This window comes from Chiloscyllium punctatum, chromosome 11 (genome assembly GCF_047496795.1).
Source record: "Chiloscyllium punctatum isolate Juve2018m chromosome 11, sChiPun1.3, whole genome shotgun sequence".
NCBI lineage: Eukaryota > Metazoa > Chordata > Chondrichthyes > Orectolobiformes > Hemiscylliidae > Chiloscyllium > Chiloscyllium punctatum.
The window spans coordinates 33,132,126-33,346,050 of record NC_092749.1 but is presented as its reverse complement, the minus strand read 5'-3'; the positions used below and the strand labels follow the sequence as shown (position 1 = coordinate 33,346,050).

General features: G+C 41.3%; 1 protein-coding gene across 1 annotated transcript; it reads right to left on the bottom strand.

Moving 5' to 3' along the window:
• Nucleotides 1-28,525: 28,525 nt before the first annotated feature.
• LOC140482657 (lutropin-choriogonadotropic hormone receptor-like) lies at nucleotides 28,526-139,974 on the bottom strand. Its single transcript, XM_072580160.1, has 11 exons — nucleotides 139,802-139,974; nucleotides 108,661-108,732; nucleotides 95,367-95,441; nucleotides 81,197-81,271; nucleotides 77,172-77,246; nucleotides 63,763-63,840; nucleotides 45,283-45,351; nucleotides 38,204-38,278; nucleotides 34,239-34,427; nucleotides 32,442-32,555; nucleotides 28,526-29,801 (listed from the first exon to the last, which is right to left on the bottom strand). The coding sequence occupies exons 1-11, from the start codon at nucleotides 139,972-139,974 to the stop codon at nucleotides 28,526-28,528; spliced, it is 2,271 nt and encodes a 756-aa protein (XP_072436261.1).
• Between the last annotated feature and the right edge of the window lie 73,951 nt (nucleotides 139,975-213,925).

Sequence of the window (213,925 nt, the reverse complement as noted above, 5' to 3'; positions counted from 1 at the left end):
ACTGCACACAAACACAAGTGGAAAAATGTTGCCTACTATATAAAGTTTTTGTTCAGATTGGGCAGAAAACTCTTGAGTAATTGCTTAATGGTCTATTTTCACCAGATGAACAACCGTTATGTAACACTAAATACTGATTACACCCAATAAATTGGTATTTTAATAATGGAAAGAAAATGCATAAAAGGAACATAGTGTCGGGCTCTGTTCCTTGCATATTTGGAGATAACTAGCAAGAATGTACTTTTTTTCAGACCAGTTCTACTGTCCCATGTACAACAGCTACTCGTAGTAATTTTCTTTTTGCCATACATCTGAAACTAATTTATTTTTCCATATGGTATACTGTTTTAGAAGGAAATCCACAACCCATCAAGGAGGTTTCCTCACTAAATATGTAAATGTTCATTGAAACTTTTACATGTCATGCTTTTTTGCAAACATTTAAAGTTTCTAGGAAATTTCATTTTGAGTGTCTGTGAATATTTGGTATTTCTAAGGGTGGAAACCCTACTTTTTCAACTTAGCTATTTTCACTTGTCCACTCCATCTTGCAGACAGAAAGGCACAAGTTAATGCCTGAGTTGGCTGCAAAAAAGATGGAAGCTAACAGTTAAAGTATGTTTTCTCTTTATTTTTTCAGTTTTATTTGCGGTTGTCTATTCTAAGTATTTTCACAATATGGCAAAGAGTGGTATCTTGCTGATATGGTGTGACTCGAGGTTCCATTGTTCCAAAGCACCGCACATTATTGCTTTGTAATGCTGGGACATATATAGTTCGTAAAATGCTTAGAATATGGTTGCATATTTTCTCTTATTTTTAAATTTAAAACAAACAGCTTGAATAAAAGTTTAAAATATAATTTGAGTTGGGATGCATGCATATTAATTGTATATAATATCCCATGGTTTGTCTTTTTTCCCAAGTTCACAGATATTAATGTTTTCTTTTTTTTATTTTGCTGTATTAGTTGAGAATCATTTGTAAATCATCCTAAAGAAACTCATCAGAGAATATGTTATGTATTTTTGTTCCATTTTAGTGAGCAATGTATTCAATATTCATTGTAATGAGTCTAATAAATACAGAAAATCTTCTGACTAAACTTATGAATGAAATTTGTTTTTGAGTTGTGGTATTGCATTTCTTATCTGCTTAATTTTGAGTAAAGACAAACAGGCTGGGCAGTGGTGTGGATTAACACCCTTGGCTCTATTGTTGGGATAGGTCAATTCCAGCCCAAAGTAATCATAACATCTTGTCCATAAGTATTGACTGTTTAGTTTTGGACATTTAATTTGATCCATTTCTTGGAGACCATGTACCATTTGTACTGTTATTGGCTTGATCCAATTTATTCAGTCTGCTGAAGGAGATGATTAACAATGGATAAAACATCCAAGAAGAAAATGTTCTGAAATTTGTCACTAACCTGCTGAATAATCTTGTGAACTTCAGTGAATCAATCTGTCTGACATTACAGCCAGCAGTGCTGGAGCCATAATGTTCTGTACAGCTCATAATGTATATTTATAGTTTAATTCTATTCTTAACCAGATAATCGTGTAGCTTTTTTATTCAAGTCTAATTTTTAAGGCAGTTAATTCCACATATCCTTATACAGTCAATGACAGGACTCTTAAAAAGCATTGCTGTAGAGAGGGGTCTTGGAGTTTAAATGCATAGCTCCCTAAAAATGGCAACTCAAGTGAATAAAGTGGTAAAGAAGGCATATGGCATGCTTGCTTCATTGGTCAGGGCGTTGAGCATAGAAGTTGGCAAGTCATGTTACATCAACTACATTGGGAAAGATCTTTCATCTATTCTTTGATCTTGGCTGAGGGTTGTTAATATTGTACTTCTGTTCTTTGGTCAATTTAAGTTAAAGTTAGATTATTTCTTTTGTTCCTTTTTCTAGTCAATCTTTAGTGCCATAGGTTGCAGAATTGTTCAGTTCACTCTTCCCTAAACCACGAATTGCAGTATAAATAACATAGCCACTTTAATCTATGCAATAAAGTGACATTGAGCTGCACCAAGTAGTGGATGAACGTCATTGATAACAGGTTCTGACGAAGGCTATGTCTACATTTCCCTTTTTACAGCAGGCACTCATCTATCCTGTTAGCTTTCCTGCGGAAACATCTTGAGTAACAGAGTTAACCACTCAAAATGAAGGAAACTTCACCTGAGTAAGATAAAGTGACTGGGAATCAAGAGAGAATAATAGAGGAGAGTACCAGGGTTCACAAAATACTCTGGGATGCAGCTGGCAGTAACATAGAAAATAGTTTAATTAGTGAGAAGTGAGAGAGAAAGAAGTGAAGTCCAAAACACAGTTAATGTGCATACATGTAAATGCATGGAGTATGGTAAATAAGGTTGGGGAGTTACAGATGCAAATTAGCATGTGGAAATATGATATTGTGGTAAGACCTGGCTCAAGGAAGGTTAAGAATTAAAGTTAAATATTCCAGTGTATTAGTTATTCATTAAAGATTTTTAATAAAGGAACAAAAGCAGAAGGAATAGCAATATTGGTTAATGAGGACAATGCAGTTCCGGAGACAGATGATGTCACAGGCAATTTGGTTAGAGCTAAGGAATTTAAAAAAAGTTAATTGCATTTTTCTTTCAGTGTAGTCTATAGACCACTGACTAGTGGAAAGGATGTACAGGAACAAATCCTGTAGGGAAATCTCCAAGAAATGCCAATCTTGTAGAATAGCTATAAAGGGGGACTTAAGTTAGCGAAATACAAACTAGGACACTGATAGTGTAAGGTGCAGCAAAGAGCAAGTGTTTCCTAGGTTGTCTTTGGGAAAGCTTCTGACGCAGTTTAAGTCTAGTCCTATCAAGTAAGGACTGGTTCGTTAGATGGTGTAGGTGATTTTTCTCTGCTCTGCGTAATTCCTGTGTTACAGTGTGTTTTGGCTCGTTGAAATAATGTTCCAAAGCAGCTTCGTTTGTGGATGTTGGGATGATTGGGACGAAGCTGCATCATGTACCCAATGAACACAGTCCTCCGATTTCTCAGCAATAAACCCAAACAAGCAGACAAAACACATCCAGAAACCCTAGCCACTCTCCCCTACATCAAAGACATCTCTGAAATGACTGCTAGACTACTCAGACCCCTTGGCATCATGGTAGCCCACGAACCCACCAACACACTAAAACACCAGCTAATGACCTTGAAAGACCCTATACAGGCAACAAGCAAAACTAATGTCATTTACAAAATACTATGCAAGAACTGTAACAAACACTACATTGAACAAACAGGCAGAAAACTGGCCACCAGGATACATGAACATCAAGTAGCCACAAAATGACATGACCCTGTCTCACTAGTATACTTACATACAGGTAAGGAAGGACACCACTTCCACTGGGACAACACCTCCATCCTAGGACAAGCCAAACAGAGACACTCCCAAGAATTCCTAGAAGCATGACATTCCGACCGGAGCTGTATCAACAACACATCAAGTTCGACCCCATCTACCAACCCCTGAGAAAATGAACAGGAAATGATGTCACCAACCCAAAGAAACCCAAACCTATAAATAGAAAGCAGGAATTATCAGCAGTGCTTTGCCCGGAGGCCTACTGAAGATGTTACCTAGTAGGGTGACAAAATGTCTGGAAGTGAACATTCCAGCTCAGCGAGCAAGCCTACATCAAGTGTCTTATGGATCACACAGTAGACAGGTTACCCAAAGGCCACCTGATGCTCTCTGTACAAACTAAACAATGAGTGGATCTATGTGTGGAGTTAGGGTTGGTGGATATCTGGAGACGTCTCCACCCTACAGGTGATGATTTTACGTTTTCCAATCTATGCAGATGTCACACCAGAACTGATTTTTATTTTTCTGACCTCCTGGACTTGGTAGCATCTTATGTGATTGGTAATATTACCATCTCTGAATACGCTCCAGTGTACCTGTTGGTTAAGATTAAGGCCGCAATATTGGGCCCCGAGGGTTGTGAGGAGGGTGAGGCCAAAATGGAGTTCTTTTTCATGATCTGGAGCTCCTGCGTGTGACCCCCAAACAAGAGTCTTTTCTCAATGCCCCCTTATCAGAGCAAGAGGTGCAGGAGGCTGTGAAGCTGTTTGAGTGGAAAGGCGCCCAGTCCTGATGGACTTCTCAGCAAATTCTATAAGGAATTTATAAGCATACAGAGTCATGGAGTCACAGAGATGTACAGCACGTAAACAAACCCTTCTGTCCAACCCGTCCATGCCGACCAGATATCCCAACCCAATCTAGTCCCACCTGCCAGCACCTGGCCCATATCCCTCCAAACCCTTCCTATTCATGTACCCATCCGAATGCCTTTTAAATGTTGCAATTGTACCAGCCTCCACCACTTCCTCTGGCAGCTCGTTCCAAACACGTACTACCCTCTGTGTGAAAAAGTTGCCCCGAAGGTCTCTTTTATAGCTTTCCCCTCTCACCCTAAACCTATGCCCTCTAGTTCTGGACTCCCAAACCCCAGGGAAAAGACTTTGTCTATTTATCCTATCCATGCCCCTCATAATTTTGTAAACCTCTATATCTTCCATATCCTTTTCCACAGTAAACACTGATGAAAAAAAAAGGGCGGCACGGTGGCACAGTGGTTAGCACTGCTGCCTCACAGCGCCAGAGACCTGGGTTCAATTCCCACCTCAGGCAACTGTCTGTGTGGAGTTTGCACGTTCTCCCTGTGTCTGCGTGGGTTTCCTCCGGGTGCTCCGGTTTCCTCCCACAGTCCCAAGATGTGTAGGTCAGGTGAATTGGCTACGCTAAATTGCCCGTAGTGTTAGGTAAGGGGTAAATGTAGGGGTATGGGTGGGTTGCGCTTCGGCGGGGCGGTGTGGACCTGTTGGGCCGAAGGGCCTGTTTCCGCACTGTAAGTAATCTAATCTAAGTAATCTAATCTAATCTAAGGTCACCCCTAATCCTCCGACGCTCCAGAGAAAACAGCCCCAGCCTGTTCATTCTCTCCCTATAGCTCAAATCCTCCAACCCTGGCAATAACTTTGTAAATCTTTTCTGAACCATTTAAAGTTTCACAACATCTTTCCGATAGGAAGCAAACCAGAACTGCATACAATATGCCAACAGTGGCCTCACCAATGTCCTGTACAGCCGCAACATGACGTCCCAACTCCTGTACTCAGTACACTGACTGATAAAGGAAAGTATACCAAACGCCGCCTTCACTATCCTATCTACCTGCGAGTCCACTTTCAAGGAGCTATGCACCTGCACTCCAAGGTCTCTTTATTGAGCACCACTCCCTAGGACCTTACCATTAAGTGTATAAGTCCTGCTAAGATTTGCGTTTCCAAAATGCAGTACCTTGCATTTATCTGAATTAAACTCCATCTGCCACTTCTCAGCTCATTGGCCCATCTGATCGAGATCCTGTTGTAATCTGAGGTAACCTTCTTCGCTGTCCACTACACCTCCAATTTTGGTGTAATCTGCAAACTTACTAATTATACCTCTTAAGCTGTCATCTAAATCATTTATATAAATGACAAAAAGTAGAGGATCCAGCACCCATCCTTGTGGCACTCCACTGGTCACAGGCCTCCAGTCTGAAAAACAACCCTCCATCACTCTCTGTCTTCTGCCTTTGAGCCAGTTCTGTATCCCTGTATTCTGTGAGATCGATTCTTGATAACCAGTCTCCCATGGGGAACCTTGTTGAACGCTGTACTGAAGTCCACATAGATCACATCTACCGCTCTGCCCTCATCAAGTTTGTGTGACATGATTTCCCATGCACAAAGCCATGTTGACTATCCCTAATCAGTCCTTGCCTTTCCTGTCCCTCAGGATTCCCTCCAACAACTTGCCTACCACTGATGTCAGGCTCACTGGTCTATGGTTCCCTGGCTTGTCCTCAACACCCTTCTTAAACAGTGGCACGACGTTAGCCAACCTCCAGTCTTCCGGCACCACATCTGTGACTATCGATCCAAATATCTCAGCAAGAGGTCCAGCAATCACTTCTCTAGCTACCCACAGAGTTCAAGGGTACACCTGATCATGTCCTGGGGATTTATCCACCTTTATGCATTTCAAGACATCTAGCAATTCCTCCTCTGTAATATGGACATTTTTCAAGGTGTCACTCTCTATTTCCCTACATTCTATATCTTCCATATCCTTTTCCACAGTAAACACTGATGCAAAATACTCGTTTAGTATCTCCCCCATTTTCTGCGGCTCCACACCAAGGCCGCCTTGCTGATCTTTGAAGGGGCCCTATTCTCTCCCTAGTTACCCTTTTGTCCTTAACGTATTTGTAAAAACTCTTTGGATTTTTCTTAATTCTATTTGCCAAAGCTATCTCATGTCCCCTTTTTGCCCTCCTGGTTTCCCTCTTAAGTATACTCCTACTGCCTTTATACTCTTCTAAGGATTCACTCGATCTATCTTGTCTATACCTGACATATGCTTCCTTCTTTTTCTTAACCAAACCCTCAATCTCTTTAGTCTTCCAGCATTCCCTATACCTACCAGCCTTTCCTTTCACCCTAACAGGAATATATTTCCTCTGGATTCTCATTATCTCATTTCTGAAGGCTTCTCATTTTCCAGCCATCCCTTTACCTGTGAACATCTGCCTCCAATCAGCTTTCGAAAGTTCTTGCCTAATACCGTCAGAATTGGCCTTTCTCCAATTTAGAACTTCAACTTTTAGATCTGGTCTATTGTTTTCCATCACTATTTTAAATCAAATAGAATTATGGTCGCTGGCTCCAAAGTGCTCCCCCACTGACACCTCAGTCACCTGCCCTGCCTTTTTCCCCAAGAATAGGTCAGGTAGGTCAAGAATAGGTCTAGTCGGTGTATCCACATACTGAATCAGAAAATTGTCTTGTATACACTTTACAAATTCCTCTCCATTTAAACCCTTAACACTATGGCAGTTCCAGTCTATGTTTGGAAAGTTAAAATCCCCTATCATAACCACCCTATTATTCTTACAGATAGCTGAGATCTCCTTACAAGTTTGTTTTCTCAATTTACCTCTGATTATTAGGGGGTCTATAATACAATTCCAATAAGGTGATCATCCCTTTCTTGTTTCTCAGTTCCACCCAAATAACTTCCCTGAATGTATTTCCAGGAATATCCTCCCTGAGTACAGCTGTAATGCTATCCCTTATCAAAAATGCCTTTCCACCTCCTCTCTTGCCTCCCTTTCTGTCTTTCCTGTAGCATTTATATCCCGGAATATTAAGCTGCCAGTCCTGCCCATCCCTGAGCCATGTTTCTTTAATTGCTATACATCCCAGTCCCATGTTCCTAACCATACCTGAGTTCATCTGCCTTCCCTGTTAGGCCCCTTGTATTGAAATAAATGCAGTTTAATTTATTAGTCCTACCTTGTCCTGGCCTACCCTGACTGTTTAAGTTGCTTCTGTTCTCAACTGTACCATTCTCAAACTGATCTCTTTCCTCACTATCTCCCTGGTTCCCCACCCACCCCTCACCTTACTAGTTTAAATCCTCCTAAGCAGCTCTAGCAAATTTCCCTGCCAGTATATTAGTTCCCTTCCAACTTAGGTGCAATCCATCCTTCTTGGACAGATTGTCAGGCCTGATGCTCAACATGTTCAATGACTTATACAGTCACGATCATCTCCCGTCATCTTGAAGAGAGGCCAATTTTTCACTTATTCTTAAAAAAGGGAAGGTCCCAAAGGACTGTGCTTCTTACAGGCTCATTTCACTCTTAAATGTTGACTTTACAATCCTCTCTAAGACTCTTGCGTTAAGGCTGGAAACTGCATTACGTTCCATTGTTAAAGAGGATTAGACGGGTTTCATAAAGGGCCGTCGATCCTCCAATAATGTTAGGAGGTTACTTAATGTAATTCAGCAACAGTCAATACAGGGATTGATGATCTCTCTAGATGCAGAGAAGGCATTTGACCAAGTTGAGTGGCTGTACCTTTTTTATATTCTAGAGCGATTTGGCTTGGGCAAAGCCTTTATAAGATGGGTAAAGGTTCTCTCCAGTGACCCTCTTGCTGCAGTCATCACCAGTGGGGTATGATCAAGCAATTTTAACATTTTTAGGGACAGCTGACAGGGCTGTCCCCTTTTGCCATTGCTTTTTACATTAGTGATTGAACCGTTGGCAGAGGGCATTAATAGGGATCCCAATATATCGGCTCCAGAAGTGGGATCAAAATTACATAAGATTTCATTGTACTCATTTTTTTTGTCAAGTCCAGCAGTTATGGTGCCTTGCCTGATACAATGCATCAGCTCACTTAGCACCTTTTCTGGGTACAAAATCAGAGGCTATGCCTATGGGTGGTCTTATGAAGGTGCTAGGTCTTGAGGGCAAATCTCAATTCCCATTTAAGTGGCCACGGGGAGTTTTTATGTATTTGGGCATACTCATCACTCCTCTTTTTGATCAGTTGTTTAAAGCCAATTTTGTTAAATTATTCAACAAAATCAAACAAGACCTTCAAAGATGGGAGGCGCTTCCAGTCTCATGGTTAGGTCGGATAGCTCTTATTAAGACGAATATTCTCCCCAGTTTGTTGTACCCTAAATGGATACTCCCCCTGATTTTCGATAAACAACCCTTCAGGAGACAGAACAATTGGTTCAACTCTTTTATTTGGCATTGTAAGTGGCCCCTTATTAAATTAGCTAAACTGCAATTGCCTCACAGACTGGGGAGTGGGGGGGAGGGTGGGGGAGGTGGGAGTGGATATCCTGGACATTAAAAGCTATCAACTAAGCTCGCTTTTATCTTAGGTGAGTGATTGGGCTTGTGGGGACCCTTTTTCAATATTGAAACCTCTCAGGCAAAGTGCCTCCTTACTAGTTTGCTGTTTTTGGACAAAATGAGGTCAGTTAAGGAATATTGCCATAACCCACTGTTAAAGCACGGAGAGCAATTTCACAGAGAGAAGGCAATATTGGCAAAACATCTTTTCTTACACCTATAGTGGGTATATGGAGTTTTCAACCGGGATGATAGATTCAGATAGATTCAAACATTGGGCGGCTAGGGGTGTGTCTTGCATGGGTGATTTATTTGAGGGAGACACAACGATGTCTTTTGATCAGTTAGCACGGAAATATCTAGCAGGGACCTCCTCTGTTTTTTTTCAAGTTAGGGATTTTACGTTTGACTGATCTCTATAAATCTGACATAGAGAGGAGGGTACTCAATGCTAAGAGTACACTTTCTGTCAGCACTTTATTTCATCAGTTGGAGGACGCGGCCTCTCAGATGAGTTTGATTGACTTTGCAGGGCGTGTGAGACAGAACTAGGTGTTGAGGTCTCCTCAGAGGCATGCAAAGATATTTCGAAAAATGCAAGAAAGATATAAATTTGCAATAGGACCCATGCTTTACAGTTGGTGCTTCTCCACAGGGTCCATGGCTCGTTTATCAAAATTTAAACGAGCGGTATATTCAACATGTCCCAAGTATAAAGTTGGTACAGGCACTCTTACCCATTGTCTCTAGTCCTGTGGTAGGCTTGAAACATACTGGAGTGCTGTGGTGGGTGCAATGGAGGGGATTTTGGGTCGAAGAGTGGGGAAGGACCCAATCTCTCTTCTTGTTGGCCTGCATATAAGAAAAAACTTTTCAACATCCTCATTTTCTGTGCAAGAAAATATCTTGTTAGGTTGGATGTCTGAAAATCCCCCGGGCTTGTCGGGTTGGCGTAAGATTGTTATGGAGCATAGCCCCTTGGATTTTCTTACAAGTATGGTACACCACAAAACTGAGAATGTCTATAAGACAAATATCCAGATATGTGTGCCATACTAATAAGGGTTTTTATATAGCTGTAACGATTGTGCTTTACGAGTCCAATATCCAGAGAGGGGGAACTGTGAAGATATGAGTGTTTTGTTTGGCTGAGCTGAGTTATTATTTATTAGTTTGTTGTTAGTTATTATTTGTTTTATTAAGTAGTTAATTAGGTTTTTAAAATATATTTTTATATTTATTTATACATTTTACATGAGGGCAGTTTGGGTTTTTGACTTTTTTTGGTGTTTTTTCATTGTATTGTTTTGAATTGTATTGTTTTGTGTTTGTTGTAATATTTTAATCTATTTTTCTGTAAAATTTTTTTTAAATAACATAAAACATCGCAGTTTACATATTAGAGTTCTTTTATACCTACTGAAATTCTCATTGTGTTTGCTTGTTGCTTTCTCCGATGTTGGCTCAGTTCTAAGGTATTAAATTCTGAACAGTTACTCAGTAGAATTGTGTGGCATTTTCCTGTTTTTGGTTATGTATTGTAGAGAGAACCCCATGGCATACCATGGTCAGAAATCCTGCTGGTTCAGAGAGCTGACTGGCTGCAGGTGGGTCTTTGTGCCAAGAATCACCAACCTGAAGCAGAAAGATCCACCCAACTAGTGCTGCCATCTAATGAAAGGCCATCACCTTCATCACTTGGTAGTGCCACAATGTATCTGGGAGCTGATCCCCTGGACCCCAAGATGGGGGATCAGCAGCAGGAATGATGGGTGTTTTTCTGGGAGTTGGTGCAGATCTTTCCGTGTTGAAGGTTGGCAGAGGGAGCAGCAGGTGCCTGATGGAGGCCAACCCCTGCCCTAGGTCCAGAACCTCAGATTTTCACAAATTAAATCAGATTGAGGGACAAGGGACCCTCCAAACCAAACTGATAGTGTTTTTGCACTTAAGGGCCTTAATGAGTATGGGCCTTCTTGCCCAGAACTTAATTTATGTGGAATCTCGCCAATTCCAATCCACCCAATTGTCTGACCTTCCTACCGCCATCTCTCAGGAGGGGAAACTTCCACCCAATGTTTTCTTAGGCTGCATTCTGTCCCTACATACTGGGTAATGGTGACAAGCTGTTTTCCAAAGCAAAATATGTGTCTGTCCTCTGAGTGAAGGTCATTTATTCAACCCAGATTTCTTTGCGTGACTTCCTTTTTTAACCCTGCTCAGTGGGTCAGTGGTAGCACCATCCTTGAGCCCATCCAAAAAAAAATGTTAGCATGGTCTACCCAATGAGCAGATGCACATCAAAATCGCCCCATTTCAGAATGACTCATAACTTGTTTTGCTTAACTGACACATAGTTGGAAATCATGCGATTTAATTTCCACACCAGACTCTATAAATATGTCCAACCAACTTTATTAGTACTGAGTAACACGGTGATGGTAATCCAACAGAGTCAGGTCATCGTGGTGATGGACAGCACAACTACAAGAATGTGGCAAGTCAAATTCAAACTGCTCACACCATTCAAAAGAGTGCTGTACGTCATGCAGGTTTGGGAATGCACAATGCAATGTGTTCCATATGGGTAACTTTAAACTTACATCCTGAACTTGTAGTTTAAATTAAAATACACTAGGTTATAAATAAAGCTACAGTAATTTAGCAGTGGGGGCAAGGAGATTGGTGGGCAAAGCCATGTGTATAGTTGTAGATGAGAATGCAATTGAGGAGTTGCTTCATTAAAAAACAGTAAAATTCAGATATGATGGTACTGGTCTGAACTGGAGCTTCCTATTAAAGTGTACAAGATGTTTGGGCAGTACCTATGAATCTTGCTGCTTTAATTTTAAAATGCTAAAGACTGAAAGTGTATATACAAAGAAGTAGCAATAGAAATGCTAAAATCTGAGGCATAAACAGAAATTGCTGGAAAAGGTCAGAAGGTTTGGCAGCATCTGTGGAGAGAAACTCTTTAAGATGTTGACCAAAGGGGAATATGTCCAGTATTTTGAGGAACTGAATGAAATTGATTAGTGTTAAATGATTTGGTTCCTCAAACTATTTCTAAGGACTTTTGACCAGAAATCTGAAAATCTAACACCGGTAACTGAGAAGCCATGATGCCTCTGGTTCAGGGCTTTAGTGACTAGATAAGGGGTTTGGCCAGATCTGTGAGCTTGAAATGATATATCCCCAACAGATTTGAGGGAAGTGAGCGATTACCAAGAAATAAAGATTTTAAGTGCCAACTTAATGAATGAAACATAAATTGCACGGATGTTATGTGTGGAGATCTAAGGTACTATCAGTGTGGCCACAGGATTGCATAAAATTATTTTAATATATTGTCTCAAGACATAGAGACAATGGCTGGGACCTTTCCTCTCCCTGGAAGTATCAAAAAAAGGATGACGAGAAGGGTAAGTAATTGGGGGGATTGGGACCAGGGAGATACCTGCTCCTGTCCCACCAGCACAGAAAATGCCTTCTGGACAGGAAGCCCAGGTTAAACCTTCCCTATCCACCACCAATTAAGGCCTTTCTGGGGTCAGTTAACATCACAGCCCACACAAAAAAAAAGAAAAAAAAGAAAAAAAAACATCACAGCCCACTGTTGACCTGATTAGCTTTGTTCCTTAGAGATAAAAAAAAGGGCAGCCCACTCTGCTGTAACAAGTTGGCCTGTCTCCTAGGTTGAGGACAGGGGCTGCAGTTTCCCTATCTGGAATTGATCTAGGTCAGGATACGTGATAGAAGGGCCACTGAAAGCCATCTCCCTGCCCTTGCCTGCATTGACCTGATCACCCACCCAATCAATATCATCCCTATGGCCCGCTGCAATTCTCCCCCTTAAACAGACACATTCTGGCTGTTCAAGGTCATCAATGCCATTGTTCAGTCTATTGTTCTATGTGGCATTCCTCGCCAGTAAGTATTGAAAGGCAGTGCAACTCTCTTAAAGACACCAGCCCTACACTTTGAAGACAAAAAGGGAAAATTTGAGCCATATATGTTTTCCATAGAATCAATTCTGAAAGTTCAGTGTAGTTTAGGAAATATCAGTATAGCCACTTGTCTTACTGTACTAAATAGTAACAGTACTGTCTGCTTCCCAAAGGCATGGGAGAGGGTAGGCACATTACTAACTGAGGGGAAATTTCCTGCATCAGTTAGTCGCTCCCACTGATATACAGTGGGAGATTGTCTCTTTTGTTAAAGGCACTCTAGGTATAGTTAATTTGGGAGTATTGACACACGTAAATCCGATAGAGGCTTGAAGAACAGATTTCTCTTTAGAGGTGACAGTGTGGTGCTGGAAAGGCATAGCAGGTCAGGCAGCAGGAGAATCCGAGGAGCAGGAGAATCAGATTTCTCTTTAGAGGTGACGTGCAATTGAGCTGTAAAAACAAAAGTGATGGTGAGTCATATTGCAAACCTGTAGAGTTGCTTTTAAGGACGTGCAGTTATGCAGAAAACTGCACAAAATAAATTATTTGACCAAGTGTTCATTTTTTTATTCCCACATAACAGATTGGAGTAATCACCCCATAACAGATGTTACATTAATAGGCTGATAATTTCTGAGTTTATCTCTCCTACCCTCCTTAAATAATGAAGCGCATTGGCACTTTTCCAATTCAATGGGACAATTCCAGGATCAAGAGTTTTGGCGGAACACTAGCCTCCTACATAGAGGAAGAAAATTGATCCAAGCATCTCTGGGATCAGTGAGTTCCTTCTTGAATTACATTCAATGTTTTATTTGACAAGTTACAAGGAGTATTTTCAATACACTAAAATAGGTCACTGTATACATCCTGTTTTAGGTAAGTTACTGTGGATTTGGATGTTCCTGATCCACCAGGACCTGTTCAACTTGAGTGTTGGGAATGTGCTGAGTTGGGTAAACAATGGTGACTGTTAATAACTGGGCTGCAATCTTTGGTTGGGTGGCTGGCAATCTGAGCAGTTATGGAGGAATATTTTAGTGTACTGTGAGAATTAAAGAAGTTCATATTACAATAAACTCGACTGAAAATGTTATCACATAACAAATATGTATGTATTCCATAATATATTGGCACAGAATTTCCAACAGCAGGGCATCTCACAAGTGCTCCATTGCTTAGCTTTCCTTCTTCATCTTTCAAATCAAAGGTTTTCTGCCCTGTACGTTGTTGGAAGTATGGGCTGGTATTGAGGGAAACGGGCATCCAGATCAACATTGCATCAGATTTAAGAATAGAGAAAAAAATTAAAGGAACAATCTAGAGGGAAATACAATCTGTATTGTTGGACTTTTGAATGATGTTGAGTCCAGTGATATAGCAAGCCATGTAACTAGGGAAGTAGAGACAACTTTAAACTAAATAATACTGACAAATTTAACAATATTGTGCTCAGGACTATTATTTAGGTGAGTTTTCTTAGGCCTTATTTCAATCTCCTGCCAACTGAAATACATTGAAAACCTCTGTCTGTTGTCTGTAAATGTGGTTTCCACAGATGTTACATTACTGGATTAGTGGGAGATTCACATTACACCTTTTGCAGCTTGACTTCATACACATTTGAAATTTCCAAAGATACAGCTAGATAAAACATGACCAGATACAAATGTTTAACCACCTTTATTTTACAGACATCAAGTGAATGTACAGAGTAAGAGTCGTAATCAAATCTTTTTTTGGTTCAATGAACCACAGAACTCCCCTTGAGGACCAGTAAAATAATACAGTATATACATCACTAATGTTTTCTGGCCAGCCACCAAATTCTGAATGATAATGAGCCTGATATAAGCAACTTTCTCTTCACAAAACTTGCCCTTCTGCTCAGATTTAGCTGGTTGGACTGTTGCTTCTTTCACTGTCTGTATTCCTAGCCAATGGCAAGCTGGTTCACTGACTTCTTCCCCATTCAGTGATTCACTAACTTGTCTGCCAATAAAATTAGTTACCATTCTGCCCTCTTAGGTTTCACTTTTAAATTTACTGCCAGCCAATTACATTTGTAAATTATGGAGGGAGTGGGAAGGGTAGTGCAGCAAAAAAACAGGAAAATAAGTTTAGTGCCAAATTTTCAACTTGGGGGCTGTTTATTCTGATTTTCATGTGTTGGTCATGGCTAATGATTTATCCAATCCACGGGGAATCTGGTTAGTAGATTCAAAAAAGTGGTATTTAATGATTAAGTGGTCAGGCAAGAGCCAAGGCACTATTTTTCTGAAATGACTTCCTAAGTCTCATTTACTATGGTTGATAAAGGTTGGGAGGCTGACAGTAAAATTCAAAGGCCTCTTCAGCTACCAACTGGAAATGCCAGCATTCTTGCTTCACCTTCAAAAGCTGTGTATTTTGAGACTTGAAAAAAAATATGGTTTTGTTTGACATAATTTTGTTTCCTTGCTGTATTGCTTCTAAAATCAGTGCCTGCTTCTGTACTGATTCACTTTGTACATTGGCACATTCTAATTCAAAGTGCTGTTGGTAAAACCAGAATGTTGCCTAGCTGTATCATATCCTCCCAAAAGATATCAGGCTGTCTATAAGCACAACGATCTGTTACAGCTAGGCTTCGATTCAATTTAAATAAGGGCTAATCACTGAAATCAATTTGTCCTGCTGCGCCATGTCACCCCCCTCCCTTTGCCATTTTCCACATATAAAGTAACCTCAAGCCCAACATTTGTTACTCAGAGTACTTGGGAGCATCCTGAATTAACCACCCTGCAATGAGACCTGATGTTCAGTTTGAAAGAATCTGTGAGCCACAATTTTCCACAAGTTGGCTCTTTGACTTCAATGCAGAGAACTTCAGCAGTTGCCCAATTTAAAAATAAACCGTTCCCTTTAAATGCTTAAATCTAATTTTAAACCACTGCAAAATTGCTTTGAATTAAACACATTTAAACATAAAGCATTCCCAAAATGTGAACACTGATAATAATCACAAATTCCAAAACATGAATACCCATAATACTAATTTCCTGAAAAGCAGGTACATTTTTGTTTTCATTCTTACACACTCATTGTAGTCAACAGTAACAGCAAAAACATACAAATTTCATAACAGAAGTGCAGCAAATATTTGAATGAGTACCAGTAATAACATATACATTATTTTTGAAATATTGTTCAAGAAATGTCATTTCTTGCATAATCTATTGTAGATTCTGCACTTTGACGGATCACTTTGAATCTACTTGCTCCCAAGGCAATTGCAGTTATAGCAATTATAACTTCAATCAATATGACCAGCTGAAAATATTTCATTAATTTGATATTAATACATTTTTCCAGTGTTTTAATTTTCTTTTTCCCTTTTTGCAGATATGTAATTTTCATGCTGTTAAATTCATTTCCTATTATCATAGTGAATGAAGGACTCGAGACTTATAAGATGTCACTCAGCCATGTTTTCTGAATTTCTCCCTTTTCAAATTCACCTATCTTAAACGTTTGAACATGTAGAATTACCACATAACATGGAATGTAATTGTAATGCTACAGAATTATTTCTGAGAGAAATTTCATAATTTTACAATTTTGACACTCTTAAAGTAAAGTACACTCTTAATGTGTGTTGTCGTCTAGAATTCTACACTTAGCAAACCACTAAAAGAGTTGCATTTACACCCATTGTAGAAGTCAGATCTGCCTTGGTGAAAAGAAGGCTTAGAAGTTTCTTTAATAGAGAAATTCAAAGTCATGAAGGGACAGAGTAAATATCAAGAAATTATTTCCACTTGTGAAAAGATTGAGAACAAGACAGCAGAAATTTAAAATAACTGGTAAAAGAAGCAAAAGTGAAATGAGGAATGACTTTTCACATAGTGCATATTTATGTCCTATCTGAAAGTGTGGTAGAGATAGATCCTATTGAAGCATTCAAAAGGGAATTAAACTTTAATCTGAAAAGGAAGAATGTGCAATCTTATGGCAGAAGGCTGGAGAATGGTACAAAGTGAATTGCTCATTTGGAGAGCTAGTGTAGATTCATTAGGTTGAATGGCCTCCTTCTGTCCTGTAACAATTCTGCTTTTCAGTGATATAGCACCTTTCTCCACTACTCAACCTCCCAAAGTTCATTACAGTGAATTAAGTGCTTTTTGAAATTTCAACCCTGTTGTAATGTAGGAAACTCAGACACCAACTGGCAAGCTCCCATAAATAGCGATGTGGTAATGACCAAATAATCTGATTCTGTGGAGTTAATTGAGGAATTGATAATGACCAGTGTCCTGGGGGTTACTCCCTGCTTTTCTTTGAAATAGTGTCATCAGATGTTTGTTATTCATCTGAGAGGGCAGATCTGAAAATTGGCACCTCCAATAGTGCAACACTCCCTCTGTATTCCTCTGAATTGTCACTTTGAATTTTGTGCTGTCATTTCTTAATGCTGTCGAAAGTCATACATTGGAACCTTGAACAAAAGGCTGGCCAAGGAGGCATCTCTAGTCATTGTCACTCACTGACCCGTCATTGTCTTACCAATTGAAATCCAGGTGGTCAAAGAGTAACTGCCTGTCTAAGATCAAGACACAGTAGCAGTTTCTGGGTTGTTGTTTAGTGTTCCTCATAGGCCCCATACAGCTGTAGAGACACCTGCAACAGTTAAGCAAGTAACCCAGAAAACTTGAACTTTACTTGATCTTCTCATCTACAGGAGATCATGGAATAGTGATAGTGATTAGAGTAATCCAGAGTTCCAGTTTAATGCTGTGATGGAGATGAATTCCATTAACTAAATCTGAATTGAAAACTCAGAAATGGTGAGAAACTATCATGAAACTTACATTGATTGTCATAAAATCCCATCTAGTTTAGTAATACTGTTTAGGGAAGAAAATCTAAACCAAACCGACAGCACTGATATTGACTCTTAACAATAAGACCATAAGACGTAGGAACAAAACTATGGCATTTAGCCCATCATGTCCACTCTGCTTTACAATTAGATCATGGCTGATCTGATAATCCTCAACTAACGCTCTCCTGTTCTATCCCTGTAACCCTTGATTCCCTTACTGATTAAAAATTTGTCCATCTCAGTCTTGAAATACTTAACAACCCAGCCTCCACAGTCCTCTGCGTTAAAGAAATGAAATAGCAAGCCATTCAGTACAAGAATAACTACGGATAGGCAACAAATGTCGGTTTTGCCAGTGCATACCATGATACCACTCCATGATATTCTTGGCCTTGACACCAGGGAGACAATACACCATTATAGAATCACATACCACAAAAATGCCTATCACTATTGCTCTTCTAATCTTTCTACTTCCCCTTCTGTACAGCTATTCACCTGTGATGCCACAAAGCAGCCTCTGGCTGCACTCAGCTTCTGAACCATCTTCACCAAAATCCAAAATGAAAAAAAAACCACAATTAGTAAGCAAGGTGAGTTCAGGGGCTTCCACACTGCCTGCCTGGATTACCAGATAGTCAACTATTCCCTCTCTGTCTGTCCACCCTGTGCCAGTGTGTGGCCACAACCCTAAAAATGCCATCCATGTAGTTCTCTGCCTCATGGATGCAGAATACTGACTCCAACTGCTGCTCAAATTCTGAAACCTGGAGCACCAACTTGCGCAGCCAGTTCCATTTCCTGCTGATGTGTTCTTATAGAACTCATGGTGCATTCATGACTTCCCTCATTCTGCAGGACACACATTCCAGTTGGCCAGTCTGTCCTTTTAAAATCCAGAGATGGAAACTTTGTAGCCCAGGAGAATTGTCATTCTTTAGTGCCACTGTTTGCTTCAATACTGCTAATTCGCTCACATTAATTTTAATGTGCTCCTCCCTGAATTAATAATATGTTTCGTGGAATGCTGGTTTATTGTACTCTTCTTCTACCATAAATCTTAATATGAATTTTTAACAAACCTACCATTTTCTTATTCTCAACATGGCCAGTTTTTAAGGGGCCCACATTGCTCTTAAACACCCTTTTAAACATGATAGTAGAAGTATTTTGTGTTGACTCTGTAATCCTTTGCAAATTTACTTTTTTGGTCTTTTCCTTTGTCATTCTATTGTTCTTTGTATCTCTCCAATTCACTAGGATATGTGCTAATTTTTGCCTTCTTGCATTATTTAGTGGTGTCTCTGACCTCTTTAATTGTCAGCAGCTTTTTTTTGGCAATTAGGCTGTTAGAATCATAGAATCCCTGGAGTGTGGAAAGAAGCCATTCAGCCCATTGAATCTGCACCGACCCTCCGAAGAACATCCAACCTAGATCCAGTCCCTACTCTCCTCCCTTAACTCTGCATTTCCTTTGGGTAATCCACCTAACCTACACATTCCCAGATACTATGGACAGTTTAACACCTAGACCTAACCTGCACTCTTCGAACTCTTGCCTCTTAGGAATATAAGTTGATGTTGTATTACATTAAATTATTTTTTTGAACACCGCCCACTGATCTTCTGTAACAAATTTTCCTAGTTGACTGTGAACAGTTTCTGTCACATCCTGTTGAAATCAGCCATACCTCATCTAGAACCTTAGTAAGGGGTTCAATTTCTTTCCTTTTCAAGCACAACAATGAATTCAATCATATTAAAATTGCTATTCAATAAAAGTTCACACATCATTCGGCTGTTAACTAAATCTGGCTCACTGCTCATTAAATTGATTACGGTCTGCCCATTGTTGGTTTAGGACATGTTGCTGCTGATAATAATGGATTAATATAAAAGCAGTTACTTAACATCCCTGAATCAGGCACGATGGTTGCAGAAAGAACTGCACAAACTTTTGAAACAAGGATTCGGGAACTGAAATCAATGTGAATAGTCACTACTGTATCCTAAACAAGTGGGAAAAAATCTCAACTGTTTAGACTGCAAAGTCAAATCTGTATTTTAATGTTATTGCATTCAAGAATTCGTCAGCTGTATTTGCATCTAAAGGCTCAACACTGAAGAGAGATCTAACTTTAAATGATCTCTGCTTGTGATAATTGTAATAAATTATAGGGCATTGTTATTGCAGTCTAAACAGTATGAGACCACTGTCCAAATGTTTGCTGTTTATTGAGGAGTTTTCTGCATCATTCTAAAGGACCACCACTTTTCATTTGTCATTCTAATACTGAAAGTTTGTGTAGCAGAACATGACCACAAAATATTTGAATTATATAGTTGTAAATCCAGATTTTGAAGCTTGAATTTAAAATGGACCAGCATTCAAACACTAACACCGCACTATCAGCAATTTAAATAAATACAACAGATGATGGAACTGATCAGTCAGACTGAAACACGAGAAATCTGAATACAATAATTAAGCACATTAATTGCTTCCAGGCTTTGAGAACCCAATCTCAGAACTAAATGGGGATCGCAAGCCTGCTCTTCCCAGGAGCCAGACATGGAAAGGTACTTACCTGGAGGTCACTTTATAGTTGATTATCTGAATTTTCTGCTGATTAATTCTGAGGTCCCATCAGAAGGTGGGAAGATCTGGAGCTTCAGTAGCCCCACTGATAGAGATGGGTGTACTGAGGCAGGCACAAGATCATGAAGGTGCCTCAACGGTTTCCTTGGAGCCATTAAAACAACTTATTTAGGAAGGGGCTGTTGTTATGTGAACTTAATTGGAGGAGAAACATCTTTGGAGGACGAGAACTTTTGGTTCTCATGTCCCCCTTGACTGCCACAAGGAGGCTGCCTGCACCAGCATGAAGCAAGGCCACTGGCAAAATGGCAGTGTCCTCTGCATTGCCCTTAATTAACATTTTAACTTGGTTCCTGCCTTAATTCAATAAGCAGCTGGTCTAGGTCCCTATCTTGCTCCTGCAAAAGCAGCAGGAATAGTTCACGGAACTGTCCTTACATGATTCCCACTGTTTCCCTTGCCCACTTAATTTTGCCACACTCTGGACAAGAAAATTTAGCTTATTAGAAACTCAAGTTTGAATTGGAAGAATGATGATGAGGACTATCATAATGTGCTAAGTTAACTCTTGAATGCTGAAAAATTAATTCTCTATCCCAACAGAATTAGGCATTACAGTAAATTTTGAAAAAAACTGCCTAAATACATGCTTAATCAAAAAGCTTGAAGACTGTTTGCAAAGGGAAATATACATTTCAAGCAGCCTATTTACTCGAAAGTAACTTTGTTGGGCAATAGTTCCAACTTTTGTAATGCATCATGGGAAGTGGGTATCATTGGTTGGACCAGCATTCATTGTCCATGTCTCATTGCCTTGGGAAGAAGACGGTGAGCTGCTTTCTTGGACTGCTGCAGTTGGTGGGGTGTAGGGACACCCACTGTCATTGACAATGCACTGTGTTTGCACTGGAGGGATGCAAAAGAGAATCCCCAACGCATTGTCTGGATTGGAGCATTTTAACTATGAACAGATGTTTTCTTTAGAGAAAGCTGAGAGGGGGGGACCTGAATGAGGTGCATATAAAGGACATCAAGAGGATGGATAGGAAGCAGCTGTTCCCCTTAGTTGAAGAATCGATAACGAGAGGGTGTAATTTTAAGATGAAGTGCAGGAGGTTTAGAGGGGATTTGAGGAAACATTATTTCACCCAGTGGCTGCTGGGAATCTGAAATACACTTTCTGGGAGGGTAGGAGAGGCAGGAAAACACATAACCTTTAAAAGGTATGTAGATGGTCATTTGAAATATCATGAAGATCAAGACTCTGAACCAACTTCTGGAAAGTGGGACCAGTATAGGTAGATTGATGCAGACTTGATGGGCTAAAGGGCCTCTTCTGTGCAGACTCTGTAATTCTTGAGAGAGCCAATAGGAAGGGAGTTCCAGGATTTTGACTTAGCGACAGTAAAGGAATGGCAAAGTGGTTCCAAGTCAGATTTGTTACGTGGCTTGGAGGAGAATTTACAGTTGGTGATGTTTTTATACATCTGCTGCCTTTGTTCTTGATGGGAGAGGTTTGCAGATTTAGAAGGTGATGTTGAACCACTAGTGTTTTAGTGGTGAAGGGAATCAGTATTGAAAGTGGTGGATGGTGTGCTAATCAAGCAGTTGTTTTGTCCTGGATAGTGTCATGTCTCTTCAACGTTATTGGAATTGATCAGTGAATTTGATTATTTGCGACACATTTCATAGCACAGGTGATAACATTTTCTCCTTATTGCTTTGCCATATTTAACTCATTTCAGTTGGAAATCCCCCAGCGCGTGAATCAATAGGCCCAGTATTTGAGGATAAAATCTATAGAAACACTCTACTGTAAAGAAAGTTACATTGCCAGTGATACAATTCTCAGATAAAAGATGTTAAACTAAAACCTCATTTGGCTGATTCACTTAGATGATAAGAATTCATGGCAGTATTTGACAAGGTAGATCTGGAAAGAATTTTCTTTTTGTGGGTGAGTTCAGAACTAGATGTTAATTGTTAATTCAGTGTACTGAAAAATTATTTTAATTTACTTATTCATAGTTTCTCCTCATTTTCTTTTCCTCATTTTCATGGAGACATAGGTTACATGGAATATGGTTGCATAGAAGCTAGTTTCCCTCTGGTGTCTGATCCAAATGGACACATTCCATGTATGAGCTAGACTGTGAATGTCGGCTGGTTATCCAAGCCCAACCCTGACATCCGTAAGAAGGCGCATGGATCAAAAAGGCAAATTGTAGCGTCTGGATTGCCCTGTCTACTGAAACTAGCTAACTCAGCATTGTTCAAGAATCAAATGTGGAACCTATCACCAAACCTTGTGAAATGCCTTTACAAATTTAACCACTGAAGAAATGGCATAAAACCACAGCATTGGATGTCCCTGAGAGTTGTCATAACATAAGACTTGTCAGTCACTCTTGCCACTGCAGACAAAGGAAAACTATGCAAGCACCGTTTGTAGTCCCCCTCATTAGACAGAAGCAAAGGTCACAATGAAGCAAGCATGCAATGATTTCTGAAGTAGCTACAACATCAATGTGAATACAGAAAGATTTTGATTGAAAAATATTGAAGTGGTGCAGAATTATTTTGCAATAGAATCAATACATGAAAACCTTAGTATTTCCCATTCCCTGCCCGTTAATTTGCTTGGCAAAGTCAGCACAAGTATCTTGCAATTATGCAGTGTCTTTTATTTTGTAAAGCATCCCAAGGCACATTATAGATTCATGAAGAAAAAGCTCAGACACTGAGCCACATTGAAGAGGTATTGGGACAAATGCATGAAGCTTTTTCAAAAGAGGCAGCATTTAAGGACTGACCTAAAGGAGAGGTAAAAAATGAGAGATTTAGCAAGGTGATTGCAGAGCTTATTCATAAAGCTTCAGTAGGTGTGGGGCACAGACAATAATAAAAAGGTGAGCATTATGCAATAGGCCAAAATTGGGGAACTTTGAATTAATAGGGCATTATAGGGCCAGTGGAGGTTATGGAGATGGGGAGGGTCAAGACCAGAGAAATATGAAAACAAAGATTATTATTTTAAAATTGAAATTTTTACCTGAATGGGAGCCAGTGCAGACAGTGAACATGGATTTAGTGGACAAATGGGATTTTGTGTTTCTTAGAATACAACAGTGTTTTCCACAAACTCAAGTTTAAGGATGGAGAGAGGGAGCTGGTCTGAACTGCATTCAAATAGACATATCTGAAGATAATAGAGACATGAATAATGATGAATGAATAATCACCAAAGATGAGCTCAGGTAGGGACGGGTACAGGCAATGATGCCTCAGTTAATTGCTTGAGAAAGGTTAGGCCACATTTGGAGTACTGTGTGCAGTTCTGGTCGCCTCACTTTAGGAAAGATGTGGAAGCTTTGGAGAGGGTGCAGAGAAGATTTACCAGGATGTTGCCTGGAATGGAGAATAGGTCGTACGAGGATAGGTTGAGAGTTCTCGGCCTTTTCTCATTGGAACGGCGAAGGATGAGGGGTGACTTGATAGAGGTTTATAAGATGATCAGAGGAATAGATAGAGTAGACAGTCAGAAACTTTTCCCCCGGGTACAACAGAGTGTTACAAGGGGACATAAATTTAAGGTGAAGGGTGGAAGGTATAGGGGAGATGTCAGGGGTGGGTTCTTTACCCAGAGAGTGGTGGGGGCATGGAATGCGCTGCCCGTGGGAGTGGTAGAGTCAGAATCATTGGCGACCTTTAAGCGGCATTTGGATAGGTACATGGATGGGTGCTTAATCTAGGATAGAAGTTCGGCACAACATCGTGGGCCGAAGGGCCTGTTCTGTGCTGTATTGTTCTATGTTCTATGTTCTAAAGGGATGGAGTTCATGACATATGAATGGAAGTCTTTACAGGGAGAGACAATCTTTCTTAAGGAGTTGAGAAGGTTGAGTTTTAACCTTTGTAATTTGGCAGAGCCACTTACTTTAAACAGGCTCCTGCTCATTAAATTTTAGTTTGAAGTAGGCAGTGACAGGATGGAAACCAAACCTGTCACCTCCATGTGTCTGAGGTAACTATCAAACAGGGGTGATGGTGAGGCTGACAGGCTAGAATACATGCCTCCTTTTACTGGGACAATAATCCAATTGCAATGACCAATATCAGCCCCTCAAACCCTGACCATCTCCCAACCTATGTCTTCTTCATTCCCTCTAAACCACCTCTCCACAGTCACAAGGAAACCAAAATGGTAAAAAGGCAAAATAGACAGCACCTAACTTGAATGTGCACATTATTCAGAACAAGATAAATGAATTAACAATACAAATAAATGTTCATGGGTATCATCTGAAAACTATTACGGAGACAACAAGATCAAAGCTGGGAACTAAATATTCACAAACATATGACTTTTTGAAAGGATGGGAAGGAAGGAAAGGGTAGTGGGGTAACATTGTTAGTTCAAGTTAGTATAATTATGATAGCCAGAAATGATCTTGGATCAGGAGATGTAAAATCCATATCGGTAGAGATAAGAAATTTTTTAAAAAGTAGACACTGGTAGGAGTAGTCAATAACCCCCTAACAGTAGTGATACAGTAGAACAGAAAATAAATCAGAAAATACTGTTAAAAAAGCAGTATATTAATCATGGAAGATGTTAATTTTCATAAAGATTGGGATGTAATAAACTTGCAAGTAGTATCAAGACAGACAATAAGGGTTTCTTTAAATATCTAAAAGGAAGAGAGAGGTCAGAATTATCATAGGCCCATTACAAAATGAGGTAAGCTAAATAATAATGGGGAGCCAGAAAATGAGAGGAGTTGAACATATACTTTGCATCAGTCTTCACAAAGTTACTAAGTAATCAAGGGGCAAAAGGAGGAGAGGAAGTACATACAATAATTATCATTAAATGTGAGGTTATGCACTTTGGCAGGACTAGAGGAGCTGAATATTTTTAAAATGGAGAAAGGATGCACAAAGCTATAGAACAGAGGGATTGGAAGTCCTCATTCATGAATCACAAAAAGCTAGCATTGAAGTTCAGCAGGTCATAGCGAAGGCAAATGGAATGTTGACCTTCATTTCAAAGGGAATGGGGTATAAAGGTAGGGAGATCTTGCTAAAACTATACATGGCACTAGTCAGCTGCAATGCTGCGAACAGTTTTGGACACTCAGTTACAGAAAAGTGTAATGGCATTGGAGGCAGTCCAGAGAAGGTTCACACGGCTGATACCAGATTTGGATGGACTGTCTTATCAGGTGAGGTTGTGTAAATTGAACATGTGTACATGCTACATGCTACCTTACTGGAACACACAAGGTTTTTAGGAGACTTGACAAGCTCCAGTAGGCTGAAAGGCCTGCTTCTGCTCCTACGTCCTCTGGTCTCTTGGTCTGTAGGTCTCACACTTACTTATAGTTCCCATGTCCTCTCCAGGAGCTGCATATATCACCCGGTACCCACTATGGCACACATCAGAAGCCATATAAAAAAACTGGAAAGGCTTTGAAATAAACACGATAAATTAAACATCTAACAATTCAATAGAGCTGTCACTGAAAGAAAACTCTAGGTCCAATGAAACCAATTAAATACCATTCAGTGATTATTCAGTTGTAAAAGAAAGCAAATATCTACTCAGTAACCACATCAAAGATATATAAGACTTTATTAAGCTGTCACACAACCCCATGCTGAGATAGTTGTTGAAATTTAATAAAAACATTCCTAATGCATTCAATTATCAAAATAAACTTTCTGCTCCAAGCAATGAATCTTGAAGGGATAAAAGGAGGGGATTTTCCTCGTATGGGACATTATAGAACTAGAGACAACTGCGTTAAAAATTAGGAGTTGGCCATTTAAAACAAAGGTTAGGGAAATTGTTTCTTCAGAGGACAATGAAAAGGATATTAGAAGCAGGATCTTTAAATATTTTTAAGGCAGTGGTAGATATATTCTCATTAAACAAGGGGCTGTAAAGATATCGGGGAGGTGAGTATGCGGATTTGAAATTATAATCAGATCTTAGTGAATGCCGGATCAGGTTTGTGATATAAACGTTTAAACATATTTAAATATAAATATATTTAAATATATGTTTTATATTTATATTTAACTCAATGCAGACATTAAGATTTCTGCAAATCATTACACTGGAGTTCCAAGCACAGTTTTGAATGAAGATACATTGTTTTCCTACCTAATGCACCTTAACATCTGCAAAATATGAATCAATGGTCAATTTAATTTTGTAAGACAGAGCCCTACGAATAATCACTGCAGTAGAACACATCTAACTTATAACTGAGTATCTAACTAATGAAACTTGAAATATAGTTTTTTTTGTGCACTTCAATGCCAATGCCCTGTCAGTCAAAGAATTCCTGAAAGAGGCAGCCATTTTTTCTGGTTCTCCACAATGGACTTAGATTCCTCTATGGCTCAACACTCCTTTGATGCAATACTTTTCATAGGGACCCCATTCCATAAAAATTGCATTGGGGTTTGAATTGCCCAGCCTCACATTGGAGCTGGCAAGGGTGTGAGTGCTGTATGTGGGCGGCAGCCTACATTTTTATCCTGTTTCCGGGAAAATTGCCACAAATTCACCAAAGGTCCTCAGACAGCACCTTCCAAAGTCACAACCACTTCCATCTAGAAGGACAAGGGCAGCAGGTCCATCGAAAACCACCACTTCCAGGTTCCCCTCCAAGCCACTCACCATGCTGACTTGGAAATATGACACTGTTCCTTCACTGTTGCTGGGTTAAAATCCTGGAATCCCCTCCCTAATGGCATTGTGGGTCAACCCCTAGCGGTTCATGGAGGCAGCTCACCACCACCTTCTCAAGGGCAACTCGGGACAGGCCTCAAATGCTGACCAGCCAGCGACACCCACATCCCACAAAACTGAATTTTTAAAAAGTGGGAATGAGGTGAGAACCCAGGAATCAGGTCCTGCTCACCATTTTCAGAGCACTCTCAAGTCAGCCTGACTTAGGGATATCCTGGGCCACTGCCTCCAGTAATCCAAGTATATAGATGGAGAAAATTTCTGTTCTTCCAGTATCGATTGTTGGACAGTTTGACAGTTTAAAGACACCATCAGGTGCCCTGGTTTCCTCCCACAGTCCAAAGATGTGCAGGTTAGGTGATTTGGCTATGCTAAATTGCTGATAGTGTTCAGGATGTGTAGGTTAGGTGCATTAATCAGGGGAAATGTAAAATAATAGGGTTGGGGAATTGAGTTTGGGGGGATACTCTTCAAAGGGTCATTGTGGACTTGTTGGGCCAAATGGCCTGTTTCCACACTGTAGGGAATTTATGAACTCTATGAAGAGTTAAATATTGTCACTGTCTATATGGAAACTATGGATCATTTTATGAGGGACAGATTGTAGATGAGAAACAAGAGGGGGACTAAGAATAGATCAGTTATAGTATGCGAGCAAGTAGAGAAAATATCGCAGAGGATTCTTTTACTGTGGCTAGTCAGAAGGAAAATTGTGTCCAACTCAAGGGTAGTGGAGAGGAATTCTGTGGTCACAGAGAAGAGAAGAGGACAAGGAGGAAGGTTGGTTTAGCTTTGTCACAGTTACGCAGGATATCATTTGGGATGCTTCTCCTTACAGAGTTACTCACATCACCAAAACTCCCTCATTCTCAAAACTTCCCTCACACTCTAAACTATTCACTAATCTACTTTGGGCACTGTAGATGGATTCTAATCTCAAAGGCAACTAGGGATGCTGGCCAGCCAGCGAAACCCACATCCACCAGCAAATAAAAAAAAATGGTAATGAGGCCCAAATGTTGAAATGGCCCAAGCCTTGTGTTGGCTCTCCTGGAAGGGCTGGCTATTTGCTAGGTTGTTTTCCTACTCTGGGGTCAAAATTCTAACTTAGAATGCACTGTTACAGAAAGAATGAAAAATATTTCCTAGGTTTTCTTCTTTGTTTTCAATAATGTTGTGCATACATTTTCATCAATTAAAAATGTTGTATGTAGTTGACTGCAATGGTCAATTTGTTAACGGTGCTTCTTCATGAGGTAGAGAAGCCAATGAGGCTGGAATGTGTTCCAGATTTGATTGCTGATCTTAACTGATCTCAATCTGAGCAGCAATTGGCTACTACATAGAGCCTCAGCTGGGTAAGAAAAGGGATAATCAACCAGAGTTCTTGCCTTAGGTTGTATATGCAGCATTTGCACTCAATCAGATTCAGTTCTGGTGCCGTTATGAAGAGCCTGTTACCGAGGCTCATACTTGAGAAAGGGGCACGTGGGCAAGGTACTGGATAACTGCTATTACCTGTGAATCCAGCCTCACATGAGCCAAGACCTTCAGTAGAGAAGGGGAAAAAATGTACAGCGTGGATGTTGTCAGCATTCATTACAACAAAATTCAGCACTTTCATTGACTGGCAAATCATGCGTACTGAATGTTGTTAGCTTGACAGCTGCACCTGAATTTTCCTTGGTGGCACTCTTGGAGCTTGAGTGGTCAGTTTTATAGATTTGCGCCTGCATTTCACAGTAACCAAACCTACTCAACAGGATGAAGAAGTCCCTTCTGAATGCTTTTGTGAAGATTGCATAGAGAAATGGATTTGCACAAGAGTTGAGTGGATAAAACAATACCAGCAAAATTTTAGCATTAGTCACCGTAATGAAGGGTGACTTAAAAGCTGCTGAAATAGCAAAAAATGATATTGGAGCCATACACATGAAGTCTGTAAAGATTAGTATTGCCATCCGTTTAGCAATCTTTGTATCACTATTTTTAGAAACAAAGTCAGGGTTTTTCACAGCTAAATATATTTTGATATAGCAGATGCAAATTATAACAAAGGCAATAACATTCAATACCAATAGGAATACAACATAAGCCTGGGAGGCAGGAGTTTCTATATCCATGGGCAAACAGATGCTAACTTTCATGTAATTACTGATTCCTACAAGTGGTAGTGTCGCCACACTAAGAGAGAATAACCAGCCTCCGAACATAATCACTACAGCGTGCCTTAAACGGAGCTTCCTGTCCATTTGCATTGCATGTGTAATTGTGTGCCATCTTTCGAAGGTGATTACCATCAGTGTATACACAGAGAGCTCACTTGCAAAAACAGTAAAGAAGCCGGCACTGGCACACCCAGCTCCAGTCTGCCAGTCTATTGCGTAGTTGTAATATTGACTTCTGGTGCTCAAATCAACAGATGCAATAAGTAGCAAATAAAGACCCATACAGAGATCAGCAAAAGCAAGATTGCACATGAGGAAACGTGGGACCGTAAGCTTATTCTGACTAATCACCAAAACAATAAAAACAATAATGTTACCCAGAATAGCAAGGATGTTAATGAACCATATAAGAACTCTGAGAATGTTGTATCCCATTATATCTTCACATGGATTGAAGGCATCTGGTTCTGGAGTACAAGTGAGGTCTACCTTTGCATGGCAAAAGCCATAATCAAAAGATACTGCATTTTCATATATTTCTTCTAAGTCTTCATATTCATCATCAGGGTTATTTTCTGGAAAGTGTGAATAATTCTGTGAGGATGGATATTTCTTCATTCCTGCAGAAATATTCTGTAAACTCCTCTGTCCAATTTGTGATGGTGGTAGACTAAGATGAGAATAGTCATTCCTGAAACTATAAGCAGATAAAGAGATGACTGTTTTTTCGTACATTGATACAAAAGGTAAATCCACAGTCTAACAAGTTTTGTAGTCTCATATAGTCATGTTATTGTAGCATTTCAAAACACCAACTGATTTCAGTTTCCTTTATCTATCACATTGTAAAGACAAGGTTTTTACTTGTCTTATTTGTTAAAAGTTAACCTAAGGGATTGATAAATGATAATGCTATAAATAGAGTCAAATGATATTTAGATATTTACCAAAGGTGAAAATGACCACAAAACCTGGACACTACATTCAGCATCTGACAAGTCTTTCAGCTGTTGTGCCCATCATTTCCATTTAAAATGTTTGTATTAAAGAATGGCCACAACTAACAGCCACTACTGTGGAGAGGGATTTCCCTGAATGGTCAGTCTGCAGATGAAGTGGTAACCAAGTATCCTCTGTAAATGGCCCCAAAGTCATAACACAGCAGGAAGGCATTAATTTCCTGGACACTTCAGCATTCAAATTGACACAAGACAACAGGCATAAGTTAACTATTAATGCATTAAAAAAACAACTGACACACACTTCTATATACAAAAAGCCATCATGCTAAGCACAAGTTCCAATGCACTGGTAATGTCATAGCTAAATGGTTCAATATTTGTCGGCTGCACAGTCTCTGCACCTCAAGTAATGTGAGATGCTTTGAGTGTGATAATACAAGAATGCAATCCTTAATGAAATAGAACTGTTTAGTATTATAATGTCCAATTGACACAGTGCTGACTGCATCAGCAACTACTATATTTTCCCTGTATACTAACTTCTGAACTTCTGCAGTCTCAAAAGTTGTTTTTCATTTACAAGGAATTAATTATCTCTCTTTTCCTGGTTTCCAGTTCATGGAGTATTCTGTTGTTGAAAGATTTAAAACAACTCCCTTCTGCAGCCCCTCACTCCACTTTGCAGTCCCTCTCCTTTTTACAGATCCTCATTCCATTTTGCATACTTCTCACATCACTTTGCAGCTCCCCCTTTCACTTTATACCCTTCTTCCTTTCTTTGCAGTCCCTCCCTGGCCCCCCTTCACAGTCATCCTCTCACTTTTTCAAATAATATGCATTAGCCACAGAAAAGCATTCTCTATTCACCCAACATGACACTGCCTTTTTCTTAAAAATTACACTTTTAAATCTCTTCTGAGCATTTAGAACTAATGCTGAACTACTGTGTACTCAAGTAAAACTCAACTGTCTATTCAAATTAATTTTATTTTAGAGGATCACATAGTATTAAGTGATTAGGAAGGTCAAATGGCCCATTATAATTCATGCCACCCCAGAAAATTTCTACACTCACCAATTCTTCTAAATATTGGGAAGGCAGAAACTTTTCTGATCCCAAGTGAGCTTTCAGCAACATAGCCATGTTATCAAGACGACCTATTCCTAGCTCAGTAATTCTATTCCACCCCACCTTAGCTCACCTATCACTGGAACCCTTAACCATGCCTTTCTTACCTACATTCTTTAACATTCCAATACTCTTCTGCTAGGCCTCCCAAACTCCATGTTCCATAAACTTGAACTGATTCTAAACTCCACTGCCTGTATGCTATCTTATACTAAATGCTGTTCTCACTGACCCACATTGGTTCCCAGTCCTGCACTGTCTCAATTTTAAAAGCCTCAAGTTTGTTTTCAACACTTCCTTGTCGTTGCCTCTACCTATTTCACTCACTTCATTTTGTTTTTTTATTTCAAAAATATATTTTATTTAAAAACGTCTGTGTATATATACATTGTCACAAAAGCAGTTTGGTTCTGTCAGTTGCATATCAAGTAAATAAACAAAACATTGGACTTTGACTCTATCCAAAAAACTAAAGACCTCTCTTCCACATACAATACTAATATTTACATATATTTGAGGCACTAGGAGGGTCCAATAACTGAACAGACTCTCATTTTTCTTCAGCAAGAAGACCTCACACAGTGGTCTTTCCCCACTGCGCCTTGGTGGCGGCTGCCCCAAGTTTTACTGCATCCTTCAGTAGGTAGTCCTGGACCTTGGAATGTGCCAGTCAGGGTCAACTCTTTGCTCTGGAAGGCCAACAAGTTTTGGGCAGACCAACGAGCCCATTCACACCTATAGTGCACTGAGAAGACCACTTCTTCTAAGTATAGCCTCCTGTATATCTTTGTTTTAAGCATTTACAATTGGGTTACGTGGAATACCTTATTTAGGTCTATTCTCCAGCAGAGTTTGTTTTGTTGTTAGTAGTAGCCTATACAATTTGCATACTTGACCAGTAGTGGGTCATTTGATTTTCTAGAAGTATTCTTGTTATTATTATCTGTGGTATTTTGGCTATAGCCTAATGGATGCTTATAAAGCATAGAGGTGAAGGGAAGACCTAACTAAATATTCAACTAAATAAAAATTGCATATTCTGCAGCTGTCATATTTTTGAAATACTGTACACTGCTACACTAAGCTGATCCCAGATCTTACTGGTAGAATGCGAAGCATGTGTGATGAAGTTGACAGAGGCTGAAATGCGTTTTAGGATGTTTCTGATCCTACACAGAAAACTTTTTGGAGAGCAAAAGTTGTTCAATTAGTTATTTTATGTTTAGGTGTTTAGAACCATACTTACTATATCTTATTCTGTTCATGGCTGGTGATAAAATCCTGATCTGCAGCTACATTTTCTGTTGCAAGTTCACATGACTTCGAAAAGTTGTATAAAAATATGGGCATGGAATTCTGTCTGAAGGGAAAGGAACAATCAACTGTATCCAAAACTGTTTTCTTTCCTCCCTGCCCTCTGCCTCACTGGAAGGCATCAAGTCTTTGGCAAAGGCCACATACCCTCATCCATCCTACATACACATATACCAGTCTTTAACATGTTTTGCAAGAAACCAGCAAATAACTTATCTCAATCCTATACTTGATCAAAATTCACTCACGGCACATTTAGCAAAAATTACGGTATAGTAATAAGGAGTAAGTAGTTGATCAATATTGTTTCCTTGATCCTGTTTTGGGCAGTGAATTTTAGTGTTCTACTATTTCTCTAACTGAGATCAGGGCACAGACAATAAAGGTGAATCTTGGTAAAATCTTGGTGTCAGTTATCTATCACTTAAAATCACAAGAGCTCTGTCAGCTGGTTAAGCACTATTTGTTTGACTTTAGTTTAAGAAGGATGAAATTTATTATGTTGCAGATTAAAACTGCAGAACTGGATAATGCTTATTGTCTACTGAATGATTTAACACTCTCATTGTTCTAAAGGAGGGAGCCAACAGGTAAAATTTGTTAAAAACAGTTTTGAAATTCAGCTCTCCTTGGTGATCAAGGAATGCTAATTGAACTGTAAGCCACATTCACAGCAGGACATCTTGATTATCTTTTACTTTACTGTCTTGAAGGTTTTAAATAGCATTTAATTGCTTCCTTGAGCGCTATAAAACAACTTCTGCTGTAAGTTGGTAATTATAGTTAGTAATTTGCACTAGGAAAAATTTGTGTTTTAAATAAATTTAAAGTTTTGGATATTTAAATAAAGATAAAATAGTTGGAAGCAGCTAACACAGAAGTCAAAAAGTAAGCTGCTTGATGAAACTGATAAGCTTTCCTTTGAGGAGTTGACTGATATAGTGAATGAAGGAAACACACTTTATTTAGGGTATATGAACATCCTGAAAGCCAATGACAATTTAAAACATGGTAAGTTATTGAAGAACATTAAGGAGATAATTTTAACCTAACATGTCTGTCAGAAATGATGGGATCTGGTCAGACACCCATTATAAAGGTGATGTTTTTTAGGGTATGTGATAGGTGGCTGACAGGTTCTCTTTATTTCCCAACAGCTTGGCTAGGTTAATAGTATCCCTAACACAGATATCTCTGTTGTGAATAGCATTTCACCATGGGGGTCAGTTAGTGCAGTTGGCTGGATAGTTGTTTGTGATGCAGAGAGAAACTAACAGTGCAGATTCAATTCATGTACTAGCTGAGCTCACCATGAAGGTCCCATTTTCTCAAGCTCACCCCTCGTCTGAAGTATGGTAATCCTCAGGTTAAACACACTACTAGTTGTTTCTCTCTAATATGGGAATGGGACTTTGGCAACTTTACCTTGCATTATGGGCCACTTCCTTTACTAAAAGAAATATTTGAAGAGCAGGAGAAAAGACTATAATACAGCAATGTTTGTCTCTTGACAAATGAATATTTTTGTACCAATATGGCATGGATTTAAAATTGCATAAAGGATTACTGATTTCATTCATATCCACTGTTGATTTGACAGTTTGCATTTCTCTGCATCTGCTTTACTCTGTACTCTGAAGAACAACTCATTTCTATTAATCACAACAGCTTTTTTAATTTGCTAATATGGAGCATAGGTTAGGAAAGAGACAGCATCACAAGAACTTACCCATTTGATTTTTTCCAATTTTTGAATGCACAGCAGTGACTGGGATATGTCAAATTTGCTTTCATCAAATTAGCAAACTTTTCCAGTGATGGGAACCTTTTCAGCGAGTATGTGAAACGTGCAGTAAGCTTATGAATAAATTCCAATCCATAAGATGGAAAGCGCTCAAGTGCTGTTGAGGAAACATCCCTGTAATAGAACAAAGTTTTGGACATTTTCTCTTTATTGATCAAATCCCAAAAAATCTATGTTAGAACTGCACAGGGGCAAAAATCATGTTGCCCCAGTCTCCAAGCTGCCTATGCAAATTCCCTTTTCCTTTACCTATGTTATTAATTATTGTTATTGCTGCGAATTTACCACTTATCTCTCCTGGTTTGAAATACACACTTCTTCCCTATACCTACAGTATGTTGAAATCAAGTGCTCAAGATTCCTAAGGTCCTCCTAATGCCTTCTGTCTTTCTTTATCCTATAACCCAGAAGTGTTAAATACTGTAGCTTAGTTTGACTAAAACAGCAGATTTTTCATCATTCTTATTTTTCTCAACATTGCTGGTGACTTACACTCTTGATCATGGCTACAGACCAAGTGCTGGAAAATAGGATTAGAATAGATGCATGTTTGGTGACAGGCATTGAGTCGATTGGTCAAAAAGCCCTTTTCTGAATCTATGATCATAGTCATTTATCCAGGTTTCTCAATAAAAAGAGAAATTCAATTGATATGTTACAATTGATAGACAGGTATTAGCAGTTAAGTTAATAAATGTAACATAGACCAGCAGTGTCAATCAGTCTTAAGTACTCAAAGACACTAAAATATCTTTATGGCCTCAAAAAGTCAGAATTGAGAGCAATTAACTTTTATCTGACATCATATCAGTCCAATGATCAAGTAAATAAGTGATAATCAAAAGCAATCTTGCACTTCAATCACATAAATAGCCATCTGGTCTCCTTTCCCACATTTGCTGAAGAGAGAAAATGGACCGTTCTTTTGATTCTTATAAATGGTGTGATGCTATTCATGGATAAATTCAGAATACCTGAAAAAGGTCGATTTCCAATCTATTAACTCGCTGAGTCAGAAACTCTGCTTCGCTGACTGTATATTGTTGATACATATTTACTGCCGGAACATAACCACTGACAGTAAATATAAGAATAGTAGCTCAGTCAACAGCCTGTTTCCCATTCCAATAGATCATGGTGGATCTGTAATTCAACTCTATTTACTCTGCAGATGCACCACGACTCTTGATACATACCTACCAAAATTCTATCAACCTCATAGCCAACTACTCCTGACTCTCACAATCACCACCTTCAGTCCTGGGAGTGTAGGTACACCCATAATGCTGTTAGGAAGGGGGTGCCATAATTTTTATTCAGTAAAACGGAATGACGATACAGTTCCAAATCAAGAGTTTTGGAGGAGAACTTGCAGGTGGTGTTCACTTGTATTTGCTGCCCTTGTCCTTCTAGATCGTAGTAGTGATGGGGTTGGATGTGCTGAACAGAGAAGGCTTAGTGAGTTGCTGAATTTCTGGATTTATGTTCTGGATTTTCTCTCTCCTTGCGTAGTCATTAATCCACACTATCTTAACCATGTAATGATTGTACTTGTTTAATGGATGTTGCCTAATGGCACTGTATATCACAGAAATAATTCATATGAGTTGGCAGAAAACAGCACGGTTCATTTAGAAATTCAATAGAGCAATGTCTGGGCGAGATATCTCATAGAAATAAAGATTTACATCACAGAAGGAGCTTGATTAGCCCCTCTCAGCTGCTGTGTGAAAAACAGCTATCCAGCTCAATTGTTGGCCAAAAGAATACTATCTGATATCAATTATTTTATTTATTCACAATGTCAAAGAGCAAACTAACTCTGTAGGTCAGTGATGTTTTATTCACGGCTCTGTTGTCAAGAGTAGGTTACATTGGCAGAGCTTTGGAACCAATTTAGTAATTTAAATCCAATAACTAACATTTCATTAAGTTAGGAAGCATATTTCTCACTTCCCACATGGTATATACACAATGATTTTCTTTTCTATTATTTATAAGTATATGCACAAGTATAGAATCTCATTATACTTGACCTGTTGCATTGTCTGCATATATGCAATTTTAAAAACTGTACTGTCAGTTACATTATGTCATTTACCTATTATAAAGAGGTAATAGCAAAACCATTAGTGCTTAAATGTAACATCATCCTTTACCACAATTCATTGGAATTTACTTCTAGTTGTCAGCCACAGAGAGCGATAGGCACCTATTTACATTCCTGGGTCCAGAGTGAACAGTCAAAAGAAATACTTGCCCCATTAATCTGGCCTTTCAAAATGGCTGCCTGCACTGAGAAATTTTGAGCAGAAGAGGTGCTAGCTTTGTACTAAGGCTGGACAACCCCCATCCCCAAAACATGCCAGACAGAAAGTATGCTTTGGGGATCTGGCCCTTTGTTCAACATTTAAAAATAAATATTAATACAAAAATCTGTCTCTCTTGCTCTCACCTCATCACTCTCTAGGATGTCCTTCAGCACTGTGGTGGGTCCAGCTGGGATTCCAGTGGGGTTGGGGGGGAAGCGGGGAAGGGGTTTGGGTCCTTGAGCCCAGAGCCATGAAATGGACTTAATGGACTTTGTCTTAAATTTGCTTCTTTTTAAAATTTCATATTTTTGATTATATTATGGAAGGACTGTTATTTTGAGCTTTTATTTCCTTATGTTTCTAATTTATTGTTATGACTTTGTACTTTTGAAGGTCTGTAATGCTGGACATTTTATTTATTTATTTTTCTGGTTTTTTTTATTCTAAGAATTTGTGCACAAGAATCTGTACCTAAGATGGTGCCATACGTGGCGACTTGTAAACTTTTAAACCGTTCAAATGAGTATATGTGACAATAAAGCTAATTCAATTCTCCTATACATACTCTCCATGGCTCTTGTGTCCTGTAGACCAATTTAGTGCCCCTGTACTCAACCCCATGGTCCCTCATAACCCATATGTCCATATATTCATTCCTTATGGCCACTCCCCCCCCCCCCCCCCCCCCCCCCATGTCAATCTAACCAGTCTCCTCTCAGGGCACCTCCTACTTCATAAGCTTTCAATATGTCCCATGGCCCTTTATAGTTCCTAAGTAAACTCAGTACCAACTCAAATCTTCTATCAAGTATCCTTTGTCTTACCTTTTCTCTTTCTATGCCAACACACCTATTATCCAACATGGGTATTAATCAGGCACTATTGATACAAAAAATAAAATCACCAGTCTATTGATGATAGTGAAAAAAAACACTCTCAATAAAACAAATATTCATTAAATAATTTTACTTAGTTTTCAAAGACTCATAAAAATGAACATTTCATTTATGTTGACAAGTATTTGCTCCATATGCAATGGAGCAATTAGAGCTGCCTATCAACATTGTGAAAATAGTAGTTTGGGAAATCAGTGATGCATCACGAATCCTGTGATGGTTTAATATGGACCTGGTCTCTGAAGTAGCTAACACTGTTTTTCTTTTACTCTACACATTTGTTTGGAAAATTTGGTATCCCAATGAGTTTAAACACATTTTATGCACAAGCAAGCCTTTTCATAATCTTGAAATGTGCCTTATTCTCCAAAGCAAATCCTTTACCTCCAGCAAAGGTGATCTAGGACCTGATCCAAAAGGTTATCTTACCTTTCCAAAAAGATTGGCTATAAAAAAATGTTCCTGTAGCTCACTTCCTGTCATACCCATGCACTCCCCATACCCCAGTCATGACAACCCCTGCAACCTAATGCCATCCACCTATCCTCTATGGCTCCTCATACCATAATGTGTCTACTGCTTTCCCCCTTCACATACCATGTCAATTTATTGAGTATTTACAAATCCCCAAGCACATCAGAGAAAAAAAATAGTTCTATTATTGAAAGTTGCTGTTACTTACAATACACCTGGTCCAATAGCTCCTCTAAAAGCATCATTGTGTATTGACCTTAAATTTTTATTATCATTAAGTTCCCTGCAATAAAAAACATTAAGTTTTGTTAAATGTTGAAAGAAATAAAGAATAAACTTCACAGAATCATGGAATTGTTACCACAGAAGGAGGCTATTCGGCACATGCAGGTGCACCAATTCAGTTACCTAGTGCCAATTTCCTGCCTTTTCTTCATATCCCTTCACACCATTTCTATCCAAAGAATCAACCAATGCTCTCATGAATGCCACAATTGAACCTGCCAATAGATGTCCAGGTTGTGCACTCCATACCCTATCTTTTAGATGTTTGAAACTGTTTTTTAGCATCACCCTTGCTTCATTTGCATATTATTTTAAATCTATGCTCTCTTGTTCTTTTTTCTTTTACAAGCAGGAACAGATACTGTCTACTGTATCCAGCCCACTCAATATTTGAAAACCTCTATCAACTTCTGTCGCAGCCTTCTGTGCACAGAGAACAGTCTCAACTTCTTCAATCTGTCCTCATTCTTGTAAATCACTGTGAGTCATAGAGGCTTACAGCATGGAAACAGGCCTTTGGCCCAATTTTTCCTTGCCACCCAGTTTTCACAAATGAGTCCCATTTGCCTGTGTTTGGTCCATATCCTTCCACACCTATGTACCTGTCTAAATGTTTCTTCAATGATAACATTGCGCTCGCCTGCACCACTACCTCTGGCAGCCCGTTCCAGACACTCACCAACCTCTGTGTGAAAAATTACCCTTCTGGACTCTTCTGTATCTCTCCCCTCTCACCTTAAATTGCTGGCCTCTAGTTTTAGACTCCCTTACCATGGGGAAAAGCTGTTGGCTATCGACCTTCTCTATGCCTCTCATGATTTTAAAAGACCTCTATAAGGTCACCCCTCAGTCTCCTGTGCTCCAGGGAAAAAATGTCCCAGCCTATCCAACTTCTCCTTATAACTGAAATCTTCCAGACCAGGTAGTATTCTAGTAAACATTTTCTGCACTCTTTATGCAATCTCTCCAATGCATTCATATATTTTCTACAATATAACATTAACAATTGTACACAAAGAATATCAATTAATATATCATTTAAAGCATTGAGTGCTGCAGCAAAGAAATTCCATAAATCACTCAGCATGTGTAATCCTCAAGACTTAACACATTCATATATCATATACTTTGTGCAGTACATCAATGTTAAATTTAACTTGCCAAATGCAGTTTTTTTTTGTGCTCAAGCGAGAGACTTTAACACAAAAGGTTGGGGAGTGCTGGGAGGCTGCAAGAGGTGTGGGAGTTGTGAGAACCATAAGGGGTGGGGGTTTAGTGATTGCTGCAGTGAAGGTGGAAAGACGGGAAGGCCACAAGGGCTTGGGTAAGAGTGGAGAGTTGCAGTAGGAGTTGGGAGAGACGGTGGGGGGGGGGGGGCTACAAAAATGGGAAGAGAGTATGGGCTGCAATAACAAAGGATGGTTTCAAACTTGATCATTATTGATGCTGTTGATGAATTATTCTAATTCTGCTTCTGTGCGAGTCCAAATGCTCCATACAACATAAATGCAAAAAATATTGTTACATAACTCTTATCACCTTATAAAGGAATTAGTGAGAGTGAAAAAAAATCTCTGAAAACCAAAATGTTGCTCCTGAAAATCAAAAGAGGAGTCCTTGAAAAACACATTCTACCTTGAATGGAAGTGGGATGGATATCTGAATATTCTGGTTGTACATTACATTGCCAGTCTCTGTGAAATCCTGCAGGAAGCTGGACAATGGGGTCTGGTGATCTGACTTGCTGTGGTAGGTACTCAATGAAGCCACATGAGGGTATCATGATGATTCACATTTAATAACATTTGTGGACTTGAGTTAGAATGAGATACCTGAATTTGCTTCTTTTCAAACTTAATGAAAAGACAGAAAGGAACTTTTTTTTTAAAAAAAGGGAATGTGTTGGAAACCGTATGGTTCTACATAATTGCTGGTCTTGGTTGCCTGAACTCACTTCAGGCAAAAAGGCCTGTTTAAATGACTGGATTTCATGGTTGTTGGTTTGAAAAGTGTTTTGCAATATTGGAGATAGTTTTGGATATTTAGTTAAAAAATCCTTGTTGTGAATCCAGTTGTGAAACCTGATTGTACTCTCAAAGGGTGTTAAAAGAATCCTGTGTTTCCTGAATAAGCGACATTTGCAAAGATCCTAGGAACAAAGATCCCTGTGTTGGTGGAAGTAGTCTGCACATGTCAAGTCAACATTCATCATTGAATAGCTCATACCTTATCTTCATTTTTCCTTCAAGAACTAAGAATTATTGGCCAAAAGCATTTATGTCTCAAAGAGAATCGCTGCAGGAATCTTGTGTTTCCTCTTTTCCTGGTGTGAATGGGAATGGATTTGTGTTTTTGTGTTTGGGGTTATTTAGAGGGGTGAACATTGTTATGTTCAAATTACCTGTGTTAAACTATTCTGCATCTTCATGGTATAAATATTGTTTTATAATAAATCAATAATTTTGTGTTTATTAAAGAAATGGATGTTAAAGTAATGGATCTTTGTATTCCAAGGCTAATATAGAGAAAGCTAAAGATTAGCCATATCAGGAACTGAGTGAAACAATTAAATATATATCATGACTTGTGGAGTACTTCACAATACCATTCAGCAGTCTCTCTCTCTCTCTCTCTCTCTCTCTCTCTATTTAACAAATATTCTGCTTTACTATCCTTCCCACCAACATGGCCATCCTTTACATTTACCACAGTATCATTCATTTGCCCACTTACATTTCCATAACCATTCTGTAATTCCTTTGTAGATTTTTTCAGTTCTCCTCCCAATTTGCTTTCCTACCCATTTTTGTACTATCAGCAAATTTGGCTACAATATACTATGTGTCTTTCCCAATAAGACTCCAGGATTGATCCCTGCAGCTCTCCTTTCAACCTGATTTCTTGGTAGTTAGCCATTAAGAAAAATCTATAAGTTTGTGAGAGTCCAACCAGAAGGTACAGCTTCAAAAGAAGAAAGAACTTTCGAAGAGAATTACAGTATAGTTCAGAATCCTGAGCTGGGGGAGAGAGGGTCATTTAGGAATTGGGAAAATTGGTTTTTATGCAAAGCTAAAAACCTCATGACAGTTACTGAGGCAGCAGAATAGTCGAAAGGAACAAATTTTAACATGAATGAAAGCATTTTGTTGCCTGAGATCAAATTATTTCCTTAATTCCAGTCTTAATAATAGCTTGGTAGTTTGAATTTGCCCTTGTGATTGTTTTGTTGTAACATCTGTTTTAAAATGGGTCATAACCCCTTGAGTTGCTTATCAGAAAATAACAAGAATAAGAACTACTTATTATGTACATGTGGAGTACATACTTTAAATATATTGACAGCAAGGGCATTATTTTTTCACAGCATAATCTTTGGAGAAGAAGCAAAATAATCCTGAAATTATAATTTCTTGAAAATGCAAGTGCAAAGGCATTAGTTATCTTGAGCGTGTGATTATTGTTTCCAGATGTGAGGCTGAAATAATAAATCAAGAAAGAATTTAGCTAAAAGACCCACTGTAGCTTGGCTAAAGTTTCAGAATGACCTGACTGGAATAATTATATGCAGAAGAAGTTTTAAAACCTTTTCTTTAGGAAAACTGACCACTTTTTGTTACACTCCTTGACTGTTGAGCCTTTCTCTTTCAACTCCACAAAAAGTTGGTTATTTTCATAATTTACTGGAAAAAGTTACTGAGATTCCAAGGGATGATTTATTTCAATATTGTGCTGTTGAGCCAGGAGTTGCGCTTGCCGATCCAGTCTCACACTGGCCCCACTGTGCTGGGGCGATGGAGTTTGAAGTTTAAAGTACATGTACAGTCCGAATCTCTGAAAATTTTGGCCCCAGCTGAGGAAGTATTTGGAGTTTCCTGATGCCTTCAACAGACAAAGGTAGACAGGCAGGAAGCTGGAAGAACAAAGCAAGCCAGGCAGCATCAGGAGGTTGAGAAGTCAACGTTTCGGGTATAACTCTTCTTCAGGACTGGGGGTGGGTTTAGTGGAAGCTGCAGATAATGAGGGTGGGGGAGCAGGGCAGTGAGGTGGGGGTAGATAAACACAGGTAGAGGGTACAATCTGGTTGGTTGATGGGAAGAATGAATCCGATTCCCTTAGACCTTACATGCACCCCCACTCCTGAAGAAGGCTTATATCCAAAACATTGACTTCGCTTCCTCCTGATGCTGGCTGGCTTGCTGTGTTCTTCCAGGCTCCTGCTTGTCTTGCCTTGGAATCCAGCATCTGCAGTTTTTTTTTTGTCTTCAACAGACAAAAGCAGCCATTAGACTAAGCTTCTTCTAAGCAGCTGACAGAAGGCTAGTACAATTGCGACAGCTCTAATTGAATTGACCTTCCATCCTCCATATACATCAGCTCAACCAAAACTCTGAGCCTGTATTCTAACTTACTGCAAGTGCCATTCACCCATAATCTCACTTAATTTTAAGTTTCTCATCCTTGCTTTAAAATCTTTCTATAACCCTGCCTTTCCCCAGCACTGTAACATATTCCAGCCTACAACACTTGAGCTCCTCTAATCCTGGCATCCTACACAATGCCCATGGTTTTGAATTTCCAGATATGCCCTTAGTCGCTGAGGCCATATATTTGGAAATCCTGTCCTAAATATCTCCAATTCTCTACCTCTCTTCTCTTTAAGATGCTCACTTAAACCTACTTTGCCTAATACGTTGTACTGTGGCTCAGTGTAAATCGTATTTTATTAATGTTTCTGTTTGTGTCTTGGGGAATTTCAACATGTTAATGGGAAGCCCTGAATCAAGGGTCACAGATGAGGACAATTCTTTTCACCCAGAGAGTGTTGAGCCTGTGGAATTCTCTACCAGAGAAAGCGGTTGAGGCCAAACAATGAATGTTTTCAAGAAGGAGTTAGATATAGTTGTTAGGGCTAAAGGAAGCAAATGATATGAGGAGGAAGCAGGATCAGGATACTGAGTTACATGATCATATTGAATGGCTGAGCAGATTGGAATGGACACTTACTTCTATTTTCTGTATTTCTCTATTTCTCTGAATTAATAATTAATGCAAATTTTTGTTAGATTCTGATTTCTCAGATGCAAGCATCTCTGTGTTGTAGGTGTAGCAAAATTAGAAATGTGTTTCTCCGCGGTTCCACATGGTAGGCTGTTGGAGAAAATGCAGAAGCATGGGATTGAGGGTGATTTAGCAGTTTGGATTAGAAACTGGCTTTCTGAAAGAAGGCAGCGAGTGGTGGAAAATATTCAGCCTGGAGACTGGTTACTAGTGGTGTGCCACAAGGACCACTGCTGTTTGTCATTGTTATAAGTGACTTAGACGCAGGCATAGGTGGATGGATTAGTAAATTTGCAGATGACACTAAAGTCGGTGGAGTAGTGGACAGAATGGAAGAATGTTACAGGTTGCAGGGGGACTTGGATAAACTGCAGAACTGGGCTGAAAGGTGGCAAAAGGAGTTCAATGCAGCTAAATGTGAGGTGATACACTTTGGGAAGAATAACAGGAAGGCAGAGTACTGGGTCAATTGAAAGATTTTTGGCAGTGTGGATGTGCAGAGGGATCTTGGAGTCACACTTGGAATATTCTGTACAGTTCTGGTCGCCATATTTCGGGAAGGATGTGGAAGCATTGGAAAAGGTGCAGAGGAGATTTACGAGGATGTTGCCTGATCTGGACGGAAAAAAGGAGAAAGTGAGGCCTGCAGATGCTGGAGATCAGAGCTGAAAATGTGTTGCTGGAAAAGTGCATCATGTCAGGCAGCATCCAAGGAGCAGGAGAATCGACGTTCCTGAAGAAGGGCTCATGCCTGAAACGTCAATTCTCCTGCTCCTTGGATGCTGCCTGACCTGCTGCGCTTTTCCAGCAACACATTTTCTGGTCTGGAGGGAAGGTCTTATGAGGAAAGGCTGAGAGACTTGGGTCTGTTCTCATTGGAAAGAAGAAGGCTAAGAGGGGATTTGATAGAGACATACAAGATGATCAGAGGATTAGATAGGGTAGATAGCAAAAGTCTTTTTCCTAGGATGATGACGTCAGCTTGTATGAGAGGGCATAACTACAAATTGAGAGGTGATAGATTTAAGTCAGATGTCAGAGGCAGGTTCTTTACTCAGAGAGTGGTAAGGGTGTGGAAAGCCCTACCTGCCAATGTAGTTAACTCAGTCACATTAGGGAGATTTAAACAATCCTTGGATAAGCACATGGATGATGATGGGATAGTGTAGGGGGACAAGCTGAGAATAGTTCACAGGTTGGCGCAACATCAAGGGCCAAAGGGCCTGTTCTGCACTGTATTGTTCTATGTCCTATGTTCTAAAGAATGTTGATTTTTTAAAATGAAATTATAGATGCATCTATAAATAGGATCTCCATAATTTTATTGCTTATTGCACAAAATGAATCTTCACCCTCTCCTTGCCCCATGGTTTATAATTTTGCAGCATTTAATGAACAGAGAATTATATGGGCTGGGTTACTTCTAATTTGAAAAGTTCTCAAAGTTTCAATGCACTTTCTTCACAAGCTAATAACATGAAACAACCATCTCCAAGCATGTATTTGAATAGGTCATTGGATATGTTTATCTGCACTGTTTCAACTGATAAAGCTGTAAAAATATATTTCCTCATGTCATCAATAAATTCCTTAAATTCACAATTTTTATTCTTTGACTTAAAATGTTGTGTTATCATCGTAAAATGCATTCACAAAATGTGTAACCCGAGTTTCAAACTTTGGGAGATATTGTATTGCACTTGTATTTGCATTTTTGTTATCTGTGATTGAAAACCTTGGATTTATCTTCTGGCTTGCAAACTACCTGCTTAGCATTCTGTTTTTCTGTACTGTCCTTCAAAGACGCCAAAGTGGAATTCTAAACGTGCAAAACAAATTACAACTATAGCAGTTTCTGGTTTAAATTGTTTTTAAAGGGCACTGACTATGAGAAAACTATCCATGTTTAATATTGAATAGAGTCAAGCAGTAATCACGACATACAGTTTATCCAGCTTTGTTGCGTTGAATGCATGGCTTTGCACATTTTCAAATCCATTTTTGTATAGTTTCCTGAAACGACAATGTTCAAGAATGCATTATTTCATGAATTATACGTTAAGTGAAATGAAAGGCTTTAAAGGTCTGATACTCTTGCTTGTTTTACTGAAGAAGAAAGACATGGACAGTTGCAATCAATACATGATAATTATCTTATTAATAACTTCATAGTAAATTGAAACATGTAAAAGGAAATGCTATGATAATTATTGTATGGCAGCTATTTTCATCTCAGATTATTTTAAACCATTCTTCAATCTGTTCTTTATGTTTAGTTTAAACCTTGTGCTACACCATTCATCAATTATTTTCTAAAAAGGGAATACCTGATAAAGATGAGATACATAATCATTTTGATAAATGGAATAGGAACCCAGACCAGTTTCAAGAGTGTCAAAAGTATGTCACTGAAATAATATCAGTCCATTTAACATTATTGACCTGCAGAACAGCACCATAGTTTTCATGGGTTTGAGAGTTCTGGAAACAAATCTAGCCAGTGCTTTTGAACAAATCCACAAGGTACACAGATATCCAGATTTATAGAAAATTCTGAAATAACACTTGTTTGTTGTCTGTTTGTTCAAATTCCTAAGCTCTTCTCGAAGGTGCAAGATTGTTTTCCTGTCAAAAAAAATCCTTTATCTGTACTTGAAATATCACTGAAAAACTCACAGAACAGGAAGAATGCAAGATAAGCATCATGGCAAAGTTCAACAAAAAATACTTAAGGATCCTTAAAATCTTTTAATAGCTGATTTTGAAAATATTTTATAGGTTCTACTTTTAGAATCAAAAACAAAGAAAATGAGCTTCAGAAACAGAGTAAAAAATTTGATTTGATTTATTATTATTGTCACCTGTACTGAGGTACAGTGAAAAGTGTTGTCTTACATGCTTTACACACAGATCATACTATACAAGTGCATCATGATAAAACCTGTTTTATTTGGAACAAGGAAAACACAAAAACAAAACACACGTAATCTAACTACTTGGCAATGTTTTACATAGTTTGGAGAATTCAGCTGTAGAAAAAGAAGGCCATTCAGCCTATTGTGCTATTGCCCGCTCTTTGAAAGAGTTACCTGATTAGACCGACTCCTCCATTCATTCCAGATATCCCTGTAAATATCTGACCTTTAGATATTATCCAGTTCCCCTTTGCCACCTTTATTGTTGGATCTGCTTTCACCACCCTCTCAGTTTGAACATCCCATATCATTAACACTAGTTGCATAAAATGTTTTTCCTTATGTCAGCTCTGGTTCTTTCGCTAATTCCCTTACAAAGGGTCAGTCCTCTGGTTACTGTCTTTTTTGACACTGGAAACAATTTCTCTTTATTTACTTTATCAAACCCATTCATGATTTTGACTTCCTGTATTAATCCTTCCCTTACCTTTCACTATTTCTCCAGTCTCTTCAAGTAACCAAAACATTTTATCCTTAGTATAAAGGCAGTTAGTTTCTATCGCACACTCACAATAATTCCTGAAGTATGGTGACCAAGTGTGGTACATTTCAGCTGGGCCTAACCAAAATATTATAAATGTTTCGCATAATTACCATGTCTTCAAATGCCATTAATTGTATAGGAGCCTGTCTGCCTTCTCAATTTGTCCTGTCACCTGCAGTTACCTGTGTACATACACCTGCAGGTCTTTCTGTTCCTGCATCTTATTTAAAATTGTATCAGTTTGTTAATATTTCCTTTCCTCAATCTTCCCAATAAAATGCATTACTTCACACTTCTCTCAATTAAGTTTCATCTGTCATGTGCCTATCTATCTCACCATTCTTCTGCACCCTCCTATTACTACCCTTCTCATTGTTTAATACTAATATAGATAGGCTAAACTGTCAAAACACTGCAAAGAATATCAACCCAAATTTTCTGATCCAGGGCAAATTCCCTATTTCCAACTCATATCAGACAAAAGGTTATGTGCTTACCTTCCTACAAATTTTTTTTGGGTTTGACTTTCAAGATGGGCTTTCAAATCATGCAGGTAGCTTCAGAGTGAGGTCTTCACAGAAACCTTGATCCATCTTAACATCATCAGATGTCATATCATGGTAAGTAATCACTATTTAAAGCCTGCTTTAAAAGCTATGGAGAGGAGGTAAGTGTGTAAAGTAAGTAGATGGTAGCATAATGTCTAGGCTGTTAGGTAAGTGAGAGTTAAGAGTGGCAGATGGGTGAGGGGTAGTGTGACAGGTAAGTAGCTGAAATGGAAAAAGGGGGGTGGCAGCTAAGTGGGTGAGAAGATAGGGTGGGTCAGAATATCAGTGAGTTGGGTGTCGGGTTGTGGGGATTGTAGTTTAGGTTGTAATGGGGGTGGGGGTTGGATGTCTGGGAGGTGTTCAGATATTCAGAGTTGTTGTGGGGGCAAATGTTGGAAGGAGTAATTGATAGCTGCATGGGGTGTACATCAGTGTATGTGATTGGGCTTTTAGGAGTACAGTTTCTCAGGAGATTGAACAGGTCTTGATCCTTTAGTATTCCTTGGGTAATTATTCAGATGCATTTTCTTTTCATGTTCGAGCATAGGATATAGGCACTTCTCTATCATTTAGTCCCTATTCCTAATTGCCCTGAGGGCTGTTAAGGATCAACTACATTGCTGTGGATCTGGAATGACATATAGGTCAGACTGGGTAAGAATGGCAGACACAGATTTCTTTCCCAAAAGAACATTATTGAACAAGATGGGTTTTTATTGCAATCAACATTGGTCATATGATCTATCTATTAACACTCTTTTTCTCTGTTGCATTATGACATCACTTCTTATTTAATCCCCCCAGCCTCCACTCCATCACAAATCTTTCCTTTCGTTGTTCCTACCACTACCACCTTTTCCCCGCATCATGGTTGCACCTCGGGCTCCATCACCAAATATCATTATAATGCTACAGCATGAATCAGGTAGGTTCCCACACATGATATATGTCCTCAAGGACATATACCAGCTCATAGACAGGGCCAGGCTGCATCTAAAGAAATAGAATCATAGAATCATACAATACAGAAGAGGCCCTTTGAACCATTGAGTCTGTACTGTGAAAATCTAGCACAAGGCCATTAATCTTGAACGTAATGTCATTTCAAGTGCTCATCCACATAGTTTTATCCATATTAATTCTGGCTCTTTGCTCACTGTTATCGTGCTTATGTATTTTAAACCAAGCTAGATGCTCACAGCAACCCTGCTTTGTATTGTCTCAACTTGCCTTTTGCACTTTTCCCTCAGTCGGAGATACCAGGTTGTGCCTTGCCTTGTCACTGAACAGACACAAAGTTAGGAAGCTTGACCCAGTTGTCAGCAGACCTTCACTCAGGGGTTCCTGGCACAGTAAGTCAAGGACAGGCTCACTATCACTCCAGGCCCTGCTCGGGGTAGTCAGAGTCATGATCCTCTCCTCATAAGTAATGAGGAGCCAAATGACAGGTAGCACCCTGCTCAGCTTGAGACTCTTCTCACCTCTTATGAGCTAATTTCCTCAAAGAAGGGAGTTGGTTGGCTGGACAGCAGGTTTATGATGCTGAGTGACATCAACATGTGAGTTCAATTCCTGCACTGGCTCAGGTTACCATGAAGGACTCTTCTTCTCAACCTTTCCCCTCAGTCGAGGCACAGTGAGCCTCAGGTTAAGCCACCACACTTCATATCTCTCTCCCTCGCGCGCGCTCTCTCTCTCTCTCTCTCTCTAATGGGAGATTAACTCTATGGTCTAGTAAAGACAGTCGTGACTTTACCTTACCTTTCTTCACAGAATAAAAGATAGGCAGACAGTACAAATGAAAAAATTGAGGGTTGTGAGTGAGGGAGTAGATGGTGCAGAAAGCATGCAGGGTTAGTGGTTTCCAGGGTTGGAGTGAGTGAGGGAACATGATGCAGGCAATAGTGAAATTCTTTTCTGTCTGAAATTCTTTGCACAACTTCGAATTGCTGCTAGAACAATGTCTATTAGTTATCATTCTTTTATTACACTGTAATTTGTGTGTTTTACACTTCTTATGCACTTTATGTCATATACATGGACTTTAGTAAGGCATTTGATAAGGTTCCCCATAGTAGACTAATGGAGAAAATGAAGTCACATGGTGTGCAGGGCGTTCTAGCTAGGTGGATAAAGAACTGGTTGAGCAACAGGAGACAGAGAGTAGTAGATGAAGGGAGTTTCTCAAAATGGAGAAAGGTGACCAGTGGTATTCCACAGAGGTCAGTGTTGGGGCCACTGTTGTTTGTAATATACCTAAATGATCTGGAAGAGGGCACTGTTGGTATGATCAGCAAGTTTGCAGATGACACGAAGATTGATGTGGGTAGCACGGTGGCACAGTGGTTAGCACTGCTGCCTCACAGCGCCAGAGACCCGGGTTCAATTCCCGCCTCAGGCGACTCTCTGTGTGGAGTTTGTACATTCTCCCCGTGTCTGCGTGGGTTTCCTCCGGGTGCTCCGGTTTCCTCCCACAGTCCAAAAATGTGCAGGTTAGGTGAATTGGCCATGCTAAATTGCCCGTAGTGTTAGATGAAGGGGTAAATATAGGAGAATGGGTCTGGGTGGGTTATGCTTCGGCGGGTCGGTGTGGACTTGTTGGGCCAAAGGGCCTGTTTCCACACTGCAAGTAATCTAATCTAATCTAATCTTAATGGAGTAGCAGAAAGCATAAGGGACTGTCAGAGAATACAGGAGGATATAGATAGACTGGAGAGTTGGACGGAAAAGTGGCAGAGGTTTTCAGAGAGTTATAGAGATGTACAGCATGGAACCAGACCCTTCGGTCCAACCTGTCCATGCCAACCAGATATCCCAACCCAATCTAGTCCTGCCTGCCAGCACCTGGCCCATATCCCTCCAAACCCTTCCTATTCATATACCCATCCAAATGCCTCTTAAATGTTGCAATTGTACCAGCCTCCACCACTTCCTCTGGCAGCTCATTCCATACATGTACCACCCTCTGCGTGAAAACGTTGCCCCTTAGGTCTCTTTTATATCTTTCCCCTCTCACCCTAAACCTACGCCCTCTGGTTCCGGACTCCCCAACCCCAAGGAAAATACGTTGCCATTTACCCCATCCATGCCCCTCATAATTTTGTAAGGTCATACCTCAGCCTCTGACGCTCCAGGGAAAACAGCCCCAGCCTGTTCAGCCTAGATCCTCCAACCCTGGCAACATCCTTGTAAATCTTTTCTGAAGTCTTTCAAGTTTCACAACATATTTCCAATAGGAAGGAGACCAGAATTGCACGCAATATTCCAACAGTGGCCTAACCAATGTCCTGTACAGCCGCAACATGACCTCCCAACTCCTGTACTCAATACTCTGACCAATAAAGGAAAGCATACCAAATGGCTTCTTCACTATCCTATCTACCTGCGACTCCACTTTCAAGGAGCTATGAACCTGCACTCCAAGGTCTCTTTGTTCAGCAACACTCCCAAGGACCTTACCATTAAGTATATAAGTCCTGCTAAGATTTGCTTTCCCAAAATGCAGCACCTCACATTTATCAATCCAGACAAATGTGAGGTGATGCATTTAGGCAAGACTAACTTGAGAGTGAATTATACAATGAATGCAAGAGCCTTTGGAAAAGTTGATGGGCAGAGAGATCTGGGAGTGCAGGTCCATTGTACTCTGAAGATTGCTGCACAGGTGGATAGAGTGGTCAAGAAGGCATATAGTATGCTTGCCTTCATTGGACGAGGTATTGAGTATAAGAGATGGCAAGTCATGTTAAAATTGTACAAGACATTGGTTCGGCCACATTTAGAATACTGTGTACAGTTCTGGTCACCACATTACCAAAAGGATGTGGACACTTTGGAGAGGGTGCAGAGAAGGTTTACGAGGATGTTGCCTGGTATGGAAGGTGCTAGCTATGAAGAAAGGTTGAGTAGGTTAGGTTTATTTTCATTAGAAAAAAGGAGATTGAGGGGGGACCTGATTGAGGTTTACAAAATCATGAAGGGTATAGACAGAGTGGATAGAGACATGCTTTTTCCCAGGGTGAAGGACTCAATAATGAGAGGTCACCCTTTCAAGGTGAGAGGTGGAAAATTTAAGGGGGATACACGCGGCAAGTACTTCACACAGAGGGTGGTGGACGTTTGGAACGCGTTGCCAGCAGAGGTGGTAGAGGCAGGCATGGTAAATTCATTTAACATGCGTCTGGATAGATGCATGAGTAGGTGGGGAGCAGAGGGATACAGATGCTTCGGAATTAACCGACAGGTTTAGACAGTACATTTGGATCGGCTCAGGCTTGGAGGGTCAAAGGGCCTGTTCCTGGGCTGTAAATTTTCTTTGCTCTTCTCTTTGTTTATGCCGCCATTTGTATGATCGTGTAGTTTATGCTGTCCATGTAGCACCTTGGGTCCTGGAGGAAATCTGTCTTGTTTTTTACTGTATCAGTTATACAGTTTTCGATCCTTTATCCGAAATGCTCGGGACCAGCTGGTTCTCGAAATTCAGAATTTTTCGAATTTCAGAATAAGTGGCAGTTTGATGGTGAAAGTTTTAAAAATCTTTCCTCAGAACAGAGTTACTGTGAATAAAACGGGCGCTGAAACAAAATTTAGGCCTGCCAGTGCTGGGCCATGCCCCCACATGTCACATCTGAGTGACACGTATTGAATGGGTGTGGACTTGGGTTAACTGTTCGCACCCAAATAACCTTGTTAATTAGAAAAAAACTTCACAAAAATCCTTTGGACTTTGGAGCTTTTCGGATCTCAGGATTTCGGATAAAGGATTGCCTACCTGCATGTGGTACAAATGACAAACAAAAGCTACTCTACTCTGATAGAGCAAGAGCCTCAGTGGAATTTGGCTACACAATCCTGGGTGTACAAGGAGTACACTAGGGGGCTGAGGACACATCCTTGGGGGATCCAGTGTTGAGCGTTATCGTGGAGGAGGTGCAGTTGTCTATCTTCACTGATTGTGGTCTGTAGGTCAGGAAGCTGAGGATCCAGTTGCAGAGGGTGGAGTTGAGACCTAGGTCTTGGTATTTTGAGATCAATCTGGAGGGTATAATGGTGTTGGAGGTGGAGCTGTAGACAATGAGCAGGAGTCTGACATAGGTGTCCCTGTTGTCCAGATGTTCCAGAGTTGAGTCCAGGTGTAGGGAAATGGTATCCACTGTGGACCTGTTACGTTGGTAGGCAAATTTTGAAGGATTGAGGCAGGCTGGGAGATTGGGAGTTGATGTGGACTATGAACAGCCTTTCAAAGCACTTCATGATTATCTGCATTGAACTCCATCTTTACTCAGAGAGTGGTAAGGGTGTGTCTGCCAATGTAGTTAACTCTGCCACATTAAGGACATTTAAACAATCCTTGGATAAGCACATGGATGATGATGGGATAGTGTAGGGGGATGGGCTTAGATTAGTTCACAGGTTGGTGCAACATCGAGGACTAAAGGGCCTATTCTAATTTGTATTATTCTATGTTCCATGGAGGTCAAAGCCACTGGGCCATAGTCATAAAGGCACTGGACCTTCTTCTGACATTGCTGAGTATTCCTCCAGCCACCTGAGAGCGCTTTAACCTGGGTGGTAACCTCAGACCAGAGTGGCAGTCTGGTATCATGTCCTCCCGCTGGCTCTTTGGGAGGACAACATCCTATGTTGGCATCACCTGATCGAGCAGGGCCTCCAGGGCCTCCACAAAGCAAGATGCCAAATTTCCCTGTGTCAAGGGCTGTGCAGAGCTGCTCTGAATTGGCAATGGTCCAGGTGCATAACAGGCTTTTAAAAATGGCTCGGCACAAGGCATATCAGTGAATTGTGGCATACCCAGCGAGTGGCAAATTGTTCTGGGCGTGATGCATGTAAGATGGGGTGAAACTGGATGTTGAGTTGGGCGGGGTAGAAAATTAATGAGCTGAAGATGGTAAGATGGAGTGAGAAAACATTCTAGGCCACACAGCAAGAAATGCTGCACAGACCTGGCATAGCTATTACTTAGTTAAAAAAGAAGGTCAAATTTAGACCATTAAGTTTTTTTTCTCTCCACACATGCTGCTTGACTGGCTGAGTTTCTCAAGCTTTTGTTTTCTTCTTCCAGATTTCCAGTATTTGCAATATTTTGCTTTTAACTGAGTTTCAGCCAGTCTTTAATCGGTCACTGTCCACCCCTCGGACTTGACAGGCTTTGGACTTAGCAGGGGTCCCATCCTGGGATTATGTCCAATATACAATATAGCACTTTGATATTCAAATTATCTGCATGCCTCCTCTGCGATGGTAGCCACTGCCTCTGATGAGCCACTATCAGCAAGACTACACAGAGGTGGGCATGTATCATATCAAAGTTTCAACCTGGTCATGCCTCCAGTCCACAACTGTGGCACCAGGAAGACCCTACTCCCTGGCAGCATGTACGTGTTATCTCTGTACCATAAGCAACATCACACTGAACTTTCATGATTTGTAATCTGTATGATTTATAATACTGATAGCTAAGTCCTTTCCTCTGCAACTCCATACATTTGTAGGTGTAAGATTTGGCAGTGAACAAGTCAATTTGCATCTGATTGTTTTAAATTCATAAATCATCAACAAATAACATTAGAGGCAGGATGGGATTATTTTCTCCCTTTCCCTTACCTATGATCATGTAACTTATTTCTGTTTCCAATTATTATCTTTGACCAAGTTCGAAACAAATATAGATTTTGCATTAAGACACTTTCAAGTACTGTATAATGGAAATTCTAGGCACAAGTTGGACTTTTCTATTTGTCTCTTTCGGTAACTCTATAAAATCTTTATGTGCAGACATACTTCCTGTCTATCATATATGAGGCATCCCATTTCTAAGTCCAGTCTCAGCTCTCAAATTGCAAAATGCAATGTCTAAATGCAACTGACTGATCACAATTTAGTAGATATGTATTAATTCATTCAAACATGGAAATTGGGTGTCTTACTTTTGATAATACAAAACAGTTATAAAGATAACCAATCCTGAATGATTTATCAGGAGTCTAACAATAAGCAAAACCAAAATGAACCATCAAGTCACTCAAAATATAGTCTTTAAACATTTTCAAAAATCTAATGAGACGAGAGGTGGAGTTATGGTTCATAACATGGTAAGAACAAAAGGTAACAAGATAAATAAAGGCATCATTAAAATTAATGCCTTTTAAAATATCCACTACCATTCAGGATCTTATAAGCTTCAATCAATCACTCAACCCTATTCTGAACTCCAGTGGAAACATACCCAACCTATCTGATCATTCCTCATTGGAATTACTGCGCACAGCATTCAAGGTCTGGTCTTACCAAGACCCTGTGCAATTGAACACAACCTCCTTACTTTTACGTTCAATTTCTCTTATAATAAAGCATAGCATTCATTGGACCTCTTAATGACCTACATGCCAACATTTTGTGACAAATGCATTCTAATACCTGGATCCCTCTCCATCTCAGAAGTTTGCAATTGCTCTCTAAGCAATATTCTGTTTTTTTTTAATTCTTCCTGCTAAAATGAACAACTTTGCATTTTCTCACATTATACGCCACAAGCCAGATTTTTGCCCTACACACTCAACCCTATTCATAGCCTGCATATCATATTGATAATTTATTTTCTAACTATCTTTGTGTTACCTCCAAATTTAGTATCTTCAATCCCTCAATCATAAATTGTAAAAAGTTGACCACCTGGTACAGACTCCTGTGGGAACACCTTTGCCATATTCTTCCAATCTGAATAAAACCAACTTATGGTGGCTCTCTCTTTCTTCTAGCCAGCCAAACCTCTATCCACACTAATGTGTTATCACACACACATGAGCTGCAATTTAACACAATAGGCACCTTGTCAAATGCCTTTTGGAAATCCATGTCCAGCAAATCAAAGGCTTCCTTTTATCAACAGTGTCTGCTACTCAGAGTGACATGGTGGCTCTGTGGTTAGACCTGCTGCCTCACAGTGCTAGGGGACCTGAGTTCAAATTCCAGCCTCGGGTGCCTATCAATGTGGAGTTTGCATCATCTCTGTGTGGGTTTCCTCCCACAGTCCAGGTGGATTAGCCATGGTAAATGTAGGGTTATGGGAATAGGGTGGGGGGGCTGCTCTTTGGAGGGATGGTGTAAACTTGATGGGCTGAATGGCCTCTTTCCACACTGTAGTGATTCTTTACTCCTTCAAAAAATTCAAAATAAATTGATAAAAATGATTTCCATTTCACAAAACTACGTTGACTCTTCCTGACGGCTTTGAGTTTTCCCAAATAACCACTCATAAACCCCTTAATGATCACTTCTAACATCATCTGCAAGCTAACTCGCCTTACTTTCCCATTTTCTGCCTTCCCTCCTTGAATAGAAGAGTTTTGTTTGCCAATTTCCAGTTTGATGGATCCTTTCCAGACTTTATTGAACTTCAGAGAATTAATAATAACTACATAATTTGCCAACTGCTTTAAGACCCTTGATTTCTCAACCCACAGCTCCATTTGTTTTGTTTAGCCCGGTTACCTAGTGATTGTAACTCCAAATTTTTCTCTTCTTTCAAATTTCTGATTTATAGTGACCTTTTTACATTGCTTTGCATTCCTCTGAATGGCTGAAACAGCACTGACCTTGGACCAGACTGGCAGTTAGGTGTCATGGCCTCCTCTGCTGGTACCGGGGCAAAAGGATTTTCCTCCTCTGCACCACCCTGTTTGGCAGGTATCTGAGTTCCTGCCTGCAAAACAAGGTGCCAATCTTTCCTTCTCTGCTATGCCTGGAGCAAATATCAAGAACCACGCATGGCAGTTCTTGTCCAGACTCTCAGTGCTTGTCCAAGTGTACAATGGCCTTTAAAAGGTGACAGCAGTGCAAGGGCTGCTGGTCACTTTAAGGATATTCCAGCAGTGGCGAGTTGTACCAGGAATGACGTGTGTTAAGATGTGAATAGAATCAGGCCAGTGAGTTGCCGTTGGGTGGGTTGGTTAGTTAATGCGGCATGTTTGATAAGGTACTGCAAGAGATCAAAATCCTTTTGTCCTGGTATCAGCGAAGGAGGCCATGACACCTGACCCTGCCAGTCTGGTCTGAGGTTTGCCACCCCAGTCAGTGCTGTCTCAGCCATCTAGAGGAACACAGAGCAATGTAAGAAAATCACTATAAATCAGAAATGTGCCAATCAATCAGCTAGAAACTATCCAAGATATTTGATGAAACCAATACTTCACTAAAAATGTAAGAATCAGCTGATAATTTTTAATAAATACCAGTTCCTAATTTAACTTCTTCTGCTGCATGCTGAAAAATGAATAGAAGAGAAAAGCAGTTCCTCTCTTTCCTTTACCAAATCCCCCACTTAGCACACTTTGTTTCTTGCAGGAAACCTTACTTAAAGAACTTCTCACACTCTATGTACTGATTTCATACTTTAAACCAAATTCCCAAATCTATTCAAATGGGATCTGCCTTACTCTGGCCTCACCCTCATACCTATATAATTAGCCTTGGTTTCTTAGTCATTACATATTTATTGGAATTAATACTTTTCAAATTATATTTTTAACGGGACAAGGCAAGTGTGTGCCGTCAACTTAAAACCCTGTAGTTCTCCCCGTCGACTTCCGAGTATTCCTCCTCTTCGTCCATCTTGAAAACAAAACCACTGGTCTCTTAAGATTGCCAGGTTTTGGAATACGCAGTAAATTACCATGTATCTGCACCCTGTCTTCATCTTACTTCCAGCAGCTGGTAGTGGTCTACCTTGTCACAAGACCTCTTCTCCTTGCTCCTTTAGACCAAGGGGGACTCCTGGAATGTCTCTTAACCAACCTCTCCCTATTTCGTATTAACTTAGATCTCCAAGAAAGAATTGTTACACAGCATTAATTTTCTCAGAGAATTTCCAAATTAAATGTTACAATTTTGATGTGGACCAGAAAGTCTCTTGATATGTACTTCGTCATCCTCAATCAGCAAGCAAGGATTGAAAGTTGGGTATGGCTGTAAGTAATGTTAACAAACCTCGGTACTGACTTCTTTACCTGTTCAGTTGTTTGCTGTTAGAAGAGGTGATAAATTCCTGAGCTACCCAGCAAAATGGAATGTTGCCTAATTAATAGGCGCAAGGACACAGTTTAATTAGTCATCAGAGATTTAAGCAAGTTTGGGGCAATCATTCCCAAAGCATCCTGAAAATATTTCCCCAGCATGACTTCTTGACCTCAAGACCAGCTAATCAAATGTTGCATCTCAAGACTGCATCTTGGCCACCTTGCAGATTCTTTAAACCATGAGGCGATAAGCTAGAGAAGCAGAAAAAGGCTATTTGGCCCATTGGGTCTACTCTGCCATTCATTGAGATCATGGCTGACCTGATGATCCTCAAGTGCACTTTCTTGTCTTATTCCCATAACCCCTGATTCCCGACTGATTAAAAATCTTTCTATTTCAGACTTGAATACAGTCAACAACCCAGATATGACAACCCTATGCAGTAAAGAGTTCCATATATTAGCTACTCTCTGATTGAAGACATTCCTTCTAATCTCTGACGCCCCCAACAAGGGAAACAACCTCTCTGCGTCTACCTTGTTAAGCCACCTAAGAATGTTTCTCATATGTTTCAATAAGATCCTTTTTTTTTTGAAAGTCCAATGAGTACAGGCCCAAATGACTCAACGACTCAATAAGAAAATCGTTCCATACTCAGGATCAATTGAGTGAACCCTTTCTGACTACTTCCTTAGATAAAGGAAGTAAAATAGTTCACAGTATTCTAGATGTAGTCATAGAGTCATAGAGATGTACAGCATGGAGACCCTTTGGTCCAACCTGTCCATGCCGACCAGATATCCCAACCCAATCTAGTCCCACCTGCCAGCACTCAGCCCATATCCCTCCAAACCCTTCCTATTCAGACACCCATCCAAATGCCTCACAAATGTTGCAATTGTACCAGCCTCCACCACTTCCTTTAAAAGCTCATTCCTTACACGTACCACCCTCTGCGTAAAAAAGTTGCCCCTTAGGTCTCTTTTATATCTTTCCCCTCTCACTCTAAACCTATGCCCTCTAGTTTTGGACTCCCCAAACCCAGGGAAAAGACTTTGTCTATTTATCCTAGCCAAGCCCCTCATAATTTTGTAAACCTTTATAAGGTCACCCCTCAGCCTCTGACGCTCCAGGGAAAACAGCCCCAGCCTGTTCAGCCTCTCCCTATAGCTCAAATCCTCCAACCCTGGCAACATCCTTGTAAATCTTTTCTGAACCCTTTCAAGTTTCATAACATCTTTCTAATAGGAAGGAGACCAGAATTTCACACAATATTCCAACAGTGGCCTAACCAATGACCTGTACAGCCGCAACATGACCTCCCAACTCCTGCACTCAATACTCTGACCAATAAAAGAAAGCATACCAAACGCCTTCTTCACTATCCTATCTACCTGCGACTCCACTTTCAAGGAGCTATCAAGCTGCACTCCAAGGTCTCTTTGTTCAGCAACACTCCCTAGGACCTTACCATTAAGTGTATAAGTCCTGCTAAGATTTGCTTTCCCAAAATGCAGCACCTCGCATTTATCTGAATTAAATTCCATTTGCCACTTCTCAGCCTATTGGCCCATCTGGTCCAGATCCTGTTGTAATCTGAGGTAACCGTCTTTGCTGTCCACTACACCTCCAATTTTGGTGTCATCTGCAAACTTACTAACTGTACCTCTTATGCTCGCATCCAAATCATTTATGTAAATGACAAAAAGTAGAGGCCCAGCACCGATCCTTGTGGTACTCCACTGGTCACAGGCCTCCAGTCTGAAAAACAACCCTCTCCCACCACCTTCTGTCTTCTACCTTTGAGCCAATTCTGTATCCAAATGGCTAGTTCTCCCTGTATTCCGTGAGATCTAACCTTGCTAATCAGTCTCCCATGGGGAACCTTGCTGAACGCCTTACTGAAGTCCATATAGATCACAGAAATTCTTTGTTACTTCTTCAAAAAACTCAATCAAGTTTGTCAGACATGATTTCCCACACACAAAGCCATGTTGACTATCCCGAATCAGTCCTTGCCTTTCCAAATACATGTACATCCTGTCCCACAGGAATCCCTCCAACATCTTGCCCACCACTGAGGTCAGGCTCACCAGTCTATAGTTCCCTGGCTTGTCTTTACCGCCCTTCTTAAACAGTGGCACTACGTTTGCCAACCACCAGTCTTCCGGCACCTCACCTGTGACTATTGATGATACAAATATCTCAGCAAGAGGCCCAGCAATCACTTCTCGAGCTCCCCACTGAGTTCTCAGGTACACCTGATCAGGTCCTGGGGATTTATCCACCTTTAACCTTTTCAAGACATCCAGCACTTCCTCCTCTGTAATCTGGACATTTTGCAAGATGTCACCATCTATTTCTCTACAGTCTATATCTTCCATATCCTTTTCCACAGTAAATACTGATGCAAAATATTCATTTAGTATCTCCCCCATTTTCTGTGGCTCCACACAAAGGCCGCCTTGCTGATCTTTGAGGAACCCTATTCACTTCCTAGTTACCCTTCTGTCCTTAATATATTTGTAAGAACCCTTTGGATTCTCCTTAATTCTATTTGCCAAAGCTATCTCATGTCCCCTTTTTGCCCTCCTGATTTCCCTCTTAAGTATACTCCTACTTCCTTTATACTCTTCTAAGGATTCACTCGATCTATCCTGTCTATACCTGACATATGCTTCCTTCTTTTTCTTAACCAAACCCTCAATTTCTTTAGTCATCCAGCATTCCCTATATCTACCATCCTTCCTTTTCACCCTGACAGGAATATACTTTCTCTGGATTCTTGTTATCTCATTTCTGAAGGCTTCCCATTTTCCAGCCATCCCTTTACCTGTGAACATCTGCCTCCAATCAGCTTTCGAAAGTTCTTGCCTAATACCGTCAAAATTGGCCTTTCTCCAATTTAGAACTTCAACTTTTAGACCTGGTCTATCCTTTTCCATCACTATTTTAAAACGAATAGAATTATGGTCGCTGGCCTCAAAGTGCTCCCCCACTGACACCTCAGTCACCTGCCCTGCCTTATTTCCCAAGAGTAGGTCAAGTTTTGCACCTTCTCTAATAGGTACATCCACAGACTGAATCAGAAAATTGTCTTGTACACACTTAAGAAATGCCTCTCCATCTAAACCCTTAACACTATGGCAGTCCCAGTTGATGTTTGGAAAGGTAAAATCCCCTACCATAACCACCCTATTATTCTTACAGATAGCTGAGATATCCTTACAAGTTTGTTTCTCAATTTCCCTCTGACTCTATAATACAATCCCAATAAGGTGATCATCTCTTTCTTATTTCTCAGTTCTACCCAAATAATTTCCCTGGATGTATTTCCAGGAATATCCTCCCTCAGCACAGCTGTAATGCTATTTCTTATCAAAAATGCCACTCCCCCTCCTCTCTTGCTTCCCTTTCTATCCTTCCTGTAGCATTTGTATCCTGGAACATTAAGCTGCCAGTCCTGCCCATCCCTGAGCTATGTTTCTGTAATTGCTGTATATCCTAGTCCAATGTTCCTAACCATGCCCTGAGTTTAGATTTCTTGCAGTGTGGAAACAGGTCCAACAAGTCTACACCGACCCCCCCGAAGACCAACCCACCCAGACCCATTCCCCTACATTTACCCCTTCACCTAACACTACGGGCAATTTAGCATGGCCAATTCACCTAACCTGCACACCTTTGGACTGTGGGAGGAAACCGGAGCACCCGGAGGAAACCCACGCAGACACAGGGAGAATGTGCAAACTCCACACAGACAGTTGCCTGAGGTGGGAATTGAACACAGGTCTCTGGCGCTGTGAGGCAGCAGTACTAACCACTGTGCCACCGTGCTGCCCATTGCCACCGTGCCTTCCTTGTTAGGCCCCTTGCATTGAAATAAATGCAGTTTAATTTATGAATCCTACCTTGTCCCTGCCTGCCCTGACTGTTTGACTCACTTTTGTTCTCAACTGTACCCGTCTCAGATCGATCTCTTTCCTTACTATCTCCCTGGGATGACCCACCCCCCGCCCACCAACCTTACTAGTTTAAATCCTCCCAAGCAGTTCCAGCAAGTTTCCCTGCCAGTATATTAGTCCCCTTCCAATTTAGGTACAATCTGTCCTTCTTGTACAGGTCACTTCTACCCAAAAAGAGATTCCAATGATCCAAAAATGTGAATCCTTCTCCCATACACCAGCTCCTCAGCCATGTATTCATCTGCTCTATCCTCCTATTCCTGCCCTCACTAGCTTGTAGCACTGGGAGTAATCCAGATATTACTACCCTTGAGGACCTCCTTTTTAAATTTCTGCCTACCTCTCTGTAATCTCCCTTCAGAATCTCAACCTTTTCCCTTCCTATATCGTTGGTTCCAATGTGGACAGTGACCTCTTGCTGACCCCTCTCCCCGGGAGAACATTCTGCACCCTCTCTGAGACATCCTTGATCCTGGCACGAGGGAAACAACACACCATTCTGCTTTTTCTCTGCTGGCAACAGAAACGTCTGTCTGTACCTCGGACTACCAAATCACCTAACACAATTGATCTCTTGTACCCCTTGTTGCATTAGAGCCAGTCTCAATACAAGAAACTTGGCTGTTCGTGCTATGTTCCCCTGAGAATCCATCACCCCCTACATTTTCCAAAACAGCATACCTGTTTGAAATGGGTCTATCCACAAAAGACTCCTGCCCTAGTGCCTACCTCTCTTACCCTTCCTGGAGTTAACCCATCTATGTGACTGTATCTGTGACTTTCTCCCCTTACTATAATTGCCATCACATTTGCTGTTTCAAATTCCTCATCGCTTCTATCTGTCTCTCCAACTGATCCACTCGATCTGATAAGATTCGCATCCAACAACATTTATGGCAGATATAATCCGCAGTAACCCTTAAACTCTCTTTAAACTCCCACATCTGACAAGAAGTACATATCACTGCAAAGGCCATTTTTGCTCCTTCACAATCTACAGACCCAGAAAATAACACCGTCTTATTCCTCTACAAAACACAACACCAGGTTAAATTAATAGCTATGGCTTATATTATAAGTTTAATCAAGAGACTTATCACCAAAAATATGTAATCAAGAAAGAACCCTCTGTACTCACTAATACAGCCTTTCTCTTGGACAGACTTAAAACAACAATTATCTGATTCTATGTTGTGAACTCCGCCCAAACCGGTTCCTCCAAGATTAGTTGTGAATTTCACTGTTTGTTAATTTTCCCAGATGCACTCCGATATCCAGCGACACATGAATTCAAAAACAGCAAAGGCAGTAACTGTGCATGTTCTGTCTCTCTTTCTCTCTCTCCTGCCCTGTCCTCTTAATGTGTGTCTTCCTTTGTGTGTTCTCCCTTTTAAAACTGCTGTTGTTTTGACTTTTTTTTCCAAAGTTCCAAAACAATGCAACAGTATATAAAACAGTAATTGCTGCTCCTGGAATTCGAGGAAATCGCCTCCAACACGTAAAATACCTCAAAAAAAGGAGCAGCTCTTACAGCCAGAAATTATTCTCGTCCTCCATCTTCTGTGTAGTGCCTTGTATAGTTTTAGCAAGACTGCCCTATTTTTATATTCCATTCCCATTGAAATAAAAGCCAACATTCTCTTTATCATCCCTTATTATCCACTAAATTGGATGCTAGCTTTTTGTGCATTTACCACCTACAGTACCAAGGAAGAAAGAATCAACTGACCTCTGGCTATGTCTAGTTCAATAAAAGCAGATCATACTCTAGTATCTTGCCTAAGTGACCATTACTCATGTATTTAAAAAAAAGTTCTGTGATTTACATATGAATGAACTGAAACCTACATGCCCTTTCTAAAAGAGGAAAGACTTAACAAACAATCCAGGTCATTTTCAATATATAATTTCAGTTACATCACACTGTAAAATTTTGCTAAAAATTCTGTGTCTCACGATGTTATACTTCACAACCACCTGATGAAGTAGCAGTGCTCCGAAAGCTAGGGTTTTCAAATAAACCTGTTGGATTATAACTTGGTGCTGTGTGATTTTTAACGTTACTCACGCACAACACGAAGCTGCATGTAATATTGTTTAATTGAGAGAGGCCTAATGACTCAAGTGCCTACGTGGCTCTTAATCTGGCTGGCCTTCCCTACAAAAGGTAATGTGGGGCCAGATCAGTGGAAAATCAAAGGGTCTCCAAGCTCAAATTCCTAATTTACACTCCAGTGAGTGATGCTTTACACCAGGAATGCAACTTTGGAAAACTTGCTGCATTATATATGATCTAAATCTCGAATATGATTGCTCAAGCACTCATTTGATGTTGGACATAGCTGTTATTCATTTGGAGAAAGTACAGTGATTTATCTAAGAGCTGTAAGTTATAGTTAGTTATAAGTTATACTTACAGTGTTAGAGATTCATTGTTCATTCCTTGAAATGCATTTTCAGGTATGGTTTGAAGATGCAAATTGTCACATATTTCTCTGAAAATAAATATGCAAATTTTATCAAAAAGAATATTAAAGCACTCTAATTAATAATATTATGTCAGTCTATGGTTGTGAACAATAACTTTTACTCCTGGATGGAATGATGATTCACATCAATTAAAATCGATATCTTAAATCATCACAGAAATCATCACTTAAAAAAAACACAACCTCTGTAAAGCACCCTGGCATAGGTTTTAAGTTTCTTACTCCATCTTTTCCCTTCCTTTTAGGAATGTAATTAAGTTTTTTTTTGTTTATCTACTTCTGGGACGTGAGCATCACTGGCTGACTGGCCAGCATTGTCGGTCCTAGTTGTCCTTGTGAAGGTGGTGATGAGCTGCCTTTTTGAACTACTGCATTCCCTGCACTGTACATAGATAGATCCACATCGCCCTTAGGGAGGGACTTCCAGGATTTTGACCCAATGCCACCAAAGGAGGGTGATATATTTCCAAGTCAGGACGGTGAAAGGCTTGCAGAGGAACTTGTGGGTGATGGTGTTCTCATGTAGCTATTGCCCTTATCCTTCTAGGTGGAAGTAGTCATAAGCTTGGAAGGTGCTGCCTAAGGATTTTTGGTTTTTTAATTTCTGTAATGCATCTTGTATATAATGCACACTGCTGCTACTGACTGTCAGTGGTGGAGTGAATGGACGTTTGTAGATGTGGTGCCAATCAAGCAAGCTGCTTTGTCCTGGGTGTCTCTGTCTTCACGAGTGTTGTTGGAGCTGCATTCATCCAGGCAAGTGGGGAGAATTCCATCACATTCCTGACTTGCACCTTATAGCTGGTGGACAGAACTTCAAGAGTTGAGGTGAGGTACTTACTGCAGTGTTCTTACCCTGCTCTTGTAGCCACTGTATTTATACAATGAGCCCAGGTGAATTTGTAGTCAATGGTAATAATGGTGATAAGATTGTCTTTATTGGAGATGGTCATTGCCTGGCATTTATGTGGCATGAATGCTACTTGCCACTGTTCAGTCCAAACTGGATATGGTTCAGATCTCTTTGCATTTGAACACAGACTGCTTCAGTATCTGAGAAGTCATGAATGGTGCTGAACATTGTGCAATCGTCGGCAAACACCCTCACTTCTGACTTTATGAGGGAGGGAAGGTCATTGATGAAGCAGCTGAAGATATATGAGCTGAGGACATTATCCTGAGTAAATCCCATAGGGATGTCCTGGAGCTGAGATGACTGACCTCCAACAACCACAAGAATCTTCCTACGTGCCAAGTAAGGCTCCAACCAGTAGAGAATTTTCTGTCTAATTCCCATTGCTTCCAGTTTTGCTGGAATGCTTCTTGATGCTACATTCAGTCAAATGATAGCACTATTGATGAGACCTTCCATCACTTTACTGACGATCGAGAGTAGGCTCTACTCAATAAAGAATGAAGAAACTGAAGTCGTGGCAAAATCAACATAGGAAAAAGCTTTGAGTCGCATGAAGAGGAACCTTCATATAAAGGCAAATTCAGGTGCTTAACTGAATGTATTCTGAATACCCAGTTCCCTGGAAGTCACTCTGCAGTTTTTTTTTATCATTTTGAAACAAGAATGTCATAAATAATTCTCTTAGAATCAAAGCAAATTGACAGCTGCCTGAAATAGAGAGAATGGCCGATAAGATTTGGTGTTGAATATCAATGACCAGCTGTTCATTAATGGAGTGCAACCACTTTGATTCTTGTAGGTCCTGGGAGGTGAATTATGGCTATCACCACGACCAGCATCAGCAATTCCCCCCATCACCTCCATTCCAACACACACACACGCTGCTCACACCATGTACAGCGCAGAAACTTGTGAATCCAACAACTCGATGAAATTAGTCAGGCCCTTGCTTTATGAGTTATTGAGAGGTGGCTATTGCTGATAATTCCAGCATTTATTGCTCATCTCTCGTTTCTCTGAGAATGAGGCGTTTGGTATTTTTCTTGACATGTTTCAGTCTGATTTAACTGAATGGCTTACTTAGCCACTTCAGCTGCAGGTTTATGTGGGCCTGGCTAACAGCACTGGGTTTCCTTCATGTAAGGATGTTTTTTAATCCTGTTTAATTTTATGGCAATCTTATAGGATCACAGTCACTTTTACTGATACCAGTTTTTATTTCCAGATTTTTAAGAATTTAATGCACAATCTCAAACTACAGTGTTGGGATTTGATCTTTTTTATAGTAACTGGGTCTCTGTGTTAAGCATCTTTTAAAATCCAGTAATCTGCAACATTATTACGTCCTTGCAATGGTCCCAATTCATATTAAGTTGGAATAGTAATAAATGAATTGTCCTGGATGTCCTGAGAGTGACAGCATCATGCAGCTGGGTCCTCAGTGTGCATCATCTCCCTGTTCCAGTATCCTCTGATCTTACGGAGGAGTTATAGGAAGAATGTGAAAACTCAGAATACATGTACATCACCCTGTTTTAGGTAAGAAAGAGAAAAGAGTGGAAGATTGCAGCTTCACAGGGTTTCCAGGGTGACAAGAAGTGCTTGCTAAGTTAATTAGCTGGTACCACAGATCTTTCAACTTCACTCAACAAGATCTGTGGATAATGTCCCAATGACCTAATTAGCTCTTTTCTCAAAGATGGCGATACTGATGATTTGAAAAGGCCCCCCTGGCTGACTCTCCTGCAGTGAATGTTATAGCACAACTTGTTCTTATAAATGAGAATTCAGGGTAAAGCGATAACAGCAACATCCACGGATTTATACATCTGTCTTTAATTCCCACCAGAAGGATTTACAGATTCTGAATCACTGAATTTGTGAATGCGCTATTTGGTGCTCTGCCTTTCTGCTTTGTTGGCACAGACAGTGCTTGCTATTTGTAATTCTGTCCAAGTACATAAGGAAATTGCAAAACCATACAAAAATCCGATAAGCATGGTAAGTGAAACAGCCAAACACTCTTCATCTTTTACCTGCATGTTCACCAGTCTGTTGCTAAATAGCAACTGCAATTTTTAAAAAAATTGCATAGAAGCTTCTTGGTAGCTCATCTGCTCACTGTGGTGCCAGCACTATTGAGTATGCAAACATTGAAACTGGTGGTGAAAAGTATCCATTTTCCTGTGATTGCCGTAAGTTCATGCGAGCAGTGTAAATCACTGAGAAAATATAATCAAAAAATTGACTTTTAGCATCTAACAGCAATTGTGTATGGCTCAAAGCAGGCGTTAGGTTGATAAAGCAGATTTTCCTTGACCAGCTTGTATAGGTTTAATGCCCGAGTCTCTTTGTGATGTCTCCAATAAGCCCCAGAATTCTCACTGACCGCTTTAGGAAACAGGCAAAATCTGTTGAGTCAATGAAGAAGGTGAAGGGCAGGCAGGGGATTGCAGGAAAGGGTATGATCTTGGGAAATGCTTTTGAATAGGCCAACAGCATGTTGGAGGGTATATTTTGGGAACACAAAGGTCAATGCCAATTCCTCTGGGGCATATGAAAAGAAATCAAAAGCCTCCCTTGCAGCTTCCAGCAGTCTTTCAAAGGACCATTTTTTATACTGTCGGTTCGGTGCCTGGTACGAGTTAGCAGAATGTATTTAGCCTATGCCCCAGCTATTTGCATCTGGAGATCTGTTCGGAGCCATACCACAATGACCCAGTTTTGCATGTTCAAATACCATGTCGCCTGTCTCAGGCAGGTGGGCTGCTTGCAGATTACAAGATTGCCCAAAAATTGCATTGGGTTTTGATGTAGGGTGAAGTGCTTCCTTGCTCTCAACCACTGCATTTTCAACTACTATTTGCCTATTTGTATGATAAGATGCAAGCAGCTAGTAGTTGAAAATTATATCCCCACTAGTTTCAATGTGTATGCTGGATGCACAGTTAATATATAGCAGGGAAGTTGACTAATTTGGCTTTCTGGTGCATATTTCAACACTTAACAACATAGTTCCATTTAACAATATAATTATTATCTAATTTATGATGCCTGCTTCACTATTTCACTCTTTTGTTATAGTAGTTCATTCCCCGCATATAGTTCACACTAATACATATTGTCTATTCCTATTATCTGAGAGATTGATGTGAACAGTGATCTTGAACTGAATCATTGTGCTGATGGTGCTCTCCTAATGATGCTAAGTGGGAAATTCAGGATATCAATCAAGCAACAATGTCCACAAAACAACATCTGCATATTTGTGGAACTGTGCTATTAAGCTCTGAATATGCTTTTGCATCTTGTGCTGCTTGTGAATATGTGTCAGAGCAACAGAACTAAGAAAATTACAGCACAGGAACAGACCCTTCAGCCCTCTAAGCCTGCAACAATCCAGATCCTCTATCTAAACTACTTGCCTATTTTCTAAGGATCTGTATCCCTCTGCTCCCTGCCCAGTCATGTATCCGTCTTGATACTTCTTAAATTATGCTACCATGACCGCCTCTATCACTTCCGCTGGCAACACGTTCCAGGCACACACCACCCTCTGTGTAAAGAACCTTCTACACATATTTCCCTTAAACCTTTCCCATCACACCTTGAACTCATAACCCCTAGTAATCGAGTCCCCCACTCCGGGAAAAAGCTTCTTGCTATCCACCCTATCTATACCTCTTATGATTCTGTACACCTCCATCTTTCTAATTAAAATAATCCTAATCAACTCAACCTATCTTCATAGATAGCCCCTTCATATCAGGCAACATCCTGGTGAACCCCCTCTGCACGCTCTCCAAAGCATCCACATCCTTTCGGTAATGTGGCGACCAGAATTGTACACAGTGTTCTAAATGTGGCCAAACCAAAGTCCTATACAACTGTAACATGACCTACCAACTCTTTTACACAATACCCTGTCCAATGAATGCCTTATGCCTTCTTGACCTCTCTATCAACCTGCATTGCCACCTTCAGGGTACAATGGACCTGAACACCCAGATCTCTCTGTACATCAATTTTCCTCAGGGCTTTTCCAGTTGCCATATAGTTCGCTCTTGAATTGGATATTCCAAAATGCATCACCTCACATTTGCCCAGATTGAACTCCACCTGCCATTTCTCTGCCCAACTGTCCAATCTATCTATATTCTGCTGCATTCACTGACATTGCTCTTCACTATCTGCTACTCCACCAATCTTAGTGTCATCTGCAAACTTGCTAATAAGACCACTTATACCTTCCTCCAGATCATTTATGTATATCACAAACAAAAGGAGTCTCAACACGGATGCCTGTGGAACGCCACTGATCACAGTTCTCCATTTTGAGAAACTCCCTTCCACTCCTACTCTCTGTCTTCTGCTGCCCAGCCAGTTCTTTATCCATCTAGCTAGTACATCCTAGACCCCATGCGACTTCACTTTCTCCATCAGCCTACCATGAGGAATCTTATCAAATGCCTTACTGAAGACCATGTATATGACATCTACAGCCCTTCCCTTATCAATCACCTTTGTCACTTCCTCAAAGAATTCTATTAAGTTGGAATACATGACCTTCCCTGCACAAAACCATATTGCCTATCACTGATAAGCCCATTTTCTTCTAAATGTCTTCTCCAGCAGCTTCCCTACCACTGACATCAGGCTCACCGGTCCATAATTACCTGGATTACTAAGTTGCCATCAGGACTATAGGGGCCAGGGATAAGTACAGGGCTGTAAGTTGCATGGAGGGTGTGGGGGGCAGTGAGGGTCAGGTACAGGCCACTAGTTGGTATCATTTGGCAAAGGATGGAGTATACAGTGTGAGTGATGAGGCTGGGGAATGTGTTAATTCTTATTCTTGAACTTAGGCAGGTTTTTCACCCATCTCGCCTATGCATTGGGCATCCTCTTCCAGTTTTCCAGGTCAGCTGCTTTTTCTTAATATCCAGCCTGCACTTGCCATTCACAGAAAATGTAAAGTTCAGACAGCCATTTTTAAACATCTGAATGGTAGAGCCAGGAATTATTTTCCTTCTGTGGTAATATCCAAGAACAAAAATCAGGATCTTTCTTCATCATTGAGAATATGTTTTGAATCTTGCGTTGGATCCTGCCCAGGTTCATTGAAATTGTACTTTTTCTAAAGTAAATGAAATTAACTTGTTTCGTTTCTGTTGAAATCGATCTTCAGCACAAAACTGGCCATATTTTGGCTTTAAATTGGCAAAATAAATCTGCCGTTGTGGTAATATTATTGACCTACTCAGCTAGAGTCTCTCAGATTGATGATTCCTGACGGACAATTTCAAATCCCACACTGCACCTAAAATTAATTAAAATCAATTTTGAATGAAAAAGCTAGTATCAGTAATAGTGACCATGGGCAGAATCCTACAGGGGCCTGAATGACCTGAGCTATTGAGAAAAATGTGGCAGAATAATTTGAGAAAGCGGACAATTTCCACCTTGACATTGGATCCATCTCACATCATTTTTTTATGCTTCCACCAAGCACTGAGTGGGGTTTCTCAATAGACAGCAGCGAATTGCTAATTAAGGAGGATGAAAGCCCCTAAGGCATTGTTAAATGCCTTAATGATGGCACAAGTCACTTCTAATATTCATATTCATGTTTTATCAAATGCACCAAACAAAGTAGATGTTAAGTTTCTCGACATTGATGTCAGAGCATGTATATGATGATGTCAGCTCACTGCTGGCTGCAAGGAACCTCTATATTAGTCAGCACTAAACGTCTCAGGAACAATCTGTGGGCACTGGCCACACATACCCCTTGTCCACAGACATCGACAACTGACATTTGCCACGATCCTCAAGAATCCTTTCTGATCCCCTTGTAGGATGCTCGAGAAGTAGACACACCAGCACCATTTAACATTGAAAGGTTAAGGCAAGGACAGGCAGCAAGTTTGGACAAGCCGTAACTCGAGACTATTGTTTGCTCTCTTCACTCTCTCTCACTTAGCATCCACCTGCACTCTCTCAGCATCCATGTTTTGCCTTGCCATGCTGTGCCAATTAGTGCAGTCACATGACCAAACAACTTGCCTTTCAAGGCGAAAGTCTTTAGACAAGGGGCTATGGATATCTCACTGGATAGCAGTATGGCACATCAATTTCACCCCTGCACCATGTGCCAGCAGATTATGCAGCAATCACACTGCATGTACAACAAGCTAGTAGCCATGTATCAATGTCTTAGGGGAGTGGTCCTCATCAAAGACCACTGATGCAACCATCAGTCAAGGTTCTGGCACAGTAAGCCAAGGGCAGTCTCTGATACTGTGCAGGGTAATGAGTAGGATAGTGTGCATGAGAATGAGATAATGTGGTAGGGGGAAGTCAGGAGTACCCTGGCTTTAAGAGAGGTCAATGTAGAACCACAACTGGCAATGGTCACCTCATGTGCCAGGGGCTGGGATGGAGGCGAGGCAGTGGAAAAGGTGGGTAGCCAGAGGCTCATGTTGACACTTGGGTTTTTTTCTATTGTTTTGTGGGACATGGGAGTCGCTGGCTGCCTAACATTTACTCCCCATCCCTAGTTGCCCTTGAGAAGGTGGTGGTAAGCTGCCTTCTCAAACCACTGCAGTCCATGTGTTCTGGATAGACCCACATGCCATTAGGAAGGGAATTCCAGGATTTTGGCCCAGCAACAGTGAAGGTGGGGACCCCAGAGAGTGTGAAGCCAATGAGATTTATGGGAAGAGCTTTCAGGAAGGGGATCCAGACATTCAATACCTCACCAACACAGTGGTGAAGGCTTAAAGCCACTGGTGAAAAAGGAATCACTGTCACCTTCCATCATGCTGGATATCGAAAGTATGTAACAGGGAAAAAAATGGTTGCAACCACACCCAGAGTGGGCAGGCTAAGTGTCTTGACCTCTGGGAGAGGGGTCTACCAGACCCAATAATGTAAGGGACCTTCAGAGGAAACACTGCACATAAACCCATGCATTAGACAAGGCATAGACAGCTGAAACTCAGCCACCTTGGTGCATTGTCTCTTGGTGTACTCAAAACTTCCCTACCACAGACATTGCTGACCACTTCATTTACACCAATACATTTGGTCGTAGAGACCAAGGAACTAATAGAATGTATTTACATGAAGGGCAATAGTGTCAGTAGAACACATTGCCCTAAATACAGCCTATTCATATTGTTTCCACATGCTGCAGTAGGATTCCAACATGAGCATAATGCCATGGTACAGCCTGTATGGACATGAAGTTGGGTATCATGCTAACACAGCATTTGCATTTACACAGGGAATCAAACAAACAAATGTAATGCAAAATGAAGCATATTTATACAAATGTGATACCTTATATACAGTGCAATGTCACCATGTGGCACCAAAGTGCACTCAAAAGGTTTTTATCTTTTGTTCCCTCCCAGAACATCTTGGTTTTGTCCAGGTTCCAAAGTTGGAGTGGAGTGAGTCTGCGTGGCATCGGAGTCCATTGGCCCTGAAGGTTTGTTTGGGCACCCTGTGCCATTTGTGTCTAGATAGCTATAGTATGCTGGAGGATCTTCCTGCCAGAGGGTTTCAGGGAGCAGGAAGAGGCATGGTGAAGGCACAGCTCTCTCTGGAGTTCCTTGTGTGGAGGCCTGTGTGTGGTTCCTCCTGGGGCCAGCTACCCCCAGGCATTGCCTTATCTCTTTGCAAGGAAGGACCACCACTGGAATGCTCACCATTTTCCCTGTCCCTATGCCTTCAATCCTGAGGGGCAATGGAGTACAAGTGAGTGTGCCTGTCCAGCTGACCTTGAGGGTGCTGGACTTGGCTCTCCATGGTAACCAGCAATCCATCCATGGAGGCAGCCAGATGACCCCTTTCTTGAAGCACCTGGGTCCCCATAGCATAGCTGCACTCCTGCAACCTCTGGGCTATGAGGACCATTGTGTCTCACATACCATTCTGACCCTCCTGCCTCCCCCTGTGCATTTGAATGAAGTCCTTGGTTGTCAACACCTATGTAGGGCTGAGCAGGTCTCCTGCAGTCCTCTACATGCTAGCAAGCCAAGGGTGTTTCTTCCTTGACCAGCGAAAGAACTATTGCATGTGGGGTGTTCACTAGATTGAGGTCTCTCACATTTTAAGCCTCTCACCAAGATGTCCGCACAGGTCAGTGGTGCAGGAGGTTGAGGAGAGGTTTCTAGCAAAACAGGACATTTCTTCACCAAGGTATGGACATCCCACTGATAACTGCAAGAAACAAGAGAAAGAAGGTGGTGTGACCAATGGTTAGAAGTGGTGTGCAGTGACTCACTGACAGTGGGGCTAATGTGATAGTTGCAGTGGAATGCAACATGCACTTACTTGGTTAGCAGGACATGGATGTCTCTGCACTCCCACAGGAGTGGTCTTAGTCTTTTCCTGAGAGGGCCAGGGCTTTCTCAGATGAGGTGAGGAGTCTGATGTCCAGAATCCATTCACCTATCTGGGTCTTTCTGCCCTATTGTGTGCTGTCTTCTCCTCTAATGACAGAAAGAGAGGGTTTGAATGAGATAAATGTAGATAGCATATCTGTTATTGCTTGTGCAAGTCAGCATTAGGTGACGAGGTGCCCTGATCAAGTGAGTGGGTGTGCGGAGACCAAATGATAAATGGTCTGGAATACTGGAGTGTGGTGAGAACAAATGAGGGAGAATGTTGCAGATATTGGTGAGAGTTGCAGAGTATGAGCCGTGGCAGAACGTGGGTGCTGTGGCAGAAGTAGAGTGAGTGTGAGAAAGCAGAGGGTAGTGTCTGACATATAGCTGGCAGAGCAGAGAAGTTCATTGACCTTCCGTGGGTACTGTTGGCTGTTCCTCTGCATCTTAGGGTCTTCACGACCCGAGTGGCCACCTTGAAGTAAGCTCACCTGGCTTGGTGTTGTGGACTCCTCTGCTGGTCTTCCTCAGTACCACCCCCTCCACCAGGACCTCCAGGTTATGATAATGCCATCTTCCATTTCTCCAACATCTTCAGAAAGACTGTCTGCTGCCAAGCAGGGCAGACTAAGAATGCCAATGCTTGTTCTAGGGACTTGCTGTGACTTCAGACTCATAAGAATGTGGTTGATTCTGAACACACCCATTAAACCATTTGAAATAACTCCACAGTGGCTGATATCCTGTCACTGTTGTCACCCTTTATTTACACTGGAGAGTCTTAGACACTGATCTACTCTGCCAGAACAAGCTCTCAGAGTGAACAGAACCTCTGACCTTCCTGTTTATATCTGTCAGTCAGGGCTCCTAGATTGGACAAGATTAACAGTCCTGGTCAGGGTACTCATATTCTATGAGGTCCACCTGGCTGACCTTGTTACATCACTACATTTCTTCCTTTCTCAGTCTGCAGACATAGGTTGGTTCTTTTTCTTATAGTTTCTCCAAATCTGCCTTGGGTACAAGTGGCAAGAAATGCACCATAGCTCACTTCTCGCTGTCTTGGAAGAAATTTATTCTCTTCCTGAGGCAGCAAAGGTGTTGAGGCTGCAACACTCACTGTGACCATCTCAGATTCTAAGGTATCTTTAATGTTTGACAGAGAAGGAGAACCCATGGGTTATGGAACAGTCAGAAAAGGCTGTCAAGGAGCTGGGCAAATTTTGCTCCACACCATTTGCGAGATTTCAGCTTTCACATGGTCCACATTTGTGTTCAGGAACGTCACCTACCTGATCTTTATACATCACCAATCTGACCTTGCATTGACCATGCCTCTTACCAATTCAGGGACATTCTCTGGTTCCTACACCAAACTTCATCCCCGAAACAAACTGTTTCTTTTGCTTCGTGGAATCTTGTATTCGGCACTGGCGTTCTTGATGCTGCTTCAGGCGACGTTATGCCTGAACTCTGTAATAATTCACCAGCCCCTTTACAGGGTAGCAGGGCACCTTTGATCATCCTTACTTCATCTTCCAATGGGTGTAACCCAGTCTTGTCAACTCTGCAGCCCAAGTAGGTCACTTGGGATGCCTGGAACACACATTTTTCACTTCTAAGGCATGTGCCTGTCTGGTAGAAATGTCTAAGTTCTCTAAGTGCTCCTTATTAGTTTCCTTGTTATTAGCACATAATTTAGATAAATGGCGACCTGGGGTAAACCTTGTAAAATGTTCTCCATTATTTGCTGAAAATTTGCACAGGTTGATGATACCCCAAATGACAGTCACATATATTGGTAGAAACCCTTAAGGGTATTAATTGTCGCATACCCATCTAACTGCAGTTGCAGGTATGCATGACTCATGTCCAGTTTCATGAAGGACAACATCCCCTGCCCCCCACCAGTTTTGCATATAAATCCTCTATGTGAAGGATTGAGTATTTATCCAGCTGTGAGAAGCAGTTTACTGTTTACTTAAAATCCCCACAATGGCAAACTGACCCGTTGGGCTTCACAATCAGAAAAAGCGGCCCTGCTCAATCTGCAAACTTGACTGGTTTGATTATTCCTTCGCTTTCCAGCCTTCTGATTTCTGCCTTTACTTTTGTCTGTAAAGCAAACAGCACTGGGCAGGCCTTGCAGAATCGTGAATTGCTTCTTGGTCAACATGCAAGGTGGTCTTTCCTGCTTTGATGGTCCCTAGACCTTACCAAAAAGATTCTGAGCATTTAGTTAGGACTTCACTCAGGCAGCCATTTTCTAATGGAAAAATGTTGAGGGCAGCATGGTGGCTCAGTGGTTAGCACTGCAGCCTCACAGCGCCAGGGACCCAGCTTCAATTCTAGCCTCAGATGACTGTCTGTGTGGAGTTTGCACATCCTCCCCATGTTTCCTCCCACAATCCAAAGATGTGCAGGTCAGGTGGGTTGGCTGTGCTAAATTGTCCATAGTGCTAGATGCATTAGTCAGGGGTAAATATAGGGTAGGGGAATGAATCTGGGTGGGTTACTCTTCAGAGGTTCAATGTGGACTTGTTGGGCCAAATGGCCTGTTTCTACACTCATCAATCTAGGTGAATGTTTCTCCAACAATGTCACCCCATCAAGCTTAGGCCCAAGCCTTTTATTACATTCAGTGGTAACTGATCCACCGGCTTCTCATAAGAGACCGGAAATGAAGTTCTACCCTAAATCTGTAAAGGTTCCCCGTTATAGGTTCTTAGCCTCGCCAAGTTCTTGAGCAACCCTGAAGGCTGGAGTCCTGTGCAAATTTTGCTAAAGACTGGTTCTGCAATCACTGAAATGACGGTGCTGGTATCAACCTCCATTAGAACCGGGTGACTATTTAACCAGACATTTAGTTTGATTAGTTCTGATTTGGATGTTGCTAAGCAATTTAACTGTTCCACACCAGATGTCGGTGGGCTTTCCAGGGTGTGCACTCTCCTAGATGCTGGCCTATGCGTTCTCTTCTGCTGTCTCAAGTCCACATACTGGCAGCAACAGTATCCAGGCTTTGCTGGCCTGAATACTGAAGAAAATTTTCACGTTTGTCTGAGGATTGGCTTTGTTTTCGGGCTTTGCTGTGGGCTGACCTAAAGTTCCTCTGATCAGGATATGTCTTGGGTGAGGCTATGCAATTGCCTTCACCCAAATGGTGTTCCCCAAACTCAGTCAGACTGGCGAAGGTATCCACTTCCATCGGAAAACCCTGCAACTCATATGCTCCACTTGTCGCATTCCCAATGATAAATCCAGTTGTAGCGCCTGTTTGAAGCCCAGTTGAGTTCCAGCAATTTTTCTCTTTTGCATGGTTAAACCATTAATCCCACCCTTGTCGCCACTGAAATAACTCCACAGAGAGAGATATCCTGTCACCAAGTTACCTTTTTTTTTCACATGGAAAGTGCTTAATTATGATCCAACTCCCTCAGAGCCAACTCTCAAGTGAACAGGATGTCTGACACTCCTAGGAGAAACTGAGGACTGCAGATGCTGGAGATCAGAGTCAAAAAGTATTTTTCCAGCACCACCCCAGTGACCAGTGTAAGAATTGGAAGGTTACATAGTGCTCTCTCTCTCTAGTGAATCTTCTCAATTTGAGGTGGTTAAGCACATCAAAGCGAACTTGATGCTGTCAGTCAGATTCTTCCAGTGTTTGGTTGGAGGCTACTTAATGCTGAAAAGAAGAGTTCAAATGTATGATTGCCAATGCTAAATTCCTTAACTTTAGAAGGGGAAATCTCACCTTTCCCTTCCGGCAGATTCATTTAAATCACGGTCGGTTCTGATATAACACGATAGCTCAGTTCTTGTGTGATCTTGCGTTATAAGAAAATCGCGCAATAGCCATGCCATTTAAACTAATGGGGCTAAAATTGTGCTATAGCCAATAAGGAAAGTTCGCATTCTGCAAATAATGGTCAAAATTCTTCAATCACGTTAAAGCCGATTAGCGCTGAAGAAACACGTGTTATAGCAAACTGACTGCATATTGGTAACTTTGTAAGGATACTTACAGAATAAAATTGAATGCAATGGAGTGGATGTGTGTCAGATCAGGAAAAAATCCTATTCCAGTATTACAAATGCTCCTGGTTTAAGAAAATAATTATGAATTGATATTCATGTCATTACTTGCAGGAATTTAAAAGAAAAACACACATGACCACACAAAGTACAATAAAATGGTTTAATTTTAACTTCTAGGTGGCCTTAAAATATTACAAAAATACAAATCTACAAAAATATAAGAAGATACATGCTATGGGAAATACCTTTAATGAATTCCTAAATTAAGGTAACAGCAAGAACGGTTTAAAATTCACCCATCTTTAAGAAGGCTTTCTCATGTTTAGAAAAAGCATTATAGTGCAGATGTTGGAAATTTGAAATAGAAACAGGGAAATGCTTTAAAAACTCAGTGGATATGACAGCCTCTGTGGAGAGAGAAACAAGAGTTAATGTTTTGAGTCTGTGGGTGGCATGGTGACTCAGCGCACCAGGGACCCAGGTTCAATTCCAGCCTCAGGTAACTGTCTGTGTGGAGTTTTCACATTCTCCCCTGTGGCTGCGTGGGTTTCCCCCAGGTGCTCCGGTTTCCTCCCACAGTCCAAAATACATAGGTGAGGTGGATTAGCCATGGGATATGCAGGGTAACAGGGATAGGATGGTTCTAGGTGGGATGCACTTTGGAGGATTGGTATGGGCTGAATGGCTTGCTTCACATCGTAGGGATTGTATGAAGTCTGATTATGACTTTTTGAAGAAGAGTCATACTGAACTTTCCCTCTCCACAGGAGGCTGCCAGACCTGCTGAGTTTCTCCAGCTTTCTCAGTTTTTATATCTCACTTTTAGTGTTATTTTCCCTCTCTCTAATGACTTAGCTATTTATCATTGAAGGAATTAATATTGTTCAGCTGATATCATGTCTAGAAGTATTTAAAAAGAAATACTTCTTCTCTTGGAACGACATGTTTTTGCACCAGCTTAATTAGCCATGGATCCTAATTTTCTTTGAAACTGCTTGCTGACCTCATGAAAAGTATTAGAGAACATGGCAGTATAGCTAAGTTCCTTCACCATCTCTTATCTCAGATCTTTGTAAGTTCTTACATCAGAATGTACAATTATTCCCTATGTTATTTCACACCCTCTAATATCAGACGCCTTTGGTCACAATGCTCAATTTTCTTTATTGCATGTCATGCTGCATCATAATATGGACAAATCTAATACTCACCCAGAAAGGAATGTGTTGATTAGGACACCAGTATTGGTAAAAGGTAAATCATGACTGACTAACTTTATGTAGTTTGCTTGAAGAATATAAATGACTAATCGCAATAGATCTCAATAACATGAATTCATACAGTATCTTATAAAATAAAAATTTTATAAGGTACCATATGATAGACTTAAGGTACCTGCAATTAAACCAAATATATCATGCATGGATAAGGAGATGTTTATGACAGAAAACAAGTGTGGCAAATTATATTTACATAGCACCTTTAAAGTAATAAAATGTTTCAAGGTTTTTCACAAGACCATTAGAAAACAAAACTTGTAACCAGCCATGCGAGGAAATATAGAGTAATTAACCAAAGCTTACTCAAAGAGACAGGCTTTGACAACCATTTCTTGAAGGAGGAATTAAGACCAGGATCAGGTGAGCATAAGTATCTTGAAGGGGTGTGGTGCTATATGAAATAACAGAGGTAGGAAGGAGCACGATCATAGAAAGCATTGAAAACAATGTGCATTTCTTAAGAAGCTACTGTATGCCAGTGAACACAGGGATGAAGGGTGAACAAGACTTGGGGCTACTTAGGGCAGGTGCAGCAATACCTCAATACCTCAATTTTATAGGGGTAAAATATTGGAGGCTGACCAAGTGTGTGTTGGGATAGTTTTATTTCCAGGCAACAGTGTTAAAGAAGTGGAAACAGATGGTCTTTGTGATGGGACCAATGTGTATTTAGATCTTGAGGATCAGAGATAACACAAGTTTGTGAATAATCTGATTCAGCCTCAGCTGTTTGCCAAAGATAGGGAAATAGTAGGTGGCTATGGAATGGAATTTGTTGCAAGGACTGAAGAAAACTAATTCACCCTCTCCAATGCTTAGATGATGGAAATTTCTGTCATTCAGTGTTAGATGTTGATAACCAGTCTATCTATTTAGAGACAGTGGAAAGGTTAAGAAAAGTGCTGAAGATGTGTAGCTGGGTGTTGTCATCATACTGATGTGTTTCAGATAATGCATAAATTATCTGGGGTGGCACGGTGGCTCAGTGGTTAGCACTGCTGCCTCCCAGTGCTTGGGACCTGCGTTCAATTCCAGCCTCGGGCACCTGTCGGTATGAAGCTTCTCCCCGTGTCTGTGTGGGTTTTCTCTGGGTGCTCTGGTTTCCTCCCACAGGCCAAAGATGTGCAGGTTGGGTGAATTGGCGATGCTAAATTGCCCATAGTGTTCAGTGATGTGTAGGTTAGGTGCATTAGTCAGGGGGAAATGTAGAGTAACAGGGAAATGCATCTGGCTGTGTTACTCTTTGGAGAGTCGGTGTGGATTTACTGGGCCAAAAGGCCTGTTTCCACACTGTAGGAATTTGAAAATTAAATTGTATCAGTATAAGACCGAAGGAGAATTTGTTTACTTTATCAGAGATCGTGGAAAAGGTCATGAGAAACAAAGATGCAAAATGAATACACAACATGAGAGGATAACTATTAAAAATGAAGAAATTCCATGTTTGGTGAAAAGCACTAAATGATTAAGTTAGAGATAGCACAGATGCAACTAGCTGAATGGTGACATTCTCTGCCATAGAATTATATTGTTATGTTAGGTGGACGCTAAGAAATTGTTTCCGTTAGGCGAGGAGACTAGGACCCGTGGGCACAGCCTTAGAATTAAGGGGGTAAATTCAGAACAGAAATGCGGAGACATTTCTTCAGCCAGAGAGTGGTGGGCCTGTGGAATTCATTGCTGCGGAGTGCAGTGGAGGCCGGGATGCTAAATGGCTTCAAGGCCGAGATTGATAAATTCTTGATGTCACAAGGAATTAAGGGCTACGGGGAGAATGCTGGTGAGTGGAAGTAAGGCCATTCGGCCCATCGAGTCCACTCCGTCATTTAATCATGGCTGATGGGCATTTCAACTCCACTTACCAGGGCTGTGGGGAGAATGCTGGTGAGCGGAATTAAGCCATTCAACCCAATGAGTTTGCTCCACCATTTGATCATCATTATATGTTTCTTAACCCCATTCTCCTGCCTTCTCCCCATAAACCTTGATTCTCTTACTAATTATGAATCTACTTATCTTTGTCTTAGACTCCACAGCCTTCTGCAACAACGAGTGCCACAGATCCACCATTCTCTGGCTTAACAAATTCCTCCTCATCTCATTTCTAAATAGTTATCCCTTCACTCTAAGACTGTGCCCTCGGGTCCTAGTCTCTCTGACTAGTGGAAAGACCTTCTCCACATCCAGTCTATCCAGGCCTCTCATTATTCCATAAGTTTCAATGAGATTTCCCCGCAACCTTCTAAACTCCATCGAGTAAAGACCCAAAGTCCTCAACCACTCCTCATATGATAAGCTCCTCATTCCAGGATCATTCTTGTAAACCTCCTCTGGCCTCACTCCATCGGGATCTGATGAATCTTCCCAATTTTCTTAAGTTACAGTGGGAGATTGGCCAAATTCCCAGGCAAATGATGTTAGGGACCATTCTTAGCAGTTACACTGCTTCCCTGGAGAGTCAGCTGAAGTTGTGCCTATTACAGAAGGACGGAGACCTAAAGAACAATGTTAGGGTATCTGCTTCCAGTAGATGAAAATATGGAGAAGCCGCATAAGCCACATAATGTCCCTTGGTTGCATGTATGTTTTTCTGTTTTTGTGAACCAGGACATAAATGAAAATGAAGATTGAATTACAGTTAGTATCACATGAACCACAGTTGGTACACCAAATATAAACAGCAATGAATGAAACATGCTTCTCAGAATTAAATGCAAATTAGATTCTCTCACAAGTATCGTAGTCGTGGTAGATTTCTGAAAGCTCCTTGATCAATTTTCACCAGATGCTTTGTATTTTGAATTGTGCTAGATAGAAGCAAGTGAAATATATTAGAATTGATGGACCAATCAAAGTTACATGGAGCGTGATGTGAATGTAAGATTAATTAATGGCTTAATTATGCAAAAATAATCTCTTGTTTGAAAGTGTAGTTAATATGGCAAAATAAGAATTTAAAAACCTGATTATTTTTCCACTATTAATTTTATATCATCCTCTCAACTCTGCTGGACGCATTGGCTTTTTGTTTGGACCATTATTTCATGAACTACCATCAGTGACTGATAAATAGCAATCAAATGAAGAAATCCTGAACAATGTTATCTCCCCTTAACATGGATAACTTGGGCCAATTATAGAATCCCTAGCATTGCTCCACTAACTCAACAGGAATTGAAAATTGAAACTGGAGCCACGTGGAAAAGCTACTCAAAGTTTTAAAAACTGAACCATTAACAGAGTTGCACCCCTGTAATTTTGGTGGACATTGCAGTAATAAGGTTCTTACAACAGCAAATATGTGCCATACATCATATTTTTATCACTCCAGATTCAAAAGCTTTCAAACTACCCATACAAGTTAGAAGTAATCCTGACCTTCACCGACTCAGTGTATGCCAGAAATCTTCAATCTGAATCTATTAAATGTTGCAAAGCTTCAAGCAAGATTATTCCAATCTATGCAAATATTCTAGGCATCAAAATCCCTGGGGGTTTGCTTATTTTCAACCAATATTCCAGTGGAAATGATGGAGATTCAATTTTGTCAGATCTCTACCATTTCTCTGAGTTTGCCTGTTGTAAAAGATGGAGATACCAACTGCCATTTATACAAACGAATTACAACAGGAAATAAAGCCAGGGAATGGGAATATATCCCAAGAGCTCCCAACCATTGGCTAAGTCAATGCCTCTTAATATTATCCCAGCTGATCTCTTCTCCCACTTCACAAATTTGTGTAAAAGCTTTTGTTGTTGAAATAGATGTTCAAAAGGGAAAATAGGTGCTTGAATGATAGTTTGAAAGTTTTATTTATGTGATCATCTTTATTGCTAGCTCAATATTACCTACATAAAATAAAGGGTACTTATAAGTGTTGTTATTGATGCTTTAAATATATGATTGGTTGGAAGTTTTATAGGGTTGTAATAACAACAATGTTTTTCAAGAAAGTTATGAATGGCTGTTTTTAAGCTTTTAACCACAAATGTCATTATTACTCTCAGGTGAGGCGGCATGGTGGTTAGCACTGTTGCCTTACAATACCAGGGACCCAGGTTCAATTCCCACCTCGGGTGTCTACCTGTGTGGAGTTTGCACATCCTCCTGTGTCTATGTGGTTTTCTCTGGATGGTCCAGTTTCCTCCCACAATCCAAAGATGTGCAGGTTCGGTGAATTGGCCTTGTTAAATTTGCCCATAGTGTTCAGGGATGCGAAGTTTAGGTGTATTAGTCTGGGGTAAATGTAGAGCGGTAGGGGAATGGGTCTGGGTGGGTTACTCTTCAGAGGGGTCGTTGTGGACATCGTGGGCCGAAGGGCCTGTTTCCACACTGTAGGGATTCTTCTATAGCAGGTTTACAGAGTGCATTATTGGAAATGATGAGTTTGCACAATGAGGTTGAGGCAATTTGGGGAATGGGTTGACACAGAAGGTAAAAAGGGATATTGGGTGTAGACGGAGAAACATGGATATGATCTTTTGAAATAGGTCTTATCGAGACTAAGAATTATGAGTCCTGGTGAAGCTGATCTCACTTCACAAGAATTGCAGGGAAATAGGAGATGCCTATCTGCACAGTGGAGTTGTCTGGGTCAAGAATGCAGGTTGCGGGCTACTTCTCCTGACAAAATTGGAACAATAAGAAATAGAAATCCCAGGATCAACTCCCGCACACCATTTGGAAAGGTGCGCAGAGTCTCCAAGACTCCACAAAAATCTGGCCTTATATGTTCATCATTCATCACTGGGTCAAACCCCTTGAAATCCTGACCAACAGTTATAGGAATAACATCACAAGAACTGAAGCACTACAAGGAAACATTCAAAAACAACCTTCTTAGAATAACTAGGCTGTCCAATAAATGCACATTTATTAGCATCACCCACATTCAGAAAATCAAATCTCTGCCTAAAATAATTTTTCTGAGAGTAATAAGCACATGCTCTGCACCACATCCAAATACCTTGCTTTCCTGAATCTTCCTTTTAAATGGATTCTAACAGATTAAAACATATCTTAGTCTACTATAACAGCTGAATTATTCTTTAGTTAGGTCAGACCTCTGCTAAATATTTTCAACAGCAGATACAAACACATTAGACAAAAATCCTTGACGAGACAGCACATGATTTAACTTGTATTCTAAAAATACAACTCATGATATTATTGAGAGTAGACAACAATAACAATTTCAACAATGCTCAATTTGTCTTTAACCGATTAGCAGATCTCCCTTGGCAGTAATCAAATGATTATTGAGGTGGTTGGGGTTGATGGGGAAGCTGTATTTAATTTTGCAGGGACCTTACTGAACTGCGGACTGTCTCCTTCCCACTTTAATAGCAACTGAGTCCTTTAAGTAGGCAGATCGGGTAAGCACCATGCAGAGTCTGAAAACTGCAGCTCATATTTAGGGTTACATAGAATCCCTACAGTGTGGAAGCAGGTTATTTGGCCTACTCAGACCACACTGATCCTCTGAAGAGCATCCCATTTATAACCCCCCTATGAATAGTGTAGGATAGAGTTGAATATCCTTTATTGTCACATGTACTCAAGTACAGAAGTACACTTAAAAGTTTTACAACGTTGCCTCTTATGGTGCCATCTTAGGAACAAAGGAACTAGGTACAAATCTTAGATATACAAAGAGGAATAAAAAAGAAAAGTAATTGCATTACTTTACAGCGATTCATAGTATAAGTTAGGAAATAAGACATACTTAAAAGGTTAGACATTTCAGTCAGATAAACAAATTACAAATAAACATTACATTGCAATAGATCAGCGCAGGGATTTCTACACATGATCTGACCGCCCATGCCAGACGACACTCCCCGTTCCACTCCAAGCCTCCAGCCCGCTCCGCACCAGCTACCAGCTGCTCCAAGGTAAGTTGTCTCTAGGACTCACTTCCATGCACCAGTCTAGGACTGCTTCACCGCACTGACCTCCTGAATTGATTTTCTGAACAAACCTGCTCCAGGACTGCTTCCCTATGCCAGCCTCTACTTGGGATTCTCCAATGGAGCTCGCCAGCTCCTCCATTCCCCTCTGGGCATGTCCAAGTCAAACACAGAAAGGAGGAGATAAAGGCAGAAAACAGGAAAAAACGAACTGGTGGAGCAGAGGAGCTCTGGCTGCTGTGTCTTACTCTGCCTCCATCTTGCAAAGATCCCAGTAACCCATTCCCTATTCCTTATCCAATTAAACTAAATATCCATGGACGCTACAGACAATTTAGCATGGCCGATCCACCGAACCTGCATTCTTTAGACTGAGGGAGGAAACCGAAGTACCCAGAGGAAACCCACACAGACACATGGGGAACGTGCAAACTCCAAACAGACAGTCGCCCAAGGGTGGAATCAAACTTGGGTCCCTGTGCTAACCATTGAGCCATTGTGCCACTCCATTAGTATTATATTCTCCTTTTTTTTTTGCTTTTTTTGAATCTTCCTTTGCTGAATTCGAAAATGCTGAAACTTACTGCATAAAATCAGTGGATTTATTCGGGTGAGGTTTATAGTGGTTATTTAGGGGAGGGTGTCTTTTTGTCACGTACTCAGTGCCTGATCAATGGATCTGGCATAAAGAACAGGTGATTTCTCTGAGACCCATGCCCTACTCCTACTTCTAACCCCCTGCCACCCCCTTTCCAGTGGCACCCCCCTTGCAATCTTGATCCGGCCTTCACAAATCTGAGCATGGATCCTTTGCTTATCCTGAGTCTCTGATGGACAGCTACCACTGGACTTCTGGTGACACTGGTAGCAGTGATCACTGCTGGCTTCTGATTGGCAGGTAGCTCTTGGGGGCTAAATTTCCATCCTCCAGGGTCCTTGATCACAGAGAAGGCCTGACTGTTGCTTAATAGGGCAGGCCTTCCCCAAAGAAGGTGAGGCAGACCCCTTGCTGATTCCCTAGCCAACGGATAAGATCTTCAGTCTCTTGTATGAAATTCTAGTCCACTGAGTGGAGAAAATTGTGTTTAATAACTGGAGGACTGTTTAGGAAGAGGGCAAATCACGGGCTAGTGATTTATACAGATTTAATAATTAAAATTCCACAATGCTGAACAATGTTATGATTCCAGGATTGGCAGACGGGAAACAAACATGAATTATGTGCAAAACTGAGATTTACTTGCGGCATTGGACCAAGAAAGAGATCTTGGGATTTTAGCAGTACAGTATTCCCAGACTTTTCAGAGAAGCACACAGGATTCTGGGATGTATAATAAAGATGTACCAAGGAATGCCATACTTGGCTATGGAATGGTGAAATCTGGAGCAATGCTTGCAGCTTTGATTTTCTTATTTCAAAAAGAATATTCAGTTTCTGGAAATGCAACGGAGAGTTATATGATGAAACCCAGAACTTAAGGCCAAGGAGATTGACTACCATGTATTTTTTCTCTTTTGTAGCCCCATGTTCCAATACTTGGTACAATGTTCTGAATTTTCAATGTACTATACTGCAATATCCTGCCTATTTATTATTCCTTCTTAAATTCAACCAGATGTTCAGTAATGGCATTTTTGAGAACTGTGAAAACACTCAAAATACAACAATTTATTATTTAATATTGTAAATTCCTCAATTTCTGCTTTAAAGTGTTAGTACATACTATTCTAGACATAACATCTCCAAAAAGGAATAATGCTATGTAAACACAAAGGCACTCAGTGTTTGTGGCTTCATATTAAATTTAATATAACATCCTGGAAAAAATAATTTTTATATGCCGCATAAAGTGAGATCAAAGCTGGACAGTATAATTTGAACACAGAAATTCAATTAGAACTTAATTTTCCATTAATATTTGTTATTTTACAAAATAGTAGGTCAAGATTTCTGCATGGGTCTTCCTGATCTCCTGCCATTATTTCAGGAGAACTTCTGGAAATATTGCACAAAGTTATTTGCATGAAATTAAGATGCTAGATTGGAAGAACAACACAGAATTTCTATCCCACCATCTCTATATTATTTTCTTCCAGAGCAGCATGGTATTTTTTCCAGAACCTCTCAGTGCCAGGGACCAGTGTTCAATTCCACTCTTAGGTGACCATCTGTGTGGAGCTTTAACATTCTCACTGTGTCTGCATGGGTTTGAAAGATGTGCAGGTTAGGTAGGTTAGCCATGGGAAATACAACATTACTGGAATTGGATGGGATGCCCTTCACAGGGTCAGTGTGGACTTGATGGGCTGAATGGCCTGCTTCCACTGTGGAAATTCTGTCATGTTTAATAGTGTTGTAATAATACCAGTTGCTTTTAAAAACACTAGAAGTAGGTTTTCCATCAAATATCAAAACAGGGACTTCAGATTTGCCTGTTTCTGTGCAGTGAGTTTATTATATCAAAAATTGATTTCAAATTTTAAAATTACCCTTTTGGAATTTGAATTCAAATTCTTTAGATTATCATCTGATGCTTTTTCCCCCTCTGGCACCAAAGTTTTTACTCAATATCATTTTCTTCTTCCTCTAATTAATCCAAGTATGAAAAGAATGGGAATGGTATTCTGCTGCCGAGGATAATGAGTCAATATAGTGAAATTCCATAAGATTTAATCTTTTTACCAAATTCTTAACACACAATGTACACTTATATAACATAAGATGTCACACACATTCTGCAATAAAGCAGCCTAGGATCAAAACAACTAGGCTCTAACTGGCAGACTTTACGGATACATTAACATAACAGTCAAAACACCACTTTTGGCAGATAATAAGTTACCCATTTCCACTAGCCCACTAACAATGAAAATACGTGTTTGTCATTCTGTAACCTAATATTCAGTGATTTAACTTATTTTTGAAATTGACTGGTTCAGAACAACAGTTGTCAGTCAAGGTTTTGGCTAGTTGGGGCGTCAAGTAAATTAATTTAGTCCCAGTTCTCACAGGCTGGAAGAGTAGGAAAACTGCCAAATGTTAATATTTTTAACAAAAACAGATAGAAGAAATTAAGGTATTGTTAAAATAGATGCAATAGCAGATGAAAATTAATACAGAAAAGGATGAAGTGATTCAGCTTGATATGAAGAACAATGGAAGAGAATTTAAACCAAAGGTACGATTCTAAAGGGAGGAGTTAAAGAGCTGATGCAGGTGAAACTATATGTGCACAAATCATTGATGATGTAAGGATGGGTTAAGAAAGTGGTAACAAAACATATCGGGACCCTGGGCTTTATGAGTAGGGGCATAGAGTATCAAAGCAAGGAGTTTATGGTGAACCTGTATAAACCCTCCTTTCAGGCACTCGAGTACTATGTCCAATTCTGAATACCACTTCAGGAAGGTTGCAAAAACATTAGAGAAGATTTAGAAAAGGTAGATGAGAATTGTTCGAGGAATGAGGGACATCAGCAACTTGGATAGTTTGGAGAAATTGAAAATGTTCTCCTTGAAGATGAAGAGGAGACTTGATAAGGTTTAGCGTTCTTGGCAGAGTAGTTGGAGAGAAACCACTCCCGCTGGAGGAAAGATCAAGAACCAGAGGACATTGATTTAAAGTGAGCAGGAAAACATGTCTTTTCAAGATAAGGAAAAACTCTTTTACACAGTATATCTAGGGTCTGCAGTTTGCCGAGCATCTCAGCTGGGTCTGCAGGAGCTGACCAGACCTCCCAGTCACCACCCATTGTAATTCCCCTTTCCACGCCCCTTCTGACATGACCATCCTTGACTTCACCCATTGCCACAACAAACCAAGCCATAAATTGGAGTGACAACACTTCATCTTCTGTCTGGGCAGCCTACAGCCCAGATGACGCAACACTGATTTCTCCAATTCCAAATAACCTCCCTTTCTGCCACCAACTCCTTTCCCAAACCCTTCCCATCCCTTCCACCACTCCTAGGTACCAGCCGGATCCATTCCTCCCATTGACAAACCAGGTCGTACCGTCTACCTATCTTCACCTATCCCCACTTCACCATCCTTCCCCCCCACCCTCCTTTATCAGCAGCTCCCTCTACACCCACCCCAGTCCCGAAGAAAGGTTACATCCGAAACGACGACTTCTCCACCTCCTGATGCTGCCTGGTTTGCTGTGTTTTTCCAGTCTCCTGCTTGTCTACTTTGGACTCCAGCATCTGCAGTTTTTTTGTCTCTAACCAAGAGTATGATGGAGGCAGAATCAATTGGAGCCTTCAAAAGACAATTATGGATCACAGCATTATTACAGATACTTAACATTCCATATCTTCTCCACCATCAAAAGGGGCAATCATCTGGAGACTTGCACTCGTTGGGGGAGGTGGAAGTGGTGGATGGGTGAGTTGGTGGTGGGATTCCCATGATCTACTCCTGCTCCTATTAGGTTTGGATGTTACCAGCCCAGGAAGCTGCTTCTGCTCTATAAGGGAAACCATATTTTTTTCCTCAGAGAAAGCACCTCGGTGACCTAGCATTTACATTTTCTTATTTAACCTATTTTTCTAACTAACCTGTTCAGAGTTGCTATCACACACCTCTGAGGCAGGTGCAACTTCAACCTGAGCATCCTAGTCCAGGGGTAGGGACACTACCATAATTATACACACAGCGATAATAGGTTACAGCTGAAAATGTTTTGTATTCTACATAATAACCTCATCTAAAAATTTGATATGCTCGTTCAGTCTTTCCATTCCAAAAATTGACCTTTAAACAGAGATTTGTGTAATGGAAATGATTGAGGCAAAGCTGTTAGAGGCTTAGCTGGCAATTGCAACCAACGATTGAAATGATGACTCAGGTTGAGAAAATAAGGTGTCATTTTAAAGGTAGCTGCAATTTAATGTTCACATCTGTATAACATTTCATTGGTAAAATTGTACTAAGTTCTACATTGCTTAATTTGTTGAATAGTTTGCAAAAGTCATTATATAGGCAGATAGTGTGGAATATTATGGCCCGTAAAAGTAAGGTGGCTAGATAGTGACCCTGCACTTTTTGACAAAGCATTAATTGTTATATTCTCCTGATTATATTTTGCATCCATCTTCAAATCAACAAAGATGTGCGTACTCTTCAGGTTGAAGGCCCAATTAGAGAGCCTTAAGCCTTATAAGGACAACATCTCACTGGTGAAAAGTGGACACTGCTGCTGTAGGAGAGGGAAGGCAACAGTGGCTTTACCCTAGGCACCATTTGAAGGGGTTTTACTTTCTTAAAATGTGGTCAACGCTACCATGGCCTATGGCTGAAGCTGTGATTTGTTGATCTTTGCACCTCCAGTGCAGGGGAAGGGGAAACTTAGAGAATGTAGGGTTTCTGGTTTGCGATCAGTAATTTGTTCATTTTCTAGATGGTTTGAATCACCCTCAAATCCCTGGTTCTGACACTGGACTTATTTAATGAATGTGAAATGAAGAAGACAGTAGACAGGTGTGACAGGGCAAAAGGATCTCCGTGTTTTTTTAACTACCAAAAGGGTACTCGATAGTTAGGGGAATTGACAGGAGATTTTGTGGTCAGGATCGGGATTCCCGGAAGGTATGTTGCCTCCCTGGTGCCAGGGTCCAGGATGTCTCTGATCGGGTGTATTAGGTTCTAAAAGGGGAGGGCGAACAACCAGAAATCATGTTACATATTGGCACTAATGATATAGGCGGCATGGTGGCACAGTGGTTAGCACTGCTGCCTCACAGCGCCAGAGACCCGGGTTCAATTCCCGCCTCAGGCGACTAACTGTGTGGAGTTTGCACATTCTCCCCCTGTCTGCGTGGGTTTCCTCCGGGTGCTCCGGTTTCCTCCCACAGTCCAAAGATGTGCAGGTCAGGTGAATTGGCCATGCTAAATTGCCCGTAGTGTTAGGTAAGGGGTAAATGTAGGGGTATGGGTGGGTTGCGCTTCGGCGGGGCGGTGTGGACTTGTTGGGCCGAAGGGCCTGTTTCCACACTGTAAGTAATCTAATCTAATCTAAAAAAGCCAGAAAAGGGATTGAGGATATAAAATGTGATTTCAGAGAGTTAGGATGGAAGCTGCAAAGCAGGACGAACAGAGTAGTGTTCTCTAGTTTACTACCGGTGCCACGAGATAGCGAGGCAAGGAACAGGGAGCGGGCACGTGGCTACGCAGCTGGTGTAGGAGGGAAGGCTTCAGATATGTAGATAATTGGGATGCCTTCTGGGGAAGGTGGGACCTGTACAAGGAGGACAGGTTGCATCTGAACTGGAAGGGGACCAATGTCCTGGGTGGAAGGTTTGCTCAAGTAGTTCGAGAGGGTTTAAACTAGTATGGCAGGGGGATGGGAACCTGCGCTGTATGCCGGAAGTGAGAGTTGATGCAGATGAGGCAGTAGCAAGAGGTAGACCAGCTAGAGGGATGGATTTTCCTGAGAAGGAACCAAGGGATCAGGTAAAGTGTGTTTGCTTTAACGCAAGGAGTATCAGGAATAAAAGTGATGAACTTAGAGCATGGATCAGTACCTGGTGCTATGATGTTGTGGCCATAACGGAGACATGGGTTTATCAGGGGCAGGAATGGTTGCTGGATGTTCCAGGGTTTAGAGCATTTAAAAAGAATAGGGAGGGGGGAAAAAGAGGAAGGGGTGTAGCACTACTAATCAGAGAGGGTATCACAGCTACAGAAGCTTCCATTGTCGAGGAAGATCTGCCTACCGAGTCAGTATGGGTGGAAATTAGGAACAGCAAGGGAGCAGTCACCTCGTTAGGGGTTTACTACAGGCCCTCCAATAGCAGCAGGGAGACTGAAGAAAGCATAGGTTGGCAGATTTTGGAAAAGTGTCGACGTAGTAGGGTTGTTGTAATGGGTGACTTTAACTTTCCCAATATTGATCGGAACCTCCTTTGAGCAGAAGATTTGAATGGAGCTGTTTTTGTAAGGTGTGTTCAGGAGGGTTTCCTAACTCAGTACGTTGACAGGCTGACAAGGGGAGAGGCCATTCTAGACTTGGTGCTCAGAAATGAGCCGGGGCAGGTATCAGATCTTTTGGTGGAAGAGCATTTTGGTGATAGTGACCACAACTACCTCACATTCTACATAGCTATGGAGAAGGAGAGGATTAGACAAAATAGGAGGATATTTAATTGGGGAAGAGGAAACTATGATGCAATTAGACATGAGTTAGGAAGCATGGACTGGGAGCAATTGTTCCATGGTAAAGGCACTATAGACATGTGGAGACTGTTTAAGGAACAGTTGTTGCAAGTGATGAATAAATATGTCCCTCTGAGACAGGCAAGAAGTGGTAAGATAAAGGAACCTTGGATGACGAGAGCGGTGGAGCGTCTCGTCAAAAGGAAGAAGGTAGCTTACATAAGGTGGAGGAAGCTAGGGTCAAGCTCAGCTCTAGAGGATTACAGGCAGGCGAGGAAAGAGCTCAAAAATGGTCTGAGGAGAACCAGAAGGGGGCACGAGAAAGGCTTGGCAGAACGAATTAGGGAGAACACAAAGGCATTTTACACTTATGTGAGGAATAAGAGAATGGTCAAAGAAAGAGTAGGGCCAATCAAGGATAGCATAGGGAACTTGTGTGTGGAGTCTGAGGAGGTAGGGGAAGCCCTAAATGAGTTTTTTGCTTCTGTCTTTACGAAAGAAACAAACTTTGTAGTGAATGAAACCTTTGAAGAGCAGGTGTGCATGCTGGAATGGATAAAGATAGAGGAAGGTGATGTGCTGAAAATTTTCTAGGAGAAAGTGAGGACTGCAGATGCTGGAGATCAGAGCTGAAAATGTGTTGCTGGAAAAGCGCAGCAGGTCAGGCAGCATCCAAGGAGCAGGAGAATCGATATTTCGGGCATGAGCCCTTCTTCAGGAACCTGAAGAAGGGCTCATGCCCAAAACATCGATTCTCCTGCTCCTTGGATGCTGCCTGATCTGCTGCGCTTTTCCAGCAACACATTTTCAGTGCTGAAAAGTTTGTCAAACATTAAGATTGACAAGTCGCCAGGCCTAGAGCAGATTTGTCCTCGGCTGCTTTGGGAAATGAAAAATGCGATTGCTTCGCCACTTGCGAAGATCTTTGCATCCTCGCTGTCCGCTGGAGTCGTACCTGAGGACTGGAGAGAGGCAAATGTAGTTCCTCTCTTCAAGAAAGGACATAGGGAAATCCCCGGCAATTACAGACCAGTAAGTCTCACGTCTGTCGTCTGCAAGGTGTTAGAAAGGATTCTGAGGGATAGGATTTATGACCATCTAGAAGAGCATGGCTTGATTAAATGCAGTCAACATGGCTTTGTGAGGACAGATCATGCCTCACAAACCTTATAGAGTTCTTTGAGGATGTGACTAGAAAAGTTGATGAGGGTCGAGCTGTGGATGTGGTGTATATGGACTTTAGCAAGGCATTTGATAAGGTTCCCCATGGTAGGCTCATTCAGAAGGTCAGGAAGAATGGGATACAGGGGAACTTAGCTGCCTGGATACAGAATTGGCTGGCCAACAGAAGACAGCGAGTGGTAGTAGAAGGTAAATATTCTGCCTGGAAGTCTGTGGTGAGTGGTGTTCAACAGGGCTCTGTCCGTGGGCCTCTACTCTTTGTAATTTTTATTAATGACTTGGATGAGGGGATTGAAGGATGGGTCAGCAAGTTTGCAAACAACACAAAGTATAAAGGGCTGTTGTAGGCTGCAGCGGGATATTGACAGGATGCAGAGATGGGCTGAGAGATGGCAGATGGAGTTCAACCTGGATAAATGCGAGGTGATGCATTTTGGAAGATTGAATTTGAAAGCTGAGTACAGGATTAAGGATAGGAGTCTTGGCAGTGTGGAGGAACAGAGGGATCTTGGTGTGCAGGTACATAGATCCCTTAAAATGGCCACCCAAGTGGACAGGGTTGTTAAGAAAGCAGATGCTGTTTTGGCTTTCATTAACAGGGGGATTGAGTTTAAGAGTCATGAGATCTTGTTGCAGCTCTATAAAACTTTGGTTAGACTGCACTTAGAATACTGCGTCCAGTTCTGGTCGCCCTATTATAAGAAACATGTGGATGCTTTGGAGAGGGTTCAGAGGAGGTTTACCAGGATGCTGCCTGGACTGGAGGGCTTACTTTATGAAGAGAGGTTGACTGAGCTTGGACTTTTTTCATTGGATAGAGGCATAGATAGAGTCGATAGCCAGAGACTATTTCCCAGGGCAGAAATGGCTAACACGAGGGGTCATAGTTTTAAGCTGGTTGGAGGAAAGTATAGAGGGGATGTCAGAGGCGGGTTCTTTACACAGAGAGTTGTGAGAGCATGGAATGCATTGCCAGCAGCAGTTGTGGAAGCGAGGTCATTGGGGACATTTAAGAGACTGCTGCACATGCATATGGTCACAGAAATTTGAGGGTGCATACATGAGGATCAATGGTCGGCACAACATCGTGGACTGAAGGGCCTGTTCTGTGCTGTACTGTATGTTCTATGTTCTATAATGCAAGAACTAAAAAGCAAATTCAATAAAACAGTGAAATTGACACAGTTATACAGAGGACGGTTTAAGATACACTATTAAACTGAATACAGGTTAAACACTATTAGAACTAAACAGCAGGTTTTTATCACAAACTCTTATTTGGCTTCCTATCCTTGGGGTTTCCTGCACTGTAACCACCCACCTCTTCCTCCTGGCAAGCTAGGTTGGAAACTTTGGGGTCTCAGGAATTAAGCTCACCACTGGGGAGAATTTGCAATTTTGAAGTACAGGTAGTTGTTCCCACTTGCCATACCGGGTGCCTCGCTGAAGACTTCGGATGATGTAGGCCTTGAGTCTGGTTTGAGTCCACTGATGTGGTAGAATGTGTTTTGGATTTATCAGGTGAGTACTGGGTTCTTCTTGCTTTCTGGCGGTTTTTGCAAGCTGGTTTTCACCTCAGGATGTGCCTGAGGCCTTGTGATGTCGGTCTGGTGGGTAGTTTTCAGAGATTGTCAGTACTCACGTCTGTTGGTCATGGTCAGTCACCGTTGATTTCCCCTGGTAAAGAACAGGCCTGTGTCAGTCGGTGTTGAAATTGCCATCAGGATCCCTCTTCTGGAGATGGCTCTGGGGATTGCTGTTCGGGTGGGGGTAGCTATCTGGGATCCTTCTCCCGGTAGTAACTGTGGGGAATAACTCAACTCTGCTGAGATAAGGGCCTGCAATTATACTGATCACAGGTCCCTTATCTTGGCACAAAATCCGTTATTCCTACAATAGTCTCTTTGCTGTTTCTTTCAAGATGAATTGGTCTACCCAATTATCAAAGTAGATGCAAATGTTCTGTGTTTATGTGATTGAATATCCATTGAAGTTGGAGGTCTTGGAGTGTGCGCAGACACCATGTTGTTTGAATTTAGTTTGTCATAAAGGATAGTTCATTTCTATTGTAGGACTGAGGTATGAATAAGTTTCCAGACAGACTGTCCATGTGACTGTATCTTTTCAACATAGCTCCGCTGCTGGGGTTTTCTTTGTTAAGTTTATTTTAGAAAAAAAAACCCTCCAAGGTTCTAATAGAAGTTCAGTAATTTTAGATGGGAGGGAATCTTCTCAAAATGATTGAGAGTTTTGCTCTTACCAAAGGTAACCTGAGCTTCCCAACTGCCCCAACACTCAACACTACCCCATCTGAGCCAGAACCTGACCAATCAACTCCACTGCCAGATTTTCCTCAGAATGGGACCTATCTGTCCTCAGGACGATCCAAATCTGCCAAAAGTAGGGACTTAATTGTTCAATTTGGCTACACATAACTAGTGCATAGTTGTTGCCTTTGTTGGCACATCTCCACAAGACTGATTGGAAACATACAAATCACTGGTCCAACACCTTCACATCAACACTTCCATCAGGTCCTAACCTTAAGATTAGCTCTATGGCACCAGATAGTTTCCACCCAAATGATTTTAAACCTTTGGCCATAGTGGTATTGTTTTAGCACTTGTAGATTATTATTTACGAAATCACTTACAGTTCCACTAAGTCCAGAAGATCAATGAAGGCTTTAGATTCAATTCTCTCCAAAGAATCGCTCTGGGAAATATCACTGAAACGTAAGGACACAAAAAAAAACAATTTATTCTATCACCTGCAAAATTAGTACTCTACATTCACATCTAAACTGGAGCTGAATAAAGTTTATGAATTGAATATTTTATCTCGATCAATTTGTACGGTTATGTTAGGCTGATATTTACCACTGAGTACCAGAAATTATTTCATACAACAGTCCTACGACTTTTACCTGATTCCAAAACTGTGGAGGACTCTCCTTCAGCCTCCTCTTCCTGCTAACAATCAGCAGGATTTTAAATTCCAAACTTTGTATCAGAAATATCTCTTACAGCTAGGAACTGCATTCAAGAGTAACAACCTGACATTTTCAAATGCTATTTCTTAATTAATTAAGTTAATTAGGATGTCTAGAGGTGTGGCAAAATTTAAAAGTACTAGTAGATTTTCAGTGGCATTGTTAATGGTGAGGGAGTCATTTTATAAAAATAATGACATTATGCCACGTAGCATTAATGGGAATATAGACTAATAAACTTTAAGACATTTCTGAGACATGAAAACATTTTGAAGGAGTCCAGGATCTGGGTCACATAATTGCGTTGAGGTCACAACATTCAGCATATTTTGAAAGGGCGAGAGTTTTAAGGACTTGTGAGAACTAGGAGCGTGTCAAGTGGCTTGATAGGCTGGGTACCAGACCATACAGAACCTCATCACCTCAGGAGATCTCCCACCCATAGCCTCCAACCTCATCGTCCAGGAACCCCGCACTGCCCGGTTCTACCTCCTTCCCAAGATCCACAAGCCTGACCACCCTGGCCGACCCATTGTCTCAGCCTGTTCCTACCCCACTGAACTCATTTCTACCTACCTCGACACTGTCCTATCTCCTCTAGTCCAGGAACTCCCCACATACGTTCGAGACACCACCCACGCCCTCCACCTCCTCCAAGACTTCTGTTTCCCCGGCCCCCAACGCCTCATCTTCACCATGGATATCCAATCCCTCTACACCTCCATCTGCCATGACCAGGGCTTCCAAGCCCTCCATTTCTTCCTCTCCCGAAGTCCCCAACAGTACCCTTCCACCAACACTCTCATTCGTTTGGCCGAACTGGTCCTCACCCTTAATAATTTCTCCTTCGAATCCTCCCACTTCCTCCAAACCAAAGGGGTAGCCATGGGCACCCATATTGGCCCCAGCTATGCCTGTCTCTTTGTTGGCTACGTAGAACAGTCCATCTTGCATAATTACACCGGCACCACTCCCTCTTCCTCCGCTACGCTGATGACTGCATTGGCGCCATCTCGTGCTCCCACGAGGAGGTTGAGCAATTCATCAATTTCACCAACACATTCCACCCTGACCTTAAATTTACCTGGACCATCTCTGACACCTCCCTCCCCTTCCTGGACCTCTCCATCTCCATGAATGATGACCGATTTAACACCGACATTTTTTACAAACCCACCGACTCACACAGCTACCTGGATTACACCCACCCTACCTCCTGCAAAAATGCCATCCCGTATTCCCAATTCCTCCGCCTCTGCCGCATCTGCTCCCAGGAGGATCAGTTCCACCACAGAACACATCAGATGGCCTCCTTCTTTAGAGACCGCAATTTTCCTTCCCACGTGGTTAAAGATGCCCTCCAATGCATCTCGTCCATGTCCCGCACCTCCGCCCTCAGACCCCACCCCTCCAGGACAGAACGCCCCTGGTGCTCACCTTCCACCCTACCAACCTTCGCATAAACCAAATCATCCGCTGACATTTCCGCCACCTCCAAACGGACCCCACCATCAGGGATATATTTCTCTCCCCATCCCTTTCCGCCTTCCGCAAAGACCGTTCCCTCTGTGACTACCTGGTCAGGTCCACGCCCCCAAACAACCCACCCTCCAATCCTGGCACCTTCCCTGCCACCGCAGGAATTGCAAAACCTGCACCCACACCTCCTTCCTCACCTCCATCCAAGGCCCTAAAGGAGCCTTCCACATCCATCAAAGTTTTACCTGCACATCCACCAATATCATTTATTGTATCTGTTGCTCCCGATGCGGTCTCCTCTACATTGGGGAGACTGGATGCCTCCTCAAGGAGCGCTTTAAGGAACATCTCTGGGACACCAGCACCAATCAACCACACTGCCCTGTGTACCAACATTTCAACTCCCCCTCCCACTCTGCCGAGGACATGGAGGTCCTGGGCCAACTTCACCGCCACTCATTCACCACCCGACGCCTGGAGGAAGAACGCCTCATCTTCCGCCTCGGAACACTTCAACCCCAGGGCATCAATGTGGACTTCAACAGTTTCCTCATTTCCCCTTCCCCCACCTCACCCCAGTTCCAAACTTCCAACTCAGCACTATCCCCATGACTTGTCCTGCCTGCCTATCTTCTTTTCCACCTATCCACTCCACCCCCCCCCGACCTATCATCTTCATCCTCTCCCCCACTCACCTATTGTACTCGATGCTACTTTCTCCCCACCCCCACCCTCCTCTCATTTATCTCTCCACCCTTCACACACTCTGCCTGTATTCCTGATGAAGGGCTTTTGCCCAAAAAGTCGATTTTACTGCTCCTCGGATGCTGCCTGAACTGCTGTGCTTTTCCAGCATCTCTAATCCAGAATTTTATAGACAACAGCCAGTCCATATTACACAGTAAGATGTGGAGGTGCTGGTGTTGGACTGGGGTGTACAAAGTCAGAAGTCACACAACACTAGGTTATAGTTCAACAGTTTTATTTGAAATCACAGGTTTCGGAGTGTACCTGTGATTAAGTGACTTCACCTGACAAAGGACCAGCACTCCGAAAGCTTATGATTTCAAATAAACCTGTTGGACTATAACCTGGTGTTCTGTGACTACTGACATGCACAACTATTAAAAACATTTGCCATTGAGTAAATGTTGCACTCTCCCCTTCCAATATTTATTCCACTTTTGATGCCTGTAACACATTTTAAAGTTTTTTTTTGTAATTGACTACAAATTTGTCCTATTGTCATAACTCTGGGCAGCTATGTACAAGGTCTAACTCAAACTTTGTTTTTTGCATGTTTTTATTGTGAGATACCTATATAATGATAAATGAAGGTTTATTCACTGAAAATGTCAACACCCTAGAATTTCATGAAATTTACAGCAAGCTTGCTGACTTTATTGAGCATCTAGTGTCATTAGTATGTTAAATGCAATGTTAAACAGAAGTCAAGATAAACAATTAGGCTTGAGAAAATTGTAGGGCTTACACAGTGGGTATTGTTTAATGAAGGCAACACAGGGTCTCACAAGTCCTGCCGAGATGAGGGGAGCACTCCATTGTCTTCCCAGGGAAGACATGGTACATTAAATACCAGTTTTGTACATAATTGAGCAGCAGCAGGCCTTCACAGGATCAAAGACCCATGTGGAAGGAAGTCCCAATCCAGAAGCTATCACCAATCAAGGCTGGCAGCTTTTCATTGATGGGCATTGCCAATGGGTAGGTGTGACTGCTGAGTTACTTAACCATCTTAGGCCTACGATCACCATGAATGCAGGCACTGGTGAGCAATGGCAGGATGGGATTGGAGGAATCGAGTGTCCAGCCAGGGAGGGAGGGGTTAGCAGCAAGGACTGGAAGGGTGATTCATAGTGATCCACCCCCTTCCCAATGCTGGGTTGCCTGATCAGGGATTGAGTACTTTTGAACATTGGATTTGGGGTTAATAAATAAGAGTTTCTACTGAATCACCTTCAAAGATTAAAGAAACTTAGACGTAGTGTTAAACTAGTGTAAAGTGTCCTCATTTTTTTTGTGCTGAAATTTGGTGTTACATTGTCTTGCTATCATTTATTTTGCTGTAAGTTTTTTTTGGGAAACTCACAGTCATTGTTTACCAGAATGTAAAGTGACAATCAGTATCATATGTGTTTAACTAACTTGGAGTTCTGTCCTCTTATGCACTAGTACATGGTGTTCAAACCAAGTAGGCAGCAAACCACCATATCTTTTTGGAGACAATTATCCAACCATCTCTTACTATATTAAGCTAACTCTACTTATACAGAGAGATGATTAAAGAGTAGCTCAGATCTAAATATAGAATTCCACTCAACCAAAACCATACTCAACTATTCCTAATACATGAAGTTCGAATTAGCCAATTTATCTACCATTCACTCTGTGTACAGTTTAGTGGACAAAACAAATACTTATTCAGGTCCACTGTATAGCATTCTAACTTAACACTTTTCCAATTCTACACTATTAATATGAAAAAAAATTAAAGAGACTTTAGATTTGTCTTTGAATACACAAAACAGTTAAACAAAGTGCTGTGATTGCTCGCAATATGAAATAATAACAGAAAATTCTGGAAAAACTGGGTTTGACAGTATTTGTGAAGATAAGAGAGTTCATAATACAGGTCAATGTCCTTTCATCAGACACTGGAAACGTTAGAGATGGAAATAGTTTTGACGCAATTGAGAAGGGGCAAGGATGGGAAAAAAGAACAGAAAGAAGGGAATGTGATATGGGGGTAAGGAAGGAGGAATCAATTAACAGAAGGATTACTTCTGCAAACTCAAGTGAAGTAATAAAGGGAATTATTACTTGTGAAACAACAGTAAATGCCCACTGCTCACTGCCCACATACGATTAATACACAGTTATCAGTGCAGGCTAGGTTCAACTTGTTCCAGCTTTGCCTCCTGCTGAGTAATGCCACCCTCAATAACAAATTTAGCGCTGGCTGCACGGTTTAGTCATAAAGGTGAATTGGCAGCACAAAGTTTGTGAGCAGCTTCCAACAGAAGCAATAGACATGTTAATTGTACATTGTGATCCCCTTTGTACATTTTCAGGACTTTCAAATATTTACAGTCTAGTAACTTGATCCAAAATAAGAATTCTTGAATAAGATATGCCTTTCATACACGTCAATAGTCCACAAAGGACTACTGCAAGTAAAGTTATTGCTGATTGGAAGCAGCATGTTACAATCAATATTTGTTACAATTTGCTGCAACTAGTTTGGTTTTAGTTTGTCAAAAATAACACTTCAGTCTTGTACTTTAGGAATTTTAGGTTGAGTTTCTCTTCAGCTATCATGAATGAAGACATGCAAGTCAGTCAGTGCATTTGATAACATCATCAACCCCACTTAAATAAAGAGTACAAATGTAAATAAATTTCAAGCATAACTTTCAGAACATTTATTGCTTTTTGCATATTTATTTCCATGGAATTTATTTCTTTATATGGAGCTTTAAAGACATGACTTGCAATATTTGTAGATGGAAACACTGCAGCAATACAAGGGGCATTTTTATTGACTTTCTAATTTCAAAATTGAGGATCAATATAATCACGTCTGATTTTTAATTAACCTCTACACCATAAATGCATGTCACATTTACATCAAATTACTTAGGTTTATCTCTCCAAACTTTGATTGAATTGATCCACATATCAAACTCTAAATAAGCTTTTAGTAATGTGCCCAGGTAATGATGGTTAGGTACGACAACACCTAATTGAAGTCATACCTGGTACATAGGAATATGGTTATGGTTGTTGGAGGTCAATCATCTCAACTCCAAGATATCTCTTGGAGGAGTTTCTCAGGGTAGTGTCGTAGACCCAACCATCTTCACCTGTTTCATCAAAGATCTTCCATTCAGCATAAAATCAGAAGTGGAGATGTTTGGTGATGATTGCACAATGTTCAACACCATTTGTGATTCCTCAGATACTGAAGCAGTCCAGCTCAAATACAAGATCTGGGCATTAACCACGCTTGGGCTGACAAGCAGCAAGTAAACTTCATGCCCCACAAATGCCAGGCAATGACTATCTGCAGCAAGAGACATTCTAACCACCAATCCTTGACATTCATTGGTGTTACTATCACTGAATCTCCCACTATCAACATCTTTGGGGTTACCCTTGACCAAACACTTAACTGGACTCACCATATAAAGACAGTGGCAACAAGAGCAGGTCCGAGGTCAGGAATACTGCAGGAAGTAAATCATCTCCTACTCCCCAAAGCCTGTTTACCATATATAAAGCACAAGTCAGGAGTATGTGCTGCAAGGATGGGTGTAGATCTAACAACTCTCAAGAAGCTTGACATCATCCAAGTTGAAGAGCCCATTTTGTTGGCACCACATCCACAAATATTCACTTGTTCCACCACCGACGCTTAATAGCAACAATATGCACTGTAGAAATTCACCAAAGATCCTCAGTAGACAGCACCTTCCAAATTCACAACAACTTCCATCTAGAAGGACAAGGGCAGGCAATACATGGGAACACCACAACCTGCAAGTTCTCTTGCAAACTACTTACCATACTGACTTGGAAGTATATCGCAGTTCCATCACTGTCACTGGGTCAAAATCCTGGTATTCCCTACCTATGGGTATTGTTGGTCAACTTGAAGCACATGGACTGCAGCCAATCAAGAAAGCAGCTTGCCATCACCTTCTGAAAGGCAACTTGGGATGGTCAATAAATGTTGGCCAGCCAACAATACCCAGATGCCACAATAAGATCTATTTTTTGCCTTTATACGTGGCAAACCCCTGTTTACACCTTGAGATTGTAGAGGACCCTAATATTGCGTGTATGTAAGTAGGATATGATTTAATTTTATCTTATGACAACGAGTTTGCTTTCTTTTCACTTATAACTGGATTGTAGATCCAGCTTTCAGAACTATGGAGGAAGATAAGGCAAACAACAAACGTAAAATGCTCTTAAAACAAAGTATCTGTTCTAAATAACTCGCACCCAAAGAAATTTAACTGTTTTTGAGGGACGTTGTTAAATTCAGGAAAGATTGATGGGGATTGGAAAGTAAGTAATGTAATTCCAGCAATCCTTGCTTAAAATACTCTAACTCTCTTATCTTTCATTTCTCCTTTAAAACCTTGCTTAAAGTCCACCTCTTTTGCCAAGCCTTTGGGCATTACCCAAATATCTAATTCTGCGGCTCAGCATGAAATTTTATTTTGTAAAACTCCCATGAAGTACCTTGGGGTGATTAACTACCTTAAAGGCACTCTATAACATAAAGATTGTTAATACGGATTGGTTTATAATCTTATTTATCCAATCAAAATGCTTCATTTTATATTTCTGTATTAAATTGCATCTGCCACATGTCTTTCCATTTCATCAGTCTGCCTTTTTCTGAATTTTATTACTATTCCCCTCTTCATGTATTACTTGTTTTGAATTTTGCATCATCTTCAAAGTCTGAAATTATGCTCTGTGTACCCAAGGGTTGGTGCTATTATTTTTGAATACATATTGAGTTGAACAGTGGGTTAAGCTCTCAATATTTTCAAATTGTATAAAGGTGGAAGACAAATATTTAGGAACACTGCGATCAGTTTAAGGAAGATTTATATCTTACAGGTAGCCAGAGCAACAGGTAGCAAATGCTAAATGGAACACTAGTTCACAGTGAGAGAGACAAAGGTGTATGAGTTTGTTGATAGAGTTATTTAACTATCAACCAGGTATTTAGCTGAAGTTAAATGATAAATAGGGTACAGGTTGTACTAGTAGAGAAACACAACAACTTTGAGAGATTATTGCTGCTCAGGTGCCAGTTCAACCCCAGATCAAAGCAGGTGTATTGCATACTTGAAGAATTTCATAATAGCCAGCTTTGGAGGATGATGGAATTGATTACTGAAGGTCATTCCAAACATCTGAAATTTCAATTTTTTGGAAAGTTTTTCTTGCATCCTTAACCACTGTCCAGGAGCAGGGAGGTGTACACGTCCCAACTTGTTAATGGACTTTTCTCAGAGTTTAAAGTCTCTCCTTTCCAGACAACTTGATGAGAGACTTTGCAGATCCTACCATCATCCAGTATCTGGCCAATGTCACAGCTTCCAATCTTCTCAATATCCAATCACTGCAATGGAGGCGCAGATATGAAGTTAACCAAGGTCAGCTTGCTGGCATTCAAGCTCAGACTGCTTCCATCACTGTTGCTGGTAACAGTGTCCAATAGGACTTTCAACATCTCAAAGCAGTCCAGCAATCTGTTCTCCAACTGATCACAAGGATTACTGAGGCACTTCACTAGGGGAGTGACAGTGGCTTCATGCAGCATGAAGCTGCTGTCTTCTTCCAGGATGGCAGCTTTTCATGTTCCTACCACTGTTGCTCATCAGTAAGCTTAAACTGTCACTACCCATGCACAGTTGGTGCAGCCCAAAATTCTAGACTCAGAGTTGCTTAGGGACATGCTGTCAGACTACCTTTACACACCCCTTCCCCATTCACTCAGAGGTCAGGAGCCTTTCATAGCCATGCTGTAGCCACCATAGGAGTTTGGGACCAGACAAAGTAATGTAAACCCTGAGTGAACTCTACAGAATGATCTCTTGAACTTTGCATAGAATGATCAATAATTTGCAATACAAAGTTAGTGGGAACGGTTGTTTTGTCATTTTGTTTCAGCATTGTTGTCAAAAGAATGCTGTGATGGTAAGGTGTGAAGCTGTTGTTAATGGTAATTTGACATATAACCCAACAAAATTGTAATCGGATGATGCAAACACAAAATGCTCACAAAATGGGATTTGATGGTTGACTCCTTATCCTCAGTTAAGAGTAGAGTGGTGCTGGAAAAGCACAGCAGGTCAGGCAGCATCCAGGGAGCAGGAAAATCAACGTTCATCAGGAATGGATTTTGCCGGAAATGTCGATTTTCCTGCTCCTTGGATGCTGCCTGACCTGCTGTGCTTTTCCAGCACCGCTCTAATTTTGACTCTAATCTCCAGCATCTGCAGTACCCACTTCTGCCTTCTTATCCTCAGTTATTCACCACACCACATGTGGCAAGGGCTGTGTCCTTATGTGACCAAGTTGTGAGGACCCTGCAGACAGAAGGCTCTGCTAGAGTTGTGCAGATTGCAAGCTGTTGAGTACTCAAGTAAGCTGCTCTGCGATGTTACCTCTGACAGCATGGCTGACAATGCACACATTCTGGCCAAGTGGTTGAATTATGAAGCAGAGTAACTGGCCAGTCTTTAAGTGAATTATCCTGGCTGTACAGCAGCCACTCTTTGATTTTACATGGCGCCTCAAATACTCACAGAACAGTGGACTGATGTAGAAAAAGAAGCACCATGACTGATCCATGCTAGCAGGTATTCACCCAACTGATGTACTGTGACTCGACACATACCAACTCTACACTCAGCAAGTTGTATCCTTTACAGTTATAGAATATCTCCATGGTTGGTTTCTGCAGCATGCAGTTGATGGCAACTTGGACCATGAGGAAGCTGATACTCCTGACAAAGCCACATGCAAGCTCCACATGCTTCCCTCTGATCAGAGAAAACCTAGAACTCCCCTCTCCTGGGATATAGGACATCTGTCACTCCCTTGTGGAGCAGTGGATAGCAAACTGGGAGATACTGGAGATGATATATTTTCCTGCTATAACAGCAATCATGTGAAGCAATTCATGGCCATGGTCATCATCATGTCCACTGAATGCACTGTCCTTGCCCTGCTGCTATTGCAGATCTGCTGCAAGAGTGACAGCGTTGTGTGAGCTTTTCATGTAAAACATTGACAATGCACGCACTGCTCAAGGTTTACGTGAGATAAGAGAAACGCTCCTCAAAGAAATCTGACTGAGAGTCTTTTCTAGTCCCTCATCCTTCTATGAGCTGCTTACCTTCTTTTGTGTTACCGCTGCTCCATCTCCTAATCATCCTACACCCCAAGGAGGATGCATTACTGAAATTCATATTTCTGATCCAGAGGTCAAGCTAATTTCTTTCTCGAATGCGCTCTTGAGATTTTCAAAGGCCATGTTTCAGTTTTCAGAAACTTGTCCTTCTCAATAGCCAATTTATTGTAGTTTGTTATGGTCATATATAATTTTTTATAGTAATATAGTAACGATATTTGTGTTGACATAAGGTACACTTGCATTCATGAAGAAGCAGAATTAGAAGGATTCATCAACATCCTCATTCATTATCAACAAGAGTTCATTGAACTTAAAGCCACAATACACAAGGAAAGCATTAATCTCCTGGGCATCACAGTATTTAAATGGGCACAAGACGGCAGGCATAAGTTACTACCAATAGTTATCTTTTAAAATAACAGATACACAATTCTGTATATAAAAAGCTATCACTCTAAAACCACCTTGCCTAGACTGGTAAGGTCACAGTTACTGTATTTCCGTTGCATGAGCTCAAAGCTGGAACATTTCAATCAGAAAGTAATGGTCTGCAACATGTATCTCAATCCTGGATGTAAATTTACCAATTGTCACACCACTTATTATAGGAGTCACAACGAGTTGTGATGCAAATGGTATGTTAATATTTGTGGAAGGGGGCTTAAGCATCGGAGCAAATAAATCCAAACTCTACAGTACTGCCATGAATAGTGGTCAATAATTAAACAACAAGGAAGAAGAGGAAACTCCATAAATATTTCCATTCTCAGTGATGGGGGAGCCCAGCATATTAGTGAAAAAGGAAAAGACGAAGCATTTGGGATAATCTTCACGTAGAAGTGCCAAATGAACAAATAATCTCAAATTCCTATAAGGACTAAAGTAACACAGAGGCCAGTTGTCAGGTTATTTGAAACACTCTATAAGATTTGAAGAAATGGCTGGCATGAAAGGATACAACAAAAACTATGGGTCCTGACATCATTTTGGCAATAATCAATCACAAATCTAGCCAAGATATTTCAGTACAGCTATAATAATAGCACCTAACCAGTAATGTGGAAGATTTCCTACAGAAAAAGTAGGACATATCTAACCAGGCCAATTACTACCCTATCAGTCTCCTCTCATTGGAAGGTGTTATCAAGTGGCACTTGCTCAGCAATAACGTACCCAATAACAATCAAGCAGGGCCACTCTTCCCCGTCTTCACAGCTTTTGGGCTGAAAATGTGTTGCTGGAAAAGCACAGCAAGTCAGGCAGCGTCCAGGGAGCAGGAGAATCGATATTTCGGGCATCCCGAAACGTCGATTCCCCTGCTCCCTGGATGCTGCCTGACCTGCTGCGCTTTTCCAGCAACACATTTTCAGCTCTGATCTCCAGCATCTGCAGTCTTCACTTTCTCCTTCACAGCTTTTGGGCCAAACACAGACAAAAAAATTGAACTCCGAAGGCAAGGTGAGAGCTACTGCCCTTCACATCAATGCAGCATTTGACTGAGTGCAATGTCAAAACACCCTAGCAAAACTGATGTCAATGAGAATCGTCAGCAAACTCTGTTGATACGAGTCATTGCATAGTACAATGGAAGATGGCTACAGTTGTTTGTCATTAATCCTCAGATGTGTGTCCTAAGCCAAACTATCTTCTGCTGCTTCTTTCCATCATAAAGGCACATGTGGGGATAATTTCTTATGATTGCAAAATGTTCAACAACATTGCAAAATCTCATATACTGAAGCACCTCATGTTCATGTGCAGCAAGGCCTGGACAATATCCTGATTTAGGCTGTAACTTTTAAGATTCACACCACATAAGTGTCAGACAATGACCATGTCCAGGAAGAGAGAATATAATCTTCACTCTGATGTTCAACAGCATTGCCTTTGCTATATTTACCATTGACAACATTTTGGGAATTAACATTGACCCGAAACTGAACTGGACCAGCATATAAATACTATGGCTAAAAATGTAGATCTTTGGCTTACAACTCAGTGTGGCCTAACTTACTTCCTGCCTCCTCAATATCCATCTAACATCTGCAAGGGGCAAGTCAGAAGTGTGTAGGGGTACCTTCCACTTGCATGGTGGTTGCCATTTCAACAATACTTGAGAGATTCAACACAATCCAAAGCAAAGCAGTCCACTTGATTTGCACACTATCCACCTCTTTCATTCCCTTCACCACCTCTGCACAGTGGCAGCAATGTGTGCTGTGTACAAGATGCACTGCAGCAACCCACCAAGGCTCCTCCGACTGCAGCTTCAAATCTGCAAACTCTACCACTTACAATAACAATAGCAGCAAATACACAGAAACAGCACCTGCTGAAAGTTCCCTTCCAAGCCTCAACTGCCCTGACTTGGAACTATATCACCCTTCCTTCACTTATGTTGAGTCAAAATCTTTGAACTGCCTACACCCCAAGGTAATCAGTAGTTTGAGAAGGCAGCTCAGTACCACTTTCTCAAGAGTTATTAGGACTGGATTATAAATGCTATCTTATAAATGCTAGAATATGCCCATACTCCACAAATTAATAAAAAAGATATGAAGTTGGAAGTTCAGTTTTGTGTTAAATGATGAATCCTAGTTGCGAACAATCTGTTTTAACCTAAGAGAGCACCAGCATAGCAAAATGGAATCAGTGGTGAGGATATGTAGCAAAAAAGGGTAATTATGTAGAACTGGATATCAGTCAGATACAAAGGTTGGAGAAGTAATGGAAAATAAAGCTAGTTGTCAGCATCATACATGGATGCTGGAGCAATCATCAGATTATGTCACTGAGACAAAATGTGTAGACGAAGAAAGGAAGGAACAAAAATAAAAACCCTGAAGTTATGGTACATGGTAGGTAGGAGGCCTTTGTTGGAAATATTCTAGCTAAGACTTGATATACAAGAGTGAAATCAAATATCCAATACAATACAATACAGCATAGCAACAGGCCCTTCAGCCCACCAAGCCTGTACAATTCCTATACCTTTATCTAACCACTACTAATTGTCCATATGCTGTTTCTATCCCTCTGTTCGTCTCCTGTTCACATGTTTATCAAGATACACCTTAAACTTTGCTAATGTGCCTGCTTCCACCATCTCCACTGACATTGCATTCCATGCACCCATGACCTTCTGTGCAAAAAATGTTCCCTGCACTTATCCCCTAAACCTTTCCCCTCTCACCTTGATCCTGTGCACTCTTGTAGTTGACCTTTCCAAGCTGGGAAAAAGTCTCTGATTATCCGCCCTATCTATGCCTCTCTTAATTTTGCAGGCCTCTGTCAGGTTGTCCCTCAGCCTCCATATTTCCATTGTAAACAATCCAGATTTATCCAGCCTCTCCCTGTAACCAGGCAACATCCTGATAATATTTAATTCCATGAAATAATTTTTCCCTTTTGAAATTTAGATATTTATAAAATGCAAGTATTTTGGTCTGATTAAATTGTCATTATTTAAAACACTTTCAAAATTACCAATTCAACATTTACTAAACTTACATTCTTATGATATTGCTAAGGCCTTCAAAAGAATAACTTTGGATCGTTTTCAGTGGCAGATGAGTAAACCTCCTGGAGATAAAAAGAAAACATGAATGTCAGTTGATCAAACAAATAATTGAATAGTTTTTTGCTGTTTCAAAATAATAGTTGCTTCAATTAAATGGTACAAAGTACAAAGTCTTTTAATAAGGAACCTGAGCATGTTATTTCAAAGCAATAGTTACCTGTTAGGGAGGGAAGACTTAGTAGACTGCCCTATGTTTGTGGTGGTGCTCCTACCATTTCCGATTTCCATTAACAATAAATGTAGTTACCAAAGGCAAACCCATCAAATTTCCCTATGATAGCAAGATGGCTGCCAATACAGGTCAAATACATAGGGACCCACAGGTTCTGAAGGATTAGGTAGACCTGTGGATGATAAAAAATAAGATATAGGAGCAGAACTAGGTCATTCAACCCATCTAGTTAGTCTGCTCCGCCACTTAATCAGACCACTGTTCATATAGTTCCAGTAAGACTTGCCTATTTTCTTACTCCATTCCATTTGTTTTCACATGCTAAACTTTAGGCAGTCAGTTCTGCTATAATGCTTGTTTCTTCAACACAAATTGGCTTTAACGCGATTGAAAAATTTAGACGGTTATTCATAGAAGGCAAACTTTCCTTACCTGTACTGGTTATAACGTGATTCTGCTTCCATTAATTTAAATGGCGTGGCCATTGCACAAATTTTCCTATGACGTGAGATTGCATGAGAATGGAGCTACCGTTATATCAAAACCAATGGTAATAGCTTTTTGTGATTTATGCACAAGGACCCTAAAATTGTTTTCTGCTGCTGCATTTGGCAGTCTTTCCCAACTTAAGTAGCATTCAATTCCTCTAAAATAAAATGAAGAACTGAGCATGGCAGCATCTGTGATGAGAAAACAAGATTAATGTTTTGAGTCCAGTGACTCTTCGAGTTCTGTTATTAATGCTGTTTTCTCCCCACTGATATTTTTTATTGCAAAAATATACTTTATTCATAAACATTTTTTAATGTATATACACAGGTACTAAGGCAGTTCTGCACAGTCTTTGCAGATCAAGAGAAAAACAAACAATGGAATTTGACATTCTCTGCAGTTGTAAAAACCAAATGCATTTCCAACTCACACAGGTCACTATTTACATATTTAGGGAGGTTCTGATGACTGAATGGATCTTCATTATATTTTGACCGTAGACAGTGGTCTTTCTCTACTATGACTTGGCGGCTGCTGTTTTAATGCATCTCTCAGCACATAGTCCTGGATCTTGCCAGTTGACAACACTCAGTCGAGGTCAACTCTTTTGCACTGGAAGACCAACAGGTTTTGGGCAGACCAAAGAGTGTTTTCACCAAATTGATGCCTTCCAAGCGTAGTCGATGTTTGGCTTGGTGTGCATCCTTGGGAACAGACGACAGTGCAAAAACCTTTGATGTAGCACCTCAAAAAAAAAGGCTTCTAGAAAGTACAGTATGTTTAAAGGCTTGCCTTTATTGAAGCACATGATACTGCTTTAAAGAATTCTAATAAATTGGATAAACATGATTTTCCTTTCATAAAACAATGCTTACTCTTCCTGATAACCTTGAGCCTTTTTGAGTGCCCAACTGTAACTTCTTTAATGTTCAATTTTAACATTTTGCCCCCCAACATATGTCAAGTTAACTGGCCTATAATTTCTTGTTTTCTGCTAACCTCTCTTCTTGAATAGAGGGAGTGCTGATACTTGTTACTGTGCAGTGTGATGGAATTTTTCCATTTAACTAGGGATTTTTGGAAAATAAATGCTTCTATTACCTCATTAACTGTCTCATTTAAGTCCGTAGGATGAAGCACATCTGGACCATCTGACTTGCTAGCCAACAGTTCCACCAGTTTGTTTTGTACCATGTCCCTAGTGATTCTAATTTCATTGAGTTTCTCTCCCTTCCAACTCCTAAATTACAGCTGTTATTGGAATGTTTTTAATATTCTCTATGGTGAAGACAAGAACAAAGTATTTGTTCATTTTTTTTCCATTGTTTCCTTATTGCCCACCATTAACAACCAATTCTCACACTCCAGAGAATTAACACACCTTTTCTTTTTTAAAACCTATAGAACATCTAGTTGACTGTATAAATTTCTGCTTTCTTTCATACTTTAATTCCTTCCTACTGATTAATCTTTTAGTCGGTCTTTGCTGTTTTATACATTCTGACTAATCATTTGACCTGTCACTCATCTTTATGCAGTCATATGTTTTTTCCTTATGTTAAACACTTTCTTTTTTTAAAAAAAATTACAATGGATAGTGGTCCTCCCTTTTAGAATTTTTTAATATAGTATGAATATACATATTATGAGCATTCTGAAATATTCTCTTAAACATCTGCCAATGTATCAGTTGATTTACCTCTCATTTTTCACTTATTCTTTGCTGGCTGGGTCAACATTTATTGCCCATCACTAGTTGTTCCTGAGAAGATGGTACTGAGCTGCCTTCTTGAACCATTGCAGTCCATTTGATGTAATTACACCCACAGTATTGTTAGGAAAGGAGTTTCCAGCATTTTGTCCCAGTGATATTGATGGATATATTTCAAAGTCAGGATGGTGAGTGTCTTGAAGGGGAACTTGGTGATGGTGCCCTTGTCCTTCTCCATGGCAGTGATTGTAGGTTTGGAAGGTGCACCAATGGAGCTATGATGAACTTCTGCTCTAGTGCAGATGGTGTACACTGCTGCTACTGTGCAAATGTGTATGTAAATTCATCTCTGCTGGATCAGCTTTTACATCCACGCAGTCCCCTTACTTAAGTTGGAAAAAGTGGTTTCCAACTCAGTTTCGAATCATATTGTGGTCATTGTTATCTGGGGGTGGCTTTACTCTGAGGTCATTAATTAATCCTGTTACAATTCACAAACATTACACAATACTCAAATAACCTGCTCTCTGTTTGGTTCCAGAACACACTACTCTAAAAACTATCTCAAAGGTATTCTATGCATTCTATTCCATTTTTGGCTACAGTTGCCAATCTGAATATTCTACTTTATCTGTAGATTAAAATCATCCATGATCATTAACATCCCTTTATCACAAACGCCCAGTACTTCTTGTATGCTTTATCCTATATCTTGGCAGCCAATTTGTGCAAAACAAATTTCAGCAAATAACAATGTGATAATGATCAAACTGTTTTTGTGATGTTCATTGAGTGATAAATATTAGCCAGAACACTGGGGAAACTTCCCTACTCATTTTAGAAATAGTGCCTTCACAAATTTTATGTCTATCCAAGAGAACAAACAAGGTCTTTGTTTAAAATCTTGGATAGCAAGCACACCCTCAGAGCTACTGGGAGTGTCAACCTAGATCTTTATACTCAAGTCATTGGAGTGCCTCTACACCCACCAGTTTCTGATTCAAAGCAAGGACCATTATCCACTGTGTCATAGCTGACTAACAAGCAATTGGAAAAGGAGTGAGAGTTAAATAGGGAAACATAGCGTTTTGGTACTCAAATAAAGTGAAGGCATGACTGCCAATGAGAAGCAATATAACATGATAATCATCAAGGGATCAGAACTGGAGGAGTGTAGATAGCTCTGAAGGTTAAGCCTAGAGCAATAGGGAGAGGTACGGTCATGGAGGACTTTAAAACATAGAGTTTGAAAATTAGGGCAAAATAAATAAAAGTTGTTGCTGCAAGATAATTTCATATCTTAAGGATTACTAATTCAAAGTTGTGCATTCTCAACATTCACTTTGTGGATTTTAACTGTGTTGAACAGTCTGGTGGTTTGGGGTAGGATGGGAATGGGGGTGGGAGTTGCTCACTACAATCCAAACACCCTAAAAAAAGTCATTACATACTCAGAAAAGTATCATACATAAAGCTCCAATTGCATTTTGCTTGGCTCTTTAACTCCTCCTTTCTTGGACCAAATGACACAGGTCAGTATTTAATAGAGGGAACAGGAGTTTGACCTGCCAGTTGGAGGCCCATGCCACCTCTTTTATAAATTTATTCATGGCACGTGGACATTGAGGGCAGAGTCAACATTTATTGCCCATCCGTCATTGCCCTGCAGGAGGTGGTGGTGAGCTGACTTCTTGAACTGCTGCAGTTATTAATCTACCTATGTACATTCACATTGCTGTTAGGGATGGAAGGCCTGTCACATTAAGTGTTAACTGGACAAGGGTCTTCCTAGACATCAAGAAGCACAAGGATGGCAATCCCACCTGCTGAGAACTGCTGGTCAGACAGAAAGCTGGCAGGATTTCATTGCTTGGCAGGGCTACAGGAATCAGTGACGGCTGCTGATGCTACACCCACTGAACATCTGCCAATGAAGCCAGGCATGAGAGTGTGTTGGCACATTGGGAATACAGAGTGAGATTCACAGGGATAGGGGTCAGAACAGCAAGGAAAGGAGATCAGTTCTCAGTGGACCTTTCCACTTACTGAAGCCATGTCTCTTGATAAGGCACTTTGAATGACATACACCACTGCACACAAATCCTGCAGCCACCTAGCCTAACAGCTTTTAATATTTCCTGCATGTGTGAGTCTCCTGCCCATAGCTGATAGGAGGAGGCATGTAAATGGGTATTAGTTGCATATGTGAGAGCCTCACTTGGTTGTGGGACAAGGAAATTGCTCACACTCCAACTATGGATTTAATTGGGATCTAGGCGAGAAGCCTTGGCTAAGCCATCATACTCTTGGTTCGCAGAAGGACAAAAGAGCTGAATTTTAGAGGTGATGTGAGAGTGACTGGCCTTAACATCAAGGCTGCATTTCATGGAGTGTGGCATCAAGAAACCCTAGCAAACCTGGAGTTAATAGAAATCAGGGGGAAAACTCTCTGCTGGTTGGAGCCATGCCACACCTGAGCCATTGGATTTTTGTTGTGGTTACTGGAGGTCAGTCACCTTAGCAGGAGTTCCTCAGGGTAGTGTCCTAGGCCCAACCATTTTCAGATGTGTCATCAACGACCAACCCTGACCGCAGTGTCAAAAGTGAGGATGTTTTTGATCATTACACGATGTTCAACATCATTTGCAACTGCTCAGATACTGAAACCATCCATATCCAAATGCAGCAAGACCTGGGGAATACCCAGGCTAGGGCTGAAAAGTAGCAAGTAACATTTGCGCCACACAAATACCAAGAAATGACCACAATCTAACCATCACCCCTTGACATTCAATGGTATTGCCATCACTGAATACCTCACTGTATCATGGGGGTTACCACTGACCAGAAACTGAATGGGATTAGCCATATAAATACAGTGGCTACAAAAGGAGATCAAGGCTAGGAATACCACAGCGAGTAACTCATACCATCTACAAAGCACAAATCAAGAGTGTGATGGAATACTACCCATTTGCACTTCCAGCAACACTCAACAAGTTCAACACCATCAAGGACATAGCAGCCCGCATGATTGACACCACATCCTCAAGCATGTATTCACCCCACCACTAATGCTTAGTATTAGCAGTGTGTACCATCTACCAGATGCATTGCATAAATTCAAATGTTCTGAGACAACATCTTCTAAAGTTATAACCACTTCCACCTAAGACAAGTGCAGCAGATACATAGGAAGACCACCACCTGCAAGATCACCCCCACGCCACTGACCATCCCGATTTGTAAACATATTGTCATTCCTTCCGTATCACTTGTTCGAAAACCTGGAAATTCCCCCTCCCCACACCCCCGCTCTGAAAAGGGCATTGTGGATGTACCTCCACAAAATACACTGCAGCGGATCAAGAAGGCACCTTATCACCATCTTCTGAAGGGCAATTAAGGATGGGCAATAAATGCTGACCCAACCAATTAATTTGTCATAATCACAGGATACTGATGATTTAAAAATAAAACCACTCTCAGCATAATGCTGCTCATTACAAACCATATTTGGAATTTGCAATGCAACACATTAATAATAGCACATTATAGAGGACACACTAAAATGCTGAATCTAAGATGTTCTTTACTGTTAGTATACAAATATCTAACAGTTGTACTAATAATTGTCATGGAGATGGTAAAGTGGTAAAGTCATCTGCTCATCACCAACTTCTCAACAGCACCTAGGGATGTGCAACAAATGCCAGTCCCGTTGGCAACACCCATATCCCATGAATTAATTTTGACAATGTTCATTGATTTGCTCCTTACAGAAAATTCATGAACATAAGAAACAGAAGCAGAGCATAATACAATAAGCTTCAATAAGCTTCAATCTGCAATTTGAGAGGGAGTGGGTACAATCGGAAGTGACAATATTTCAGTTGAATAAAGGGAAATATGGAGCTATGAGGGAGCAACTGGCCAAAGTTCAATGGTGCAATACCTTAACAGGGAAGACCGTGGAGGAACAATGGCGGATATTTCTGTGTATAATGCAGAAGTTGCAGGATCAGTTCATTCCTAAAAGGAAGAAAGATCCCAGGAGGAGACATGGGCGGCCGTGGCTGACGAGGGAAGTAAAGAAACATATAAAGTTAAAAGAGAAAAAGTATAACTTAGCGAAGATAAGTGGGAAAACTGAGGACTGGGAAGCTTTTAAAGAACAGAGGATTAGTAAGAAGGAAATACGCAGAGAAAAAATGAGGTACGAAGGTAAACTGGCCAACAATATAAAGGAGGATAGTAAAAGCTTTTTTAGGTATGTCCAAGGCAAAAAAATGGTTAGGACAAAAATTGGGCCCTTGAAGACAGAAACAGGGGAATATATTACTGGGAACAAAGAAATGGCAGAGGAATTAAATGGGTACTTCAGATCTGTGTTCACTGGGGAAGACACAAGCAATCTCCCTGAGGTAACAGTGGCTGAAGGACCTGAACTTAAGGGAATTTATATTTGCCAAGATTTGGTGTTGGAGAGACTGTTAGGTCTGAAGGTTGATAAGTCTCCGGGACCTGATGGCCTGCATCCCAGGGTACTGAAGGAGGTGGCTCGGGAAATCATGGATGCGCTGGTGTTTATTTTCCAGAGTTCAATAGAATCGGGGTCGGTTCCTGAGGATTGGAGGGCGGCTAATGTTGTGCCACTTTTTAAGAAGGGTGGGCGGGAGAAAGCAGGAAATTATAGACCAGTTAGTCTGACCTCAGTGGTGGGAAAGATGCTGGAGTCTATTATAAAGGATGAAATTACGGCACATCTGGATAATAGTAACAGGATAGGACAGAGTCAGCATGGATTTATGAAGGGGAAATCATGCTTGACTAATCTTCTTGAATTTTTTGAGGATGTAACTCGGAAGATGGACGAGGGAGATCCAGTGGATGTAGTGTACCTGGACTTTCAGAAAGCTTTTGATAAAGTCCCACACAAGAGGTCAGTGAGTAAAATTAGGGCGCACGGTATTGGGGGCAAAGTACTAGATTGGATAGAGAATTGGTTGGCTAATAGGAAACAAAGGGTAGTGATTAACGGCTCCATTTCGGAATGGCAGGCAGTGACCAGTGGGGTACCGCAGGGATCCGTGCTGGGACCGCAGCTTTTTGCAATATATGTAAATGATATAGGAGATGGTATCAGCAATAACATTAGCAAATTTGCTGATGATACAAAGCTGGGTGGTAGGGTGAAATGTGATGAGGATGTTAGGAGATTACAGGGTGACCTGGACAAGTTAGGTGAGTGGGCAGATGCATGGCAGATGCAGTTTAATGTGGATAAATGTCTGGTTATCCACTTTGGTGGCAAGAACAGGAAGGCAGATTACTACCTCAATGGTATCAAATTAGGTAAAGGGGCTGTTCAGAGAGATCTGGGTGTTCTTGTCCACCAGTCAATGAAGGCAAGCATGCAGGTACAGCAGGTCGTGAAGAAGGCTAATAGCATGCTGGCCTTCATAACAAGAGGGATTGAGTATAGAAGCAAAGAGGTGCTTCTGCAGCTGTACAGGGCCCTGGTGAGACCACACCTGGAGTACTGTGTACAGTTCTGGTCTCCAAATTTGAGGAAAGACATTCTGGCTATTGAGGGAGTGCAGCGTAGGTTCACGAGGTCAATTCCTGGAATGGCAGGATTGCCTTACACGGAAAGACTGAAGCGACTGGGCTTGTATACCCTTGAGTTTAGAAGACTGAGAGGGGATCTGATTGAAACATATAGGATTATGAAAGGATTGGACATTCTGGCAGGAGAAAACATATTTCCGCAGATGGGGGAGTGCCGAACCAGAGGACACAACTTAAAAATACGGGGTAGACCATTTAGGACAGAGATGAGGAGAAACTACTTCACCCAGAGAGTGGTGGCTGTGTGGAATGCTCTGCCCCAGAGGGCAGTGGAGGCCCAGTCTCTGGATTCATTTAAGAAAGAATTGGATGGAGCTCTTAAAGATAGTGGAGTCAAGGGTTATGGAGATAAGGCTGGAACAGGATACTGATTGGGAATGATCAGCCATGATCATATTGAATGGTGGTGCAGGCTCGAAGGGCTGAATGGCCTACTCCTGCATCTATTGTCTATTGTCTATTGTCAGAGTAGACCATTCAGCCCCTCATGCCTCCCTGCCAATTCTATAAGATCATGGCTGATCTGCCTTAGACCTAATTCCTCTTTAGATTTTAGAGTTAGATTAAAATTTTATTTAAATCTATGCTTGTTCCCCAAAGACCTCAACTCCGCTATTCTTCAATATCTATCTACTTCCCCTTTATTTGATCTTGCCTCCACAGCTCTCTAGGATACAGAATTCCAGATATTCACTATCCTCTGAGAGAAGAAATTCATTCACATTGCAGTTTTAAATGAGTGTTCCCTTATTCTGTAATGATGCCCCAATTTGAGATTCCCCCACTAGTGGAAACACATTTTCTCAACATCTGCACTGTGAAGTCTCCCCTCAGAATCTTGTATGTTTCAATAAAGCAGCAGTTACTTTCAGAATTTTAAAGAAGAAAGAAACTGATTAAGCTACAATGCCTTATTTATGTAGCAGTAACAGCACGTCCCATATCATATTTTAAACCTGTAATCTTTCGCCAATGGTGAATGCCCTGAACACCAGCATATCTAGACTAATATAGTAGGCACAGAAACTCATGCCAGCTTAATGCCTCCATAACAATTTTTTTAAAATCAGGCAGGAAATTCAAACTCTACCATGTTGCAAGTTGCTAGCATAACCATTAAATGTAGCAAGAATTTCCAGAAGCACAACTTCTCAACTAATCATTAGAACACATTCAATATTTTGCGTTAAGCACTTTTTTTATTTATTGAAGATGAAGGATGGTATTGCTGTGGAATGAAATTGCTCTTTTTATTTCATGCAGTCAGTGTTACCATTAAACTTAGTTATGGACCAGTTAAATGTAGCAAACGGCTTGCTCTATTCCACCCTATTCTTCAATACTAATATCAGAAGTGTCTTGGTAGACATTAATGTGACATGATTTCCATTTTCAGGCCAGTTGAGGGCCTTTCTGAGGTAGACTGTGACAACTCAAGGACAATTTTGCTCTGAGAGTTCATGTCCACTCAGAGGGTGATGACTAACTGCCCAAACTAATTTCTTTGAAGTATTTCTCATATAGAAGACACAGAATGCCTCAGGGACAGAGACTTGAGTCTTCAATCTTCTGGATTATCCCATAGCCACATCATGCATTCAATTACTAAATAACCTAAATGATTCCTCAGGTTATTACCACAAAGTATTTCCTTAGGTGAAAGGAACAGGACATGCTAGCCTTAACAACCATTTATCATCATATAACAAAACAAATTCTCACATTAAAATTAAGTTTGAAGACAAAGTAATGGTGGCCACACAAGCTGAGGATAGCAATCATTATTTGGAGAGGCAGTCAAGAAATCTAGATGCTGGACATGCACAGTTTAAGAAAACAGGATGTATTTATAAGTTCTATATGAGTGATTACAAAATGAACACTGTGGAGAAAGAATTAATGGAAAACGTTCTCAAAAAAATCAAAGTCAGTCAATAATAGTCATCAAGTGAATGGTTTGGAACACTGAGTTATTTTGCAATTTCTAAAAGTTACAGGAGCTAAAATGGTCTACTGTTTATTAATAGTAAAGATCACTATATAATGTACTAAATTACAAAGACAACCTTTTAAAACTCATCATTTTCATCTTGTCCTACTAATTTGAAAAAAATAACGATTTTGTGAAAGACCAAGTTGAAATGATATATTGTGCAATTTACTTCCTGAAGATTCAACTGACCAGACGGATTGCAATGGTCTTTTCAAATCCTGCATATTTTTATGGTATACAATTATATCCTGAAACTTATAGAAAGTTTTCTATTGCTTCATTGCTGAAGAGGAAAAACAAAAAAAGTAGTTTTAGTAATTGCCAATGCTTTCAAGTTTTTTTTGTGTGATCTGGGTAAGTGCTGTCAACACTGAAATAAAAATTGTTCCATTTTAGGCACTTCGCATCAGCATTAAACACTCCCACACCTGGTATAGGACTAGACCAGATACAGACTAAAACTCATTTCATTCTGTCCTACAGCATGAGTCATTGTCAGTCTCAGGTGTGTACTCTTTACCCATCAGTCTAACACCTTTTCTGAATTTATCTGAACACAAGCCAAGCTTTGAGCATTGAGGGTGAAGCTGCCAATTCATGCTATTTTAGGAAATATTTTATCACCAGATCAATACCAATTAAGAATTGCTTTTAAACTGCCCAAGCCCAACTCACACAGACCCATTTCTCATTATCAACCTTTTTCCATTCCCCGAGTTGAAACACCAGGATCAGAGCACAGAAAGCCCTCAGCTTACTGAAATGCAGACAGTTAGCTATGCACAGTTTTCTTGGATTAGCCAACTTAACAATAATAATGATCTCTCACTAAAATTTAAACTTGTCACCAGTGAGTCTTGCAATATCACAAATCTAGAAATTGTGCGCAAATGTTGCCCTTAAAAAGGGGGTGGCTACTTTCTGAATACTCAGTGAAAAAAAATTACCAGTCAAAACAAATTTATTGCTCAAAATCTAGGATGCCAGAGAATAAAGACAAATGTTACATGGAAGATGTTGCTGCAAGAATTACAAAAAAAAAGAAAGTTGATCTCTTTGGATCTCAAGGATGTACTTGCACACAGCAAACGTGTGCACTCTGCTTTGGAGAAAGTGAGCCAATGATTTTAAGCTATTTTCTGACTTAATACAATCTCTAGAATTAATGCTACATCCAAAACCCTAAAGGACAAGAAAAATAAATGAGGAAAAGAATGAATAATCACAGGAGATCTGCCAAGGTATTTTTGTAGACCAAATAGGTGAACAGAATGCAGAGCAGAGAGACACTTCTCAATTGATAACACCAGAACTGAGATCTTCTGTTAAAAGACCTCATAGATATTATATTTCTTTCAAAGCTTCACATGCACATCCATAAAGCAGCAATGCCTATATCCTCATTGTCAAATGAAAAATAAATATAATACTAATAATAAATATAATCTTGATTAGGCCCACAATGCATACACACAATAAAGTCTTCTGCCATCATCAGAAATGTTACTGTCATTATGGATGAGACAGTGATTGCAGATGAGTCCACGAAAGCATTTATGCATGGCAGCTTATTGCTACTGAGCACCTCAAATCTAGTCTTCATCAACTTGTGCTAATGCTTGTAGCCACCCAGACTCTTTAAAAAGATATAATAATTGGGTTGGTTTCCTTTTCCTGAGATAAGCAGCTCAGGTCAGCAAGTTATTGAATCATAGAGGCCTATAGCCAAAGTAAAATCCCTTTAATCCGCGTCAGAAAAAAATCAATCTGACTATTCTAATGCCTTGAATGACTTGGCATCGCAAGTGTACATCTACATACTTCTTAAATCTTAGACGGCTTCTATCTCTGCCACCCTTAATAACAGTGAGTTCCAGATTCCCACCGAATGAAAAGACGTTTTCTCAATCCCCTCTAAAACTCCTGCCCCTTGTCATAAATCTATGTGCCTGGTCATTGATCCCTCCACCAAGCGGATAAGTTTCTTCCTGTCAACCTTTTCTCTGCCCCTCATAATTTTATATAGAGTATAATGGTTCCGTCTGATTGACTTCCTTGTCACATTGCAGATTCTGTTTCATTTCCCTCAGCATTTCAACATTTGCCATTGTTATTGTATTACTCATTGATTCTGTGCATTGTGTACCCTGGGTGAATGGGTATAGAGATGACATTGAGATTATGAAGATGGCACGGTAGCCATAGAGGTAATTGATCATGGATAAAACATACAGGGAGCAGGGGATAAATGGATAAGACCATTGAAACCAAGCTTTCAAAAGGTTACTGATTACATATTATAGTTCACAACTCATCTGAAGGGTGTGTACCACATGTCCTCGAGAGCCTGACTCCACCAAACATGGAGGGTTGTGTGGGTCTCAGATGTAAACCCTGCAATGAATCTGGCCAGGTCGGAAGTGCAGTGTAGAGTGGGGCTCATTATCTGTACAATTATCCTGTGCTGGTGAAAACTGGTAGCACCAGAAATGGATGGATTCGTGAAAATAGGATCCCACCACCAATTTTAAATGGCTCCAGAATCAGCCTCACTTGATCAAAATTGGGATCATCATGCCTGTCTTCTTGTACCTGCCCATAGCTGAATGGGAATTGAGTGCTAATCTGTACAGTACTGCGTTGTTGGTACTGAAGACGTACATGAATATTAGTCCCACCTGATCTATGAAGTTAAATGAGTTACATATGGGAGTCCAGATGAACATATGGATGCCATCAATACTTCAGTGGCTAATAGATTATCCTGCAATGACAAGCGATTGTGATAGCCTGTCTTTTATGGATCCAATTTTCCATGTGGAAAGTGAAGGTGTCTACCCTTGAAGAACAATGCATGACTGCCAGTGACATACTTGATGAATATGTGCACTGTACACTATTGGTTGCTGATATTTTTGTCTTGTGGGAGCTGGCAATGAATTTGAGCCACAAAAGATCATGGCTGTGGTGACCTTGACTGCTACTATCACTGCTGTTGGAAGCTTCATACAAGTTAGCTTCCAGCAGACCACACAACTCTGTTGCTGCCTCTTTGGTGAAAGTGCATCTGAATAAGTCAATTTTATTTACATTCCTGCCCTGACGCTCCTGTCTCTTGTGATTCAGTAGCATTGTAAAGGCAAGTAAGGGCATTCCAACTTTGGTCTAGTCAAATATGCCTCATTGTGTTGGGCAGTATTCATGGAAAGAGAAATGCATCTAACATTTTAAAATGGATATGACTCATCAGAATATATCAGTATCATATTCACCTTGAAACATTAGCTCTGTTTCTCTCCCTCCATGGATTCTGCCAGACCTGTTAAGTATTCTCACCACTTTCTGCTTTTATTTCAAATTTCCAAGAACAGTTTGCTTTTATTATGCCTCCTTTTCTTTTTCCTTTCTCTCAAGCAAAATGAGGGAAACACTCCAAAATCTGGCATAAAACAATAAAATGTCAGAAAAGCATTTGCATGAGAAATCATAACTTCAATTCCTTCTGCAGATTCACCTTACCGTGAAACAGCTCACTAATTTGTGAATGGGTGTGTCTCAATGCAACTTTGGAAGATCATAGCAGTTCTGAGAATTCAACTGTTCATCCTCTCTTTTCAAAGCTACCAAGGATGATCATAGCATCTTTTTACAACATCATATAAGAGCCTTCACAGAAGCATAAATAGACAAAGATTAATACAGCCAATAAATGATACATTGGGAGCATGGGTATAAATTGGTCAAAAGCATTGATGGTAAAGAGGGTCTTAAAGGAGAAAAGAGACTTGAATCACATTTCAGTCCTCTTACTCCAATAGATACACATGCAACCTGCCTAACTTTTCTTCATTCGATTACCACGTCATCCCACGAGTCAGCCAATTGAACTTTCTCCAAACAGGTTCTAATGCAATTATGTCATTTCTTAAATAAGATGACCAAAGCTGCACACAGTACACCAAATGGGGTTTTACCAATGCCACTGCACAATTCAGCAAAATATTTCTACTTTAATATTCTATGCCTCTTGTAATAATTGTAAAATAATGTGCAAGATAGAGCACTGAGATATTAGATTAGATTCCTTACAGTGTGGAAACAGGCCCTTCAGCCCAATAAGTCCACACTGACTCTCCAAAGAGATCCATTTCCCTCTGACTAATGTACCTAACACTATTGGCAATTTGGCAATGGCCAATTCACTTAATCTGCACATCTTTGAACTGTGGAAGGAAACCAGAGCACCCCCAACGCAGACACGGGGAGGATGTGCAAACTGCACACAGACAGTCACCCGTGGCTGGAATTGAACCTGGGTCCCTGGTGCTGTGACGTAGCAGTGCTAATTATTGAGCCACCATGCCACCCCAAATATCAGTCCCTAAAATGTTCAGTGAGAAGTTTCTTACCTATTGATTCTCCCCACCTTACGTGTGTGTTGTGTAGCAGTGATGTACCTCAACAAAATATTTGTCTTTCTCATTTGCACTCCAGTAATCTATCCAAACTTGCAGCATGATAAGGACAGATTAAAATTGATAAGTTGCTTTATCTTACTGTAAGGTGACTGTGCATACTGGAGTTATATTAATGAAAACAATTAACAGACAGAAAACAATTTTCTGTTTATTTTGTTTGAATGCACAATGGGCACAATGGATGGAATCTAATTGAGACAAAAGGGATCTCATTAGCCTGAAGGAGAGCCAGCAAAAGCCTGTGCCACTCTTTTGTGAGAAGGTGGCCATATTTTGTGCCATTCAGGTACTTGATAGGCCAATGGTGGGTGTTCCCTCAGGAACAGTGAGTCCCAGATGGACTTGCCAACTAAAAACCATTGGCTAATCAGCATTGCTTCCGGTTGTTACTCCACTCATCTGAAGCCTCACATTGAGGAAGCGTCCAGACATTGGTAGGTAAAGACAGGATTAGGGTCATACGGGAAGGGTTTGGCAGCAAAGATCTGGGGGATTGACTCCCAGCAGGATTCTCTTGCTGATGCTGGATCGCCCCTGCCCTAGTCCCACTCAGTAACTTTGAACAATGTTCTTATCTCACTCCCACCCTCCAGTGGCTGCAAGCAAACATGCATTGTTTTACTTGTCATACTTTCTTCAAAATGAAATCTTCACCTGCTGCAGCATTACTACCAGTGGGATGAGGCCATGATTGGGTATAATTGCCCACTCAAGCATGGCAAGGCTTCCTCTGGCCTTCATTCAGGCAGTGCTGGCAATCCACTCCAACAAACTCACCACAGTGGAGGTCACAAGGTTCTGCCCTGCAATTTTAACTATGTATTCATTCATGCGGAAACTTATTGGACTTTAGAGTGACTTTTTCTTGTCCCGTTTTCATCATTTCTGATCGTGCAGTCTTAGCAAAACCAATTATCTAAACTCCTGGCTATCTTTACCCATTCTGAAAAAAAGCTTTCTTTATCAACCTGTCTCACAGCCTTCACCATAAACATGTCTGTTCATAAGCAAGTGATCAGACATCTCAACAAATGGATGTGACAGATTTTTCAATTAATGAGAATTGACCAAATGCTTCTTCATAGTTGACAAAGAACCACCAACTTCAATCATTGTCATCCTAATGATTTAAGTTCCCCACCTTTTATCTACTTTTTCAAATATTATTGATGTAATGTGTATTAATCACATTGAAGTCACTGTTAAATCCTTTCTGAAGCATGAGGCCAGAAAATTTCAACATGAGATCAGGTAATTTAAATGCAGCACCAGTACACCTTCCAGTGCAATCTGAGCATCCATGCGAGTGCAAAAGACTCTCATTATCAACTCCAGCTGGATTAGCGGGCAAATGTGAGTTTGCAGGCAGATTTATTTTAGGCCTGAACCTTTACATTTTCTGCTAATTTCAGCAATACACTTGATGTTAGTGAAGAGTGTCTCTGAGTCTGATCACTTTTTATTTTGATGAGAGTAATCACTCAAACTGATCACTTTGTCATAGAGTCATAGAGATGTACAGCATGGAAACAGACCCTTTGGTCCAACCCGTCCATGCCAACCAGATATCCCAACCCAATCTAGTCCCACCTGCCAGCGCCTGGCCCATATCCCTCCAAACCCTTCCTATTCATATACCCATCCAAATGCCTCTTAAATGTTGCAATTGTACCAACCTCTACCACATCCTCTGGCAGCTCATTCCATACATGCACCACCCTCTGCGTGAAAAAGTTGCCCCTTAGGTCTCTTTTATATCTTTCCCCTCTCACCCTAAACCTATGCCCTCTAGTTCTGGATTCCCGAACCCCAGGGAAAAGACTTTGTCTATTTATCCTATTCATGCCCCTCACAATTTTGTAAACCTCTACAAGGTCACCCCTCAGTCTCCGACGCTCCAGGGAAAACAGCCCCAGCCTGTTCAGCCTCTCCCTGTGGCTCAAATCCTCCAACCCTGGCAACATCCTTGTAACCCTTTTCTGAACCCTTTCAAGTTTCACAACATATTTCCAATAGGAAGCAGACCAGAATTGCACACAATATTCCAACAGTGGCCTACCAATGTCCTGTACAGTGGCAAACGACCTCCCAACTCCTGTACTCAATACTCTGACCAATAAAGGAAAGCATACCAAATGCCTTCTTCACTATCCTATTTACCTGCGACTCCACTTTCAAAGGAGCTATGAACCTGCACTCCAAGGTCTCTTTGTTCAGCAAGACTCCCTAGGACCTTACCATTAAGTGTATAAGTCCTGCTAAGATTTGCTTTCCCAAAATGCAGCACCTCGCATTTATCTGAATTAAACTCCATCTGCCACGTATCATGATTTATAACATTTCTTTATAAATTCATGATTGATTTATATCCAGTTTAGGCACATAATATTCACCACTATAGCTAGGGTTCAATTCAGAATGGACTAATGGAATAACACAGTCATACTTTCTTTCCAAGAAACATATTTAAAATGTGTTTGTTTTGCTTTAGTCAAATTTTGATAACACAAATTCAACACTAATGGCCGAGAAGGATGGTAATCTTGGCAACTACTTCCTTTCCGAATAACTAAGTTTGTAATGTTCAATGTAATGGAAGTGTTTTTTCAGAAAATCTGGAGGCAGCTGCTACAGGCTCATTTACTTGCATACCCAAAGTGCTGAGGGTGCTTGTGGAACAGTGTTTGTAGTGTCCCTACCTCTAAAACAGGAGACCCAAGTTTAAGTCCCACTTGCTCCAGGGGCATGATATAGCATCACTGAACAGGTTGATTATAAAATATCTACCACAAAATGTTCAGCGAGCGAGAACAATTCCACCCATTGTTTGCTTTGAGTGCTAACATATACAAAGTGAGATATTTGACTGTCACAACACACCTTCTTGATTCATACTTCACTGCCAAGACATTAAAATTGCCAGAATATATTGTTACTTTTTGCTAGACATGAGAAAAATTAGAGTTAAGAGCAAGTGAAAATAACTATAATTTATTTCTTCTTCAAGAAAAATCTTAATTTGAAATCTTTAAAACTGGAAGGTAAAATAATAAACTGAATAAACAGATTGCAAATCATGGCCATCAAAGTTTGCGTCCACGTGTGGGGGAAGGGGAAATGAGGAAGCTGTTGAAGTCCAAGTTTCAAACTTCCAGTTCAGCCCTGTCCCCTTGACTTGTCCGGACTTGTCCGACCTGCCTAGCTCCTTTTCCACCTATCCACTCCACCCTCTCCTCCTTGACCTATCACCTTCATCTCCTCCCCCACTCACCCATTGTACTCTATGCTACTCTCTCCCCACCCCCACCCTCCTCTAGCTTATCTCTCCACGCTTCAGGCTCACTGCCTTTATTCCTGATGAAGGGCTCTTACCCGAAAAGTCGATTTCGCTGCTCGTTGGATGCTGCCTGAACTGCTATGCTCTTCCAGCACCACTAATCCATACTGAAGCTATAACACTACTCATGTGCCAAACAGCAAAGCAGCATGTGAGAGACAGTGCTAAGTGATCCTGCAAACAATGGATCAAATCTAAACTCTGCAGTACTGCCACATCCAATTGTGAGTGGTGATGCAAAATTAAACAACTAAGAGGTAGAGAAGGAGGCTCCACAAACAACCCTAAAAAGTGCATCAATGCAAAAGACAAGACCGAAGTACCACAACTATCTTCAGCCAGTGGTGCCAGTGGGACGATCCATCTCTGTCTCCTCTTGAGGTCTACAATATATCAGATAGCAGTTTTCAAATAATTCAACTCACTCTACATGATATCAAGAAACAGCTGAAGGAACTGGATATTGCAAAGGCCGTGTGCCCTGAAAACATTCTGACAGTAGTTCTGAAGACTTCTGCTCCAAAACTAGCTGTTCCTTGAACCAAGCTGTTCCTGTATAGCTACAACACTGGCAGCTATGCAACAAATAGAAACATTGTCCAGGCATGTCCTCACCAAAAAAAAATGGACAAAACCAACTAGGCTAATTACCATCCTATCAGTCTACTCTTGATCATCCACAAAAGTGACAGAAAGGATCATGAATTGTACCATTAATCGACTCTTAATCAACAATAATTTGATCATTAATGCTCAATTGGGATTCCACAAGGGCCACTCAGCTCCTGATCTAATTACAGCTTCAGTCTAAACATCAACAAATGAGCTGACTTCAAGAGAGGAAATAGCACGAATGAATTTAAAAAGAATGTTATTAATCAAATTAGGTAGGAATTTAAAATTGATAATCAGCCTTTGGTACTGTTAAATACATTAGTTTTTGGAGATAAATCATGATGAGTCAGATGTGACTTTACATTAACAATTTTATTTGGAAAGTGCCAATCCCATCATGATTGATCATGCCACGCCTGAACATAAAGATACAACTGATCTTCAAAGATAAAAAAAGGCCAGTTGCAAGGCCTTGTCGATTGGTCAGGCAGGTATATGAGACTTGATACAAGCTTTGCTATGATAGAACTTATCTTAAGAGCAAACAAAACAGTTTTAAAAATTAAAAATAGGAAATTGTACACTGAAATTCCCAACTTTGGGTGATTACAAAAATATGAAAATAACCATCTTAATAATGCCCACATGCCAATCTTGGTGATGTATTTTTCAGTGCAGTTCATAATATCCTTCATGGGAGATAATAAGAAAAGTTACCCTTTTGCCTAGGAAGCCAGAAGAACATGAGGTAGTGAAGAACATGCTAAAACTATTGTATTTAACTGGCTGCTGAAACCCCTCTATTTGTTGATGCAGCGGACATGGCTTTCTATTTATCCAAAATCTTGGAAAAAATGTTATATGAAGGGATCACAGATATAGAATGATATAATAGATCATTAATCCCTTCTACAAAAGAGTGCAAATGAGAAAAGTCATAGATATAGCAAGTCTAAAGCAAATGTCAAATAGGAAAGAACTATTGAAACTGAAAAGGGTGGATAAAGTCGTCAATTTTTGGACTGTTTTATCAAAAGGATCTAAAGAAAGGGAGCCCTCAAAGAAGGATGCCTCATGATATAAACCTTGGAAATGTGAAATATACGTTTGAAGTACACTTTTGTCTGCAAATATGTGTTTATCAATGTTTGTTTGCTATTTTGAAAAAAAAGGGAAATGAGTTGTAAATTATGGTTCTTTTTATAATGAACCAGAACATGCTTTTAGAGACACACAAAAAAAAAGCTGTTGATGCTTATTAAACAATATAATTAAAATATATTTTTCCATCTTGATTTAGCCTTTCCTCTCTTCCTCACCTTTGATGGTCTGCTTTGCCCTTAATGAGCATTGCATATAAATATGATTTATTGATATACACACACATATATATATAAATGATTTATTGGCAGTGGTTAATTAGATGAATAAAAACACAGGAGATTTGGTGATAGAAATAAAAAGTTCAGCTGTGTGTAAGATCATTTCTGAAATTAGATTTTAAAAAGGGATTATTTTTCCATTTTGATTAAGTACCTCCCTCTCCCTCAGCTTTAATGGTCTGCACTGCCTTTAACTAGCTTTGCATGATTTAATGACGGTGGCTGGTAGGTGAAAATAGGCAGAGGTTATTTGGTGGTGGGAAAAATTATTTATTTGTCTAAGAGTACTTCCAAATATTTAAAAAAAAGTCTTTTCCAAGTGAGGGGAGTTGGTTAAGAAGCAGATTGGGGTTTGTATTGAACTATGAAATGAAGATAGATCGATTCCTGCTTCCTCTCTCCTGCTTAACTAAAGTGATAAGCAACAATATAATAGAAATCTGGAGTTGAGGTTATGATCAGATCAGCCAGACTTTTATTCAATGGAAGAGCAGGCTTGAGGAGCTGAGTGGCTTACTTCTGGTCCTAATTTGAATGTTATCTTCAGGTCAGTGCAATTGTCACAGCCCCCTGGCACCAGCTGTTTTGTGATGTTACCAATGGTATCATCTTCCACGTTAATCATAAGGGAACACATACGTGCCATATATCCAATGCAAAGGACAGTGAGATTAATGCGTCAGGTGAAAGGACCTTGAGGAGGGGAGGCGAGACTGAAGAGTTAAATGTTAATAGTTCAAAAGGATACAGTGAAAAAACTTAGGTGAAGATGTATAACAAAGGATTACATTTAAGAAAAGTTACTGTGTAGCAACAGCTACTGGGCAATGAGTTAAGTCTTAATGACATTAGGCCACATACAACTGGGAGACCAAAGTCTATAGGTTCCAGAGTTATCCTTTATTACCACAACCTAATTGTATTACGAGCTGAAAATGTGTTGCTGGAAAAGCGCAGCAGGTCAGGCAGCATCCAAGGAACAGGAGAATCGATGTTTCAGGCATCAGCCCTTCTTCAGGACTGAAGAAGGGCTGATGCCCGAATCGTCGATTCTCCTGTTCCTTGTGGGCGGCACGGTGGCACTGTGGTTAGCACTGCTGCCTCACAGCGCCTGAGACCCGGGTTCAATTCCCGCCTCAGGCGACTGACTGTGTGGAGTTTGCACGTTCTCCCCGTGTCTGCGTGGGTTTCCTCCGGGTGCTCCGGTTTCCTCCCACAGTCCAAAGATGTGCAGGTCAGGTGAATTGGCCATGCTAAATTGCCCATAGTGTTAGGTAAGGGGTAAATGTAGATGTAGGGGTATGGGTGGGTTACGCTTCGGCGGGGCGGTGTGGACTTGTTGGGCCGAAGGGCCTGTTTCCACACTGTAAGTAATCTAATCTAATCTAATCTAATCTGCAGTCCTCACTTTCTCCTAATTGTATTACAACCACTGTCTAGGTAAGACAGGATGCTTGACTAGCCCTCTAGCTACCAACTTAGCCATTCACTCCTGTATCATGGATGTACAGTGGCTTTACCATTCACTAAGGTTCTTTAGGCAGCAATCTCTAAACCCAAAACCACCACCACCTCAAAGCAAAAGTGCAGCAGATATATGGGAATACCACCAGCTGCACATTCCTCTCTGAGCCACTCACCATCTGGGCTGGACATATATAGTCATTACTTCAGTGATACGGGTCAAAATCCTGGAAATTACTCCCTAAAGGCAGTGTGGGTCTACCAATAGCACATGGATTAGAATGGTACATGAAGGCAACTCACCACCACCTTCTCAAGAGGTGGGCAATAAATGCTGGCCCAGTTAGCCATGCCTATGTCACATGGCTTTTTAAAAAGATGCAGTATAGTGACTCAACAAGGTTCCATGGACAGTACCTTCCAAATCCAAGACATCTACCAACTAGAAGGGGGAGGCTAGCAGATGCATGGGAACAGCATCACCTGCATGTTCTAATCCATGCCACATGCAATCCCAACTTGGAATTATATTGCTATTCATTCACTGTTGCAGGATCAAAAGCAGATAAATTTACAAGTTACAAAAATGTTGCCAAAGCTTGAATATTGTAGCTATCAGAAAAAAAATAGATAGACTAGGATTGCTTTCCTTAGAAAAGAAGAGTCTGAAGATTGATTTAATAAGGGATAAAGTGGACAGGTAGGATCTGCTTCCCCTGGCAGAGAGATTAATTACCACATGGCAGAGATTTAAGGTGACTGGTAGATGGACTAGAGGAGACATGAGGAAAACTATTTCACTCAGATAAATGTCTGGAATTCACTGTCCACTTTTAAGGATGAGGCAAAAGCCTTCAATCCATTTAAATTCAACCTGGATGTGCACCTGAGGTTCTGTGACCTGCAAGGCTACAGAGCTGCTAGAAAGTGGGTTTAGAATGGATGGCTAGTTTATTCAGGTGGCACAGGCACAATGGATTGAATGTCCTCTTTCTGTGCTGTAATTTTGCTATGGTTTTATAATTCTGGATATCTCTACCTACCAGTACTGTGTATACAACATGGACCATGTTAAGGAGGTAGCTCACTAGCCCCTTTCCAAGGCACTTAGGGGAAACAATAAGTGCAGCTGTAGCCAGCAACACCCCACCCACATCCAAAGCATGAACAAATAAATTATAAAAAATTAATGTGAGTTATTGGGGTGGAGAGATCTGACGTCCACTCTAAAGTCTGATGGCACTTCCTCACTGACCCAATCTCTGATCTATGATGACCTCTTGCCACTGGGTATCCCAGCATTCCTGGTCACTTAATTGCTGCACTGGCCGCACTCTAGTACTGGCAGTGTTGCTAGGAATCAGGGCCTGCAATCAACTCTACTGTAGACAATTGACAATGAATCTTCTGGAGTGGGATAAGGGAGACAAGACAGAGGTCACAGAGAGTAGGTCACAAGCAAATGCATGGGGTGACTCCCTGTGGGCTTCCACAGTCCTCCCTTCCCAATGCTGTGCTCTTTGATCCGACAGAGAGTGCCTAAGAATAAGGGATGCCCCATTCTCCAGAAGGCCATGGACAAACCCAATAGCCAGATTGGATTGCCAGATAATGTTACTAGAGTCAAATTAAGGGCATCCATCGGCAACTGCAAGCCTTCCCACATAGACTAAATCAGAGGCAGGTGAGAATGCAATGTGATCTCTGCCCCTCAACCTTCTACCAAATCACTTGGCAACCCCCCTTCATGTCCATGCCCTCCCCACCAACTACCATCTCTGAACTCAACTGAGGGATGTGGGACATTTGATTTAACTGATGAAGCTGTCAAATTATCAAACAAACCCATTCACTGTTCAGGAAGGAAATCTGCTACACCAACCTAGCTGGCTTCAGTAAGACACCAACATGGTTGACATATTACTTCCCTTCGAATGGCCTAGCAACTCAACTAGTTATAACAAAACACTGCAACCACCCTACTGCCACCTACTTAAGAACAACTGCCAACTTTTCCAAAAACATTCCCAGTCAGCAAATTAATTTTAAAAATTGACTGAAGATGTTTTGGTCCAAACCAGGCAACACAGATTTTGTGATGAAGGTTCCTCGTATTAATCTGAACAGGTTATTGACATGGAAGAGAGCTGGGTCTAAAACATACTTGGGCTGGGCCGCAATTTTCAGCAAGTAGCAGATCTTAAAAGATTGTAATTTCCTGAAAAACTGGAAAACTGCAATTGTGACAGAAAATGGAACAGCTGTTCAAATTACTTGGAAACCACCCTAACTACCCCCCAACTACCAATGCCAAGTTCTATACAGTGCTGTTGCCAAATGAATTATTGATATCTACCCGGAAATTAGGAAAAGTATTTTATGAATTGAATTAGGAGCTGATGTGACTAAGATATCCAACTGGTCACTGTGCCTGCATTTATTGGTTTCCCCCGAAACTCTTCTTTCTTCTACCAATTATAAACTATATTCAAAATGTCTTCTCCTTTGTAGGGCACAAAATTAAGCCTTCACAACCAAGAATAGTGGAGCAAATGTTTGGTGGGGATAATGCATGGTCCAAAATGCAGCAAATGATGTCTTAGTAAGTCATCGCATTCATGTGTGTCCATGTGTAGGTGATTAACATGTACTATTTCAATAGTTCTTTTAGTATAAAGTTCATTGTAAGACAAAAAAATGAGGGAAATTGGTCAATGAATGACAGAGAAATCAGGAGATCAAAAGACTGATTACAAGGGTGAACTTTGAGAAGGTGAGTATGGAAATGTAAAAGGGGCTTAGGAAAATGTAAAGAGAGGACGTTCCAGAGAATGACATAAAGGAAAACAAATGCACTGGAAGGGATCAGATGCTGATGCTTTGCAAGATCAAAGTTTATGCAAGGTTATAAAATAAAGACTTAAAGATAGGGTGAGGTACATTCTTGGAGGGATTTTAGGTTGAGGTGTTCTGATTGCAAGTGTAGATCAGTAAAGGCACATATAACTTAGTCCAGGTCAGGATAAAGCCAGCTTGCATTATTGACATGTAAAGTTTTGTAGGGAGAATTAAAGATCAAAAACGAAGACAGTGAAAGGCACATTACAAAAGCCTGGCTATGATTTCAGCAACCTAGGGACTCAGATAAGGAGAGAAGAGTGTAATATTAGTGAAGTGGGAACACTTGATGCAGATAGTACATAGAACATGGAACCTGAAATTGACGTCAGTACCTGTTTGTACAGGTTCAGCCTGAATACATGATCAACCTGGGAGTTGAATGTAGTGGCCATGAGTGAAATTGCCGTGAAGGAAATTGAAATTCATCAATGACTGTCAGAGAGAGAATCTCACATCATGCAGGTGGTTGGGGACCAAGAAGTTGGTGACATCAGAAAAAAAATATGTTAATTATATGTACATTATACACATTGGTGCTACAGCTTCAAAATAAAACTGCAGTGAATGAAAAACAAAGCAGATTTACAATCCAATCATCACAACTTTCAGCTTAATTGTATTTTAGTAATATGTTCCTTTAAAAGACTTGTATGTGCACAGATATTATAACAGGAAGCATTAGCCTTAAACAGCATTAAATTTTCAGATGTTCTCTCACTTATTGCTATGACATCGGTGGAAGTGTCAGGGAAACCTGGAAAAAAGAAAATTCAAATCTCTTCAAAAATTGCAAGTCCTCAATCATGTTAAACCTAATATGGGAGTGAGCAAATTGGAAACAATAAATCACACATCATAAATATCACTCATACTAAATATAAAATAACATCTACAATGATATTATACTCAAGTTTCATTTCTCGAAATCATGCTCAGATCCATGTTGATCACCTCTGCTCTCCGGAGAGACTTTCACTTTAGGTAACAGAATCTTCCTGGTGCCTCTTTAAAGTTTGTCATTTTAAAAGGAATGGAAGTACATATAATTACAAATAGGGCCAGCATATAGCAATCATAAATGTCAACCCAGAAAAACTCACAGCATGCCAAAATGAATGCTATTGTGACTGAATCTACAAGAGGAATTAAAGGGATACTGAAATTTTGTTAGGCTCACCTAGTTGCTACAACAGTGATGATCAGCTCTGAATTAACTAATAAGTTTTCCTGCTGATGAAAACACATAGATCTCTTAATGGAAAAGCTTTTGACAGGTAAAAACATGACATTAAAATGAAAGACACAATAAATTTTCCTTTCTAAAATGTTGTGTACTGTGAACGACATGTCAGTGAATGTTCCGAAACAGTTCTTCCTGAAATCATTTTTGATAATCATATTCCCCGTGCAATGTCTGATCCATTAGCAAGCAGAATGAGAATTTGAGTATCTGCTATGCTTAATATGTTGGTATAATTTTTGTTTGCCAACAGGTCTAAATATCTATAATTATTGCCAATCACTAATGTCTTGAGAGGATGATGAGGAGTCACCTTCTGGAACAAGTCAGCAATGTGATAGAATGTGCTCCACTTGCCTGGAAGAATTCTCAGGGTCACATCATATGCTTGTGACCATAGCAGTGAGCAACACCAATATCTGTCAAGAAGCTTTATATAATCCAGGGCAAAGCTGGAAAGCAGTTACAAGTGACCTTCTTGAACTGCTGTAAGTCCTGTGGTCAAGTTCCTCCCACAATGCTGCTAGATAAGGAGTTCAAGGATTTCGACTCAAGGATTATCACAAAGAAGAAATGGTACTATTGGTATGCAAGAATTTTGTCCAGATGGAAGGGAAACTTAGTGGTGTTGTTGTTCCTATATACCTGATAGCTTTCTGAACATTGCTGAATATTATGCAATCATCAGCAAACATCCCTACCTACCTTTGATCTTGGTCAGTGATTGAAAATTATTAAACATAGGACACTACTCCAAGGGATTCTTGCATAATGTACTGGGCAACAATGATTGGACTTCAATAAGCTCAACCATATTTCTTTGTGTCAGAAATAATTCCAATCAGTGGTGCTTCCCTCACCCCAACTAACCTATAAATGTCACCTATTCAATGACTTCAATTTTACACAGGTCCTTCATACCATACTCAATCAAATATGTCCTTGATGTCAAGAACAGTGACTCTTATCTCCCCTCTGAAGTTCAACTTTTTTTCCAAATTTTGGACCAAAATTACAATAATATCAGAAAGTGAGTGGTTTTGGCAGAACCCAAACTCAGCATCAGTAAGCAAATTGTAGGTGATTATTTGTTATTCAATTGGACTGTCAATATATTTTCAATCATTTTGCTGATAATCTAGGGTAGGTTCATGGATTGCATTGTATGGCGATTTGTGGACAGGGCTGAAAATGTGTTGCTGGAAAAGCGCAGCAGGTCAGGCAGCATCCAAGGAACAGGAGAATCGACGTTTCGGGCATCAGCCCTTCTATAGGCCTCTCTACCTTTTATCTTAGCCTGCTGGACACACTTTCCTCATTCCTGAAGAAGGGCTGATGCCCGAAACGTCGATTCTCCTGTTCCTTGGATGCTGCCTGACCTGCTGCGCTTTTGCAGCAACACATTTTCATCTCTGATCTCCAGCATCTGCAGTCCTCACTTTCTCCTCAATTTATGGACAGGGCATAGCAGGACAGTATTCCACCTCTTGAGTAGATGCTATGCTGTGGATGTACTCGAACAGCTTGAGCTTGAGATGCACAAATCTGGTGTTCTGGTGCACAAATCTTTAGTGCTGTAATTTGGGGCCCATTGTCTTTGCTACATTTGGTCATTTCTTGGTATTGTATGTAGTGAGCCTGAAGAAGGGCTCATGCCCGAAACATCGATTCTCCTGTTCCTTGGATGCTGCCTGACCTGCTGCGCTTTTCCAGCAACACATTTTCAGCTCTGATCTCCAGCATCTGCAGTCCTCACTTTCTCCTAGAAGATTTTAACCTACTGCGAATCCTTTTACAAGGATGCCTTCCTTGAAGAAGCTCTCTTCCTCCCTCTACAGATTCCTGAAGAAGGGCTCATGCCCGAAACGTCAATTCTCCTGCTCCTTGGATGCTGCCTGACCTGCTGCGCTTTTCCAGCAACACATTTTCAGCATTGTATGTAGTGAATCAAATTGGCTGAAGAGTGATTCTATTGTGATGGAGATTTGAACATGAGGATGAAATGGATCAACATGATATTTTGAAGATGGTCACAAATACTTCAGCATTATCCTTTCATAGAACATAGAACAATACAGCACAGAACAGGCCCTTCGGCCCACGATGTTGTGCTGAACATTTGTCCTAGCTTAAGCACCTATCCATGTACCTATCCAATTGCCGCTTAAAGTTCACCAATGATTCTGACTCTGCCACTCCCACAGGCAGCGCATTCCATGCCCCCACCACTCTCTGGGTAAAGAACCTACCATATACATGCTGGGCTCTACATCATGCAGGATAGAGATGCTTGCAGACCCTACTTCATCCATTCATTATTTAATTGTCCAACATCATCTTCAATTGGATTTGGCAAAATTTTGGTTTGATCCATTGAATGTGTGATTGCTGAGCTCTGACATCCTGCTTTCTCTCCTTAGCAAACAAATGTCTATACCAGGTTGACACCACATTTTTTAGGATGCTCGGTGCTGCACCTGGGCTCTTCTATGCTTATCTGACTTGGAGGTAGTGGTAGATTGAAGAATATTCTAGATAATGAGTTTTGATAATGTGCTGAAATACAACAGTGCTGTCACGAATGGGGCCTAGCACCTTGTGAATTTGTAAGAGGCAGATTGGTAAGAACAAAGCCAAGTAGGTTTTAAAATACTACCGATTTTCTCACTCTTTGCCACAAGCCTAGCTCAACAGTTTGTCCTAGAGGACTTATCTATCTTGTTCAGTAGTGCGGCTACTGAGTCACTCTTGTTAATGGATGTTGAGGTCCTTCACCCTGTGCCCTTGCTATCTTCACTGCATCTTCCAAATGGTGTTTGACATGGAGGAGCACTGATTCATCAGCTGAGGCAAGGAGATTGCTGATAATTAGCAATCAGTTTCCTTTTTCATGTTTGACCTGATATGATATTCAAGAAATATGGAGTCAATATTGAGAATGCTCTGGACCACTATCACTCAACTCTACACCATGGTGTCACCACCTCTAGTGGCTCTGTCCTGCTGGTGGCACTCTACATATCCATAGATAGTGATGCAGTAGACATGGATGTTGGTTAGACGATATGATTCAGTAAGGTTGTTGATAGACTGATCAGTTCTCCTAATTTTGGCATAAGTACATCTCTGCCAGTTACAAGAACTTTATAAGCATGGCTGGGGCAGCATAAGCTTTTATCCTTTTCAAATCAGTACCTGGTCGATGCTAGGTTTTCTTTTAAGAGGTTCATGGTTGCTTATTAGGCCATGACACAAGAGTCAACCACATTGCTGTGGGTGTGAACTCAGATATAGGAAAGGGTAGGAAAATTCCTTCCCTTAAAGGCCATTAAAGAATTTGGTCAATCTGATAATTTCATATTTACATTAACCATTACTATATTTTTTTAAATTCCAAGTTCATTTTATTAACTGCATTTGAATTCCCAAGCCACTGATCAGATGTTAATTTGTCTTCAGATCATTTGTCCATGCATCTGAATTACTAATCCAGTAACATAACTACTGTTCCTCTGTATTCATATTAGATGCTAATTTGTAGCATATTAAGAGGTTACTTTGGTCTACCTTCTTGATTTGGTGGTTTTCCTATTCTATAAAATAAATAAAGGAAGAAGAAATGGCACCTCTTATAAGATCTGGTCTATCAAGATCAAATGAAATCTGAAGTCCCAATAAACCTCCAAATTTTAGCAGGAGCTATTTGATTTAGCTAGCATTTAACTAGTTACTAAATTATGCATTCCAACTATAGCATATAAAAGCTTGGAACTAAAAGGCCATTTGTCTCATGATATCTACTGCTTATACAAACAATTCACAATTCTAACCAATTATTCACACCTCCACACATTTTAATCTACAGAAGGAAAGTTCTGCATCAACAATTCTTGTTACCCAAAACAATCAATCAAACACAAAACCAGAGGAGATTCACTATTCATTTCACTCCCTTACACCTGGATTATAGTTATTATTACAAATTTCTGAGGAAGGGTCAACAGACCTGAAACATTAATTCTGATTTCTCTTTACAAATGCTGCCAAACATGTTGTTTTTGTTACTAATTTTTACCCCAATATATGATTGTAACCTATTTAAGAAGAACAGGATTAATAAATCAGGCATATGGATATTGAATAAAATTTAGTGCATTAAGATGCAATGTAACACATTTTTGGGATGACAGGCTAAGGGATGACCTTATAGAGGTTTATAAAATCATGAGGGGCACAGATAGGATGAATAGCCAAAATATTTCTCCTGAGGTGGGGGAATGTGAAACTATAGGGCATAGGTTTAAGGTAAGAGGAGAAAGATTTAATAAGGTCCTGAGGGGTAACATTTTCATGCAGAGGGTGGTGTGTGTATGGAGCTGCCAAAGAAAGTAACAGAGATGGGTACAATTACAACATTTAAAAGGCATCTGGATGGGTATATGAAAAGGAAGGGTTTAGAGGGATATGGGCCAAGTGCTGGCAAATGACACAAGGTCAGATTGGGATACTTGGTCAGTGCAGATAAGTTGAACCACAGGGTCTGTTTTTGTTCTGGATAACTCTATGACTCAATAATTAGAAGGAGATATACGCCAGGTGATCAAAGAAGTGTCTTGAAGTATCAAGTGCACATGTTTTTAAAACTTTGCAGACAAGTTGATGAAGTTGAAAAACCATACTAGGTTTTACATTTGGGAACATACAGTACAAAAACAAAAAGACAATGTCAAACCAATGCAAATTCAATAGGTATGTCTTAGTTACATTATGGAGGTTTGTACTGGCCAGGGAAGCTTGACCTGTTAACAGTACATCTGAAAAATCACAGTGACTGGAGAAGAGATGGTTAAGCTATGACTTGATAGAGATATTTTAAATAACTAAATTTAATTGGAAAATTGGCTTAAATCCTGTATGAATTAGATTCACACACAATATCTAATGAATATAGTTGGTTAAGTTCATAAGATCAGGCAGCTGATTTTCCTTCTGTTCCAAAATAACAACTTATTTATCCTTAGCAGAAAGCTATACAAGTTGAATATGTACAGGTTCTGTTAGTCCACTATTCTATTGATATGTCAAGAATGGAACAGCAAACACCACTGGGTAACTTATGTTATGTCCTGTTAGTAAAACTGATTGGCGGGGTGTTGGGTGGGAGAGGAGACCAGCAAGTAAGAGTCAAGGATATTTTTGGAAAACAGTGAGTAAGTTGTGACAATTGTAACTAAATCTTTATGTAATTTTCAGGAAGTCAGAAAATCATCGTCAATCTCTGCCAAGAAAGTGCTTTGATTTATTACTGTGACTCTAGAAAGGCTCCTACTAAAAAAATACCCAAGTCTTGACGCAAATTATGCGTTAATTCAGATTTAACACAGAATGCGATGTATACTGTTAATACTTTACGTTTACAGTTTATAGTTAGAAGTTTGTCTTCCCCACATTACTAAAAGTTAAAACTTGTAAAACCCGACTTTGATATACATCTATTATTAGTTTGCATATTTGCACAGTTTGTGAATAATTCAAATCTTCTAATTAAAACCATTCACTGACGACCCTTAAAGCAAAATCGGAATTTTATAACAGTAAAAGACATTCGTCCCACTGGATGAAAATGTGGAATCGCAAAAGAAAGACAATACTTACAGATTGAAATAGGTGCGTAAAATCTCAAGTGGAACCCGGGCAGCTGTCTCCTGGGTGCATCTGACAAACTGAGTGGAGCAGTGGCAGATGCTGGGACAGTGGTAAGTTTGAACACAAGAATAGCACACAATGTTACAACTTATCAAGAGGAGCAGATAAATAGTTGAAGCCATGTGTGTGCGCGTGTGTTTATTTTCTGGGGAAGAGGGTCTTTATTGCGCTGCTTCTCAGCCGGCTTGGCCAGCTCCAGGTATCTCGCCTCCCACCACAAGCGTGTGCTGCCGCTGGTGGGCCGCGGGGACGCGCGCGCGCACCCCGCTCCAGGCACCTGGAGGGAGCGCGCGCTCGCCGAACGCGGCTCTCCCGTGTCTCGTGCACGGCCATGACCGACAGCGCGAGAGTTCCTCGCTGCGCGTCAAGTTTTGTGCAGAACGTGGCGAATGTATTTACTCGCCTTCCTTAAAAACTAATGGACTGAAAGTTTTCCCTATGAAATAATGAGCAGTAATATTTTGGTTCAATATAGGTCGGTGTCTATCCAGAGGCAGACGAACATTTCTTAGCGCAATTCATTCTATTTTTAAGGGGAGGTCATGTCTGACCAAATTGATTGAAGTTTTCGGAGGTGAACTGGATCTATAGACGAGGGCAATGCGTTCGACCTGTCTACTTGCATTTCAACGGGACCTTTGATAAGAGCGTGCATGGGAGGCTGATAGCGAAGCTAAGAGCCCATTGGGATGCAAGGAAATTTGGCTAGTTGCATACAGAGTTGGCTGTGCTGCAGGAAGCAGAGGGTGATGGTTGAGCGGTGTTTTTCTGACTGGAAGCGGGGATCAGTGCTGGGTGGTATATATAATCAATTTAGATTCGAATGTAAGAAATTTGATCAGTAGATTGGCAGAAGATATGAAAATTGGTGGGGTGGTAAATAGTCAGGAGGTTAGCCTTACATTAGAGGAGGATAAAGACAGGCTAGTCAGATGTGCTAGCCAGTGGCAAATGGCATTCAATCCAGATAAGCGTGAGGCCATGTACTTGGGCAGAACAAACAAGACATGGGAATGCATGATGGACTCTGAATAACACTGAGGATCAGAGGAATTTTGGTGTATGTAGTGTTATGGTAGTGGGACAGATAGATAAAGTGCTTAAGAAGGCATATGGGTTGCCTGTCTTCATGAGCTGAGGCATAAAGTTTAGGAGCAGGGCGGATGTGCTGGAGCTATATACAAAGCTAGTTAGATTACAGCTAGAGTAATGTGTGCAGTTCTGGAATCCACATAGGGGAGGAATGTGATTACATTGGAGAGGGTGCTACAGAGATTTACCAGGATGCTACCTGCCTGAAGAGTTTCAGTTATGAAGTGACATTAGGTAGACTGCGGTTATTTTCCTTGAAGACTCGGGGGGGGGGGGGGACATGATTAAGATGTATAAAATTATTAGGGAGCATAGATGGGTTAGACAGGAAGGAATCATTCCCCTTGATCAATGTCCAGGGGGGCAAAAATTTAAAGTAAAGGGCAGAGTGTTAAGGGGATTTTTGGGGAAAAATCACTCAGAAGGTGGTGGGAATCTAGAAGTCACTGCCTGTAAGAGTAATGGAGGCAGAGCCCCTCATAACATTTTAAGAAGTATTTAGATGTACAATTGTGATGCCAAGACATACATGCCTTTGGGCCAAGTGCTAAAAGCTGGAATTAAAATAGATGCTATTTTTGAAGGCAACAGATTCAACAGGCTGAAGGGCCTTTTTCTGGGCTTTAGAAGTCTATGTCTCTGTTAATTTGTTCTGTATTTGGGAGGATGTCATCTTAATCTGAAACAAAAATGGAAAGTAATATAGAAACTCTGTAATTGTGGCAGCATCTGTGGAGAGAGGAACACAGTTAACTTTCCAGTCCAGTAAGACTCTTGCTAGGAACCAGGAAATTGAGTTAGACAGATTTGTGTTAGGGACGGCTATAGATGTATATAAAGCTAAGAATTTGGGAATACAAATCAGGCATGATGAAATAGAATGGGGTGAATTGTCTACTACTGTCCTTGGTAGAATGACAAGAAAGTTGAGCTTGGGTTTGAAATATGTCAAACAATTTGGCAAGGACATGTTGACTTGGGTTTGGTAGCTTGCAAGACAGAAGGACAAGGATGGGTCTTTTGAATAGGGTGTGATTTAGACAGTTCTGTAAGAAAAATATTATCATTGATACTATGCTGACTCTTCACTATATTGTTACAATGTTAAATAGTAACAGTTCTTCAGAGGCAGTGTCAAATGGTTTTTCAGAATTTTACTTTCAACTTGCTGATATAGGGAGTCAAAGCATGAAGATTATTTTTCCATTCTAAATATTGCTCCTGACTTTCAACATGGCAGGGAGTATTTCTTCTGCCAGAAATTGTTACAATGACCATGATTGAACCAGTCATTCAGTCATTTTAATCATGCAGCTGGCTTCCAAGCTAATATTCTGAATTGAACCTTAATCAAAATGCCAGCACACCTAAGTAATAATTAGGATTGTGTTCAGAAAGCAAAGGCCATGCATTTTTCCCTGCAGGGAGGAAAGCAGAATTTGAGACTTTGTCTCGTCCCTAATTGGTCCCCAAGGTCACAGTCACTCTTCAGGATTCTCACAGAGCAGAACTTGAACCCTCTTTCTTTTGCCCCACTCATAGTGATACTACCACTATGCTGCAAGACCCTAGGGCCTCCAATTAAACTGTGCCCACTGATTTGGGAAACTGGAGACATCCTTTAATTACTTTTATAACAACGAGCCTAAATAGTTCCCCATCTGGTGGGTTCAAGTAGCTCTCTTCTGGCCCTGAATCCAAACTTTCAGCAAAAAGACTGGTGCTGGGAAAGGGATTGAACAATATGCCAGCTGGTGCTGGATGTTTGCGAACCTCACCAAATTCCATTCCCCCCCTTCCAGGTGTCTGAAACTCCTGTTCAATATTTCAAAGATACCTCACCAGCTCTCCTTTCACCCCGATGTCTCTGTATTCCAGAAGCAGACAATCTCCTGGAATATTCAATTGATAAAATGGTCTAAATGGCTTAACTAGGAAATCATCCACATTTTGTAATGATTTTCCAAGACCACATGGAAATTTAGAGCCAATGAGGCTTTTTCAAGTGAATTTATAACTGCCCTTTAATTATTCTGTCAGTTATGAAAACTCAAAATTGGTGGGACAATCTTGTGATATGCCATCAAAGAGATTAATTGCATGTTAACACATTGACTCTGTTAGAAGTTCACTTCTGTGTTAACTAGGAAGTAGTGAGAATTGTGCAAATTTATGCAAGATTTACTCAGTTCATAACCTGTGCCAGTTTCTGTGATTAATATTGACTATAATGCAGCAAAAGAGGATAAAACATAGCTGGAGGTAATTCTCAAACTTTATCAAAAAGGTAACTTTCTGTGAACTTTCGAAGTAAAAGTTACTACTGTTACTCAGTAGTAGTAGTAATAATAAAGCTGTCTTTCTAAACACTTTGGAGGAAGAAGACAGCACAGGGCTAATTGCTGCCAAACAACAGAAATTAGCTGGCAATAGAAATGGCTAAGCAATCTCATGAGCAACTTAAACTCTGCAGTCCTGTCATATCTTTGGTGGTGGACAGTTAAACAGGAAATGGATGCTTCACAAATACCCTCATCCTCAATGATGTGCAAAAGATATGACTGAATCATTTGCATCTATTTTCATTTGAAAGTGTTGAGTGAATAATACATCTTGACCACCTTCTGACATCACAGTTGCCAGTCTTCAATCAATTCAATTCACTCCATGAAATATCATTATCACATTGTTACTTGTGTTATCTTGTGTGATTGTTGATATGTTTTCCACACAATGACTTTAACAGCCCTTCAGAAGTATTTTACTGGCTGTAAAGCACTTTGTCCTGAAGTTGTTAAAGGTACTGTATAAATGCAAATTATTTATTGAGGAAGGCTGCACTGTTGAGGTTGCCACTCTTTAAATGAGATATCCAAACTATGCTGATACCTCATTCTATTGTTGCAATATTGAACATGTTCGTATGAGGTGGTGTCCCGATTGAGTGGCAGGTGACAGAAGGTTGGGATAATGGGTAGGTCGCATCCAAGGAGCAGGAGAATCGACGCTTCGGGCACGAGCTTTTCCAGCAACACATTTTCAGCTCTGATCTCCAGCATCTGCAGTCCTCACTTTCTCCCATATGTGCAGCATGCAATCAGTAGTGTCCCACAAGAATCTGTGTTAGGGCCTCAATTATGCACATTATTTATTAATGAGTTCGAAAATTGTGTAGAAGGTTGTATATTCAAATTTGCTGATGACACACGATGGCACAGTGGCTAGCATTCCTGCCTCACAGCAGCAGGGATTTGGGTTTGATTCCAGCCTTGGGCAACAGCCTGTGTGGAATTTGTAAATTCTTCCTGTGTCTGTTTGGGTTTTCTCTTGGTGCTCAGCTTTCCTCCCACAGTCCAAAGTTGTGTAGGTTAGATGAATTGGCCATGCTAAATTGTCCATAGTGTTCTGGGATTTTTAGGTTAGGTGCATTAGTCAGGGGAAATGTAAAGTATTAGGGTAGGGGAATGGGGCTGGATGGGATACTCTTCGGAAAGTCGATGTGGAATTGTTGGGCCTAATGGCCTGTTTCCACACTGTAGGGACTCTAAGATTTTATGACAACAATAGTTGACATTGTGGACAACATAGATGATAGTATAAAATTACAAAGGTATTTTGATAGACTTGCTGAATTGGCCAGCTGTTACAGATGGAGTTCATTGTAAGCAAGTGTTAAGTTATCCATTTCAGCCTGGAAAAGGATAAATCAGAGTACTTTCTAGATGGTATAAAATTAAATACAGTTATGTCTAAAGAAACTTGTGGTTCGGGTACATAAAAAGGCCATGACTGGTAAGAAAGTAATAATGATAGCAAGTGGAATGCTGGCCTCTATAACTAGAAGATTAGAGTATAAGGATGCAGAAGTTATGCTGCAGTTATACAAAAACCTGGTTAGATTCCTCCACGTATATCTGAGCAGATCTGGGCACACACCTGAGGAGGGATATATTACTCTTGGAGGGAGTAGAATGGAGGGTTGCAATAATGATATCTGGACTTCAGGGGTTGTGATACAAGGAGAGACAAAACAAATTAGACCTGATTTCTCTTGAATTTAGAAGGTTAAGGGGTGATCTGATCAATGTCTTCAAGATAATACCAGGAAAATAGTAGATAAAGATAAACTATTTCTGCTAGGGTTTCTAGACCTAGGGGTATAACCTGAGAATTAGGACCCGATCATTCAGGTGAAATATTAGGAAGCACTTTTACATGCAAAGGATAGTAAATGTTTGGAACTTTCTTCTACAAATGGCAGTGAATGCAGGATAAATTGTTCGTCTTAAATCTGAGATCGATAAGCTGTTCAGAGATATGACCAAAGGGAGGTATGTGGAGTTAGGCCACAAGTCAGACATGGTCTTATTGAATGACAGAACAGGCTCAAGGGGCTGAATGGCCTACTCTTGTTCCTATGTTCCTATTATCTTAATAAGCAAGAACAAGAAACAAAATTATTGCTGTTTCCTATTGTTAGTGCAAGCCTTAGACTAATTGTATTCACATAATTATCTTCCTAGAATTGTCTAAAATATTGTATGAATTATAGTAATGCATTTTTTATTGTGCAGTTTATGAATGTAATGCCAGTCAGAAGATCTTCCTGTGAATTGACTTTAAGTTTTGCAGTAAAACTAAATCATTGATGGTCTATCTAGGAGGAAAAAAGACAACATAGTAATTGCATAAAACGTAATTTGCTGTTGCAGTTTAATTAATTACTATACAAAGAGTAAAACAGTTAAGTTATTACTGTTTTTCTATGTGTACCTTGGCTGTATTTTTAAGCACCAAGTTGAAGTAGGTTTAGTTCTCTGAAATCTTAAATTTTAACAAGGTGCACATATCAGTTTATTTTCGTTTCAACTTAAAATTGTAAATTAATATGTGCTTGTTGCGAATGAAAGTGTTTTAAAATAATCCAGCAAATTATTATTATGTTCCAGAAGACCTACCTGCTTTTTATTCCAAATTCTAGTTACCCACCTCTCCTATACTGCTTTCATATATTGGTTCTAGTCTGGCGACTCCCAATTTTATAACTCTCACCTTTGTTTTCAAATCACTCCAAGGTCTTGCCATACCTTACTCAAGACAATCTCAATTAGTATATCAAAAAGAAAGGAATAGAAGAAGTTAGGTGAAGTAGGATGGAATGAGTATGGAACACAAACGCTGATTGTGGCAGAATCGTCTGTCTCTATGGTTTACATCTATACAGGAAGTCTTGTAGCAGTGAGGTAGCCTTCTACCTCTGGACCAGAAGCTTTGGATTTCAGACCCATGCCAGAACCTGATGCAATGGAATGTACATTCATAATATGGAGTTATAGGTTTATTAAGTGCTGAAGAAGGCCATTTGGTCTGTCACATCCCCCAGGTACCCAAATGAGCTTCTTATCTAATGCCATTTTCCTGCCCTTTCCCTGTAATCCAGTACATTCTCTCTTTTCAAATAAGCATCTAATTCTTTTTTTATTGTCTTGATTGAATTTGCCTCCACCACTTTCTCAGGCAGTGCATTCTGACTTTAACCAATCACTGCTTGAAAACTCTTCCTCTTGATAGTTTTTGCTTCTTTTACTCATCAGTTTAAAGCTGTGGCCTCTCATTCTTGATTCTCTCGTCATTGGGAACATTTTTTTCCCTTTTGACTTTGTCCAGACCCCTCACAACTTTGAATGCTTCAATCATATCTCCTTTTAGCCTTCACTGCAAAGGAAACAGCCCTAGCTTTTGCAATCTATTTTCATAATTGAAATTTCTCATCCCTGGAAGTATTTTTGTAGCCTTTTTTGCATCCTCTCCAATACCTTTATATCCTTCATGTGCCATTTCCAGAACTGGTGTGTGTACAAGATGGTTTACTGGATCAATATGCTGAAGAACCAACTAGAGGACAAGCCATCCTAGATTGATATTGTCTAATGAGAAAGGAATAATTGGCATTCTAGCTGTTCAAGGCACATAGGGGAAGAGTGACCATAGCGTGATTGAATTCTTCATTAAAACAGAGAGTGAGAAAGTTGATTCTGTGATGAGGGTCTTGAATCTAATCTGAGGAAATTAAAATTATACAAAGCACGAGCTGGCTTTGATAAATTGGGGAGCATTACTTAAAAGGATGGCAGTACGTTGGGGATAGCAAACATTTAAAGAGTGCATGGAGGCACTACAACAATTTTTCATTCCTGGCTGGCACTTAAACAAAATGTGAAAGATGGTCTGACTATAACTAATAAGGGAAATCAGTGATAGTGTTAGATTCAAGAAAAGGGAGTACAAATTGGCCAAAAAGAGAAGCAGATCTGAGGATTGGGAGCAGGTCAGATTTCAGCAATGGAGAATAAATAAGAGGGAAAAAATATAGTACAAGTGTAAACTTGTGGGGAGCATACAAACTGATTGTAAAAACATACATAGATATATGAAGGAAAAATGTTAGTGAAGTGTAGGTCCCTTACAATCAGAAACTGGAGAATTTATAATGGGGGACCAAAGAGATGACAGACCAGTTAAATATGTATCTTGGGTCTGTCTTCACAAAGGAAGACACAAACAAATCCCAATAATGTTGGGAAACACATGGTCTAACCAAAGCATAGAATTGAAGGAAATCAGTATTTGTAGGCAAATGATGTTGGAGAAACTGATAGGATTAAGGGCCCTACAGTCCAATAGCCTACATCCCAGAGCATTTAAGGAAGTGGCCCTAGAAATAGTGGATGCTAGAAATAGTGGAAAATTTATGGTCATCTTTTAAGACCTATAGACTCTAGAATAGTTCCTTTGGATTGGAGGGTAGCTAATGTAACCCTACTATTTTAAAAAGGAGTTAGAAGACAGGGAATTTTAGATCAGTTAGCCTGACATTGGTAGTAGGAAAAATACTGGAAGAAAGTGATGACTGCAGATGTTGGAGATCAGAGTCAAGAGTGTGGTGCTGGAAAAGCACAGCAGGTCAGGCACCATCTGAGGAGCAGGAAAATATTTAGCAGCAGAGCACTTGGAAAACAGTGACAGAATTGGACAAAATAATTATGAAATTATGAAAAAGGAACCATGCTTGATGAATTTATTGGAATTTTTTCAAGGATGTAACTGGTAGAGTTGATAAAAGGGAATCAGTAGATGTGGTTTACTTGGACCATCAGAAGGGGATCAATAAGGTTCCACTTAAGAGATCAACATGCAAACTTACAGCTCATGCAATTGGGGCTACTGTACTGACATGGATAAAGAATTAGTTGGCAGACAGGAAACAAAGAGTAAAAATAAATGAATCATTTTCTAAGTGGCAGTCGGTGACCAATGGAGTACTGCAAGGATCCTACTTAGATCCCAGCTATTAGCAAAATCCACATTAATGATTTAGATGAGGGAACTAAATGTAATATCTACAAGTTTGCAGATGGCACAAAACAGAGTGGGGCGGAGTGAACTGTAAACTGTGTCAGTGTGATTTTGACAAATTGAGTGAGTGGGGAAAACACAAAGCAGATGAAGCTTGTACGGATAAATGTGAGGTTATCTACTCTGGTAATAAAACAGGAATTATTGTCAGTATGGTGGTAGATTAGGAAAGGGGAAGCCATAATGAGACTTGGCATCTTCATTCATAAGTTGTGAAAGCTTTTGGGGTGGCACAGTGGCTCAGTGGTTAGCACTGCTGCCTCACAGCACCAGGGTCCCAGGTTTGATTCCAGCCTCGGGTGACTGTCTGTGTGGAGTTTGCACATTCTCCCTGTGTCTGCGTGGGTTTCCTCCCACAGTCTAAAGACGTGCAGGTTAGGTGAATTGGCCATGCTAAATTGTCCATAGTGTTAGGTACATTAGTCAGAGGGAAATGGGTCTGGGTGGGTTACTCTTCAGAGGGTCAGTGTGGACTGGTTGGGCCAAAGGGCCTATTTCCACACTGTAGTGAATCTAATCTAGTTTAAACATGCAGGTGCAGTAGGTAGTGCAGAAAGCAAATGGTACGTTGACCTTCATAGTGAAACAATTTGAGTACAAGAACAGGGACATCTTGTTGCAATTGTGCAAGGCCTTAGTCAGACCACATCTACAGTATTGCATGCAGCTCTGGTCTCCTTATCTGAGGAAGAATGTTCTGGCAATTGATGGAATGCAACAAGATTTATTAGGCTAATTCCTGAGATTACAGGACTGACATAGAGTCATAGAGATATACAGCTCAGAAACAGACCCTTTGGTCCAACTCGTCCATGCTGACCAGATATCTCAACCCAATCTAGTCCTAGCTGCCAGCACCCTTCCTATTCATGTACCCATCCAGATGCCTTTTAAATGTTGCAATCGTACTAGCCTCCACCACTTCCTCTGGCAGCTCATTCCATACAGGTACCACCCTCTGCGTGAAAAATTTGCCCCTTAGGTCTCTGTTTTATCTTTCCCCTCTTACCCTAAACTTATGCCCTCTGGTTCTGGACTCCCCCACCCCAGGGAAGAGACTTTGTCTATTTATCCTATTCATGCCCCTCATGATTTTATACACCTCTATAAGGTAACCCATCAGCCTCCGATGCTCCAGGGAAAACAGCCCCAGCCTATTCAACCTCCCCCTAAAGCTCAAATCCTCCAACTCTGGGAACATCCTTCTAAATATTTTCTGAATCCTTTCAAGTTTCACAACATCCTTCTGATTGGAAGGAGACCAGAATTGCACACAATACTCCAAAAGTAGCCTAATCAATGTCCTGTACAGTTGCAACATGACCTCCCAACTCCTCTACTCAATACTCTGACCAATAATGGAAAGCATGCTACACACCTTCTTCACTATCCTATCTACCTGCGACACCACTTTCAAGGAGCTATGAACCTGCACTCCAAGATCTCTTTGTTCAGCAACACTCCCTAGGACCTAACCATTAAGTGGATGAATCCTGCTAAGATTTGCGTTCCCAAAATGCAGCATCTTGCATTTATCTAAATTAAAGTCTACCTGCCGCCTCTCAGCCCATTGGCCCATCTGGTTAAGATCCTGTTGTAATCTGAGGTAACCTTCTTCGCTATCTACTACATGTCCAATTTTGGTGTCATCTGCAAACTTACTAATTATACCTCTTATGCGCACATTCAAATCATTTGTATAATTGACAAAAAGTAGTGGATCTAGCACTGATCCTTGAGGCACTCCACTAGTCACAGGCCTATGTCTGAAAAACAACCCCCTACCACCACCCTGTTTTCTACTGTTGAGCCGGTTCTGTATCCAAATGGTTAGTTCTCCCTGTATTCCATTAGACCTAATCTTGCTAACCAGTGTCCCATGGGGAGCCTTGTTGAATGCCTTACTGAAGTCCATATAGATCATGTCCACCATTCTGCTCTCAACAATCCTCTTTGTTACTTCTTCAAACAACTCAATCGTGTTCGTGAGACATGATTTCCCATGCACAAAGCCATGTTGACTATCCCGAATCAGTCCTTGCCTTTCTAAATACATGTACATTCTGTCCCTCAGGATCCCCTCCAACAACTTGCCCACTACTGACGTAAGGCTCACTGGTCTGTATTTCCCTGGCTTGTCCTTACCACTCTTCTTAAACAGTAGCACCACGTTAGCCAACCTCCAGTCTTCTGGCACCTTACCTGTGACTATCGATGATACAAATATTTCAGCAAGGGGCCTAGAAATCACTTCCCTAGCTTCCCACAGAGTTCTGGAGTACACCTGATCATGTCCTGGGAATTTATCCACCTTTTTGCGTTTCAGGACATCCAGCACTTCCTTCTCTGCAATATGGACATTTTACAAGATGTCACTAATATTTCCCTACATTCTCTATCTTCCATGTCCTTTTCCACAGTAAATACTGATGCAAAATACTCATTTAATATCTTCCCCAATTTCTGTGGCTCCACACAGAGGCCACCTTCTTTGAGGTGGCCTGTTTGCTCCCTAGTTACCCTTTTGACCTTAATGTATGTGTAAAACCCTTTGGATTCTCCTTAATTCTATTTGCCAAAGCTGTCTCATGTCCCCATTTTGCCCTCCTGATTTCCTTCTTTAGTATACTCCTACTGCCTTTATACTCTTCTAAGGATTCATTTGATCTACCTTGTCTATACTTGGCATATGCTTCCTTCCTTTTCTTAACCAAACCCTTAATTTCTCTCGTCATCCAGCATTCCTATACCTACCAGCCTTTCCTTTCACCCTCACAACAGTAGACTTTCTGTGGACTCTCGTCATCTCATTTCTGAAGGCTTCCCATTTTCCAGCTGTCCCTTTACCTGCGAACATCTGCTGACAATCAGTTTTTGAAAATTCTTGCCTAATACCATCAAGATTGGCCTTTCTCCAATTTAGAATTTCAACTTTTAGATCTGGTCTATCCTTTTCCATCATTATTTTAAATCTAATAGAATTATGGTTGCTGGCCCCAAAGTGCTCCCCCACTGTCACCTCAGTCACCTGCCCTGCCTCATTTCCCAAGAGTAGGTCAAGTCTTGCACTTTCTCTACTGTGTACATCCACATACTGAATCAGAAAATTTTCTTATACACACTTAACAATTCCTCTCCATCTAAACCCTTAACACTCTGGCAGTCCGAGTCTTTGTTTGGAAAGTTAAAATCCCCTACCATAACCACCCTATTATTCTTACAGATAACAGATCTCCTGACAAATTTGTTTCTCAATTTTCTTCTGACTATTAGGGGGTCTATAATATGAAGAGAGACTAAATCAATTAGGACTGTACTCACTGAATTTGTCAACACATGACCAAGTAAGCTGATTACTAGCCAGTAAATCTTTATAATTTGCTTGTCGGCAGGTGAAAGGGTTTCCCATCCAACCATCTTCAGAAGGCAATGACAAATAACTGTACCATTTTCCCCATAAGCATGAACCAGGACAATGAAAGTCAATGCCTAATCCTTCCTAGTGAGGATGAGAGAATAGCCTGACATTCTAGCAATTTAAGGAAAACCTCCTGTTCTAAAGAATGATAACAGCTTTTGTCATTAGGTGCAATTGCACCATTTTTGGCTTGGTGTTTTGAGGAAAGGTATATAATGTTTGCTGCAAATGTTTAACAGCCTGCTGTATTTAAGGAACGATATTATTTCAGTGGACGTAGTTTGGACTGATATGAAGGGATTATTTATCAGCAAAGGTTAAACAGGTTGCAGTTCTACTCATTGGGATTTGCAAGAATGAGAGGTGATCTCATTGAGACATACAGGATTCTTAATAGGCTTGACAGGGTAAATACTGAAAGGATGTTTCCCCTCCTGGGATAATATAGGACCAGAGGGCATAGTCTCAGAATTTAGGGACACCAATTTAGGAATGAGGTGAGGAGGAAGTTCTTCCCTTGGAGGATGGTGAATCCTTGGAACTTATTGCCACAGAGAACTTTGGGACACTGTCCCCATTTACATTTCAGGCTGAGATAGATTCTTGATCAATAGGGGAAATGACAGGAAAGTGGACGTGGGGGGTATTAGATCAGTCATGATACTATTTCCTTTTTAATTTATTCATTCATGGGATGAGAGGGTCACCGGTTAGACCAGCATGTATTGCCCATCACTAATTGCCCAGAGGGCAGCTAAGAGTCAAACGTATTCGCCATCTGCCAAAGTGCGATTCAAACCAATGTCCCAAGAGCATTAACCCGGTGGTTCTAGGTCACTAGTCCAGTCACAATACCACAATGCCACTGCTACAGGTTGGAGAATCAGCACATGTACCAGCAACCAGAATGGGAGACAAATTCCAGAATCCTCTTCTCAGTTCAACAGCAGCAGGATTCTTAACAGGGATACGTCAAACAAAAAATATTCAAGCTAAATCTAACTGTACAAAATTACAGAACCTTTGCTGTTCTACTGCTTTTAGTAGAAGATAGCACATAGCAAAAGGAAGCAAGCAAAACATGTCATGATTCCAATAACCTAACATATTTGCTTCTATTAGTTGGCCTGAGATTCTGACACAGATCAATTTGCATAAAATATGGTGTATACTGGAAATTTGAAATCAAGCACAAAATGACATATTAAGCAGCTCCTGAAGCGTGAATGGAGAAAGAAATAGAACTAATGTTTCAGACAATTATGTTTGATTAGAACTGTTCTCACGAAAGATGATCAACTTGAAATGTCAGCTCTCTTTCATTCTCCAGACTGGCAGGGTATTTTCAATATTTCTGTTTCAAGATTTCCTGGCCTTTCATTTCACAACACCTTCACCCTATTCACTACAGGCGTGAGTACATCAGTTCAAATAACTGTCGATACATTATGTAGATACATTGTCAACCCCAGTATTAATTTCTAAAATGATACCGTACTCAGAAAATTACAGTCAAAATAAATCTCTTACTGGCGCTTTGTTTTCTTATGCAATGGCAGAATGTGAATGATATAAACGGGGAATAAACACAAAACGTATGTGCTGAACACGCTTTAACTGGCTGCATAGCTTGTGTGTCCAAGCATTTGTCACATGGTGTTTTAGATTAGATTGGATTCACTACAGTGTGGAAACAGGCCCTTTGGCCCAACAAGTCCACACCGTTCCTCCGAAGAGCACCCCACCCAGACCCATTCCCCTACATTCATCCCTGACTAATGCACCTAACACTACGGGCAATTTAGCAAGGCCAATTCACCTAACCTGCACATCTTTGGACTGTGGGAGGAAACCAGAGCACCCAGAGGAAACCCACGCAGACACAGGAAGAATGTGCAAACTCCACACAGACAGTTGCCTGAGGCGGGAATTGAACGCAGGTCCTTGGCGCTGTGAGGCAGCAGTGCTAACCACATATTATGGTCACTTGTGTTCACAAGTGTGTCAATTATAAACTGAAATTTCACTGATTCAAGCCACCTAAATGTCATCAAGTCACAGAAATGTACAGCATGGAAACAGACCCTTCGGTCCAACCTGTCCATGCCGACCAGATATCCCAACCCAATCTAGTCCTACCTGCCAGCACCCAGCCCATATCCCTCCAAACCCTTCCTATTCATATACCCATTCAGATGCCTCTTAAATGTTGCAATTGTACCAGCCTCCACCACATCCTCTGGCAGCTCATTCCATACACCCTTTGTATAAAACGTTGCCCCGTAGGTTTCTTTTATACCTTGCCCTTCTCATCCTAAACCTGTGCCCTCTAGTTCAGGACTCCCCAACCCCAGGGAAAAGACTTTGTCTATTTACCCTATCCATGCCCCTCATAATTTTGTAAATCTCTATAAGGTCACCCCTCAGCCTCAGATGCTCCAGAGAAAACAGCCCCAGCCTGTTCAACCTCTCCCTATAGCTCAAATCCTCCAACCCTGGCAACATCCTTGTAAATCTTTTCTGAACCCTTTCAAGTTTCACAACATCTTTCCAATAGGAAGGAGACCAGAATTGTACACAATATTCCAACAATGGCCTAACTAATGTCCTGTACAGCCACAATATGACGTCCCAACTCCTGTACTCAATACTCTGACCAATAAAGGAAAACAGACCAAACGCCTTCTTCACTATCCTATCTACCTGCGACTCCACTTTCAAGAAGCTATGAACCTGCACTCCAAGGTCTCTTTGTTCAGCAACACTCCCTAGGACCTTACCATTAAGTGTATAAGTCCTGCTAAGATTTGCTTTCCCAAGATGCAGCACCTCACATTTATCTGAATTAAACTCAATCTGCCACTTCTCAGCCCATTGGCCCATCTGGTCAAGATCCTGTTGTAATCAGAGGTAATCCTCTTCGCTGTCCACAACACCTCCAATTTTGGTATCATCTGCAAATTTACTAACTGTACCTCTAATGCTCACATCCAAATCATTTATGTAAATGACAAGAAGTAGAGGACCCAGCACCGATCCTTGTGGCACTCCACTGGTCACAGGCCTCCAGTCTGAAAAAAAACCCTCCACCACCACCCTCTGTCTTCTACCTTTGAGCCAGTTCTGTATCCAAATGGCTAGTTCTCCCTGTATTCCATGAGATCTAACCTGACATCTCCCATGGGGCACCTTGTCAAACGCCTTACTGAAATCCATAGAGATCACATCTACCGCTTTGCATTCATCAATCCTCTTTGTTACTTCCTCAAAAAACTCACTCAAGTTTGTGAGACATGATTTCCCACACACAAAGCCATGTTGACTATCCCTAATCAGTCCTTGCCTTTCCAAATACAAGTACATCATGTCCCTCAGGATTCCCTCCAACAACTTGCCTACCACTGACTGCAGGTTCACTGGTCTATAGTTCGCTGGCTTGTCCTTATCATCCTTCTTAAACAGTGGCGCCGTGTTAGCCAACATCAGGTGAAAACGGTAAAAACAATGACTGCAGATGCTGGAAACCAGATTCTGGATGAGCAGTGCTGGAAGAGCACAGCAGTTCAGGCAGCATCCAAGGAGCAGTAAAATCGATGTTTCAGGCAAAAGCCCTTCATCAGGAATACAGGCAGAGAGCCTGAAGGGTGGAGAGATAAGTGAGAGGAGGGTGGGGTGGGGAGAAAGTAACATAGAGTACAATAGGTGAGTGGGGGGGGGGGTAATGAAGGTGATAGGTTGGGGGGTGGGGAGGGTGGAGTGCCACCCCTGCTCATGACTCCACCCCCATTCCCCCCACCACCCCCACCCACTCCAGTTACAGGCTCCACACCCACACCAGATCCCAGCTCCCAGCCCTGCCGAGTTTTCACCATCCTTCCAGACCTTCCCCTCACTGAGGACGAACGATCAGTCCTCAGCAAATGACTCACCTTCATCACCCTCCGTCCATGCATCAATGAATTTAATACACGCCGTGACGTCGAAAACTTCTTCCGTCGCCTCCGCCTCCGAGCTTACTTTCACAATCAGGACTCCCGCCCACCTTCAGAGGACCCCTTCGCCCACCTCCAATACACTGCATCCACATGGATACCCTGCGCTGGCCTATTGCCCGCCTTCGACCTCTTCATTTCCAACTGCCGCCGGGACATTAACCACCTCAACCTGTCTGCCCCCCTCCCCCACTCCAACCCCTCACCCTCACAACGCGCAGCCCTCCAATCCCTCTGCTCCAATCCCGACCTTGCAATCAAGCCAGCAGATAAAGGGGGTGCAGTGGTAGTCTGGCGCACTGACCGCTACACCGCTGAAGCCAAACGCCAACTCGAGGACACCTCTTCCTACCACCCCCTCAACCATGACCCCACCCCCCATCACCAAACCATCATCTCCCAGACCATACAGAACCTCATCACCTCAGGAGATCTCCCACCCACAGCTTCCAACCTCATAGTCCGGGAACCACGCACTGCCCGGTTCTACCTCCTTCCCAAGATCCACAAGCCTGACCACCCTGGCCGACCCATTGTCTCAGCATGCTCCTGCTCCACTGAACTCATTTCTACCTACCTCGCCCATGTCCTATCCCCCCTAGTCCAGGATCTCCCCACATACATTCGAGACACCACCCATGCCCTCCACCTCCTCCAAGACTTTCGTTTCCCTGGCCCCCAACGCCTCATCTTCACCATGGATATCCAATCCCTCTACACCTCCATCCACCATGACCAGGGCCTCCAAGCCCTCCGTTTCTTCATCTCCCGCGTCCCTAACAGTACCCTTCCACCGACACTCTCATTCGTTTGGCCGAACTGGTCCTCACCCTTAACAATTTCACCTTTGAATCCTCCCACTTCCTCCAGGCCAAAGGGGTAGCCATGGGCACCCATATTGGCCCCAGCTATGCCTGTCTCTTTGTTGGCTATGTCGATCTTCTGTAATTACACCGGCACCACTCCCCACCTCTTCCTCCGCTACATTGATGACTGCATTGGCGCCACCTCGTACTCTCACAGGAGGTTGAGCAATTCATCAACTTCACCAACACATTCCACCCTGACCTTAAATTTACCTGGACCATCTCTAACATCTCCCTCCCCTTCCTAGACCTCTCCATCTCTATTAATGACGACCGACTTGACACTGACATTTTTTACAAACCCACCGACTCCCACAGTGACCTGGATTACACCTCTTCCCACCCTACCTCCTGCAACAATGCCATCCCATATTCCCAATTCCTCCACCTCCACCGTATCTGCTCCCAGGAGGACCAGTTCCACCACAGAACACACTAGATGGCCTCCTTCTTTAGAGACCACAATTTCCCTTCCCACGTGGTTAAAGATGCCCTCCAACGCATCTTGTCCACATCCTGCACCTCCACTCTCAGACCCCACCCCTCCAACCGTAACAAGGACAGAATGCCCCTGGTGCTCACTTTCCACCCTACCAACTTTCGCATAAACCAAATCATCCGCCGACATTTCCGCCACCTCCAAACAGACCCCACCACCAGGGATATATTTCCCTCCCCACCTTTCCACCTTCCACAAAGACCGTTCCCTCCATGACTACCTGGTCAGGTCCATGCCCCCCTACAACCCACCCTCCTGTCCTGGCACTTTCCCCTGCCACCGCAGGAACTGTAAAACCTGCGCCCACACCTCCTCCCTCACCTCTATCCAAGGCCCTAAAGGAGCCTTCCACATCCATCAAAGTTTTACCTGCACATCCACCAATATCATTTATTGTATCCGTTGCTCCCGATGCGGTCTCCTCTACATTGGGGAGATTGGATGCCTCCTCGTGGAGCGCTTTAGGGAACATCTCTGGGACACCAGCACCAATCAACCACAGTGCCCTGTGTACCAACATTTCAACTCCTCCTCCCACTCTGCCAAGGACATGGAGGTCCTGGGCCAACTTCACCGCCACTCCCTCACTAACAGACGCCTGGAGGAAGGACGCCTCATCTTCTGCCTCGGAACACTTCAACCCCAGGGCATCAATGCGGATTTCAACAGTTTCCTCATTTCCCCTTCCCCCACCTCACCCTAGTTCGAAACTTCCAGCTCAGCACTGTCCCCGTGACTTGTCCTACCTGCATATCTTCTTTTCCACCTATCCACTCCACCCTCCCCCGCGACCTATCACCTTCATCGCCTCCCCCACTCACCTATTGTACCCTATGCTACTTTCTCCCCACCCCACCTCCTCTAGCTTATCTCTCCACTCTTCAGGCTCTATGCCTGTATTCCTGATGAAGGGCTTTTGCCCAAAACGTCGATTTTACTGCTCCTCAGATGCTGCCTGAACTGCTGTGCCTTTCCAGCACCTCTAAGCCAGAACAATGTGAGGTGAACTCATTTGCAGAAGTTATTATAGACATTTCAAAAATTTTGTATTTAGTCCAGGATGTTTCAGAATTTTTGGCAATTTGAAATGGCCATCATAATCTGAATAAGTAGTAAGGTGTGTGCAAAAATGTCTATTTATAGATTTTGCAGATTTGATTGAGCCTCCAGTAATAAGTTGCTGCTTTGCTTTCTACCATGACAAGTACATGAATAGGAAAGGTTTAGAGGGATGTGGGTCAGGAGCAGATGGGTGGGACTAGTTGAGTTTGGAATTATGTTTGGCATGGACTGGTTGGACCAAAGTCAAGAGTGTGGTGCCAGAAAAGCACAGCAGGTCAGGCAGCATCCGAGGAGCAGGAAAATCAACGTTTCGGGCAAAAGCCCTTCATCAGGAATGAGGCTGGGAGTTGGACTGAAGGGTCAGTTACTGTACTGTCTGACTCCATGAATAAGCTATGAAAAAATGGCCAAGGCATTATTGGGAGTCAGAAGGCAGATGCTTTCTTCCCTATCGTTTTTTTTATTGAACTTTTGGTTAAACGTTTTTTTACACTTAGTTGTTTTTGTGATTTAAGGAAGAAAGGCTTGGATGTAAAGAAGCCTTTCACAATCACAAGATGTCTCAAAGCACTTTGCAGCCAATAAGTACTTCTGAAGTGTAGTATATGTTGTAATACTGGAAACATTTCAACAATCAGATCCCACAGTCTACACTGTAACAATGTGCAAATCTGTTCTAGTTTCATTGATTATTTGAAATTATTGACTTGTCCAATAGCAAAATAAATTATTTTATATATCCAGTCCAAAAGAGCAATAGTGGAACAAAATAACTAACAAACAAAATCAAATCCAGAAACCTAATTTAAAAAAGCTTGTTCTTTTCACAGCTGCATTCATGTCCAAGACAGAATAATGGCCGGAGCAACTTTAACACTAGAACTTAAAATGCAGAGATAATTCCACAAACAGGATTGCATATCTGGTGATTTTATAATAGCTGAGCAACAGCAAGTTCAGGGAAATGTTTTATATACTCCATAATATGAATATTCCATAAATAGCTTGAAAATTTGAGGTTTTTTTCCATTATTTGAAGAAACTACTCAATATGTCAATATACTTTGGTCTCTACATTATTCATCTTTGGTCACCTGCTATATGGAATGATCACTGTGACATATTGAGTCTATTCCTAAGCTTGTGTGATCACTAGCTAGAGTGATCACTAGTGTAATTTTCTCCACCTTCTTACCCTTACAAAGAACTGCCATACACCTTGGTGATCACAGAGAATAGAAGTGCAGGGTAGGCCAGCTCACTCAAAATTTTCTCTGACCACTACAACACATCAGTTGTTTATTTAGTCTTGCCTGGAAAATAGAAGTATTATCTGGAAAGCATTTTATGTTTTGGCATGCTTCCAGTTATTTTATTCCTGGTTTCCTGTTAATTATAGAAGGGTGCCTGTAGAATGTTTATAGCATTTGAAATTAAAACGACATACTATTAGGAGAAAGTGAGGACTGCAGATTCTGGAGATCAGAGTCAAGAGTATGGGGCTGGAAAAGCACAGCAGATCTGGCAACATCTAAGGAGCAGAAGAATCGATGTTTCGGGCATAAGCCCTTCTTCAGGAATGAGGCTTGTGGACCAGGGGCTGAGAGATAAATGGGAGGGGGGGGGGGGGAGTTGGCAAGCTGAGAATGCAATAGGCACACCCCCAACCCCAGCCCCCTCCCATTTATCTCTCAGCCCCCCGGCCCACAAGCTTCATTCCTGATGAAGAGCTTATGTCTGAAACGTTGATTCTCCTACACCTTGGATGCTGCCTGACCTGCCGTGCTTTTCCAGCACCACACTCTCAACTACATACTATTAGCCCATGAGAAAGAAACACTTTGTGTTATGATACCTTTAATGCATTGAATGAAGGTCAAAATGCCAAAAGCCCCTCATTCGCAAACAGAATGAAAATGAAACCTTTCCAGAAAATGAATGGAACCAAATTAAATTGATTTAATCATGAAATGAAGAGATTCAAACAGGGATCAGATGAAATTGATAATATACAAATTGGTATGTAATCTTCCTGCCCAAAATCTAGTTCAGACTGCTGGATAAAGAATTGATGCTGATATTCTAAAAATCACTTTTAATCTATTTGGCTTTAGGCAAGGAATGTCAAACTGCTAATAATTGACTACAGAGTTTAGCACTGGCTGCTTGTAATAATTCTTCTGTCTTTCCATATTTAATGTCCTGCAATAAATTATAATCATTACTTATCTGAATTTATGCTGAAGGAGTTGACTGTGATATTGTCTTCCATGTTGTAAGCACAGCTGGTGAACAGAAAATAAAATTAAAACCAAGATTTGTTTTGGATTTCAAGATTACTTCAAAGTAAAGCTTTGACTTATAACTTAAAGTTAAGGTAATATATTTCAATATGCTATATTAGAGCATTAAATACTGAGTGTTGATGTTTTACTTAATTGAAAGTAAAATGCTTTCTCATTGGATATTGTCCATTTTCTTTATTTAGAAATCAGTACAAGACCAGTATTAAACCTGGGAATTGAAATTAATTTGTTGCTCGAAGCAGATTTTTCTGGGTTTTCCAGAGGCAGGTTGTGTTGCTAGCTGCTATTTTGAGAGTTTGTGTGGTATTCCATGAAGATGTGGGGCCTTGCAGTTGCTGAAATACATAGAGTTAGTGCTACCCTGATTCTGATGTCATGCAGCCTGACCAGCTGATGCAACAACAGGACCATAAATCTGAGAAGGCAGCTGTCTCGAAAATTCATGTGTTGTTTAGCACAAAAAAGCAAGCATGAAGCAGCAACCTGGGCCCTACAATAGTGAAATTTGAAGCATCAGACATCCTGACTTCAGTAAATTAAACTTTCAGAACTTTTTAAATTGGTAAGTGCCTGAACGTACTCCAGACTGTTTTTGGTGGTGTTTGCAAGATTCTGCAATTGCCAGAGAGTCTTTCATACCCTCATGAGATGGCAAAGGAGTGGACAATTTCTGGACTCAAAAACTGCAAGAAGTATCAGTAGCTGTGCCCCTGAACTTGCAGGATAATGGGAAAATGGAGTAATTGGAGTACATAGCAGAGAGGGCTACCTATGCACTACTCCCTCTCTCAAAATGCAATTGATTCCACCCTGTTTCTTGATATCTATCTGCAGTCAGCAGTTTCCTATATACCATTCCATTGAGGCTCTCAAATGAGGTCTCTGCAGCAGAACTCATCTGTGACTTTATCTTCTGGAGTATTGACAGATGACCATTCTTTACCCTTAGTCAGACCGCAGTTAACACATGCCTGGTGATTCACCCTGTGATATTCCTATCCATATACCAACCTCCAAAATATGGCCATTGCCAGTATCTGACCAGATGGGGATGTTTGGCATGAAGAAAGCGGGGTTGAGAAGTGAAAAGTAGCCTGTCTGTTTTGACACCATCAGCAGCTTGTTCATCATGCCAGATGAGGATCTGCTAAGGGTTGAGAAGGGGCTAGGGTAACAAAATACTGCCTTGTCCTCAAGATTCTCAATAAAGTTAAATGCTGCATGCTGTACTGCAGCCAGCACCACAACGTAGAGAACCATTTCCTACGCAGGGCTCAGACAATGCGGGCATCCTTATCCCAACTGTTTTTTTCCTTTCTCCCTTCTATGGTATGGCCCTGCAAGAGCGAGGGCTGAATGTCAGTGATTGTGTAGCAGTTTGTTCGGATAATGTGACTGTAATAGCTAAATTGCTGTAAATATTCACGAGGCAATGAGTGAGGTGTGGCAGACTAGCAGTATTGTGGGTCATAGAGTCATGAAGATATACAGCACAGAAACAGAGTCTTCGGTCCAACTTGTCCATGCTGACCAGATATCCTAAATTAATCTACTCCCATTTGCCAGCACTTGGCCCATATCCTTCTAAACCTTTCCTATTCATATGCCCATCCAGATGCCTTTTAAATGTTGTAATTGTACCAGCCTCCAGCACTTTCTCTGACAGCTCACACCATAGACGCAGTACCCTTTGCATGAAAAGGTTGTTCCTTAGCTCCCTTTCAAATCTTTTCCCTCTCACCCTAAACCTATGCCCTCTAGTTCTGGACTCTCCCCAACCCAGGGAAAAGACCTTGTCTATATTTAACCTATCCATGTCCCTCATGATTTTATAAACATCCATAAGGTCACTCCTCAGCCTCCAATGCTCCAGGGAAAACAGCCCCAGCCTATTCAGTCTCTCCCTATAGCTCAAACCCTCCAACTCTGACTGCATCCTTGTAAAACTTTTCTGAACCCTTTCAAGTTTCACAGCATCCTTCTGATTGGAAGGAGACCAGCATTGCACACAATATTCCAAAAGTAGCCTAACCAATGTCCTGTACAGCTGCAACATGACCTCCCAACTCCTGTACTCAATACTCTGACCAATAATGGAAAGCATACCAAACACCTTCTTCACTATCCTATCTACCTGCGACACCACTTTGAAGGAACTATGAATCTTACTCCAAGGTCTCTTTGCTCAACAACACTCCCCAGGACTTTATCATTAAGTCTATAAGTCCTACCATGATTTGCTTTTCCAAAATGCAGCACCTCACATTTATCTAAATTAAACTCCATCTGTCACTCCTCAGCCCATTGGCCCATCTGGTCAAATATCCTGTTGTACTCTGAGGTAACTTTCTTCGCTGTCCACTACACCTCCAATTTTGGAGACATCTGTAAACTTACTAACTATACCTTCTATGCTCACATCTAAATAATTTATGTAAATTACAAAAAGTAGTGGACCCAGCACTGATCCTTGTGGCAATCCACTAGTCACAGGTCTCCAGTCGGAAAAGCAACCCTCCACCAGCACCTTGGACCTTCTACCTTGGACTCAGTTCTATATCCAAATGGTGACTTCTCCCTGTATTCCAAGTGATCTGACCTTTGTAACCAGCCTGCCATGAGGTGTGTGAGTTAGAGTATCTGGATGCTCAGGATATATCCTGAATGTTGGGAGTTCTGCTGAGTGAATGATTGATTGTTGTGCATTGTATAGTGTTAGGGGTTGGTGTCGTGACAGGTAGAAGATTTCAGGTGATGATAAATTTATTGACCTTGACCACAAGGATGAGATCATTTGAGCTTTAGTGTCACTGCTGTCAAGCCCTGGGACCAGACTCCATGAGCAGAACTTTCTAACCACTCTGGGGCATCTGCAGTGGTAGAACATAGAACATAGAACAATACAGCACAGAACAGGCCCTTCGGCCCACGATGTTGTGCCGAACTTCTATCCTAGATTAAGCACCCATCCATGTACCTATCCAAATGCCACTTAAAGGTCGCCAATGATTCTGACTCTACCACTCCCACGGGCAGCACATTCCATGCCCCCACCACTCTCTGGGTAAAGAACCCACCCCTGACATCTCCCCTATACCTTCCACCCTTCACCTTAAATTTATGCAACCAGAACTGCACACAGTACTCCAAATGTGGCCTAACCAAAATCCTGTACAGCTGCAACATCACTTCACGACTCTTGAATTCAATCCCTCTGCTAATGAACGATAATACACCATAGGTCTTCTTACAAACTCTATCCACCTGAGTGGCAACTTTCAAAGATCTATGTACATAGACCCCAAGATCCCTCTGTTCCTCCACCTGACTAAGAACCCTACCATTAACCCTGTATTCCGCATTCTTATTTGTTCTTCTAAAATGGACAACCTCACACTTGGCAGGGTTGAACTCCATCTGCCACTCCTCAGCCCAGCTCTGCATCATATCTAAGTCCCTTTGCAAACGACAAATGCCCTCCTCACTGTCCACAACTCCACCTATCTTCGTATCATCTGCAAATTTACTGACCCACCCTTCGACTCCCTCATCCAAGTCATTAATAAAAATTACAAACAGCAGAGGACCCAGAACTGACCCCTGCAGAACTCCACTTGTAACTGGGCTCCAGGCTGAATATTTACCATCTACCACCACTCTCTGACTTCGACCGGTTAGCCAGTTTTCTATCCAATTGGCCAAATTTCCCTCTATCCCATGCCTCCTGACAAGATTGCTTATGACTGTGTAGACTGTTATTAATGGAACATTGCGCTCTAATCTCCAGTGCTTCTCAGGTGGAAAGAGCTTGATGGAAGATTTCACAAGGCCTCACTGACTTCCCTTTGCATATTAAAGGACATACCAAAGAGTGTCTGATAGCAAGGCATTGTTTAAATAAATATTGACAAAGTTAACACCTCATAGAGCAAGATGCTGCATCTGCACTTTCTAGTCTCCCTGCACAGGTTACTGAAAATGAGCAAGACAAGCTGGCAACTTGCTCCCACTCAGTTCTGAGATTATTTGTTAAAGATCTCCTGATGTTCTCACGGACCACAATAACTTTTCTCAGCCCACCTGAACTATTGATATCTCCAGTACCACTACAGGTCCCAGTGTCCAGTTTCTAATAATTTACTGTGTTGCAAACTGTAGTGCAGGTTTCCTTTTAGAAAACTAGAGCCTACCTGTACTGGGTGGCTAGCAAACAATGTTGCCGTGGCCTTCTGCATGCAGATCTTGCAATTAGTGATGGAGGCACCCAGACAGAACCACAATAATTCAGATCAAGGTTTGTATGTAAACTTTTCCATGTTACTGCCTCAACTGGGATACATGAACTCCAGCACCTATAAATTAGATCAAATAAACTTCTAGTTCTAGGATTTCTGAACCAGTGAAATAGTTTTCGATTGAACTTTAGTAGGCTAGATTTATTGAAAGGTTAAATTTTCTGGGGCTCTGCAAAGTCTTTTTGTACTTTGAAGTTATGAAACAAGCACTTGGTGTCCTATTGGGAGGGAAGAGGCCAAACCACAATAAAAGTCATAGTCCATAAACTAAGGAAACACAGATGCAGAGCCACCAGCACAGCCAAGAAGACTGCTGTATCCATTGCTAAGCCAAGAGACACTCAGCTAAGACCCTTTAATTAACCCTGTAATCTTCATGGTATAGAGAAAATAGCTCAAAAGCATCTACTACAAACTGCATTCTACAATTTCCTAACCAATATCAACAATGTTTGCTAACTTATTCAGCACCAAATTTCAAGGAAAATTCAGCATTTGCTATTCTGTTTTGTGTTGTTTCATATCAGTGTCTTTTTCTCCTTATTGCTGGAGTATTGTTTAATTTTGACCTATCATGTCTTAAGATTGTGCCCCACACATAATGTTATCTATGCTCGGTTTGGGGTGTTTGGGGGTCAAGGTGGAGGAGAGGGGGTCAATGAAGTCTGGTTGAGATTCAGGCTTGCTGGTGTTTTTTTTTGTGCCCCCTCATAAGATGGTGATTCAGCAAGAGTCGTCAACATGCCTTGTTTATTTTCTGTAATCTGTGATTAGATAATGCAGATACAGCATCTCTCTCTATGAGATGACAACCTTGTCAATACTTACTTCAGTCATGCCTTGCTATCAGACACTCATTTGGTACGTCCTTTAATTTGCAAAGGGAAGTCAGTGAGACGTGGTAAAATCTTCCTTCAAGCTTTTGCCACCTGAGAAGGGTTGGAGATTAGAGCCTGAAGTTCCATTACAGCAGTCTGCGCAGTCATAAGCTCCACTGCAGATGCTCCAAAGTTGCCACCTGCTCCACAATAGACTGCAGTAAAAACTTTCTGCATAACCTTTCAGATGTTGGCAGTGGACTTCTCTATATTCCTAGCCAAATTGCTATAGACAATTCTGGTCAGTTAACAAACCTCTTTTACGTGCAGTTCCTGTGAAGTCTGACTCCTAAGGTATTGCACTAAAGAAGAACTGAGCTGACCCTTAAACCATCATGTTCATTCCTTTCTATCACCATCTGCTTTCCACCCGTGCACTGTAACTTACCTGCTTTAACTCCTCAAATTCCCTACCCATATCTTTTATATTACAATGTATAGATAAATTCTACAGGGTGTCTTGGGTGAATTTATTGGAATCAATTCTTTTTATTAGGTTTAGTCTAAGCCACTATGACCATGTGGGAAGGATACCCACACAAACTCTTCCGCAGAGGATGCAGGTCATTCTTGTTATAATGCGTGTCTTGATTAGAGTGGTGCTGAAAAGCACAGCAGGTCAGGCAGCATCTGAGGAGCAGGAAAACCAACATTTCAGGCAAAAGCCCTTCATTCCTGATGAAGGGCTTTTGCCTGAAACATCGATTTTCCTGCTCCTCAGATGCTGCCTGACCTGCTGTGCTTTTCTAGCATCATTCTAATGTTGAATCTGATCTCCAGCATGTGCAGTCCTCACTTTTGCCATAATGCATGTCTTGTTAATGCAAATTCACTATAACGCGATTGACGGATTGGAGGCACTGTTTCTAAAGCGTGAACTTTTAAAGTATGTATTGATTATAACATGATTCCAGCCCCATTCATTTTGATGCTGCTGCTATTATGCAATTTTCTTATAACATGGGATTGCACGAGATTTGAACTACTGTGTTAAAGTAGAACAGACTGTAGTATCAATCTTCATAAACAGTAAAGTTTTATGACATAGCATAAATTAGTGCATTACATCTGAGGTACATTAGTGTTGTTTATAATACATCAGGCTCAACTTAGGCTAAGTTCCATTGATTTAGCACTAGAACAACTCAAATTGAAACATGTTATCAGTTCTTTATATCCCGATTGGTGAAGCTTATTTTGTGATGTCAGTTAATCTTTTCAGGTACTGTAATACAACATTTCTACACAAGCTGTTTTCTATTAAATTTTCTATATAATTCTTTCAAAGAAATATCCAATCCCACCCCCTCCCCTACAACTGTGCGTCGCTATACTGTAGCCTCAGTGGATCTTTGATTTTTCTGATGCCCTTAAAATGAGGATATTATTTGGCATTGATGTCAGAGTTTCATTTGTTTCCCCTGGAAGAGTTTTAGTTTCCTCAAAGAAGGAAAACAGTTGTGTTTCTGAAAGGAGTCTTCTTTTACTGTCAACATTGTAACAAAGTTGACTTGCATGTGATTCTTTCAGTTTTACATGTATTCTTTTGGATAATATAGTCATTTTATCAAGTTCAATCATGGACAGTAAAACTGACCATGCTGTTTTGGTACTGCTTTTTGTAAACAGCTGAATTGATTAAATCAAGTGTTCATTACTTAACTGCTGTGGTAATGGTGTCAAGGATAACAGATGATTAGATTTTGAAGATTCATCTGTCGCTGGAAGGCAATTAAATAATTCCATCAAAGCTGTGAAAGCAGTAGCATCATATGGTCTCTTGATCATGAGGTGTCATTGTACATGAACAGTAAGTAATCTTGAGTGGTGACCTTCTCTAGTGTTCAGTGAACATCCTTCTGAATACTATATCGTCTTCCTTTTGTTGAATTGAGTTACATTGATCACTAGTATTTGGCTTCTAAGCTGGTTCGTGTTCTTCAGCATTCTGTAGAGTTTTAAGAACACAACATGCTTTTCTGCTCAGAAGTACGGTGTTGGTTCCTGATGTTGTACACCTGTTCCACATAGAATTGGGCTCTGTACTTTAAGAGTACTCTCACCATTCTTTTGTTTTTCGGTGGTGTTCTGCCTTTGTCATGAAGTTTACTGTTATACTATTGTTCTCCTTAACCAAGGACCTTTTTGAATAGCACAGTAACACTCACCCCAATATCAAATTTAATAGGCATTGGATGCCATTAGACTGTACATCATTAATCTGTGTCATATCTAATGTAGATAAGTCACCTGTTACCTCTAGGAAAGTATTATTCACGTCTTCCAAAGATGTGTATCACTTTATAATCATGTGTTCCAATGAAAGTAATTGTTGGTATTCTGGGGTTTCTTCCAAAGATACTAGCATTTTGTGTATCTAAGTATTATTAGCTCTATGATTTTATGGTTGTTTCTGACTTTTTCACTTTCTCTGGAAATGTTTCACTTTCTTACAGAAGTTGCATTGACATGATGAAGCATTGTTCCTTTTTTTGCTTTTTTTTCAAACTTCACATCTGAAAAAGTAATTTCTCGCATCAAGGAATATAAGATATTTTACATTGATCTGTCAGGTTTTGATGTTTTGTACATTAGAAAGTTAACAAAGTCAGATGACCTTCTTGATTCATGTTGGGTTTCAGTTCTCATCACTCTTTATGTTTTTTTTGTGGATTTCAGCTTCTACCACTATTTAGATAGCTGCTTCTCATGTGAAATTATCTTTTGATTTTTAACACATCTGAAAATGATCAATCTGAAATTTTGATGATACTTTTGCTGTGTAAATCACCATAATCACAAGATTGTGACAATGTATAAAGATCATTAATAAAGTTATTCTCCTGAATCTGTATTTTTTGATTAAATATAGCTCTCACCATTATACAATTGCTATTTGATGAACTTTTAAAAAATTAATTAATACTGGATAAGTCAGCATCAATTGCCTATCTCTAATTGTCGAGAGGGCAGTTAAAAGTTAACCAGGTGTAGGCTAGACCAGGTATGGATGGAAGTTTCCTCCCCTAAAGGACATTTGTGATTCAGATTGGTTTTTCCAACAATTGACAATGATCATCATTGGAATGTGAATTCCACCATCAGCTGTGGCAGGATTCAAATCTGTGTCCCCAGAACATTACCCAGAACAAATAATTCTTAAATGTTCTTACAATATTATTAAAGGTCTGTCTCTTCTCTTACATTCAGCTATTTAAACCAGATTACCTGGGAAATCCGCCTTCTGCAAGTCCCCCTCCAAAACCACTCACCATTCTGACTTGGAAATGTATCACTGTTCCTTCACTGTAGCTAAGTCAAAATCCAGGAGTCCCTTCCTAAAGGCATTGTGGGTCAACCTATAGCATGTGGATTGCAGCAGTTCAATAAGGCAGCTCACCACCACCTTTTCAAGGACAGCTAGGCTCAAGCAATAAGTGCTGGCCAACCAACGACACCCATGTCCCATTAGTGACTTGAGAAAAAAAATCTGCTACCTGACTTACAGATCAAAAAAATATGTTCACTTGTTTTCCTTGTCTTCTTCACTAATTGTGAAGCAATTCTGTATCACATAAATTGTGATACATAGATCACATGTATCACATACAGTCCAATTTCATTCCTGTCTGAAGGACTTTTGAATTAAGACCTCTTGGACATATTATATCTTTTACTATTGTCATTGTATTTAACTGCTGTAGTTTCTGTTATTTAAAGAATTTACTTGAAAACTGTTACAGGAATTCTTCTTAATTTTGTTTTGCAGATGAGGCTGGTTTACTGTTCTTTAAATTGTAGATTATTTTGAATTGTACAGAACGTTAAATCTTTTTCACCAATTTTCTTAATAATAAAATTATTTTCTTTAATTACTAGATAATGAATAAGCTTTGTTGCTGTAATGAAGATTTTAAATGACTATTTTCTTTTTTAGACTTTTTTTTAGTTAATGTCAATTAAAACAAAAAAACTTCCAGACGTTTCAGAATTATTCTCCAAATTGCGCTGAAAAGAATTATTGTCAATCATTTAAAGATCGCTGTAATAAGTAAAATTAATAAATATGAACTTTCTGTCAAAAATAAGAAAAGATAGTATTTTATGCCATTTTCCCCTTCTTGGTTTTTGTGCCCTTTTTAAGAATATGGATAATTTCCACCCTTTATATTTCTTTATTGTGATTCTTGCACAGTTCTGTATTGAATGAATGGTGTGGTGTTGTTATCATGCCTTTAAGAAAATATTCCAATGCACTGTATAAATTTGTTTTTGTTACAAGCACTGATTTCTCATGAACTTTTCTTCTGCTTTCAATTCTGTCATTCTTATAGTCAAGTTAAAGTTCTATTTGAACAATTGGTCTTCTTTTCATTTCTCACAGCTTTTTTTGATGCATTTAAATGATCTTAATAATACTCATTTATTGAATGTAACAATGGAAAACTTTGCTTAGTCAAGGAATTCTTCTTAAATATAAAGATATTCATTGTAGTGATTATAACGAGGTCAGGGAGAAAGTGAGGACTGCAGATGCTGGAGATCAGAGCTGAAAAATGTGTTGCTGGAAAAGCGCAGCAAGTCAGGTAGCATCCAAGGAGCAGGAGAATCGACGTTTTGGGCATAAGCCCTTCTTCAGGAATGAGGAAGGTGTGCCAAGCAGGCTAAGATAAAAGGTAGGGAGGAGGGACTTGGGGGAGGGGCGTTGGGAATGCGATAGGTGGAAGGAGGTTAAGGTGAGGGTGATAGGCCAGAGAGGGAGTGGGGCGGAGAGGTTGGGAAGAAGATTGCAGGTCAAGAAGGCAGTGCTGAGTCTGAGGTTTTGGACTGAGATAAGGTGGGGGGAGGGGAAATGAGGAAGCTGGAGAAATCTGCATTCATCTCTTGTGGTTGGAGGGTTCCTAGGTGGAAGATGAGGCGCTCTTCCTCCAGGCGTCATGTTGCCATGGTCTGGTGATGGAGGAGGCCAAGGAACACCTTTGGGACACCCGCACCAACCAACCCAACCGCCCCATTAACTCCCCCCTCCCATTCCGCCAAGGACATGCAGGTCCTTGGCCTCCTCCATCGCCAGCTTCCTCATTTCCCCTCCGCCCACCTTATCTCAGTCCAAAACCTCGGACTTGGCACAGCCTTCCTAACCTGCAATCTTCTTCCCAACCTCTCTGCCCCCACCCCCTCTCCGGCCTATCACCCTCACCTTAACCTCCTTCTACCTATTGCATTTCCAACGCCCCTCCCCCAAGTCCCTCCTCCCTACCTTTTTTCTTAGACTGCTTGACACACTTTTCTCATTCCTGAAGAAGGGCTTATGCCGGAAACGTCGATTTTCCTGCTCCTTGGATGCTGCCTGACCTGCTGCGCTTTTCCAGAAACACACTTTTCAGCAGCAATTATAACGAGGTCAGCCAAGTGGTCGTCATAGAATATGAGTCCCTTGATTGGGGTTGTTAATCTGGTCCGATCAGGGAGCCCTGGCTGACTGGTGTAAACAGTAATGTTAGAGGTTCTGTTCACTCTGACAAAGCTGGATTAGTGTCACGGACTGTCCACATGTGAATAAAGGGTGACTTGGTGACAGCAACACTGGCATCTATGGAGTTATTTCAATGGCAACTTGAGAAAAACACACTCCTGAAGAAATTCACTCAGAACAGTCATCTTTGAATTGGGGTAAGCATTTCTGGCATCATGCCATTATTTGGGAAGCTTGACTCGCTCAATCCTGCCATCGAATATTGGGCCTGGTATGTGGAAAGAATTATTGTTTTTGGTGGCAAAAGACATTGGGCCAGATGAAAAGTGACAAGTAATTTTCCTGCCAGAATGTGGACTCGCAAACTTTTTGGTTATTAGGAGCCTAACCTTTCAGGAGGCAGCAAATCCTAAAACCTTTCAAGAGTTGATGGATTTAGTTAAGGAATATTACAGCCCAAAGTTCCTCTTTCTGAGATGCTATCCTGTTTTACTCAGCAGTTTGAGAATTAGGGGAATCCATGTTCAGATTTTTAAGTAGGCTAAGATGACTGGCAGAGGCATGCAACTTTTGATTAAACCTGAATGGGATGCTGAGAGACCATTTGTTGGAATGTAGGATTAGTGCTGTAACCATGCAAAAGTGCCTACTAACAGAAGTCCAGCTGGACTTGAAATAAGCACGACATCTGGCTTGATCATTGGAAAATGTGGCAAGTGGAGCATATATGCCGCAGGCTATTCTGATGGAAGTGGACACCCTCGTCAGTCCAACTAAGCTTGGGGAACACCACTGGATTAAAGGGGTAGCCTCACTCGAGGAAATATCCTGAACAGAAGGACTCTAGGTTAGCCCACAGCAAAACTCCAAAAAAAAGCCAAAGCCAAGCCTTTGCCAAAAGGTTAGGATTTCCTTCAGGATCCAGGCCAGCAAGCCATTGTAGTTACTAATAGTATGCAGCCTCGAGACAGTAAAAGTGTCTTACTAGACCTAATTGGAGTAAAAATAATGACTGCAGATGCTGGAAACCAGATTCTGGATTAGTGGTGCTGGAAGAGCACAGCAGTTCAGGCAGCATCCAAGGAGCTAATTGGAGTAAGATAACTCATAGGCCAGTATCCAGGAAGGTGCACATCCTGGAAAGCCCACCTACATCTTGTTTGGAACAATTAAATTGCTTAGCAGCAGCCAAATCAGAACCAATCCAAATAAACATCTGGTTAAATAGTCACCCAGTTCTAATGGAGGTCGATGCGAGCACTGTCATTTCAGGGATTGCGGAATCAATCGTTAACAAAATTCGCTTTGGACCCCAACCCTTAAGTTTGCACAAGCCCTTGGCTAGATTGAGAACCTTTACCAGGGAACCTTTACAGATTAAGGGTACAACTTCAGCTCTGGACTCTGGCGAAAAGCAGCTGGTTCAGTTACCACTGATTGTAGTAATTGGCTGATGCCCAGGTTAGATAGGGTGAAATTGGTTGAGGAAGATTCATTTAGATTGGCTCAACATTTTTCAATTAGACAACTGCTGCCTGAGTGACGTCTTTCAGGAAGGTCTAGAGACTATCAAAGGAGCCAAGGCCACCTTAACGTTGACCGGAAAGCCGTTCCACAATTCTGTTCCACCCAATGCAATTTGCCTTATGGGCAAAAATAGAGGCTGAAGTCAGGAGACTGGACAACAAACAAATCATCAAACCAGTCCAATTTGCGGAATGGGCAGCACCAGTTATATTGATTGTGAAGCCCAATAGGTTGGTTCTCCTTTGTGTTGATTTTAAAGAAATGGTACATTGTTTTTCACAGCTGGATAAATGCCCAATCCCTCACATAGGGGATTCATACACAAAGCTGGCAGGGGGGAGCTGTCCTTCACGAAGCTGGACATGAGCCATGTGTATTTGCAGTTGTGGTTAGATGAGGATTCCTGGAAGTATGCTACAATTAATACCCATAAGGGTTTGTTCTAATTTTTTTAGCAACAATGGAGAACATTTTACAAGAGCCACTTGATGATGCTATAATGCAGAGCGTACATACACCCAGATAGAGAAGGAATGTTTGGTGGTCATATTCCACCAATTCCTTTACAGATATAAATTTGTAATAATAATGACCACAAACTCTAGCTGGGCCTACATAAAGAGGACAAGGCAGTGCCAAATTCATCAGTGGGCTCTAATGCTAAGTGCTTATAATCATAAGTTGGAACACTGTCCAGGAGACTCTGTAGCAAATGAGGATGCATTGAGCTGCCTCCTGCTAACAGATACTGGAAGAGTCTGTAATGGTTTTAAATTTTCTGGACACATTTCCAGTTGCAGCTGACAGTATCAGGCTTTGGAAACAGCTAGTGGTGATAGGGGATGCCATAGGTCCATCAGAACCAGAACTGAAACCTGTTTGGACCTGGAGAGACCGGATCACAGTGGAGGACAAAATGTTATTATTAGGAGCAAGTGATTGTCCCGAGCAAAGGTTGCCGCCAGATACTGACTGAACTCCATCTGTCCTTCAGGGGTTTTGAAAATGAAGATGTAGGCAAGAAGTTATGAATGGTGCCCAGGATTGGATGCAGACATAGCCATGTTGGTGTGGCAGTGCCCAGAGTGCCAAACAAGGGCAGAAATTACCACCAGCAGCTCCCACACATTCATGGGAATGGCTAGGGAGATCCTCGACTCAGGTACAATCAACTATGCAGGTCCTTTCATATGCTCAATGTTCATTGTCACTGTGGATGCCCACTCAATGTGGCAGGATGTGCATAGAGTTCATTAATCAAACACGGGGACAGGGAATGGAAAAATTGCATGCATCTTTTACAATACACAGAATCCCAGAAACATTTGTCATAGACAGCAGGTCATTGTTTACCAGCTGGGAATTTGAGCATTTCCTAAAGTTGATTGCTATTCGTCTCATAAAGACAGTTCCACACCACCCATCATCCAATGATCTGGTAGAAAAAAGCAATCCAAACTTTGAAAGCAAGCTTGAAGAAACAGCCTACAGCTTGACTTGATACCAAACTGTCCAAGTTCCTATTTTATTATAGAACCAGCCCCCATGCAACTACGGGATAGCTACAGGAGATGAGGAGAAGACTCCATACCAGCTTTATTCTGATCTTCCTGGACCTGAGGGGGAGGGTGAAATGGCCTCAGGAACACCAGTGCCAGACACAAGAAGCCTCTAAATGAGAGAGACAATTCACTTCAGGAGACAAAGTTTGGTGTAGGAACGACAGGAATGGCCCTGCATGAGTAAGAGATATGATTGACTTGAGGTCAGGTCCAGTGTCATATAAAGGTCAGTGCGACAAGATGAGACTGGCCCTGAACAAGTACATAGACCAAATGAAAGCTGCAAACTCACAAACAGTGCGGAATAAAACATTCCCAGCTCCTCGACTGCCTTTCCGACTGTTCTGGAACCAGTGGACTCTCCGTCTCCATCAAGTGTGAAGATACCTTAGAATCTGAGATGGACACAGCAGATGTCGCTGCCTTGATGTCTTTGCTGCCTGAAGAGGGGAATGCATTTCCTCCTAGATGCTCCGGGTGCAAGAAGTGAGTGGCTGTGTGTTACATGCCGCCCATATCAGAGGCAGAGTTGGAAGAACCTGACCCGATGCTAAAACACCCCCGGAGGAGCTGCAAAAAAGGAACCAGCCTCTGTCCTTGGACTCAGAGGGGGAGGGACGTAGTGATTGTAACAAGGTCAGCCAAGTGGACCCCATAGAATATGAGTTCCCTGATTCGAGCTGTTAATCTGGTCCAATCAGGGAGCCCTGGCTGACAGATATAAATAGGAGTGTCAGAGGTTCTGCTCACTCTGAGAGCTTGTTCTGGGGCAGCTGGATCAGTGTCAAGGACTCTCATCTGTAAATAAAGGGTGATTTGATGATGAGATATAGGTCTCTGTGGAGTTATTTTATTCATCCTTCCTCTAAAGGCCCTAGGTTACTATGAATGTCTGATATCGTTTAGGTTAATGACTCTGATTTATTTCCCTTTGTAACTCTGGTAAACTCTCCATCATCCACTGAAGCTTTCACTTCAATAGTTTTCACCTTTTTTTGCTGTTCTGAGCTTTCTTAGTACTGTCATCTTTGCTGCTGTTTTGTTTTAACTGCTGATTATTACATTCACAGGAATGGACTGGCACTGTATGTTTTTGAGCAGCTGAATATTTAAAGATACACTCAAAGTTTTCTGAATACAATTTCTTTCTCCTTCTGTCCTGTGGATGGCTGTGATTTTTGTGGGGCTGATCCTCAATTGAAGAGGAAGTTTTTAGTACTTGCTACTTGCATTGGTTTAGCACTAGAAAATCTCGAGCAGGTCACAGGTTAGCTCCTGCCAGGATATCGTGAGGAACAGAGCTAACCTTGTGATGTCAGTTAGTCCTTTCATACTAATTGCCTCATACAACAATATTCTACAACAATACAACATACAACAATATTCTACAAATAGACACATTGCCTTCTCCATTGCCTTCTGCTATATTCCAGCTTCAATTCAGATAGGGCTAGGTTTAATGAAGATTGATCAATTTCTCTCCATTGCCCAATGGTCATTCTATTTGGGTGGACAATGTGACACCAAATGCCCTGGCTGGAATGGAGGACTCTGTCAGTTGAGTCTGGAGACTGAATTGCTTGAATTGAATGGGATTGATTTTGCACAAATAATTTTGCAATTGTTTCATTAAGTGCATGGACAGATGCTCAAAGAAAAGCATAAAATAAGCAAATCCTGAAGATCTGAAGTAAACAGCCATTTGAAATAACTCACAATATATTGTTTGCCCCATTAGTATGAATTCAGGGATTTTCATTCTTTTTTGTGTATATTTGCATAATGTGACAAAGTCACAGAATCAGGATGGTTACTCAGATGAAGTATTGTTCTGTCAAATTGTCTTGTGTTATCTTGGCTTAGCAGTTCCTTGATCAATGTCAGCTGGATGACATATGTCAGCAGACACAAAGAGCTGTATTTTACCAGAAACTAACTAAGTCTCATTTTCATCAAATTTCATGGAGAGTTTCTCTAGCAGGTTTTTGTGCACGATTGTCCGAAATTCACCTCATTAACTACGCTTCTGTATGGCACCCGGACCATCTAATGCTAGCCCTGTTTTTTGACTCGCTCTGAGCAGAAGTACTTGCCACGGGCAGAATATCCGGCAATCTGCGGTGCTGGCACCATCTTAGAATCCCAGAAACACAACCAGTCGAGTGTAGCAGTCTGGCAATGTCCTTCAGCCTCAATGTAGTGGGAATTTATAAACAAGCACAGCACAGCATGGCTGATACCTCCTTGCACATAGAACTGCACATTCCTACCTATCACTGTTTAAGACCAGGCTACACAAAGTAACTGTCCTTAGCCACATACCATTTTATAATACTTTTTGGTACACTACTAGTCTTTACATAAAGCCCAATGCAGCCCAGAAACTTAATATTGTTCAAGTGGAACCATCACGTACAGGGCAGACTTCAATTGCTTAGAACATTCATTTTAATTCACTAACACCAAAATCAAACAGAAACCAAATTTGCCTCTCGGAACAGACCAGGGACTGCTTGGCATATGAGCGCCAACTATTTTACAGTCCATGAATGATCACTGAATTTAAAAATATATTAAGAACAAAAGGGTAACTAGGGAGAGAATAGGGCCCCTCAAAGATCAACAAGGTGGCCTTTGTGTGGAGCCACAGAAAATGGGGGAGATACTAAATGAATATTTTGCATCAGTATTTACTGTGGAAAAGGATATGGATGATATAGACTGCAGGGAAATAGATGGTGACATCTTGCAAAATGTCCAGATTACAGCGGAGGAAGTGCTAGATGTCTTAAAACGGGTAAAGGTGAATTAATCCCCAGGACCTGATCAGGTGTACCCTAGAACTCTGTGGGAAGCTAGAGAAGTGATTGCTGGGCCTCTTGCTGAGATATTTGTATCATCGATAGTCACAGGTGAGGTGCCGGAAGACTGGTGATTGGCAAATGTGGTGCCACTGTTTAAGAAGGGCGGTAAAGACAAGCCAGGGAACTATAGACTGGTGAGCCTGACCTCGGTGGTGGGCAAGTTGTTGGAGGGAATCCTGAGGGACAGGATGTACATGTATTTGGAAAGGCAAGGACTGATTAGGGATAGTCAACATGGTTTTGTGCGTGGGAAATCATGTCTGACAAACTTGATTGAGTTTTTTGAAGAAGTAACAAAGAGGTTTGATGAGGGCAGAGCAGTAGATGTGATCTATATGGACTTCAGTAAGGCGTTCAACAAGGTTCCCCATGGGAGACAGATTAGCAAGATTAGATCTCACGGAATACAGGGAGTACTAGCCATATGGATACAGAACCGCCTCAAAAGTAGAAGACAGAGGGTGGTGGTGGACGGTTGTTTTACAGACTGGAGGTCTGTGACAAGTGGAGTACCACAAGGAACGGTGCTGGGTCCTCTACGTTTTGTCATTTACATAAATGATTTGGATGCGAGCATAAGAGGTACAGTTAGTAAGTTTGCAGATAATATCAAAATTGGAGGTGTACTGGACAGCGAAGAGGGTTACCTCAGATTACAACAAGATCTGGACCAGATGGGCCAATGGGCTGAGAAGTGGCAGATTGAGTTTAATTCAGATAAATGCGAGGTGCTGCATTTTGGGAAAGCAAATCTTAGCAGGGCTTATACATGTAATGGTAAGGTCCTCGGGAGTGTTGCTGAACAAAGAGACCTTGGAGTGCAAGTTCATAGCTCCTTGAAAGTGGAGTCGCAGGTAGATAGGATAGTGAAGAAGGCGTTTGGTATGCTTTCCTTTATTGGTCAGAGTATTGAGTACAGGAGTTGGGAGTTGAAAAATGTGGTGCTGGAAAAACACAGCAGGCCAGGCAGCATCCGAGGAGCAGGAGAATCGATGTTTCAGACATAAGCCCTTCTTCCTGCTGTGTTTTTCCAGCATCACATTTTTCAACTCTGGTCTCCAGCATCTGCAGTCCTCACTTTCTCCTACAGGAGTTGGGAGGTCATGTTGCGGCTGTACAGGACATTGGTCAGGCCACTGTTGGAATATTGCGTGCAATTCTGGTCTCCTTCCTTTTCGAAAGATGTTGTGAAACTTGAAAGGGTTCAGAAAAGATTTACAAGGATGCTGCCAGGGTTGGAGGATTTGAGCTCTCGAGAGAGAGGCTGAACAGGCTGGGGTTGTTTTCCCTCGAGCTTCGGAGGCTGAGGGGTGACCTTATAGAGGTTTACAAAAATATGAGGGGCATGGATAGGATAAATATACAAAGTCTTTTCCCTGGGGTCAGGGTGTCCAGAACTAGAGGGCATAGGTTTAGGGTGAGAGGGGAAAGATATAAAAGAGACCTAAGGGGCAACCTTTTCACGCAGAGGGTGGTGCATGTATGGAATGAGCTGTCAGAGGATGTGGAGGAGGCTGGTACAATTGCAACATTTGAGAGGCATTTGGATGGGTATATGAATAGGAAGGGTTTGGAGGGATATGGGCCGGGTGCTGGCAAGTTGGACGCGATTGGGTTGGGATATCATGTCGGCATGGACGGCTTGGACCGAAAGGTCTGTTTCCATGCTGTACATCTCTATGACTCTATGACTCTATTTCCTAGTGGAACCAGATTTTAATTAAGTCCTGTTCTGCTTGATGCTGCTGCAATCTAAGGCTGAAGATAATGTTCCTCCTGTTCAATGTCCCCCACTCCTCCTTCTTGGAAGGTTGCTGCTACTGTCCCAGCTCATTGGCCTCAATCGCATTCCCTCTTCGCCTATTCCAGTTGTGCAGAGCGTAGCACCCAATGATTATATGGCCAACCAATGCAAACAACAGAAACTCATCATCATCAAGCCCATCATCTGCTCCACCAGGACTCTGGTCCAAGAATGGGCTGTATTTCATCTGTGCTCTGTCTCAGGAGGTTGCAAAGCAAAGTCATCAGCCATGGTCCTAGAAGGTGACCTTTGTCCACCAGTTACCATCTTGTAAAGCATCTGGCCCCTCAAGGACAGCAGAAACATGAGAGTTCTAAAGGATATAAGTAACATAGCAGCTCCCAGGGTACAGGGCGCAAGCTTTTAAAAGTGGTACACATATTCAATGATCATTGGCACTTTGGTGAAATGGAACTCTTTTGTATTGATGAACATAGCAGTGCTGTAATATGAGCCTCTCAGTGTGGCATGTTTACTGTCTATCATAAAAGTTTACACCATTGTTACTTTGAAGGTTACTGGGATAGGATGGTCTCTCATTCCTTCAGGTCCCAGTCCAGCAGCTGGCATTGTGCTGTGGCAGTATCCTCATCTTCTGCTGCTACTGCATTTCATTCATTCGGAGGAAATGGCATTGGTGAAATACACCCTGACTCTACTGTACTTCCTAAGTATCCTGAGGAGAATTGCCACTAAGGCTGCTTCATGTGCAATGTGCTCGGTATCCATTGGAGGTTACTGTTGTTCCTTTTCCATTTCTCTGCATCTTTGCTGCATCACCGTAACAGCAATTATATGATCTGCTGCAGCAGGACTTACCAGTGATGCTTGCAATGAACCTGTGCGAGGAACAGATCCTCAGTAATGTGCCTAATGTAATGTGTCTAATGAGCAGTCAGCATTCACATCACTCACAAATAGATTCCTTAATTTGACTGAGAACTACTCCTCTTCACAAGTGGGTGGCACGGTGGCACAGTGGGCAGCACGGTGGCACAGTGGTTAGCACTGCAGTCTCACAGCGCCAGAGACCCAGGTTCAATTCCTGCCTCAGGCGACTGACTGTGTGGAGTTTGCACGTTCTCCCTGTGTCTGCGTGGGTTTCCTCCGGGTACTCCAGTTTCCTCCCACAGTCCAAAAATGTGCAGGTTAGGTGAATTGGCCATGCTACATTGCCTGTAGTGTTAGGTGAAGGGATAAACGTAGGGGAATGGGTCTGGGTGGATTGCGCGTTTGGCGGGTCGGTGTGGACTTGTTGGGCCGAAGGGCCTGTTTCCACACTGTAAGTAATCTAATCTAAATTACAGCTTAACACATTTCTCTACACAATGGGACATGGAACACTGTGATATGGAGGGTCATGCAATGACTCTACTTGATACATTGACATTGGACTGTATTCCACTGAATGAGAACTAGTCATGTTGCAATAATACAGAAAGAGATCGTAAGTGCTTCATGAGTATTGGACCCTTCTCCTCCAAGCTCTTCATCACCCACAAAAGGCATAATCGCAAATAAGTGGACCTAGCATAACGCTTACAGTTCAGAGTAAGTGGGAATCTTCTGTGTTTTTCTACAGTCAATGAGATTTTGCCTCATCTGTATGTTTTGTGACCCACAAATGTCTCTTTTCAGTTTGACTGGGGGTTACTGCAGCTTCACATAGATGTCTATCTTCAAACTGCAGTGATCATTGACATGGTCAAGATTTCTTATGACCAGCATTTGCCTCCTCCCATACAGTTGGGATGCTGTGATTGTAAATGACTTTAACTTGAGCTCTGAGGACATGATTGATGCAATTGCCCTTTGAAGCACCCCTTTTACTCACAAGTGGAGCCTGGCCTGGGACAGAAAAGGCCGTTGACTGTCCACTTTGGGCGATGTCACAGCTGTTTTCTATTAATAGGTTGCATTTAGGAACCGAGAGAGGGTCCTCTTGTGGTGCAGCAGTCGTGTCCCTACCCCTGGACTAAGAGACCCTGGTTCAAGTCTAACCTGCCCCAGCGATATGTAATTACATCTCTGAACAGATTGATTAGAAAAATAGGTAGGAATTGAGAGATCAGGATGCCTGGGTTTTAAAGGTGTGTAATAAAATTTCTGAACAGATTGGTTAGAAAAACAGGTTAATAAAAATTTTCAAAAAATCTTTAGAAATTGAGAGATCATAGGCAATGCATGTCACATTGGGCACCTTGAGTCCATGGGTGGTGGGCATCATTGGCTACCCAGAATTTATTGCCAGTCCCTAGCTGCTCTTGAGAAGGTGGTGGTCAGCTGCCTTCTTAATCTGCTGCTGTCTATGTGCTAAAGGTTGACCCACAATACCCAGAGGGAGGGTATTAACAGTCCTCACTTTCTCCTGATGATTTACCAGATCCATGACTGTTGGCCGTGCAGCTCCCTGACTGACAATCTTTAGGTTACCTGTCTGGCACTGGCTTTGAAGGGCTGACCGTGGCTCACTAGGAGAAAGTGAGGACTGCAAATGCTGAAGATCAGAGTTGAGAGTTGTGATCCTGCCAAAGCACAGCAGGTCAGGCAGCATCCAAGGAGCAGGAGAATTAATGTTTCGGGCATAAGCCCTTCATCAGGAACGGCTTCATTAGAAAGTGAGGACTGCAGATGCTGGAGATCAGAGTCAGAGTCTGGAAAAACACAGCAGGTCAGGCAGCATCTGAGGAGCAGGAGAATGCCTCACTCCCCAGACGGTAATAAGACTAACTCCCTAACTGTGACCACCCTAATCAGATGATTACCTTCCCCAAGGTCCTGAACTGATTGTGGGTAATACCCTTGGCAGACTGTACCGAGACCCTCTAACTGACGATAGATCCCTTAATTTGACTGAGAACTACTCCCCTTCAAACATAGACATTTTGCCAATGCACAGAGTGTTTTGCCACCTAGGCTGCCGGCAAATGCTGCAGGTGTGAGATTGGCTTAGCTCTGTGCCATCCAGCAACACGTCTACCCCCTCAATCAATGACTGCTGACAAGCATGATAAACTGCCTGGTTTTGTGTCAGCATTGTAAAGTGCTTTTAAAGTCTGCCTTAAGGGGCAAAATGCAAGACAAGGCAAAGCAGTGATGTTGTGAGCTTCAAGGTACTCACAAAGTGAGTGAACGATAAACGAACAAGGAAGCCAACAAGAATATGCAGTGTGGTCCAGTTCATGAGTGGGGCCTACACCCATGTGCAATTGCAGCAGCATTTAAATAAGAGGTGTCATGTCTCTCTAAATTGCAGCAGCATATTGCAAGTGGGACAGAGATGTGCCATTTTGATATTGAGAGGCTCAAATGTGTTGTATGTTAGTGTCTATGGATGTTGGATGCTTGGGTTGTTGCCCATAGAGTGTACCCTGAAATGTTGATGCCAGGTGTCCAAAACAGATGTTCAGTGGAGCAAGCGGTAGGCTGGAGTTGCTGGTATCCTGCCCGCTGTGCCTTTTATAACTGGAGATCTTGGTATCTGTTTTCTATTTGGCAGATGACAGAATGGAAGGCTGCATATCAAAAAAAAGTGAGATGACATAATAATGAAGGTGATCGTGAGTGATAATCCATGCTAGTTGGTTTCTCACTGCTCACCATTGTGAAACTCATCTTGACCTCCAGGACTTGGTGAGAAACTGAGACTCTTTGGTCTTGAGGTCAAGAAAATGAGATGTTAAGGGGTTAGTTTGCTCTGCTGACCTGCCAGAAATTGGATGTCCTGAGACTATGCCACCCAAAGACAGAGTGGTCTGCCTCTGTCTTTGGATGGTATGTCTCTGTCTTACAGGTAGAATGTAAGGAATTTACACTCCCATCCCCTACCAGTTAGAGCCATTTGCATGGCAATTTCCCAGTTATTCAGAGTAAAAGAATTACATTATCATCCCCTGTTCAGAAATCAATAAGAGCATTGCAATTAAAATTCTGGCTACTCCCTGCAGTTAAAAAAAAATTATAACAGATCTGGCCATTAAGGGATGATTTACATTACGTTGTTTCTGGAAATGATGTAATCACTACATTGTGTCTTGAGTGGCAGGTGACTGTGGGGGAATGGCTGGGGGTTGTCTTGTGGGCATTACTGACTGTAATGTGAAATTCTTGTACACTATAAAGGAATGACTGATTCTTTTGTTCAGGGAGCGATCCCTTGACATGGCTGCGCAAGCATGGCTAAGAGTGGTGAGGGTTCCTCCACAGCTTGTACTTGCTTCATAAATTTTGGCTGTACACAGAAGTTGGCGTATTATAGTTGCATCAAGAAAAAGAAGTGTAAGAATCTCAAGAAAAAGAACCTAACAAAGGTGTTCGCTGGATATTTCACCCAATTTTTCCAAACATTCAATCATAGCATTCATCGTTTAGGGGCTGGGAAGATTTCATCCAGTGTTCAAGAGAATTTGTGTTGAAGGGCCAGCAGAATTCCATGATGAATGTAAGTGAGGACACAGAAAGCTACAAGGAATGAGATGAGAAAAAAATTATATGCATTTGTTGAATTACTGCAACAAATGTGATATTGATCAGAAAGACCAACTGACAAGTTGGTGAAAGTCAACTCAGACCTCAATACACTTTGCATTAGTACTGTCCTTTTCAACTGAAGGCCCATTAGTAATGTTGTATACAGTAGGAGAAGTTGGTCTTGTTAACATTAATTTTTCTTTATAAATTCTTTAAGCATTCTATAGAACAACTGGGATTTGAAAAAGCAACTGAAACTGAAAATGAATTTGATGCTGTGTAAAGAAAACTTGGATTTATATGGTGTCTTTCACAATCACCCATCATCCCAAACTCTTCTTTAGTCAATTACATAACTTTGAAGTGTTATCACTGTTATAATAAGACCACAAGAAATAGGAACAAGAGTAGGCTATTCAGCCCTTCAAGCCTGCTCCTCCATTCAATGGGATCACGGCCGATCCATTGTTCCTCTGGTCCACTTACCTAACCTTTCCCCACCACCCTTGATTCCCCTGCTGATCAAGAATCTATCTCAGCCTTAAATATACACAAAGATTATGCCCCACAGCTGATTGTGGCAGGGAGTTCCAAAGACTCACAATCCACTGGAAGAAGAAATTCCTCCTCATCGCAATTATAAATTGCCTCCCCATTATTGTCTCCTCTGGTCTTAGACTCTTCCATGACAGGAAACATCCTCTCAGCATTTATTCTGTCAAGTCCCTTAGAATCACCTTTCACTGTTCCAAACACTAGTGACTTTCTGTGTTTCATGCAAAAGTCTCCCAAGTCCTTTTGCATCGCAGCTTTCTGCAGTTTCTCTTCATTTAAATCATATTCTGTTCTATTGTTCTCCATTCCAAATGAATAATTTTGCAATTTCCCATATTATAATCCATTTGCCAACTTTCTGCCCACATAGCTAATCTATCAATTTCTTTTTATCCCTCTCACAACCTGCCTTTCCACTTATTTTAGGATCTTCTGCAAATGTGGCGACAGTACATTCACTTCCTTCCTCCAATTCATTAAAAATATACTGTAGACAGTTGTTCTCCCAGCACTGATCCATGTGGAATGCCACTGGTGATGGGTTGCCAACCTGAAAAAGAGCCTCTTATCCCCACTCATTGTTTCCCACCCTTTAGCCATTTCTCTATCCATGCCAATATAGAATCATAGAATCCCTACAGTGTGGAAACAGGCCATTTGGCCCAACAGGTCCAAACCAACCCTCAGAAGAGTATCCCACCCAGATCCATTTCCTGGCCCTATTACTTTTACATTTCCTCTAACATCTTTGGACTGTGGGAAGAAGCCAGAGCACCCGAAGGAAACCCACACAGACAGTCGCCCAAGGCTGGAGTCGAATCCAGGTCCCTGGTGCTATGACACAGCAATGCTAACCACTGAGCAATTGTGCTGCCCTTAAATATTCTACCTTTAATACTGCAGGCTCATATCTTATGCCTTAACCCTTGGGAAGTACCTTGTTGAACAGCTTCTGGAAGTCCAAATACAACACATCTACTGCTTCCCCTCTTCTCAGTCTGGCTGAGACTTTCTCAAACAATTCTCATAAATTTGTCAGGCATGATTTCCCTTTCATAAAGCCATGCTGACTCTAGTTGATTAGAGTATGATTTTCAAAACATTTTGTTAAAACTTTGTTAATAATTGATTACAATAGGTGTTAGGCTAATCGGCTTATAGTTAACCACTTTTTGCCTCCCTCCCTTTTTTAATAGGGGTGTCATATCGACAGTTTACCAATCCCCTAGTACTTCTCCAGAATCCAATGATTGTTGGAAAATTACAACCAATGCATTCACTATCTCTGAAGGTATCTCTTTAGGATCCTAGAATGCAAACCATCAGGGCCAGGGTACTTATCTGATTTTAACCCCATTATTCGATCTAATGCTACCTCTTTAGTGATGGTGATGGTACTTCATTCTTTTTCTGTATTCTTTAGTATTAAGGGAATATTTGAAGTACTTTCCACCACGAGGAGTGATGCAAGATATTTGTTTAAAACCTCTGCCATTTCCTTGTTTCCCAAAACCTTTTCCCCAAATAACCTAAGAAGGGCACTAACCAATTTTCACACAGCAAGCTCCCACAAACAGCAGTGTGACAATGCCAAATAAGTGGTTTCAGTGATGTTGGTTGAAGGACAAATATTGACCAAGACACAATAAATAATTCGAGGTAAAAACAATAACTGCAGATGCTGGAAACCAAACTCTGGATTAGTGGTGGTGGAAGAGCACAGCAGTTCAGGCAGCATCCAAAGAGCAGCGAAATCGACGTTTCGGGCAAAAGCCCTGATGAAGGCACCACTAATCCACAATAAATAATTCCCCTGCTCTTCTTTTAAAAATTTAAATATTATCTTTTAAATTTTTTTACATCCACTTGATAGGAAGATTCAATACCTTTATAGAAAGACCACACTTTTGGCAATGCAATACTCCCGCAGTATTGAACTGGGATATCAGCCTTAACTTTTGGTGTTCAAGTCTTGGAATGGAATTTAGATCCACAACCTTGTGACTCAGGCAAGATAAATATATTTTTAGTTCTAGGAAGTCAAAGTTAATTGAATAAAGAAATGAAAGTGAGTAGCAAGTTGTCAGAATGTGTTGAACTACTGGGATAATATTTTGAATAAACTTTAGAATATGCAGTGTAACAGGGAAATTCAAAGGAGGAAACTTGGAATTCACTAAGAAACTGACGATAAGATTCAGATGACTGGAGATAGAAATAGGCAGAATTCAGATTTGAGAAGATCAAACAAATATCCATGATTACAGTGAATGTCGTGTTAGGTTTCACCAAGGTTGTGGTTATTTGCAAGCGTTTTGATGAGTTTTTAGTGTTGTGCATAGACTCATAGAGTCATAGAGATGTACAGAATGGAAACAGACTCTTTGGTCCAACCCATCCATGCCAACCAGATATCCCAACCTAATCTCGTCCCACCTGCCAGCACCCGGCCCATATCCCTCCAAACCCTTCCTATTCATATACCCATCCAAATGCCTCTTAAATGTTGCAATCGTACCAGCCTCCACCACTTTCTCTGGCAGCTCATTCCATGCACATACCACCCTCTACATGAAAAAGTTATCCCTTAGGTCTCTTCTATATCTTTCTCCTCTCTCCCTAAATCTATGCCCACTAGTTCTGGACTCCCCCACCCCCAGGGAAATGTCTTTGACTATTTATCCTATCCATGCCCTTCATGATTTTATAAACCTGTATAAGGTCACCCCTCAGCTTCCAACAATCCAGGAAAACTGACCCAGCCTATTCAACCTCTCTCTCTATAAGCTCAAATTCTCCAACCTGGCAACATCCTTGCAAATCTTTTCTGAACCCTTTCAAGTTTCACAACATCCTTTCGATATGAAGACCAGAATTGCACGTGATATTCCAAAAGTGGCCTAATCAATGTCCTGTACAGCGCAACATTACCTCCCAACTCCTATACTCAATACTCTGACCAATAAAGGAAAACATACCAAACACCTTCTTCACTATCCTATCTACCTGTGACTCTACTTTCAAGGAGCTATGAACCTGCACTCCAAGGTCTCTTTATTTAGCAATACTCCTAAGATTAAGCGTATAAGTCCTGCTAAGATTTGCCTTCCCAAAATGCAATACATCACAATTATCTAAATTAAACTCCATCTGCCACTCCTCAGCCCATTAGCCAATTTGATTATGATCCCATTGTAATCTGAGATAACTTTCTCCACTGTCCACTACACCTCCAATTTTGGCGTCAGCTGCAAACTTACTAACTATATGTTCACATTCAAATCATTTATATACATGACGAAACATAGTGGACCCAGTACTGATCCTTGTGGCACACCACTGGTCACAGGCCTCCAGTCTGAAAAACAACCATTCACCACCACCCTCTGTCTTCTGCCTTTGAGCCAGTTCTATATCCAAATGGCTAGTTCTCTCTGTATTCCATGAGATCTAACCATGCTCACCACTCTCCCATGGGCAAGGGAACCTTGTCGAATGCCTTACAGAAGTCTATGTAGATCACATCCACCAGTCTGCCCTCATCAATCCTCTTTGTTACTTCTTCATGAAACTCAATCAAGTTTATGAGACATGATTTCCCATGCACAAAGCCATGTTGACTATCTCTAATCAGTCCTTGCCTTTCCAAATACATGTACATCCTGTCCCTCAGGATTCCCTCCAACCACTTGCCTACCACCGATATCAGGTTCATCAGTCTATAGTTCTCCAGCTTGTCCTTTCCATCTTTCTTGAATTGTGATACCACATTAACCAACCTCCAGTCTTCTGGCACCTCACCTGTGACTATCGATGATACAAATATCTCAGCAAGAGGCCCAGCAATCACTTCCCTAGCTTCCCACAGAGTTCTAGGGTACACCTGATCAAGTACTGGGGATTTATCCGCCTTTATATGTTTCAAGATATCCAGCACTTCCTCCTCTGTAATATGGACATTTTTCAAGATGTCACCATCTATTTGTCTACATTCTATATCTTCCATGTCCTTCTCCACAGTAAAAACTGATGCAAAATCTCATTTAGTATCTCCCCCATCTCCTGTGGCTCCACACAAAGGCCACCTCGCTGACCTTTGAGGGGTCTTATTCACTCCCTAGTTACTTTTTTGTCCTTAATGTGTTTGTAAAAACCCTTTGGATTCTCCTTTACCCTATTTGACAAAGCTATCTCATGTCCCCTTTCTGCCATCCACATTTCCCACTTAAGTATACTCCTACTCAACCGTTTAACACACTTACTTCAGGCGTCAGGGCCTCCATTTGCCGAGAGGTGCGAAGGAGGAGCAAAGGACTACTGGTGCAGGAGGGAGGGCTTCAGATACCCAGACCATTGGGATACCTTCTGGAGAAGGTGGGGCCTATACATGAAGGATGGGTTGCACCTGAACTGGAGGGGTACAAATGTCCTGGGTGGGAGATTTGCTCGTGATTTGGGAGGGTTTAAACTAGTTTGGCAGGGGGTTGGGAATCAGAGCCACATGTCTGAGACAGGGTCAGTTGCAGATGGGGCTGTGACAGCATGTATTGAATCTATCGGGAAGGTTTCTCACGCAATGAAACAAAGGAATCAGTTAAAGTGTGTCTGCTTTAATGCAAGGAGCGTCCGAAATAAGAGTGAAGAACTTCGAGCATGGATCAGCACTTGGGGCTACGATGTTGTGGCCATAACGGAGATATGGGTTTCACAGGGGCAGGAATGTTTTCTTGATGTTTCAGGGTTTAGAACATTTAAAAAGAACAGGGAGGGTGGAAAAAGAGGAGGGAGTATAGCATTGCTAATCAGAGAGTGCATCACAGCTACAGAAACAAAGGTTGTTGAGGAAGGTCTGTCTACTGAGTCAGTATGGGTGGAAGTTAGGAACAGCAAGGGAACAGCCACCTCATTGGGGTTTTCTACAAACCACCTAATAGCAGTAGAGAGATTGAAGAACTCATAGGCGAGCAGATCCTGGAAAAATTCAGAAGTAGCAGGGTTGTTGTTATGGGTGATTTCAACTTTCCCAATATTGACTGGAACCTCCTTAGTACAGATTGTTTGGATGGAGCCGTTTTTGTCAGGTGTGTTCAGGAGGGTTTTCTTACTCAGTATGTAGACAGACCGACGAGGGGAGAGGCCATTTTGGATTTGGTGCTCAGCAACGAGCCACGTGTCAGATCTCGTGGTGGGAGAGCACAACTGCCTCACATTTAGCATAGTCTTGGAAAGTGAAAGGAGCAGTTATCGAGGGAAGATATTTAATTGGGGAAAAGGAACTTATGATGCTATCAGACAGGAGTTGGGAAGTACAGACTGGGAGCAATTGTTCCACAGAAAGGGCACAGCAGACATGTGGAGCCTATTTAAGGAACAGTTGTTGCGAGTGATGCACGAATTTGTTCTTCTGAGACAGGTAAGAAGGGGTAAGATTAAGGAACCTTGGATGACAACAATAGAGAAACTTCTCATCAAAAGGAAGAAGGCAGCTTATGTAAGGTGGAGGAAGCAAGGATGTAGCACAGCTTTAGAGGATTACAGGCTTGCTAGAAAGGAGCTCAGAAATGGCCTGAGGAAAGCCAGGAGGGGGCATGAAAAAGACTTGGCAAGAAGGAATAGGGAGAACCCAAAGGCATTTTACTCATACGTGAGGAATAAGAGAATGATCGGGGAGAAGGTAGGGCTGATCAGGGATAGCAGAGGGAACCTGTGCGTGAAGTCTGAGCAGATAGGGGAAGCTCTAAATGAGTTTTTTGCTTCGGTTTTCACCAAGGAAAGGGACCTTGTTGTGAATGAAAACTTTGAGAAACTGGGATATAGTCTTGACGAGATCAAGATGAATGAAGTTGATGTGCTGGAAATTTTGGAAAACATTAAGATTGATAAGTCCCCAGGGCCAGACCAGATTTATTCTAGGCTGCTCTGGGAAACAAGAAAGGAGGTTGCCAAACCGCTGGTGAGGATATTTGCCTCCTTACTCTCCACGGGGGTCGTACCGGAGGATTGGAAGGAGGTGAATGTTGTTCCTCTTTTCAAGAAGGGTAACAGGGAAATCCCTGGCAATTACAGACCAGTCAGTCTTACGTCTGTGGTCAGCAAAGTTTTGGGAAGAATTCTGAGGGATAGGATTTATGACTATTTGGCAAAACATAGTGTGATTAAAGGCAGTTAGCATGGCTTTGTAAGGGGCAGGCCATGCCTCACAAATCTTATTGAGTTCATTGAGGAGGTGTTAAGAAAGGTTGATGAAGGTCAAGCAGTGAATGCAGTGTGTGTGGACTTCAGCAAGGCATTTGAAAAGGTTCCCCATGGTAGGCTCATTCATAAAGTCAGGAAGTATGGGATACAGGGAGATTTGGCTATCTGGATTCAGAATTGGCTGGCTGACAGAAGGCAGAGAGTGATTGTAGATGGAAAGTATTCTGCCTGGATGTCAGTGTTGAGTGGGGTCCCACAGGGCTCTGTTCTTGGGTCGTTGCTCTTTGTAGTTTTTATAAATGACTTGGATGAGGAGGTTGAGGGGTGGGTTAGTAAATTTGCAGATGACACAAAGGTTGGAGGTAGTATAGAGGGCTACTGCAGGCTGCAGCGCGACATAGACAGGATGCAGAGCTGGGCTGATAAATGGCAGATGGAGTTCAACCTGGGTAAATGTAAAGTGATGCGTTTTGGAAGGTCAAACTTGAATGCTGAATATAGGATTAAAGACAGGATTCTTGGCAGTGTGGAGGAGCAGAGGGATCTGGATGTGCAAGTACATAGATCCCTCAAAGTTGCCACCCAAGTGGATAAGGTTGTTTAAGAGCCAGGAGGCTTTGCTACAGCTCTACAAGTCCCTGGTGAGACCACACTTGGAATATTATGTTCAGTTTTGGTCACTTACTACAGGAAAGATACAGAGGCTTTGGAAAGGGTGCAAAGAAGGTTAACCAGGATGTTGCCTGGACTGGAGGGCTTGCCTTATGAAGAAAGGTTGAATAAGCTCAGACTTTTCTCTCTGGAGAGAAGGAGGAAGAGAGGAGACCTGATCGAGGTATACAAGATAATGAGTGGAATAGATAGAGTCAACAACCAGAGACTTTTCCCCAGGGCAGGATTGACTGGTACGAGGAGTCATAGTTTGAAGATATTAGGAGGAGTGTGTAAAGGAGACGTGAGAGGTAGGTTCTTTACACAGAGAGTTGTGAATGAATGGAATGCGTTGCCAGCTGTGGTGGTGGAAAGCAGAGTCATTGGGGACATGTAAGCAACAGCTGTGCATGCACATTGATAGCAGTGAGTTGAGGGGTGTGTAGGTTAAGTTATTATATTTTATATTAGGATTAAACCTCAGCACAACATTGTGGGCCAAAGGGCCTGTTCTATGCTGTACTTTTCTATGTTTTATGTACTGCCTTTATCCTCTTCTAAGGATTCACTCGATCTATCCTATCTATACCTCCCTAAGTACAGCTGTAACACTATCCCTTATCAAAAATGCCACTCCCTCTCCTCTCTTGCCTCCCTTTCTATCCTTCCTGTAGCATTTGTATCCTGGAACATTAAGCTGCCAGTCCTGTCCATCCCTGAGCCATGCTTCTATAATTGTTATCATATCCCAGTCCCATGTTCCCAACCATGCCCTGAGTTCATCTGCCTTCCCTGTTTGGCCTCTTGCATTGAAATAAATGCAGTTTAATTTATCAGTCCTAACCTGTTCTCTGCTTTGTCCCTGGCAGCCCTGACTGATTCGCTTCTTTTCTCAACTGTACTAGTTTCAGATTGATCTCTTTCCTCACTATTTCCCTGGGTCCCACTCCTCCACCTTACAAGTTTAAATCCTTCCGAGCAGCTCTAGCAAATCTCCCTGCCAGTACATTAGTCCCCTTCCAATTTAGGTGCAATCCATCCCTCCATCACTTATACCCCAGAAGAGATTCCAATGATCCAAAAATATGAATCCTTCTCCCAAACACAAGCTCCTCAGCCACGCAATCATCTGCTCTATCCTCCTATTCTTACCCTCACTAGCCTGTAGCACCGGGAGTAATCCAGATATTACTGTCTCAAGGATCTCCTTTTTAATTTCTTGCCTAACTCTCTATGTTCTCTCTTTAGAATCTCATCCTTTTCCCTTCTTATGTCATTGGTTTCAATATGTACAATGACCTCCTGCTGGTCCCTCTTCCCTTTGAGAACATTCTGCACCCTCTCTGAGACATTCTTGATCCTGGCATCAGGGAGGGAACACAGCATTCTAATTTTTCACTGCTGGCCATAGAAACGAGTGTCTATGTCTCTGTGTGGAGAGTCCCCTAATACAATCGATTACTTGGAACCTGACACACCCTTCATTGCTTTGGAGCCTACCTTGATACCAGAAACTTGGCTATTTGTGCTATATCCCCCTGAGAATCCATCACACACTACATTTTCCAAAGCAGCATACTTGCTTGAAATGGTGATGGCCACATAGGACTCCTGCACTACCTCTCTTACCTTTCCTGGAGTTAACCCATCTATGTGACTGTATATTAGGCTTTTCTCCCATCCTGTAACTGCCATCCATCACACCCCCTTATTCTTGTAAATTCCTCATTGCCTCTAACTGTCTCTCCAACTGATCCATTCACTCTGATAGGATTCACAACCAATGGCATTTATTGCAGATATAATCCTCAGTAACACGTAAACTCTCCCTAAACTCCTACATCTGACAAAAAGACCTTATCACTCTACTAAAAGGCATTTTTGCTTCTTCCAATCTATAGAACTAGAAAATAACACCATCTTATTCCTCTACATAACACTGCTCCAGGCTAACTTAATACTTATGACTTAAGAGACATAAACATATAATCAAGAAAAAAACCCACTCTACTCACTATTGTAGATTTACAGCAAGGCTATCTTAAAACTATCCACTTATCTGTTTCTGTGCTGTAGCCTTTCCCAAACAGGTTCCTCCAAGATCAGTTGTGAATTTAACTGTTTGTTAAGTTATCCTAGACGTACTCCGATGTCCAGCGATACATGAATTCAAACAACAAAGGCAATAACTGCGCAGATTCACTGCTGTGTCAGTTAGCAGTGTGGGTTTCTTTCTTTCTTTCTTTCTTTCTCTCTCTCTCCTGCACTGACCATGTGCTGCCTATTGTCTGTCCTTCTCCCTTTTAAAAGTGCCATTGTTTTGCCTTTGTTTTCTCCAAAGTTCCAAAACAATGCAACAGCATATAAAACAGTAATTACTGCTCCTGGAATTTGAGGAAATCACCTCCAACACCTAAAATACCTCAAAAAAGAAGCAGCCTGTTACAGCCAGAATTTTTTCCATCCTCCATTGTGGATTACCATGATAGTAGGGCATTGGCTAGCTCAGTTAGTTGGAGCTGGTTTGCAATGCTGAGTAATCCCAACAGTATGAGTTCAATTCCATGGTTACCATGCAGGGCTCTCCTTCTCAGCCTCTCCACTCCCCCGAGATGCTGTAACTGTCAGATTAAACTACTACAGTTTTGTCGCTCTAGTTTGTGAGCAGCCCTATGGTCTGTTAAGAATATAATGACTTTATTAACTTTATCATATGAACAGAGAGACCTAAAAATATTGATAAACTGTAACAACATAAAAGCTTGGAGTTGCTGGTGTTGGACTAGGGTGGACAAAGTTAAAAATCACACAACATCAGGTTATAGTCCAACAGGTTTAATTGGAAGAGCTAGCTTTTTGAGCACTGCTCCTTTATCCCACAACCACCTGATGAAGGAGAGGTGCTCCAAAAGTTAGTGCTTCCAAATAAACCTGTTGGACTATAATCTGGTGCTGTGTGATTTTTAACTGCTGTAATGATCTGGTAGTCTTGAATTTCAGTTCATTTGATTGTATTATCCTATTATTTCTAGAGCTAAAGAGCAAAGTTTGCTGACATATTCAGCAAGTAAAGTAGGGCATCTATGGCAAGAAAACGTGAAATTCATTAGCATTCTTATAAAGTAAATTGGCCAGTTTTTCCATATATTCACATGCTAAAGAATTTTGTGCAATTTTATTTAACATCCAGGGAAGATAATATTTGCGATGCAGTTTGCATGGAGGTGGTTACTTTATATTTACTTTTTCATCTAGGTTAGTTAGCCAATATGTGGGCATGATTGAAATTGGGAATACTTGTGGGAAACTCTCAATACTAGTTAATCCCATCAAAATTGAGAGTCATTTTTAAGCCTTCATCAACCTGGTTCCCAAACAATGCTTGGGACTGTTGCTATTGACAAATGTTAATTGAATAATCTTGTTTGAGACTTCCTATCATCACAACAAAGTTTATTATGATATGTTTACAGCACATAGGTGGCAGAGTGCTGTGGATCAGCAATTCCCCAGAATACTTTGGGTGAGATAATTAACCACAAGAGAACATACTAGAATTTTATGATTGTCAGCAAATTAAATTACTTCAACTGATTGGTTAAGTATTTTTTTAAAAGACAGACTGTGTATTTTGTTTTAAAAAGTGGATGTAAAAATTTTAAAAGAAAATATTTAAATATTAAATGTATTTTTACATTTTAAGTACCACTGGTTCCTTTAAAAATATTTTTGATGGTTTGGGAACATCAAATCCAGTAGGTGAAAGAGTAATAAATAATGATAGTTAAAAATATGTGACATGGCATGATGGGCTATAATGTTAAATGATTTCGACATAACAGAAATAACTGGGTATCACACGTTTCATGGATTGTTTAGAGTGGCTAGGAATATGTAATTTTGTGGTATTCTGTGATCAGCTGGTATTGTATAAACTGGAAAGATGAAGGTTGAACAGTTTATAGTCAACTGATGCCCTTGAATTTTGTGCAACCTTGATTGTATTTGCCAACATTTTAATTCCATTATAAATGTTATTTAGTTCTGATTGGCTTTATAGTGCTTCCCTGCTGAAGTTTGCTGAGATGGAGTTTACGCCTTCTGTTATTATTGAAACCATGAATATATATCCACTTTTACAGGACTACATATTTTACTAGAAACAGTAAACAGAGGAAATCCATTTATAATAAATGTTGCTTTACAAAAGCACAGCATCCTATGTATCTGATGGGATGTTTTGGGGGAATTTTGCAGTCATCAGCCAAGAGATGAGAACAGTTGCCCACAAAGATTTGGTCTGCTGTGGAGAGTAGATTTCATTGTGTCTGACATCACTTTGAATTTGGTGCCACCTGAAGGGATCTGTGATACCTATTCATCTGATCAGCCAATTGGGTTTAAGGATTCTCACAAATCGCAAGCAAAAAATGAAAGGTTGAGTCAAATCTGGCTCAGAACAATGGGAAGAATGTATCTCTCTTTGTCTCTCACTCTGATGATGGTAAAGGTCCTCCATCAAATGTGTTCCTGTACTTCCTAGGGATCATGAGCCCACAACAACATAAACAAGCACTGCTGTACAATCTCACCCACAAAGGTCACAACAATGGCAGGAATGAGAACTGTTCGCAATAGTCCACGTGTGATAGGCACATTAGGTTCCACACACATACACACACACATGCGCTCAGCTTAATTTTATGCCCCCTTGAGGATAGTTCCCAAGCTACATTTAGCTTGGAGTAGAAGTTTGAAATTGGACTCAATGGGATAGACTCCATTCTAACATCTACCCAACCAGCTACAGTTTTAGTCACGGAAGGTGTTGCGTGACTTGCCTGTGGGTCAGCTGAGGCCCTTAATTTTGATTCTCTAATGCAGTGTCATTATCTGAGACATTGGTTGTGAGTGTGAAACCTAGTGAAAGCACTGAGCTTTATCAACAGTGCCTGAGTCTTTACATAGCCAATTCCTGCCAAACACAACTGTAACCTTAGCCATTGATCAAATTACTATACCCTGATCTATCAATGATCTCTGCAATCAGGATCTATAACTTATTTACTTGTTTCACCCGACCCAAAAAATCAAAACAGGTTGCATAACATTTAATGACAGTCTTCTTTCTCTTTGATAAGACTAAGGGATGAAAAGCAGGGAAGAACTAACACACCTGCATATCCAGTCCCTATGGATGAGATGGTATGGCCAATTAAATGTGAATATGCCAGAGTCACAGTCTCTTCTTAGGGAGACAACTGGCAGTGTGTTTAACCTGAGGGTCATCACGCCTCAGGCTAGGAAAATGTTTGCAAAGGTAGGACCTTCAACTTGATCTCAGACAATAGAGGGAGTGAACCCACAGTGTTGACATTACTTTGCATCACAAATCAGCCACTCAGCTGACTAAGCTCACCATTATTCGGATGGCCATTGCTGAGGCATGTCCAGTCGGAGCACCAAAGCTAACAATTTCAATATTTCAAATTCTCCTTCTTACATCCTACTTCTCCCTCACCCCACTTTCTCTTCTGATTTATACCCAGAGGATGGTGTAAACATTCAGCTCTCAGACTCCTTCCCTGCAGCACAACCTTACTCATGTATCTTTTTTCTCATCTACCCAAGAGGTACAGTCTGGCCAGGTAGTGAAGGAACTGCAAGTAGATATTGTTGATAAAGCTCAGTGCTTTCACTAGGTTTCACACTCACAACCAATGTCTCAGATAATGACACTGCATTAGAGAATCAAATGAAAGGCTGGATCTGCATGTGATGAAACACTGTGCACAAGTGAACTGCAGCCAGAGAGGAACTTTAGTGCAGATGCCAGCAGACAAGAAGGCAAGGTTGCATTTCCCACTGTTGAGGATTGAGATCATTATATACCGGACATTTTAAAACAGGAGATGCACCATGAAATGCTTGCAGTTTCCAGTATGTAACTAGTAGTCAGTTTCAAATGTGCACTTATGGACCTGCCCATGATGTAGCATCTGGTGGCTGATGTCGCAATGTGAGCAGCGGCCAGCCGATGCCAGAGTGCTGCAGTGGAAACCTCATACACGGTCACCATGCTCTATCTCTCTCATCTTAGCTCTCACCATAATTCCATCATTATCAAGGAGCTTGTTGGTTGTCATGGCAGTCAGGCAACTTTTTCTGTCACAAATTACAGAGTGATGCTACACAAGGGAATGGCAATGGTTCCATGGAACCACAGTCTCCTCATGCTCTCATGTGTGCCATTCCATCATGTCCTTGCTGTCAACTAGTCATAGCTAACCACTGCTGCCCAGTTCCACCATTTGTAGGTGCTAGTAAGGTCTGTTCTTCCATAATGGTCATGTTGTGTAGCATGCAGCATGCTATTACAAGTCTTTGCTCCTTCAGAGCATTCCACGTAATAAAAACATTGGTTCTACAGATGAGAGATGTGGAATCATGATTTCAGTCTACTTGGGTCACACGCTGAAGACATTAACCATGTTCCTCCCCCTCTGAGTCCATGTTGCTGTGTAGTCCCTCTGGTTTGTTGTGGTAGCTGAAAGATAGTGGATGCTGATTTCCATGATTCTCTATCCTTGACTCTACACCAGTTGGAGGGTGGGGAAGTGGAGTCCCTCTCAGTTCCAATATAGGACACATTTGACACATGGTATACACAAACCATGCCTGCTAATCGATGGTATGCTGCAATCTCTCGTAAAGACAGAATTAAGTGTAGGCAGTTCTTTTTGAATAGAATTCTCAGTAACCTTACAATGGATGGCAAATGTGAGATGTTGCAAATGTCTCCAGCTGCAGCCTGAAACAAACCAAATGCATAAAAGTTTATCATCATGGTCACTAAAATAACTCCATAGGATCTTAAAAAACACACGGTGCCTGTCAGTTTCTGTGAATGTAGCCAACAGTTAAAGCAAAACAGCAGCACTGATAGCAGTACTAAAGAAGCTCAACACAGTTAAAAATAGTAAAAACCTTCAGTAGTTGAGGGAGAGTTTACCAGAGCTACAAGGGGAAACAAATCAGAATCATTAACCTAAATGATATTAGATACTCAAAATAATTTAGGGCCTTGAGAGGAAGGTTGAATGAAATAACTCCACAGAAGCTGGTAGGCCATCACCAAATCACCCTTTACTTACATGTGGACAGTGCTTCATACTGACCAAGCTTCCTCAGAGTTTGCTCTTGGGTGAACAGAACCTCTGACACTCCTGTTTATAACTGTCAGCCAGGGCTCAGTGATTAGACCAGATTAACAGATTTCATCAAGGAACTCATATTCTATGAGCTCGACCTGGCTGACCTTGTTATTATCACTGCATTCCTCCCCCTCTGAGTCCAAGGACATCGGCCAGCTCTTTTTCTTGTGGCTCCTCTTACAGCAATTTAGCAATTTCCTCCAACTCTGTTTCTGATATGGGCAGCATGTAATACACAGTAGCCTCTTGCACCCAGAGCATCTCACAAGAAATCATTGTCCTCTTCAGGCAGCAAAGGTGGTGAGGCAGAGACATCTGCTGTGTCTGTCTCAAATTCCAAGGTATCTCCAATGCTTGACAGAAGGGTAGAACCCACAGGTTCTACAACAGTTGGAAAGGCTGTCGAGGAGCTGAGCACATTTTGTTTCTGCACTGTTTGTGAGTTTGCAGCTTTCATGTGGTCCATGTGCTTGTTCAGCACTATTACACCTGCCCGAACTTTATGTCATTGGACCTGACCTCATGTTGACCATGCCTCATGCAGGGTCATTCCCATAGATCCTACACCAAACTTCATCCCCTGAAGTAAACTGGCTCTCTCATTTAGCAGAGTCTTGTGTCGGCATTGATGTTTCTGATATCATTTCATCCTCCCAGGTCCAGGAAGATCAGATTTAACCTGGTGTGTGTCTTCTCCCCATTAGCAATTCTGCTAGAGCTATCCCTGTTGTCCCATGAAGGATGGTCTTATTGTTAAACAGGAACCAGGACAGTTTGGTATCTAGTGAAGCTATAAGCTGTTTCTTTAAGGAGCAAGTCCAGCACTTTGTTGCCCATCCCTAATTGCTGTTGACAATAATTAGGTGTCAACCGTATTGCTGTGAGTCATACATAGGCCAGGCCTAGTAAGGATGGCAGAGTTTCTTTGTTGATGGACATTAGTGAACCAGATGACTTTTTAAACAATCGATGATAGTTTTACGGACACCATTGCTGAGACTAGCTTTCAATTCCAGATTTATTTTTGCTGATTTTCTTTATTAATTATTTAAACTTAAATCCTATTAGTTGCCATGTGCTTTGAATCTGTGTCATCAGAATCTCAGCCTGGGCCATTATACCTGTTTTCCCATTTATATGTCAGAAATTGGTTTGGAGGTGCAGTGTTCGACTGGGGTGTACAAAGTTAAAAATCACACAACACCAGGTTATACTCCAACAGGTACTATACAACCACCTGACAAAGGAGCAGTGCTCCGAAAGCTAGTGTTTCAAAATAAACCTATTGGACTATAATCTGGTGTTTTGTGGTTTTTAACTAAATATGTCAAAAATGTTTTGAATGCTGTAAGTATTTATATCTCCCCATCTCTCCTGAAGAAGTGGACTCATGCTGAGGTATAGACCTTTGAACATAATCAATTCTTTGGAACTAGTCCAAGTGGTGATTTATTCTATGTGCCTCAATGTGGAAGTGTATTGCAATCTTTACCTATAAAAGGTGTAGTAGTTGATTATAACTCTAGTTTCAATGTATGTTCATCCACCCTGTCAATGTTCCAGCCTGAGCCCTAGAAGAAGAAGTGATACATTTAGATGTTTACAGTATTTAACAATACCTTTTTGACAACACTAGTCTACAAGTTAATTTCATGCTTTTGTGTTTTATATGTTTAGGCTGACAACATTTCAGTCACTTGGCATCTATCTATTAATACTATAATTGTAAAAGACGTAGAGTGAAAGTGCCACTCATTATAAATGGTTAATTTCAAATATATTGTTACAAAATGCAAAGCACAATGTTAACTATTTACAGTGCATTGTACAAAATATCTGCAACAGTCTGAAGAGAAAGTTGCAGTGAAGTAATTTTCCACATTCGTTGTTATTCACGAGCTCCAGAATTGTTCCTATAGCTTTGTGCTTCTTGATTCTTTGTCTCTGTCCAACGAGTTTGAATTTATCTCTCTGTAAGTTTTCTCCTTTTGTTTGCCTTAATCGACTTGTGTATTTATTTTCCCCTTGGATTCCATTATTTTATTGTCAAATTGATTTTATAAATGTTATCAACTTCATTTCTTTGCAAGTTTCAATTATTTTATTAACCAACTTAACAGTTTGAAACAATACTATGATTTTCACTATTTACGTAATGGGTCTTTTTTGGCGAATACCTTAAAACTATAAATCCTAATGATCCGAATCTGAAGTGTGCAGACATTGAGATGCTTGCAGTAATGGAAACATTCTGAGCTCTGAAGAGCAAGAATATCCCAGAATCAGCCCCCAATTGTAATGAGAGATCTGATCTCAGGAGTAGTAGGAGGAATGCTACAAGTGGTAGAGATCTCAGCATTCCTGATTTAGAGTGTTGAATACCTGCCAAGAGTTTTATTACAGCTGCTATTTCCTGAACACTGCTGCAATTGCATGTGTGTGGATTTGGTAAGGGAGGTAATGTGGTTGGCTGAGATGCTCCAAAATGAGCGGCTGAACTTTGGGGACTTGCGCACTTCCCTCAAATGTCATTGCAATGTTTGTGACACCAAAATCAGTGATGCCCGAGGCAGCCACGTGTATCAACGATGGTACAGATCCAAATAAAACTAATCCTTTCCTTCAAAAAGAAGCTGAAAAACACTTAGGAAATGACATTGCTGAGTAAGGATTGTGAAGGCAGCAGACCAGTGAGAGACTGAATGGTTCCATAAGAAGCAGACAGTGTCGAACACATATTATTTTTCCTATTCCTTTAGCAACCAATGCCAAAATTTCACTTGCTTTCCTTATTACCTGCTACACATGCAAAGCTGTTTTCTGCAATTCATGCACAAGGACAGCCAAATCCCTCTGCACCAAAACACTCTGACGTTTTTCTCCATTTAGGCAAAAGATTCCTAATCCAAAATGGATAACCTCACACTTATACATGTTAAACTTCATCTGTCCATATCCATTTGTAATTTTCTTATTTCTTCATTGCAACTTACTTTCCCACCTATTTTAGTCTCATTTGCAAATTGGCCTGTTATACCTTCTATTGCTACTTCCAAATTATTCACATAGATTGTAAATAGTTGGGGTCTGATGACTGAACTCTATAGACCCCTACAGGTTACATCTTGCCAACCAGAAAAAGACCCTTGCATTCCTAAAAGGCCACAGTTATGAGATGAGACATCCAAACAGGATTTAAACGGAGGACCAAAACCACAAACTAGCACCTTCAAAGAAATTATTTATTGGCAAATTACAGGTCCATGCTTGAAATGTATGCTTTCAGTGGAAGTTATTCAGGCTGCCATCAATAATTGATTCCGAATGAAGGGCTCCTGCCCGAAATGTCGATTTTCCTGCTCCTCGGATGCTGCCTGACCTGCTGTGCTTTTCCAGCACCACTCTAATCTTGATTGATAATTTATAGCAGAGTTTCCCTTTTAGCTTGGGTGATATGTCTCCCGTAGAAATAAAAACAAAAGGACAATCATTTATTTCACATTGATTATCATTCAATACTGGTGCAGGACACCTATGCCTCCCATGGAATACATTGAGATGTTCAGTATCACGCAAATGAATCCTGGTATTATTAATTCTTTAAGTTTTTTTTTTGGAACTTATTGCATGTTGGGAAGCAATGACTCTCATGTTCCAATCTTTGGTTTAAATGTTGCCAATTCTGGCAAAGAAGATGCTTCAGAATCAAAAGTCTTGCTGAATTTGGTCCCAACCTGTCACTGATTTACTGTCAAAATCTTAGGCTTCGCTTTAAGAAACCAACACCAAGAATTTTATGCTGCTAAATGTCTGTTTAAATAGCTGCTTGGCTGTTGTCTCCCCGATTAGGAAATTGCATTTTGGAGGATGGAAATCGTTTAAAGCTTTGATGGGACAAAGTATCCAAGACAATTTAAAATGACTGCATTGCCTTCCCTACAGAGGAAGCTAACTATGGCTAATAGTCAGCCGTTTGGTTCCAAGGTTCATTTCAAATTTAAATCACTGCAATTGAAGATGTTCTGGCAATCAGTCCTCAATTTACCTCTCACGATTTGAAGCAATGTTCCCATGAGTTTTCAGGACTTGGTTTTCAAAATCTCAACAAATTCCATTTCCAGTTGTTTGTTTTTCCAGTAAAATTGGAGAGTTTCTTTTTTAAGATCTTATCCATATTAAAATTGTCTAACTTTAAAAGTCAGCCTCTTGTTTCAAAAAACTTGGCCCTTATCCAAGCAACTGGAGAGCATCTGTCACACTCTAGACTTGGCCTTGTACATGATAGACAGGCATTATAGAGGCAGGAGCCGGGGTTATTTGTGACAGAATTCCTAGCCTAATGTAGCCACAATATTTGTACAGCTCGTCCAGTCCAGTTTCTGGTCAATAGTAACTTCTAGAATGTAGATAGTAGCAGATTCAACGACGCTAATGCCATTGAACTTCAAATTGATGGTTAGAATCTTTCTTGTTGCAGATGGCCAGTGCTTGGCACTTGTGTAATGCAACTGTCACTTGCCATATATCAGTCCAAGTCCAGCTTCTATTGATACTTTGCAGTGGTATAAACTTGGTTAGAGACAAAAAGTGCAGATGCTGGAATCCAAAGTAGACAAACAGGAGACTGGAGGAAGACAGCAAGCCAGGCAGCATCAGGAGGTGGAGAAGTCAATGTTTTAGGTATTAACCCTTCAGTCCTGAAACATGGATTTCTCCACCTCCTGTTGCTGCCTGGCTTGCTGTGTTCCTCCAGTCTCCTGTTTGTCTACTTTGGATTCCAGCATCTGCAGTTTTTTTATCTCTAAATAGATTCGATCAATGTCTTGCTGCATTTGGACATAGACTGTTTCAGTATCTAAGGAACATTGTGCAGTTATCAGCAAACATCACCATTTCTGGCCTCATGATGAAGGGATGGTCATTAATGAAGCAGCTGAAGATGTTTGAGTTGAGGATACTAACCTGAGGAGATGGGGCTTTTGCGGTATGTGTTTTTACTTCTGTGTCAGGAGGCCTGAGCTCAAGTCCCAATTGCTCCAGAGGTGTGTCGTGACATCTCTGAATAGGTTAACTAGGAAATATCCACCGTGAGGAACTCTTGAAATTATGTGCTTGGACTAAGATGACTAACCTCCAACAACCACAATCAACTTCCTCTGTCATAGTACTGATTACAACCTGTGGAGAGTTTTCTTCCAGATTTTCATTCACTTTACCTTTGTTAGGGCTCCTTGATACCATACTCAGTGGCATCTGCCTTGATGTCAAGAGCAGTCACTCTCACCTCACTTCACATTTGGTCCAGGTTGAAATGAGGTCAGGGTCAGAATGGGCCTGGTGGAACTGAAATGTGCATTAATGACCAAGTTCATCCATTTCAAGTACCACATACTTGATAACTATTTCCACCACTATGTTGATGATAGAGAGAAGACTGACAGGGCATTAATTGGCCATGTTGGATTTGTCCCACTTTTTTTTGTGGACAGAGCATCTTTGACAAATTTTACATTTAACACATGGATACAAGTGTTGGAAGTTGTACTGGAAGAGCTTGGCTAAGGGTCTGGCAGATTTTCAATGGAAAAGCAACCTGGGCGATTTTAACTGCCCACTTGCCTGGTTTCTGAAATGTTGAAATATTGAGTACAGGAGTTGGGAGGTTATGTTGCAGCTGTACAGGACATTGGTTAGGCCACTATTGGAATATGGCATGCAATTCTGGTCTCCTTCCTATCGGAAAGATGTTGTGAAACTTGAAATGGTTCAGAAAAGATTTACAAGGATGTTGCCAGGGTTGGAGGATCTGAGCTATAGGGAGAGGCTGAACAGGCTGGGACTGTTTTCCCTGGAATGTCGGAGGCTGAGGGGTGACATTATAGAGGTTTACAAAATTATGAGGGGCATGGATAGGATAAATAGACAAAGTCTTTTCCCTGGGGTCGGGGAGTCCAGAACTAGAGGGCATAGGTTTAGGGTGAGAGGGGAAAGATATAAAAGAGACCTAAGGGGCAACATTTTCACGCAGAGTGTGGTACGTGTATGGAATAAGCTGCCAGAGGATGTGGTGGAGGCTGGTACAATTGCAACATTTAAGAGGCATTTGGATAGGTATATGAATAGGAAAGGTTTGGAGGGATATGGGCTGGGTACTGGCAGGTGGGACTAGATTGGGTTGGGATATCTGGTTGGCATGGACGGGTTGGACCGAAGGGTCTGTTTCCATGCTGTACATCTCTATGACTCTATGACTCTATGTTCCATTTCTTAACTTTCTTCAGTAGGAGTGTACCTTAGATTACAAAATACTGGCCTTTGTTCATAAGGCACCACTATTTCCAGTTACTTCTTCAACCATTCAAAAATGAAGGATACCATTCTTGTAAAAGTAACGGAGCACACATATCACAACCCCAACAGGAGTCACAACAATACCGATTCATGAATCAATTTATGTAAAAGAATCTGGAGGGTAGACAGGAGTGGCTTTCAAATGTGATGGCTACATATAGTATTTTAAGAAAGTGTAAAGGTAGCAATGCATTTCAGAATTCAAGAAATGCTTTGGATTTCACATGAGGTCGTCAAGACCCCTGAAGTTACTGGAGTCTAAAGTGACCTCTGAATCCCTAGCTGGTTTGGTTACACTTCATGCTTTCATTGCTTGGCTAACTCTTTAGTCTCATAAAACATCCTTTAGTTTGGAAGCTCTGTTCTTGTATTGGCTAGAAATGTCTAATAGTAAGTGATTATAGTTAATTGGTCCCAGATTTCTAATATCTGATTCAATACCAAGATAAGTCTATTTTTCCTATATTCCCTGATGCCAAGTAGTTGGATACCCTACAAACATGAGTAATCTTCATTGAATTTCAGATGGTAAAACGTATCTGACCGCCTTCATTTGCAGCTTCCCTCAAGTTATGCTCATGAAACCTCAGCAGAAATGCAGTTGGTTGATGTCCAGATTCAAAATAGTTTTCCAAGCTAGGTCAAGAGATTCTATCTCCAGCAATTCCTGTGACCTGAGAAGCTTAGGAACAGCATCATTAAAGATAATATTAAACATTTCATGGAATTCTGCCTCACATCAAATTGCACAAGATTTACAAGTCAGAAACAAGCCATTCAGCCTAACCAGTCCATATTCATCTTAATTCTTCACAAATCCTAAGATTATGTTCCCACGCCCCTTTATTTCATTTTCTTTCAACTAGCTGTCTAATTTATTTGCAAATGTTATATTTTAAAGTTCATTCATCAGCTTTCATAATGTATTCCACTGTCTCATGTAGGAGCAGAAGCCGTTTGGCCCATTAAGTCTGCCCCACCACTCAGTGAGATCATGGCTGCTCAGTTAACCCACAACTCCCCTTTCCTGCCTTTTCCCCAAACCCTCAGTTTCCTTACTGATTGCATATCTGTCTATCTCAGCCTTGAATATACTTAATGTTGCAGCCTTGACAGCCTTCTACAATTTTACAACCCTCTGAAAGAAGAAATACCTCCACACTTCTGTCTTAAAAGGATTACCTCTTATTCTGACATTATGCCCTCTGGTACTACAGCCTCCCATAGGGGAAACAACCTTTCCACAGTTAGCCTTCAAGTCCCCTCAGAATCTTGTATATTTCAAAAAGGTCCCCTGTCATTCTTCTCAACTCCAATATGTACAGGCCCAAACTACTGAACCTCTCCCCTTTAGACAAACCCTGTATACCTGGGATCAGCTTCATAGACCATTTCTGACTGCCTCAATACTTTTTATCTAAAGTATATATTTTCTTAAATAAGGGGCCAAAAACTGTTAACAGTATTCCAAATGTGGTCTCATTAGTGCCTCTCCCGTTTTTTGCAAGACTCCATATTCCTTCCCTTAGAAATATAGGGCAACATTCCATTTGCCTTCTCTATTACCCTTCTGATCTTGCATGATAGCTTTTTGAGATTTATGCATAAGGATTCCCAAATCCCTCCGTGGCTTTCTTCATTTAAATAATATTTAGCTCCTCTATTCTTCCTGCCAAAGTGCATAACTTCAGATTTTCCAATTTTATGTTCCATCTGCCAAGTTCTTGCCCACTCCTTTAACCTCATTACATAAGAATCCTTGTGTCATCATCATCATCACTTGTCTTCTAATGTATTTTTGTGTCATCTGCAAACTTGGCCATTGTACATTCACATTCCTCATACAAGTTATTAAAATATATTGTAAATAACTGTGGCCCCCTATATGATACCTGTGACACACAATTAATTACAAGTTGCTGCCCTGAAAATGCCCCCTTTATCCCTACTCTATCTTTTATTAGTTAGCCAATCGTCCATCCATGTCAATATTCTACCCCCAATACTATCAGCTCTTATCTTATTAAATAGTCTTAAATGTACTATATTGAATGCCTTTTTGAAATCTAAATATATTATCTCTCCTGATTTCTCTTTGTCTATCATGCTTGAATTCAACATTTTAGAAACTTTTTTTTACATTTCACCACTGTCTATGACAATCATTTGAACACCTTCACCCATTGAAAACAATATAAGGTGGTGGTGGAGGGTTGTTTTTCAGACTGGAGGCCTGTGACGAGTGGAGTGCCACAAGGATCGGTGCTGGGTCCACTACTTTTCATCATTTATATAAATGATTTGGATGTGAGCATAAGAGGTATAGTTAGTAAGTTTGCAGATGACACCAAAATTAGAGGTGTAGTGGACAGCAGAGAAGGTTATCTCAGATTACAATGGGACCTTGATCAGATGGGCCAATGGGCTGAGAAGTGGCAGATGGAGTTCAATTCAGATAAATATGAGGTGCTGCATTTTGGGAAAGCAAACCTTAGCAGGACTTATACACTTAATGATAAAGTCCTCTGGAGTGTTGCTGAACAAAGAGACCTTGGAGTGCAGGTTCATAGCTCCTTGAAAGTGAAGTCGCAGGTAGATAGGATAGTGAAGAAGGCGTTTGGTCTGTTTTTCTTTATTGGTCAGAGTGTTGAGTACAGGAGTTGGGAGGTCATATTGTGGCTGGACAGGACATTGGTTAGGCCATTGTTGGAATATTGCATGCAAATCTGGTCTCCTTCCTATCGGAAGGCTGTTGTGAAAGCTGTAAGGGTTCAGAAAGGATTTACAAGATGTTGTCCTGGTTGAAGGATTTGAGCTATAGGGAGAGGTTGAATAGACTGGGACTGTTTTCCTTGGAGTGTCGGAGGCTGAGGGGGTTACTTGATAGAGGTTTATAAAATCATGAGGGGCATGGATAGGATAAATAGACAAAGTCTTTTCCCTGGGGTCGGGGAATTCAAAACTAGAGGGCATAGGTTTAGGGTGAGAGGGGAAAGATATAAAAGTGACGTAAGGGGCAACTTTTTCATGTCGAGGGTAGTATGTGTATGGAATGAGCTGCCAGAGGAAGTGGTGGAGGCTTGTACAATTGCAACATTTAAAAGGCATCTGGATGGGCATATGAATAGGATAGGTTTTGGAGGGATATGGTAAAAGTGAGGACTGCAGATGCTGGAAACCAGAGTTTATATCAGAGTGGTGCTAGAAAAGCACAGCAGGTCAGGCAGCGTCCGAGGAGCAGGACAATCGACATTTCAGGCAAAAGCCCTTAATCAGGAATAGAGGCAGGGAGTCTCTAGGGTGGAGAGAAAAATGGGGGGGGGCGGTAGGGCTGGGAGAAGGTAGCATAGAGTACAATAGGTGAATGGGGTCAAGTCAGTCATCATTAATAGAGATGGAGAGGTCCAGGAAGGGGAAGGAGGTGTCAGAGATGATCCAGGTGAATTTAAGGTTGGGGTGGAATGTGTTGGTGAAATTATTATCCCTTTGGAGGGATATGGGCCAGGTGCTGGCAGGTGGGACTAGATTGGGTTGGGATATCTGGTCAGCATAGACGATTTGGACCAAAGGGTCTTTTTCCATGCTGTACATCTCTATGACTCTTTGACTCTATAACATTTTAAACCTAAGTTGAAATCACCTTACAGATTTACCTGCCCACACACTACCTCTTCCCCAATTTTCTATTTTATTCTACTCTTCTGAGTTGGTGAGAATGGTAAAAGCAGTGGAGTCAGTCTTCAGAGACACATTTTGAGCTCCGATGATCTAATTGCAGCCCAAATGCTATCTTACGTGGCTGTGCTGGGAAGCAGTATTAGCTATCATGCCGAGGTGAACATAGCCAAAAATAAAGATTTAAATCCAAAGACACCTTGTGAGGCCAGGAGGGTTTATCCCCTATCAGTAAATTTAGGTGTCTTCCTCTCTGGACTCCTCTTTCCATAATCATGAGGTTTTCTCAAGATCCCACACTACAATGTACCTGTGCACCAGTAACCTTTCTCCTGATGCCCTTTAGCGGTTTCCATAAACAATCGGTATGCTCGACCATTTAATCAGATCAGGGTCAATCCAACATTCCTCATGTCCACTTTCCTGCCATTTCCCCATAATCATTGATTCCCGTACTAATCAACAATCTATCACTGCCTTAAATGTACACAAGGGACTCTGTTCTGTCCGCCCACCTGAAATTCCAGTCCAGTCAGTTCATACTTTTTGCTCGCTGAGCTGTAGGTTTGATATCCAGACGTTTCATTACCTGCCAAGGTAACATCATCAGTGGCGACCTCCAAGTGAAGCGAAGCTGTTGTTTCCTGCCTTCTATTTATATCTTTCTCCTGGATGGGGTTCCTGGGGTTTGTGGTGATGCCATTTCCTGTTCGTTTTCTGAGGGGTTGATAGATGGTATCTAGATCTATGTGTTTGTTTATGGCGTTGTGGTTGGAGTGCTAGGCCTCTAGGAATTCTCTGGCGTGTCTTTGCTTAGCCTGTCCCAGGATAGATGTGTTGTCCCAGTCGAAATGGTGGGTTTTTTCCTCCGTGTGTAGGGCTAAGAGGGAGAGAGGGTCGTGTCTTTTTGTGGCTAGCTGGTGTTCGTGTATCCTGGTGGCTAATTTTCTTCCTGTTTGTCCTACATAGTGTTTGTGGCAGTCCTTGCATGGAATTTTGTAGATGACGTTGGTTTTGTCCATGGATTGTACTGGGTCTTTTAAGTTCGCTAGTTTTTGTTTGAGAGTGTTGGTGGGTTTGTGTGCTACTAGGATTCCAAGGGGTCTTAGTAGTCTGGCTGTCATTTCTGAAACTTCTTTGATGTATGGTAAAGTGGTTAGGGTTTCTGGCTGTGTTTGGTTTGCTTGTCGTGGTTTGTTCTTGAGGAATCTGCGCACTGTATTTTTTGAGTATCCGTTCTTCTTGAATACGTTATATAGATGGTTCTCCTCTGTTTTCCGAAGTTTGTCTGTGCTGCAGTGTGATGTGGCTCGTTGGAATAGTGTTCTGATACAGCTTTGTTCGTGTGTGTTGGGATGGTTGCTGGTGTAGTTAAGTATTTGGTCAGTGTTTGTCGGTTTTCTGTATACGCAGGTTTGTAGTTCTCCGTTGTCCGTTCTTTCGACTGTGACGTCCAGGAATGCGAGTTTGCCCTACACATGCAGGAAAAAAACCCACCATTTTGACTGGGACAACACATCTATCCTGGGACAGGCTAAGCAAAGACATGCCAGAGAATTCCTAGAGGCCTGGCACTCCAACCACAATGCCATAAACAAACACATAGATATAGATACCATCTATCAACCCTCAGAAAATGAACAGGAAATGACATCACCACAAACCCCAGGAACCCCATCCAGGAGAAAGATATAAAAAGAAAGCAGGAGACAACAGCTTCGCTTCTCTTGGAGGTCGCCACTGATGATGTTACCTAGGCAGGTAATGAAACGTCTGGATATCAAACCTACAGCTCAGCGAGCAAACCTACACCCTAAACCTCAACCTGAGCTACAAACCTTGCAAAAAATACTTCTTGTGGCAGGTCAACTAATCCAGGATATGCCGTTGTGGCCCAGGAGTTAAGAGCACTCAGACTTCATTCTCCTAAGGTGAGAAATGATTATTGCTGACCCCAGCTCATGCTTGGCCAATTCCCATGATGCATTAAACAAGGGCTGTATTTCCATGGGCAGAACATTACAAGAAAGTGGCCAAGTGTCGAGTTTGACGAGTTTCCTGGAGGGCTTCTCTCTGAGAGGCCGAGTGAGTTTTCTCATGCTCCCTTCCCAAATTGGTCTCATTATCTGTGCCCCTGCCCCTATGCGGCCTGTTGTCCTATTCTCCCTCCTGCCATAGACGGAAATATTATCAAATACCCTTGGATCCCTTGCACAAGCGCCATCTTTAAAGCCCATCTGTTCACCTGCTGTAGCACTGGCCAACTGGAGTAGTCATTCACCATGTGTAGTAGAAAAACAACTCAAACCAACACTTCTCAAGGCCCATGGATGGTTGACACTTCATTGCACATAGAAGTACATGTTCTTACATCTATTGCTACTTAAGAACAAACACACAACTTGACCATGCTTAGCCTCACTCATCACCCTGTTAACGGAGTGCTATTCTTTTGCCAGTGCTGAGTGCAGCTCAACATCATGTCATTATGCAACATGAGACCACCATTAACAGGAAAGGCTTCAAACAGTTCAAAACATTCATTTTTATTCAGCAATAGCAAACACAAATAGAAAACAAACAATTAAGAGCCGCATTTGTCCCCATGAATAAACAGGGACCACTTGCATTGTGCACACCAATAAATTTACAGGTGCTGAATGCACCCAGCTCTCATCTACTGAACCGCTCCACATGGCCCTTATCAAAAACATGGGCTGCATGGTATCCATGCTCTGCCTCAGCTATAGGTTGCATCATTAAATCATCAGCTATGATCATGGAGCCCCCCCCCCCCCCCCCAATTCGTAACACCCTTATAAAGTAACTGGCCCTCTCAATGACCCAGGGACATGAAAATTGCACATAACAGCATGTTGGCTGCTAACATCCAGCTGAATCTTGTAGTTTTGTGGCAAATTGTATTGAATTTGGTGGAGTGATTCTTTTCTCGACATCGATCAAGTTTTCTTACCAAACTCATACATTAATTAGCATTTCAGCTCTCATGGTGAGTATCACATCTGATTTCCTCCCCACCTTACCATGTGACGATCCTGGAGCACAACCAGAGATGCAATCATTGATCAGCATCGCTGGCACCGGTGTGATTTTTTTTAGAAGTCCATTGTGCACCAAGACAAACACTGTCAGTCTGGAGCTGCCCTGCACAGTTCCTGACACTATCCCCAGACATGGCCGACAGTGGGAAATTTCTGACAGGGTCTCGGAGCTTCTACTTGACAGTAAAATGCACATGGAGTTCTTCTTCGACCAACCATGCCAATCTTGTCTCAGGTCGCAACCAGTTTGAATCAGTCTCAGTCATCTGTAGAAATACCCAGCAATGTAGGAAGAAGGAGAAAGTGAGGACTGCAGATGCTGGGGATCAGAGCTTAAAAATGTGTTGCTGGAAAAGCGCAGCAGGTCAGGCAGCATCAAAGGAGAAGGAGAATCGACGTTTCGGGCATAAGCCCTTCTTCAGGAATGAGGAGGATGTGCCAAGCAGGCTAAGATAAAAGGTAGGGAGGAGGGACTTGGGGGAGGGGCGTTGGGAATGCGATAGGTGGAAGGAGGTTAAGGTGAGGGTGATAGGCCGGAGAGGGGGTGGGGGCGGAGAGGTTGTGAAGAAGATTACAGGTCAAGAAGGCGGTGCTGAGTCTGAGGGTTGGGACTGAGAAAAGGTGGGGGGAGGGGAAATGAGGAAGCTGGAGAAATCTGTATTCATCCCTTGTGGTTGGAGGGTTCCAAGGCAGAAGATGAGTCGATCTTCCTCCAGGCGTCGTGTTGCCATGGTCTGGCAATGGAGGAGGCCAAAGACCTGCATGTCCTTGGCGGAGTGGGAGGGGGAATTAAAGTGTTCAGCCACGGGGCGGTTGGATTGGTTGGTGTGGGTGTCCCAGAGGTGTTCTCTGAAACGTTCCGCAAGTAGGCGGCCTGTCTCCCCAATGTATAGGCGGCCACATCGGGTGCAGCGGATGCAGTAAATGTAGGAAGAAGGCCAGTGTCCTTTTCCACTACGCTAGCCTAAGTTCCACTACCCTCTCTCTGATACCTTACACACTCTATCTCTGCGACTGCACCCACATCACCAAAGGAAATACATCACCAACCGAAGAAAACCTAAACAAATAAATAGAAAGTGGGTCACTAACATCAATGATTCACCGGAGACTCACTGATGATGTTGCCTGGTATGGTGACAAAACATCTGAAAATGAACCTTCCAGCTCAGTGAGCAAACTTACATCCAGAACTACATCTGAAAATGTGTTGCTGGAAAAGCGCAACAGGTCAGGCAGCATCCAAGAAGGAGGAGATCGACGTTTCGGGCATGAGCCCTCTCATGCCCGAAACATCGATTTTCCTGCTCCTTGGATGCTGCCTGACCTGCTGCGCTTTTCCAGCAACACATTTTCAGCTCTGATCTCCAGCATCTGCAGTCTTCACTTTCTCCTCCAGAACTACATCTGCCTCCCTCGGCTCGAGGTTCACACTCTCCCACTCTCATTGATGAAAGAAACATCCACCCTCACCCACCTAAACTGTGGCACCACTAACGCTGCACATCCTCAATGGTGTCTTCTCACTCACTTGGGAAGCCTCCCCACCTGCACCAAGTGTGCTGTTCACTTTCGTCTTCCATAACATCTGACCCTCCCTTGCTCTCTTTCCCAAGACCGACTAGTGATGGACAGTGAATGCTAGCCCAGCCATCAATGCCCACATTCCATGAATGAATAAAACAAAAATTCTAGGAACAAACCAGCCCAAAGTAGGGCAAACAGAGCCAAGATGGCTGGTGTTCTGCCCATTATTTGGCTGTTCATTCCTTGTGAGCAATGAATCCTTATTTGTACTACCTAAAGCAGGGCCTGGACAGGTCTTGGAGGTTCCCCTTGACTTTCTGCGATGGGACCCTTCCAAGTGAAGGTTGTCCTCCTTGACTGCCCTGAGGCCTGCTGACAGTTTGCGGGAAGTTTCCTGGCTTTATGTCTGTGCTAAATGGTAGAGCAATGCAACAGCACTACAAGCCAGGTATCTCTGGCTGAGGGGGTAATGTGCAAAAATGTAAGGCCATGCAATACAGGAGTGCCACAAGTTCACTGAGTGAATACTGTAACCGCAAGCAAAGGGACTGGAAATGCAGCCTGATCCAGTCCACAAAATGGGTGTATGTCCCTGACAGCACAATCTCCTCTCACCAGCATTACAATATGTGCAGCCCAAGGTTAAAAATTGTAGATTATTATAACTTAAACTAAGAGCATACAGATCCGCATTAATGTCTCCTGTAATTTGCTTGGGAATATGCAAATAAGAGGTCTTTCAATCAAGTATAAGGTGTACCTCCTCTCCATTTAGGACCCCTTGTTCCTTTTCTGAACAAAAATCTATTTGTCTTCAAAGTTTCAATTGGTCCAGTATCCACAGGCTGTATTGAGATGTAATAAGTAAACCACAGTTATTGGGAATACCTGGTTGTTGAGAACACTTAGAATGACATCTACAGATATGGGCCATTTCTCACTAACTTCTTGAGGATGTAAATAGAATGATAGATGAAGACAAGCCAATGGATATTGTTGACTGAAAATTTATGTTTTCTTAAAATTACACTGATCTTTCATATGTTGAGGGTTGAGGAAATATAAATGTGATTTGAGAGCAACTTGAAACATTATAACAAAAGAGTATCTAAAAGGCACCAGGATGAGTACATGAATAGGAAGAGTTTTGAGGGACATGGGCCAAATACTGACAAATGGAACTAGATCAGTTTAGGATATCTGATCAATATGGGTGAGTTGGACCAAAGGGTCTGTTTCCATGCTGTATAACTCCATGACTCTGTGACTAGTATTTATTGGAAAGGTTCAAACTAGGGCTTGGTAATGAGAGGAAT

Coding starts and splice junctions, on each gene's coding strand:
- LOC140482657 (XM_072580160.1), bottom strand. CDS start 139,974: ATGGCTTCAACTATTTATCTGCTCCTCTTGATAAGTTGTAACATTGTG. Junction 108,733..139,801: donor TTACGCACCTATTTCAATCT/GTAAGTATTGTC, acceptor TTTTATCTCCAG/GAGGTTTACTCATCTGCCAC. Junction 77,247..81,196: donor CTACCACGACTACGATACTT/GTGAGAGAATCT, acceptor TTCTTAAACCAG/GAGCATTTGTAATACTGGAA.